At 43.1% G+C, this 288,358-nt stretch overlaps 3 protein-coding genes across 6 annotated transcripts; 2 read left to right on the top strand and 1 right to left on the bottom strand.

The window, feature by feature from the left end:
• The first annotated feature begins 36,188 nt into the window (after positions 1 to 36,188).
• LOC139160216 (uncharacterized protein C11orf96 homolog) lies at positions 36,189 to 36,656 on the top strand. The gene has a single exon (XM_070737865.1). It carries the CDS (start codon positions 36,279 to 36,281, stop codon positions 36,654 to 36,656), a length of 378 nt encoding a protein of 125 aa, XP_070593966.1. The 5' UTR covers positions 36,189 to 36,278.
• A 6,378-nt stretch (positions 36,657 to 43,034) lies between these two features.
• ARL4C (ARF like GTPase 4C) lies at positions 43,035 to 47,172 on the bottom strand. The gene has a single exon (XM_070732177.1). It carries the CDS (start codon positions 46,578 to 46,580, stop codon positions 46,002 to 46,004), a length of 579 nt encoding a protein of 192 aa, XP_070588278.1. The 5' UTR covers positions 46,581 to 47,172; the 3' UTR covers positions 43,035 to 46,001.
• A 26,583-nt stretch (positions 47,173 to 73,755) lies between these two features.
• On the top strand, positions 73,756 to 267,235 carry SH3BP4 (SH3 domain binding protein 4). Of its 4 annotated transcripts, XM_070732263.1 has the most exons (6): positions 73,900 to 74,100; positions 92,875 to 93,018; positions 129,099 to 129,363; positions 181,504 to 183,851; positions 244,515 to 244,703; positions 266,372 to 267,235. In XM_070732263.1, exons 3-6 carry the CDS (start codon positions 129,246 to 129,248, stop codon positions 266,597 to 266,599), a joined length of 2,883 nt encoding a protein of 960 aa, XP_070588364.1. In that variant the 5' UTR covers positions 73,900 to 74,100; positions 92,875 to 93,018; positions 129,099 to 129,245; the 3' UTR covers positions 266,600 to 267,235. The 4 variants fall into 4 exon arrangements, with proteins under 4 accessions (XP_070588367.1, XP_070588366.1, XP_070588364.1 ...); XM_070732265.1 differs by lacking the exon at positions 92,875 to 93,018 and having other exon boundaries at positions 73,891 to 74,100; XM_070732266.1 differs by lacking the exons at positions 92,875 to 93,018; positions 181,504 to 183,851 and having other exon boundaries at positions 73,756 to 74,100.
• Positions 267,236 to 288,358: the final 21,123 nt, after the last annotated feature.

Genomic DNA, 288,358 nt, shown 5'->3' with positions numbered 1-288,358 from the left:
AACCCCTTATCCATATATTGGAAAGGTAAAAGGAAAATAAAGAATTGGTCAATGAATAGAACTATAATAAAAGATCCAGAATATAAGAAATGGATAGAGAAGGAACTAGAGATTTTTTTTAAAATAAATAAAAATACGGATACCACTTCTCAAAATTTATGGGATACAACTAAAGCATATATACGAGGACTAACAATATCATTTATAGCAAAAAATAAATAAAGAGAAGAAAAAATATCATGGAACATTAGTAGAAGAATTAAGAAAATTAGAAATTTTAATGCAAAAAGAGGACAAGGACGATAAATTAAAAAATCAGAGAGAATTAATAAGACATCAACTGAGATTAATAGAACAAGAACCAATTGTAGAAAATATAAAGAGAGCAAAACAAGAACATTTTGAACACGCGAATAAACCTGGAAGATGGTTGGCATACAAACTAAGAAAAGAGAGAGAAAATAAAATTATAAAAAATTTGACAGATTCAAAAGGTACAATAAAACATAGAATGGAAGATAAAAAGGAAATAGTATTGGAATTTTATAGACAATTATATAGGAAAGAAGAGATAAGTGAGGATTCAATTTTTAAATATTTGGAAAAAATAGAACTTCCAATTTTAACCGAAACACAACAGCAAAGATTAAATAGACCTATTACAGATATAGAATTAAAACAAGCTATAAAGAATCAAAAAAATAATAAAGTGACTGGTCCAGACGCAATACCAGCTGAATTTTATAAATTAGAACTAGAAATACTTTTTTCAAACATGCTTGAGATATATAATCAAATATTGACAATAGGTAAATTACCAAAAACCTGGTCAGAAACTTTAATAACTTTAATACATAAGGCTGATACCAAGAAAGAAAAAATTGAAAATTACAGACCTATTTCATTGTTGAACGTTGATTATAAAATCTTTATATCAATATTTGCCAATAGACTTAAAAGTATTATAAATAATATGATACATAGTGATCAAAATGGATTTTTACCAGAAAGACAAATTAAAAATAATTTAAGAATAATAGTTAATACTTTGGAATATTATGAGCAGCATCCAGAAAAGCAAATGGCACTTATATTTCTGGATGCCAAAAAAGCATTTGATAATGTGGATTGGAATTTTATGAAAATACAATTAAATAAGATGGAAGTAGGAACAATTTTTTTTAATATAATAGATGCTATATACTGCAAACAAACTGCTAAAATTATAATTAACAGTGAACAGACAGAAAAAGTAGTTATACAAAGAGGAGTAAGACAAGGTTGCCCAATATCACCATTGTTATTTATTTTAACTTTAGAAGCATTGTTGATAAAAATAAGAGCAGATAAGGAAATAAAAGGATTGAAAATTAGAAAAGAAACTTATAAAATACAAGCATTTGCTGATGACGCAGTGTTTGTTTTGGATGACCCAATAGAATCTATTTTAAATTTAATGTGATCGAAGAATATGGGAAAGTTGCAGGATTGAAAATAAATAAGGAAAAGACACAGATATTAACAAAAAATATGACTGAAATACAGAGAAAATATTTAGGAGATCTATCAAACATGAAGATTACGAAAAAAGTGAAATATTTAGGGATATGGATGACTTCCAAAGCCGTATCTTTAAAAAATGATAATTATCTAAAATTATTAAGTCAGATAAAAAAAGATTTAGAAATATGGAGTAATTTACAATTATCATTTGTAGGAAGAATCTCCACAGTTAAAATGAATATCCTTCCAAAAATATTGTTTCTTTTCCAAGTGATCCCAATAAATCCAGGAACGAAATTCTTTGCTAAATTGAATAAGATAATAAGAAAATTTATTTGGCAAGGTAAAAAAATCAAGAATAAAACAAAATTCATTAGAAGATCGTAAGGAAAGAGGAGGCCTCGGTCTCCCAAATTGGAAACTATATTATCATGCCACGGCCCTGACATGGATTAAAGAATGGCTGACATTAGAAAATCAAAGATTGCTCAATCTAGAAGGTCACGACTTGATGGTCGGTTGGCACGCATTTGTATGGTATGATAAATTAAAAACTCACTCATATTTTAAAAATAATGTTATTAGAAAAGCATTGATAGAAGTGTGGAATGAAATAAAGAAAAATCGCTTTTTAGTAATGCCAGAATGGGTTTCACCCTTTGAAGCCATTGTACACCCGAATCTTAAAGGAAAAGGTAAGATTTGGAAATATAGTGACTTGTTAGATAATCAATTAAAATTAAGAACAAAACAAGAGTTATACGAGTTAGGTATAGATTTAGATTGGTGGCATTATATGCAGATTAGTTCTAGATATCAAATAGACGTAAAGACTTATATTTTTAAAAAAGAAAATAATGTATTGAGTAAATTATTATTCCAAAATCAAACAAAGTTTCATTTTCCTTGAAACCAGGTGACCAGGAGGAGACTGTTAGAAGTTACATTCCATAAATGTGATGTGGGTTGAAGATGTATCCACCTGATGGTCATGGACACTAGGGATTGGCCAATCTCCAAAGCGGGGGTCAAAAAGGGATTTGATATACGCATGTATCGCGCCTTTTTCTACAGTCTTTGCTTTAACCTTGACTGCTTTCAGTTCTGATTTTTGATAAATTCAGTTTTGAACCTTAAAAAAGACTCTGAGTTTTATTTTTCTTAAATAATGACTGTAGCAGCTGACATTAAGTAAAGACTGCTTGAAACAGTCACTCTTGGAGAATTAATTCTACCAGGGACTGGCAACTATGTCCTGACATGAAAGCGGAGAGAAACAATTGGAGGAGGATCCCAGCTTAAGAATCCCTCCCTCCCCACATACTCCAAAAAGAGGAAGATTTGGGCACAAGCGGAGATGACCAACTTCAGGCCAAGCGGCCATGGAGAGCCCCCAGATGATCCATGGGAGTTGGAATAAGTCGCATATCTGAGGATGAGCCTCTTTTTTCTGATACAAATGTGACCCACCATAAGAAATAAAAGAAGGGGGGGCTGTCAGCCAGGGAGATCAGTAGTGGAGTACACCCAGGAGTTTTGTGAGCTGATAGCCTATGTCAGCTCGTGTTGTGGTTCGCTCTTGCCCAGCTCCTGCCCCAAGGACTGTGGATGTGGGGGAGACATCCACATGCTGCAGGCCTGTTTTGCACCCGGTGGAATCTGATGATGAAGGCTCCTCTGACCAAGAAGACATGAGTGACAGGGAGGAGGAGAGTGTGGCATACAGCTCAGAAGGAGATCAGTTATCTAGCTCCTCCTTGGATTCAGAACAAGAGTTAATGATACAGCCACGCATGCGGAGAGCGATGCATAGGCAACAACAACTGAGAGATTATTATCAAAGAAAATGAAGCCACCTGTGGTTGGATGGGGCTGTGGTAATTAGTGAGGCTGCTATAAATAGCAGCCTGTGGGTTTGGCCATTGTGGAGGATTATCGGATCGTTGTGTTTCATGACTGCCTTACTGACTTTGACTTTTTGTGTGCTGATTTTTCCCTGCTTTGAAACTAAACCACAGCAAAGTGTGTTTCACTTTGTGAAAGAAGGACTTTGAATTGCCTCACAGCTGCAAGCTAAGTATCACAGGACTGATAAGGGACTTGTATAAATTACCAGTTTCTTTGGAGACGAGTGCTCTTTGCTATACCAAAAGAGGGCTTAGTTTAAGTGAATTTTCATTATAAAGAACATTGTTTTGAATTTTCAAATGTGTGTGTGTCTGAAATTTGTACCTGTGAATTTTTGGGAGGATTCTACCAGAGAGCCCGACAGAACAGCTCGTACCCAATGGGGATCCTCATGGAATACTACATGGATGGCTTAAAAGATGAGGTTTACCAGCACTACAGAGCTAGAGCAACCCCTAGAAACCTCAGTAGATGATCCCAGCTGGCAGCGGAGGTGGAGATTGACCTCCTGAGGGGCCAGCATGAGAGAAATTCCCCCTTGGGGGGGGAACAGGGCCCGAGGAAATGTGCCAGATCAAGCTCCAAGAAACCCAGGCCTACAGCTTATTTCCGTTGCGGAAAGGAGGGGCATCGGGCAGCAATGTCTTGCAAAACATGTGCAGAGAGTGACCCCTACTGGAGGAAAGAAGCTGGAGCAGCGCACCAAGAAAACTCCAGATGCTGGGTGAATGGGGAAGGAGGCCATAGAGGTCCCTCCCCAAAAGAAGAGGAGCTGGGACCTCCGGCATGTCTGATCATTGAGGGCAGCGAGCCTGAAGAAGCTGTGTCGGTAAGTCCCCCCCCCCCCCGGATGCATATACATTCCCATCACACTATGGGACCCAATGGGGGGGAACAAGGGGAACCATGTCAGCCTTTCTGGATTTGGCCTATACCAGGAATCTTATGTCCCTGGAGGTGGTGGAGAATCTGGGCATTAAGTTACGGGCCTTGAGGGACCCCATATCATTTACCAACTGGATGGGTCTATGGCAGGGGGAAGCTGGCCACACATGAAACTGAGACTTTGATCATGGCAATGGGGTCCCATCAAGAGAGTATACAATTTATTGTGAGGCTCCTACTGGACAATGCAATTATTTTAGGATTACCATGGTTGCAGAAGTGAAATCCTGAGATTAATTGGCGTACTGGAGTTGTGATTGTCGCTTATTGAGGGAAGAACGAGCTGAGGTTTGTTCTTGCAGAATTGGGCCTGAGAAACTCTTCTGGCATGGAGACAATCGATGGGGAGGAAAAAATCTCCAGGGAGTACTGGGACCTCAAGGGAGTTTTCAGTGAAAAGGAGGCGGATAAGCTACCACCCCACCGGGCCACAGACTGTAGCATTGAGCTGGTACCTGGGGTTAAGCTGCCAAAACTGAAAATGTACTCTTTGACCCCTGGAGAACTGGGGGAACTGCACAGGTTCATTGACAAAAATTTAGTAAGGGCTCTATTCAGCCAGCTAGGCCACAGATAGCGGTCCCCATCCTATTCCAGGAAAAGAAAGATGGGTCTCTGAGAATGGTGGTTGATTACCACAACCTTAATATGATTTGCATGCATAATGTGTACCCCTTACCACTCATGAAGGACATGTTGAACTATTTGGCAAAGGGGAAAATTTTTGCAAAGCTGGATTCGCATCAAGGAAGGAGATGAATAGAAAATGGCTTTCAATACGCCCCTAGGGTGTTTCCAATTTAGAGTGCTCACATTTGGCCTACAGGGAGCGCCAGGAGTTTTCATGCAATTAATTAACAAGGTGTTGCATGAGCATTTGTATAAGGTGGTCTTGATCTACCTTGATGACATATTGATATTTTCAGAGGCATTAGAGCAACATGTGGCCCTTGTGAGGGAGGTTCTAAAGAAACTTAAAGCCACAGAGTTATATGTGAAGTTGTCTAAGTGCGAATTTCACCAGAGCAAAATTGACTATTTGGGCTATCGCATCTCACACCAGGCAATGTACCCTCTAAGGTGCGGTCATGTGGCCCCATGCCCCAAAACACCCCCCTGTGCACCCTTTTCCAAGGCCGCGCAAGGAGCCACAGCCGCCCCCAGCACCTCTGGCCCCCCTCGCTGCCCCCCTGCCTGCCCGATCCGCCCCTCTTTCTCCTCCTCCGCTTCCCGCCTTGCGGCGCAGCTCCTCCCGCAGTGGTGGCTGCAGCGGTGGCGGCAGCTGTGGCTTCTTGTCCTCCTCATCCAGCCACTAGCTGCTCTGAGTGCTTTGGGAATGCCCGCCCCACCCCTCTCACAGTCCCTTTGCCGAGAGCGTTTTCATCATGGCTGACAGAGAAGGGGCTGCAGGAGATGCAGGGCAGGTGTTCTTCTCACAGTGGAGGCTGGCGAAGATGATTTTCAATGTCAGGCATGCATGCGCGCATGCTCCCCATCCCTCTGCCAGCCCGCCCGGAACATTCAAAATAAGAAAAACCTTCACCGGCCTCCACAGAGAAGAAAGGAAGAGAGAAGAAAGGAAGAGAGAAGAAAGGAAGAGAGAACAAGAGAGAACAAGAGAGAGAGAGCAACAGACAGAGCAAGATAGAAAGTGAGAAAGAGAGAGAGAGAGAAAGTGGGAGGGAGAAAGAGAGATAGCAAGAGAGAGAGAACAAGAGAGAGAAAGTGTGTGTGAGAGAGAAAGAGAGAAAGAGTGAGAGAGAAAGCAACAGACAGAGCGAGATAGAAAGGAGAGAGGGAGAGATAAAAGTGAGAAAAAGAGAGAGAGATCAAGAGGGGGGAGAGAGAAAGAGAGAGAAACAAAGCAAGACAGAGAGAGTGAGAGGAAGAAAGCAAGAGAGAGAGAAGAGTGGAAGGAAGAGAGAGAGAAATGATAGAAAAAAGGGAAGAAAAAAAGAAATGAGAAAATGATTGAGGCAGAGAATGAAAGGAAAGAGAGAGAAACAGAGAGAGAAGTGACTCTTGATTTAAAGCATATGGAAAAAGCACTTAAATAATAACAGAGAAAAAAACCCCAGCCCTCACCTGTTTTTATTAATAGTTATGTTTTTGGTTTTGCTGGTTGTTTTCGTTTCAATAGTAATAGATTTTGGTTTTGTTTTATTATTAATTTATTTTAATAAAAAATAAGGGATTTTTCCTTATTTATTTATTTATACTTCTATGCCGCCCAGTCCCAAGGGGACTGCCACTCAGACACTATACTTTTCTGCCCACACCGAAAAAAAATTAGAGGGAACATTGGCACCAGGGGGTGGAGATGGATCCTGAGAAGGTGAGGGCAGTCCTAGAATGCATGCACTAGAAAACAATTGCAGAGTTTATTAGGGTTTACCAACTTTTACTGACAGTTTATTCCAGTATTCTCCCAAATAGCTTTGCCTATTACGGATCTGTTGAAAATGAAAGGAGAAGGCAACCTAAACCGAATGGCCCACTGCAGTGGACCATGGAATGTCAAGCGGCTTTCAAAAAATTAAAAAGACTGTTTGCGGATGAGCCCATCCTCAAACACCCAGATTTAAAGTGTCCATTTTTGGTCCAAGTAGGAACCTTAAAAAGGATTCTGAGTTTTATTTTTTTTAAATACTGACTGTCAATTCAGTGAAGCAATCAATGTGATGTGCTAGTGCCTTGAAGCCGTGAGGGTCTGGGTGGGAGTCAACAGACTCAAGCTCAACCCAGAAAAGACTGAGTGGCTGTGAGTTTTGGCTCCCAAGGACTCTACCATCTCTCTGTCTTTGGTCCTGGGGGGGGGGGGAGAAATAACCACCTCAGATAGGATTCACAATTTAGGCGTCCTCCTAGACCCACAGCTGAGGCTATATCAATACTTCTCAGCTGTGGCTAGGGGGGCCTTTGCACAAGTTCGAGGTGCATCAGTTGAAACCCTACCTAGACCAGGAGGGTCTTCGTACAGTCACTCATGCCCTTGTCACTTCACGTCTTGACTATTGCAACACACTACTCTTGAAAAGTGTTTGGAAACTCTAGCTGGTTCAAAATGCAGCTGTGCAAGCTATAATGGGTGTACCAAGATACACCCATATTACTCCAACTCTCCATGGACTGCATTGGCTACCAGTTTGTCTCCAAGCGCAATTCAAGGTGTTTGTTATTACCTTTAAAGCCCTACATGGATTAGGACCAGACTATTTACAGAACCACCTTCTACCTCATATTTCCCTACGATCAATGAGGACCCACAGATATGCCTTCCCTAGGTCCCGTCCGCCAATCAATGTCAGTGGCGGAGCTTTCACTGTGGAGGCTCTGATGCTTTGGAACCAACTGCCCCCAGAGATCCATGTTTTCCCACCATACCAGTCTTCCGGAAAGCCATTAAGACCTGGCTTTTCCAGCAGGCCTGGGACTATTAGTGAGTAAATGTATGGATATAAAATATACTATACCACACAAATATGTAAGAACAGTAAGTACAATAAAATGATATAAAATATACTATATTTTATATCATTTTATTGTACTTACTGTTCTTACATATTTTATATTGTTGGTATTTATTGCTAGTACTGTAAGCTGCCCAAAGTCCAATTTGGAATTGGGTGGCAGATAAATCCCACAAATCCCACAAATAGTCCTTTGGAGGCAGTACCCAAAGCCAGTCTTGTTGGGGTTAGGTTTGAGCCTGTTAACTCCTATCAAGACCCTCACAGCCTCCAGGCACCATCACATCTACTGCCTCACTGAACTGACACAGGGTGGAGATGTACAGCTGGATATCATCAGCATATTGCTAGTACCTCACCCCGTGCTGTCGGATTATCTCACCCAGTGGTTTCATGTAGATGTTAAATAGGAGAGAGAGAGAGAAAGCACCAAACCCTGTGGCACAAAGGAGTGGCCTAGGGGTCAACCTCTGTCCTTCTACCAACACTGACTGTGACTGATTGGAGAGATAGGAGGAGAATCACCACAACATGGTGCCTCCCCAACTCCCCTAGTCATCACAGAAGGATGCTAAGGTCAATGTCAAGAAGCACCAGGATAGAAGAGTGACCCATATCCTGGGCTCGTCAGAGGTCATCCATCATCATGACCAAAGTAGTTTCAGTGCTGTGGCGGGCCTGAAGCCTGATTGAAAAGAGAATAGATAATCAGTTTCCTCCAATGACTATAGGAGTTGGAGCGCCACCACTTTCTCGACAACCTTATCCCACACATACAACTAAAACTTACCCCTGTCATCTTGGTCTTACATGCCCAATCAGAGTCCAGGTCCATCCGAATCTGGGTGATTTTGTCTGCTAGAAACTGAACAAATTCCTCAGCTTTGCCCTGCAGGGCCTCCTCTGCTCCCTCCATCCCAGAAGGGAGCGGGTCATCCTGAAAAGGGTGGCTGAGTGCGAATCAGCGAACGCAATAAGTGGGTAAAAATGTGAGCATTTTGTCGCCTGTATTGCCACTAGATAAGTCCTAATAAAGGCTCTCAACAGTGTTTGATCAGATTCAGAGTTAATGGTTCTCCAGAGTCACTCTAGATTTATTTATTTATTTATTTATTTATTTATTATTTGGATTTGTATGCCACCCCTCTCCGAAGACTCGGGGCGGCTCACAACAAGTGAAACAAATCATAAATAATCAAATTAATTAAAATATTTAAAGATTTAAAAAAACCCATATACAAACAGACACACACACAAGCATACCATGTATAAATTAAATGTGCCCAGGGGGAGATGTTTCAATTCCCCCATGCCTGACGGCAAAGGTGGGTTTTAAGGAGTTTACGGAAGGCAGGAAGAGTAGGGGCAGTTCTAATCTCCGGGGGGAGTTGGTTCCAGAGAACCGATGCCGCCACAGAGAAGGCTCTTCCCCTGGGGCCCGCCAACCGACATTGTTTAGTTGACGGGATCCGGAGAAGGCCCACTCTGTGGGACCTAATCGGTCGCTGGGATTCGTGCGGCAGGAGGCGGTCTCAGAGATATTCTGGTCCGATGCCATGAAGGGCTTTAAAGGTCATAACCAACACTTTGAATTGTGACCGGAAATTGATCGGCAGCCAATGCAGACTGCGGAGTGATGGTGAAACATGGGCATACCTAGGTAAGCCCATGACTGCTCTCGCAGCTGCATTCTGCACGATCTGAAGTTTCCGAACACTTTTCAAAGGTAGCCCCATGTAGAGAGCATTACAGTAGTCGAACCTCGAGGTGATGAGGGCATGAGTGACTGTGAGCAATGAGTCCCGGTCCAGATAGGGCCGCAACTGGTGCACCAGGCGAACCTGGGCAAACGCCCCCCTTGCCACAGCTGAGAGATGGTTTTCTAATGTGAGCTGTGGATCGAGGAGGACACCCAAGTTGCAGACCCTCTCTGAGGGGGTCAGTAATTCCCCCCCACGGTAATGGACGGACAGATGGGATTGTCCTTGGGAGGCTAAACCCACAGCCACTCCGTCTTATCTGGGTTGAGCTTGAGTCTGTTGACACCCATCCAGGCCCCAACAGCCTCCAGGCACCGGCACATCACTTCCACCGCTTCGTTGACTGGGCATGGGGTGGAGATGTAAAGCTGGGTATCATCGGCATATTGATGATACCTCACCCCATGTCCTTGGATGATCTCACCCAGCGGTTTCATGTAGATGTTAAATAGCAAGGGGGAGAGGACCGACCCCTGAGGCACCCCACAAGGGAGAGACCTCGGAGCCGACCTCTGACCCCCCACTAACACCGACTGCGACCGGCCAGAGAGGCTGGAGGAGAACCACTGGAGAACAGTGCCTCCCACCCCCAACCCCTCCAACCGGTGCAGGATACCTTGGTCGATGGTATCGAAAGCCGCTGAGAGATCGAGGAGCACCAGGACAGAGGATAAACCTCTGTCCCGGGCCCGCCAGAGATCATCCATCAACGCGACCAAAGCGATTTCCGTGCTGTAACCGGGCCTGAAACTCGACTGCTGGGGACCTAGATAATCGGCTTCTTCCAAGGACCGCTGGAGCTGGAGTGCCACCACCTTCTCAACAACCTTCCCCATAAAGGGAAGGTTGGAGACTGGACGATAGTTATTAAGTACGGCTGGGTCCAGGGAAGGCTTCTTGAGGAGGGGGCGCATGAGCGCTTCTTTATAGAGTGTTGGAAAAACTCCCCTCCCCAAGGAAGCATTGGTAATCTCCTGGGCCCAGCTCCGTGTCACCTCCCTGCTGGCCGAGACCAACCAGGAGGGACACGGATCCAGTAGACAGGTGGCAGAACTCACAGCTCCAATGGCCTTGTCCACTTCATCGGGTGTCACCAGATCAAACTCTTCCCAGACAGGTGGACAAGTACGTGCCACAGTCACCTCGACTGACTCATTGTCAGTCGACTCTGTTTTACAATTGGAGTCGAGGTCAGCCCGGATCTGAGCGACTTTATCAGCGAAAAACGTGTTAAAATCCTCGGCAAGGGCTCCCCAACTCCCCCCTGGATAAGAAGGGAGCGGGTCACCCTAAACAGAGCGGCCAGGCGGGATTCCGCTGATGCAATCAAGGCGGCATGGTACGCGCATCTTGCCGCCTTGAGCGCCACTTTGTAAGTCTTAATGAAAGCTCTTACAAGTGTTCGATCAGATTCAGACCTACTCTTCCTCCATCGCTTCTCTAGACGTCTCTTTTGGCATTTCAACTCCCGGAGCTCCTCGTTGAACCATGGGGCTCTACGGGGTCTAGCGCCACGGAGAGGTCGCAAAGGCGCAATTCGGTCAAGAGCCTCCACAGCAGCCGTGTTCCAGGCCTCCGCAAGAGACTCCGCCGAACTGTGGATGAGTGCCTCTGGAATAACCCCAAGCACCGTCTGAAAGCCCTCTGGGTCCATCAGGCATCTGGGGCGGAACATCTTCATTGGTTCCGCCTCCCTGCGGGGAAGGATTGGAGCCAGGAAATCAAGCCGTAGTAGAAAATGGTCTGACCATGACAAAGGCAATGCTTCTAAGCCCTTTAGTCTCAGACCATTTCTCAATTGCTCAGAAAGGAATACCATGTCAGGTGTGTGCCCTCCCTCGTGAGTCGGACCCTGTACTACTTGAGTCAGATCCATGGCTGTCATGGTGGCCATGAACTCCTGTGCCAGCCCAGAGGTTTCGCCGAGTGACGGCAGGTTGAAGTCCCCCAGGACAATGAGTCCGGGGAACTCCACCGCCAACCCGGCTACCTCCTCGAGTAGCATAGACAGGGCTTTTGACACACAGCTGGGAGGCAGGTACGTGAGAAATAAGCCCACCTGAACCCCTAAGTCCAACTTCAGCAAGAGAGACTCGCAACCCGCAATTTCCGGAGCAATGAGTCTACGCAGGCAAAGGCTCTCCCTGGCTATAATAGCCACTCCTCCCCCCCTTCCCTGGGGTCGAGGTTGATGCCATATCTGAAACCCGGCTGGGCAGATTTCAGAGAGAGGAACACCTCCCTCCGGGCCCAGCCAGGTTTCAGTAATACATGCCAGGTCGGCCTCCTCATCCAGGATCAGATCCCGGATGAGGAGAGCTTTATTTACCACCGACCTGGCATTAAGCAGCAGCAACCTGAGTCCAGGGCCAGAGTTACACTCATCACCAGTACCCAAGATTGGGCTCACAGAGCCAGAACAAGGGACAGTTATTAAGCAATGGTCCCTCGTCCCCCTGGAACGGCTAGCTCTGTGGCCCCCGCCATATCTGCCTCTCCCCAGCAACACAGGGATATTCCGACCCTCTGCCACCCCAGAGATCGGTGCCCCTTCCTCTCCTGTCTCCCGAGCGTCAGGTGGGCCAAATCTATCATTCACACTACTATCAATCAACTCATCCATACCATAACCCCCCCACCAACCCAATCATACCAATCATTCCATTCATACCCACAAGTATATTTATCCCAGTCATCCATTACTTAGCACCCCAATTATATTAAAAAACAATTAAATTAGTAACAGTATAAAATAGCAATTGATAAAAAATTTAAAACACTAAAACATTAAAATTATACATATATAAATATAAGATAAAAATTATAAATTAGTAAAAATTGTTTTTTTTGATGGTATAAAATCAGATCTTAAAACATTTTATAATCATCAGTAATCAATCAGTCCAGGTGTGATGTTCTTTGGTCTCCATGGTCTAAGGTCTTAATCTAGTTTAAAGAGTCTTGATGTTAAATCTCCTCTCTTTCTAGCTGTCTTTTAAATCAGTCCACAAGGGGGCATAGTTCTTCAATCCATCCACAATCCACAAGGGGGCATAGTTCTTCAGCGATGATATACACAAATCAAGAATTAAGGTTAAGAGGGGAAGGAGGGGGGGAAGGAAAATTGGAGAAATAATCCTCAGTTCTCAGTTTTTAATCTCCCCCTGGCCCCCAGCAGCTCTCACCCACCGGTGCCATACGGGGGAGGGGGCTAAATTATTGCCCCTAGGTGTCCTCATTTATCCATTGGCGTTTGAAGCTGACCTCCGCCACTGGACTCCATTCCTTCCCAGCTGTCTCTCTCCCCCACGTTGTCTCCGTCGTTCCCCAGCACTGCCATCTCGACACCGGACCTCTCACCTCCGGAGTCGGGTTGGAGTCTATCTCGGCAGGGACTCGCTCCCCTCATCACTTCCCTGCCGGCGCCGCGACCCTCCGTCCTCTGTCCGGTCCCGCCGCCGTTCTCCGCACCAACAAGATGTTTCTCCGGTGCCGCGCTGTCTCTCAGCTCTCCTTCGGCACCCCCACAGCGGTGACTCGGCGTTCCTCTGTCCTCTCCTCTCTCCAGGAAGGCAGCATCTCCCAAAAGGCTGCATCCTCTGCGAGGCTCCACCAGACGACGACGACGCCATCTCCGCGTCTTAACCGGCCACCTCTCCTTGCCGTGGTCTCTCTCGGCGTCCCCCCAACAGGCGGGAACATTCCCAGCCCTCAAGTTCACAACAACAGGGGGACAAAGTGGCCAGTGGACTCTGACCCATCGTCAACCGCCTCAAACCTGGACTGACCCATTTCCTGACGATTTACCGTCGTTTCAGAGGAGCAGCAGACCCACCATGCTCCTCGCTGCTCGCACCGGAACCGGATATCTTCTCAAACATCCTACCAGCAAAAACAGATTAGGGATTCCTGTGATGGGTTGAATATTGCTCATGCCAGTAAGAGATCAGGGAGGAAAGAGACATTTTGGCCAATCTGGCTGGGGGTAATGCCAACAGTATTTCATTTTGTAGAGGTTTTCCTTATAGGCTGCCGACATTGTTAATTTATAAGTTTTTACTAATAATTTGTCCTAATGGTCTAATTCAGTACAATACAATATCCAAAATTTCTAGCCCAACTTATCATCTCCTTCATGGTTTCTTCTTTCATTTTGAATCTTAGGAATAAGTTATATGCCTTAATGATAATTTTGCCCTCTGTCCCTGGCATATATTTTATCCAGTTCTAATTGTTTTCCATAAATGCCATACTGTTCTACCTCTTTTTAATAATTTGTCATGATTTGGAGATAGGATACAGAATCAATCTTTATTCCTTGATTTTTTAGTTCCTGATTGGATTTTAATTCTCCTTGTTCATCTAGTAATTAAGTGTATCTCACCACCCTATTTAAATCTAATACATCATCTCCATTGTTGACAGCCAAATTGGAATTTTCATGATTCTTAATATTTCCATTTATTTATTCATTAATTCATTCATTTATTATTAGATTTGTATGCCGCCCTTCTCTCAAGATTCGGGGCATCAAGGCATCCCTCACTAAGTGTCTCTGAAAATATGAGTGAGTTTTGTTTTTCCCATTTTCCCCAGAGGAATGCATGCCAGCTGTTGTTGGCATTCATGGCCCTCTAATGTTAACACCCTAATATTATTCAACTGAATCCAGTCTTTAAGTCACATCTGCCATGTGATAATAAAGTTCCCAGTCTGGGAGACCAAAAACCCCTTTGTTGCTAGAATCTTGCAGGAATTTAAGTTTTATTTGGGCTCTTTTCCCCAACCAAATAAATTTTGTTATTACTTTATTTCATTGTTCAAAAATCTTTTTCTCTAATTTTATTGGTTTCTTTTGGAAGAGATACAAAAATTTAGATAGTATATTCATTTTTATTGTAAAAATTCTGCCAATTAGTGTTATTTGTAATTTTGCCCATTTATCCAAATCATTTTGTATTTGTTGTAGTTGTTTATTGTAATTATCCTTTTACTGAGGTACATTTCTGTTAACCAAATTCCCAAGTACTTCACCTTCTTAGTAGTTTGAATCCCCAATTTTTCTTCCAATACATCATTCTGCCTATTTGTAAGATTCTTAATTCATATTTTAGTTTTTTCTTTATTAATTTTGACCCTGCTACTTTCCTGAATTCCCATAATAATATGATATTCTATGATAAAGGCCAAATCATCAGCAAAGGCTTGCACCTTGTTTTATTCCTTTTTAATTCTCAATCCTTTTATTTCATTCTTTTGCCTAATTTGTATTAATAATATTCCCAACAATAAAATAAATAGGAGGGGGGATAAGGCATCACTATACTAAAATCCTCTTTTGTTTCCCCATTTAATGTATTTTGTTGATTGGTTGGAATAAATCACCCTAATCATTCCCATAAAATTTCCCCCAAAATTCATATTATTTAATTGATTAATCAGAAAATTCTAATTTAGGTTATCAAAGGCTTTTTGAGCATCAACCAATATCAATGCCATTTGCTTTCGTAGTACTCTTATACGCTTATAGGGTAAAAATCCATTTTGATCTGAATGAATAATTTCATTTAAATTTTTTAAAATTATTTCAGTCATTATTATGACAAATATTTATAGTTGGCATTCAGCAGTGAGATTGGCCTTTAGTTTTTAATTTGCTGTTTGTTTGTATCATCTTTTGGAATATGTGTTATTAGTGCTTCTATCCATGACTTTGGTACTTTTGCCTATTGTAGTGCCTCATTGTATACATCCAATAACTCCAATGGCTCTTGTATTTCTTTATAAAACTGCAGAAATTCCACCTGGTTCTGGGTTTTGGTGTTTTGTATTTTTTGTTTTGTTTTTGGATTGCTGCCTTCCTTTTTGTAATTGTAATTTTATCATTTAACATTTCTGTTGTCATTTAGATATTTTTAATATTCCTCTACCTTCTTTTGATTATGTTAGGACTCTGTCCAAAACAGTTTGGTTGGCAATATATAAACCAACAATGTGTGTTAATGTATATAGTTATAATTAAGCTATATCTGATTGGCTGCAGATTTTGCAGATTGCTACAAGAGGGAGCTAGAGTTTATATTACTCACTGTTAATTAGCTCTGCAACTGTCTCTGCATGCTCTGTGTTGCTAAAATATTTTTATAGGATTGATATCTTTGTTTCCTGCTTATGACACAGTCAACTGGTAAAAAAGATTTTGTACTTGATAATATTTGGATTTTTATTCTGACTTTTACGTGTACGACTTTGGACTGTTTATAGGAACATGCTATTTCTCAAAGTAAACTTTAACTCAAGTTAGTGTATCTGTGTGTGGCTGAGTAATTATCCACAACTGATTTCAATATAAACATTTCTATGTTTGCACAACCTTGGTAAACAAGGAATACTCTGCGCATACATTAACAGATTATATAAACTGTTTAAAGAATTTTTAGGTGGTATTCTTTTTCTCTTCCAGATGATAATACATATTCCCCTCTTTGTCTTGTGATTGTTGTATTATTTTTTTCCTTCTCCTTCTTTAATTTGTAGGCCAATCATCTCCCTTTTTTTCCCCGCACGTTAAAAAAATTCTGCTCATCAATATAGCCATTTGCTCTAGCAAAATTAAATTTATTTGTGTTTAATCATTTCTTTTTCTCTTTTGATTTTCTTATTTTGGGAGTTTTGCATCCTAAATTTCAATTACAAAATCTATGAGACTCAAATAAAGCATATGCCAGATGATTAACAGTAGCCTATATGGCAAGAAGAAATAAAGAAAAAAAGAAACAACAGTTACAGAAGAAACTTGAAAAATTGGAATTTAGGATACAAAACTCCAAAATAAAATACATTCGTATTTTCTTTCAAATGAAAAATACTTGATATGTCTGCCTATCTTGAAAATATGTACCGTATATACTCAAGTATAGGCCGAGTTTTTCAGCACCAAAAATGTGCTGAAAAATCCGACCTTGGCTTATACTCGAGTCACTGACGGCGCTTGGGTGCTGCGATGGCCCAAACTCCAGCAGTAAGGGTAGACTGGACCCACCAGGGCATGGAACCATTCTGCTGGTGGAAATGAAGCTGTGTACAGTTTCAGCTGACCGATGGCAATCACTTCCGGGATTACCGGTCTTGGTTCGCCTTTTTCCCCCTGCTGCTGCTACATCTGCTCCTCACTTTTTCCCTGTTTCCTCCTTCCTGGCCTTGGTGAGCTTCCCTCTCTCCTGCTTCTTCTTTTTTTTAAAAAATTAGTTTTTATTGTATTTACAAAAATATAAAAAGAAGGAAGAGTAGGTACATCATACTTTGCATCATTATATCGACATATAGTATTTGCTATGCCGTTATTATATTTATCTCATATAGTTATTCTGTCCAAGTGAACTCTATCATTTCAACATGTATATCATTACCAAAACAAATATATCAATACCAAAAAGTAAATTTTAAACGTTCTGTTTAAATGAATTATTACCTTCTGACTCTTCCTTCACCCGCACCACCCAGTGAACTGTTTCTAACAGTTCTAAATTTCTTTGATTAAACATTGTGCGGCATATGGTGGCCACGGTTTTTCCAATATTTTTTCTGATCTACACTTGAATTAAGGTCCGATTGGATTGAAGAAGATGTTGATAAAGGTCCGGTAAAGGTTTTCAGAGTTTTGTATTTGGTCACTATCAATCTTTTTTTATATATATATTAGCCTGTATTTAGTTTACATTTTATCTTTTTTCTTTTTGTTACCCAATCATAGAATTTTCCCCAAATTTCATAGTATCTTGAGCCCTCTTTGTTTTTAAGTTTTTGGGTGAGTCTGTCCATTTCTGCACAGTCAAATATTTTCTTAATAGTTTCTCTTTTGGTTGGTGTGTCCTCTTTTTTCCAGTTCTGTGCAATTGTGATTCTCGCGGCTGTAATTACATGTTGGATCAAATAGAAATCCTCTTTTTTACATTCTTGATCTATTATGCCCAAAAGAAAAATTTCTGGTTTTAGTTTTAGTGTAATTGTCGTAATCTCTTGAATCCATGTTTGAATTTTTTTCCAAAACTTTTTTATGTGTGGGCATGTCCACCATAGGTGGAAAAAGGATCCAGTTTTGTTGTTGCACCTCCAGCAATTTGGCTTCAGATTAGGATAAATTTTAGCCAATCTGGCTGGGGCTAGGTGCCATCTATAGAACATTTTTTGTGAATTTTCCTTGTATGATACTGATTTTGTTAATTTCAGATTTTTCCACATTTGCTCCCATTGGTCTAGATAAATATTGTACCCTATATTTTGAGCCCAACTAATCATATTTTCTTTTACTATCTCGGTTTCCATTTTATATCCCATTATGTAATTATACATTCCAGTTATAAATTTTTTTTCATGTCCTAGTAGTAATTTATCAATTAAACTGTCTTTTTCCTGAATTCCCTCTTTCTTTTTATCTTTGTTCCATTTTGTCCAAATTTGAGAGTAAGACCACCAGTCAATATTAATAATTTGATTTTCTAATTGATGCCTAGTTTTTATGCTTCCCTTCTCATCCAATATGTGGTTATAGGTCAGCAATTTTTGAATTTGAAATAGATTAGGGTGAGTAAGAGCTTCCACGCTGGAGTACCACCTTGGAATTTTAGAATAGTGCTCTTTTTTGATTTTCAGCCATGCATTTATTAGGGAGTCTCTAATCATATGATTTTTGAAGTATACTGAGATCTTATCTTTTTCATTCCATAGAAAACTGTGCCATCCCTGTAAAATATTATGCCCTTCTAATGCCAGTAATCTTTGGTTTTGAAGATTTATCCAATCTTTTAACCACAGTAGGACCGCTGATTGGTAATAGCTTTCAAAGTTTGGTAAGCCAAATCCACCTTGTGTAACTTTGTCTTGTAGAAATTTGAATCTTACCCTTGGTTTTTTCCCCTCCCAGATAAATTTGGAAATAGTTGTATTTATTTTAGTTAAAAAAAAATTGTTCAGTTTCACTGGAATAGTCTGAAATAGATATAACAATTTAGGTAAAATAGACATTTTAATTGTAGCGATCCTCCCTGATAACGAAATATGAATTTTGTTCCATCTAATTAGTTGTTGCTCCGTTTTTTTAATAAGTGAGTCACAGTTATCTTTTTGAATCGTACCGCATCTTTTAGTTAGTATTATACCCAGATGTTTTACTTTTTTAACATTTTGGATTCCTAAGATTCTTTCTAATTCCTGCTCTTGTTTAGTATCCATATTTTTAGTTATGATTTTAGTTTTTTGTTTGTTGATTTTTAAGCCTGCTACCTCTCCATATTGTTGTAGTTCTTTCAATAAATATTCACCAGCCTCTGTCGGATTGTCCAAAATAAATACCAAATCGTCCGCGTAGGCCTGTATCTTAAATTCCTGTTTTTTAACCTTCAGGCCTGTAATTCTTACATTAGTTCTTACTTGATTAAGCAATGTTTCCACTGCTAAAATATATAGAAGCGGGGATAGCGGACATCCTTGATGAACTCCTTTTGAAATTTGGAAGGAGTTTGTTAGTTCACCGTTGAGTATAATTTGGGCTGACTGAGTATGATATATAGTTTGAATCATTTTTATCATTTTGGGGGCAAATTGCATTTTTTAAATTAATTCCAGGGTGAATTCCCATCTCAGGTTATCAAAAGCTTTTTGGGCATCTAAAAATATTAACGCTAATTGTCTTTCCTGTTACATCCTCATGCAGATAAAACGCAGACCTGAAGCAGTTGTCAGTCCTTTAATGTGGGTTAAAAGCAGGTAACAAACATCAGAAGAAGAACAAGCCACAGGCTGGTCTGACTGACTGCTTATATACATGTAACCCAGCCCCACCTAGCTCACTAGCCAATCAGCTTACAGTATTGTTCCACACCCCAATTATGAGTAGTTGCAAACCCTGATTGTCCTCAGGACACAACACCCCTTCCCACCTGGTTAGTACACACAAAATCCTCTAGATATGTGGGTCGCTTTCATGATCTTATAGAACGGCGAAGTTCAACCTCTGGTGGAGGAACTAATGGTTCTATTTCTCTAGGCAAGGATTGTGATTGTGCTTCTGTGTGACTTTCCTGATGTGGTGATTTCGGTGTCGGCCCTAGATGTTGATTTCCCATGGAGGGGGTAATCTCTGTGTAGTCGGGTAATGTAATGCTGGTTGGTTGGACGGGTGGTACTTGTGATACTGGCGTAGCGGCTTCTAAAGTTCGACAACGTAGTTGATCCATGTGCCGACGCCAGATCCGTCCAACCCCTAGCTGGACCCTATAAGAATGCGGTCCAGTTACATCCAAAACCCAACCTGACCCAACTCTGTTCTCTCCCCCCATAATTCCTAACATATACTGGATCTCCTTGGGCAAATACTCTCGTGCATTTTGGTGGTTCCTTATCTCTGTTAGGAGTATATGTAGGGTGGATCTGATCTAATCTCGTACACAGACGCCGGCCCATAAGTACTTCTGCTGGACTCCTGCCTGTGGTAGGGCAGGGAGTTGAATGTTGAGTAGTCAAATAAAGGTTCACCTTACTTTTCCAATCCCGTCCTTTAAGGCGACCTAAGGCCTCTTTTGTAGACCGCACAGCCCTCTCCGCCCGGCCGTTACTTCTCGGATGCCAAGGGGCTGTTAAAATTTGCCTAATTCCCAAGGTGGCTAAATATACTTGGAATTGTGCAGATGTAAACTGTGGTCCATTATTGGTCACCAACTGATCGGGTAACCTACGTGTGGAGAAGTGTCGGGATAGAATGTTAATTACACTCTCCGGTGTCGTAGACTGTAAGATATCTACCTCTACCCAGCCCGAATAAGCATCTACTAATACCATAAATTGATGCCCATGGAAGGGGCCGGCCAGGTCAAGATGGACCCTAGACCATGGTCCTCTAGGTAATTTCCACTGCCTTGGGCGTATTTCTGGAGGCATAGATCTGGAGTTCTGACACTCCCTACAGTGCTCTACCCACGTCTGAATGACTTGGTCTAACCCTGGCCACCAGACATAACTACGAGCCAAGGCCTTTACCCGGACAATGCCTGGATGGCATTCATGGAGGAGGCTTAAGACTGTGTCCTGTAAGGACGGGGGAACAATGACTCTTGATCCCCACAACAAACACCCTCTATATGTAGATAACTCACTTTGCCTTGTCCGGAATGGTATAAATTCACTAGGCATGGTTCCCGTGGGCCATCCCCATTTCATCCTATCAATAATTTGGGAAATGATATTATCCATAGAGGAGTGGGCCGCTATGTCGGCTGCAGACAATGAATTGCGAAATACATCAGAGAACTCATCGAATATACACGAATACACGTCACGGGTTACTGAATGAATTCCTGATATGGACAAACCTACTTTGGTAAACCAGTCCCTTCCCACTAGTGATGGTAGGGGGTTAGTTACAATTATTAGTAGGAGAATCCCAGAAAATGCCCCTTTTTTTACATGGACCTTTACCTCCCCCTTGGTTGGGATTAGGTTCCCTTGATAATCCCGCAGTTTCACACTTGTTGGGCTCAACTTAACTTGAGATGGGTCACCAACCAGTTGGGCAAAAATGTCCCAGGAAACCAAACTCCTGGCGGACCCAGTGTCTACTTCCATTTCTAGGGGTGACAGTTCAATAGTTACAATCATGGACATTTCTTTTTTCCCACCTCCTGCTGTTAAAAATACTTCTTCCTCTCCGTTGAACAATTCTTGGTCCGCTTTTGTGGCGAAACAATCGCCTCATCGTCCCGACGGATGTTGTTGCATGTGACATGAGGGTATGGCACGCCTAGCGGTTTGATTAGGTGTTGAACGGCAAACTCTGGATAGATGACCCGTTCTTCCGCAGTTGTAACAGGTTGCAGTGCGGAACCGACATGAAGAGCGAAGGTGTGGGTCTCCACAGCTGGAGCACGGTGGGTAGTTTGATCGTTGCACCAGTGTGATCCTCTGCTTGGTTCCCAGGTTTGATATACAATGGCGGTTGGTGGTGGTATGAAGGCGAGCAACTATTTCACCATGGTTTGCATCGTCCCTAAGGGAGTAAGTTGTTGCGTAGGTGCTTGTTTGTGGAAAGGGTATTCCCGTTTCCGGAATACATTGTTGTATGTCCGCGGAAGTATGAAGTGCCATCTCTGCAGCGCAGGCATCGTCAATAGCTGTAGCTAGTGTAAGTTTAGAATGGGCCAGGAGGTGGCGCTGAAGCTGAGGATCTCGCACCCCGCAAACCAACTGTTCTAATAGGGAGCGTTCCAAATTTTCAAAATCACAGTCTCTTGCTGTGTCGTGAAGGGCAGCCACATATTGGGTGACTGATTTGCCCTCGGCTTGGATGCGGTGTCTAAAATGGAAGCGACATAAAATAAAGGATGGAGCTGGAGCATAATGTTTTTTAAGTTTGTCCATCAGCTCTTCCCATGGAACTTCATAAACCACCTGTGGTGCTACAAGAGCGCATGCCATACGAAACATGGTTTTACCACAAGCATTTAAAAAACAAGCAATGCGGCGAGCTTCTGATAATCCCCTAAGATCTTGTGCCTTTAGATAACATTCAAAACGGTCCAAAAAACTTTCCCACGTGTCACTACTAGGGTCAAATGGGTCAAAAGGCACAAGAAACAAACTTTGGCTCGCCATATTAATAACCAATCCTCTAGTATGCACAGGTGGCTTTTGGTAACAACAGTAGCACAATGCAGGTGGCTTCAAGAAGGAAAAAAATGAATAAATAAATAAAAGGGAAAACCAAGGTTCTTCCCAGGCTGCCAGACAGCTGAGTCCCTCGGTGGCAGTGCAAACGGCTCCACAGAATAAATAAATAAATAAAAAGCAAACCAAGGTTCTTCCCGGGCTGCCAGACAGCTGAGTCCCTCAGTGGCAGTGCAAACGGCTCCATAAGATTTCCAGCAGCCACAGGAGCAGGAACAAAGCAGGAACAATAAATTTTGGGAGGTTCCCCCCCCGGCCGTCAATTCAGCTGTAAAAACAAACTCCGGCAGCAACACACAAAAAAAACTCAGTCAGGAAACAGCTGAGACCTTGAGTGCTAGCAGCGTAGATGGCTTCAACCATCGAAAAAAACTGAAACTTGGAGTCTCTTCTCCAGTAGTAGTAATGATGGCATGCAGGCTTAAAATAAGCTCTCTCAATTCCCAGTGCAGATGGTTGTTGTAAAATCAGCAATAGCAACATCCAAAGTGGCTCAACAACAACAGAGCCGAAAAGAGGTAACCCGAAAAGAAGAAAAAAACACAGCAGTGGCTAAGCAGGAATCCTGGTTACCTTAAGTCCATAAAACACTTTTCTATCCCATCCTCGTCGCCAGATGTTACATCCTCATACAGATAAAACGCAGACCTGAAGCAGTTGTCAGTCCTTTAATGTGGGTTAAAAGCAGGTAACTAACATCAGAAGAAGAACAAGCCACAGGTTGGTCTGACTGACTGCTTATATACATGTAACCCAGCCCCACCTAGCTCACTAGCCAATCAGCTTATTGTTCCACACCCCAATTATGGGTAGTTGCAAACCCTGATTGTCCTCAGGACACTTCTGAATGTGCCTCATAATACTCTAAAATGTTCAATATCGTTCTTGTGTTATTTCGTATATATCTTCCTGGCAGGAATCCATTTTGGTCATCCTTTATTATTTTGTTCAGAATTGGTTTAAGTCTCTCTGCCATTATTGTCATAAAAATTTTGTAGTCAACATTGAGAAGCGATATTGGTCTATAGTTTTGTATATGGTTTTTTTTAGCCGGGTCTTTCAGGATTATACTTATTAGGGCTTGTGTCCAAGATGCAGGTAGCAATCCTTTTTCTAAAACTTCATTAAATATTATTACTAAAATTTCGGCTAATAATTCCTTTAATTCTTTATAAAATTCGGCCGGTATCCCATCTGGGCCTGGGGTTTTATTATTTTTTTGTTTAGATATCGCGTTTTCAACTTCTGATAGAGTTATTTCTTCATCTAGTATAATTTTATCTGATTTTAATATTTTTTGTACTTTTGCTTCTTCTAAGTATTTATTTAATTGATCTTGATTTGTTTCTTCCCTTTGATATAAATGAGCATAATATTCAACTGCTATATTCTTTTTTTTCCCATTATATGTTGAATTTCTCCATTTTTATCCTCTAAGACTTGTACGTGTCGTTCTTCTTCCTCTTTTTTTAATTTGTAAGCTAGCCACCTACCTACTTTATTCGCATTTTCAAATTGGTATTGGTTAGTCTTCTTTAATTTTGTAACGATTTCGTCTTGTATAATTAAGTTAATATTATGTTTTATTCTATCCTTCTCTTCCCTTATTTTTTCATTTTGAAGATCTTTTTGAATTTCTGTTTCTAAATGTTTTAATTTACTCTTGTATTCATTTAATTTTTTATCTTTGGATTTCTTCTTTTTTGCTGAATAAGCTATTGTTAACCCCCTCATAAATGCTTTTATTGTGTCCCAGATATTCTGAATGGTGGTATCAGTATTCCAATTATCCCTAAGAAATAGTTTGAGTTCTTGTTTAATATGCTTAATGTAGTTCTGATCTTGAAATAGTATTTGGTTTATGGACCAGCGGTGCTGTCCTGGAGTCGGCATTTTGATTTTTATCAATATTGGGTGGTGGTCTGCCCACAGATTGGGGCCTATTTCGATCTCATGGATTAGTTTTCCAAAATTTTTGTCCGCCCAGATCATGTCTATCTGGGACCAGGATTTCTGGGGTGGTGAATAGAAGGTGTATTCCAGGTTACATGGGTGTCTTTCTCTCCAAATATCTACTAATCTGTACTCTCTCGCCATTTCATGAAACTCTGATGGTAATGTTTTTCTGTCTTTAGATTTTTTCCTCATAGTTTTATAATCTTTTTTAATGTCACTCACCGCATTATAATCCCCAATAATACAAATGTCCCCCTTTTGTATCTGTCCTACCTGTTCTACTAATTTTTTGTAAAATTGTTTCTGTTTTGAGTTTGTAGCGTAAATTGCAATTATCACTATTTCTTTATATCCTACTTTAATTCTTACAATTAATATTCTTCCTTCTTCGTCCGAATAATTTTTTTCCAGCTGTAGTGTATCCCTAATGTATAAAGCAATCCCTCTGTTTTTTGAATCTGTTAAAGCTGTAAATAATTTGCCTGTTTTTTTTGTTTTCTAGCAATTTGCGATCCTGGTTTCTTATATATACTTCTTGAAGGCATAATATATCTGAATTTTGTTTTAATAATTTCATCATTATCTGTTTCCTTTTTATCGGTGAATTCAATCCATTGATGTTTACAGAGATTAAATCAAGTGTTTTTAGCATGATTTTCTTTTTTCCTTTTCCTGGTTTCTTTCCTTTCCTCTACTGACGTTTAGCCGCCGCTCTTGTTGTGACTCTTTGTTCTTTTTGTTGTTCTCCTTTGTCCTGTTCTTCCTATTTTCTCTCCTCCCCCAGTCCCTCCTCTCGTAGTCGTTCTTCTGTACCTTGGCGGTCATCTTCTTCTTTTTCTAGATGTTTTTGTATAAAGTAATCTGCTTTTTCGAACGAGTCAATTTTGATTTTTTTCCCCGTTCCATGTTACCAGAAGACCATCTGGGATTAGCCATCGGAATGGTATTCCCCTTCTCATTAACTTAGCAGTGAAGTAGTGGAATTCTCTCCTTTTCTCCCTTATTCTTTTCGGAATCTGTTTGAGGACTGTTATTTCTTTTTCTTGGTACATAATTTTTTTGTTTCTTGTTGATTTGTATATTTCGTTTCTTATGGATTTTTTAGTGAATCTTACATGCACTTCTCTGGGTGATTCTTAGCATAATTTGTTTGAATTCTATAAATTTCATCGATGTGGTTTTTTACCTCGTCGAGATCAATTTGTGTGTTCTCACTGATTAGCTGAGCTAATTTGTTGAATAAATCTTCACCTGCATTTTCAGAGATGTTTTGAAAGCGGAGGAAGTAAGCCGATTTCTCCATTTCCAGGGTTGCAATCGAGGCCTCGAGATCCTTATTGGCCGCTATTAATCTTCCTTCTGCTTCAACTCTTCTCTCCTCTATTCTTGTATCTGTTTCTATTTTTTGAATCCTTTGTTCATGGTTAATTATAATCTCCTGTATACCCTCCATTCAATTTTCCAAACCCTCGATTTTCTTAGACATTTTTTCGAAATTTTTATTTGTTTCCTCTTGATTTTGTCTTATGGTTTCTTGAGTGGCTGTAGATGCCTCCTGACTCCGAACCATGAACTCTTGGATTAAGTTTAGAGAGGCTTGTATTGATTGCAGAGATGTTTTGTCAGTTGTTGCCATTTCTGTATTTGGTTTTGTATTTTGAATCGTCGGCGTTCCTGGTGTAGTTTTTTTCTGATATTTTGAAAAATTGGTTGTCATAATCTCTTTCCAGTTAGAAGTTCCTGCAGAGTTGTCCGAAATAAAATCTGTTCCATGTATTCAGTTAATTAACGGGGGGAAGGTTGTCATTTAAGTCAAAATTCAAAGTTAATCCCACTTGTCAGATTAGGGTAATTAATATCGTTCTAACGTGACTGGGTTCTCCGATATCAACCGATAGAAAAAAGTCAGATATAAAATTTCTGATTTCTAATTATCTATGTATATATATATATTTCTTAACTAATCACTTACTGTCAATTAATCATTAATAAATATCAAACGGTAAGTATCAATAAATATATAAATAGAGTATAAATAGAATCTAAATAGACAATTGGAATGGATAATTAATTGTTAGTAATAATATAATATAATAATAGTAATAGTTAAATAGTATTAAATAAGTAAATAGATTAATTAGTTAAATAATTAATACTTAAGAGTCATCAACCATAATAAATAGCTTAATTGATGTAAATCTAACTTAAATTTCTTCTTTAAAAAGTTTAATGTCTATCCTCTTTACTATGATAGTCCTAAAATCCTAAAATCACTCTATAAGCACTTTATAGTCACTGTAATTAATAATTAATCTTAATTAATATCAATTGTCAGTTATCAATTAACTCCTCATTAATTTAAAAAATTAATATAACAATTAGTACAACAATTAATCAATTAATCACTTTTAATCCTAAGAAAAAGAAGAAAGAATAAGTAAAAAGGGAAGATATACTTGGGAGGAATTTCTTAATCTTAATTGGAAGAGGGAAAGGGGGAAGGGGGAGAGGGGAGTCTGATAGAATAGGGAAGGTAGAAATAAAGATATTAAGAAATTTTTAGTTACTTAAATCAAAATCAAATTTTAAATCTAAACTCACACAAAAGTAGTAAGTAAGCAATTAACTAGGAAAATGAAGTGTTTTACTATTATAACACGTGTCTGATCAGCTCAAAATTCTTCGGCAGTTGTTTTAAGTAAAGTTCAGCAGTTCAGTCAGTGTTCTTAGTCCACACTGGAAGTATCCTGGTTTACCGTAGATGTCAGTACCAGCTTCTAAGTTCTCCTTACAGACAGAAAAAAAATGGTGACTTCTCTCCTTCGATCACGATTCTTGAATTACAAACCCCCCACAGACCATTCCAAAGCCATCAAACCTTTAAACCTCCTTCGTTTCCTCTCCTACCGTCTTCCAGCCAGGCTCTCTCTTTCAACCTTTAAACCTCCATTTCCTCCATTTCCTCTCCTACCGTATCTCCGCCGTGCTTTCTCTTTCACCACGACCACACCCGATTGGTACTGGTTTCAACAGGAGAGGAGGAAGGGAAAACAAAAAGACAAAGAAGCGGCGGTCATCTCAAATTTTCCGCTTTTCGATCTTCCTCCGTTGGGCTCTCCTTGTCTCCGTCCGGGTAGACACTCCACTGCAGACTGCATGCAGAACGCCGTTCTTTCCTCCACTCGACTCCACTCCGCTGCGCTCTGCTCGGTCCAGGCCTCCAATCTCCGACCGAACGCTCCTCTATGGTTCCCATATTATATTCGATGTACCTGCCTTCCACCTCTGTTCTTTCTCACCGGCAAGCGTCTCCCTGCACCTCCAAACCACGTATTCAATCGGTCTCCTTCTGATTCCCTCCGTCTGGTCGTCATTCTCTCCCCACACAGAACTTCCTTGTTTAGCTTTCAATCCAGCTGCGTCCACTTCCACCCACCATCAGCAACGTACTTTCTCCTCTTAATCAAAAAGCTCCGCTATCATCAATCGCCATTTATTTGTCACAGGAGGCTATATAGATCTCACAAAGCCGTGTTTTCCACCTGTAATTCTTTCTGGGTAAGTAGATAGTAATAGTGATATTATACGAACTGCTGCTACCACCGCTTTTCTTAGGCTTCCTTGCTGACAGCTCAGTGAGCCAGGCCTTTGGGCTGAGGCAAAACCCCCCGGCTTTTTTCCCAGCTCAAACACGGGGTTTTTGTCACCCGCGGGGGGAGGAGTTGCGCCCCACCCGCAGCAGAGTGCTTCCCCTTGCTATAAGTCTTCTCACCAGGAAGAATTAACACCACTAAGTGGTCTTTTAAGCGAGAAATCTCGAGTACAAGCCAGGAGCTGCTAGCTTGCACGTCGCTTCAGCCTGGCCCCACCCCCGGAAGTCCCCCTTTCTCCTGCTTCTTGTGTATACTCCCATTCAGCCTGAGGATTATTCAGATTCCAAAGTGGAGAGCAATTTTGAATTGGCAGAAGGGCCTGATTTACAGATAGAAAGGAAGGTTAGTTTAGAAGGGGAGGCAATTGATGTAGACATGCAATCAGGATCTAGTGAGCGGGTGAGGGCTCCAAGCAGGCAGCAATCGTGAAGGAAGGCAACTGTGTCCATGGAAGCACCTCTCCTGCCTGCTCTGGGATTCCTTGCTGCAATCTCAGCTGCTCAGCTTTTTAAAAATCGGAGCGGGTGGGTTGGGGACTCCAAACAGACAGTGATCATGAAGGAAGGTGACTGTATCTGTGGAACCACCTCCCCCGTCCGCTCTGGGATTCCTTGTTGCAATCCCAGTTGCTCAGCTTTTTAAAAACCTGAGCGGTTGGGATAGCAGCAAGGAATTTTTCCAAAAGAAAATTACTGAAGTGGGCGGTGGGGGGTCCTCTGAAATGGCCAGAGCAAGAGGCAGGTGGGAGCACGCTGGACTGCCCAGCAGACCCATCAACCGGGTCTCCACTTTCTGCTGTGGGGCAAAGGAAAGTGAGAGGGGCAGCGGTGGCAGCAACTACATTCCGGCAGCGTCATGTGCCTTCCATGTCTGTGGACTGGCAGGAGCCTTGGTGCAGGGCAGGCAGAAAGTGGAGACTCAGCGGATGGGTGGCTGGCCAGGCCCTGCACTCCCATCTTCCCATTGCTCCGGCCATTTCCTGGAAAGTTCATGGAAAGCAGCGGTTGGCGAAGCTGGGCAGGTTGGAGCCACCGGTGCAGCAGTGCCCAGCGAGGAAGGCACGGCCAATTGTCCCATTATCCCATGGCTACCAGTTGAAAGAAGCATGGTTGAGTGGAAATGGCCGGGGCAAGGGGCAGATGGGAGCGCGTGTGCCTCGCCAGCCACCCATCTGCTGGGACTTTATTTTCTGCCTGCCCCGCGCTAAGGCTCCTGCCAGCCCAGAGACTGTGCTCGCGGATGGCACATGACAGGGGACATGACACTGCCTGAATGCAGTCAGTTGAAGTGAGGCTCTTTCAGCAGCTGATAATGCTAAGCAGGCCGGCTCTGGAAAAAGGTGACATGCAAAATGGGCATGATGGACACGGTGCTGCATTGCCGAGCAACTGCGGCCCGGTGAAGAGGTTTTTCGGCGCGATTTTGGGCAAATGAATCTAAATCTTAACTGTAAACTGTGTAACTGAGGCTCATATTATTGCAATATTTCTAGATTTTTCTAAACAGTCTTTGCATTTGTTGAATATTTGCAATAGGAGCCACGAAAGACTGCTAATTAGTCACTTTAAAAAATGTATTACTACATGACACTGCGATAAAGCAGTGCAAAAATTATTAATATAGTAAAGGTCAGACCTTCCTTTTTTCCTTAGCCAATAGAGAATGGATGGACGAGTAATCTATAAAGAAGCTTGATATTTAGAAAAGGCAGGAGATAACACTTATGTCAATGGTCTGACAAATAACAATAACAATAACAATAATAATTTATTAGATTTGTATGCCGCCCCTCTCCGAAAACTTGGAGTGGCTCACAACAACTATAACAATGTGACAAATCCAATATTTAAAATACATCTAAAACCCATCATTAAAACCATGCAACACAATCAAACCGTACATAAACTATATGAGCCCGGGGGTGTCTCAGTTACCCCATGCCTGGTGACATAGGTGGGTCTTCAATAACGTACGAAAGGCAAGGAGGGTGGGGGAGGTTCTATTCTCTGGGGGGAGTTGATTCCAGAGGGCCGGGGCTGCCACAAAGAAGGCTCTTCCCCTGGGGCCTGCCAGAGGACATTGTTTAGTCGACGGGACCCGGAGAAGGCCAACTCTGTGGAACCTAACCGATCACTGGGATTCGTGCGGCAGAAGGCGGTCCCATAGGTATTCTGGTCCAATGCCATGTAGGGATTTATAGGTCATTACCAACACTTTGAATTGTGACCGGAAACCAATCGGTAGCCAGTGCAGGCCGCGGATTGTTGACGAAACGTGGGCAAATCTAGGGAGCCCCACGATAGCTCTCGCGGCTGCATTTTTCATGATCTGAAGTTTCTGAACACTCTTCAAAGATAGCCCCATGTAGAGAGTGTTGCAGTAGTTGAACCTCGAGATGATGAGGGCATGAGCAACTGTGGGTAATGACTCCCTGTCTAAATAAGGTCACAACTGGTGCAGCAGGCGGACCTGGGCAAATGCCCTCCTCGCCACAGCCGAAAGATGGTGCTCTAATGTTAGCTGTGGATCGAGGAGGATGCCCAAGTTACGAACCCTCTCCAAGGGGGTCAACAACCACCCCCAGGGTAATGGACGGACAGATGGAATTGTCCTTGGGAGGCAAAACCCACAGCCACTCCATCTTGTCAGGGTTGAGTTTGAGCCTGTTGACACCCATCCAGACCCCAACAGCCTCCAGGCAGCAGCACATCACTTCCGCTGCTTCACTGACTGGACATGGGGTGGAGATGTATAACTGGGTATCATCATGCCCTTGGATGATCTCACCCAGCAATTTCATGCAGATGTTGAAAAGTAAGGGGGAGAGGACCGACCCCTGAGGCACCCCACAAGGGAGAGACCTAGAGGTTGACCTCTGACCCCCCACTAAAACTGACTATGACCGACCAGAGAGATAGGAGGAGAACCACTGCAGAACAGTGCCTCCCACTCCCAGCACCTCCAGCCGGCACAGAAGGATACCATGGTTGATGGTATTGAAAGCCGCTGAGAAGTCAAGAAGTACCAGTACAGAGGATAAACCCTTGTCCTAGGCCCACCAGAGATCATCCATCAGTATGACCAAAGCAGTAGCTGGGCCTGAATCCTGACTGTTGAGGGCCTAGATAATCGGCTTCTTCCAAGGACTGCTTGAGCTGGAGTGACACCACCATAAAGGGAACGTTGGAGACAGGACGATAGTTGTTAAGGATGGCTGCATACAGGGAAGGCTTCTTGAGGAGGGGGTGCACAAGTGCCTCCTTGTAGGGAGCCGGAAAGGACCCCCTCCTCAAAGAAGTATTGACAATCTCCTGGACCAAGCTCCATGTCACCTCTCTGCTGGCCAAAACCAGCCAGGAGGGACATGGATCCAGTAAACAGGTGGCGGAACTCACAGCTCCAATGGCCTTGTCCACTTCATCAGGTGTCACCAGGTCAAACTCTACCCAGACAGGTGGACAAGAATGGGCCACAGTCACCTCGACTATACTCGACTATATACGGTATTTTGTGATTGATTTGGCATTGATGATTGACATTTTAAATGAAATTTCTCTTCTTTCAAATTGCATTGCAAGCAAGAAATGTAGACATAATAAAAGCTGAAAAATTTGTGATATGATAGCATTTGAAATGCTTAGAAAGGAAAAGGGAGTATGCAGGAAAAAATTATGTAATTATTTCAGAAACCTTCAAAAATATAAAATTTGTAGAAAATCATTGATTTGTTGGGCTTCCTCAGGAAAGACTTCTAGAAAACATCATAACAAATTTGAAAAAAAGACTAATGTCAAGCCTGAATCTGACCTGACCAATCTCTTTTTGATGGGGATTTTGTTTCTAGTGTGGGTAATCCTTACATGGATTCAGGAGTTTGGAGTTGAAGCGAGGAGAGGAGAGGTTGAATGGAGTTTTCAGCCAAAACAACATAGCTCTCTTATGAGTCAGGTACATTTCAACAGCTGGCTGGCCAGAAAAGGAGGAGAGAAGTCACCAAACAACCAGCCATTATCCAGATTGGACAATATTTATTTATATTTATATTTATATTTATATACAGTGGTACCTCAGTACTCGAACGCTTCCTTTCTCGTACATTTTGGATACCGAACAAAATTTTCGGCAAAAATTTGCTTCAGTATCAGAACAAAAATTCGGATACCGAACAGCCACAGAAAAATTTGTTTATTATCCAAAATGCTACAAGATCTGAGGGGACGGGGTGAGACGGAATGGGAGTCGGAATCCGACACGGCCATCCTGGCCGCCCACTAAACAGTCTCCCATGTCTCTAGTCTAAACGCTCCAAGCTGTAGGAAGGGACCTGAGGCGGCGTCAGACCCAACTTTTTTGCCTAACTTTTTTTTCCGCTCTCTTCCCCCGGCCACGCTGCTCTCCGTTTCTGTACCGAACACCTTTCCGCTCCAAGCTATAGGCAGTTTCGGGGGCTCCTTCTTCCCTTTAAGCAGCTACACCAACTTTCCCCTTCTTGGCGAGGGCGGCTTTCCTTCAAGCAGCAGCAGCGCCGGGAACGGGGAAAGTTGGTGTAGCTGCTTAAAGGGAAGAAGGAGCCCCCGAAACTGCCTACAGCTTGGAGCGGAAAGGTGTAGGAAGGGTGGAGGCAGCTGCAATACCGGCAGTTTCGGGGGCTCCTTCTTCACTTTAAGCAGCTACACCAACTTTCTCCTTCTCAGCGAGGGCGGCTTTCCTTCAAGCAGCAGCAGCGCCGGGAACGTCACATGAGAAAGGGAAGCTGCTGACGTTCCCGGCGCTGCTGCTGCTGCTCAAAGGAAAGCCGCCCTCACCGAGAAGGAGAAAGTTGGTGTAGCTGCTTAAAGGGAAGAAGGAGCCCCCGAAACTGCCGGTATTGCAGCTGCCCCCACCCTTCCTCAGATCTTTATCCCATAGGAAATAAAGGAAATAGGGGTTGGAAACCAATTAAACCCATTTCCATTATTTCCTATGGGATAAATTAATTCGGTACTCGATCAAATCGGTTCTCGACCACACTTTTGGAACGGATTATGGTCAAATACCGAGGTCCCACTGTATTTATATTTATATTTATATTTATTTATTTATTGTTAGAGTTGAAAGGGACTATGCAGGTCATCAAGTCCAACCCCCTGCCTGAGCAGGAATCCTATAACACCCCAGCCAAATGGCAGTCCAATCTCCTCTTGAATATGTCCAGAGTTGGGGAGTTCACAACCTCCACAGGCAGGTTGTTCCACTGGTTGATCGCTCTGACTGTCAGGAAGTTCTTCCTTATTTCTAGGTTGAATCTCTCCTTGGTCAGCTTCCAGCCATTGGTCCTTGTCCGGCCCTCTGGTGCCCTGGAGAATAGAGTGAGCCCCTCCTCTCTGTAGTAACCCCTCATATACCTGTATACTGCTATCATGTCCCCTCTGGCCCTCCTTTTCTCTAGGCTATCCATGCCCTGTTCCCGCAATTTCTCTTCATAAGTGTTGGTTTCAAGTCCCCTAATCATTTTGGTTGCTCTTTTCTGCACCTTCTCCAGAGTTTCAATGTCTCTTTTGAAGTGTGGTGACCAGAACTGGATGCAGTACTCCAGATGTGGTCTGACCAGAGCGTAGTAGAGTGGTATTAATACTTCCCTGGTCTTGGAGTGTATCCCTCTGTTGATGCAGCTTAGAATTGTGTTGGGTTTTTTGGCCGCTGCTGCACATTGCTGGCTCATGTTTAGTTGAATATCCACCAAGACTCCAAGATCTCTTTCGCAGTCACTACTGTTAAGTGTGGTTTCTCCCAGGCTGTATGTATGTCTGGTTTTCTTTTTTACCTAGGTGAAGGTCTTTGCTCTTGTCAACGTTGAACATCATTTTGTTAGTGTGGGCCCACAGTGTTAATCTGTCTAGATCTTTCTGTATTTTGAGCCTGTTCTCTAGGGTGTTGGCTACCCCCGCCAGCTTGGTGTTGTCTGTGAATTTGATTAGTTCCCCTTCTACTCCCTCATCCAGGTCATTGATAAAAATGTTGAAGAGTACAGGGCCCAGGACAGAACCCTGTGGTACCCCACTGCCTACCTTCTTCCATGTGGATTTGGAACCATTGAGGACAACTCGTTGGGTGCGGTTGGTCAGCCAACTGTTTATCCATCTGCATGTGTTGTAATCTAGCCCGTTTTTTTCTAATTTGTGGATTAGGAGATTGTGGTCAACTTTATCAAAAGCTTTGCTGAAGTCCAAGTATATGAGGTTTACTATGTTGCGTTGGTCCACTGATTTGGTTATGGTGTTGAAAAATGATGAGGTTGGTTTGGCATGATTTGTTTCTGACAAATCCATGCTGGCTGTTGGATATAATGTTGTTTGTTTCTAGGTAGTGGCAAAATTGTTTTTTAATTATTTTCTCCAGTATTTTTCCAGGTATAGAAGTCAGACTGATTGGTCTGTAGTTGCCTGGGTCAGTCTTTTTACCTTTTTTGTGGATGGGGACTACGTCAGCTCATTTCCAGTCTTCTGGTAGGTCTCCAGTGGCCCAGGAATTTTGATAGATGAGAAGAAGTGGTTCCGCTATGGTGTCTGTCAGTTCTTTTAGGACTCTGGGGTGAATTCCGTCTGGCTGAAGATTTGTTGAGCTCCCACAAGCACCGTTCCTCGTAAGCTGCGCGTGTGCGCACGCTCCAAAATACCCCCGCGCACCCTTTTCCTCGGGCGCGCGCTCCCCATCCCCCTGCCAGCCCACGGGGGGCGGGCGGGGAGGCGCGGGCAGTAGAAGGGAGCCATGGCCGCCCCTACCTCTCCATGGTGCCTCTGGCTCCCTCGCGCTCCTGGCCTCTTGGCCCTGCCCCCCGCCCGCCCGATCTGCCTCTCTTTCTCCTCCGCTGCAAGAGAGGCGGGGCAGGCGTTCTCCGGAGGCTGGCGAAAGTGATTTACAATGTCGGGCCCGCGGGCCGGCGCGTGCTCTCCCCATCTCCCTGCCAGCCCGCCCGGAACATTCAAAGTAAGAGGGAAGGGTTTTCTTATTTTCAATGTTCCAGGCGGGCTGGCAGGGAGATGGGGAGAGCGCGCGCCGGCTGCCCCCTGCCCGCCTGATCCGCCTCTCTTTCTCCTCCGCTGCAAGAGAGGCGGGGCAGGCGTTCTCCGGAGGCTGGCGAAAATGATTTATAATGTCGGGCGCATGGGCCGGCGTGCACTCTCCCCATCCCCCTGCCAGCCCGCTCAGAACATTCAAAGTAAGAGCGAAGGGTTTTCTTCTTTTGAATGTTCCGGGCGGGCTGGCAGGGAGATGGGGAGAGCACGCGCCGGCCCGCGTGCCCAACATTGTAAATCACTTTTGCCAGCCTCCAAAGAATGAGAGTGAGAGCGACAGAGCAAGAGAGAGAAAAAGTGAGAAAGAGAGAGAGAAAGAGGGGGGAGAAAAAGAGATAGCAAGAGAGAAAGAATGAGAGAAAGAGTGAGAGAAAGAAAACAAGAGAGGGAAAGGGAGAAAAAGAGAGAGAGCAAGAGAGGGAGAGATAGAGAGAGAGAGAAGGAAAGAAAGAAAGAGAGAGATGAGAGAGGAAGGAAGAGAGTGAGAGGAAGAAAGCAAGATAGAGAAAGAGAGAGAGGGAGAGAAAGAAACAGAGAGAGAGATGAGAGAGGAAGGAAGAGAGTGAGAGAGAGGAGGAAAGCAAGATAGAGAAAGAGAGAGAGAGAAAGAAAGAGATGAGAGAGGAAGGAAGAGAGTGAGAGAGAGGAAGAACGCAAGATAGATAAAGAGAGAGAGAGAAAGAAAGAAAGATGAGAGAGGAAGGAAGAGAGTGAGAGAGAGGAAGAGAGAGAGAAGAGTGGAAGGGAGAGAGAGAAAGAAACGATAGAAAAAAGGGGAGAAAAAAAAGAGAAATGAGAAAATGATTGAGGCAGATACAGTAGAACCTCGACTTACGAATTTAATTGGTGCCGGAAGGAGGCTCGTAAGTTGAAAAGCTCGTATGTCGAAACATTGTTTCCCATAGGAATCAATGGAAAAGCTATTAATGCGTGCGTCCCTCCGGAGGAGCCCCATCCCGGACGGAGCGGCCTGAGGAATGCTTGACGGACTTTTGAATGGAATGGAGCCTTTCGGGCTGGTTACTTCAGCAGCACAAAGCTTGTCTTCTCCGGGATTTACCCCGAAAAAAGAGATGGGTTGTTGAACGTTCAAGGAGCAAAATTAACTGCCCTCACCCTGCCTCGAGCCTCCTCTCAAAGAAGGCAAAAGCGTGCGCGCGGCGCCTCCAACGAGCCTCGGAGGATTCGGGGCAGCTGCTGCCGTTACATCAAGTCCTCCACCGCCCTGTGTGCGTCCCTCGGCCGGGGCCCAACCCGAGCGGGAGTTTCGCGCCTCGACCCTGCGCGGAAGAGGGGACCGAAGGCAGCAGGATGGCAGCCGCCGCCAAGCCCGCCGAATTAATGGGCATCTGCTCGAGCTACCAGGCAGTGATGCCGCACTTCTTGTGCATGGCCGAGGAATTCCCTCAGCCCATCCGGCCCGCCAAGCTGGCCAAGGGCAAGTTGCGCAGACCCCGCCAGTCCCGCTTCAAAATGCAGCCGGTTACCTTCGACGAGATCCAAGAAGTGGAGGAGGAAGGCGTCTCCCCCATGGAGGAGGAGAAAGCCAAAAAGTCATTCCTGCAGTCCCTCGAGTGCCTCCGCCGCAGCACCCAGAACCTCAGCTTACAAAAGGAGAAGGAGAAGCTGAGCAACTGCAGCCACCTGAGGAACAGCCTGGACTCGTCCGACTCCGACTCGGCCCTCTGAAGAGGCGGGAGGGGAAGAAGCGGATCTGCCGTCTGGACTGTGTAGAGAGCCGGAGGGAGGGAGGGAGGGAGGGAGGGAGAGAGAGAGAGAGAGAGAGAGAGAGAGAGAGAGAGAGAGAGAGAGAGAGAGAGAGAGAGAGAGAGAGAGAGTTGCTGATTGTAAGCTCCTGGAGAAGAATTGCTGCAAAACTGAGTTTCCTGAAGTGGACCACTAGACTCCTAAACAAGTTAAAAAATGATCTACCATATTTTTCAGAGTATAAGACACACCTTTTATCCCCCAAAAGAGGGTGAAAAATTGGGTGCGCCTTATACACCAAATGTAGCTGCTCCCACCCACCGGCCTCCACCCTTCAGAGGTTTTCAGCCTCCGCACATCGCATTTTTGGGCAGGTCCAGGTGGTGGGGATCCTCACTTTCACTTGGAAGTTTAAAACAAATCCTATCACCTTATGGACATTTAACTAGAGAGGGTGGGATGGGTGATAATTTTCATGTGGGCAGAAGAGGGACTTTGCATTGAAGACTCCGCTCCCAAGATGGCCCATCTTCCTACCTATAGTTATAGGCGTTGAAAGCTGGCTTTCTTGCACCATGGTCTGATAGAGATGCAGAACTTCAGTCCTCCTGGATGCTGCAATTTCGTAAACACATTGCTGGTTTTCTCAGCACCCCCCCCCCCCTGCATCTTTGCTGCCTTTGTCAGAGCCTGATTTTTGAAGTGGGAGGTTGGGACTCATTTGGCGAAGGGGGCACTATGTAAGAGGTGATCATTCCTCTGCCAGGCTGGATTTCCCAAAAGAAAAAATGAAAAACACCCACAAAAGTTCACTGGCTTGGCCCAGCCACGGCAGATGTGTGTGTGTGTGTGTGTGTGTGTGTGTGTGAGACATAGAGAAACACAGTGTCAGGTTTGTTTCCATTCAAAGATGATACAGAGGAGGTAAGAGCGACAGAAGAGACATAGATACATAAATACACATAGAGAGGAGATGGGGAGAGAGAGATACAGAAGGGGGAAAGACATCTTCTCATTGTCAGAAAGTCCTGCCGCCCTGCCTGCTCTCTTTTTGGATTTTCCTCAACTGTTTTTTCCCTTCCTCCACCTTAGGTAGTGCTCATTGCTCCGCTCCATTGCTTTTGGCTTTCAAAAAGGAAGAAAAAACCAAGAGTGTGAAAAGACTAAAAAAGAGCAGGCAGGGTGTCAGATCTTTCCAACAGTGAGAAGAGGCAGAGAGTGAAAGAGAGCAACATGGGGGGGGGGGGGGAGAAAGAGACCGACAGAGGGAGGAAAGTTTGGACAAGGTTGGGAGTGGGTACATCTTTTGACTTCCAAAGCCATTTGAGTTCCATTTTACTGATTGCTCTTCTGAGAACTCCACTGCTGCCAAGGCTGCTTGTGAGATGGGTTTATCCAGGCGCATGTGGTACAAGACATGGAGTAAACCAGTCATGGTGATGCTTTTCCGTTGTTGCAATTCTGATTTCTGTGATTGGGATGCAGGGCGCATGATTGGAGGAAGCACCTTCTCCCAATTGTTATCTATATCTCAGGTGATTTTTATAGTGTACCCTGCGAGGACTGATTGATCTGGATTGGGGACCATGGATCCCCCCGTGCCATGCCCAGGCTACCCTGCTAGCCCTTCCCCACCACTTACAGAGAAAGGTGAAGCAGCTGGCAGTGGAGGAGAGGGGGGAAGGCATGGGGTAGGGGGTTCCTCCATAGCACAACAGGCTCCAGTCAACCTGCTGGTGCCTGCCTTGCCTTATGCCTCTCATGCAGTGCCCTCTATGACAAATGAGTCCCAACCTCTGGCTTCAGGAATCAGGCTCCAACCAAGGCAACAAAGGTGCATGGACAGTAAAGGGCCACAAAAAAATTTACTACCACACTGTGGGCGTATTTTGTGTGTTTTGATGGTCATGTGACCTGGTGGGAGTAGCTTGCAGGCCATGTGACCAGGTGGGAGTGGCTTGAGGGTCATGTGACAATGGGCTTAAAGATCATGTGACTGGCTTAAAGGTGGCCAATTTGACATCACTCTCATGCAGGGTTTGGGTTAGGGTGCCTGGCCTGAACATCCAAAATATACTATTTAATCCTATACAGTGATCCCCCGTTTATTGCGTCCCCAACCATTGCGAACAGGGTACTTCGCTATTTTTCAACCCGGAAGTCAAAAATACCATCTACGCATGCGTGCCGGGCACGCATGCGTAGATGGCAGCGGCTTCCCTGGGTCTTCCCCCTCTTGCTGGCGTCAGCGAGGAGTTTCCCCACCGCCCACGCAAACTCCTCGCTGCCGCCCGCCCTTCGCCTGCCCACGCCGTTCATTCTCGCCGCTTTTGAGCTGAGTCCGGGAGCGAATTCGCTCCCGGACTCAGCTCAAAAGCGCCGATAGCAAGCGGCAAGGATCGGCTTGTCTCGGCGCTTTCGAGCTGAGTCCGGTCAGCTCGAAAGCGCCGAGACAAGCCGTTCCTTGCCGCTTGCTATCGGCGGTTTTGAGCTGAGTCCGGAAGCGAATTCGCTTCCGGACTCAGCTCAAAAGCGCCGATAGCAAGCGGCAAGGAACGGCTTGTCTCGGCGCTTTTGAGCTGAGTCCGGTCAGCTCGAAAGCGCCGAGACAAGCCGTTCCTTGCCGCTTGCTATCGGCGGTTTTGAGCTGAGTCCGGAAGCGAATTCGCTCCCGGACTCAGCTCGAAAGCGCCGAGAGCCAGCGCCCCCCGGACCCCCAACCCGGGTTTGGGGGGCTGCTAGGAAGCCCTCCATGCCGGCGGCAAACAGCCGCCCCGCCCCCAATCTTCGGCTCCTCGCTAGCGCTGTGGGAGTAAAAACGCCATCTGCACATGCGCAGATGGTGTTTTTACTTCCGCAGCGCTACTTCGCGAAAACCCGCTCGTTGCGGGGGGTCCTGGAACGGAACCCTCGCAACGAGCGGGGGTCTACTGTATATGCCATATGTGTATATACATATTATACACAGGCACTCAAAAATATACATTATCTACTACTGTATATGTACATACACACACATATACACAGCTCTTCTAAACTTATATACATTCAATCTCATTTACTACGATAGGAAAAACACAGCCAGAGTCCACTTTCTGCCACATCACAACCTATGTCAAAAAAATAAAGGGAACACTCAAAAAACACATCCTAGATCTGAATGAAATATTCCCATTGAATAATTTGTTCTCTACAAAGTTGAATGTGCTGACAACATGTGAAATTTATTATCAATCAGTGCTGCTTCCTAAGTGGAGAGTTTGATTTCACAGAAGATTGATTTACCTGGAGTTATATTGTGTTGTTTAAGTGTTCCCTTTATTTTTTTTAAACAATATACTAACACATCACTGTTAAAGCTAGGAAATATTATGGATTGAGTAAAATGTGGTGAACCTCACTCTTGCTAAGCAAGAGCAAAAATGCTCTTGCTTAGCAACCAAATTTTCACAAGTCTTTCTTTCTTTTCCTCCCCTTTCCACTGTTCCATTCCTTCCATTTCCTCCCTTCCTTTCTCCCTTTCATTTCACCCCTCCCTTTCTTCTCCCCTTTCCTTCTTTCTTTTCCCATTCTATTCCTTTCCTCCTTCCCTTTCCTCCCCTGCCCTTTTCCCTTCCTTCAGCTCCATTTTCACTGCTCCTACTATGCAGCAGCCCATGACTGCCCATGGACCTTGTTGGGAAGCCCGGCAACGTGTTTTATGAGATGGCAGCATCCAGGACTGAAGTGCTGCATCTCTATTGGATCGGAAAGCCAGGCTTTCAACACCTACAGCTATAGGTTAGGAAGATGGGGGCAGTTTGGGAGTGCAGCCTTCGGTGCCAAGTCTCTCTTCTTCCCCCGTGAAAATCACCCCCGCCCGACTCCATTTCACCCACTCCAGTTAAATGCCCATAGGGTGATAGGGTTTATTTTAAATGGATAAAAAGATCTGTGCTGCTCATTAGCAGTGGAAGTGATGTGCCGGTGCCTAGAGGATGTTGGGGCCTGGATGAGTGTCAACAGACTTAAGCTCAACCCAGACAAGATGGAGTGGCTGTGGGTCTTACCTCCCAAGGACAATTCCATCTGTCCGTCCATTACCCTAGGGGGAGAATCACTGGCCCCCTCAGAGAAGGTTCGCAACTTGGGCGTCCTCCTCGACCCACAGCTCACATTAGAGAAACATCTTTCAGCTGTGGCGAGGGGGGCGTTTGCCCAGGTTCGCCTTGTGCACCAGTTGCGACCCTACTTGGACCGGGAGTCACTGCTCAGTCACTCATGCCCTCATCACCTCGAAACTCGACTACTGTAATGCTCTCTATATGGGGCTACCTTTGAAAAATGTTCAGAAACTTCAGATCGTGCAGAACGCAGCTGCGAGAGCAATCATGGGCTTTCCCAAATATGCCCATGTTACACCAACACTCCGCAGTCTGCATTGGTTGCCGATCATTTTCCGATCACAATTCAAAATGTTGGTTATGACCTATAAAGCCCTTCATGGCACCGGACCAGATTATCTCAGGGACTGCCTTCTGCTGCACGAATCCCAGCGACCAGTTAGGTCCCACAGAGTGGATCTTCTCCGGGTCCCGTCAACTAAAGAATGTCGCTTGGCGGGACCCAGGGGAAGAGCCTTCTCTGTGGCGGCCCCGGCCCTCTGGAACCAACTCCCCCCAAAGATTAGAATTGCCCCCACCCTCCTTGCCTTTCATAAGCTGCTTAAAACCCACCTCTGCCGTCAGGCATGAGGGAATTGAGACCCTCTTCCCCCTAGGCCTTTACAATTCTATGCATGGTATGTATGTATGTATGTATGTATGTATGTTTGGTTTTTTATATTAATGGGTTTTTAATTGTTTCTAACATCAGACTACTATTGCACACTGCTTTATTGTTGCTGTTAGCCGCCCCGAGTCTCCGGAGAGGGGCGGCATACAAATCCAATAAATAAATAAATAAAAATAAATAAATTATCAAAAGCTGAGTGGAAGTAAGGACGTTGCTGATCCTGATGCTGGTAAGAGGACCTTGACATTTTTATTTGGGGGGAATGTCAGGACTTGTGCATGAATTGGATTACAGTGAGAGAGCGAGCTGCGCATAGTCAGCCTTACTCTCTCTTCCCAGATTCTATCTTACTCCAATAGCAGGACAGGAGTCAACTCAGTTGGAGATGAGCTGGGTGTAGTGCTTGACCAGGACCTTTTGTGTCTTGCCATGCTCTTAACGTACCACATTGTTTGCAGAGACCACCTTCATAGCCATTGGTCTTTACATGCTCAGGATAGACAAGTGCCTATCTCACCGAAAGTTAATGACCCAACAGCTACTCTCAACCTGGATTGGCAAGCCTGTCGAAGCTGTTGCCCGGGGTGCAGCCATTGCTACAGCTACTAGGAGCCACAGGTGAGAGCTAAGTGACTGGTGGAAACCAAAGCTGAACGAGCTGCCTAAAAGCTGCCCTAAAAGAACATGACATACCCCTATACAAGATGCTAACCCTCCCTGAACATCTGCAAGAAAACAAGCTTTTGAAGGATCCAAAAAAATTCTCTCTCGCTCTCTTAGTTTTCAATAAAAGTTCTAGAAAGTGCTTCAGGAGTTTAAGAGCTGAATAGTCAAAACATTTCACAAATAATTCAGTGAATATTTTTGTTTCACAGTATTCACTGTCAGATGCTTATCATGATATTGCCATTCAAGTGAAGAGCCCCTCCACCTGATTTTTTTACTCACTTAATGTTCTCATTCTGTTTTCCTATGTACCCTGTAATTTATAGCTTTTACCCTGCCACTTATTTCTGCCCTATGCTTTGATTTACCTTGGGGGCATGTACAATGTGGAAGGGCCATCTGTTTTCTCTCAGTTTGGAAGCCTCACAGAAGAAACACATGGGAACAACTCCTTATCTCTTTCTCAGGATTGGCTCATTCAACATCAAACTGAGAGGAGGGGTTTCTAACCACTTTATCCTAACATAATTGCCTGGGGAAACGCAGACCCTGCTTTGCATTATCTTGCATTCACTTCCTTTCAATAAAAACTTCCTTTTGAAATGCTAAAGTTTTGAGAGTCCATGCTTTCTTGAACAAGAGAGAGAGGCAGGACCTTACATTCACATTGCATACTAATGTGGCTTGATTTGGCTTATCTTAGTATGCAAATCCCAAAAGTGAGGGTTTACCTTCAGAAACCTTGGGGGAGGGACAGGGCTAGACCAAAAAGCTATTCATATTAAGGAATCTTCTGTTATAGCCCAATGCTTTTAGTTCATTAAATGATTTTGGGTTTGCAGATTCTTGTTTGCATTATAAAAACAAGATGATAGGACCAGACAAAATACAATGGAATGAAAACAACATTATCCAGAAATGTTTTGTTGGAATACTTTAATTGGCATGAAGAAAATGAGACTAGTGTCTTGTAGTATTTGATAACATTCTCCACAAACATTATTGAAGAGAAAAAAATATTTAACCTAGGACAAATCTGCCTTAGCAATGAAGCTTACGCAACAGCTTAAAAACAAAATTTTAAACCATCATATATCTTCAGATATTCTCTTTTGCTTAGATAATTCATAAAGATACTAGCCAGGATTTTTTAACAGTACAAGTTTGACTTCACAAATAATACACATGGCAGTGTTTCTAATTGAGTGTAACTCAAAATGATTAATATTTCTGTGCTACCAAAATTAATCCACTAAAGAAACTGGCATATAGTGTGGCTGGCAAGATCTAACTGCAGCAATTTAATACCTGTACGACTTAATCTGACAAAGTAGAATAAATTTAGGTTTTTTTTAGTATTTGCTAGAAGTACATTTTGTGAATGAAAAAGAATCCAAAACCATGTCATAATATAATTTGATTATATTTTATATAATTTGATTATGAACAGCAATTGATTCCTAAGCCATATTGTAAAAATGACAGCATTTGGCTTCAAAATTGGATTAAATACTGTACTGTATATTATTTCTCTTTCTTTTTCAGATATGAGGTAACAAACATGCCTGAGAGAGTTTTAAGTGGAAGAAATTAACCATTTAACAAGCAATGTTTTAAACAATGGGACCAGCCCACTCTGGGGATTAGTGAACAAGTCTCCATTCATGTAAATAAATTCCTCAAGGTTGTAAATAAATTGAATTGCAGCAGCAAATACCAGTATCATGAGAGGGCTCCTGTAATTTTCACAGTTGCATGACAAATATTTAATAACTAAAGCTGTATTAAATATAAAAATGCAGAGAAAAAAGGAGCAGCAGCTCTGATTTATAATAATATGATATATTATAGCTGGAAGAGAGAGGTCCTTGCATTCTTTAAAAAGGGTTGCTTAAAAGAATAGAAAATCTATATTGCTAATGATAAAAAATCAACTAATTGGAATTTGTTGTCAAATGTAAGGTTACATTTTTCTGTTGCTCTTTCTAGAACACACAATTTCATCAGAAAGTGGCTAATCCATGTCCTAGAAACTGAACATGGATGCCACTCTAAAATAAGAGATTGAATGTTTCTGTCACAAAAGACTTTAAAATTAGCTGAAGATATAAAGTTGTCAAATTCTTTGTTTTTTTACTTTTGGGATATCATCTCTCTGCACAATTCTATATCCTTGATTTAGATATGCGTTTTCTTCCAAAATCGTCAATATTATTGACTCAATTAAAGAAGTCCATGTTCAATAGGTCTTGCTCTCAAATAAGCCTACATAAACCTTAGAGCTTGATCTATGCATCCGTATTTGCAATACTATGAGGTTTGCTTTTATTATATAATAATATATGAGGATTAATTTCTAATAAATGTAAGTACAGTAGTTGGATATAATTCAATGTATGGATTGCATTATTACTGCAAGTATTCATAAAGAATGCCAATTTTCATGTACTTTTAAAATTAATATTAACGTTGTGTTAATGTCTGCCTCTTACTATATTCTCAACAATCACAATAGTGAACCATGGATTTAAACAGGAAGGAAGATTAATTTATTAGATTGGGAATTTTTCTCAGTAGAAAGATCAGACTGTCTTTTTGGTTCTACATCTTCTTTGATTTTCTATACCAAATCAGCTAAATCTGAATTTTACTTCACTGCTATTCACAATTGCAATCCTTTGGGTTATGAAAGCCATCTAATTATAATGTAATAAATTTAATTATGAGATTGTCTGATTAGATTAAATGTTGGAAACCCAATATGGCTACAGTTCAATGTTACAAGGACATGGAATTTTTTAAAAAAATGTTTAGTGATTATTGCTGCAGTGTGTAGACTTATGAAAAGATAACATTTTGAATGTAAAAAGCAGCACCTAGAAGCAGCTACTGGTCACAAATGATCCAAGCAGCTCACGTCTTTTTAAATTCAAGTGCATCAGCATATCACCAACTTAGTTTTTTAATATAGAAATACATGATAACACACACAGCCCTCTTTATCCAATTTAAAAAACCCATCCAAAAGACAGGAAAGAAAAAGAAAAAGAACAGTCCACCCACTATGTATATCCTTACACTCAACTGAAATGACAAGGAGCACACTTCCCTGCAAACACATAAAAAATTACTCCAGGAAGTAGCTGAGCCTCATTCATTCAGTGATTATACATTACAGTATTTGCTGATCTTCGTAATAGCCAAACACAACAGATCATAAACACATTGGTAAGTTTGTTGTAAGGCTGAGAAATAGTTTTCCACAAGTGGTTCAAAGAGCCATCCATAAGCAAGCTCTCTCTCTCTCCTGTATTTTTAATGCACATTTCCCCTTAATCACAGCATTTCCCCCATCAAGCAATATCTAAATCTTCATGCACGCACATCACCACGTAGTAACATCCTGAGATGGCAGCACAAATCTTAATCTGCATGGAACAGGGACCTGCCCTGACATATCAAGCTTTATGATTTTTCTCTCCCAATGTAGTTTCTCCTATTATATATTTTTAAAAAACAGGAATTGTCCAAAGAATGAGGGGTCTTTTACATATTTGTAGTTCACAAGGTCAGAAAAAACTGATAGGAAAAGTTTCTGCTTGCCTGCCTTCTAGTCCTACTAGAATATTATGAAGAGACCTTCTCTTATCCCAATGACTCATGGGGCCTGAGAGCAGTATGGAAGTGATAGGCTGGCATGCATAGATCTGACCAGCATCTCAGTCAGCACAATGTTATCATCTGAACTTGTAAAAAATCAACATATTTGAAGGACTCTGTGATACTATGGGAAATAATATAAACACCAGCATCTGACTGCTTCTTTTAACTAATATTTCAAGCTAGCAAGTCAGACTATGATGGAATGGAATGGCAATTTCTTCTTGTCTATCGTTTCCTTTTCTGCTTTAAGGATTTTCTGCGCTTGAGAATCATCTCATAGAGCTTGTCCATACCTTCTGTAAGACCCTCACCAATGATTGCACAGGCTGGTTGTATATGATAAGTGGTGGATGGAGTTAGCTCATGAAGAGCCAACTGTTTTTCTATTTCTGCCACAGGCAAAGATTTTGGCAGATCTTGCTTGTTGGCAATCACTAATAAGGGAGTGCCTTGATTCTCTGCAAACTTGGTGACTTTGTGCAGCTCTGTTTTGGCTTCTTCTAGCCTGTCCACATCAACAGAGTCCACCACATAAATGATACCATCAGTGCAACGACTATAAGATTTCCACAGGGGCCTCAATTTCTCTTGCCCACCTACATCCCAAAAATGGCAGCTGATGCCCTTTGCAGTTCCATTGCTTAGCTTGATTTTTTCAGTGTTGAAACCAATGGTAGGCACCGTGTTGACAAATTCGTTGAATTTAAGCCTGTAGAGTACCGTGGTTTTGCCAGCAGAATCCAGACCCAGCATGACAATGTGCAGAGATTGAAAGGCAGAGATATTGGATGAAATGTTTCCCATTGTATTGATGGGTGACTCAGCGGCAGAAAAATCTTTGCTGGTTCCGTTTAAGCCCTTTTCCTTGTTAGTCGGGATTAGATCCTGATTAGGTTGCGATTTTAAAATGCACACTCACCCGCAGAAACCATTCCAGATACGCCGTAGAGATCAGCAACAACCCGGATTTTGCAAGAGCGAAAGCGCGAGAAAAGAGGAGGGGCTGGGGAAGCAATGGAGGTCTGCTCAAGCAGCCCACGATCGCCGAGATCGCCCGGAATGAAGACCGAGCAGCAACTTCGAGGTGTGACAGGTTGTTCAGAACTGCAGAAGAAAGGTGGTCCTCCGTGCAAATCGTTCCTATTTTTCGCCTGGGTAGAAAAAGAGCTGGGTTTTCTCCTGGACCAACTGTTCAGACGAATTGATCAAAAGGGGAACCGCCTCCTTCCCCGCGGACTCATTCATTTCCAGGCAGGAAGTGGCGCCCTCCTTTTAGGCCCACCTTCTGGCGAGAGGGAGCCCCCTCCCCACCCTTTCCCTGCGATCTGCCTGGGAGGAAGTCCCAAGAGGACCTCCCTCCAAAGCTTCCAACGCAGCAAAACTGCAGCTTAATCAATCAAAGCCCTGCGAAGTGAGCAGGGGAGGAGGAGGAGGAAGGGAGGAACTTTAAAAGGGCAATCGTACAGCGGTGATTGGGGACTACTTTCTTTTTTCGAGCTCCCGCCCTCTTTCGTTCGATCAGTCACTGTTTCTTTTAGGTTGGTCTTTAGTAAATTGGTGTTTGGATAACTTCTTTTCCAGATGCGAAGTTCGATGACAAACATTCGTTTGGAAAGGGGTCGTGCGCGCCTGGATCGTACAATTTTATATTACGGGGAAGTCATATTTTCTAATATTCCATATCATATAGAAATGCAATTTTGCCTGTAAAATACCAGTGTGTTCAAAGAACAATCAGAAGTCTGAAATCCCATGTACATACAATATGATGATTTATAGGTGAGTGCATGACTTTTCCTGAGTTTGATTCTAAAAGATCTCATCGTGGCTCTCTGAAACAGGAAGGCCCAAAGACCCTTAGACTGCCTCTATCCTGTAAGATAGAAACGTTCTCCAGCCTCCATATTGTCTGGATGGTTTAGGTCGGCTCACCCATCCTATTTCTCCAAGGCTAACAATGCGAATCCTCATCCAACTCACTAAAATGTTATGCTTTCAGTTAATTTTTCTGCATGGAAAGATAAAATTCATTGGAAAGAAAATCCATCTGGTTCAGTTCCAAGTTGGAAGAAAGGCACTGGAAACAGAATGGAATCTGGAAAGATGGCTTGTTGAACCGAACCACAAAGACAGTTATGGGTCAGCTGAACAACCGGTTGAATTAGTACATACATCTTTAAAGGTTCTATGTGACTTTGAAGTTTCATCTATTCTTGGGGTGGTATAATGAAAGGACTCGTGTTCAGAAGTGGTGTATTGTGGCTCCTGGTTTTTCTCCTGTGTTGGGTCTGGGGTGAGGGGCTGCTTCTAATCCTATCACTCTAATTTTGTTAACTGCTGCAGTTTCAAAATATCCCGTCTTGAATGGATTTCTGCCTGCAGTGTTTGCTGTGCTTATGAATAGGGCTATTTAGATGTCTTCCTCTTTCAATAAGTTTTTTATCTCTTTTAATACTGGTGTCGGCTATGTGCTATTAACCCTGCTGTTCTGTTCGCAAAAACTATACACTTGTTCTGTTCCTGGGTCTTTGACCAGGACTAAAAATGGTTTATTTTAGCTACTTAATTTTTTTTGTTTTGCATTGGTTTATTAATTTGAACAGTCCTGATCAAAACCAAATGAAAAAAATGTTTAGTTGTTTATTTTGCTTAGAAAAGCCCCCTCCCTCACTGTGTGCAATAATGTTCATTTATACAGTACAGTATATAGATTAGGCAGCAAGTTCCAAATTACATTGTTTTTAGTACAATGGATTTCTTGCATAAAATTATTTGTCTGGGTATCATTTACTTACTTTTTCGTGTATTTCATCCAGTGGTGGGCTGCAGGTGAAACAAACAAGTACACAATACTGGTAGCTAAATTTTGCTTGGCTTATACTGGGGGGGGGGGGGGGTGTCTGAGCAAAATAAACAACTAAACATTAATTTTTTCACTTCATTTTTCATTTCTTTATGATCAGGAATGTTCAAATTAGTAAACCCATGCAAAAGATATTCAAAAAAATTGGAAATTGCAGCCTAGTCTATATATAAATGAACATTATTGCATACATCCAGAGGGTGGGGCTTTTCTGAGTAAAATAAATAAACATTAATTTTTTCATTTGGTTGTGATTAGGAATGTTCAAATTAGTAAACCAATGCAAAAAGATTTTTTTTAAAAATTAAGTGGCTAAAATAAACCATTTTTAGTCCGTGTCAAATAGACCCGGGAACAGAACAAGTGTAAGTTTTTTCACCCAGCAAAAACTAAGCAACCAAAAAAAAAATACTCATAGAAAGAACCCCTCAAATGATGCAGAATCATGTAATTTCAAGTTTCAGATATGCAAGGAAATTTTTTTACAGGGTCTCAAACTTTGTTTGGGGTCACATACGACCCAAACAGAACAGCAGGATTAAGGAAGGCTTGGGGGCTGCTTCCTGTTTTAAAACATGTTTCTCCATTTCTCCTTTAGGGAAATATAATATTCTGCCTTTTTAAATATTTCCCCAAATATTTCATTTTTCTGGGGTGGGGGCTTCCCACAAATTGAAAGAAAAAATATTTCTGCAAATGAGCTGCTAGTAATATGGTTTGATAAATGCATCAATATGATTATACAATAGTCGCTCTGAATCCATTTTGGAGTGGCATATAAATACAACAAATAAATAAAATAAATGAATTTTCAGGCACAGACAGACAGGAATCTGCTTTGCAGTGGAAACTTATTAAATAGAAAAACAAGCCTGCCAAAAAACTACAGTGAAAATGGTAGCATAAGTGGCATGTAAGCAAAAATTCCCAGAGTGGGAAATGGAAGAATACAAGCTGGAAAACAGCTTTAAAAGGAATTAACTAATGTTGTAATAACCTTCTGGATTCAGTTCAGTGGTAGCTGCAGTTTTGAGGTTCTGATTTGTAGTAACATTTCATTACTGTACGATTCTCTGACATGGTGTATTTCTACCGCTGCTGTGATTGTTCATTTGCGTTTTGATTCTGTGGCTCCCTTTCTGGCGAATACCCAGAATCAGCAACATCCACTGCAGGCCTTTTTATCCTGGGCGATGAGAAATGATGGCATTTGGGCCAAGGAATTTGGCTGTTGCAAATCCCTTGGCCCAGGGAAGAACCAGGGAGAGTTCTGATGCCACTGTCTCCCTCATGCTCGCTTCCCTCCCCACCACCGACCTGGCCACAGACTCAAAGATTGGGAGTGCCACATGGGAAAAGGCAGCAAAATCTGCAAGAGTGGATATAGGAGTGAGTGAACGTTCAGCCTGTCAGCTGGCCTCTTTATTCCCCCTCATTTCTCACCTTGCTTAGGACAGGACAGCAGTGTGGTGGTGGTGGGAGAGTAAATAAATTAACATTTAAAATTAAGGAAAAGGCTTTGAATATTTTTTAACATGGGATTGTTAATAATTTTTAACAATAAACAGAAACAGGTTAGAAATCTAAAAGTATAAAATAAAACACCAATTATATAAGGAAAGTTCACTAAAATGGATAAGCAAATATTATTAGTATGTGAACATTATTAATGGGTAAATACAGAGAAGGCCTGCTGTCTTTCACGCTACTGATGTGCTCTCTGAGACCGTCACGGGCATAGGTGTGCCCATTGGTGCAAGATTTGGCTGCTGTGCATGTGCAGCAAGCGAAATCTTGGGTGAGGACATGCGCAAGAGTGAGATTTCAGCAATTTTTGCTAACATATTTGCTTCCGTGCATGTGTGGAAGTAAAAAATCATTAAAAATTGCCAAAATCTCACTCACACGAGCGTCTTCATGTAAGATTTCGCTTGCTGCACATGCACAGCAGCCACATCTCATGTGGGGGCACACATGTGCACATTAGGGGTGCGCGGCTGTGCACGTATCTCAAAAATTGCTACCAGAACATAGAACCTTACTGTTCCAGTAGCAGGTTTTCACTATGTAAATAATTTCAGGAGCGTATGCCCCCACTCTCCCAAAACTAGGACAGTGCCAGGAAAACATCAAAATAATAAAAACAGTTTTCCCCAAAAACTCTGCAAATAATATCAGTTTCCCCCCTAACCCTAAGGACAGGAAAGACAAAGCCATTGGAATAACAATCAATTGAGGCATCAATCACTCTCATGTAGACACACAAAATCTTATGCTGCACAAATTTCAAAATATAAAAGCAGCTATAGAGTCACATAAAATTATTTAAATTTCCTTTTAAAATTCCTAAAAAGAAACAATTATAATGCTTAAGCATAAAAAAAATAGCAACTTACCCAAAATTAGGTGAAAGCACAAGGCAGGCAGATTCAGTTGTTCACAGCAAGATGCTGAGTTAGTAGATGGCTTAGCCAGCCAGGCAAGCCTGGAGATAGTGGGGGGTTAGGCCTGCAATGGAGGAGCAATGGTGGCTTCACAAGCCCAGGAACAGTGATCTGTGTGCATGGCAGAGATGGATTCCTCCTGGTTTGGACTAGTTCACCTGAACTGGTAGCAAACTGCTGGTGACATCATGATGACATCAGGGAACCAGTTTTGTCATTGCCAGTCCTTGGGAGCTGCCATCTTTTTTAATAACTAAAAAAGCTGCCATCTTTTTTAATGACTTTTTTTGTTTGGGGGGGATTTTTTCTTTTGTGTATGTGCAAAAGCCAAATTTCCAGCACTGTGCAATCATCGCCATCTTGTTTTTGGCTTTTAAATTTTTTTGGCACTGCACATGCACACGGGCGCTCAAGAGGCACCCATGAGGTGGCCACATAGCACTGGAAGAAGCAAACCAGCAAGAAGGTAAGTTAGAACTCATCCCTGGTGTTCAGCAAGGTAGGTCCCAGACGCATGGCCTGCAACAGAGCAAAGCTGGTGGCTTTGCAAGCTATGAGAAGCCAAGTACCACAGAAAGCTAGGCCAGCACTAGCACAGCCTGTAATGTAGCAGGGCCATTGGCTTTGCAAACTATGCGAGCCCGTGGACTGTGGCAAGCTAGGTCAGCACCAGCGTGGCCTGCAATGGAGCAGCCTTGGCCACCTGGTCTGCAATGGGATGAGAGGTCGGGGATGATGGGAGGACTGCGGCAAGCTCTGGGATGGCAGGGAGCTAGCATGACTTGCAGGCTTATTTGTAGGCAGGAGGAGGCCGCTCTGTTGGTTTGCCGGCACCATGGAAGGTGAAGTCAGCTTAGGGAGAGCAGAGATTGTGTGCATGCATAAGTGATTGCCATTCAGTGTGCTAAGAGGCAACTAATTGGACCATGTGGCAAAGATAACATATACAGTGGTACTTCTACTTATGAACTTAATTTCTTCCACGACCAGCTTCTTAAGTAGAAACGTTCGTAAGTAGAAGCAATTTTTCTCATAGGAATCAATGTAAAAGCGAATAAGGCGTGCAAACCCATTAGGAAAATCCAAAACTTTAAGGCTTAAAAAAAAAGCGGCAGGCGGATGAAGTGAAGGCAAACGGAGAGGAAACAAGCAGCGTGAAATGAGGAATGGAGGTCCTAACAAAGGCAAATCAGTGGAGACAGGCAGCGAAGGAAGTGTCTGCCCTAAATTGCTTCCAAATTCACCTCTCCAGACGCTTCCTTCGCTGACCCCAAACACTTCAAAATTCACTCCTCCAAATGCTGCCTTCCTGCTCCAAATCGCTTCAGAATTCACCTCTCCAGACGCTCTCTTTGCTGCCCCCAAATGCTCCAAATTTCACTCCTCCAAACGCTGCCTTCCTGCCCCAAATCATTTCAAAATTCACCTCTCCCGACGCTTCCTTCTCTGCCCCAAAACACTTCAAAAGGAAGTGATTTGGGGCAGCAAGGAAGCGTTCAGAGGAGTGAATTTTAAAGTGTTTTGGGGCAGTGAAGGAAGCGTCTGGAGAGGTGAATTTTGAAGCGTTTTGGGGCAGCGAATGAAGCGTCTGGGGGCAGGAAGGAAGCGTTTGGAGTGAATTTTGAAGCATTTTGGGACAGCGAAGGAAGCATCTGGAGGGTGATTTTCGGTGCGATTTGGGGTGGCAAGCCTGGAGATACTGGGGGGCTTAGGCCTGCAATGGAGTAGCACTGGTGGCTTCACAAGCCCGGGAACAGTGGTCTGTGTGCATGGCAGAGATGGGTTCACTTGAACTGGAAGCAAATTGCTGGTGACATCATGATGACATCAGGGAACCAGTTTTGTCATTGCCAGTCCATGGGAGCTGCCATCTTTTTAAATGACTTTGTTTTGGGGGGATTTTTTCTTTTGCGTATGCGCAAAAGCCGAATTTCCAGCACTGCACAATCATCACAATCTTGTTTTTGGCTTTAAATTTTTTTTTGGCAGGTGGTGACCAGGGGCAGGGCCAAGCCAAAGGTGGCATTTGCCGGTTCAGCAAACCAGGTAAAATTTCCACTACCAGTTTGCATGAATGGATTTGAACCAGCTGAATACCACCTCTGGAATTAAATAAATAAATACTTTATTGTTATTGTATGTATATACACAGTATACCCATGCAACAAAATTTGTATGACCCCGAAGACCAGTCTCAATATACATAACAATCCGAAAGAACATGCTCAACCTGTCACAATTTCCCACCTGAACTATCCAACATCCACACTACAGACCAAGTAGTATTGTCCAGCAGGTCACTGATGGTGACCCCCTAGTACATTGTTAAGTGCAATTATAGCTCTGAGGTAAAAACTGTTCAGAAAATATGTGGTTTGAGTTATAATTGTTCTGTATCTTCTGCCAGAAGGCAGCAGTCCAAAAAGATTGTAAGCAGGATGAGAAGAGTCTCTGTGAATGTTGTGCACCTTTCTAAAACAGCGAGATGTGAAGATATCGTCCAGGGCTGGTAGCTGGAGCCCAATGATATTCTGAGCAATTCTTTTTTTTTTCAAAGACAAAGCAAGACATACACACATAAAGAAAAAACAACAAAACATATAACACAAAAAGGGGAGCTTCAATCACTCCGCTCTGGATCGAAGTCTGGTGAAAACCTATTTGTTGATTAGATCATGTCAAAGGAAAAATAACATATTTCATATTTCTCTTATATATAATTTCAAAATAATATACAGTGGTACCTCGTGATATGAACCCCTCGTGATACGAACCCCTTGTGATATGAACCTGGGGTTCGGAAATTTTTTGCCTCTTACAAACTTTTTTCGGCTTACGAACCCACCGCAGATCGCAAAATGGCGCTCCGCTGGGCACCGCCACCCGGATGTCACCTTTTAAAACAGCCGGGGGGCTTCTCGGTGTTCTCCCAAACCCGAACCTGGAAGTTCGGGTTCAGGAGGCCGCCGAGAAGCGCCCGGCTGTTTCAGAAGGTTACAGCTGGGTGGCGGCGCTCGGCGGCAGCATTTTCGGCCAATCTGAAGGCTGGAAAGGAGGTGGGGAATCCCAATAGGGAATTCCATGGGCGGAGCTTTGACGTCACAAATGTCTACCTCTTTCCACCTTTGAGCAAAGACTATACTTGTTGCGACTAAAATATGTGTTATCAAATATTGTGTATCTTTTTTGTATTTTGGGGGTGACATACCTATAAGAAAAAATTCTGGAGTCTTTTTAATTTGCTGATTTGTAATCTCTTTTAACCATTTTTCAATAGTATTCCAATATGTTTTGGCTTTTGGGCATGTCCACCATTGGTGATAGTAAGAACCAATTTCCTTTTTACATTTCCAACAATTAGGAGAAATATTAGGAAACATTTTTGATAATCTATTAGGGGGCAAACGCCATCTATGGAAGATTTTAATCTGATTTTCTTTAATTGATACTGATTTAGTTATTTTCCAATTGTATATCCAAACTTTTTCCCATTCATCTAAATCTATGTTTCTTCCAAAATTTCTACACCAACTAATCATGCTGTCCTTTAAGATCAAACATTCTGTTTTAGACCTAATCAAATATTTATAATTTTTTCTGATTTTCCTTGATTCTTTATTATAATCTTTCCAAGCATACTATTCTCTTTATGGAATAAATAGGTCTTCCCATCTTTTTGAAATCTACTCTGAATATGTCCACCAGTCTATCATTGTACCTTCATCATTTAGTTCTTGTCTAGTTTTTAATTTTAATTGTTCATTTAGCAGATCCTTATATTTTAATATTTTTCCTTTTGGTAATAAATTTGGATGGCATATTGCTTCAATTGGAGAAACCCATTCAGGTATTGTTAAAAAGTGATCTTTTTTAATTTCACTCCATGTGTCTAGTAATGATTTTCTAATTATGTGTTTTTTTAAATATGAATGGACTTTATGCTTATCATACCACACGAAAGCATGCCATTCTAACATAAATCGTGGCCTTCCAAATTTAATATTCTCTTATTATTCAGGGTTAACCTTTCCTTGATCCATGACAAAGCTGCAGCTTGATAATATAATTTCGAATTTGGAAGTGCGAGCCCCCCCTCTTTTACATCTTCTAATGCGCTTAGTTTTATTCTCGCTCTTTTCCCTTGCCAAATGAATTTTTTGATGAATGTTAATTCTTTGAAAAATGTTCCCCCTGGGTTGATTGGAATTTAGGCAAAATATTCATCTTAATTGTTGAGATTCTCCCTACTGAAGATAAATGCAAATTATTCCAAATTTACAGATCCTTTTTAATTTGGGCTAAAAGTTTTATATAATTATCACCTTTTAACGACGAGGGTTTGGCAGTTATCCAGATACCCAGATATTTCACTTTCTTCGTTATTTTCATGTTTGTTAAGATTTCTCATTGTTTTGTCTGTGAACCTGTCATATTTTTAGTTATCAATTGTGTTTTACTCTTATTAATTTTTAGTCCAGCTATATTTCCAAATTCTTCTATTAGGCCTATTAATTATGTTATTGTTATCAAAGGATCTTCAATGATAAAAGCTACATCATCTTCAAATGCTTGAACTTTATAACTATCTTTTTTTATCTCTAATCCTTTGATTAACTAATTTTCTCTAATTTTGATTAACAATACTTCCAATGTTAAGATGAATAACAAAGGGGAAAGAGGACAGCCTTTTTGTATCACTAATCTGTCAGTTCGATCATTGTTTATTATATTGGTTTGAATATATAGTCTCAATCAAATTTGTAAATTTAGTGCCAAATTTCATCTTAGTAAGTTGTGTTTTCATAAATGTCCAATTCACTTTATTTGCATCCAGGAAGACCAGGGCCATTTGTTTTTCAGGGTGATATTCGTAATATTCCAAAGAGTTAATAATTGTCCTGAGATTGTTTTTGATTTGTCTGCCTGGCAAAAATCCATTCTGGTCTTCATGAATTATATTTACATTTTTTTAATCTAGTGTAAATAGAGATAAATATTTTATAATAGACAATTAATAAAGATTGGCCTATAATTTTGCACTTTCTCTTTTTCTGCCTGGTTTATGTATTAGCATAATCAAGGCCTCAGACCAAGATGTAGGAATTTTTGCATCTAGGATTATTCTGTTAAAAGTCTCTAATATATTCAAAGTGAGTACTGTATATTACTGTCTAATTTATAGAATTCTGCGGGTATTGCGTCTGAGCCGGTGGCTTTGTTGTTCTTTTGATTCTTAATTGTCTGCTGTACTTCTGCCATTGTAAATGGTGCGTTTAATCTATGTTGTTCCTCTAGTAATGGTGGGAGATTTGCTGCATACAAAAATTTTACAATTTCTTCTTTTATCTCTTCCTGTTGGTATAAGTTTTTATAAAATTCTAACGCAATTTCCTTCTTTTCGTCTGTTCTATATCTTACCTTGCCTTTACTATCTTCTAATTTATTAATCATTTTAGATTATTTTTGTTTTCTTAATTTGTAAGCTAACCAACGCCCTGTCTTATTTGCATGCTCAAAATACTGTACTCCTGTTTTGCCCTTTTAATTCTGCTAATTCTTCTTGTTCAATTAATTTTATTTTATGTTTTATCAAGTCCATTTTTCCTTTAACTTTTCCATTATGTGGGTCTTTTTGCAATTCCATTTCTACTTCTTTTAGATCCTGTTCTAGTTGTTGATGTTGTTTCTTTTTCTCTTTATTTTTTTGGCAGGGTATGAAATCGTCAGGCCATGAATATAGGCCTTGACCATATCCCACAGATTTTGTGGCAATGTTGTGGCAATGTTTCTTCATTTTTATTTATGTTACAGAAGACTTTTTGTTCACTTTCTATCCACTTCAAATACAGTAGTACCTCTAGATACGAGCTGCTCTACATGCGAGCATTTCCAGATACGAGCTAGGAGGGGAGAGACATTTCTGTTCAAGTTCCAAGCTGAAATTAGGGATACGAGCCAAGCGTCCACTAGGTGGCACAAGAATCCTTGCTTTGGTTATCTCGGAGGGGAAAACAAAGTCTAAAGCAATTTGTTCCAGATACGAGTTTGCTCAAGATACAAGCTCCCTTCTGGAATCAATTATGCTCGTATCTAGGGGTACTACTGTATTGGGGTTCTTTTAGAATATTTTGGTTTATTTGCCAATTAATTTGTTTCTTAGTTCCCTTCCAAATAATTACAAGAGGGTTGTGATCTGCCCAACTATTTGTTTCTATTTCTATATCCTTTATATCAGAGGTCCCCAACCTTTTTAGCACCAGGGACCGGCTTTAAGTTAGACGAGTTTTCCACGGCCCGGTGGGGGGGGGCCTTTGGTCATATGGGGGTGGGGTTATGGAGGGGTGGAGCTTAGCGACGCAGCCCTCCACACTTCTCCACAGGGCGGGGAGAATGAGGAGGCTCCTTTGGCGGCTGGGGGCTGCCTGGCTTTGTGATTTTGGCTGGGGGGGACTTAGGAAGGTCCTACTTCTCCCCCCCAGCCAAAAACTCAAAGCCTATCTGCTGGATACGGGCGATGAGTGGGACGAGCGGCGCGGAAGCCTCTTGCAGCAGCTGCCACAGCCACCGGCTTCGGCACCGCTCGTCCCACTCATCGCCCGTATCCAGCAGATAGGCTTTGAGTTTTTGGCTGGGGGGGGACTTAGGAAGGTCCTACTTCTCCCCCCCCAGCCAAAAACTCAAAGCCTATCTGCTGGATACGGGTGATGAGCGGGACGAGCGGCGCCAAAGCCGGTGGCTGTGGCAGCTGCTGCAAGAGGCTCTCCGCTCTCGGGAGAGTTTAACAGAGGCTCTTTGGCTGCCCGGGGCGCGCACATAACCCCGTAGATGGGAAAAGGCTGGATTCTTTCTCCCCATCTCTTCCATTCAAGCTGCTGTTCTCTTTTGACCCTCGCCTGGAGAAAAACATGAAGAGAAAGACTCACTTTTCGGCGCGCGTTACGATCCGAGACCTTGCAAGTGGGGGCACCCGCTTCGGATGAACTGTGGCGGCTGGAGGGATGGTTATGAGGGGAGCGAGTGAGGAGAAGAAGACGGGAAAAGGTCTCCGGGTGGCCCTGCTTGGCTCCGTCTCCCTCCACGCAGGATGGGCTTTGGGTCTCCGATGCCCTCGCCCGTTCCCTCAGGAGCGATGAGTGGGACAAGCGGCGCGGAAGCCTCTTGCAGCAGCTGCCACAGCCACCGGCTTCGGCGCCGCTCGTCCCGCTCATCGCCCGTATCCAGCAAATAGGCTTTGAGTTTTTGGCTGGGGGGGGAGAAGTAGGACCTTCCTAACTCCCCCCCAGCCAAAATCACAAAGCCAGGCAGCCCCCAGCCGCCAAAGGAGCCTCCTGATTCTACCCGCCCTGCCCGACGCCCCACCCTGTCCTGCATAATGTCCTCTGCCGGGAGGGCAGCGCCGCCGCGGACCGGCTGGAAAACCCCAACGGCCCGGTCCCGGTCCGCGGACCGGCGGTTGGGGACCTCTGATTTAAACCATTTACATTCACAGAAAATATTTTCGTGTCTCCCAACATATCTATTTGTAGCATTTCTTGGTGTCTTTATGTTCTCTCAGTCTACTACTCAAAATCAATTCTTGGTGTGGTTGTTTTCTCCTTGTTTTCTTTCTCTTTTCCTCTGTAATATCCTCCTCCTGGCTGACAGTCTCCAATTCATCGCTACTTCCTTTACTGTCCTTACTTGATTGTTCAATTCTGTTTAGTCCAGTACCTTCAAAAAATTATTTGGCTTGTTCAAGATTTTCAATTTTTACTTTTGATCCTTGCCATGTCAATGACAAGCCTTCGGGAATAAGCCAACGGAAGGTTATATTTTCGTAAGTAAGTAAGTAAGTAAGTAAGTAAGTAAGTAAGTAAGTACGTAAGTAAGTAAGTAAATAAATACATACATACATACATAGATACATACATACATACATACATACATACATACATACTTTGGTTTCTTGACCATTTTAAAATGTTATCATATGTATCTTCCATTAATTTTACCTATGTAATTGTATATAGTTCTAAAATTCGAATCCAATTTTATGAATACATCCTAATATTAAACAAGACCTAAATATATCTTTTACCAATATTCCATAGTCAATCCATATTTAATAATCAATCATCCCTCCTCAAATTTCTACCACTGTTCTCATTTCTGGGTACCTCTCCTGTCTCTCCCCCTTTTCGCTTTCATTTGTTTCTCATTTCTCCCTCTTCCTCCCTTTTCCTCTCATTCCTTCCCCCTCTCACTTCTCCTTTCTTTTTCCATCCCTGTCTCCTCCTCCCTTGTGTGTGTGTGTGAACCATTTCCAATAACAGGTGAGGGCTGGGGGTTTTTTTCTGTTATTATTTGGGTGCTTTTTACCATATGTTTTTTCTCTTCTCCCTTGAGTTGCCGCCAGCTTGTGTTGTTTTATTTAACCGGAGGGACCAGCTTAGAAGTGGCCCCAATACCGCGTGTCGCCCTCCCTGTGTCAGCACCAGTCTCAACTATCCCTCAGAGCAATGCTGAGGATTTTAACTCATTTTTCGCTGATAAAGTCGCTCAGATCTGGACAGACCTCGTCTCCAATTGGATAGCAGTGTTGGCTGACCGAGTCAGTCAAGGTGACTGGGGCCTGTCCTTGACACCTGATGAAGTGGACAAGGCCATTGGAGCTGTGAGTTCCACCACCTGCCTACTGGATCCGTGTCCCTCTTGGCTGGTTTCGGCCAGCAGAGAGGTGACACGGAGCTGGGTCCAGAAGATTGTCAATGCTTCTTTGAGGGGGGATCCTTTCCGGCTCCTTATAAGGAGGCACTAGTGCGCCCACTCCTCAAGAAGCCTTCCCTGGACCCAGCCGTATTTAATAACTATCGTCCAGTCTCCAACCTTCCCTTTATGGGGAAGGTTGTCGAGAAGGTGGTGGTGCTCCAGCTCCAGCGGTCCTTGGAAGAAGCTGAGTATCTAGGCCAGGGGTCCCTAAACGTTTTACACATGGGGCCAGTTCACTATCCCTCAGACTGTTGGAGGGCCGGACTATTAAAAAAACCCTATGATAAAGTAAAATACAAATAGAAAAATAATGCATCAATTAATATATTTCCATAAATTATATTTTTCTATAATTTCATTCAATATTTCCAAGCTCAATTAATTTTCAGGCACTTAGCATTTACCATTATTAACTTTCATCTATCTTCTACATTTCCAAGTATATTTTAAATGCATAATGGAAACTCATAAAATCATACAGTACATATCATAAACCCCTTGTTTGTCTATTTGTTTATTTGTTTGTTTATTTATTTATTCGATTTTTATGCTGCCCTTCTCCTTAGACTCAGGGCAACTTACAACACGTTAGCAATAGCACTTTTTAACAGAGCCAGCATATTGCCCCCACAATCCGGGTCCACATTTTACCCACCTCGGAAGGATGGAAGGCTGAGTCAACCTTGAGCCGGTGATGAGATTTGAACCACTGACCTTCAGATCTACAGTCAGCTTCAGTGGCCTGCAGTACAGCACTCTACCTGCTGCGCCACCCTGGCTCTATCATATGTATCTTTCATTAATTTTACCTATGTAATTCTATAGTTCTAAAATTCTAATCCAATTTTATGAATTAATACATCATAATATTAAACAACACATAAATATATCTTTTATCAATATTCCATAGTCAATCCATATTTAATAATCAATCATCCCTCCTCAAATTTCTACCACTGCTCTCATTTCTGGGTCCCTCTCCTGTCTCCCCCTTTTCTCTCTCATTTGTTTCTCATTTCTCCCTCTTCCTCCCTTTTTCTCATCCCTTCCCTCCCTCACTTCTCTTTTTCCATCCCTGTCTCCTTCCCCCGTGTGTGTGTGTGTGTGTGTGTGTGTGTGTGTGTGTGTATGTATGTAAACTGTTGAACCATTTACAAAAACAGGTGAGGGCTGGTTTTTTTTTTCTGTTATTACTTGGGTGCTTTTTACCATATGCTTAAATCAAGAGTCACTTCTCTCTCTCTCTTCCTTCCTTCCTTTCCTCCCTCCCTCCCTTTCTCTCTCCCTCTTCCTTCCCCCCTCTTTCTCTCTCTCTTCTTCCCTCCCTCCCTTTCTCGACACAGCAGAGCCATTCGCTTTCCCTCTCGGCAGGAAGGGGCAAAGGTGTGTCTCTCTTGCCTCCGGCTTGCAAGGGGGCTGCTGTGGCCATGGCTGACCACCCGGGGGCTTCCTCAGTAGGCAGCGCTGCCCTGGCAGCCCGTTAGCTTCCAAAGGGAACTGAGCATGCGCGTCCACCTTTGCCCGTCTCCGCTTCTCTCACTCCCCAGCCGAAAAGGCACAAAGGGGGAGGGGAGGAAAGGCTTCTGCAGTGTCTGTCCCCTCCCCCCGCTGGCTTGTTTTGTTTTATTTAACCGGAGGGACCAGCCTAGAAGCGGCTCCAACGCCGCATGTCGCCCTCCCCAGGTTTGCAAGCAGCCGTCTCCGCAGCACAAGGTGAGCACGGCGCTCGGGGTTGCTGTTGGGGCAGCAGGGGCCCTCTGATGTCAAGCCCGGCGGCGCTGAGCAAAGCTGGCTGCGCGGGGAAGCAGCGCATTTGAAAAGCATCCATTTGAAAAGCATGCTGCTTCCCTGGGCAGGCGGCTTTGCTGGCAGGCGCAGGGCTTGATGTTAGCGGGCCCCTGCTTCCCCAACAGCAATCTCCCGACCGCCGTGGTCCCCACCCCCAGCAACAGACTTAACGGCGCTGGAAGTCACCCGCAGGCCGGATAAATGGCCTCAGCGGGCCACATCCATAATTCGGGGACCGCTGATCTAGGCCCTCAACAGTCAGGATTCAGGCCCGGCTACAGCACAGAAACTGCTTTGGTCGCGCTGATGGATGATCTCTGGCTGGCCCGGGACAGGGGCTTGTCCTCTGTCCTGGTGCTTCTTGACCTCTCAGCGGCTTTCGATACCATTGACTATGGTATCCTTCTGCGCCGGCTGGAGGGGTTGGGACTAGGAGGCACTGTCCTTCAGTGGTTCTCCTCCTACCTCTCCAGTCAGTTGGAGTTGGTGTTAGTGGGGGGCCAGAGGTCGACCTCTAGGTCTCTCCCTTGTGGGGTACCTCAGGGGTCGGTCCTCTCCCCCCTATTACTTAATATCTACATGAAACCTCTGGGTGAGATCATCCAGGGGCATAGGGTGAGATATCATCAGTACACTGATAATACCCAGTTGTACATCTCCATCCGATGTCCAGTCAGCGAAGCAGTGGAAGTGATGTGCCAGTGCCTGGAGGCTGTTGGGGTCTGGATGGGTGTCAACAGGCTCAAGCTCAACCCTGAGAAGACAGAATGGCTGTGGGTCTTGCCTCCCAAGGACAATTCCATCTGTCCATCCATTACCCTGGGAGGGATTATTAACCCCCTCAGAGAGGGTCTGCAACTTGGACATCCTCCTCGATCCACAGCTAACATTAGAGCACCATCTTTCAGCTGTGGCAAGGGGTATGTGTACCAGTTGCGGCCCTATTTGGACCGGGAGTCACTGCTCACAGTGACTCACGCCCTCGTCACCTCGAGGTTCAACTACTGCAACACTCTCTACATGGGGCTTCCTTTGAAAAGTGTTCAGAAACTTCAGATCGTGCAGAATGCGACTGCGAGAGCTATTGTGGGGCTTCCAAGATCTGCCCACATTTCACCAACACTCTGCGGCCTGCACTGGTTGCCGATCAGTTTCCAGTCACAATTCAATGACCTACAAAGCCCTACATGGCATCGGACCAGAATACCTCCGGGACCGCCTTCTGCTGCACGAATCCCAGCAACCAATCAGGTCCCACAGAGTTAGCCTTCTCCAGGTCCCATCGACTAAACAATGCAGTTTGGCAGGACCCAAGGGAAGAGCCTTCTCTGTGGCGGCCCCGGCCCTCTGGAATCAACTCACCACAGAGATTCGAACTGCTCCTTCTCTTCCCGCCTTCCGCAAGATGTTGGAGACCTATCTATGTCACCAGGCATGGGGGGAATAACTATCTTGTCCCCCCAGCACCACCTTTTTCTGACTGTAATATATGAGAATGGTATGATTGTGTAGTAATGATTGTTTTATAATATTTAGGGGTTTTAAATTGCTTTTAACTTATATTGGATTTGTACTTTGTATATTGTATTGCTGTTGTTGTGAGCCGCCCCGAGTCTTCGGAGAGGGGCGGCATACAAATCTAATTAAACTAAACTAAACCCTTCCCTATCTCCTCCACTCGGCCTTCCCCTTTTTTTCTCTATATTTTTTTCACAATATTTTTCATTGAAGGCCTTGCAGTGAGGACAGAGCAGGGGCGCCCGGCCCTTTTCCCCCTCTTCTCCACTGCCAGTGCCATATTGAAACAACTGCTGCCACAGCCCTCCCATCAACCTGCTGTGCCTTCCTCGGGGCCCCCACCACCACCGCCTCCGGCTGTTGCTGCCACCGTCGCTGCCACAGCTTCCCACAAAGCAAACCCACCGACAACCAGCCTCCCTCCCTTTCTCTCTCCCTCTCTTCCCCCCTCTTTCTTTCTCCCTCTTCCTTCTTTCACCCCTTCTTTTTTTTTTTTGCCTACCTTTAGCAACAGCGACACCGGATCTTCCAACAGCATAGGCTCAGGCAGCGGGGCGTTGGAAGAGGAGGTGGTGGATGCGAGGGGCTTGGAAGTGGCGGCCCCTCCTGCCCCCATGGCACAAGGTGAGCATGGCGGTCAGGGGGTTGCTGTCGGGGCAGCAGGAGCCCGCTGATGTCAAGCTGGCGGCGGCAAGCAAAGGTGGCTGCTCGGGGAAGCAGCGCGTTTGAAAAGCATGCTGTTTCCCTGGGGAGGCGGCTTTACTGGCCGGCGCAAGGCTTCATATCAGTGGGCCCCTGCTGCCCCAACAGCAATCTCCTGACCACTGTGGTCCCCGCCCCCCAGCAACGGACTTGGCGCTGGAAGGAGGTGTAAAATATGGTGTGCTGTCACTCACCCACGGGCCAAATAAATGGCCTCAGCGGACCGCCCGCAGGCCATAGTTTGGGGTCTGCTGCTCTAAACAAATATAAAGTGTCACTCACTTTTTCCAGGAAAAGGTCCGCTGGTATTTGTAAAGTTTAAAGTTTAAACTTGTCTTGTTCACGGTAGTATTAAGTTCCGGTTCACGAATCTCCACTCGTTCTGGCTGTCAATTTTACTTCGTTCCGTCGCTCACCCTTTCTAGCCATTTTAAAAATGCCTAAATCATGGGATTCTTCTTTTTACACCTTTCCTCTTCCTTTGGTGATCTGTTCCCTCCGATCAACTTCTAGTTGAGTTTTTGACTTCCTCCTACATGGACATTCTGTTATGGCCGGGCGCCCGCCATACCTGATGCCCGGTTCTTCTTCCCTGGAGCTGTGGGGCAATCCTTGTTCTCCAAAGCAGTGGCGATCTACCTCTCGGCCACCAGGAGACCCCCTGTTCTATGATCAGACCCTCCAGGTCTGATCAGACCGCAAAAATGCGACCTCCGGGGAGAAAAAGGAGGTTCGGAAATGGAGCTCTGTCCCCTGCCTCCCGTCACAGTGCCGTTGCCACCCAGAAGTTGATATTCTGAGCAATTCTAATGATTCTCTGTGAAGCTTTTTTATCCGCTATGGAGATGCTCCCATTACATGCAAGAATGCCATATGTTAGGATCTTCTCAATGGTGCTGCGATAACAATAGATGCTGAAATAGATTTATCTTTCTGAGCATTCTTAGGAAGTATAGCCTTCTTCACAAGCATGTTAACATTCATAGTCCATGAGATGTCCTTTGTGATATGAAAACCCAGAAATTTAAAACTACCAACCCTCTCAATCTCTTCGCCATTTATATACAATGGTAAATATACATCTTTCTTCTTTCTGAAGTCAGTTATCCGTTCTTTAGGGGTTTTTTGGTGTTAAATGTAAGATTATTTTCTTTGCACCACAATATCAGCCCTTGTACTTTATTTTTGTAAGCAGACTCATTGTTCTTATTAATCAACCCCACCACTGTCGTATCGTCTGCAAATTTAATAATTGTGTTGGCGTTATACAATGGGGTGCAGTCATGTGTGTACAAGGAATAAAGGAAAGGGCTTAGTATCGAAGAATAGAAGAATGATGAGGTCCCATCCTTACTGACTGTGACCTGTCTGTCAAAAAATCCTTTACCCACAAACAAATCCTCTGATTTATACCCAAATTGGACATTAAGTATGTTTAATTTAACAAAGAAAATGTTTAGGGTAAACATGATAGCAGTCTTTCCATGGACTGTTACAGGGAAGGTTGTTGATTTTTTTCTTCCTCCCTGGTATCTGAGAATAGAACAAGAAGCAAAAGGTGGAAGCTTGTCAGAAGACAATCCAATCTGGGAGAACCACTGAACGTCACAGTGGGAGCAGGTAGAAATAATGGAGCTCTACCAAGCCCTGTGAAACTGCTTGCCAGGAGACCTTCCAGGATCAAAGCTGCCCTGGAGGGGTGGTGAAGGAAGGCGAGGTGCTTTGTAGACCACATGGAAACAGCAGTTTTCTCATTAGGTCTGAAGAAAACTCCCAAATTGCAACAGGGCCACGGCCATTTTTGGCAAGTCACAAGCTGACAACTAGGACATTAAGAATAGTGCTGGAATGGTTCATGGACAGAGCACTGAAACTGGGTGAGACGACTTCCAACTTTTATTCTAGAGATTTAACCAAGTAAAATATTTTTTTAAAAATAATCTCCAAATATTAAGAAATTGGGTACATTGAGAAAGATTAAAGACTCAGATGTGAAAGAAATATTTAATGGAAGCTTTATAAACTAGAAAGCCTGGAAAAATGTAATAACATGTTGAAAAATGTGAGAAATTGTTTTTTTTATTTTTATTTCTAACACCCCCTTGATTGGTTGACAATCAGCTTTTTCGGGTGGGAGCACACTGTTTAATGGTGGATTTGGAGCAGGAGAGCCATCTACTGGAGGAAGAAGATTACTGCAGCATAGGAACTCAAATGAAAGTGATAATTGTTTAAAATACACAAAGAAAAGGAGGGCAAGTAAATAACACCTGGAAGGCCATTTGACCTTAATTCTATTTCAGTAGAAGATTTGGATGTTTGGAAATATCTAGTAAGCTTTTTAACTACAAATAACTAAAACCCTTTTGAAACTGTTTACTGAAAGACTTGAGGGAACTTAGTGAACCAATTTGGATTTGGATTACTAATGCTACTTGATAAAACATCTTATGAAGCAAAAGAAGACAGGTTAAAGAAGGGAAAAAAGAAAAAGATAAAAAAGACTTAAATGTCAGCTTCTTTGGGAGCTGCCATTGCGTAGGGAGAGGCTGCACTGGTCATTGAGCAGCTTGGACACTAATGCAAGAAGTGATTCTCCTTTAAGAACTTCAAGTAAACTGAATATGAAGACTGGCTTATGGAGTAGCAAGGCTCATTTCCAGATCAGGGGGAGGTGAGTGAATAGGTAGGTGGTGATCAATGAATATAATATAATGAATATAATATGAGCCGGGGTGGCGCAGCAGGTAGAGTGCTGTACTGCAGGCCACTGAAGCTGACTTGTAGATCTGAAGGTCAGCGGTTCAAATCTCATCACTGGCTCAAGGTTGACTCAGCCTTCCATCCTTCTAAGGTGGGTAAAATGAGGACCCGGATTGTGGGGGCAATATGCCGGCTCTGTTAAAAAGTGCTATTGCTAACATGTTGTAAGCCGCCCTGAGTCTAAGGAGAAGGGCGGCATAAAAATTGAATAAATAAATAAATAAGAAAGATGATAGGGAGTATGGATGAGAAGCCCTAACAAGCCCTAACAATCTCTTTAAGATTGTCAGTGAGTATCAGGAAAGAAGTAAAGCAGACATTAGCAAACCAGGTTTGTTTGTGTTTGCTTCTTCTTTTTTTCATTTTGGAACCTGACATTGGAAAGGTGTAAAATGGAAAGTTATAAAGATGGTAAATTATCAATTCATACCTTTTAAGGACTAGAAATTTAGGAGACTTGAAAAAATTATTCTGGGGTTGACTAATAATAATAATAATAATAATTTATTAGATTTGTATGCCGCCCCTCTCCGAAGACTCGGAATGGCTCACCAACAACAATAACAATATAATATAATGCAAATCTAATATTAAAAAGAACAAATTAAAACCCATTATTACTAAAAACAATCAATGCTACACAATCACACCACACTCAAATGCTACAAATCAGAAGGGGGGGATTAATCCCCCCCATGCCTGGCGACATAAATGGATCTTCAACATCTTGTGAAAGGCGAGGAGGGTGAGGGCAATTCGAATCTCCAGGGGGAGTTGATTCCAGAGGGCCGGGGCTGCCATAGAGAAGGCTCTTCCCCTATGTCCTGCCAGGCGACATTGTTTAGTCCAGTGTTTCCCAACCTTTTTTGAGCCGCTGCACATTATTCACATTTACAAAATCCTGGGGAACATTGAGCGGGGGGGGGGGGGCTAAAAAAGTTTGGACAAAAAACCCTCTCTTCCTCCCTTTCCCCCTTTCCCTCCCTCTTTCTTTCCCCCTCTCTCTCCATCCCTCTTTCTTCTTTCCTTCTTCTCTTTTTTTGCTCTTTCTCTCTCCCTCCTTCCCTCCCTCTTTCTCTCTTGCTTTCTCTCTCTTGCATTCTCTCTCTCTCTCTTGCTCTCTCTTTTATTCTCTTTCTCTCTCCCTTGCTTTCTCTCTCTCCTTTGCTTTCTCTCTCTTGTTTTCCTTCACTTTTCTCTTTCTCTCTTGCTTTCTTTCTCTTTCTTGCTTTCTTTCTCTTGCTTTCTGTCTCACACACACTCTCTTTCTCTTGCTTTCTTTTTCTCTCCCTCTTTCTTTCCTGCTTTCTCACACACACACACACTCTCTCTCTCTCTTCCTTGCTTTCTCTCTCCTTCATTTCTCTCTTGCTTTTACTTCTCTTTCTCTCTTCCTTTTTTTCTCTCTCTCTCTTTCTCTCTCGTGCACCACACCAGCAACAGAGAGAGAGAGCGGAGAGAGAGTGGAGGGCGGCTTGCTGGTCCGCAACCCCCTGGACCAGCAGCCCCGCATGGCCCCAGCACGGACTCCGCCGTCGCCTTCACCTCCGCCTAAGAGGCAGCAGCCACATTCACCCCTTCGCCCTCCCAGGTGTCCATGGCGCCCAGCGCCCGGCCACATGCCGCCTCCGCCTCCCGGTACCCCGCCCGACTGCTACCTGCAGGAACGGGTGGTGGGGCGCCACGAAGGGCGGTGCTTGAAAGCCACCACGGTGCCGTTGTTGTCATCACGGCGCAAAGCCACACAGTCCCGGATCGCTTGCTTCTCCGTCCAGCAAGCCGGCTGCCTGGGAAAGCGGCGCGCTTTTAAAATGTGCGTTTTTCAAATGCGCCACTTTCCTAGGCAGCAGACTTTGCTGGCCGGAGAAGGGAGCGATTCAGGACTGCGTGGCTTTGCACCACTTCAAAAATTTCTGCGGGGGGGGGGGGGTTCCTAATGGCTGTGCAGGCGTCCGCCCACGCAGCTTAGAAGCAACAGTGGCCGGTGCCCTCCCACCGGGCCCCAAAAGCTCACGCCGTCACCGCTAGGGAAGCTCCAGCCAGGCCAGGCTCGCGGCACACCTGACCATGTCCCGCGGCACACTAGTGTGCCGTGGCACACTGGTTGGGAAACACTGGTTTAGTCGACGGGACACGGAGAAGGCCATCTCTGTGGAACCTAATCGGTCACTGGGATTGATGCGGCAGAAGACGGTCCCGTAGGTATTCTGGTCCGATGCCATGAAGGACTAAATTTTATTAATAATTGGCTTCTTTGGAGTTTTTAGATATCTGGATACTGGAACCTTAGAGGTATATTGAGTAATTTTTAATACATTAAACTGTTATAAAATGACCCAACAGGAGACAATGAGCCGCTCCGAGTCCTCGGAGAGGGGCAGCATACAAATCTAATTAATTAATTAATTAATTAATTAATAAAATAAAGATTAATAATAATAATAATAAAACATTTATAATGCCTTTAACAAAGGACATGACAGCAAACCATATGTAACTAACAAGGACAGACAGTAGGCAATACACATACTTAGCTAAATAACAACTAAAACCACAAACCATGTTAAAACCATTCCCAACCTCTCGATTTGCTGATCCCCAGAACAAAGAATTTTCATTCTGCTGAATCAAAGAGGAATGTCTTTAGTGCCCTGTGGAAGCGGAGAAAATTTTCCTCTCCCTGAAGCTCTAAGGAAAGACCATTCCACAGAAATGGGGCCAGATCTTGAAATGCCCGCAATTTTGATGTTGCTGTACGTGTCTGTGGAACAGTCAATCGACCCTTCCATATCAAACATAGGTCCCTCGATGATGTACAGTAGTCCCTCGCTATATCGCGCTTCACCTACTGCAGCTTCACTTTATCACGGGTTTTCAAAAAATATTAATGAGAAAAATCATTCGCGGATCTTCGCTGGTTCGCGGGTTTCTGAGGAAGTCGATCGGCAGATTTAAACAGCCCGTGGAACTCGATCGGCAGGTTTTTCAAAAAAAATATATCTAAAATTTTGTAAGAGTGTGGGAAGGGTTTATAAACACTTAAAACAATGAAAACTTACCAAACAATTACAATATAAATACTTAAATAAGTACTATCAGTCGATAAATTCCCCATCGCGGATTTCAGCTATCACGGCCGGGTCTGGAACGTAACACCAGCGATAGGTGAGGGACTACTGTATACCAAGATAAATAGGTTGCCAAGTAATTTGGTGTATTTGAGCACAGGGCCTTAAATATCATCACTATCAATTTAAATTTAAAAAATGTTTAGTGGTGCTTAAAAGTATTTATGAAAATGTGAGAAAGAAGATGATGGGATTGTTTAAAGATAAAGATGTAAGTATAGAAGATCCTCATGAAGTGGTGGGTAAAGATGACCATCATATTCAGAAGACAGATGAGAAATTAGGAGGAGTGGTGGTGGAGACAAATCAGAATAAGTTACAAGAAGACAAAAACACTGAAGAGACAGTAACAATACATACTAAGAATCAAATAGATAATTTATTAAGGGGAGGGAGGAAGATTGCCACAAAATAATGAAAGGGTTATGGATGTGTATTCAAATGATGCAGCAGGAGGAGACAAGGGGTAAGGTAGAGAGAACATTCAGTCTGTATAAAAATGTTAGAAAGAAATATACCGTATTTTTCAGAGTATAAGACACACCGGAATATAAGATGCATCTTAGTTTTGAGGAAGGAAAATAGGGAAAAGATGCTGCTTACCGGGGATTCATCTAGTTAGGGTCCTTGGTCTGGTCAGCTTCAGCACATTAGTTTATCCCCTGGTTAAGGGCTTTAAAATTTTTTATTCTGAGAGTAACAATGAAAGAGCTAGGAACATCATTAGCACCTAGAAAGAAACAGTCTGAGCAAGTAGAGCAATGGAAAAAACCCTGCAAAGACTTAGGGCTTGGAAAACATAGAAAAAGCTTGCAAGCAGGTAAGAGCTGGGAATATTGTTAGCACCTGATTAGGGCTGGAAAGAAACATTTGGAGGAAGTTAGACCAATGGGGGGGGGAACCTGCAAAGACTTAGGGCTTGGAAAACATTCTTCACAGAGAGTAACAATGAAAGAGCTTGGGTACATTAATAGCACCTGGTTGGGGCTGGAAAGAAATATCTGGAGCAAGAAAAGCAATGGAAAAAACCCTACAAAGAAAGGGTTTGGAATACATTCTTGGCAGAGAGTAACAATGAAACAGCTTGCAAGCCAGTAAAAGCTGGGAACATTATTAGCACCTGGTTAGGGCTGGAAGGAAACATTTGAAGCAAATAGAGAATTGAAAAAAAAAATCAAAGACAGGGTTTGGAATACATTCTTGGCAGAGGGTAACAATGAAAAAGCTTGCAAGCCTGTTAGAGCTAGGAACATCGTTATCACCTGGTTAGGGCTGGAAAGAAACTTACTCAGAGCAAATTAGAGTAATGAAACAAACCCTGCAAAGACTTAGGGCTTGGAAAACATTCTTCACAGAGAGAAAGAGAGCCTGCAAGGTAAGAGCTGGGAAGATCCTTAGCAGTTACTTAGTGCTGAAGAAAGGGTTTGGAATACATTCTTGGCAGAGAGTAACAATGAAACAGCTTGCAAGCCAGTAAAAGCTGGGAACATTATTGGCACCTGGTTAGGGCTGGAAGGAAACATTTGAAGCAAATAGAGAAGAAGAAAAAGCGACATTCAGAGTATAAGACACACCCAAATTATCAGCTTCTGAAGAAAAAGCGACATTCAGAGTATAAGACACACCCAAATTATCAGCTTGTTTTAGTGAGGAAAAAGGTGCATCTTGTACTCCAAAAAATATGGTAATTGTGGTATTCTTTGCATTACAAATTCTTCCATCTTTTCTTTATCTTGACTGTTTGTAAGTATGGCCATCAATTTATGATTATACCCTGTTCCTTTAATTCTTGATTTGGTTTAAGTTTCCCCTGACTATCTAAACATTCTTTATATCTTACCATCTTTTTCTTATCTTCATCTTTTTCGTATTTGTGTATATCACTGTCTCCAAAATGGATTGGATTGCAAAATCCAATCTGGCAATTTTATATGTTTTCCCCCCATATCCATATTAATACTTCTCTATTTGGTGTTGATAGAAGTATAAGTGTGCTTTTTATGTTTATATTACAAGAAGGTATGCCAGCCTGTTTGTAAATCATGTCCTTCTATTGTTAAAACATTTTCATTGTCTAATTTTGTTCACTTCCTAATTCATAATAATCTTGCTGCTTGGTACTAAAATTCCCATTTTGGTAGTGGCAAGGTCACCTCTGCTTTTATTGTCTTGTAATATCTTCAGGTTTATCTGTGCTTTTTTACCTTGCCAAATACCTGGGACTGATTAAACCTTTTTAAATAATTGTTTTTTTGGTGTTTATAGAACATTTGAGATATTGGAATTGTGGTGGAACTTTGAGTAATATTTAAAATATTAGTGATTCAGCAGGGAACAACCAATATATTATATGAAGAAATGTTACTGATGCATTATGATAAAGAATAATAAAAAGAGAACAGTATTTTTTAAAGATAAAGATGTGAAGACAGAAGAACCTCATCAAATGGGAGGGAAAATAAGTACAAATTGGGAAAATAGTATTTATTTATTTTATTTATTATTTGGATTTGTATGTACAATTATGTACATTGATGCATAAAATAATATAATTATAGTGCTTATTAAAATAAGAAATTGGAAGACAACAATTATGTATATTTAATAATTGTATTTTTGTTAGCATTGTGTAAAAAGTAATATGTTGATTGTTAAAGGAATATTACAAATAAAGAAGACAATACAACTTGGAAATGAAAAATATTAAGCAGTGAAACAGCTTGCCTCCCAGAATTGTGGTTGCTTCATTGCTGGACATTTTCCAAAAGAGATTTGACAATTTGTCCAAGATGTGTGAAGAAGGTGGTTTCCACTTATCTTCACCACATTGTGAGGTTTTGCTTCTGTATATGCTGAGAAGCTGGAATCAGCCCAAAACATAGCTGTGCTTCAGGAAGGGGGGAGGGATAAAAATCAGTTTAAACCTGCCGTGGGCAGGCCCTTTTACAGGCAGCAAAACAGAAAAAACCCTTCAGAACAGTTTTTTTTAAATCGCAAAAAATTCCCAAAAAATATGGCAGCCCCCATGGACCGCCACCAGCTGACACAGTTCAGTGACATCACCAGTAGGTTGTTACCAGTTTGGGAGACCCAATCCAAACTGGGAGGAACCCACCCTGATGAAGACTCCTATCTTGGTAGGGGGATGAATTACAAGACTTACAAGGTCTCAACCATATGACTGATTTTATGAATTAAAGACTTTGACTTCTGTTCACACCTTTCCGCAAGAGAAAATGAGAGAAAAGTGATTCAACAGTTATCTTTTTATAACCACGCCTAATATAAGATTGTGTGTGGAATCTGAAAAGAGGGGCCATTGTGTGGGCAAAGGATGGGTCAGAGATGTGGCAGAAAGGACATTAGAACTACTTCAATAGTCAGGAGTGGCATGGGATTCACTAGATCCAGAATTTTTCACAGTAAGTTAGGTAACACTGAGGCAAAAAACAAAAACAAGAAACCCCATACAAACCAAACCCCACAACAACAACAACCAATTCATAAGCAACAAAAGGAACAGAATTTTGGCAAACAGCAGGTAAAAGCCAGCAGCCAGAAACAGGGAGCATGGTTTGGTCAGAAGGAAAGGAATACCACACAAGAAGCCTCCTTGCTAAAACTGACAATAGTTCAACACGGAGAAGGTAGCCGATACTGTCTTTGAATCTTACAAAAGCTGGCTGTAAACACTAAGCGGAGAGGGGCGAAATTAACTGGATCCCCTCAATCAGTCCAGGATTGTAAAATTCAATTGAGCCAAATCTGTTCTCTTAAGAGCGGCAGAGGAACTGCTAATGACGGCTAACTTTTGAGAAACTTTCTCTGAAAGCAAAAATTTTACTTCTTTGTTCAAGAAAAAGCCTTCCAAAGTTTGTCATAGCTCCACGAGAGAGAAAGAAAAGGAAGAACTGGTAGTCATGGTCTGAAGCATAGAGATAAGAAAAATAGAGATAGGTTAATGTAAAGTAGGTCAGGATACAAAAAACATTTCTCCTGGAAAATACTGTAAAATATGCCTGATAGGGGAACTAACCAAAACTTTGTGGTCTGGAGCCACACAAATTAATCCTTTTCGACTTCCCTTGACAATAGTCCGCCTCCGCCCCTTCTTCGCCGTAACCACTTTGACGGCCCTCCCTCCTGCATTTTCCCCCAATGACATCGGTGAGGTTGCTGGGCGGACGTCGACCGCTTACCAGTTCCCAGCAAGGCCTGGCTTTTTAATGCAGCCGTAGCTGGACCCGTTTCCATTGCAACGGACGAGAGGGAGAGCCCCGCGAAACCTATTTTCTGCTACTGATGTAGTTGGGGCTGCTACACCTTACTAAAGTTGTCCTGGCGTGGAGACCGAGAGAAGAGAACAGTAGGTAAGAAAGCTTCGTATTTCTGTGCTTAAATAATACACGTCTTCTGTGTTGGCCTCACAATATAAGAATGGAATGGAGACCCGTTCGGAGCAAGCAGGCTGAAGGTAGACTCAATGTTTTAACTGTGATGGAGGAAATATGCATAAATACTATTATACCTCGCGGCAGCTGTTTATCCATTCCGCCCACTTCAGGAACTACGCCTAATTTTCCTGAATGTGGATTAGAAAGCCTGCAAGGAGAAGGAAGAAAATGAAGCTAGTTGAGAATTAGGAAAAATACATCTTTTTCGGTATCTTGTTATTTGAAGTAGAAGCATCCATTTAATGTGAAGCATTACCTGTTTACTGTAATTCCTCTCAATAAATTATCCGTAGAGTTGAGATAAGGGAATAATTTAGTTATAAAAGGAAAAGGCAGATCTAAAGCGAAACTTCCCTCAAGAGAGGTCCAATTACTTGCCTTGAATTTCCTCCCCTCTTTTTATGGGTTTCCGGTGGTTAGTTGTAATGCTGCATTTTGTTTCTTCTCAAGAAAGAAAGGAGAGTAATGATTTTCATGCTTTACTTTCTAGTGTACTACTTTACTTCCCAAAGGAAACCTAGTATTTTTCTGTCTTGTTAAACAAGAAAGACCAGCATTGTGGAACCCTGATTGAAACCCAAGATGTCTATTATTACTATGTAAAAAGGATGTTATCTTTAAGTTATTTAGAAACAGGAAATCCTTGTAGAATGTACACATTTGTCATAGGTATGGATTTTAAATTAGTCTATAGCAGTGATGGCAAATCTTTTCCCCCTCGGGTGTCGAAAGAGCATGCACGCATGCTGTCGCGCATGCATGAGTGCACACACCAATAATTCTATGCCTGTGGAGGGTGAAAACAGCATCCACCCACCCCACAGAAGCCCTCTGGAGGCTGGAAACAGCCTGTTTCTCAACTTCTGGTGGGCCCAGTAGGCTCGTGTTTCACCCTACCCAGGCTCCAAAGGCTTCCTTGAAGCTGGGGGAGGGTAAAAATGCCCTCCCCCATTCCACCAGAGGCTCTTCGGAAGCAAAAAATGCCCTCCCAGAGCCAAAAATCAGCTGGCCAGAACATACATGCACATTAGAGCTGAGCTAGGGCAACAGTTTGCATGCCAGCAGATATGGCTCCACATGCCACCTGTGGCACCTGTGCCATAGGTTTGCCATCACTAGTCTATAGCCTTTTAAGTTTACTGAGGCAGCAACCATTCTTCAATTAAATCCAGATGTAACCAACCATTAAGCTGTGACCCTATAAAAGAAAATCAACATTGTTCATATTTAAAAATAAGATTTAAATATTTTTCTAATATTAACTGTTTGACCCCAGAAGGAATGCTTTCTTGAAAAAATGGAGGGAAACATTGTTAATAAAATGCATTCCCAATTTTAATAAGGAACAATCTTTTATTTACAGCAAAATAAAAATTATAGTTTCTAATTTCAGTTTTTGGAAATATTAGCTTTTCATTCCAGAGTAATACATATTACTGAATTCCTGATTAAAACTTTATTTTACAATTATTATAATTTATTCAAATAATTGCATATTATTTATTCATTTATTATCTGGATTTATATGCTGCCCCTCTATTGCTAAATGGGTCATGATTGCATTTGATTTCAAATTTACAGCATTTTGAAAGGCCTTGAAAGCAATTACCGTATTTTTGGGTGTATGAGACGCACCGGTTTATAAGACACACTGGTTTATAAGACACACTTAGATTTTAGAGGAGGAAAACAAGGAAAAAAACATTCTGAACCAAATAGTGTAGTATTATATTGTTTAATAAAATTCCAGTGTAGTAGAATACTTTTTACAATCATGTATACTTTTTAAAACCATGTATACTTTTTAAAACCATATACATCTCTTACAAACTTCAAAATTGACACTTCAAGACTTGTGGACTTCAATTCCCAGAATTCCTCCACCAGTCATGCTAGTTCAGAAATGGGAGTTGAAGTCCACAAGCCTTAAACTTGCCAGGTTTGAAGACCTCCATCTTGAATGCTATTTTCTTATTATTGCTGCTGCGAGCCAAGACGCCAGGCAAACTCCATGTAAAAGGTAAAAAAGCCAATTGTTTTAAATTCATTTGCCAAAATACAGTTCAATTAACCAAAATACTTATCCCCTCGGTTTCAATATATTGGGTAAATCTTCCAGGAATAAAGTTGCAAACAAATTTAAGGCAAGTTCAGGTTGAGGTTCTAATTTATAGTCTCTATGGTTGTGTGAGCTGTAACTATTCCAGCTTCTTTAAATCCACTCACACCAGCAAGATTCTTGCTTTCTTCTTCCCCTTAATTACTTTCAATACATAGCGATTTTATTTGTGGGGATAAAAGTCACTTTACCTTCTTTCTTCTCTGTTGATTCAAACATTCAGTTTGTGTTGTTCTGTGTATTGTATGTATTCAAATAAAGTTAGATTTTTTAATAAAAAAACAAAAAAACACAAAAGTAATGCAATTTTTTTTAAAAAAGTAATTTATTGAACAGATTTGCACAAACACTTAAAATTCTTCAAAGTACTGTCCTTGGGCTTCCACACATTTTTTTCCAGCAACATGCCCTGGAAGGTGTCTTTGAGGACCTCTCGCAAGGTCTTCGTCACGGCTGATTGGATCTCTTCTATGGACGAAAAACGGGTTCCTTTCAGGGCTGTCTTAATCCGAGGGAACAAAAAAAAGTCTGCTGGGGAGACATCAGGACTAGGGAGGGTGGGGCAGCATTGGCACCTGGTGTTTGGCCAGGACCTCGCAGACTCGTAGCGTGTTGTGGCAAGGCGCGTTGTCATAATGGAGTTGCCAGGTAGCAGAGATGTCTTTTCTCGTCCTGATGACCCTTTTTCGGAGTCTTTCCAGCACATCCATGTAGTAGGCAGCGTGAACTGTCTCTCCTTGAAGAACAAACTCCTTATGGACTTCCCAAGGTGCACATGAATGACTCAGAACAAGAGGAGGAGCCTCTTCTTAATGCTAGGGCAGGCAGGGCTGTTAGATGGTGCAAGTGGCTGTGCAAGAGGAGGTCTCTTCATGAATCGATCTGCAGGCTAATGTCCTTTAAGGCTTAGCCATGCCACTCTTCAGTACAGAAGACAATGTTCTGTTCCAGATTTTCGTTCTGCTCTCTGACATTTTTGTTCAGCTCGTGATTTCCAAATGACATTTCTGCTATGTCCAAATGACAAATGACATTTCTGCTTCTGCTAATAACCTCCCGGCTTTCAGCCAACCTTCATAAGGATTTGTTTTGCTTTGTGCCTGGACCCTGGGCAGTTGTTAAGAAGTAATTAGAGTCCAAAGCAAAGTATTCCTCAAAGGTCCAATTTGTTGCCGGAGCCATTCTGGCACCACCATGGGAAACCCAAATCTGACACTGCCAAAGTTTCTCACTCAGTTGAAAGTTCACACCTGTCGTTGTCCCCCCACACACACAAATTGTCACACTGCCCACTCAGGTTTTACCAACATGGCAGTTCCTCCTCCTAGCTTCCGGGCAGTTGGTGAACAAAGATGACCTTGAACATCATAAAAGAATGTGTTGTGGATCCATCTGCTTTCTTCTGAAGTCACCCTTCCCAGATTCTCATGGTCAAAAGGCCTTCTAATGCCCTAATGTGGCGAGATGATGTTTTTCTCCCAACGTCTACATCAGCTCGATACTGGGTCTTTTTGTAGATGGGGACCATGTCAACTCTTTCCCAGTTCTCAGGCAGTTCCCGTGTTCCAGGATTTGTGGAAGATATGATGCAGTGGTTCTGAAATGACTTCTGCTAGTTTTTTAGGACTCTGGGGTGTAATTTGTCTGGTCCTGGTGCTTTGTATTTGTTAAGTCCAGACAGGTGAACTCTTAACTGTACTTTTGCTTAAGTTGAGACTTGTTTCAAATCTGTATTTTATATTTGCGTTGCTCAGTAGTTGGGCTGCAGTTTCATTTTGTGTGAAAACTGATGCAAAGAATGTGTTAAGTAACTCTGCTTTGCCTTTGTTGTCTGTTACTTCTTTGCCATCTATTCTCTTTAATGGGCCAGCTGTTTCCTTTATTTTTTCTTGTTGTTTATGTGCTGGAAGGTTTTTTAAATTAATTAATTAATTAATTACATTGTTTGTTTGAGTTGAAAGGGACCTTGCAGGTCATCAAGTCCAACCCCCTGCTTAAGCAGGAAATCCTACAGCACCCCAGCCAAATGACAGTCCAATCTCTTCTTGAAAATGTCCAAAGTTGGGGAGTTCATAACCTCTGCTGACAGGCCGTTCCACTGGTTGATCGCTCTGACCATCAGGAAGTTCTTCCTTATTTCTAGGTTGAATCTCTCCTTGGTCAGCTTCCAACCGTTGTTCCTCGCTGGCCCTCTGGTGCGCGGGAAAACAGCGTGCCCCCCTCCTCTCTGTGGCAACCCCTCAAGTACCTGTAGACTGCTATCATGTCCCTCCTGGCCCTTCTTTTCTCTAGGCTCTGCATGCCCAGTTCCAGCAATCTCTCTCCATAAGTCTTGGTTTCTAGTCCCCTAATCATTTTGGTTGCTCTTTTCTGCACCTTCTCCAGAGTTGGCCTTTTTAGCTGCTGCTGCACATTGCTGGCTCATATTTAATTGATTATCCACCAAGACTCCAAGATCCCTTTCACAGTCACTACTGCTAAGTAGGGTTCCTCCCAGACTGTATGCGTGTCTAGGGTTTTACTCTACTCTTCTCGATGTTGAACATCATTTTGTTAGTTTGGGCCCAGGTCTTTCTGTATTTTGAGCCTATCCTCTAAGGTGTTGGCTATCCCTGCCATCTGCAAATTTGATTAGTTCTCCCTCTATTCCCTCATCTAGATCATTGATGAAAACGTTGAAGAGCACAGGGCCCAGGACAGAATCCTGTGGTACCCCACTGCCTACCTTCTTCCATGTGGATTTTGAGCAGTTGAGGACAACTCGTTGAGTGCGTTTGATCAGCCAACTGTTTATCCATTTGCATGTGTTGTAGTCTATCCCGTTTTTTTTCTAATTTGTGGATTAGGAGATTGTGATCTACTTTATCAAAAGCTTTGCTGAAGTCCAAGTATATGAAGTCAACTATGTTGCGTTGGTCTACTAATTTGGTTATGCTGTTGAAAAATGATATGAGATTGGTTTGGCATGATATGTTTCTGACAAACCCATGTTGGCTGTTGGATATTATCTTGTTTGTTTCTAGGTAGTGGCAAAGTTGTTTTTTGATTATTTTCTCCAGTATTTTTCCAGGTATAGAAATCAGACTGGTCTGTAGTTACCTGGGTCAACCTTTTTTTGCGGATGGGGACTACGTCAGCTCATTTCCAGTCTTCCAGTAGATCTCCTGTGGTCCAGGAATTTTGGTAGATGAAAAGAAGTGGTTCCACGATGGTGTCTGCCAGTTCTTTTAGGACTCTGGGGTGTAGTCCATTTCCTCCTGGCAATTTCTACTTGTTGAGCTCCCACAAGTGGTCCCTTATTGTGTTTTTATTTATGTTGAGGTCAGTTCTGGGGCTGTTTATTGCAGTTGAGTTGCAGGTTGTTGTTTATGTGCTGGTTTTTCCTTTTTGTGTGAAGACTGATGCAAAATAGGCATTGAGCAGCTGTGCTTTATCTCTGTTGTCTGTGATTTCTTTACCATCTTCATTTTTTAGTGTAGTGACTGTTTCCTTGATTTTCTTTTTGTTGTTTATGTGCTGGGAGAAACTTTTTTGTTGTCATTGACTTTCATTGCTAGGTATTGTTCATGTTGGGCCTTTGCTGTTCTTATTTTTTGTTTGCAGATTCTTGCTGTTTGTTGAAATTCCGCCTTGGTTATGTGTCCTTTCCATTTTTTGTATTTGGCTTTTTTTTCTTTTAGGTTGTCTGTGAGGTCTTTGTTTAGTCATGCTGGTTTCTTTTTAGTTTTCCTGTTTTTCTTTTTCATAGGGATTGTATTGTGTTGGGCATCCATGATTGTGTTTTTGAGGGCCTCCCAGGCTTCCTGTGTGGATTTACCCTTTAGAACCTCCTTCCAGGGGATATTTTCCAGGTTGCTCTGAGCTTTTTGAAGTCTGCTTTTCTGAAGTCTGGGAATGTAGTGGTATTGGGTTCAACAGTTAGTGATTGGATTATATTATATTGAATTTTAGGATGATGTGGTCACTCTCACACAATGTCCCTTCTACTTCAATCCCCTCTATCGTTTCTTCCCTGTTTGTTTGTTCATTTATTTATTTATTTATTATTTGGATTTGTATGCCGCCCCTCTCCGAAGACTTGGGGCGGCTCACAACAAGTGAAAACAAATCATAATAATCCAATTAATATTAGTATTAATATTGTTAGTATTAGGTCTAGTATTGTAGTCCCTCTGGTTCCTGGTTCCACTTTTTGAGCTAGAAAGTTATCTGCGAGACTGGTAAGAAATCTATTAGACTTTCCGCTTGGTGCTGAGTTGGTTTTCCAGTTGATGTTGGGGTAGTTAAAGTCCCTCATTATGCTTGTGCTTATTGCATATATCTGTTAGTTGGCTTGTAAAGAGGTTGTCAATTGTATTAGTTTGGTTTGGTGGCTGTAGTATACTCCTATTGTAGTGTTGCACTTTTTTCTTTTATGTTAACCCATATGCTTTCTAGAGGATTAACTTCTTTGGTTGGATATAGCTCTGTGACAGCGTAGTAGTCTTTTATGTGTAGTGCAACTCCACCTCCTTTCTTGTTTGACCTATTTTTCTTTAAGAGATTGTAACCCTTTATCTGTGTGTTCCAGTCGTGTGTCTCATCCCACCAGGTTTCTGTTGTTCCAATTAGATGTTATTCACCCTCATGCATTAGTAATTCCAGTTGATCCTGTATGTTTCCCAGGCTTTGTGAGTTTGTGTACAGGCATTTTAGTTGTTTGTGTCTGATTCTGGGTGAACATTTTTTATCCTCTGATTGATTTGTACGCTTGACATGTTCCCCTTCCTTATTTTGTTCATTGTTCAGTCTCTTAGTTTGGTCACCCGCCCCTCTCAGATCTAGTTTAAAGCCCTCCTCATAAGATGGGCTAGTCGATTTCCTAGGAGGTTCTTTCCTAGGAGATACTGTAGGCCGTGGTCAAGGAAACCAAAGTTCTTTTGGCGACACCATCTCCTTAGCCAGTAGTATTTTTGTGGGATTTTGTGTTCTCTGGCCGGATGTTGTTCTCTTGTGGGTAGAATGGAAGAAAAAACAACCTGTACACCTATCTTTTTGACTGTGTTGCCCAAGTGGTCATTGTCTTTCATTATTTGATTCATGTCTTTCCCTGTGTCATTTATTCCTGCATAGATCACCAGTAGGGGGTAGTAGTCAGTGGGCTTTAATATTTTGGTATTGGTAAGGTTTTGCGTTATATCAGAGATTTTGGCTCCAGGGAGGCAGCACACCTCTCTTTTGATTGTTCGGTCTGCAGATGGCAGGTTCCGGCGTAGTATAAGCTTTTGCCGACCGCTTGCAGTTCCCCTGAGAATTGAGTCACCAATCACCAGCACTCTCCTTTTCCTTTTGATTGGGTTGGTGTATGGGGGTTGTTTTTCTTTGTTGTGGTAGTGTCAATTGGCACTGTTTTATTGTGCTTTCTTTCTGGTGATTCTTTGTCAATTATCTGCAGTCTCTTCTATTAGGAGCCCTAGGTATTTGTTGCTTTTGGGCAGTGGGGTTGGGAGGGAGTAGGTTGGATTTGGTAACAGTTTTTTATTTGGTTTGTATTTCCTTCTTTGGGTGACATGTGTCCAGCCGTTTTCATTCTCTGGGGGGTTGATTCTGTTTTGTTCCTCTGAGGTGTCGGTTCTGCTAGGACAGTGTTTTTCAACCGGTGTGCCATGGCACACTAGTGGGCCGTGAGACATGGTGAGGTTTGTCGCGAAAAAGGAAGCTCAGGTTCCAGTCTCGCAACTTTTTGCACCTTCCAAGGTTTCCGGCAGCTGCAGTGTCCCGCCCGGCTGGAGCTTCCCTGGCGGCGGTAGCAGGTGAGCTTTGGGGCCCGGCGGAAAGGTGCCGGCAGTGAGAGTGGGAGGGGGGGCGGCAGCAGCGGCACCAGGCAGTAGCCATGGGGTGGTGGCTGCAAGCGGTCGGCAACAGCTTATACTACGCCAGCAACAGCGGCATCGGGCAGTAGCCGCAGAGCGGCGGCAGGGCGGGCGGTTGCGAGCGGGAGCTCCAGGGCAGAGGCACCGACGGCGGCAGCTGGATGTGTTGCTGGACGCGGTACATGCTGGCGCTGCGGGGCTGGCACTGGCCCGCTGGTTGGGACGGAGGTGCCAGCCAGGATGTAGAGGAGGAAGACCAGCACTAGTTTGCCTTGGGTGCAATGGGGAGGAAAAAGAAGAGCGCCAGGCTTGCCACTGGGCAAATGGCGAAGAGAGCAGAAGGCAATGCTGCTTTTGTCTGAGATATTGTGTTGTTATGTTCAGTTATTTGTGTTTGCATTTTGGTGAATTTTAGTATTATGTAGTCACTCTCACCCAGTGTTCATGCAGTTTCAACTCTTTCTATAGTTTCTTCTCTGTTTGTAAGTATTAAATTCAACATGGGTGCCCCTCTAGTTCCCTCCTCCACTTTTTGGACAATGAAGTTGTCAGTTAGGCTGGTTAGGAATTTGTTAGATTTCTCTGTTGGTGCTGAGTTGGTTTTCTAGTTGATATCTGGGTAGTTGAAGTCCCCCATTATTACTATATTGTTTTTCTTGCATATGTTCCTTAGCTGGTTGGTAAAAAGGGTCCCGTTGTTTTTGTTTGATTTGGTGATCTGTACTAAACATTTATTATGTCATTCTTTTTTTTCTTTTATATTGACCTGTTTGCATTGTAATGGATTTTCTTCTTTGGTTATTTGTAGCTCTATAGCTACATAGTAGTCTTTATATACAGTGCAACACCACCACCATTTTTGTGTGATCTTTTTTTTTGAAGTTTGTATTATTTTATCTGTATGTTCCAATTGTGTGATTCTGTCTCAGGTTTCTGTTATTCCGACTATGTCATGTCTACTTTCATGCATTAATTTTTCAAGTTCACCCTGTTTATTCCCTAGTCTTTGTGCATTTGTGTTCTTTGTGCCTGCTTGTGAGTGATCTTTCTTTGTCTTTTGTTTGGCATTTGAGTTTGTTTTCTTCCCCATTCCTTTTTGGTTCATTGTTTGTTTTGATTGCTAGGGGTCCATGCTTGGAGTTGGGTCCCAGGGATCCTATAAATTGGTCATCCTCCTCTCCCAATTTTAGTTTAAAGCCCTCCTAGCAAGCCCCATCTGGTTCCAACAGCTGGACAGATTGCTAACCAGGGGAGCTCCAGCCACTCTCCTCACCGAGATCATTGTTAAGGATGGGTCGACATTGTAAAAGTCTTCATTTCATCGTAGCCCCAAGGAAGTCAGAGGCCATCATCCTGGGCCTAGTGTGGCTAAACAAGTGGATGCCCACCATAGGTTCTCGGAGAGGGGCAGCATAGAAATCCAATTAATAAATAAAATTAAAATAAGATGGGAAGTATGTATGGAATGAATGACTATGAAATGAATGCAGATAGTATAGATGGGATGTTTAGCTTACCTGGCGACAGAGGGGCAGGAGGGTTGGAGGACCCTATCTCTTGGGTGGTAGAGGGCCAGAAGATTCCAGTGTTGCTGGGGAGAGGCAGATATGGCGTAAGCCATGGGGCAAGCCGTTCTGGGGGAAGAAGGGATTACTGCCTGAAAGTGATCCGTTGTTCCAGCCCATGAGATCAACCTGGGGCACTGGTGATGACTGTAATCTGAGCCCTGGGCTCAAGCTGCTGCTACTCAATGCCAGGTCGGTGGTTAAAAGGCTCTCCTCATCCAAGATTTGGTCCTGGAGGAGGCCGACCTGGTATGTGTGACTGAGACCTGGCTGGGCCCAGAGGGAGGAGTTCCTTTCTCTGAAATTTGCCCAGCCGGGTTTCAGGTATGGCAACAGCCGCGACCACAGGGAGGGGGGGGGGAGGAATGGCTATTATAGCCAAGGAGATTTTTTGCCTACGTAAACTCATTGCTCCTGAGATTGCGGGTTGGGAGTCCCTCCTTATGAAGTTAGACCTAGGGGTTCAGGTGGGCTTGTTACTCACATACCTGCCTTCCAGCTGCATGTCAACAGCCCTGCCCATGCTGTTCAAGGAGGTAGCCGGGCTGGCGGTGGAATTCTCCAAACTTTTTGTCTTGGGGGACTTCAGTCTGCCATCACTCGGCGAATCCTCTGGGTTGGCACAGGAGTTCGTGGCCACCATGACAGCCATGGACCTGACTCAGTAGTTCATGAGGGGGACACGCACAATTGCGCATGTGCTGATTGGAATTCTAGGGGTTTCACCGCTAGCTCTGAACTAATATATTATGTAAAGGGAATTCTTTCCCCTTAAAAATAATATAAATCCTTCTTGAAGGAGAACAGGAGGAAAAGGAATCTATGGACATCAAAGATAAATTAAAGATTTATGGTTTTAAGCAAGATGGAGATTCTTTCGCTATAACAAGGGAGTGATAAGTGAGTACAATAAATCTTAAAATGGCGGAGGGAGGGAAAGAAAAAGAAAAATAAGTTTCCAGTTTAGCGAACATTGAAAAAAAACCTGGATAAATTACTGGACATTTGTTCTGGATTTGAGCAGAGATTTATTAACGTGGAAACAACAATTGGAGATCTGGCTTCAGAAGTTAAATTGATTAAAAAGAAGGAGGAATTTTCTGCTGGAAAGATACAGAAAGTTGAAAAACAAGTGAAGGATCATGATGAATTAATTAAACAAATGAATTATAGAATTGCTAATCTGGAAACTGTCAGAGAAGAAGAAATTTGCGTCTGCGTGTATTCAGATTGGACTTTGCTTCTGATTCAAACTTAATGGAAGCAATCTTTGCTTGGATAAATAAGCAAGCAGGAGTTCAAGTCAGCTTGGAAGATATATTGCGAGTGCACTGGGCTGCATCACGAAGAGACAAGGAAAGGCAAAGAGACATTGTTATGGTTTTCGTCAGTGAAAAAAAGCAGAGATTGTTTAAAAGTCTTTGAAGACTTCTCCTTGCCTTAAACAAGATGGAAATGAGATAAGAGTTCTGAGGGATCTCTCTTGGGAAACTTTGAGAGCGAGAGCTGCCTTACGACCAATTTCAAGCCGTTTATATCAAAGTGGAAAAAAGTTCACTTGGGAGTTTCCAGCTGCTATTTTGGTATTCCAAGAAAATAAAATGTACAGGGCACGTACATTGGAGGAGGGAAAGGCTTTATTGGATCAACTGGAGATTAAGTTTGAAGAAGCTGGAGCACAAGCTGGAGTACAAGAAGGAGAGAATTTTTTTGACGGTCGTAGTACTCCAGACAATGAAGAAACACAAAGGGAAGAGCAGCTGAAGGAGTTAACCGGGCAGGTGGAGGCCATTAGAAGAGAGCAGAGAAAAACACGAGCTCAGCGTGAGAAGAAAGCTAGAAAGTGATATTGTTTGGCTCTCCTTGTCTTTTTGTACTTTTTTTTTCTTGGAGATGTTTTTGGAATTCTTGTATATTTGTTATTCGGTGGGGGAAGTCTAAGGGGAAAAAAGAAGGGGGGTTAAAGAAGTTAAAGTTAAAGAAGGAATTATTTAAAGGAGAAAGGAGGGTGGGAGGGGAATATTTCTCTTTTATTACAATTAAAAGTGGTTGAAAGAGGAGCTAGTTGAATGAGAACGCAATCAAGAGAATGTGCCTCATGAATGGACAAGAGTTTTTCTTGTCCACCCCCCACTTGGGGGGGGGAGCACCGGAGGAGGCACGTTGGGTTGGGGGGGGGTAACAGGGGTAAGGAAAGGGGAAAAATTAAACCAAGGGCAAAACAAGAGGGGAAAAGGGTGATTTTGGTATATTATGATTGAGTGTAAGATAATGGTTTTAAATATGAATGGTTTGGGATCGGATTTGAAACATTTTAGGATATTAAGGATGGCTAAGCAATATAAGGTGGATATTATGATTTTGACAGAAACACATAAAAGACGAGGAGGAAGGAATAAATTGATTAATGATAGAATTTGGAAATGGGTGTTTGAATCTAGAGGAATGCAAAATAGTAGAGGTACAGCGATTCTTATTCATCAGAGGGTTAATTTTGAAGAGGTTAGAATTCAGAAAGACAGAGAAGGAAGGTGAATATTTGTTAAAGGGAAAATAAATCAAAAGAAGCTGACATTAGCAGCAATTTATGCCCCAAATACAAAAACAAAATGATTTATAATAAATACTAAGAGGAAGTTAGACAACTTTATGGAGGGTTCAACTTTTTTGGCAGGAGATTTTAATATGCAATTAACAAATGGGATTGGAAACAGTAGGATGTTACATTTAAACAGACTTAATATGGTGGATCTTCATGCAGATATTTCAAACAGAAGTACATATTATTCAGCAAGATATACAGTTAGCTGCATAGACTATATATTAATGAATGGGGGGGGGGCAATATACAAGTTAAAAAAGTAGATATTAAAAGTATTTGGTTATCAGATCATGCCCCACTATTGGCAGAATTGGAAATAGGTCAGGAACACAATCAAAGAATTTGGAGATATAATGCAGTTGTAACTGCTAATGAACAAGATAAAGATAAATTGCAAACAGAGTTATCTGAATATTTTAGAATTAATGATGAGGGTGGTAATAAACAATTGTGTGGGATGCATGTAAGGCTTTTATGAGGGGACAATGTATATGTATGGAAGCAGATATTAGGAAGAGGTGGGCTAGAGAAAGGGAAAGGAAGATAAGGGAAATAGATTTGATACAAGAGCAGTTAAGATTAACTAAAAGTAGAGATTGGAATAGTTTATTGAAATTGAAAAAGAAACAATTGATGGTGTGGGTGATGAGATCAAATGGAACAAGATGAGAATGATGATGTGACAAAAAACAGAGCTGGGTGACAAAATCAATGCAGCAAATGGCGAGATATCTGAAGAAGAGGAAATAAATATGTATTTTAGCATTGAGAGACTCTAGTTCAGTGGTTAGATATGGTAATGAGCAGTTAGAGAAGATAATGGGGAAATTTTATTATTATTTTATTATTAAATTTGTATGCCACCCCTCTCCGAAGACTCGGGGCGGCTCACAACAATAATAAAAACAATATTCCAGTGAAAACAAATCTAATATTAAAAAACACATAAAACTCTATCATATTTTAAAAAGCAAACAACATATACATACCCAAACATAAATATAAAAAAACCTGGGGGAAAGGTGTCTCAACTCCCCCATGCCTGGCGGTATAGATGGGTCTTGAGTAATTTACGAAAGACAAAGAGTGTGGGGGCAGTTCTAATCTCCGGGGGGGAGTTGATTCCAGAAGGCCGGGGCTGCCACAGAGAAGGCTCTTCCCCTGGGGCCTGCCAAACGACATTGTTTGGTCGACGGGACCCGGAGAAGGCCAAATCTGTGGGACCTTATCAGTCGCTGGGATTCGCCTGGTGCACCAGTTGTGGCCCTATTTGGATAGGGAGTCTCCGCTCACAGTCACTCATGCCATCATCACCTCGAGGTTTGACTACTGCAATGCTCTCTACATGGGGCTACCTTTGAAAAGGGTTCAAAAACTTCAGATCGTGCAGAATGCAGCCGCGAGAGCAATCATGGGCTTTCCTAGATATGCCCATGTCTCGTCAACACTCCGTGGCTTGCACTGGCTGCTGATCAGTTTCCAGTCACAATTCAAAGTGTTGGTTATGACCTACAAAGCCCTACATGGCATTGGACCAGAATATCTTCGGGACCGCCTTCTGCCGCACAAATCCTAGTGACCGATTAGGTCCCACAGAGTTGACTTTCTCTGGGTCCCGTCGACTAAACAATGCTGTCTTGAGGGACCCAGGGGAAGAGCCTTCTCTGTGGCGGCCCTGGCCCTCTGGAACCAGCTCCCCCCAGAGATCAGAATTTTCGCCACCCTCCTCGCCTTTCGTAAGCTCCTTAAAACCCACCTCTGTCATCAGGCATTCCTTCCCCCTAGGCCTATACAATTTATGCATGGTATGTTTGTGTGTATGTTTGGTTTTTAATAAAGGGTTAATAAGGGTTTTTACTTATTTTAATATTAGATTTGTTATATGCTATTTTTTATTATTGTTGTTAGCCGCCCCAAGTCTACGGAGAGGAATGGCATACAAATCTAATAAATAAATAAATAAATTATTATTAAGAATTTAAATTACATTATCTAAATTACATTATCTAAACATTCTATCATTTCTTTCATTTTGCAAATATATCATTTCAAATTTAGAAAATCACATATTTTTCTATTTATTTTTCACTGAAAGTACAGTATCTTCCATTGTCAATTCCAATATAATAATCTTCTCTAATATGTTTTTCACTGTTAACCTCAGTATAATAATTTTCCCTAATCTATATATATTCAGTGTCATTCCAAGTGTAATACTATTCCCTAATTTGTTTTTCACTAATCATCTCAGTGTGATACTCTTTCCTCATCTATTTGTTTTCATCGTATTTCCCCAAATAGTAATCTTCCCTAATCTGTTCAGTTAAAATCCCAGATACTTCCAAAAAATATTAACCGTAGTCTGCCCTGTTTATTTTTCCCAGATTAGTCCTCCTTTAATAAACATACCTTTATTATATCCCTTTTCTCTTCCCCGTTTCTCTTTTCCGTTATAATTCCCATCATAATTTATAGTTCAGATAAACAATAAAGTCAAATTTGGCTCTACAAATCCACTTAAAAACCTTATACAGTTATAAATTTATCATTGTCCAAGTTTTCTTCCACCTGCTCCTTCTCCCTTCAGCTCTTCTTTTAAACATGTAACTGCTTGTGATATTTTATTGTTTAGATTTACCAAATACCTGCTACATTTTCACAATTCAATTTTAATACTGCAAATAAAGTATATCTCACAACTCTATTAATCATTAAATTCAAATTTATATATGTTCATTTAATAATCTTATAAATTTGTAGCTTTATTATTGTCCAAATCTCCTTCCACCTGCTCCTTCTTATTTCAGTTCTTCTTTTATTTTCTTGCTTTTGTTTTTTTTAAATGCTTACTACCCTTTCTCAATTCAGTCTCTGTGCTGCAAATAGAATCTGTAATATCAACATATTTCTGCAATTCTGTAAAATAATACTTCTAGAACAATGTAAACTCTGTTCAAATATTATTCTCCAGATAGAAATAATTAGAAATGTTCACAGCGTAGCTAAGATGTTCCAAGAGCCAATGTCAAAAAATAGACTATGTGTCCAGCAAATCGTCTGCAATTATTCCTCCAACCAGCAGGTGGCAATCTTGTTAATTTCACAAAAACATTTTAACTTATTTATATAATAAAAACTTAATTTTGTCAGGAAATTAAAACCAATTTATTAAAATTCATAAAGATAGTTCAATAATCAGATAGTCAAATTTATTGTCCTTTCAGAAGCTTTCCACTACTGTATCCATTGCCAATTAGCTGGGTCCTCTCCATTTTTCCCCAATCTTTTGTTCCTGTTTAAAAATTGAAAAGAAAAACAATCCAAGCTCCAATCGTCTGAATCACTCACCAGCACCATTCTTAATTCAGTTCCTCTTATTTATTTTATTTATTTATTTATTATTTAGATTTGTATGCCGCCCCTCTCTGCAGACTTGGGGCGGCTCACAGCAGGATACAACAATTCATGACAAATCTAAATATAATTTAAAATATTTTTAAAAAACCATTTACTAAACAAACATACACACAAACATACCATGCATAAATTGTACATGCCCGGGGGAGGTGATTCAGTTCCCCCATGCCTGATGACAAAGGTGGGTTTTAAGGAGTTTACGAAAGGAAGGGAGAGTAGGGGCAGTTCTAATCTCTGGGGGGAGTTGGTTCCAGAGAGTTGGGGCTGCCACAGAGAAGGCTCTTCCCCTGGGGCCCGCCAACTGACATTGTTTAGTTGACGGGACCCGGAGAAGGCCCACTCTGTGGGACCTAATCGGTTGCTGGGATTTGTGCGGCAGAAGGCGGTCTCGGAGATATTCTGGTCCAGTGCCATGAAGGGCTTTAAAGGTCATAACCAACACTTTGAATTGTGACCGGAAATTGATCGGCAGCCAATGCAGACTGCGGAGTGTTGGTGAAACATGGGCATATCTAGGTAAGCCCATGACTGCTCTCGCAGCTGCATTCTGCATGATCTGAAGTTTCCGAACACTCTTGCTCCAGTATGTTCCTTGGTTCCTCTCTCCAGTTGACTTCCAGCTTACTTTAAAATCCTTTTGTTGCGGTGTTGACTCGGCTTCATCAGTTTTGGCACAGCAGCCTAGCCGATTTCACACTGCCGCTGATGCAAGACAAGCCGGTTTGTCTGGTGGGGTATGCTGACCCCTAGCCAGACCCCCAGCAGTGTCCCCAGCATCACCTCCCCTTCAGGGAGGATCCAGCCTGGTTCCATTGGAACCAGAACCCCCCGGATGGCAGGGATTTGGAATTCCCCCATTGGAGAAAGGGAACTCCATGCCGCTGGCACCATTGATCCTGGCCCTCTCCCCAGACACTTAGCAAAGTTGTTTATCAAAACCATCTGTATATCTGATAGAGATATACAGTTCACCGCTGTTGTACATGCTCCTGGTCAGTTGGAGGATGATGAAGAAATTGAGGACTCTGATACAGATAGTGTTTATGAATTAGTGGGGGGCCTGGGATTACAGGTAGTAGAACAGGTGGGAGGCCAGCCACATTATGGGGCTATGAGTTCAGGATCTAGCGAGGAAGAATCAGACGCTCGCTGGGTAAACCCTAAATTCAGAAGGGCCCAAAAACGTAGAGAACAGGTGTCTGGAAGAAGATATTAAGGGGAGGAATGGGTTAAATACTGTAGTGATGTATTTGGCATGTCAGGGGGTCAGTGGGGAAGAAGGGTGGAGTTTCAACGTTGCCGAAGAGAAATATGGAGGTTTTCCGTGCCGCTCCCAAGTAAGCAGAAGTATTCTGTGTTGATTAACAGTCAGTTCTGCTGTTTTAGAGATCATGCTGTTAGGAAATAAATCTTGTTAAGTGGAGAAGGGGAAGGAATGTGAGAAATGCAATTAAGGAAGATAACGGGCCAAGAGATATGTGCCAGTATGAAATGTGTTTGAATCCGGAAGAGAAGAGAATAAAATGGAGTTTCTTTGTTTATGAAATAATGCATTTAATAAGAGTTATTTGTAATTGCTAAATTTCTACCAGAAACCAGAACAACTGCCATGTTTTGGAGAGAATGTACGATTGGATCCATGCAAGGACTTAGCTCGGCTTTCCATCGGAGTACCAACAGTGCAGTGAAATGGTCCAACACGATGGGAGAATAGTACCTTTGTTGCTATGTAGATTACTAACAAGATGACAAGGCGGAGTTGCTACCATTTTCAGAAGTAGAGTATAACAATGCCATTCACAGCAGCACCCCTTCCAAGTCACCAGCGGCCAAGAGTTCATTCCCATGCCGGAGATTGGAGAGGAAAGCTCCCCACCAGCAACAATGGTTTTCACCCAAAATAACTTCAGATAACACCAGAGAATTGTACAAGGCCTGCTTTCCCCTTGTTTAATATCTTGCTGAGGTTTTGGTGGTCCGCGCTTGGAGGTTTGAAGCAAAGTTGAGTCGAGAAGAGCTGGGATGCTAGAGGTTGGAAGAAAGAAGGAGAATGAAAATGGCGACTGGATTTTACTTTTCTCTACATTGAACTTCATTTTGTTTGTTTCAGCCCACTGTACAAGTCTGTCTAGATCTTTCTGTATCCTAACCTATCATTTACTCTACTCCACTCTACACTACTGTATTCTGAAACCCCGGGTAAAGCCTCAGATGGTCTTGAAAAAGCTAAATAGGGTTAGATGGGATTCTGCTGCTTACCTGAATGGGAGACTATGGGGGGAACTCTAAATATAGACCCCCGCCAGGAAATGACATAGGCCAGATAATGACCCCCCCTAAATTTCTCCATTGTTTCCAAGAAACCCGTCCATGTAATCCTAGAAGTGGTGCCCCATTTTGAAACCTTGTCTACTTTTAACCACAGACATTCCCAGGCAAGAGTCATTCCCTTTGATATGTTTTATTTCACCGAATTCATGGAAAATGCTTCATTTGAATTAGCTGAAACCCACTGCAATTCTCCCATACCCCCAATGCCTTCGGATCCCAGTCCACCTGCAATAGTTGGGAACGGTGGGAAAAACCACCCCAAGGAAAGCCTTAGAGAAACCCCCTTCTAACCACTTTTTGGCAGAAATGGGCGAAACGTGGAAATGTATCTCCCTGGGATTCCCTCACCAACTCTCCCTAGGTTGCTGGGCTTACATTTCCCAACCTAGCTCAGCCCGCCTTTCCCCTCTGCTCCCTTGTCTCTGTGTGTGCGTGTGTGTATGTGCGAGAGAGCAAGCGAGCGCCGGAGGGGTGCAACTACCTGGACACAAGCGGTGTCTGCGCCAGTTTCAAAGCCTGCATGACCGATTTTCTGTCTGGGATGTATAAGATGCACCTAGTTTTTGATGCACTTTTTTGAAGTAAAAGGGTGTGTCACCGGGCATTGTTGTGTATACTCCCTTGCAGCTTGAGGAATTTTCAGATTTGGAGGATGAGTGGGATTTAAAGATCATAAATTCCCCTGTTCTACCAACAGTTAGCAATGTTAGTGCAGACTATGGAGCTAATGACATAGACATGAGTTTGGGTGACTCAAATGTGGGAGAGAACAGATGGAGACATGCTCGTTTCATACGTTTTCAGAAACGCTTGGAGGAAAAAGGGAGAAGATATTAGAGAAGAATTAATGAAGAAATTACCTCACATCCGGTTGTAAAATGGAAGAGATGCTAAATTTGTTCAATCTTGCAATCTAAAGACGGTTGCGTTCCGAATTTACTCCGAAGCGTAAGCTATCATGTGTGATTTATTACTTGCTTTTTATGACTCCTGGCTAACCCTAATTAGCCATAAATTTTAGAATGACTTGTGGAATGTTTTTTATGTTGCTGCCAAGCTTATCTACTTAATTGCTGACATAGAAATGAGAGAATAAAACTGCATGTAAGTTGAAGGGTTAGGAGAAATAAAGAGGATGTGTTTTACAATGAGATGCATTAAGAAATCGTTTATTCCAATTATATTCTGTATGAGCCTGAAATCAGAACAGGCATAAGGTAGTTGTTTTTAATATTTTTATGTTATACTTTTGTAGGCCACTTTACATTAATTGTTATGGTTTTAAAGATGTTTTATATGGTATGATTGGATTATATATGTAGGAATGGGTGAGGTGAAGGGGTGCATGAAATGACTGATTGTTTACTTAGGATGAAAATGCCGGGGCTGAAGGCCAGTATCCCTGCTGCTGAGTAGATCTACAGAAGTGGGGGGGGGGCTACTGTAACTCCTGGTGTGATGTGAATGCATGGGGCCTGCCAAAAGAGGGGGATGCTGGTGGGTTTGGAGAGGGGATTTCTGGGGAGCACGAGGGGCCGGAGCAATACAGTCGTAATGGGAAGATGTAGGTATGACAGGAACCGAGGGGGAGGCTGCTGACGGGGAACCAGGTCTCACTACCTTATAGTGATTCCTTGTTCTGGCCCCTTGAGCTCAACCAATATGGCTGGTGACAGGGAACGTCAGGTCCCTGGCCTCAGGTTGATGCTGCTAAACGCCATATGCTAAACAAAGCCCCTCTGATCCGGGACATGCTCCTGCACTAGCCACAAAACCTGGGAAGGGGTGGAAGAGTGGCTATTATAGTCCGGAAGACTCTTAATCCTTGCAGGATCCCTGCATCTGAGATTTATTTATTTATTTATTAGATTTGTATGCCGCCCCTCTCCATAGACTCGACTGTGAGTCTACGGAGATAGTCGGCTGTGAGTCTCTCCTGCTGAAGTTGGACCTAGGGTTTCAGGTGGTCTTGTTGCTAATGGACTTGCCTCCCAGCTGCATTGCAACAGCCCTACCTACACTGCACAAGACAGTAACCAAATTGGCGGTGGAGTTCCCTAGACTGATGATCTTCTTGGGTGACTTTAACCTACTGTCACTTGGTGAGTCATCGGGGGCAGCGCAGGAGTCATGGCTTCCATGACAACCATGGACCTGACCCAAGTAGTTGAGGGTCTGACTCATGAGGGGGGGACTCAAACTCGACCTGGTTTTTCTCTCGGGGCAGTGGATACATGATCTGATTTTAAGGGGTATAGTGTCTACTTTTCCCTTGTCATGTTCAGATCATTTCCTGGTGAGGCTTGATTTTAAGATGCCAATTCTTCACTGCAGGGAAGCAGAGCTGATTAGGTGGCTCTACCCCAGGCACCTAATGTACCCACTTGGGTTTCAGAGGGAGCTTGAGGTGATACCTGATTCCCTTGCCAACAGTCCAGTTGAGTCCCTAATGTCTGCCTGGAATAGGGCGGCATCTGGGACTTTAGATCAGATTGCACCTGTGTGACCTCTATCTGTGGCAGTGGATCCCGAAGAGCTCCCTGGTTTACCGAGGAACTTCAGGAGATGAAACGCCAGAATAGACGTCTAGAGCGACGCTGGAGGGCCAGTAAATCTCAGTCCGACTGAACGCTACTAAGAGCCTATATTAGGACTTATTTAGTGATGATAAGGGTGGCAAAACTTTTCTGCTCTTATTGCGTCCACAGATTCTCACCCTCCCTCGGACTGTTGGAGGGCTGGACTATTAAAAAAAAACTATGAACAAATCGCTATGCACACTGCACATACCTTATTTTAAAGTAAAAAACAAAATGGGAACGTACTATTTAGAAGGCGGGGAAGAAGTCTGAAATTCATATATGTTTATGTTTTGTTTTTAATTTTCTTTTGTTAACATCTGATTGGCTATACAAGGTTTTCTTGGTGTATAGAAAAATGTATAAAGAAAGAAGGAAGCACTTTGGCATAATGGTTAATAAGTTAGAAATATAATTGGTGTTGTACTTTTTGAAGGAACATTAAGGAGGGAATTTAATTAAAAGAAAAGTATGTACCTGGATGACAACATTAGAAAAAAAAACTTTTGCAACTTTTTTGATGATTGATATTTGTTACTAACAAAATACCGCATTTTGTTCATGGAAAATTAGATGCTACACTGTATTATTTGAATGTATGTTGAGAGAAAATTTTTAAAAAAGTTTAGCCCAAAAAAATTAGCAAAACTTTTTTTTCTCTCTTTCTTTCTTTCTTTCTCTCTCTCTCACGCTCTCTTTCTCTCTCTTGCTTTCTTTCTCCCCTTGCTCACTCTCTCTTGCTCTGTCTCTTTTTCTCACTTTTTCTCTCCCTCTCTCTTTCTCACTAACTCTCTGTCTCTTGCTCTGTCTGTTGCTCTCTGTCTCTCTCTCTCTCTCTTGTTCTCTCTTTCTCTCTTCCTTTCTTCTTCTCTCTCTCTCCATCGGTGGCGGGCACCTGCACTGCCTCTCTCACCTGTTTCCGAGGCGGCACTGACCCAGAGGTAGAAGAGCACGCTCAGCTGCTCCATTGGTGGTACCGGGGCGAACGCTCCCATTGCCAGCCCGCCATGTGCCTGGGTGGGAGGGTAAGAGTTTCTCCCAGCAACCGCAACTGGGAGGCTCAGCGTGAGCAGCCGCTGCTCCCTCTTCTCCTCCCACCGCCTGTGTCTGGGAGCGACAAGGAAAGTGCGAAGGCTGTTGAAGGTTTTTCTTGTTCTGCCAGCCCGCCTGGGGGGGGGGAGGCTCGGCAGCTGCTGAAACACCCTTTCCTTCTCCCACTGCCTATGTCTACCGCTGGTGCCAAGCCATCAGCCTATGTCTACCGCTGGTGCCAAGCCATCAGCCGTCGCAGCGGCTTCCTCGGGCGGGAGCTGTCACTTCCCTTCAGGCAGTCCAGCCAGGTGGCTGTAGAAAGTGCAGAGATTATTGCCGCTGCCTCTGCCTCCACTCAGGGAGCCACTGTGGTCAAGCTGAGCGAGAGGAAAAGGCAGGACAACCATGGTGGCTCCCTGAGTGGAGGCAGAGGCGGCGGCTGGTGCCAAGCCTCCCGGTTGTGGCCTCCCCGTCTCCCCCCCGGTAAGCTGGCAGGGGGAGGGGAAGCACGCGCGCACACCATTCAAAACAAAAAAAACCTTTGCCAGCCTCCGCACTTTCCTTGTCGCTCCTTGACCCCAACTCCAACGCCCAGCTCCTTTGCGCGGCCTTGGAAAAAGCTGCATGGGGGGGGGGTGTTTTTGCGTGCGCTTTAGAGGGAACACTGGCCAGGAACACAGGATGTGGATGCATCCTGTGCTCCTGCCACTCACCCGTGGGCCAGATAAATGGCATCAGCGGGCCATAGTTTGGGGACCGCTGCCTTGCAGGGTAGAGCCGAGGAATTTGTTCAGTTCCTGTTGGACAAAATCACTCAGATTTGGGTCGACCTGGACTCTAATTGGGCAGTGTCAAGAGAGGTGACTGGGGCAAGTCTTACTCCTGTTGTGTGGGAGGAGTTTGACCCTATGACCCCAGATGAAGTGGACAAGGCCATAAGAGCAATGAGCGTCTCCCCTTGTTTGTTGGATCCATGTCCCTCCTGGCTGGTTTTGGCCAATAGGGAGGTGACACGAGGTTGGCTCAAGGTGTTAAGCAATGCTTCTTTGAGTGAGTGGTCCTTTTTGTAACCTTTAAAGGAAGCAGTTGTGAGGCCCCTCATCAAGAAGCCTTCCCTGGATCCTGCCTCATTGAACAGCTATCATCCTGTCTCCAACCTTCTCTTTGTAGGGAAGTTGTTGAGAAAGTGATGGTGTTCCAACCTCTGCAGACATTGGAAGAAGCAGATTTAGACCCATTTCAATCTGGCTTCAGACCTGACTACAGCATGGAAACTGCTTTGGTTGCTCTCATGGATGATATCAGGCAGACCGAGATAGGAGGCACTCCTCTATCCTGGTGCTTCTTTGACCTATTAATGGCTTTCAATACCATTGACCATGGTATCCTTCTGCAATGGCTGGAGGGGTTGGGAGTGGAAGGCTCCATTTTATGGTGGTTCTCCTATCTCTCTGGCTGATCACAGTTGGTATTAGTGGGAGGACAGAGGTCAACCCCTAGGCCCCTCCTCTGTCGAGTTCCTCAGGGATTGGTCCTCTCTTCTCTCCTATTCAATATCTACATGAAACCTCTAGGTGAGATCATCCGATGACATGGGGTGAGTTACCAGCAATACACTGATGATACTCAGCAGTATATCTCCACCTCATTCAGTGAAGCTCAGTGAAGCGGTGGAAGGGATGTACCAGTGTCTTGAAGCCATTAGGGTCTGGATGGGGGTTAACAGATTAAAACTCAACCCTGACAAGACTGAGTAGCTGTGGGTCCTTCCTCCTAAAGACAATTCCATCTTTCCATCTTTGGTCTTGGGGGAGGAACATCCCCCCCAGATAAGGCTTGCAACTAGGGTGTCCTCCTAAATCCACAGCTGAGGCTAGAGCAACATTTATTTATTTATTTGGATTTGTATGCCGCCCCTCTCCGAAGACTCAGCTGTGGCTGGTGGGGGCGGGTTGCACACGTTTGTCTTGTTTACAAGTTGTGGCCCTACCTTGACCCGTTGCTACCTTGACCAGGCACATGCCCTCATCACCTCTCGTCTTGACTATTGCAATGTGCTCTACATGAGGCTATTCCTGAAGAGTGTTCAGAGATTTCAACTTGTGCAAAATGCAACAGTACATGCAATAACTGGTTTACCAAGGTATGCCTGTACTATTCCATCTTTATACGAGCTGCATTACCAATCAGTTCCCGAACACAATTCAAGTTTTTGGTTATTACCTTTAAAGCCCTAAATGTCTCAGGGCCAGACTAGTTACGGGACTGCCTCCGACTTCATATCACATTGTAGCCAATAAGGGTTCACAAAGTCAGCCTTCTTCAGGTCCTGTCCGCCAAGCAAGGTCGGTTGGTGGGACCTCGGAGAAGAGCCTTCTCTGTGGCAGCTCCGATCCTATGGAATCAACTGCCTCCAGAGATTCGCACTATCTCCTCCGTACCAGTCTTTTGGAAAGCCTTTAAGACCTGGCTTTTCTGGCAAGCCTGCAATTTGATTGATTGTAGTGTATGTATAATTTTTTAAAGGATATTATTGTTTTGTTATTGTTTATTGTATATTTTGATGTACAGTGATCCCTCGATTTTCGCGATCTCGTTCTTCGCGAAACGCTATATCGCGATTTTTCCACCCGATGATGTCACTCTCTTCCTTTCTCATCTTTCTTTCTCTCTCTCTTTCTCTATCTTGCTTCTTCCTCTCTCACACTCTCTTCCTCCCTCTCTCATCTCTTTCTTTCCTTCTCTCTCTTTCTCTATCTCTCCCCCTCTTGCTGGCGGGCGGGCACATCAGCGAGGAGCCGGTGTGATCGCTATTTTTTATACCTTTTTATGGGGTTTTAGTTAGTTATGTTTTAACTTTAGATAATGTTCAACTTCTTTTACTGTTTTGTATCTATTTATACTGTACTAATACTATTGTTGTAAGCCGCCCTGAGTCCTTAAGGATTGGGCGGCATAGAAGTCAAATAAACAAACAAATTACCGCAGAGGAACTTCTAGAACAGGGGTCCCCAACTGTGGCAACTTTAAGACTTGTGGACTTCAACTCCCAGAATTCCCCAGCCAGCAGAGCTAAATAAATAAACTAACTTTGTGCCGCTGCCTGCTTGCCCACCTTGGCTCTGCTGAGAAGAATCATTTGTGCTGGAAGAAAACCACCCATCTTTATCCACTGGAGTTGTCTTTCTGTTTTCCCGGTTGCTTCCCTGATTCTCCCTGTTGCTTTTTCTCACCCTTCAGTAAAGTTTTGCTTTGCACTGGCACAAATAACTCACTTGTGGAGGAACTGTAGGATTCTCTTTTGAAATTCAGCAGCACTACTAAAAAACTGGGAGGCTTATCTTCATTTTAGACGTCAAAAGGATTTTGTGGCTCCAGTGTTTTTTGTTTTGTTTTTTTGTGGGAAATGGGTCCAAGTGGCTCAGAGTGTTTAAGGTTGCAGACCCCTGCTGGGAGGGGGGAAGGGACCTTAGTGGCCATCTAGTCTGACCTGACCCACCTTCTCATTCAGGAGACTTACAGAATGATAGAGGAAAGGGAACTCAGTGGCCATCTAGTCTGACCCCCTTCTCATTCAGGTGACTTACAGAGTGATAGAGAGGGAAGGGATCTTGGTGACTATCTAGTCTGACCCCCTTCTCATTCAGGAGACTTACAGAATGATAGAGAGGGAAGGGACCTTGGTGGCCATCTAGTTTGACCTCCCTTCTCATTCAGGAGATTTACAGAATGATAGAGAGGGAAGGGACCTCAGTGACCATCTAGTCTGACCCCCCTTCTCATTCAGGAGACTTGCAGAATGATAGAGAGGGAGGAAACCTCAGAGACCATCTAGTCCAACCCTCTTCGCAAGCAGGATAATTGGTCTTCCGGTCAAAATTGCTAAATTGGCTGGTGGAACTCCTTGCCTCACAACAAGCTAATCCTTTAAAAGCTAATTTGGGAACCCAATCAGAGCAGTCCTCTCAAAAGAGGTTTGGGAGAGACTGCTAGGTAGCAAAGGACAGAAGTGAAGGCTGGTTGCTGTCTGGGGCCCCTTTATGACCTGCTCCTCATGGTAATCTTTGGAATTTTTATGATGCGTGGAGCATTTATGACAAAAGAAAGTGTCAAGAGAGGCAAAAATTTGGAGGCCCCAGATGTGAGGATAGGGGGCTACCCCCACCCTCCACCCATACATATTTAACAAGAGTTGGAAGGGACCTTGGTGGTCATCCAGTCCCACCCTGTCCTTCCGCCCATACACATTTAACAAATTCTGACCTGCTAAATTGGCCGGGGGAACATACTGCAACATGGTCCTCTGTCAAACTCCCTTTGCATTTCTCTCTCTCTCTCTCTCGCTCTCTCCAGGGTCCCTTCCAACACTTGTTAATTTGTTAATTTGTTTGGGAATCTGTAGATGTCACTGACTTGAGAAGGGGGTTGGAGAGAGTACCATGTTGCAGTGTGTTCCCCCGGCCAATTTAGCAGGTCAGAATTTGTCAAATGTGTATGGCGGAAGGACAGGGTGGGACTGGATGCTCACCAAGGTCCCTTCCAACTCTTGTCAAATGTCTATGGGTGGAGGGTGGGGGTGGCCCCCTATCCCCACGTCTGGGGCCTCCAAATTTTTGCCTCTTTTGACACTTTCTTTTGTCATAAATGCTCCACGCATCATAAAAATTCCAAAGATTACCATGAGGAGCAGGTCATAAAGGGGCCCCAGACAGCAACCAGCCTTCACTTCTGTCCTTTGCTACCTAGCAGTCTCTCCCAAACCTCTTTTGAGAGAACTGCTCTGATTGGGTTCCCAAATTAGCTTGTTGTGAGGCAAGGAGTTCCAACAGCCAATTTAGCAGCCCAAGAATTTGACCGGAAGACCAATTCCCCTGCTAACGAAGAGGTTTGGACTAGATGGCCTCTGAGGTCCCCTCCATCTCTATCATTCTGTTTCATTCTGCTTGAGCTGGGGGTCAGACTAGATGGGCACTGAGGTCCCTTCCCTCTGTATCATTCTGCAAGTCTCCTGAATGAGAAGGGGGTTCAGACTAGATGGTCACTGAGGCCCCTTCCATCTCTATCATTCTGCAAGTCTCCTGAATGAGAAGAGGGGTCAGACTAGATGGCCACCGAGGTCCCTTCCTTCTCTATCATTCTGCAAGTCTCCTGAATGAGAAGAGGGGTCAGATTAGATGGCCACTGAGGTCCCTTCCCTCTCTATCATTCTGTAAGTCTCCTGAATGAGAAGGGGGTTCAGACTAGATGGCCACTGAGGCCCCTTCCCTCTCTATCATTCTGCAAGTCTCCTGAATTAGAAGAGGGGTCAGACTAGATGGCCACTGAGGCCCCTTCCCTCTCTATCACTCTGTAAGTCTCCTGAATGAGAAGGGGTCAGACTAGATGGCCACTGAGTTTCCTTCCCTCTCTATCGTTCTTTAAGTCTCCTGAATGAGAAAGTGGGTTAGACTAGATGGCCACCAAGGTCCCTTCCCTCTCTATCGTTCTTTAAGTCTCCTGAATGAGAAGGGGGTCAGACTAGATGGCCACCGAGGTCACTTCCATCTCTATCATTCAATGTGTGTGTTTGTATGAAAGAGCAAACTCCCATTCTTTCCTTCCAAAAGTAGCATTTTGTAACAACCGTTCCGATTGGATGGTGGTGAAGTGTCCCATGTGGCCAAAAAGCTGTGGCTGAATTTGGATTTTTGTGGCCAAAGGGCTGGGGCCAAGAGCTAGGGGCCTTTGGGTGAGGGAGTGAAGGCAGCGGCCGATCAGCTGCTGCGGAGGAAAGAGCTTCATCCAACTGGCGGAGGCACAAAGTCCCATTCCCTTCTGGGGTGGGTGTAAAAGGCAGCACTGATCACTGATTATAATAATACAAGAACAGGCACTAAGATCTACACCCAAATCTCATACATCATTATTTACATATCTATTTACAATACTTCATATGTTTTCATTTTCCAATTTCTTGGGCTTTTTTCCACATTGTCTCACAGTCTTTAAAAAAAAATCCAGTTGTACCATTTATTCCAAACTTTATAATGATCTGAATCATTTTGTCCTTTTAATTCTATTGTCAATTTCTCCATTTCTGCACACCTATATATTTTGTCAGTCAATACGTTTGCTATTGAAGTTTTGTTGTCTTTCCAATGCTGAGCATAAGCAATTCTTGCTGCTGTGATGATATGTAGTGATAGGTATTGAATATCCCTTGGTTGTTGTTTTCTTATTATTCCTAATAGGAATAATTCCAGAGTGTATTCTATTTGTTTTTCTGTAATTTGTTGTAACCAGTCATGAATCTTTTTCCAATAATTTTTTGCTTTGAGGCATAACTACCACATATGAAAGAAGGTATCTACGTCTTTTTTGCATTTCCTAAAAGCCAAATTTGTATTTGGATATATTTTAGCCAATCTTGATGCCACCTATAAAACATTTTATGATAACTTTCTTTAAATGCAACTGACTTTGTTATTTTGCAATTTATATTCCATGTCTACTCCCAGTCAGCCAGGTGTATAATATGACTACATTCTTTGCCCATGCTACCATGGGATTCTCTATTCTTTCAAATTCAAGTAAATATTTGTATAATTTGGATGTTATTTATTGCTCCAGGCGTAACAAAATTTTATCTAACTATTGTGTTTTCATTTCCATAACTGTCTCCTCCATATCTTTCTTATTTCTTTATTTTATTTGTAGGTAAGGCCACAAGTCAATCATTATATTTTGTTCCACCAATTTTTCTCTACTTTTCAATTTTCTGGTCAAATCTAATAAATCACTATATTTGTATGTTTTGGTTACGTCAATTAAATTAGGATAAATCATGGCCTCCATTGTTGATAGCAATTTAGAAATTTTTATAGAGTTTTCCCCTAATTTCTTCCCAAATTTTCAAAAGAGAATTCTGAATTAAATGTTGATTAAAGCTCTGATGTAATTCGGTTCCAACTTCCCTTATGCCATCCTTTCTGGAGATCATTTCTCTTCTAAAATAAATATTCTTTTGTTTTTAGATCTATCCATTCTTTTATCCAAACCAGGGATGCTGCCTTATGGTAGTTTCCAGTCTGGTAGTCCGAGGCCACCTCTGCTCTTATTATCTTGTAGATTAATTAATTTGATTCTAGGTTTTTTATTTTACCATATAAATTTAGATATTTTTAAAATTTCATTCTGTAAAAACATTATCTAATTTAATTGGGATCATTTGAATTAGATACAGAAACTTTGGTAATACAGTGGTACCCCATCTTACGAACTTAATTGGTTCTGGGACAAGGTTCGTAAGGTGAAAAGTTTGTAAGATGAAACAATTTTTCCTATAGGAATCAACGGAAAAGCGAATAATGCGTGCAAGTCCAAAACTTGCCCCTTTTGCCTTATGACCACTGGCATTCTATCCTTGTTTGGGGACAGGCGGAGGAGGGAAGGGGAACACAGCAGAGGCTGCGGAGGGAGCTTCGTGGGGGATTAACACACGCGGGAAGCTGCCTTGCAGCTTGTCAGCCGGCAGGGCTTACACCCTCTTTGAAAGTGTTTTCGGAGGTGGCAGCAAAGGGGAATCCGGAGCTTCGGCTTCAGACAAGGCTCCCTGGCTCTCACTCTGCTGTGTGTGTATGGGTCCCTGAATGCCGGTAGAGAACAGGGGGAGGCTCCTTTCCTTCCCCTTTGCTCAGGGGGACCAAGCCTCTGAGCTCCGGTCCTCAGCGAAGCGTAGGCAATGGAGACGCGGTGTAGGGGGAAGTCAATCTGTCAACTAAAGAAGAGGAAAACTGGAGCACTGGGGGCTCTGAGGATGGCAGGGGGGGGCACGTTTCTTCCATCAGGTTTGGGGCTGCGTGATTGTTTAGTGCCCTGAAAACGTCACAAGGAAGTTGAGATATGGGCACTCACAGCCTCCTAATCCTCCCCCGTTTCTTTAAGGCTGCCCCCTTCTCTGGCAAGGAAGGGCAAGGGGTGGCTGGCTCCCCTACCCTCCTCTCATCTCTGCTACAATACATTTTCCCTGCAGTTGATCCAAGCACTGGCAGGGAAGAAACAAATTTCAGGCGTCCTGGAAACCTAACAAAAAGGGGGCTGGCGGAATAATCATTGGGAGTGGGCTGTCCTGGAAGTTGAGATACAGGCTCTCACAGCCTCCTCATTTACCCCCTCCCCCGTTTCTTTAAGCCTCCCCCCTCTCTTGCAAGGAAAGGCAAGGGGTGGCCGGCTCTCCTACTGTCTCGGCTCTGCTACGTACATTTTCCCTGCAGTTGATCCAAGCGCTGGCAGGGAAGGAACGAACTGAAATGCGAGTCAGGAGTCCTGGAAATGTGGAGGGAGGGAAAATGAGGAAGCTGTGAGAGACCATATCACAACTTCCAGGACACCCCACTCCCAATGATTATTCTACCAGCCCCTTTTCTTGCCTCTCCAAGCACTCGGCTAGCCTTGCTTTATCCACCCGTGGCTGCAGAGAGCTCCTCGGACTCTCCGATTTCTAGTAGATTGCATGGGGGGAGTGGGGAGACCTTGCACGAAAAGTCTGGCTCCAGTTCCCTTTCGATCATCAGAGGTGCAAACTGAAAAGTGCTTGTTTTGGCCGCTGCTTGCAGCAGCAGCATCTGGGAGAGAAGCGAGGGTTCGTAAGATGAAAATAGTTCTTGAGAAGAGGCAAAAAAATCTTGAACACCCGGTTCGTATCTCAAAAAGTTTGTATGAAGAGGCGTTCGTAAGACGGGGTACCACTGTATATTCATTTTGATTGCCACTAGATGTCCTAGAAATGATAACTCTTTTTTCCCATCTCTCCAATTTTTGTTTGGTCTTTTTTAATAGATGAGCATCTGTTTGTTAAATTTATGCCCAAATATTTACTCTTTTTAGTTATTCGTAGACCTATTTTTTTCCAATTCTTTTGTTTCATTGGCATATTTTTCATTTAAAGTTTTGTTATTTCTTTATTAGTTTTTAGTCTCGCTGACTTTCCATATTCCTCCATATCCTTTATTAAATTTAATCCTGATTCCCTAGGTCTGTGATGGCGAACCTATGGCACGCATGCCACAGGTGGCATGCAGAGCCATATCGGAGGACACACGACACTTTGCCGGGTGTCAGCTCCAACACGCATGCACGCTGTCCACCTGATTTTCGGCCTTGAAAAAGGCCTTTCGTCCTCCGGACCCTTTAGGAAAGCTTCCCTGAAGCTCCGGAGGCAAAAAAAATTTCACATAATGAACAAACCGGAAGTTTGGAAAAAGGCACTTCCAGTTTGTCGTTGTTAGCATCAGGAATTGGCAGCATATGGGGCACAGAGGTTTCGGCCACCGCTCCAAATTCGGCTTTCCACTCCCAAGATAGCCACTGCTGAAGTTTCAGCCACCACACAATAATAGAGCGGCTACTGACTTCCAGTGGCTGCCTGTGGTATAGCAGCTGTAAGGAGGGGATCTCTCCCTCCTGAAGCTGCTTTTTCCTTAGATTCCTGAGACCTTTCGAGGCACAGCTCGTTCGGAGAATGAAGTGGAGCAAGAGGGGAAATCCGGACATCAATTGGTTAAGGCATTTCCCGATCGAGGCGAAGGACACCCTCTCTATCAGGAATCAAAGGCTGGCACCAGGATAACGGGCCTGAAATCACAGCTGCCCACAACAGAGGGAAGTGTGTGAGATATAACTCCGTAAGCTAGTAAGTCTTATACTGAATACTGTGGACGGTTGTAAGGACAGACTCTTAGAGAAACTGTTTTAGATCTTTGATTTAAGAACCAGCAATCCCGTTAGGAGATCTAGAAGAAAGGGACTCCTAAATTTGAGAAGGTGGTGATGATGAGTGTGAGAAGAAAAGACAGTTAATTGCCGAGATCGACAAGGCTGGGGACACTGTCTAGACTCCTCCTAAAACGGGGCTAACAATTTTTCCTATGATTATTTAGATCTTTTTAATTTGTCCCTCGGAACTTTATTTATTTAATATTAGAATGGACCTCATAAGATCGGGACTAATCAGCTTTTGACTTTTGATTCCATCAAGACTCGGAAAACTGACAATCAGCTGAGAGGCGGTGAGGACGGAAAGCGGTAAGGGACAAGAGGCAGACTTGAGCTCCCAGGGCGCTGATACATGAACTGATTAGTGATTTATTGAAATACTTAATTGGGCCCCTGTGGACACTGAGTAGATATTGTAAGAGCTGGAACTGGCACTTTCTGTGGATGCTGTGGATGCTGAAATCCAGAAGAAAAGTTCAAGACAAGGAGAAAAGAAAACATCCGGGTGTTTTAAACCAGCCCCGACCACTCTGCAGGGAGGAATTTTGACTTTGGATTTTAAGATCAGTCTCTGAGACTCGGAGCAGGACTGCAACGAATAAAATCTGAAACAACATTTGTTGAGCCAGAATCCCCTCCTTTTTTTTCCTGCGCTGTCACAGCTTGTTTGCAAAGAACTTTGGAGGGAGGACAAGTTGGAGACTGAACAGGAAGTGACGTATCACTCTTCTGACCGTCTGAGAACATAGAGCTACTAAAGAAAAGAACTCAAAACGTAAAAACCAGGGAAAGTTTATAAAATCAAAATAGAATATACCTATATAATTATTCTCTTATATAATTATTAGAAATGTATTAACTATATTATATTTATACTACATTTATTATTACAGTAATTTATATTATATTAATTATATTTACGTTACATAGATATATTGAATATATTGAATATGTAGAATACATATAATATTATAGAATACAGAATATCATAGTAATTATTAAAGTAATAATTACTTACCATAGATAACAGTTTCATCCTATACTGCATAATAATGATAACATACTTAGCTTTTTTATTTTTATTTTTATTTTTTAAAAGAAAATTACATTTATAGCATTAGAATATTGACTGTTTAAGCATTTTAGGTTATTAATGCATTTATTAGATTGATAATCCACTTATAGTATGAAGATATTTATTGTATAGATATCTTCTCTTCATTTTCTCTCTCTCTTTCTAAAATAGTAATACAAATTAATCTAAATTTCTTTTTTTTAAATAAGTTTTTATTCACAAACAGAAAAACAATACAATTGAAAAAGAATAATAAACAACTATTGCAAACATGTAAAGATGGACAGAGAGAAAAAAAGAAAAGAAGATAGAATAAAAAGAAAATAGAAAAAGAAAGGAAAATGGTTGCATTGTACATCATTTCCATTTTGTTTGCATTCCTGATGAATCAAAAAGCAAACTCTATATATCTCCTTGTTGCTTTATCTAATCCATATGTCAATTGTTTACATTTTATTGTGTTATTTATAGTTATCAATTATATCCATATATTATTTACGTTTATTAGTTATTTCTTCTGGTTTCAAGCCATTCATACAGATTTTCCCAAATTGTGTAAAAGTCTTTCTCTGTTTATTTTGTAGTTCAAAAGTAAGCCTGGGCATTTCAGCGCAATCCATAAGTTTCTTTATAATTATATTATCTGTTGGGAGTTTATTATCTTTCCACATTTGTGCATAGGCTAATCTCACTGCAGTTATTATATGGATGATCAGGTGGTATTTTGATTTTACGTATTGCCCCCTAACAAGCCCTAGAAGATAGGTCTCTGGTTTTAATTCTAAATCGAATTGCAATATATCTTTTATCCATCCTTTAATTTTCAGCCAATAATTACGTGCGTGGGGGCATAGCCGCCACTGGTGATATTAAGTTCCAAAATCTTTTTTACATTTCCAGCATATGGGATCTATATTAGGATAGAACTTAGCCAACCTGGTGGGGGCATAATGCCATTGGTAAAACATCTTATAGAGGTTTTCCGTATACGGTACAGATAATGTTATTCTCCAATGTACTTGCAAGGAGAGTCCAACGTGGGTAATTCTCAAGTCTCATTGGTAGGGACTGAGTTTAATTTAAATATTAGGCAGGTGCCGCCCCCTAGCCCCACCAGTCATGAAAACTCAGTCGCAGTAAAGGGACCTTTTGAGTTTTCCTCCAATCCTGGAGTTTTTTCTTTTTACAGTATCTTTTCTTAAATTGTGAGTTTCTTACTGTTAATATTACTTTTATCTTCTATGCAGGTGTTCTTCAATCAAGGTGGCTCCCTCCTAGCAGCATGGACTGGGACCCTCCGTGGGTTCCATTCTTGAGCTGCCGCCTCCCACCCCACGCCTCTCCCGCACGATTGTAGAGCTTCAAGGGGGAGAATACTTCAATTATTGGGGGGGCGACCGGGTCACCGACCTCCATGGTCACACCCGGGAGTCAGGAGGCGGTTGACGTCGGGAGGGGCCTGCCCCAACCGATGAAAATACCTGAGCCAAAGAGCGGAAAAACAGCCTTCTACGATTGACTCAGTGCCGGTAAAGCTGAACCGCCATTTTGGGGGAGCTACAACGAGCGGGAATAAGATGAGGCTATTTGTTTTCCCCGCCGGTTACCATGGCAACGACGCGGCGGCCATTTTGGGGGACAATAAAGCGAGCCGGCGAAGCTCCAGTTATTTGGTTTTTCTTGGTTGCCATGACAACACAGCGGTGGCCATTTTGAAGGCCAATTTTATGGGAGAGGCCACAGAGCTGACGCCAAGCTCTCTGCTACGCCTCAATCTGCCTGGAGACACGCAGCCATTTTAGGATCACTGGAGCGTTGAGGACTTCGGTCTTCAGATACACCAGAGCTTTCTCCCCATTGATCAGAAACGTGAGTGTTGGATCGATCGCCGGGAGATCTCACTGATGGCAGACATATCAGCTCAATTAGGGGAGGAGCCCACAACTGCCGGTAGGCCATGTACCCCCAAGGAAAAGCCCCAGACAGACAAGCCAAGGGCTAAATCATCCCAGGGAGCCTCACTAAAAGAGGCTGAAAAAAGAATAAGGGCCCTGGAAAGACAGTTGGAGGCAGCGCAAAGGCAGCAGATACCAATACCTGCCATGCCCCAGCCTACCTTCAGTACTAGGCCAGCCTCCCCCATGTCTGGGATCGCAGGGGTGGCAGGCTCAGCAACTGAGAAAGACTGGTCTCCAGAGCGTTCCCTTTTGCAGGCCCCATCTTTCAAATCTGAGGCTTTCAACCTTTTGAAGCAGGCCCAGTCTTGGCCTCATCCTTATAGTCAACCATTGGCAATATTCACTCCTTTGGCTGCAGGTCTGAGGAGCTCACATGACACTTGGCAACACATGCCGCCAGCCCTCCAAGACCTGATAGCCAATGCCTATTCACAAGGGTTGGCAATGGGGGCACAGCAGCAGGCCCCAGCGAGTGTGATGCCATCAAGAGCTAGAGATCTCTGGGCAGCTCCAGGCCCACAATCCCTGCAGGGCTCAGCTGAGGAGGATATATTCCCCAGAGGTGAGGACAGCGAAGACAGTGACGGTCTGTCAGGAGATGAGCAGCCTCCTGAACCCCCAAGCTTCATAGGCCTCTTCAAGCCTTCCCTATTTAGGGTGATGCTCAACAAAGCTAAACTAACTTTTCAGGAAGCAGGGGAAGGGAGTCAACCAAAAGAACCCACAGCGCCAACCACAACGGGGGCACTGCTTGCGGTTCCTAAGAAGGAGACAGAGCACATTCCCTCTTCAGAAATATTTCTGGAAAATGTTAAACGACCTTGGGAGACTCCTGCTGCGGCTCAAGGCCCATCCATGATTGATCGCAAGTTTTATACGTTCGATCAAGAGATGGAGGCACTATTGGCTCCGCCAACCATAGACCAACCTGTGGTGAGTTTAGTATCAAATGCCCTGGTATTATCAGAAGTTTCAGATGGACTAAAGGCAGAGGACAAAAAAGCGGAGAATGTGGTGTTAAAAACGCACCAGATGGCAGCTTGGACTTTGCGCGCAGCCTCGGCGGCTTCATTCTTCAACCGTGCCACCATCTTGTGGATGCAGGATATTCAATCCAGAGTGAATCCCAAGGACAGCAGACTTCGCCAGGATCTGAACAAGTTGTTGGCAGCCACTGAATTTTCCGCGGATGCCACCGTGGATGCAGCCAAATTTGCATCCAGAGAATGGCTTCCTCTGTAACATCCCGCAGATTGATCTGGCTTCGCAGCTGGCAGGCCAATGTGAAATCCAAGTGGCGCCTGGCCTCTGCTCGCTTCCAGGGCGAGAAATTGTTTGGTGATTCCTTAGACAATGTCCTTATCAAAGACAAGGACAAGAAGGTGCTGCCTAGATCTAATAGACGAACGGAAAGGCGCTTCAACCCCTTTTATCGACGCCAGCCATTTCGCTCTGAGCCCGGCTCGTCAACCTCCCAAGGATCGAGGCCCTTTTCCCAGGGCTCTTTCAACCAGGGAGGCTTTCGATCCGATAAGCCGTACTCTGCGGACTGGGGCAAATCCTACCAACAGAACTGACGCCCATTTAAAGGCTCCAATTTTAGGGGGTCTAGATGAAGCATATGACTCAACAGACTACCCTCTTGGGGGCAAGCTGCAAAATTTCGCACACCATTGGAAGACCACATTCACAGACTCTTGGGCAATTTCTACCGCGTCCCAGGGTTTGAGGATCGAATTCTCCCACATGCCCCCAAACAGGTTCATCCTATGCCCGCAAGTAACAGATCCTCAGAAGAGATTGTTGTTAGACAGAGAGATCCTCCATCTATTAGAAATACAGGCAATAGAGGAAGTACCTTTACATCTACAAGGGAAGGGCTTTTACTCGGCCATCTTCCTAGTTCCAAAGACCTCCGGAGGGTTTCGCCTAATTTTAAACCTAAAGCAACTGAACCGCTAAGTACGCTTCTCAGTTCGAACAAATCGGTATTCGACCAGGAAATTCAAGAAACTTTTGCCCTGAAATCCGAACAAATATTTGGAACTCAAACACTCGAGAGAGCTGAAGACAGAAGCCGGCAAGCTACAGAGAGAGAGAGCCACAGACAGTAGCGGGCGAGCGAGAGAGCTGAAGATAGAAGCCGGCAAGCTACAGAGAGAGAGAGAGAGAGCCAGGGGCGAGCAAGAGAAATGAAGCCGGAAGCCAGCAAGCTACAGAGAGATACACACACACACACACACACGGGAACAGAAGCAGGCAAGCTAGAGGGAGAGACAACTGAGGAGGGGAATTTATTTTAAATTGTTTCGGTTCTCAACCAAATCGGTTCTCAACCACACTTCCAGAATGAATTGTGGTCAAGAACTGAGGTATCACTGTAGTTTATAATTATCTTCTTTTAATGATGAGCTGTGAGCCATATGCCTAAGTATTTAATTCTTTTTGTTGCTTGCAATCCTGAAATTTTTTCTAGTTCCTTTATCTGTGCTTGAATGCAATTTTTGGGTAAGAATTTGATTTTATCTTTGTTAATTTTTAAACCTGCGGCCTTCCCAAATAGTTTTAATTCCTTTAACAGATTGGTTATTGATGATTTTGGTTCTTCAAGGAAGAATACCAAGTCATCCGCGAAAGCTTAGGTTTTATAAATTTCTTTATTAATTTTGGTGCCTTTAATATTCGTGTTATTTCTAATTTGATTAAGTAATACTTCAAGTGATAATATAAATAATAGGGATGATAAAGGGCAGCCTTGTCTTACGCTTTTACAAATTTTAAGTTCATCAGTCAAGTCACCATTTACCTTCACCCTCGCCCTTTGATTAGTATATATGGCATCAATAATTTTTTCAAATTTAGGACCAAATTTCATAATTTTAATTTGCTGTTTTAAAAAGTCCCAATTTAAATTGTCGAAGGTTTTTTGTGCATCTAGAAAAAGCATAGCCAATTAGAAACATAGAAACATAGAAGACTGACGGCAGAAAAAGACCCCATGGTCCATCTAGTCTGCCCTTTTACTATTTCCTGTATTTTATCTTACAATGGATATATGTTTATCCCAGGCATGTTTAAATTCGGTTACTGTGGATTTACCAACCACGTCTGCTGGAAGTTTGTTCCAAGGATCTACTACTCTTTCAGTAAAATAATACTTTCTCATGTTGCCTTTGATCTTTCCCCCAACTAACTTCAGATTGTGTCCCCTTGTTCTTGTGTTCACTTTCCTGTTAAAAACACTTCCCTCCTGAACCCTATTTAACCCTTTAACATATTTAAATGTTTCGATCATGTCCCCCCTTTTCCTTCTGTCTTCCAGACTATACAGATTGAGTTCATTAAGTCTTTCCTGATACGTTTTATACTTCAGACCTTCCACCATTCTTGTAGCCCGTCTTTGGACCCGTTCAATTTTGTCAATATCTTTTTGTAGGTGAGGTCTCCAGAACTGAACACAGTACTCCAAATGTGGTCTCACCAGCGCTCTATATAAGGGGATCACAATCTCCCTCTTCCTGCTTGTTATACCTCTAGCTATGCAGCCAAGCATCCTACTTGCCTTTCCTACCGCCCGACCACACTGCTCACCCATTTTGAGACTGTCAGAAATCACTACCCCTAAATCCTTCTCTTCTGAAGTTTTTGCTAACACAGAATTGCCAATGCAATACTCAGATTTAGGATTCCTTTTCCCCAAGTGCATTATTTTACATTTGGAAACATTAAACTGCAGTTTCCATTGCTTTGACCATTTATCTAGTAACGCTAACGCTAATTGTTTATCACTGTTACCTTCGTAAAATTCTAATATGTTTAGAACTATTCTAGTATTGTTTCTGATTTGTTGTGTGGGTAGAAATCCATTTTGATCGGAATGAATAGTTTTGTTTAAGATTTTTTTTATCCTTTCTGCAATAATTGTCGTAAAAATTTTGTAATCCACATTTAATAGTGAAATTGGTGTATAATTTTTTAATTTGGGTCTGTGTCGTTTTTATGAATTAATGTGATGTAGGTTTTTTACCAGGATTTTGGGCAGATTGCTGTTTGCAGGATTTTATTATAAACTTCCAACATCAAATCTCCTATAATATCAATTGTGGCCTTATAAAATTCACCTTGACTGCTCCCCTCACTCGCCTTCTACAGAAAAACGTTCCATTCCAATGGGGCACCGAAGAACAACAAGCCTTTCTTAATCTCAAAAAAGCTTTCATGCAAGAACCTGTACTCCAATACACTGATCCCCACCGTCCATTTATCGTCGAAGCCAACGCCTCCGACGTTGGAGTAGGAGCTGTACTTCTCCAACAACACCATGACAGCGGACCTTTATTTCCCTGTGCCTATTATTCTAGAAAATTAAAACCCCCCAAACAGAATTATACCATTTGGGAAAAGGAACTTTTAGCCATCAAGACTGCTTTTGAAACCTGGCGACATCACCTGGAAGGAGCCCGTCACCAAGTACAGGTCAGAACTGACCACAAAAACTTGGAATTTCTCCAAACTGCCAGGAAGCTAACCCAGTGACAAATGTGATGGTCCTTCTTTGCCAGATTTGATTTCCGCATTACCTACATTTCCAAGTGGGACAACACACAAGCCGACGCACTCTCTCGCAAACCTGAATACACCAACAACCACGAACCTGCGCCGCTTCATACCATTCTGCCTCTAGCGTCAATCGCAGCCGCCCACACTGCGGTAGATCTTCGCGAAAGAATTTGGGAAGCGCAATTCCAGGACCCCTTTGTCACCCAAAGGAAACAGGATCTAGAACCTGATTCCCCATGGACCATCATGGACGACTTGCTTCGCTACCGTGACCTGCTCTACGTTCCCGCAGGTCCACTCTGAGGTCTCATCTTCAACCGGTGTCACAATAATCCCGCCGCCGGGCATTTTGGCCTCTTCAAAACCCTACACCTCATTTCTCGTACCTTTTGGTGGCCCAGACTCTGCCATGATGTCAGTACCTATGTTAACTCATGTATCCGTTGTCGCCAAGCCAAAGCCGCCACTGGACCCCCTCCAGGATTATTGCAACCTTTATCTACACCTGAACGACTCTGGGGTACCATTTCAATGGACTTCCTCACCTGCTTACCTGTTTTCCCAAGGGTTCACTGCTATATTTGTAGTAGTGGACACATTAACCAAGATGGCTCATTTCATCCCTTGTCGTCGAATTCCTACAGCCAAAATCACAGCTCACCTATTTATCCAAAATATCTTCCACCTCCATGGCTTACCCAATACCATCGTCTCCGACCGCGGTCCACAATTCACCGCCCAGTTCTGGAAAGAACTCATGACCTCTCTCCAAGTCAAGATTTCCCTGGCATCTACCCATCACCCCCAAACAGATGGGGGCACCAAAAAACTTATTGGCATCCTGCAACAATACATCCGTTGTTTTGTTCATGACAGACAAAACGATTGGTCCAAATATCTCTCTGTGGCGTTATTTGCCTTTAATAACTCTGAACATACCTCTACACAGACCACACCGTTCTGCGCCACCTACGGGTTCCATCCCCGTTTGTTTCCGCTCACTCCGGCTGATTTGCCGTTTCCACGTGCTGGTGATTTTCTCAACGAGTTACGTGCCGTTCATCAACTCGTCCAACGTTCCTTAACTCAAGCCAAAGAGGACTACAAACGCTTTGCCGACTGTTCCCGCAGAGACACTCCCCCATTAACTGTTGGTGATCGAGTTTGGCTTTCTACTAAATACCTTTCTTCGGAACCTCACCGCAAGCTGAATCAATGTTTTATTGGCCCGTTTTATGTGCCATTCATCAACTCGTCCAACGTTCCTTAACTCAAGCCAAAGAGGACTACAAACGCTTTGCCGACTGTTCCCGCAGAGACACTCCCCCGTTAACTGTTGGTGATCGAGTTTGGCTTTCTACTAAATACCTTTCTTCGGAACCTCACCGCAAGCTGGATCAATGTTTTATTGGCCCTTTCCCTGTTGAAACGGTCATCAATCCTGTCACATACCGTTTGACTCTACCTTCTTCCATGCGGGTGCATCCCATTTTTCATCGCTCCCTATTGCTGCCAGTCTCCCCTGACTCTCCACTTCGAGCCCCACTTCCGGACCCTGCCGGTCCTGCACCCTCCAAGCCAGATGCTGCCCTTTGCATTCCACTACAACACTTGGACATTATTAGCATCCGAGACTCTCGTTGGCTTAACAACAGTCTCCAATACCAGGTGGAATGGTCCGGAGGTGGGCCTGACTCCACTGTTTGGATGGATGCTCAGGACAATGACACTACTGGTTTGATTGCTAATTTTCATGTTCATTTCCCTGATAAACCTCACCCGGATTTTTGTCAAGGGGAGGGGAGGGAAGGAGGGGGATGGTGTTGTACATACTCTTGATCAGTTGGAGGATGATGAAGATATTGAAGACTCAAATTCAGATAGTGTTTATGAAGTAGTGGGGGGCCAGGGGTTACAGGTAGTAGAACAGGTGGGAGGCCAGCCACAGGATGGGGCTATATGTTCAGGATCTAGTGAGGGAGAATTAGAGGCACGCTGGGTTAATCCTAAATTCAGAAGAATTCAGAAACGTAGAGAGCAAATGTCGGAAGAAGATATTAAGGAGATGAATGGGTTAAATAATTGAGTGAGGTAATTGGCACATCATGGGACTAGTAAAAAAGAAGGGTGGAGTTTCAACGTTGCCGAACAAAAGGATGTTGATTTTTTAATTGTCTCAATTTATGCACCAAATGACAACCAAAAACAATTCTATAAAGATTTACATGAATTCTGTGTGATTAACTGTCTGTCTGCTGTTTTTTAGTGAGCATGCTTTTATGAAATAAATCTTGTCTAGCAGAGCAGGAGAAGGAATGTAAGGAATGCAATTAAGAGAGATTACAGAGCCAGGAGAGATACGCCAGGATGAAATATGTGTATGACTGGAAGAGAAGAGAATAAAGGAGTTTCTTTGTTTATGAAATAATGTGTTTGATAAAAGTTATTTGCACTTGCTGAATTTCTACCAGAAACCAGAACAGAAAGGAACAAAAGTAAAGGGAAAAGGAAGAAGTAAATAACTAATGGACGAAATAAGATTGCTTTCAATAAACATAAATGGCTTAAATGTTATAAGAAAAAGGAATAAAGTGTATCATAAATTAATAAAGCAAAACAGTGATATAATTTGTATTCAAGAAACTCATATTAAAAAAGGACAACAACAATTATTATAGAATCCAAAATTGGGCAACTTATATTGGGCACCAGTCAAAAAAGGGGGATCGCTGTTTACATAAAACCATGGCTAAATTCAAAATTAATGTATGCGGATGAGGATGGTAGAATTCTGATTGTTCAGAGTAAAAACTACCACAATTGTAAATATATACGCACCTAGTATTAACCAGAAGAAATTCTACAGAAAAATCCACACAAAATTACAGGAAATAAAATGGCAAAAACTGTTAATTATTGGTGATTTTAATGCAATAGTAGACAGGAAAAGAGATTATAAAACAAAGAATAAAAGAATAAAGAAAAGCAGGAAAATAATACCTGATTCTTGCAGCTGTCAGAGGAGTATCAATTAAAAGACTTATGGAGATATTTCTTTTCAAATACTTCTAACTACACTTTTTTTTCAAACCCACATCAATCCTGGTCTAGGATAGATATGGCGTTGGCAAATCAGGATTTAGTAAATCAAACAATAAAATGTGAAATCCTTCCCAATACATGGGCACACCACAACCCCCTGAGCATAAAGTGGAAAGACTCTGAAAAAAAAATGCTACCAAAAGGTGGATACTAAATCAAACAATAAAGAGAAAGCATATGTTAGTATGCTGGAAAAAGAATTAAAAATCTTCCTACCAATAAACAAAAATGATGACACTACAATATTTAATTTATGGGACACTACAAAAGCTTATATCAGAGGGTTGTCAACAGCGTTTCAGGCATCATATAATAGAAACAAAAAAAATAAAACAAATGAACTGACCACAAGTCTAAGAACTTTGGAACGAGAACTGCAGAGAGACCCCTCAGATATAAAATTTTTAGAAGAGTTAAATACAACACAATACAAAATCAATATAATAATGCAAGAGGAACTGGCAAAGAAATTGAAAAGAACAAAACAAAACTTTTTCGAAAATGCAAATAAGCCAGGCAGGTGGTTGGCATATAAAATAGGTAAAGAAAGAGCGGATAGGAATATAGATAAGCTAACTGGGCTTGTTACTCACGTACCTGCCTCCCAGCTGTGTGTCAACAGCCCTGCCTGTGCTGCTCGAGGAGGTGGCCGGGTTGGCGGTGGAGTTCCCCGGACTTATTGTCCTGGGGGACTCCAATCTGCCATCACTCGGCGGTTCCTCTGGATTGGCACAGGAGTTCATGGCCACCATGACAGCCATGGACCTGACCTAAGTAGTTCAGAGTCCGACTCACGAGGGTGGACACACACCCGATATGATATTCCTCTCGGAGCAATTGAATAATGGTCTGAGACTAAGGGGCTTAGAAGCATTGCCTTTGTCATGGTCAGATCATTTTCTACTGCGGCTTGATTTCCTGGCTCCAATCCTCCCCCGTAGGGAGGCAGAACCGATTAGGAGGTCCCACCCCAGACGCCTGATGGACCCTGAGGGCTTTCAGAGGGCGCTTGGGGTTTTACCAGATTCATTCGTCCACAGCTCGGCAGAGTCTCTTCCTGAGGCCTGGAACAAGGCTGCAGCGGAGGCTCTCGACCGAATTGCGCCTTTGTGACCTCTCTGTGGCACTAGACCCCGTAGAGCTCCATGGTTCAACAAGGAGCTCCGGGAGTTGAAACGCCAGAAGAGACGTCTAGAGAAGTGATGGAGGAAAAGTAAGTCTGAATCCAACCGAACACTTGTAAGAGCTTTTATTAAGACCTACAAAGTGGCGCTCAAGGCGGCAAGATGCGCATACCATGCCGCCTTGATTGCATCAGCGGAATCTTGCCCGGCCACTCTGTTTAGGGTGACTCGCTCCCTTCTAAATCAGGGGGGAGTTGGGGAGCCCTTACAGGGTAGTGCCGAGGAATTTAACTCGTTTTTCGCTGATAAAGTCGCTCGGATCCGGGCTGATCTCAACTCCAATTGCATAGCAGTATTGGCTGACAATGAGTCAGTCGAGGTGACTGGGGCTAAACGTTTTTGTCCATCAGTCTGGGAGGAATTTGACTTGGTGACACCTGATGAAGTGGACAAGGCCATTGGAGCTGTGATTTCCGCCACCTGTCTACTGGATCCGTGTCCCTCTTGGTTGGTTTCGGCCAGCCGAGAAGTGACAAGGAGCTGGGCCCAGGAGATTGTCAACGCCTCCTTGGGGAGGGGGTCCTTTCCGGCCCTTTATAAGGAGGCACTTGTGCGCTCACGCCTCAAGAAGCCTTTCCTGGACCCAGCCGTGTTTAATAACTACCGTCCAGTCTCCAACCTTCCCTTTATGGGGAAGGTTGTTGAGAAGGTGGTGGCGCTCCAACTCCAGCGGTCCTTGGAAGAAGCCGATTACCTAGGTCCTCAGCAGTCTGGATTCAGGCCCGGCTACAGCACGGAAACTGCTTTGGTCACGTTGATGGATGATCTCTGGCGGGCCCGGGACTGGGGCTTGTCCTCTATCCTGGTGCTTCTTGACCTCTCAGTGGCTTTCGATACCATTGACCATGGTATCCTTCTGCACTGGCTGGAGGGGTTGGGAGTGGGAGGCACTGTTCTTCAGTGGTTCTCCTCCTACCTCTCCGGTTGGTCACAGTTAGTGTTAGTGGGGGGGTCAGAGGTTGACCTCTAGGTCTCTCCCTTGTGGGGTGCCTCAGGGGTCGGTCCTCTCCCCCCTGCTATTTAATATCCACATGAAACCGCTGGGTGAGATCATCCAAGGGCATGGGGTGAGGTATCATCAATACGCCGATGATACCCAGCTATACATCTCTACCCCATGTCCAGTCAATGAAGCAGTGGAAGTGATGTGCCGGTGCCTGGAGGCTGTTGGGGCCTGGATGGGTGTCAACAAACTCAAACTCAACCCAGACAAGACGGAGTGGCTGTGGGTCTTGCCTCCCAAGGACAATTCCATCTGTCTGTCCATAACCCGGGGGAGGAACTATTGACCCCCTCAGAGAGGGTCCGCAAATTGGGCGTCCTCCTCGATCCACAGCTGACATTGGAACATCATCTTTCGGCTGTGGCGAGGAGGGTGTTTGCCCAGGTTTGCCTGGTGCACCAGTTGCTGCCCTATTTGGACAGGGAGTCATTGCTCACAGTCACTCATGCCCTCATCACCTCGAGGTTCGATTACTGCAACGTTCTCTACATGGGGCTACTTTTGAAAAGTGTTCGGAAACTTCAGATTGTGCAGAATGTGGCCGCGAGAGCCATCGTGGGGCTTCCTAGATTCGCCCACATTTCTGCAACACTCTGTGGCCTGCACTTGCTGCCGATCGGTTTCTGGTCACAATTCAAAGTGTTGGTAATGACCTTTAAGGCCCTACATGGCATTGGGCCATAATACATCTGGAACCGCCTTCTACCGCACTACAAGCGTACACTGACGATATGGCCTTCATTCTTGAAGAGCCTCTAGAAAATGCTATTATCCTCTGATGAGATTGAAAGGTTCGGAAAAGTTGCGGGACTTAAAATTAATAAAACCAAAACTAAAATAATATATGACAATTAAGCAAAACGAAAAATTAGAGAACTCCATTGGTGTAAATATAGTTAAAAAGGTTAGGTACTTAGGATTAACACTTACATCGAAATGTTCAACAATAAAAAGAGACAACTATGACATAATAATTGAAAGAGCAAAAACGGACCTAGATAAATGGACAAAACTTCAACTATCACTTCTTGGCAAAATCGCTTTAATAAAGATGAATGCACTCCCAAAATTATTATATTTGTTTCAAACAGCCACTATTAAATTAAACAAAAACTTTTTTGACACTCTCGACAAAATAATTCACAAATTCATCTGGGTCAAAAAGAAAGCTAGAATCAAATTAAGATATCTACAGGATCATAAGACAAGAGGAGGGATGGGGTTACCAAACTGGAGATTATATCAACAGGCCACAGCCATGACCTGGATTAAAGATTGGATAATCTTAAGAGATAGAAGATTATTGCAAATAGAGGGCTTCAATTTGGAATTTGGATGGCACTCCTATCTGTTTGGTGCAAAAAACAAAACACATAGCTATTTCAAACAACACTACATAAGGAAAAAATTAATAGAAATTTGGTTAAAAATCAAAGGGCAACACTATACACAACTACCAAATTGGATATCACCAACAGAAGCAATATTTTACCCAAATACATTAGATATAAATAAAATTTTAACATACGAGCAATTATTAAATGATGATTCCCAATTACATAAAATCCAAGGATTACGAGATAAAGGGATTAATATAGACTGGATCCACTACCTAAAAATACAGTTAAAATACAATCAAGATAAGAAAATAGGATTCCAACGGAGAAATCAATTACAGGTAGATAAAATATTATTCGGTCCAGAAGAAAAATTGGTCTCAAAATTTTATAAACAACTCCTTAATGTTGAAATGATGGAAGATCAGGTCAAAGGGCCCATGATAGCATGGGCCCAAAATTTTGGATACACTATTAGTATTGATGAGTGGGGATTATATATATTTACTAATTATAAATTGACAACATCTTCAACATATAAAGAGAATATCTATAAAATGTTTTACATGTGGCATTTGCCACCTGCCCGACTTTCTAAAATGTTCCCAAATAGATCACCAACATGCTAGAAGTGCCTAAAGAAAATTGGAACCTTCTACCATACATGGTGGACTTGCCCCAATGCCAGAAAATACTTGACTAAAATCAAAAGCCTTTTAGAGCAAATAACAAATTACAAATTCCACTAAACCAGAGTTATACTTGCTCGGAATTATCAGGCAAAAGATAGCAAAAGAGAACAGATACCTAATAGATACATAACTACCGCGGCCAGAATCATATTTGCGCAAAATTGGACACTAAATAATGTTCCATCAACTTTAAATATAATAAATAAAATCTTTGAAATTGCTGAGATGGATAAATTGATAATGGAAATTAGACAAAAAGATAATACAGAATTCTACCAGACGTGGAAAAGATGGTATAACTGGGTCGACCAAAAAAAATATTTAAAACTTTAAACACTTACAATGCAGTCAAATATGTTATTTCCTAGCAATCTTGTTACCCGTTGTTATTCCTTTATTATAAAATATTGGATACAAGAGTGAAATATACATGACCAAGATTCTTGTAAAGATATGAACATAGTAAACAATAGTGAAAGCTGTAGTAACAATGCCAATCTGTAGGCTGGCAAAAACATGTTTTGTTATCATTTATTAAGTTTTTTTTCCTTCTTTTTTTCTTTCTTCCCTCTCTTGTGTACTGTGTGTATTGATTTATTGTTTTCTTTTCTTTGCATTGTATTTGTCTTGTTTCTGTGTAAATAATTAATAAAAAATATTTTTTTTAAAAAAGAATATCACAAAGAGAGTCCATCCTTGCAAGATAAACAACCAATAAACAACCATTTGCTAATCCTCTGTTAGCTTCTTTTATGTATAGAAATGCAAATCTTGAATCGCAATACAGTAGCTCCTCAAAACAAAAAGACGGCAGACCAAATCCACACCAATATGTTACTTTCTTAAATATGGAGGGAAATAATTCTGACAAGAAAAAGAACCAAAAAAAGTCCAAATATCATCCAAATCAAATCAAAGCCAAGTTCCAAATTTTACACAGCCTTTAAAGCCTTTCAAAGCAGAAGAGAAAATAGTGGGCAATTTGCTGAATCATAGCTTTTGCTGCACACCTCCATTATTAAGCAGCCGCTACGTTCCCACTTCCAGCTTTTCTTTTTCCTTTTGGTAAACAATTCTCCAAAAATCTTTTAAAAAGTCTTTAGCACTCCATTTTCACCAGCACACCGTTAGGTACTTCTTCACTTCGCCTATGCTCAAGCTTTTTTTCTCTTCCCAGATGTTACCGATCTTCTTTCATCTCCTGCATTGCGTTGTCTTTCCACGACTATTGTTGGCACAGCCATTGCTGTCTGGCCGACTTCGCACCACTGCCGGCGCGAGACAGGCCGGTTCGTCCAATGGGGGTTTGCTGATCCCCCAATCAGACCACCACCAGCATCCCCTACGTCACCTCCTTGCAGAGGGCTCGGTTCAGAAGAACTGAGACCCCCAGACGGTGGAGATTCAGAGCTACCCTCATGAGAGCAAGGGAAGCTCTGTGTTGTCGTGGTCATTGACCCCGCCCATCCCCCAAAACCCAACTGTTGAGGGCCTAGATAATCGGCTTCTTCCAAGGACCATTGGAGCTGGAGCACAACCACCTTCTCAACAACCTTCCCCATAAAGGGAAGGTTGGAGACTGGACAATAGTTGTTGAGAATGGTGGGTCCAGGGAAGGCTTCTTCAGGAGGGGGCACACAAGTGCCTCCTTGTAAGGAGCTGGAAAGGACCCCCTCCCCAAGGAAGCATTGACAATCTCCTGGATCCAGATCTGTGTCACCTCCCTGCTGGCCGAAACAAGCCAGGAGGGACACGGATCGAGCAAACAGGTGGCTCCAATGGCCTTATCCACTTCATCAGGTGTCACCAGATCAAACTCTTCCCAGACAGATGGACAAGGACGGGCCCCAGTCACCTCGACTGACTCATTATCAGTCGATTCTGTTATCCAATCGGAGTCGAGGTCCGCCCAGATCCGAGCAACTTTATCAGCGAAAAATGTGTTAAAATCCTCGGCATTACTCTGCAAGGGCTCCCCAACTCCCCCCTGGTTAAGAAGGGAGCAGGTTACCCTAAACAGAGCAGCCGGGCAAGATTCCACTGATGCAATCAAGGTGGCATGATACACGCATATTGCCGCCTTGAGCGCCACTTTGTAAGTCTTAATATGAGCTCTTACAAGTGTTCAGTGAGATTCGGCATTTAATTAGAAAATCTCTATTAAAAATCTGGTATGAAATTAAAAAGAAATATTATATAAAAATTCTCAGATGGTTATTTATAATGGAAGCCATTGTTTATCCAAACCTGATTGATCCCACTAAAACATTAAAATATAAGGACATTTTACATCCAAACGGAGACCTAAAAACTAGGCAAGAACTTGAACTACACAACAATAAGTTAGACTGCTGGATATATTTAAAAATAAAATCTATATATATCAAGGATAAGGAAGCCCCTGGCATCGATACTTTATTTAACACCCTAGATAAAATATTGAAAGGCAGGAAGAGAGATTAATCTCTAAAATTTATCAACAACTTTTTGATCATGACAGACCAGAAGATATAGTTAAAGACCCCATGATCGTGTGGGCAAAAAACATCCAACATAATATACACTTAGCGAACTGGGAGAAATCATGGAATATTATATGTAAAATTACATTGTCAGCTACTTATAAACAAAACTTCTATAAAATCTTTTACAGATGGTACTTGTCCCCATCAAGACTCGCAAAGATCAATTCCAAATTAAATGATAACTGTTGCAACTGTAAGAAACAGGCAGGTACTTTTTTTTTACATGTGGTGGTCCTGCCCCAAAATTCAAAATGTTTGAAAAAAATACGCATAGATGGCTCACAGAAATTACAAATGAGGAGATAGAATTAACACCAGAAGGAATGCTTCTAGGAATCTGGAAAAAACAATACCCCCCCAAAACGCTTTTTCTCATGACGCATATAATCACTGTGGCAAGAATCTCAATTGCACAAATATGGAAAAAAGATCAGATTCCACCCAACAATCTAATTATAGAAAAAAATCTATAGATGTGCGGAAATGGACGGAATGACGAATGCAATAAAAAATGGCATGAATGGATCCATAATAAAACCAAATCTAACAATACAGAGTATCAGTGTATACATATGGGTAAAAAATAATTATAGGAATATAAAAATACATAGACTAATGAAACAACTACAGTAGAACCTCAACATACGAGCTGCTCTATATACGAGCATTTCGAGATGCGAGCTAGGAGGGGAGAGATATTTTTATTCTACTTACGAGCCCAAATTCGGGATACGAGCGCTCACCGCCTGTCCTGTCAGCGGCCCAGCCACCTTCACCCGCCAAAGCCGGCATCCCAAACCGTACGCGAGGGAACTCTCAGGAAGAAGGATGAGTCAGAGGCAGGTCTTGCCGGGCCGATTGCTGAGCGAGGGCGGGGCGCGGAAGGAGGCGAACGCGCCGCCGCACCAGCCCCCTCAAGCCGCTCCGTCCGGGATGGGGCTCCTCTGGAGCCCCCGTGCGTCCCTCCGGAGGAGCCCCATCCCGGACGGAGCGGCCTGAGGGGGCCGGTGCGGTGGCGCCTCTGCTTCCTTCCGCCGCCGCCGGGCTCCGCCCGGCTGTCATTTTGTAGAGAAGCAAGAAGCGGAGGAAGAGCTGGATGTGAGCCATCTATGCGTATTTTTTTCAAACATTTTGAATTTTGGGGCAGGACCACCACATGTAAAAAAAAAGTACCTGCCTGTTTCTTACAGTTGCAACAGTTATCATTTAATTTGGAATTGATCCAATAGGCTGGCGGCGGCGGAGGAAGGCGAATGCGGCTTGGAAGCTGGGAGGGGGGCGGAATGTCTTTGGCCACTTAGCTCTTCCTCCGAAAGGAAAGCATGGAGGTTGCCTCTCTCCTCCCATATTCCGCCCCCCTCCCAGCTTCCAAGCCGCATTCGCGGAATATGGGAGGAGAGAGGCAACCTCCATGCTTTCCTTTCGGAGGAAGAGCTAAGTGGCCAAAGACATTCCGCCCCCCTCCCAGCTTCCAAGCCGCATTCGCCTTCCTCCGCCGCCGCCAGCCTCCGCCCGGCTGTCATTTTGTAGAGAAGCGAGAAGCGGAGGAAGAGCTGGATGCTGGCGGCGGCGGAGGAAGGCAAATGCGGCTTGGAAGCTGGGAGGGGGCGGAACGTCTTTGGCCACTTAGCTCTTCCTCCGAAAGGAAAGCGTGGAGGCTGCTTCTCTCCTCCCATATTCCGCCCCCCTCCCAGTTTGCAAGCTGCATTCGCCTTCCTCCGCCACCACCAGCATCCAGCTCTTCCTCCGCTTCTCGCTTCTCTACAAAATGACAGCCGGGCGGAGCCTGGCGGCGGCGGAGGAAGGCAAATGCGGCTTGGAAGCTGGGAGGGGGGGCGGAATATGGGAGGAGAGAGGCAGCCTCCACGCTTTCCTTTCGGAGGAAGAGCTAAGTGGCCAAAGACGTTCACACACCCCCGCTTCCAAGCCACATTCGCCTTCCTCTGCCGCCGCCAGCCGCCGCCCGGCTGTCATTTTGTAGAGAAGCGAGAAGCGGATGAAGAGCTGGATGCTGGTGGTGGCGGAGGAAGGCGAATGCGGCCCGGAGCCTCCCGAACTCCGAACTTTTGCCAAACTTCCGGGTTCGGGGTTCGGGAGGCTGCTGGGAAGGGCCCCCCCCCCCGCCCGGCAGTCACCTTTTAAAACAGCCCCCGGGCTGTTTTAAAAGGTGACAGCCGGGCGGCAGCGTTTTTTTTTGCGTTTTTTTTTTGGTTGCACGGATTAATTGACTTTACATTGTTTCCTATGGGAAACAATGTTTCGTCATACGAGCTTTTCGACTTACGAGCCTCCTTCCCGCACCAATAAAATTCGTAAGTCGAGGTACTACTGTATTTCTGTTCAATCACTATTTATAAAATCTAAGGTACTTACATTTGTTTCATATATGTGAATGTATATAGTCTAATATAACACTAAGTATAAGAAGTGATGATATAAGATGTAATAGAAATGGAGTATGACCTGTTTAACAATGTATATATGATATATATTTTTTCCTTTTAAAAATAAAAAGAAACTTGTTTTTTTAAAAAAAAAAAATAGAGTGGCTGCAAAGCAGAACGGGTGCAGGGGCTGAGCACAGAGAGCTGGGTTGGATGCGGCAGATGAAGCCTCTGCGCCCTGCCGCTGCCAATCTCAATGGAATCAGCTGCTGCGCCAAGCAAGCTGCAATATGGTTCTTAGTCAGTGGTGGCCGGGAGAGCACAAGTTGGGCAGGCAGGAGCAGCTTGCTTGGCAACGTGGCCGATTCCATTGAGATTGGCAGGGCACGGGGCACAGAGGTTTCATCCCCTGTGCATCGTCGAGGAGCGCTCTGCTCCTACCCCCCTTCTGCCTGGCAGGCACTCTGTGCGGCGGCTGAAGCCGTAGCAGTGGCTATCTTGGCATGGAAAGCCAGATCGGGAGCAGTGTCTGAAACCACTGCACCTCTCGTGCTGTTCCTGGAATCTGTCACAACACCGAGCAAGCTGCCACCTGCCCAGCTTTCATTCCCTGGCTCCCACTTGCCTGCGGCAGACGCACTATGGCTTGGAGTCAACGGGGGCAGGTAGCGCAAGCCAGGGGGGTGGCAGCTTCCTTGGGGTTGCAGTCGTTTCCACCGGGATTGGCAGGGCGCTGAGGTTTCAAGACAGCCACTGCTGCAGCTTCAGCTTCCCTAGGGCTTCTCCCGTTCTTAGCTCTGGAGACACCCACCCCTGCTGATTCTCAGGTTGCTCTCTTTTCTTGGCGGGGGTGCCACAGCCTCTGGAGCCATAGCCCCCACATGGCCCGGGAAGGAAAGGTGCAGGGAGCCCCCACCCGCCAATCCTGCGGTCCCCCCGGGAAGAAGCCGAGATAGAGAAAAAAAGAGGCAAAGGGAGGGAGAGACATAGATGGAGCCAGGGAGATGAGAGGTAAAGAGAGGGGGGAAGTAAGAGTGGCAGGGAATGAGAGAGAGAAAGGAGAAGAAAAAAATGAGAAAATGATGGAGGGAAAGAACGAGGGGGAGGAAAAAGAAACAAATGAGAGAAAGGGAGAGAAGGAAAAAGAGTGAGAAGGAAGGGAGAGAAAGAGAGAGATGAGAGCAAAATCAGGAGAAAAAGAGAAAATGATGGAGGCAGAGAATGAGAGGAAAGAGAGAGAAACAAAAGAGAGAGAAAAATGATTCTTGATTTAAATCATATGGTTAAAAGCATCCAAAGAAGTAGAGAAAAACCAGCCTTCACCTGTTTTGGAAATGGTTCAAGAGTGAACACACACACACACAAATACACACACACACACACACACACACAAACGGGGGGAGGAGACAGGGATGGAAATAAAAGGGGGGAGTGAGGGGGAGGGAATGAGAGAAAGGGAGAAAGAGAGAGTAAAGATAAAATGATGGAGGGAAAGAATGAGGTAGAGGAAATAGTCAAGTGAGAGAGACAGGAGAAAAATGAGAGAAAGATTGAGAGAGAGAGAATGAGAGGGGGAAAGGAAAACAAATGAGAGAGAAAGGGAGAGAAAGAAAAAAGGACAGAGAGAGAGGAAAGAGAAAAACAAATGAAAGTGAGTGAAATGAGAGCAAAAAGTAGGAGAGAGAGAAATAAATGAAAGAGAGAAGGGGGAGAGAGGGAGAGATACACATAGAATAAGAGAGAGGGAACAGGGAAAAGAAAGAGAGAAGTGGAGAGAAAGGAAGAAAGAAAAGGGAAAGAGAGGGAGGGAAAAAAGTGAAGAGGAAGGAGGGAAGAAAGGAAGGAAAGAAGGAAGGAAGACATTTCCCACAGAAAACACTGGGATCCATAAAATTCACCCACTTGTGGCTGGAGAGGTTCATATGACTGGGTGGGAGAGATGTTGGCCATGCCCATCCAGGTTCTGAAGTCCTGGTGTTTTCTTTACTGTGGGAAAGTGCAGGTACAAAGGGCTCTTGGAGTGTTTTAAGGTTGCAGAGACCTCCAAGGTCCCTTCTAGTTCTTACTGCTAGTGGAGTGCTACAGCTGCTGCTAGTTGTGTGTTTCCTAAGCAGAAGCCAAGGCTACCTTTAAGCCACATGGACTATAGAGATATTAAGCCCATCCTCTAGCCCTGTGATGGTGAGCCTATGGCACCCAGTTTTCATAAAAATTGGGATGTTTGTGCCTTATCTGAGCCCTGCAAAAAGCAGGTATGCAGAGAGTTTGAGAGGCCTGCAAAGTGCTCCTGGGGGGAGGCAGGGGGGACAAAAGTTTTTTTCTTACCTCTTCGCAATCTTGGTGTCTCTTATAGTCTGAAAAATATGGTAATTTATTATTTATTATTGTTTATTAGATTTGTATGCATAATTTGTCCTATTGGCACTCAGAGATAAATATGTGGGTGTTTCATTGCAGTTTGGGCACTCGATCTCAAAAAGAGACAGAGTGCCCAAACTGCCCCAGATTCTTTAAAAAAAAATACTAAGTCATCAGTGAAGGCCTGCATTTTATATTCTTTTTCTTGATTTTAGTCCCTTTGATCTCCTGATTAGATCAGTGTAAAAATGACATGATGTTTAAAGACAATTTTTAAAAAACCCTAAAAAATAAAAGAACAGGCATTAAGCACCAGATGCATAGAAGCAGGGATTTACCAAACCAGATGTTCCATTCTGGGGCTACTTGGATTGGAACAAAGAAGAATCCACTTGCAGAGATTTCAAATCAAACACATCTATATTTTAAAATGAGTTTGTTCAAGCATGATCAGGTTTTTTAGTTCATGTTGGCAGAGTTTCAGGTCAAATTGGCTAACAGTGGGTTGCAGCTGCGAGTTAAATCTAATTTAGACATTCCTCAGTGATATAATGTCCTTCAAACACACATACTCATGAATCTTCAGGCTTTCCTCAGATAGCTGCATCTCTGCTCAGTGAATTTAAAAGGATAATAGCAGTTTGCCAGTGAAGCATTTCTGGAACTCTGGATCTAGGACCACCACTATTCAAACACACCTCTTTATCCATAAATCTTCACTTATATACTGTCTGGGTGTGGTCATCTGTTTCCTAGATATATTCACGGTATAGACTTTCTTTCATAGAGATATTACCTTCTAGAACTTTTCCCATAAAGATATTCCTGTCTGTTTCGTGACCTTCTGACCCTCACATCTAATAGTAGCTCCTGATCCCCAATGTCTCCCTCCTCCTCTGAGTCAGACATTACCACCATTGGGGTTTCTACAGTCTCTGGTGGTTCCTCAGGTTTCACGGGTTCCAGTTCTCCCCCACTCTCACTCTCTGACACATTTTTCAAGAACACTGGACTAAAGTACCAACACAGGCCCAGTTCATTCTCCTCAGAATATGTGACTAACTGAGCTGGTCAGGGACCACTCACAATACCAGATAGAACCCAGGGGATAGATCAGTATATCTCAGCTGAAAGAGGTATGGACTCTAACTCTCAGAATTCTCCACCCAGCCATCAAGCAGTTTCCATAAAAGATTGTGGAGAATAATAAACCTAAGAATATGTGGGAGTTTCGTATCCAGAAAGATAGGCAAGTCCCTTCCAACTCTGTTAATCTGTTGCATCAGAGACGTGATACCCTTTTGGTTTATTGCTTATTGCTGTGACCTCCCAAAGTTAAATATTCTGGATTGCTATATGCCGCCCAAAGTCCATCAAGATTTGGGCGGCCTATAAATCTAATAAATAAATATAAGTCAAATAAATAAACAAGATTTATGTAATTTAAACATATAAAGATGCTTATCATGCTTGTTTTTCTTTTCAGGTATATATTGTGGAAGAAACTATTGAATGACATTGGTAATTGCAACCATTGAAAATAATTGGCACAGAATTTGTTACATCTCTTCTACAGAAGATGACCCATTAGATTTTCTGATTTCTTAAGAAACAACAACACTGTCATCCTAAAATGGCAGCCCAGAGGATTCGTGCTGCTAATGCCAGTTGCCTTTCACGATGCAAATCTGAGGGGATGCTTATAGACTTCAATGAAGAATTTTCAGAAACAAGTTTCAGTTCTGTCAAAGGTGAGTTTTTTCTGTTTTTTCCTGATCTATGACATTAAATCAGAATGAAACTGTTGGGAAGAGAATAGATTATTACATACATATTGCAGATTCTACAGATCATACTATAAATTGTTTACTTTCACTTGGAAACTAAATTATCTGCCCATTTTTGGGCTTGTGCTCAAGTGATTATTCCTACCCTTTAGAACAGTGATTTTCAACCTTTTTTGAGCCGCGGCACATTTTTTACATTTACAAAATCCTGGGGCACACCACCAACCAAAATGACACAAATCAAATAAATAAATAAATACCGTATTTTTCGCTCCATAAGACGCAGTTTTTTTCCTCCCAAAGTAGGATGAAAAATCACCCTCGTCTTATGGAGCGAAGATGCAGGCAGGGAGGGGGGGGAGGTGCTGGAGCAGAGGGGGGGGGCGGCGATATACTTACCAAAGGGCCCCGGGGAAATTGAATAATGGGGGGGCCCTGGCGCTTCTCCTGCTGAGCCCAGCTGCTGCGGCTGGAGGCGCGCCCGCTCTAGCGTTCCTTTCGGCCGGCCGCTGCCTGTGCAAAGTTTGGCTGCGAACTCGGAAGCGCCATCCCGCCGGCCGGCTGGCTGGCTAGCTGCTGCCTGGCCCCCTCCCTCCCGGAGGAGGGTCTCCCTCCGCACCACCAGCGGCGCTCCCCCCGCCAGCCAGCCAAGCCCCGCGCCCGCCGGAACCGGCTCCTCGCTCTCCCCCCGCCGCCCGCCACGTTTGCAGGAGGTGGGGAGGGTCGGGTGGCCCGCCAAGGCCAGGAGGGATGCCGCTGCCCCCCCCTTCCCTCTCTCCGCCTGCCGCTGCACCTCCTTGACGCCGAGAGGAAATGCCGGCAAAGGTTTTTCTTATTTTGAATATTCCGAGTGAGCTAGCAGGGAGATAGGGAGCGCATGCAAGAGAGGGAGAGAGAGAAAGAGAGGGAAAGGGGGGAGAGGGGGGAGAGAAAGAGAGAGGGAGAGAAAGGGGGGAGAGAAAGAGATAGCAAGAGAGAGAGAACAAGAGAGAGAAAGAGCATGAGAAAGAAAACAAGAGAGAAAGAGAGAGAGAGAGAAAGCAAAAGAGACAGAAAGAAAACAAGAGAGAGAAAGTGAGAAGAAGAGAGAAAGAGGGGGAGAGAGAGAGAAAGAGAGAGGGGGAGAGAGAGAAAGAAAGAGAGGGAGTGGGAGAAAGAGAGTGGGAGAGGGGGGAGAGATAGCAAGAGAGGGAGAGAGAGAAAGAGAGGGAAAGGGGGGAGAGGGGGGAGAGAAAGAGAGAGGGAGAGGGGGAGAGATAGCAAGAGAGGGAGAGAGTGAAAGAGAGAGGGAAAGGGGGAGAGAGGGGGGAGAGAAAGAGAGAGGGAGGGAGAGAGAGGAGATAAAGGAAGAGGAGAGAGAGAAAGGAAGAGAAAGAAAGAAAGAGGGATAGAAAGAGAGAGTGAGAGATGCTCAGTGAGCCTTTCTTTGAAGTTGCCTTTCTTTCTTTCTTTCTTTCTTTCTTTCTCTCTTTCTTTCTTTTTCTCTCTTGCTCTCTTGCTCTTTCATTCTTTTTTCTTTCTCTTGCTTTCTTTCTTTCTTTTGCTTTCTCTCCTTCCTTCCCTCCTTCCATTTCTTTCATTCCCCCTCTCTATTTTTATTTCTCTTTCATTTTCTTTCTTTCTCTCTTTCTTGCTTTCTTGCTCTTTTTCTTTCTCTCTTTTACCTTCCCTTCCTCTATTTCTTCTTTTCTTTCTCCTTCCTACCTTCTTCCCTCCCTCCCTCCCTTCAGTCCTTCCTCTCTTACTGTCCCCTTTCATAAGTTTCCTTGCTTCCTTCCTCTGTTCCTGTCCCTTCCCCCTTTCTTTCTTTCTTTCTTTCTTTCTTTCTTTCTTTCCTTCCTTCCTTTCCTCCCTCCATTTCTTGCTTTCCTTTTCCTTCCTCCCTTCTTTCCTCCCTCACTCCCTTCTTTCACTCCTTCCTCTCTTCCTCTCCCCTTTCACACCTTTCCTTGCTTCCTTTGCACCCTTCTATGTTATTGTAATAAATATTTTAGCCCACTTTTTGGCTCAAAATATTTTTTTTCTATTTTCCTCCTCTAAAATCTAGGTGCGTCTTATCAGCAGGTGCGTCTTATAGAGCGAAAAATACGGTAAATACATACATACATACATACATACATACATACATACATACATACATACATAACCCCCTCGTATATACAATCCCATGTAACATCCCCTTATAAATACAGTCAATCATCAATCATCCCTACTCAAATTTATATCTCATTTCTGGGTACTTCTCCTGTCTATTCCCCTTTTCTCTCTCATGTTTGTCATTTCTCTCTCTTCCTCCCTTTTTCCCTCATTCCTTTTCCCTCTCACTTCTCCTCTTTTTCCATCCCTGTCTCTCTCCCCCCCTTATGTGTGTGTGTGTATACACACTGGAACCATTTCCAAAACTAGTTGAGGGCTGGAGTTTTTTTCTCTTTTATTCTTTTCAAAAACATGTGTGGGCTGGGGGGGCGTTTCTTATTATTTGGGTGCTTTTTACCATATGCTTCAAGAATCACCCCTCTCTCTCTCTTTTGTTTCTCTCTCCTCTCATTCTCTGCCTCAATCGTTTTCTCATTTCTCCTTTTTTCTCCCCTTTTTGTTCTCATTTCTCTCTCCTTTCCTCTCCCTATCTGTCTTGCTTTCTCTCTCTCTTGCTATCTCTTTTTCTCTCTTGCTTTCCTTCTCTCTCTCTCGTTCTCTCTCTTATTTTCTCTATCTCTTTTGCTCTCTCTCTCGTTCTCTCTCTTATTTTCTTTCTCTCTCTCTCTCATGCTTTCTCTCTCTTATTTTCTTTCTCTCTCTCTGTTGCTCTCTCGTTCTCTTTTTTTCTTTCTCTCTCTCTTGTTCTCTCTTATTTTCTTTCTCTCTCTCTTGTTCTTTCTCTCTCTCTCTTTCTCCCTCCCCCTCTTTCTCTCTCTTTTTCTCACTTTCTCTCTCTTGTTTTCTCTCTCTCTCTCTTGCTTTCTCTCTCTCTCTCTTGTTTTCTTTCTCACACTCTTTCTCTCTCCTCTCTCTTGCTATCTCTTTCTCTCCCCCCTTTCTCTCTCTCTCTCTCACTTTCTCTCTATCTTGCTGTCTGTTGCTCTCACTCACTCTCGTTCTCTCTCCGTTCTTCTCAGCGGAGGCTGGCGAAGGTGATATTCAATGTCGGGGGCGCGCGGGCGGTTGCGCACGCTCCCTATCCCCCTGCTAGCCCGCTTGGAATATTCAAAATAAGAAAAGCCTTCGCTGGCGAAGGTTTTTCTTATTTTGAATATTCCGAGCGGGCTAGCAGGGGAATAGAGAGCGTGCGCAACCGCCCCCGCATTCCCGACATTGAATATCACCTCCGCTGGCCTCCGCTGAGAGAACGCCTGCCCCGTCTCTCCTGCAACCCCTTGCTGAGAGCCCGGGACGAAAGTGCTCTCGGCAAAGGTGAGACGGGCAGGGCGTGCGTTCCGGGTGCGGGAGGAGTCGCGCCGAAAGGCAGGAGACAGCAGAGGAAGAGAGGGGGCGGGCAGGGGGCAGCGCCGAAAAGCCAAGGGGGCCGGAGGCACCGTGGGGAGGCAGGGGCGCCCGCGGCTCCCTTCCCTTCTGCTGCCGGCGCCTCCCCGCCCCCGCCTCCCCCGCGGGCTGGCAGGGGGATGAGGAGCGCACACACACGCGCAGCTTTCGGGGAAGCGACGAGAAGCTATGGGCGCGAGGGGGCCGACTTTCAAAGCAACCTTTGCCGGCCTCCCGCGGGAGGGTGCCAATAGCGGCAGCGGCGGCGGGCAATAGCGGGGGGGCCGGAGCCGCCTCACGGCACACCTGACCATGTCTCGCGGCACACTAGTGTGCCACGGCACACCGGTTGAAAAACACTGCTTTAGAAGATGATGCATGCATGCATGGATGTGACCACACCCTTTCCCTTCACACCACAGATATGCATTGCTTGCTTGCTTGCTTGCTTGCTTGCTTGCTTGCTTGCTTGCTTGCTTGCTTGCTTGCTTGCTTGCTTGCTTGCTTGCTTGCTTGCTTGCTTGCTTGCTTGCTTGCTTGCTTGCTTTATTTATTTATTTATTTATTTAGTCAGTCAAGTACGTATTGGTAGTATACATAGATATAATACTGTTTACATACATGAGATGGGTACTAATAAGATGGAAACATTAGGACAGGGACGGTAGACATGATAGTGCACTTATGCACGCCTCGTGGGAATCAGGTGAGGTCAACTGGATAGTCTAAGGGTAAAGTTTGGGGGGGTTGGTGATGAAACTACAGAGTCAGGTAGTGAGTTCCAGGCATTAATTATTTGGTTGATGAAGTTGTATTTTCTACAGTCAGGTTTGGAACAGTTTACTTGAGTTTGTATCTGTTGTGTGTTCGTGTATTGTTGTGGTTAAAGCTGAAGTAGTTGACAGGAAGGACATTGTAGCAGATGATTTTATGAGCTATGCTTAGGTTGTGTCGAAGGTCACTTAGTTCTAAACTTTCTAAGCCTAGGACAGTGATGGCGAACCTTTATTTGTCCGCGTGCCAAAAGGGTTATGTGTGGATGTGCTAACATTCATGCACGTGCCCACATCCCCTTCCCTCCCCCCACGCATCCGAACCCTCCCCACGCTGCCCAGGCCTCAGTGTTCCCTCTAATGTGCGTACCCATGCGCCCCCGTGCGCAAAAGCAACCCCCCCCCGGCAGCCTTTTCCAAGGTGCGCAAAGGAGCCAGGCATTGGAGTTGGAGGCGGGGAGCAACAAGAAAAGTGCAGAGGCCAGTGAAGATTTTTGTTGTTCTGAACGCGCGCTCCCGTGGGGGGGGGCAGGGAGGCCACAACCGAGAGACTCGGCACTGGCCCATCCATGGTGGATGAGGGCAGCCGCGGCTCCCTTTCCTTCTCCCACCACCGGCGCCTCCCGCCCGAGGAACCTGTGGCACCGGCTGCCACCTTGGCAGGAGGCGCCAGCAGTAGGAGAAGGAAAGGGAGCTGTGGCTGCCCCCACCCACTGCGGATGGCTGGTGTTGAGCCTCTCGGTTGTGCCTCCCCGCCCCCCACCTGGGCGTGCTAGCAGGGGGATGGGGAGCTCCGAAACGTTGCTCAAAGCTAATTAAAACAAGCACTTGGTTTGGGGGCTTTTGCCGGTCACAATCCCAACTCACAGCCATCCCGCCTCCCAAGCGTCCCTTTTAAGGCCGGGGGCTCACCAGCGCGCTTCCTCCGCCCTCTAGGACTCAGCTAAGGAAAGCCGCACACTCATCCAGGCGACTCAGCAGATCGCACTGAGGCCAGTCCAGCGCCTGGCGAACAGCGTGCTCTTGAAGCCTGCAAGCATGTCGGCTCCGGGCAGATCCGAGTCTGCTTGCAGCAGAGCCATGATGGCTGGTTTGCCCGAACAGGCTGCTGGGCCAAATCGTCGCCGCTCAGATACAGCCGCGGGAGAACTGGCACCATGGCTGCCTTCGCGCGCGGCTTAGGAGGAAATGGCGGAGGCCCCACCCTCACAGTGCCCGTCCCCACTCTCCATGTGGTGGAGAATGCAAAAGATGAGCCCGGGAAAGCGGAGACTTCCAGTAGTGGAAACGCCTTCTGGATTTCTTTAAATAAGGAGCCTCCAACCTTGGCCTCTTTAAGACTTGTGGACTTCAATTCCCAGAATTCTGGCAGTTGAAGTCCAAAAGTCTTAAAGCCATCAAGTTTGAAGGCCCCTGATTTAAATTGTTTCTCAAATTGTGCAATTCTGAAGATGTGGGCTTCATCTCCCAGAATTACCCAGCCAACATGGCTGGCTCCGAAGGTTTCTGGGAATTGAAGTCCAAGTGTCATATATTTGCCCAGTTTAAAAAATATTGCTTTAGATCTTTTCTCTCTTGCCCCTCCTCCCACTTCCTCCTCCCATTTAAAAGCTAAAACAAAATATATACCCTGCTAAAAAAAAAAAGAAAGGGAACACTTAAACAACACAATATAACTCCAAGTAAATCAAACTTCTGTGAAACCAAACTGTCCACTTAAGAAGCCAACATTGAATGACAATCAATTTCACATGCTGTTGTGCATATTCAACTTTGTACAGAACAAAGTATTCAATGAGAATACAGTATTCATTCAGATCTAGGATGTGTTATTTGAGTGTTCCCTTTATTTTTTTCAGCAGTATAGTTGCAATGCACCCTTACCTGAAAATTAAGTTCCTCTGAAAATACATAGCATACATAGCATCATTATTCCCTATCAAAATGACAGTTTAATACAAGTGTCCCCAAACTTGGCCACTTTAAGAGTTGTGGACTTCAACTCCCAGAATCCTCCAGCCAGCAAAGCTGACTGGAGAATTCTGGGAGTTGAAGTCCACAACTCTTAAAGTGGCCAAGTTTGGAGATCTCTGGTTTAATAGGACTGCTGATACAAAACGAGAGCCAGTTTGATGTAGTGGTTAAGGCATCAGGTTACAAACCAGAAGATAGTGAGTTCTAGCCTCGCCTTAAGCACAAACCCAGCTGGTTGACCTTGGGCCAGTCACCCTTCTCAGCTCTAGGAAACAGGCAAATCACTTCTGAAAAACCTTGAAAACAAAACTGCAGGGTCTTGTCCAGGCAGCCACCATGAGGTAACTCTGACTCAAAATACCACAAAACAAAAACTGAACACAAAACCCTTGGAACATCTGAAGATGATAGAAAAGGTATTGAAAACTCATTTTATCTGTTCTATTTTATCACTTAGGACCTTCGCAGCAGCCCGATGAATGCAGGATCAAAACTTTGCCACCATTTCATATTTAGGACAGTTGCTGTGTGTCCTAAGGTCATGTGACACACATCCCTTTTGTTTTTAACCGATCCACGCCCAGGCATGAAAATGTGCCGCTCAGACATTATACTTTTCCGCCCACACCGAAAAAAAGTTAGAGGGAACATTGCCAGGCCTTAGTGAAGCCTGGTAGGTGAAAAAAAATGCCCAAACGGGCAAACCGGAAGTTTGGAAAACAAACTTCCGGTTTGCCCATTGTGCTCTTTTTTGCACTCTGGGGCTTCAGGAAGCTTCCCTGAACCCTCCAGAGTGTAAAAACCAGCACAACGGCAAACTGGAAATTTGGAAAACACACTTCTGGTTTGCACAATGGCAACCTGGAAGTGCATTTTTCTAAATTTCCAGTTTGTCCGTTGGGTGATTATTTTTGCCTCTGGGGCTCCAGGGAAGTTTCCCTGATGCGTCCGAGGGTGAAATGGCCTTTCCTGAGGCTGAAAATCAACTGGCCAACTCGCACATGCACGCTGTAGCTGACACAGGGCAAAATCTCATGTGCCCTCTAATATGACTCTGCGTACCATCTGTGCCATAGCTTTGCCATCACAGGCTTAGGATTTCAAGTCTGGTTGTGTAAGATATTCTGCTGTAATATAACTTATGATTCTTGATGAATGATCATTTTTTTAATGTACACTGAGACAGTATGTACCAAGACAAATTTCTTTTTTTTCCCCAATATTTTTATTAATTTTCTTAAAATAACATACAGACTTACAAACATTTAACATAGAATGTGGGGATGTATCATCCCCGCTTTTCTTAAAAGTATAAATGCAGATACAGAAAAAGGAATACATGATTAAATGCGTAATTCAATACTACTAATACAAAAATATCTAGTAAGGAAAAAGTGATATTGTAAAAAAGAAAAATAGTTATAGCTAGTATAAAGTCAAACAATCTTGTCAATTCTATGTATATAAACTAAATCTAATATTAATCTCAATAAAAAGAGAAGAAAGATTTAAACCAAAGTATGTCTATTATTAATCTTCTATTATTAGTTTTTTTTTTCCTTATCTATCCATTCATAAACATTGTTCCATGTTTCATAAAATTTCGTTTCTTCTTAGTCATTCAAGCGTCTTGTCATCATATCCATCTCCGTGCAGTCTAATATTTTTGTAATAACTCCCTCTTCTTTGGGGATATTTTCCCCTTTCCAATTTTGCGCGTAAATAATCCTTGCCGCTGTAAAAATATGTATGATTAAGTACAAAGTTTCTTTTTTGTAATTTTGGTTAGTAATTCCTAGTAAACAGAACTCCGGGGTAATTTCTATTTTTTGCTTTGTAATCTCTTTTGTCATTTTCTCTATCATTTTCCAATACATTTTAGCTTTATTACATGTCCACCATTGATGGTAGTAGGATCCTATTTCTTTCTTACATTTCCAACACAAAGGTGATGTCTTAGGGAACATTTTTGCTATTCTACTTGGTGGGAGATGCCAAAGGCCAAAACCAAACTAATCCCAGACAACTCAACAAAACCAGCAGGTCAGGAGGTAGGCATCATGCCAGCGGCCAGACTCATTAATGAACCTCAGAGGGAATCTGAGCACATTCCTGCAGTTCCTATCTTTGCAGAGAATATTAAGAGACCCTGGCAGAATCTGACTGCAGCTCTGGGACCCTCAGCCTTGGACAAAAGATTCTATTCATTTGATCCAGAGGTAGAGGACTTGCTTCAGTACCCTTCTGTGGATACCCCAGTCACATAATTGATGTCTAACGCAGTAGTACCGTCAGATATAGCGGATGGACTAAGATCAGAGGATAGAAGGGCGGAGAACTTGATTAGAAGGATCCATCAAGTATCCGCTTGGTCATTGAGGGCAGCGTCAGCTGCATCTTTCTTTAATAGGGCCTCTATCCTGTGGTTACAGGATATACTTCCCAGACTGGGCCCAGAGGACACCCGACTTTGCCAAGACATCAACAAGCTCATTGCCACCGCCAAGTTCTCAGCAGACAACACCTTAGTGGCAGCAAGATTTTCATCTCAAGCAATGGCAACTAACCTCTCTGCTCGACGTCTCCTTTGGCTTCGTTCTTGGCAGGCAGACGCAAAATCAAAATGGCGCCTAGCCACGGCCCCTTATCAAGGATCTAAGCTCTTCGGAGAGTCATTAGATTCTGTCCTGATTGAGGACAGACATAAGAAGAAAGTGTTACCGAGGTCAGCAAGGAGGCAAGACAGACGAGGGGCTCCATACTTTCGTAGACAGCCCTTTTGATTGGACCCCCCCCTCAACTTCGTCCCCAGTTGCATGGGCCTATGGACAGGGGACCTACACCCAACCATCCTACCGAGCTGACCGAGGCGGCTATGGGGACAGGAACCGCCAGTTTCAACAACCTCGCAAATCCTTCAGGGGAGGCAACAGAGGAGGCTATCACAAACAAAAGTGACTCCTTCCACGAACCGCCCATTGGTGGACGCCTCCAATTCTTCACCGAATTTTGGGGATCCATATCCACCGACACATGGGCCTTAGAGACTGTGGAGCAAGGCCTGTGAATAAACTTTTGGCAAATTCCTCCAAACAGGTTCATACATGCCCGGCTCCGCTTCATCCACAAAAGCGATCTCTTCTTTTCCAGGAGGTCCAACATCTCTTGGATATTGGGGCAATAGAACTGGTTCCGACACTAACAGAGGGGGCAGGGCTTTTACTCCATAGTATTCGTAGTCCCCAAGACCTCTGGCGGATGCCGACTAATTTTGAACCTCAGACAACTGAATATTTACATCCGCTGCATACTATTCTGGCTTCCATTCGTCATCAGGATTGGATGACCTCCATCGACCTCAAGGAGGCGTATCTACATGTGCCGGTCCATCCACAACATTGTCAATTCCTACGTTTCTGCCTCCAAGACCAACACTTCCAATACAAGGCCATTCCCTTCGGCCTGTCCTCAGCCCCCAGAGCATTCACCAAGCTTCTAGACACTTTGACAGCAAGCCTCAGAACGCGCTCCATATGCCTTCTAGCCTATCTGGACGACATAATCATCCTTTCCAGAAACTCTCAGCAGGCCAGACAAGACCTGGCCCAGACAATGGACTCCTTGGAAAGAGCAGGTTTTACAATCAACCACGACAAAAGCCACCTACAACCAACCAAGTGCCTGCTCCATCTAGGCACTACAATAGATTCTTCTACAGGCATGGTCAGAGAGAGACAACAGAAGATAGTAGCACTGGTACGTTCGATAACACGCCACAACAAGGTTCCCCTGCTCTCCTATCGCAATTGCTAGGGATGTTCTTGCATAAACATAGTACCGTGGGCTTGGCTACACACTCACCCCCTACAGTGGCTTCTACTCCCCTTCCAAAGGGCTTGACTAAGCAACTCCAAACACCGAGTGCACCTGACCACAGCAGTTCGCCTCTCCTTCCCTTGGTGGACATCTCCAGCTGTAACAAGGGGCTCTCCATTCCTGTTTCATGAAGAGGTGACCATCACTACGGACGCAAGTCTGTCCGGCTGGGGTGCCCACTCGGGGTTCCAGGTTGCTCAGGGCAGATGGTCGACGAAGGACTTGACAGATCCCAACATCAACCTTCTAGAACTATGAGCGGTATTCAGAGCACTGCAGACATTCGTAGATACCATAGCTGGTCAGCACGTCCTGATATTGACGGACAATGTGGCAACGAGGGCCCATGTGAATCACCAAGGGGGTACAAGATGGGGCCGCCTGATGCTGGAAGCACACGCCCTTATGTCATGGGCAGAGATACACCTGGCCTCGATTCGTGCCGAGCACATTTTGGGAATGGACAATACACAAGCGGACTGGCTAAGCCGCACAATGATCGACCCGGGAGAATGGTCGCTGAATCCAGAGGTGTTCCAGCAGATAGTTCAACGTTACAACACTCCACTAGTGGACCTGTTCGTCTCACAACACAACCACCAGGTACCAAGGTTCTTTTCCCGGTTTCCAACCCCGGGAGCCGAGCAAGTCAACGCACTTCTCTCACCATGGCCGAAGGGTCTATTGTACGCCTTCCCTCCGGTCTGCCTGATACACAGAATAGTCTCCAAAATCATCTCAGAGGGGGCAGAGATACTCCTAGTAGCCCCATTCTGGCCCAGACGTCCATGGTTTGCCGATCTGATGGACTTATCAATCTCTCCACCATGGAGAATTCCATGCCACCAGCTGTTCCTGACACAGGGCTCGATAGTTCATCCAGACCCTCAGTGGTGGAGGCTTGCTGTGTGGCAATTGAGGGGAACCACATGAGAGAAAAACAGGTTCTGGAAAACGTAATCCACACCATACAGGCAGCAAGACGTCCGTCTACCACTCGCATATATCAAGCAACCTGGGCTGCTTACTGTACCTTTTGCAGAGCCCAGGGAATCTCACCTTCTGCTTCTTCAGTTCTTAACCTTCTAGATTTCCTTCAGAAGGGCCTCGAGAGGGGGTTAACCCCCGACACCCTGCGCAGACAGGTAGCGGCCATTGCGACGGTTCTCAGACCAGACCCACTTTGCCCAATTTCACATCACCCATGGATTAAGGACTTTCTCCGAGTGGCAGCAAACCTGTCTCCGCCAGTAGTTCACCGCTTCCCATCCTGGGATCTACCTCTGGTCCTACAAACCCTTACAGGACCCCCCTTTGAACCATTGAGGGAGGTCTCTCTCCGCATCCTTTCTGTGAAGGTGGCCTTCCTAGTGGCCATCACCTCAGCCCGCAGAGTAGCTGAACAGGCAGCTCTATCAGTTCGTTCAGACTTATGTGTTTTCCACCCTGACAGGGTAACTCTTCGTTTAGACCCTACCTTCTTGACTAAGATTAATACTAGATTTCATAGGTCACAGGACATAGTTCTGCCTGATTTTTCTACCCACGGCTCCCACCCGTCGGAGCTTCGTTGGCATAAGGTGGATGTGCGAAGAGCCGTGGAGATATACATACGACGTACAAACACCTTCAGGAGATCGGAGGCTCTCTTTGTATCATTCCTTCCCGCATCTATGGGGAGGAAGGTATCGGCTAAGACTATCAGCAGGTGGATCCGAGCCTGCATCATAGAAGCATAAAAGACAAAATCAACTCCCCTGCCGGATAGGATTACAGCCCACTCCACTAGGAGTGCAGCCACATCAGCGGCTTGGACCACGCAGGCACCAATTGAAGACATTTGTAGGGCAGCAACTTGGGCTGCACCCACGACCTTTATCAGACACTACCGGCTGGACTCGTTTGTTTTGGCGGAAGCAGCCTTCGGCAGAAGAGTACTACAGAGAGTTTGTGTTCCAGTGCCCCTGGTCCAGCCTGTCCCTCCCTAAAGTGTGGCTTGGGTATATCCCACATTGGACTCTCTGAGCAGTGCAGTGGAGAAGAACCGTTGAACTATACTGCGAAGAGAGTCCAAACCCGCCCGGCTTATTAGCCCAGGTGCACAATTCAGTTTGAGTTTACGGTTAATAGGTTTTACTGAATAAATTTGTTTTCTTAACACTATTCCTTTGTTTTTATTGACTGACCTAAGGGGGCAGTGGTGGGCGGGACAATTATGCTAATTTTTAACTCAGTCCCTGCCAATAAGGCTGAAGAATAACCCACATTGGACTCTCTTCGCAGTGCAGCGAGAAGACCGTTCAGGTAAGTTCAACGGTTCTTCTCTGAGCAATTCAGAGAACTAGTTGTTGGAAGAAATCTTTTTCCACTTTACAGGGCTAATCCTGCAATTAAGACATGAAGGAAAAATTCTAATGTACCTCTTATCCAATGCAAAAAAGGAGCAGAAGGTTGGAAATGGTAGCATGAGAAAGAAGTAGATTAAGTGCAATTTAAGTTCAGACAGAAAAGGACGGAGATGAGGAAGAAGCAGAAAATAACAGAAAGTTAGAGACAGAGAAGAAAGGACTTGGTGCTGAGTACAAGAGCAACAGATTGGCGGTAGATGAAGAAGACAAGGTCGAGGGCAAATATAAGAAAGGAACAGAAGACATTGGAAAGTTGGAGGCAAGAAGGACAGTGGTGAGAGTGACAGGAGCAGACCCACAGTAGACAAAAGAGGATGAGGAGGGAGCAAAAAGCAACAAAAGTTGGTGAAAGAAAGAATGAGAATCGGTGCTGAGTTGCAGGAATGGACTGACAACAGATGCAAGAGGACACGGAAAGAGCAGAAGGCAATGGAAAGTAGCTGATAAAGAGGCTGATAATTTGGGTGTGTCTTATACTCTGAATATAGCTTTTTGTCCAGCACTAAGTAACTGCTTAAGATCTTCCCACTTCTTACCTTGCAGGCTCTTTCATTCTTTCTCTCTGTGAAGAATGTTTTCCAAGCCCTAAGTCTTTCCGGGTTTTTTTTATTGCTCTAAGTTGCCCCGAATAAGTTTCTTTCCAGCCCTAACCAGGTGCTAACAATGTTCCCACTTCTCATCAGCTTGCAAGCTCTTTCATTGTTACTCTCTCCAAATAAAGTTTTTTTAAAGCCCTAACTAGGGCAAAAAATAATGTGCTGAAGCTGACCAGACTAAGGATGCTAGCCAGATGAATACCTGGTAAGCAGATTCTTTTTCCTATTTTCCTCCCCAAAAACCAAGGTACATCTTATATCTGGTAGATATAACAATGATGGGGAATGAAGAAAGATTAATAACAAAAACATAGATACTTATTGGAAGTAGGAATGTAAGAGGAAATTGTAAAGGGATCGATGATCACTTGGTTACGAAGAATAGGCCGTAATATAAACTTAGAGAATATGAGAAATATTAAGGAAAGAATATGGAACAAAAACTAAATTAACATTTACGACTGTAGTCAAAGAAAACCAATATAAAATGTTTTATAGATGGCATTTAATGCTAGCTAAATTGTCAAAAATGTATAATAATATAAAACCCAATTATTGGAAATGTGAAAGTAAAGAAATAACTTTTTATCACATGTGGTGGCAATATAGTAAGGCAAAGAAGTATTGGGAACAGATAAAGAGATAGCTACAAGAAATTATAGGAGAACAAATAGAATTTAAACCTGAACCATTTTTATTAGGAATCATTACAACAAGATAAAGAAGAGCCGGGGTGGTGCAGCAGGTAGAGTGCTGTACTGCAGGTCAATGACGCTGACTGTAGATCTGTAGGTCAGCGGTTCAAATTTCATCACCAGCTCAAGGTTGACTCAGCCTTTCATCCTTCCGATCTAGGTAAAATGAGGACCCAGATTGTGGGGGCAATATGCTGGCTCTGTTAAAAAGTGCTATTGCTAACATTTTGTAAGCCACCGTGAGTTTAAGGAGAAGGGTGGGATAAAAATCAATCAATCAAACAAACAAACAAATAAATAAATAAACAAATAAATAAGAAAGAAAGAAACAAACAAACAAATCCAATACATCATTTTACAAATAAAGACAGCAGCAAGAATTGTATATGCTCAATACTGAAAACATAAAAATACACCAGGAAATGAAAAGATCATACATAAAATACTTGAATGTGCTCATTCTGGAAATGAAAGGCAAAGAGAAAACAGAATTTTATGAGGTGTGGAATAGATGGTATAATTGGTTAGAATAGATGGTATTTAGCCCCAACAAGATTAGCAAAAATTTATCCAAATTTGAAACCAAATTGTTAGAAATGCAAAAAAAACACCAGGCACCTTTCACATGTGGTAGTTGTGCCCTGAAACGAAAAGATTCTGGACTAAACTACACAAATGGATGCAGGAAATAACCAAAGTATCAATAGAATTTACAACAGAGCTCTTCCTCCTGGAAATATTCAAAAAAGAATATAACAAAAGTATAAAATATTTAGTATTACATATTACCACTGCAGCTAGGATAGTATTTGCAGTTTTCGAAAAACCCAGAAATTCCTGCAGAAAGCATAATAATTAATAAATTTTAGTCTTCGGAGAGGGGTGGCATATAAATTTAATTAATTAATTAATTAATAATGATAATGATAATAATTATCATTATCATTATCATTATTGAATGTGCTGAAATGTACAAGAGAATTATGGGGCTAAAAAAATTCAGACTATTATAAGACATGGGAACAATGGTATCAATGGATTGAACATAGAAAAAGAAAAGTAATAGCTAAAAAAGTACCACAATATGGACTTCCAGTTTTTGCGTCAAGCTAGTGCTGGTCAGCCTTCGGTCTGCGGCTTTTTGTGTGATTTTCGGCGGCTCTAGGACGATCACCTACCTGTAGAGTCGGTGATTCGATAGGGGAAACCCCAGCGCACCCAAGGGTGGTTGGCGGACTCATCAGACAGTGGGGGAATCCCTCTAGCCAAAGCATGAAGAAACTGTTCTCTCCAGCCGGTCCAAAGATGTGGCGCTCCAATTCCATCAAGGAAACTGCGAGAAAACGACCAAGCCAGAGTTGGAGTGAGACAATTAAAAGGATGCTTTCTCCCGGTTCCCCTCCCCAGGAACAGAAACAATCAACGCCCTGAGGAGTCCTTGGCCGCAGAATCTACTATACACTTTCCCTCCAATCCTGATCATCCTGGATCTCATCCACAAGATCATTCTGGTGAAGGCTCAGGTAATCGTAGTGGCCCCTCATTGGCCATACCGTGCCTGGTTTGCAGATCTACAATCTCTCTCCACCAAGGCCCCCGCTTCGGGGGATATGCCTCTTATCATCCGGACCCGGAATGGTTTCATCTGACTGTATGGCTATTATCCAGCATGATCTACAGTTACAAGGCTATTATCTGGATGTTATAACGGTAACCCAAACTTCCAAGAAGGCATCCACAAACCAAATATATGATCATAACTAGTCCAAATTCCATGAATGGTGCCTCCAAGAAAACATCTCTCTAAATAAAGAAAAAACAAAAATAATTGCTAAAAGCATGACACAAAAACAGATCACAGAATTAGAAGAATCACAAAATAAAAACCACAAAAAAAGTTAAATACTTGGGCCTGTGGATTACAGCAAATTGTAGTACCATTAAAAAGGATAACTGAAAAATTATTCACTGATATGCAAAAAGATTTCACTAGGTGGTCCAATTTACAACTTTCCTTAATGGGGAAAAATAGCCGTAATTAAAAGTAACATACTGCCAAGCTTTCCGTATCTATTTCAGACAGCTCCAATTAAAATTAAAGAAATGTTTTTAATAATCTCCATTAAAAAATTCGCAAACTCATCTGGGCAAAAAAAAAGGCGAGGATCAAATTTTAAAATTTGCAAGATCATAGAACAAGAAGAGGTTTCGGTTTTTCTAATATGGAATTATACTACCAGGCATCAATTTTAAAGCTATTAAAGGAATGGATTATACTAAAAAATCAAGAGTACTAACCCTGGAAGGTTTTGATCTTCAATCCAGGTGGCATGCTTTCTTAACAGCTGAAAACCACAAAATACCAATATATTTTATTTATTTATTAGATTTGTATGCCACCCCTTTCTGAGGATTCGGAGCGGCTCACATTTTAACAACATTATATAAGAAGAGCTTTAATTGATACCTGGCAGCACATAAAAAGAATCCACTACCACTCTATACCAAAATGGTTATCGCCCACCGAAGCTATAATATACCTGAATGCTCTACATTCCGATAAAATTATAACATATGAATAATGACTAGATGACAACAATGATTTAATTACTAAACAAAAACGTTTAGTAAAAGGGATAAATCTTGATTGGCTACACTCCCTACAAATTAAATCAAAATACAAAGAACATAAAAATAATTTCGGTTTCCAAAAACACAACACACTCAATAGGATTATCCTGGGCTCAGAAGGGAAAACAATATCCGAAATGTATAATTTTCTTTTAGAACACAACACAATAGAAGAAGTCAAAGGGACAATGGTTGTATGAGCCAAAAATTTTGGTTATTCAATTAATTTAAATGAATGAAAATTTGGACTACAAATTATAAATTAATTATGGCAACTTCCTATATGGAAAACCAAAATAAATGTTTTACAGATGGTACCTACCACCCACTAGACTCGCTAAAATGTTTCCTAATATGTCACCTCTTCATTGGAAGTACAAAAAACAACTGGAATCTACTATCATGTTTGGTGGACCTGCGACATCACAAAAAAATACTGGCAAAAAATCAAGAATCTTCTAGATCAGATTACCTCCCAGACAATTCAACTTAAACCAGAGCTAATCTTCCTAGGAATTGTTAGGCAAAACATTAAAAAAAGAAGAGCGGTACATCATTCTCCATATCTTTACTGCAGCGAGAATTTTGTTTGTGCAGTTTTGGAAGCAAGAAAAAAACCCAACCACCTTAAATCTCTTATTAAAAATTAAGAGAAATGTCAAAACTGACAATGGAGATTCAAAATAGGAATGAATCTGTTTTCTACAAGGCCTGGGAGAAATAGTACCCTTGGTTATCACAAAAAAAATACCTAAATACTATCAAAAAAGAAGAAAAATTGAGTAACAACCTTACTCATTGTCAACACGATACGAACCTCATAGCCTAATTCATAAAAGACATTGATTGAGATATCCTGAAGACAATTACCAAATCCTACAAACCACCCCCCAAAATATCAACTACATAGACAAAATATATACAACTTTTAAGAACTATATATACATACTAAATCTAACCAACAAGATCATCATGAATAAATAAAAACAAGGGGAAACTTACACCTAACACACAACTAAAACTAGAGGTCAAATATGATTGAAATGTCAGCCATATATCTGACATAATTTCTTTCTTTCTAAATCCCCTTCCTCTTTAATTTCCTTACTTTATTTACTCTATCTCTAACCCCTCTTCTTTCCTTTCCTTTCCTTGTTTCTATTATTTATATTACTGCTATATTATGTATTACATTTTTTCCCTATTCAATAAAGACTTTTAAAAATTATGTGTTGGGTGTGCTCCTTGACCACCTCAGGTCATGTCTGATTCTGAAGAGGATGAGCCAGGCCCTCTGGGTAACCTGGGCCAGGGGAGCTGCCAGGGGAAGCTGAGAGCGAGAGTGAGGCAGAAAGTGACAGGGGAGAGCCTGAGGGGGCTGATATGACATTGGGAGATTAGTCTCAGTCAGGCAATGTGGAAGACATGTTAGTAGAAAATAGTTGGATTAACCTGCGCTATAGAAGAATGGCCAGAAGGTGAGAGGAAATCCAGAGTAAAAGGTATTAATTCAGAGCCTTAGCTCTTTGAGGTGTGATGTCACTTCCGGGCAATATAAAGGAATATGTTTGTGGCAAATGGGGATGTGGATCCTCAATGTTCGTTCTATGGAAGAGCTGAGAAACTGCGGTGTGCTTGTAAAGAAGTTCTAAAATCATGATCTTTGCCTCAAAAGACACTCTGTGCTGGATTTCTGTGCTAACAAAAGTGTTTCGTGAGCTAATGCCTATGTTTTGAGTAATGAATGGTAGTTATCTAAGGAATGTAGTTAACAACTGAGTTTTGGCTTGCTTCCCGGACTCAGAATCAAAGTTGGTTTTTTAATGAGATAGAATCTGCTCTTATGCTACTTTTAAACTCTGCATTTGCATTCATGTTCTGCTTGAGTGAATAAAGAGTGAGTTTTAATATTAAGAAGTGGTTTTCTGGAGATTGGAATTTATCGGAAGCCCGTGAACAGAACAATATGTAAATACAAATGTGTTTGTAATAATGACAAATGAAATAAGACTAAGTGTAATATGTTTATACTTAACAAAAATGGAATGATGTAACAATGTAGAGTTGCTCAAAGAATTATTGTAACAGCTATTTTAAAGAAAAGATTTGAAAACTAATAAAATTTATTTTTTAAAGTTTATTAATTTGTATCTCAATAAACAAACAAACAAATAAATAAATGAACTCAGAGGGAGGCAGTTTCCTCAAAGAACATTTTATTTGGACTTATTGAACTAGCAGTTTCTGGTAGAAAACCAGCTTGAAGTTCCTGCCAATTTTACACACAATTAGAAGTAAAACTTTGTCACCAGAGTCTCCAGACACATAATCCAGTCAGAATCCAGTCAAGTTCCTAAGTGACCAAAGTCTCCACCTTTTGAACACCTGCAGCATTGTCCTTGATTCCCAGGGGAAATAATTTTATTTAGGCTACAATATCCCAGCTTATCTCTATACCCCACTCCGTGGCCCCTTTGCTCCAGGCTGTGTCAGCCTTGTAACAATGAGAAAATAAACCTCCCTAGAGAAAAACTACAAAAAATTACCACAGTTCAGCCAACTTCAGGGTTGATGGAGCCAGGAGAAGAGCCCACTGGGACAGAAGCCCCCCATCAACCTGCCCCTGCCCTGAGGCATGCACCTGGTCCATGCTTCTAATGTGGCCAAGAGGGTCATCGAGCTGAAGTCTGCCTGGGATAAGCACCCATGGCTATTCCAAAGATCCTCAGCCCTCTGAAGCCAAAGAAGCCATTCAAAAAAGGGAAAGAGAAGTTGTGAGTTGCACCCAACGTCATTGAAGTTTTCCTCCCCCCAGGCAGCAGGGGGGGAATTCTGACCATGGAGGACTCACAGCGGATTATGCATGCATTACAGTGGGGCTCCCCGAAGTGGATTTGAAAACTTGATAGAAACCCCAAAAAACTCTCTTAAGCTCCTTAAAAAATGGATAGAAAGAAGAGAAATTAAAGGAGGATAAAGAGAGGGGAAGAAAAAAGTTTGGAAAAGGTGGATGCCTTTGGATTCTGAAATTGGAAACAGTGAGTACAACACAAAGAGAAGTTGGCAGAGGGAAAAGCCAAGCTGGGGGAAAGCATTGAAGGGAAGATAAATAAACTGCTACTGATGTTTGGCTCTATGGATGAAAGGTTTAAACAATGGAAAGTGCATTTGGGAACCTCGATAATAACAATAACAATTTATTACATTTGTATGCCGCCCCTCAGACTCAGAGCAGATGTGCAAGGGCTTAAAAAGGACTCGCAAGAGCAAAAAGAGAAAATTGAAAAAATTGGAAAAGAAATAAAGGCCCAAGCCAGAATGGCAAATGATGTTAAAAGACAGCAAAACCTGAGACTTATTAATTTGGAAGATTGCCAGAGAGATGGAATTTATGCCTGCATGGTTTTAAACAGGGTTTTGGAGAAGGAATAAAACTGCCTGAAGCAATCCAGCAACGGCTTAAAGCGAATGATATAGATATTGATATTGATGATATCGAGAGGGCCCACTGGAGCATCGGCCACAGAGACCCGCAAAGGCAGAGACATTGACATTGCATTTGCAAGTGAAAGGAAGGCTGAAAACCTTTACAAATACTTGAGAAGCATCGCAGAACTTAAACAAGATGGAAATGAGATAACAGTCCTAAGAGGCTTCTCTCATCAGACTTTGCAAGATAGAACCGCATTAAGACCACTCTTTTATTCTGAAATGGTGATAAATTTACTTGGGGATTTTCTGCAGCCATATCAGTGTACCAAGGAAATGCAATCTGTAGATCACGTAACTATGAGGAGGGAAGAGTTTTGCTGCTATAGTTGGGCATAGAATTTGAAGCTCAGAGAGACCAAAGAGGAGAAAGTGGAGATTTAAGTGGAGGAGCATCTGGAGGTGCAGAAGGTGGGGCTGATATAGCAACTGATTCAAGAGGCGGGGAACCCCCAAGGATGGCTTCTGGGTGGCACTGGAGGATAGGAAATAGAAGAGCAGCTGAGCACTTTGGAGGCACAGATTGTAGCTTTAAGAAAAGAGCAAAGGAAAAAAAACCAAGGTAGCTGCAGGTGTGCTGTGTTTTATTTATTTATTTATTGTTAGAGTTGAAAGGGACCATGACAGCCATCGAGTTCAACCTCCCGCCCAAGCAGGAACCCTATAGTACACCAGTCAAGTGGCAGTTCAATCTTCTCTTAAAAATGTCCAGAGTGTTGGAGTTCACAACATCCGCTGGTAGGTTGTTCCATTGGTTGATCGCTCTGACCATCAGGAAGTTCCTCCTTATGTCCATGTTCAACCTCTCCTTGGTCAGCTTCCAGCCGTTGTTCCTCGTCCGGCCCTCTTGTGCCCTGAAGAATAAAGTGATTCCCTCCTCTCTGTGACATCCCCTCGTATACTGCTATCACGTCCATTCTGGCCCTCCTTTTCTCTAGGCTATCCATGCCCAGTTCTCCACTGCATCTGGAAGGAGAGTCCAACATGGGTATTTTACCAATCCTATTGGTAGAGACTGAGTTACAAATTTACATATTAATTAGGTACCGCCCCCTTGTAGTCCCCCATGAGCTCAGTTTTAAAAACTCAGTCCCAGTGTAGAGACACACTGAGTTTTGTTTAAGAAAGGAGGTAATGACTAATTACCTGTTTAATGTTTTTTTTCTCTCCTTTTGTTTCCTTACAGGTACAGAGCATCGTTGGTGATGGGGTCACTGTCCTCCGTGGACACCACCCCCGATGATCTCCTTAGGGGTCGCTTCCCTCCGAGGGAACTTCCCCCAAGAGGAGCACCTCAGCCTGGAGTCCCTGGCTCCCGAGGTCAAACTAGGGCTGTGAACCGAAAGTGGGGGGGTCTGCTCCCCCCACTGGGAGGCTCGAAGGCACGAATGCCCAGAGAGAGGGCTCCCCATAGGGAAGTGGAGCCGCGCCTGTCAGCTGTTTGGTGGCCGGCGAGGGAGCCGACGAAGCCGCCAGAGCACCGAAACCGCCGCTGCCACCGCCGATACCACTGTCAGGGACAGCGACGATTCGGCAAGGAGAGGCCACAGGCTCAGAAACCCAGCACCAGCAAGGGCGCCACTGGAAGAAGCCGGGACCGCGGAAAAAAGCCGCGAAACGGTGGGCGCCGCCATTTTGGGAACCTTCCCTCAGCTGCAAAGGCGCGAACCGAAAGGGCTTCCGGCAGCTGGCTGGCGCGAACGAGCGAAGAGCTCTAGTGCGCAGGCACATTACTAAGAAGTGATTGGACGCCATTTTGCATCCAATACGAGGTTCCTTCGGAGGTGAATTTGTTGGAGGTGCAAGATAGTGAGTACGGAGGGAGGATCAACCGGGGGGGGGGGTGAGAGGGCTAATTTCCCAGCTGTACCGAAGGATAAATCCAAGGGAAAGCCTAAAGAGAAATCTAAATCCTCACAATCTCCTGCCTCGGCAGCCTCACTTAAAGAGGCAGAAAAACGTATTAAGGTTCTGTAGAAGAGATTAGAGGCAGTCTTGCTCACCTCCCCCTCAGCACTCCCTCTGACGCAGAGGCAAACCTCGACTCCAGAGCCAATGACCCCCCAATCCGCTTTTGGGCATATGGGGCTCTCCACGAAGGGGATTGGTCGCCTGATAGACAACTTCCTCCATTACCTCAGGCCATATCCTCCCCAAATGTATCCTGGACCAGGCCCGGGTCAGCAGGCCAACCCAGGCGAAGCCCCCAGGGACCCTCAGCCCCCTTTACCCCCACAGCAGCGGGGCTGAGGTCACAGACTGGGACATGGCAAAACATGCCACCTGACCTACAGGATATTATTGCCAATGCCTACTCACAAGGCATGGTGGCTGGGGTAAACCAATACACTCATCTCCCACCAGCGCAATCAAGGAACCTCTGGTCGGTAACGCCCCCCTCGGGTCTGGGGTCCTTATCAGAAGAACCAGCCTTGGGCGAGGACAGTGATAGAGACTATGATCTTTCAGAGGACGAGACTATGCCAAAGCAACCGCCTGCAATAGGTCTGTTCAAGCCAACTCTATTCAGAACTCTGCTGTTTAAGGCAAAGCAGGTGATGGACCTACCAGGAGCATCTAAGGCGATGGAGGCAGACTCCGGGAAGACTTCAGTTACCTTGCTCAAAGAACCTCAACCCGAGTCCGACCACATTCCGGCCTCAGAGATCTTTGTTGAAGGAGTCAAACGTCCTTGGCAACACCCTGCGGCGGCTCAGGGGCCCTCGAACCTAGAAAGAAAATTTTACACGTTTGATGAGGAGGTTGAAAAACTCCTGGAGTTCCCTCCCATTGATCAACCAGTGGTGACGCTGGTCTCCAGCGCCCTGGTGCCTTCAGAGATGGGGGAAAGCCTAAAGCCGGAAGACAGAAAAGCAGAAACACTCCTACGCAAGGTGCACCAGATGTCCAGCTGGGGATTCAGAGCAGCGGCAGCAGCTTCATTCTTCAATAGAGCCTCAATAATGTGGCTACAGGAGATGCAGTCGCGACTTGGCCCAGAAGATGGCCGACTGCGCCAAGTTCTGAGTAAGCTGTTGGCGGCAGCAGAATTCTCCACCGATGCCACCCTCCATGCAGCGAAATTCTCAAGCAGGAGTATGGCGACCACACTTTTGTCATGTTGCCTCTTGTGGCTGAGAAGTTGGCCAGCAGATTTAAAATCCAAGTGGCAATTGGCCTCAGCCCCTCTACAGGGCTCAATGCTCTTTGAAGACATACTGGACAAAGTCCTCATAGAGGACAAAGATAAAAGAAAGGTACTGCCCAAAGCCAGCAGGCGCCAGGACCGCAGGTCCGCTCCATACACGAGGCGCCAGCCCTCCCGATGGGAACCTGTCACGGGAACGGGTCAGAACCAGAGACAGTTCACACAAAGTCAATACTCTCCACAACCCTTCAGAAGTGACCGAGGGTCCTACCAAGACAGACCAAGAGGTTACCACCAGTCGAGACGGCCCTTTCGAGGGAGCAACCAGAGAGGGTTTCGACGCTCGAAATGACTCATCCAGCCCACTGCCGATAGGAGGGAAGCTCCAACACTTCAATACCTCCTGGCAAGAGACTTCCTCCGACAAGTGGGTTCTAGCCACAGTGTCGAGAGGCCTTCGCCTGGAATTTATAGGACAACCACTGAATCGTTTTGTGCAATGCCCAATAGTTCGGGACTTCCAAATGAGACAACAACTGCTCAAGGAGATTGCACATTTACTAGACATCCAAGCCATCGAACCAGTACCTCCACAGGAGGAGGGCAAAGGCTTCTATTCCATGATCTTCCTCGTCCCCAAATCATCTGGGTGGTACAGGATGATCCTCAATTTAAAGCAACTAAATATTTTCATAAAATACAGGAGGTTCCGAATGCACTCCTTACAAACAATTCTGCCCTCAATCCGTTCTCACGACCTATTGACATCAATAGATCTAAAAGAGGCGTACCTACACGTACCCATACATCCGACGCACCGGAAATATCTCAGTTTCTGTTCTGGGGGCAGTCATTACCAATACAGAGCCATGCCCTTTGGCCTTTCATCAGCTCCGCGGACGTTTACCAAACTGCTGGACGCATTGACTGCCAACCTTCGTTCCCAATCCATCAGGTTGATGGCTTACCTGGACGACATAATTATATTGTCCAGGTCCCCGACACAGGCCAAGAAGGACTTGAACAGAACTATTCGGACCATGGAAGCCCATGGCTTCACCATAAACGTGGAAAAAAGTCAACTGACTCCCACTTACAGGCTCCTACATCTGGGGGCTGTTATAGACACACGGACAAATACGGTGTCATTGTCTCCAGAGAGACAAAAGAACATACACCAATTGATTTCCAGTCTAAATCAATGCAGACGGACCCCGCTGTCCTTACTGTCAAAGATATTGGGGACTCTGGTGTCGGCCATAGGTATTGTACCCTGGGCCAGACACCACTTCAGAAGCCTACAGTGGTTCTTACTTCCAACTCAAAGAGCCAAAACAAGTCACTCCAACAGGAAGGTCAGATTGCCAAGGAAGGTCAGAGAGTCCTTAAAGTGGTGGACTTCCAGAGCACTACAAAGAGGCTCTCCCTTCCATTCACAGGACAAGATCATCCTCACAACAGACGCCAGTCTCTACGGATGGGGTGCCCATATTGGCCAACACATGGCACAAGGCCTGTGGACATTAGAGGACCTTTCACCGATCAACATAAATTTCCTCGAGCTCAGGGCGGTCTTCTTGGCCCTGCAAACCTTCTCTTCAATTGTCCAGGGAAGGCATGTACTAGTGTTAACAGACAATGTGGCAACCAGGGCCCACCTAAACCATCAGGGGGGCACGAGGTCACGATGACTCATGGAAGAGACCTCAAATCTCTTCAATTGGGCCGAGCTTCATCTGGCATCATTGACTGCAGAGCACATTGCTGGAACCAGCAATACCCAGGCGGACTGGCTCAGCAGGACTACTCTAGATCCATCAGAGTGGAAACTGGACCCAGTACTGTTTCACCAGTTGACCCAGAGGTTTGGTATGCCCACAGGAGACCTTTTTGCGAGTCGCCAGAACTCTCAACTACCAAGGTTCTACTCCCGCTTCCCGGAACCAGGGGCAGAAGGCACCAACGCTCTGCTATCCCCCTGGCCCCCCGGGCTCCTATATGCATTCCCTCCCGTGAACCTCTTACCAAGAGTGGTGGAGAAGACCCTTCAGGAGAAGGCAGAAGTAATACTGGTGGCACCACATTGGCCACGATGCCCGTGGTTCGCCGACCTAGTGGCATTGTCGGTATCACCACCATGGAGAATTCCGAACCAGAGCATCTCTCTCAGCCAGGGGAATCTTCAACACCCAGATCCCCAATGGTTGCAACTGACAGGATGGCACTTGAGAGGCATAGACTAAGACAGCTAGAAATACCAGAGAAGGTCATCGACACCATGCAGGCCGCAAGACGCCCATCAACCTCTCGGATATATCAGGCAACATGGGCAGCCTTTTGTAAATTTTGTGACAAAACCCACCAGAATCCTAGGGAGGCATCAGTAATCACAGTTTTGGAATTTTTACAAACTGGGATAGAATGGGGCCTGGCCCCAAATACCTTGAAAAGGCAAGTAGCGGCTCTTTCCACCATGACTCAGACATCAGAGTCCCGATCTCTGGCCCTACACCCTTGGGTAAGGGATTTTCTTCAGGGAGCTGTAAATAAACATTTACCACTGGTTCAACGGTTCCCGTCATGGGATCTTGCATTAGTCCTTAGGGCTCTAACAAAGCCTCCATTTGAGCCTCTAAGATCTATATCACTTAGATTTCTTTCTTTAAAAACAGCGTTTTTAGTGGCAATAACTTCAGCACGCAGAGTGTCGGAACTTTCTGCCTTATCTGTAAGACCTGATCTCTGCGTATTTTATCTGGACAGAATAGTACTTCGACTAGACCCCACCTTCATACCAAAGGTGAATACGACGTTCCACAGGAAACAAGAACTTATACTCCCAGATTTTTGTACACATGGGAGTCATCCATCGGAGTTAAAATGGCATAAAATTGATGTCAGGAGAGCCTTGAAGATCTACATCAGACGGACTGAGACATTCAGAAAGTCTGAAACGCTGTTCATATCGTTTTCACAACATAAAATGGGACTTGGATTGTCTTCAAAATCCATCAGTCATTGGATTAAGGAGTGTATAAAGGAAGCCTACAAGGCTGATGGACAGAACCCTCCAGCAGGGTTGACAGTACATTCAACTAGAAGTGCGGCCACGTCTGCAGCTTGGTCAACGCAAGCATCTATAGGGATCTGCGCATGCGTCGCCCTAGATAGACACACCGAGAGAAGGCTCCCTCATGTGAAGAAGGAAAAGTAAAAGTTAACCCCTGACAACCCTCTCTAGCTTGGTGAAAGTGGATCGAGAGGAAGCGAATTGAACAAGGCTGTTGAAAACCTTATGGGAAGGAGTTAAAAGTTGAAGCAAGCAATAGTTTTTAAAGTGTGTAAGTGAAGAAGCGAGAACAAAGGAAAGATGGCATCTACTACGGAGTTGGAAGGAAAGATGGATTCGTTGCTTAAAGCATTTGCTGACATGGGACAGCTGCTCCAAGATATGAAGAAGGAATTATCAGTCGTAGGGGCTGGAATGGCAGACTTGAAAGAACAAACCAAAACACAAGATCAAAGAATTGGGAAACTGGAGGTGGGGAAGTCTCGCCAGGAACTCCGCATCATTAACTTGGAGGATAGACAACGCAGATCTAATCTTCGTCTGAGGGGTTTTCCCAAAGACTTTGCGGAGAGTAAACATCTTATTCAAGAAATTCTTCAGTGGCTCAATGAAAACAAGGTTAAATGCGACCTACAAGAATTTGAAAGAGCTCATTGGGCTTTTGGATCCCGGAATCGAGGGGATTCAAAAGACATTATCGTAAGGTTTGCCTCAAAAAGGAGAGCAGCAGAAATATTCAAAGAGTTGAAGCAGATTTTAAACTTACGTTACAAAGCCATTCCAATATGCGTTTTAAAAGATTTGTCTGCTGAGACCCTCAGGATGAGAAACCAGATGAGAGAAGTGACCTCCCAACTTTATGAAAATGGAATTAAATTTTCATGGCGTTATCCAGCTACAATATTTGTTTTTAAAGATTCCAAGGCTTTCCAGGCGAGATCGTTGGAAGAGGGAAGAAATTTACTTCATCAGTTGGGATTAAATCCGGATGGAGAGTCACAGGCACAGACATCGAAAAGCCGGCCAGAAGCAGCTGAGGGTGAGCTGTTTATGCTCCAACCAACCCGTGTAGCAGAACAAAGCAGGGCGGAGAAGATCGCAGCACTCCAAAAGAAACTGGACTCTCTCCAGGAAAAAGAGAAAGAGAAAGAGAAGAGGGATGAGCCAAGGGTCACCCGCCAGAAGAAAAAATAATAAACTGAACTGAGCTGACTTGCTAATATGGTACCATGATTTTCAACTAATTAATCTTTTTTTTGTGTACTTTTTTTCTTGGTTTTCTTCGCTAACTAATAAAGGGAGAGGAGGGAAGGAGGGGGGAATCTTTTGATACGTTGTAAAATGGGGAGAAAGGGGGGAGCTTTCTGGTGGAACGCAGATCCAAGAGTGCCTCTCAATAACGAAAGTTTTTTTCGTTGCCTCCCCCTGGGGGGGGGGTTAGGGGAGTGGCACTAGGGTGGGGATTCATGGTAACTAAAAAACATTTTTCCGGTAGACTCTGTTTTGCAGGAGGGGGAAATGTATTTAAAATTATGTAAATGGGTGATACAGGGTTATTATCGTTGAATGTAAATGGTCTTGCATCACAGAAAAAGTGTTTTAGGATCATGAAGCTGGCTAGGGACAGTAAAATTGATATTTTACTTTTATCAGAAACTCATAAAGGAAGGGAAAAAACAGATAGATTAGTTACAAATAGTGAGTGGCAGAAAGTTTATGAGTCGAGAGGGACAAGTAATTCAAGAGGAGTTGCCATCTTGTTTAACCGAAGGGTGCACTTTCAATTAATTAATATTAAAAGGGACAAAGATGGCAGAATGTTATTTATTAAGGGGAAAATAAAAAATAAGTTAGTAACCTTAGCGGTAATTTATGCTCCTAATGTAAATGCAAAACAATTTATAATAAATGTAAAACGGAAACTAGACAATTTTGCGGAAGGTATAGTGATTTTAGCAGGCGATTTCAACTTGGAATTAACAGCAGGGAGGGGGGGAAAGAAAAAGTTACACTTAAATAAAATCAATATGACAGATTTACATGAAGACATTGTAAACAGAGACACCTTTTATTCTGCAAGACACAATAAATTTAGCTGTATTGATTATATGCTAATTTATAAGACAGATGAGGCAAAGCTTAAGAAAGCGGAAGTGAAAAGTATCTGGTTATCAGACCACGCACCTCTCCTGGCAGTGATTGAGATAGAGAGCTGTAGGAAACAATGGATATGGAGATATAACCCTCTGGTTTCAACTAATGAGGAGAATAGAATTAAATTACAAAGGGAACTGAATGGATTCTTTTGTACTAATGCAACAGGCGAGATTAAACAAACAATAGTCTGGGATACACATAAGGCTGTTATGAGGGGTAATTGTATTAGTACAGAAGCTTTTATTAGGAAATCCTGGGAAGCTGAGAGGAAAAATTTATTGAGAGAAATAGATTTAATCCAAGAAACTTTAAAAATTACAAGAAATAGAGAATGGAATTCACTATTATTACTTAAGAAAAAGAAATTACAATTACTTGACGAAGAAAGATGGAATAAAATGAAGATGATTATAAAACATAGAATTAGGGGATGGGGCAATAAAGCAATGAAGCAAATGGTACATTATTTGAAAAAAAGAAATGAAAAATCCCACATCTCTGCTTTAAAAGATAAGGAAGGCCTAATTAAACGTAGTAATCTAGAAATGGAAAAAATAATGAGAGATTTTTATGAGAATTTATACAAAAAAGAGTATGTTACTTCGCAAACTACAGATATTAAAAAGAAATTAAAGGAAGAGGATAGACAAATGCTAAATGCAAAAATTACAAATGATGAGATATTTAGAGTTATTAAAGGGTTGAAACCTGCTAAAGCCCCAGGTCCAGATGGTTTTACTGCTGAATATTATAAAATGTATATGAATGAATTATTACCGCATATGGAAAAATTGTTTAACAATGTAATGGAGACTTTTGAAACTCCACAGACGTGGAAAATGTCAGAAATTATAACGGTCCCAAAACCAGATCGTGATTTAACTGACCCAGGTTCTTATCGCCCTATCAGCTTATTAAATCAGGATTATAAAATATTTATGAAAATATTGGCAAACAGGGTGGAAAATATTCTACCGAAAGTAATTGGAGAAGATCAATATGGATTTGTTAAAGGAAGGAAGATTTATGAACCAATAAGGAATGTGGTCAATATTTTACACCATGCTACCAATACCAAAAGAAAATTAAGTATTCTAAAATTAGATGTCTATAAAGCTTTTGATAAAGTTAACCACGATTACTTATTTCAATTATGTAAAGATTTAAATATGGGAGATTCATTCTGTAGAATTATAGAAGCAATATATAAGGATAATATAGCTCAAATCAGAGTAAATGGTAACAGAACGATTAAAATTCAGAATGGAACTAAGCAGGGTTGCCCACTATCTCCAATGTTATTTGCATTAGCAATTGAGACTTTAGCAAACAAAATTAGAAATGATAAGGAATGGAGAGGTTATCAAATAGGGAAATTTGAATTGAAATTAAATTTGTTTGCATATGATGCTATAGTGATGTCCGAAACCCCAATAGAAATGATGAAAAGAATAATGATATTGCTCCAGGAATTTAAAGATCAATCTGGACTTAAGGTTAATATAGAGAAATCAGAGATAATATGTTTAAATACTGGCCCTAAAGAGCAAATCGAGATACAAAAAATATCAGGATTGAAATTAGGTTGCAAAAAAATGAAATATTTGGGAATTTGGTTGTTTAAGAATCCAATAAAAATAGTGACGGCTAATTATAATTTAATATGGAAAAAAATCCAGAAGCAGATAAAAAATTGGAAGCGTAAAAAGTTAGGAAGAATTGCCAAGATTAGGGCCCTTAAGATGATGATTATACCAAAAATGATGTATTTGTTTCAGGTTCTACCGGGTAGTTTTCCTGAGGCAAAACTAAGAGAATGGGATAACAAATTAAGTTATTGGATTGAAGGAGATAAAAAACCCAGAATAAGGAAGCATTGGCAGTTTGCACAAGAGAAAGAGGGAGGTTGGGGCAGTCCATGCTTAGTATTATATAGAAATGCATTTCAAATGGAAAGGTTAATGGAACTACAGTTATGGGGGGAAAAGAAATGGGTAGAGTTAGAAAAAGAAATCAATAATATAAACAACAAAGAATTATTATTTAAAAATTGGAGTAGAACAGAAACTAGTAACTTAAGTGATCCTTTTAAAGCATGTTTAGAAATATGGTATAAATGGCAGAGGAAAAGTGGAATAAGGGTATCCAGGCTATCAACGTTATATGTATTGAATATAGGGGATGATGTTAATTTAAGTAGAATCATTAAAGTATTAAATAGTAAAGGGATAACGAGAATTGAACAATTATATGAGAAAGATGGAAGAGTCAGCAGAACTCGATTGGAATGGTGGATTGGTAAACAGAAATGGTTGCAGATTAATGCAATAAGTACATATTTAAATAAAAGTGAGAATAAAGAAGCTTTCTTACGAGAAGAAAATTGCTTAGAAAAAATAATAAGAGAAAAGATAAATGAGAGCAAAGCACAAGCCGGCAATATATACAGAATGCTATTGCAGATGGAAGAGGAAGTAAGAAAAAGTTTGACAAGATGCTGGCAAGACGATTTACTAATAAATGAAGGGGAAATGAAAGAAATAATAGAAAATATATATAAGATTAAAAATACGAGAGTTAGAGAGATGAGAAGGAAAATTTTATATAAATGGTACTTTACACCAGTACAAATTGCACACTTCCAAGGGAAAAAGAAGGGTAAATGTTGGCATGGGTGCCAGGAAAAGGGAATTTTTATACATATGCTCTGGGAGTGTGCAGAAATTCAGAAATTTTGGAATGTAGTGCAGAACGAAATTAACAAAATGTTAAACATTAACTGGATAATTACAAAAGAAATAGCAATTTTAATTAAATATAGGGAATTAGGAGAATTCAAGGAAATCAAAGCCGCAGCATTGGAAAGTGCCCAAGCGGTAATGGTATTAGGTTGGAAAGATTCTACAAAATGGACATTAAAAAATTGGTACTGGTACATGGTGGACCACATACATTTTGAAATTATGGAAATAAGATTAAACAATTTTGATGAGAATAAATTGGAGAAGTTGATGGTGTGATGGAATAAGGTAAAAGATTATATGTTAAGTAGAATCTGTGATGTAAATACGAAAAATAAATTGCAATCACTCTTTTAGTAATATTTGACGCAAGATAGAGCCAAGGAGTAATAGATAAATAATTAAATCCTTTTTGAATCCTCTTATATGGGTGGCGGGGGTGATGGGGGGGGTGTTATTGTTAGGTGATGGGCACATGCACTGTGCACTGTTATATGTTTGTTTTATGTAAAAAAAAATTTAAAAATCAATAAAACTTTATTAAAAAACAAACAAACACGAAGACATCTGCAGGACTGCGACCTGGGCAGTCCCCACGACATTTATCAGACATTACAAGTTGGACTCTTTCGCTTCGGCGGAAGCAACCTTTGGTGGACGTGTTCTACAGTGAGTGTGTTCTTCTCCAACGTCCCTAACAAGACCTTCCCCCTCCCATGGGCCTTGAATCTTTGGTATATCCCATGTTGGACTCTCCTTCCAGATGCAGTGGAGAAGACCCGTTGTACCTATCTGAACGGTCTTCTCGATGCACTGGAAGGAGAGTCCAAAGCCACCCGGCAGTTGAGGTTTGGGGACGCCAGAGAATGGGTTTGTTGGTAGAGTTTTTGGGTTGTTATTAATAAATTTGGTTATCCTCTTTACAGTGTCTTCGTTTTTAAAACTGAGCTCATGGGGGACTACAAGGGGGCGGTACCTAATTAATATGTAAATTTGTAACTCAGTCTCTACCAATAGGATTGGTAAAATACCCATGTTGTACTCTCCTTCCAGAAGACCGTTCAGGTAGGTACAACGGGTCTTCCCTCAGTCTCTCTTCTTAAGTCTTGGTTTCCAATCCCTTTATCATCTTGGTTGCTCTTTTTTGCACCTACTCCAGAGTTTCAATGTCTCTTTTGAAGTGTGGTGACCAGAACTGAATACAGTACTCCAAGTGTGGTCGGACCAGGGCGTAGTACAGTAGTATTAAGACTTCCCTGTTCTCTGAGTATATTCCCTTGTTGATGCAGCTTAGGATTGTGTTGGCTTTTTTAGCTGCTGCTGCACATTGTTGGGTCATGTTTAGTTGATTGTTCACCAAGACTACGAGGTCTCTTTCGCAGTCGCTAGTGCTAAGAGGGGTTTCTCCCAGGTTGTATGCGTGTCCAGGCTTTTTTTTTTGCCTAGGTGAAGGACTTTGCTCTTGTCGATGTTAAACATCATTTTGTTGGTGTGGGCCCACTGTGTTAGTCTGTCTAGGTCTTTCTGTAATTTGAGCCTGTCTTCTAGGGCAGCGTTTCCCAACCGGTGTGCCGCGGCACAGTAGTGTGCCGCGAGACACTGCCAGGTGTGCCGCAGAGCTACGGAAGCTCCAGCTGGGCGGGGCGCTGCCGGTGCCGACCTGGAGCGCCCGCTCGCAGCTGTCCCCCGGCTCCTGCCCGATGCCGCGGTTTCCGGCGCTCTCCTGCTGAGCCCCAAAGAAGGAAGGCAGGAAGAAGAAGGAGAGCTTCGTTCTTTGCGCCTTTTTCCCGCCTTCCTTCTTTGGGGCCCAGCAGGAGAGCGCCGGAAACCACGACATCGGGCAGGAGAGGACAGGAGAGAGCGCGGGCCGGGCGGGGGCGCAGAGGCGGGCCGGGGCTGGGGAGCGCCCGGGGGTTGCCCTTTTGGTTTGCGGCTGCAAGCGCGGCTCCCCGAGGCAGGCGGGCAGGCAGCTTCCCTCCCTGCGCCTTTCCCAGCTGCAGCCGCACCCCCCGGTCCCCCCGCCAGTGCCCTCCCGCCGGGCCCTGGCGTCGGCGGCAAGTGTCCTTTGGGGCCCGGCGGGAGGGCACTGGTGGGGGGAGCGGGGGGGGGGGGCGGCTGCAGCGGCCGCAGGCAGTCGCGGGGAGATGGCGGCGGCGAGAGGGAGCTCCAGGCGGCGGGAGCTCTCTCTCTCTCTCTCTCTCTCAGCTGACTGCAAGTGGGAGCCCTGACGGTGGCGATTGGACGTGCTGCTGGACGCCGTACTGCTGGCGCTGCGGGCTTGGCATATACGGCGTCCAACAGCACGTCCAGCTGCCGTCAGGGCTCCCGCTTGCAGTCAGCTGAGAGAGAGAGAGAGAAAGAAAGAGAGACATATAAGAGAGGCAGAGAGAGAGGCAGCAAGAGAGGCAGAGAAAGAGACAGAGAGAGAAAGAGAGGCAGCAAGAGAGGCAGAGAAAGAGAGACATAGCAAGAGAGGCAGAGAGAAAGAAAGAGAGACATAGCAAGAGAGGCAGAGAGAGAGAGAAAGAAAGAGAGACATAGCAAGAGAGAAAGAGAGACATAGCAAGAGAGGCAGAGAGAGAAAGAGAAAGAAAGAGAGACATAGCAAGAGAGAAAAGAGAGACATAGCAAGAGAGGCAGAGAGAGAGAAAGAAAGAAAGAGAGACATAGCAAGAGAGACAGAGAGATAGCAAGAGAGGCAAAGAAAGAGACATATAGCAAGAGACAGTGAAAGAGAGAGAGAGAGAGCAAGAAAGAGAGAAAAAAGCAAGAAAGAGATAGCAAGAGAGAGAGAAAGACAGAGGAAGGGAAGGAGGGAGAGAGAAAGAGCAAAAAAGAGAGGAAGAAAGAAAGAGGGATGGAGAGAGAGAAAGAAGGGAAGGAAGGAAAAGAGAGAAAGAGGGAGAAATAGAGCGAAAGGGAGGAAGAGAGAGGGTTTTTTTGTCCAAACTTTTCTTTAGCCCACCCCCCACCCCCCACCCCACCTTTCAATGTTCCCCAGGATTTTGAAAATATGAATAATGTGCCGCGGCTCAAAAAAGGTTGGGAAACACTGTTCTAGGGTATTGGCTACCCCCACCAGCTTGGTGTCGTCTGCAAATTTGATCAGTTGCCCTTCTATTCCCTCGTCCAAGTCGTTGATGAAAATGTTGAAGAGCACAGGGCCCAGTACTGAACCCTGTGGTACCCCACTGCCTACATTCTTCCATGTGGATTTGGAACCGCTGAGGATAACTCGTTGGGTGCGGTTGGTCAGCCAGCTATTGATCCATCTGTATGTGTGGAAGTCTACTCCACTTTTTTCTAATTTGTTGATTAGGAGATAGTGGTTGACTTTGTCGAAAGCTTTGCTGAAGTCTAAGTATATGAGGTCCACCGTGTTGCGCTGGTCTACTGATTTGGTTATAATGTTGAAAAAGGATATGAGATTGATTTGACATGATTTGTTTCTGACAAACCCGTGTTGGCTGTTGGATATTATCTTGTTTGTTTCCAGGTAGTGGCAAAGCTGTTTTTGTTATTATTTTCTCCAGTATTTTTCCAGGTATTGAAGTCAGGCTAATAGGTCTGTAGTTGCTTGGATCTGTCTTTCCCCCTTTTTTTGTGGATGGGAACTATGTCCGCTCGTTTCCAGTCTTCTGGTAGGTCTCCAGTGGCCCAAGATTTTTGGTAGATGAGGAGAAGAGGTTCCGCTATGGTGTCTGCCAGTTCTTTTAGGACTCTAGGGTGGAGTCCATCAGGTCCCGGTGATTTGTACTCATTAAGCTCCCTCAAGTAGTCCCTAATGGTAGCTTTGTCTGTGTTGAGTTCGGTTCCTGGGCTGTTATTTGCAGTTAGGTTGTAGGTTGGTTGGTTGGTGGTTCCTTTATGTGTGAAGACTGATGTAAAGTAGGTATTGAGCAGCTGTGCTTTGTCTCTGTTGTCGGTGATTTCGTTACCATCTTTGTTTTTTAGTATGGTGACTGTTTCCTTGATTTTTTTCTTGTTTATGTGGTGGAAGAAGCTTTTTCTTTAATTTTCGTTCCAAGGTGCTGTTTGTGTTGAGCTTTTGCTGTTGTTATGTTTTGCTTGCAGGTTCTGGCTGTTTGCTGATATTCCATCTTGGTTATGAGTCCTTTCCATTTGTTGTATTTGGATTTTTTTTCTTTTATGTTGTCTACAAGGTCCTTGTTTAGCCATGCTGGTTTCAATTTAGTTTTTCTGCTTTTCTTTTTCGTGGGGATTGAATTGTTTTGGGCCTCAATGATAGTGTTTTTTAGGGCTTCCCAGGCATCCTGTGTGGATTTACTCTTTAGAAGTTCCTTCCAGGGTTTATTCTTCAGGTTCGCGCTTAGCTTGTTAAAGTCCGCTTTTCTGAAGTCTGGGACTGTAGTTGAGTTGGGTGTTGTAGTTAGTGATTGCACAATGTTGAATTTTAGGATAATATGGTCACTCTCACCTAGCATCCCTTCTCCTTCTATTCCCTCAATCATTTCTTCCCTGTTTGTTAAAATTAGGTCTAGTATTGCAGTCCCTCTGGTTGCTGTTTCCACTTTTTGAGTTAGAAAGTTATCGGCAAGGCTGGTGAGAAATCTGTCAGACTTTCCACTTGGTGCTGAGTTTGTTTTCCAGTTAATGTCGGGGTAGTTAAAGTCCCCCATTATTATTGTGTTGTGCTTGTTGCATATTACTGATAGTTGGGTTGTAAAGAGGTTGTCCATTGTATCTCTTTGGTTTGGGGGCCTGTAGTAAACTCCAATTGTAATGTTGTCCTTTTTTTCTTTTATGTTAACCCATATGGTTTCAAGAGGTTATGTTCTTTGGATTGATACAGCTCAGTGGTGGTGTAGTGGTCTTTTATGTATAGTGCAACTCGACCTCCTTTCTTGTTTGACCTGTTTTTCTTGAAGAGATTGTAGCCCTTTATCTGTGTGCTCCAGTCATGTGATTCGTCCCACCATGTTTCTGTAATACCAGTTAGATCGTATTGGCCCTCATGCATTAGTACTTCTAGCTCGTCTTGTTTGTTCCTCAGGCTTTGTGCATTAGTGTACAAGCATTTTAGGTGTTTGTGTCTGATTATGGGTGGATATTTTTTATCCTCTGAAATGTTAGTGGGGTTAATTTGCACCCCTTTCTTATTTGGTTCGTTGTTCAGTCTCTTACTTTGGTCACCTGCCCCTCTCAGATCTAGTTTAAAGCCCTCCTGATAAGTTGGGCTACTTGGTTTCCAAGGAGCTTCTTTCCAGCTGTGGTAAGGTGTAGTCCGTCTGTTGCTAGGAGCCCTTCTTGAAGGCCTGCAGTAAAGCACTCTACCTGCTCTCATCCCGGTATGATGGTGTTGAATGCTGAACTGAAGTCTACAAAGAGGATCCAAGTGTAGATCATTGGAGATTCAAGATGTTGTAGGATATAATGTAAAGACATATTAACAGCATAATCTGTCAATCTATTTGCTCAGTATGCAAATTGCAAGGAGTCTAACAGTGGATCCATGATGATTTTCAAGTGGGACATCACTAGCCTTTCAAAGGTTTTCCTAACTACAGATGTTAGGGCAACTGGTCTGTAGACATTCAATTCCTTGATGGAGAGCTTCTTTAGCACTGAGATGATAGTAGAGTGTTTAAAGCAGGAAGGAACATAGCACAACTAGTGATTTATTGAAGATTTGGGTGAAGATGGGGACCAATTGGTCAGCACAGACTTTTAAGCAGGAATGAGTTATCTTGTCTGAGCCTGGTGCTTTTCCACATTTCTGTCTGTGAAATAGATCTTTCACTTCCTTTTCTGTGACCACTAGGGGTTGTAAACCCAATGGGATGGGTTCAGTTGTAGAAGATTTGGCTGTTGTTGGTGTGTCTGGGATGGAGGTTGTGCAGATAGGTGGCTGTGGTTTCTTTTCAAACTTGCAGTAGAATGCATTCAGGTCATCTGCCAGTTGCTGATTTCCTTCATAATAGCTGAGGTCATGTGACCCCCTTTTGTGACCGTCTCACTAGCAAACACAATGGGGGAGGGGGGAAGAAGCCAGATTCACTTAATGACCAGGTTTCTAAACCGATTCACGCCAGGCATGAAAATGTGCCACTCAGACATTACCAAAAAAACCGTAGAGGAAACATTGGTCACCACTGTACAAAAAAAGATGGTGAGACTTTGGAAAAAATTCAGAGAAAAGCAACTAAGATGATCAAAGGCTTGGAGACTAAAGCATATGAAGAATGGTTGCAGGATTTGTGTTTGGCTAGTCTAGAGAATAGAAGAACTATGGGTGACATGATAGCAATATTCCAATATTTGAAAGGCTGCCACAAAGTGGGGGATCAAATTATTCTCCATATTGAAGGAACGGAGACAGTAGCTGCTTGGGTTAGCTTGGTGTCCTAGCCAATCAGGACTAAGCCAGAAGTCTTTAAAACACAGACGGATCTGCTCCTTTCCCAGATTTTTGCTGAGTTCTACTACTGGAAGGATTTGTTGTTGGTTCCCCCTCAAGTAGGCCAGTTTAAATTTCTTTCCTTTCTCGTTCCTTCTCTTTGGCTTCAATTTCCACCAGGTGGCTCCAACAGTCTCCAGATCGAGATGGCTAGCTGCAAAGAAAATATCAAACGCTAAATTTCATTTGAATTCTCCTCCATCACCACCACCCTTTGGGTGTATTACATCTCTCCCGCTTCTTTAGAAGACACAAGGGGAAGCTGAGTATTAAGGAGGAGGGAATTAGAACCATGGTGTGGAAATCAGCTGTAAAGCACTCTGCTTGCCTCCAGCATTTTTTTTCTATCCGCCTTTGCTGCCCGCCACATGGGAGACTCCTTCTTTAGAATTACAAGTCTCTTGCATTCTGGACACTCCAGGATTAGCCTAGACCTAGTTCCGTCTGCAGGGCTATTGTACCTAGTAATTGTTATGCCGGGGTTCACATTCCAAGCCCCAATTAAGTCAGAAATGTAAATTCCAACACACACGCTGTTGTAAAGTAAGCAGAAAAGCCGTTTATCCCAAATATCCAAAATAAAGCTATGCACACTTTAAACTGAGCAAATTACAGATATCAGTCCTTGAAAATTGCAAGAACACAAGCAAAGCAGATAAGAGCAGCTGTGGCAGTGTCACAGCCAGATCTCTTCCAGTCAGTCTACAAGTTTTTACTTAGCTGTGAAATATCCCCAAGAGTCTGTGAAAAACCAGAAACAAAATGCAAACACGATGTCTCCTTCTCCAAACTGATAATCTCCCACATGCACTTCCTGCAACACTGGCAATTTATCAGCAGCCCCATTAGCCTAATTGCCTCAGCCACAGGTGTTCTCCCTTATCTCTGATGATACCTATGCAGTTGGTCCCTTCTAGCCATGAGCCTGCTCATTCTGACATCTATCCACTGATCCTTCTCCTCCGATGACCCACTAATGGGGTTATTAACTAATGGGCTGGCTGCATCCATCTCTCTATCTGATTCTGATTCTTCTTCCCCAGCGTCTAACCTTGGCAAGGAATCCTCACTGTCCGAAGCTGATGGCAGTAAGACAAGTCTCTGGGAACCTGAGGACTCTTCTAAGGCAACATCCAAATTCCCCGTTTCAGGAGCTGGTCCAGAGCCACCCATAACACCATCCACCCCGGAAGGTCCCTCCCCTGAATCCAACCCAAGGGACAGGGCTTGTGCGGGAACTGCACGTGTAAAGTCTGAATGAGCACAGGAGCATCCACCAAAGCGACTTCCACCCAAGAGCAATCATCCGGATCACCCTCAACCCATTGAGCTAAATATTGAAAGCAATTCGCCACCCATCGTGAATCCCAAATGGCATGAATCATGGCTTCAGGCAGGTGATCTCGAACACAGAGTGCCGGCAGAGTGGGTACATTAGGACAGAGCGGGCAGTCAGGACGAATAGGAACCAATAGGGAGCGATGAAACACCGGGTGAATTCTCATATTGGCAGGCAGGGTCAAACGATAAGCTACAGGATTGATGATCTGCTCAATGGGGAAAGGGCCCATGAACCATGGATCCAGTTTCCGACGGGGCAACTCTGATGCAATGTATTTTGTGGACAGCCACACCTGATCTCCAACAGCCAACAGGGGAACATCCTGACGGGACTGGTCAGCATGCCTCTTATAGTCCTCCTTGGCTTTATTGAGGTATCTTTTCACCATCTCATGCACCGCGTGAAGTTCTGATAGAAGCCGGGACTGGGGAATCCAACAGGGTCAGCAGGAAGAAACAGGGATGGAAGCCATAATTTGCATAGAAGGGCGGGATTCTCGTGGACGTATGACAGGAGTTGTTGAAGGCAAACTTGGCCACTGGAAGACAGCGTGACCAGTCGGACTGCCGGTCCGACACAAAACACCGCAGGTATTGTTCAAGAATGCCAATGACTTTCTCGGTGCCATCGGTCTGAGGGTGCTGTGTAGATGCTAGACAAACCTGCACCTGCAAAGCTGACATTAGTTTTTTCCAGAACTGTGCCATGAATTGTGTCCCCCGGTCCGACACCACTCAGTCCGGAAGGCCATGGAGCTGGAAAATGTTTTGTAGGAATAGCTGGGCATTGATATGAACTGTGGACACTTGGCAGCAGGGGATAAAATGTGCCATTTTAGTCAACATGTCCACCACCACTATCACCGTGGTGAACCCCAAAGACATAGGCAGAGGAGTCACGAAGTCCATGGCCACAGCCCCCCCACGGTCTCTTGGCAATGGCTGTAACAACCCAGGCGGGGCCTCTGTGGCGGACTTGGCTACATGGCAATGTTTGTAGGTGTTTACATAGGATTGTACATCATCGTGAAGCCGTGACCACCAAAACATTCATGACACTAGTTCCAAAGTCTTGAACAACCCAAAATGACCAGCGGCAGGATTGTCATGACACTGAGATATGATTAAACCACAAAGCAGGTACCGGAGCAGTCCATCTGCAAATGTCCATTGAGAATCGGGCCCCATCTCCCGCACACGCCGGGCCACAAAACCATCCCCCTGCTGCATCTCTCGAATACGTCCTAAGCCAACATCCAAATTCCCCGTTGCAGGAGCCAACCACAACAGTAATTCAATCAGCTTATTTGTTATTTTGAGAATTGGTCCCAATTGCATTTAAAATCACTAAATTTGGCATCCCACACTTGCTGTTTAGCACCAGCCCTGCCTTGTCCTGAGCAAAGTCGCAGCCAGTCTCTATGCCATGCTCCATCCACTAGGCCTCTCTGCCATGGGTTATTAGGACTACAATTAGCAATTAATATAAAGATAGATAGATAGATAGATAGATAGATAGATAGATAGATAGATAGATAGATAGATAGATAGATAGATAGATAGATAGATAGATAGATAGATAGATAGATAGAAAGAAAGAAAGAAAGAAAGAAAGAAAGAAAAAGAACAAGGAACAAAGGTGGCATAGGCCCAAGATTTAATCAGAACTCACCAGAAATCTAAACAGCTACATGTAACTCTAAGGGGCTTAGCTTCCTGTATCGTCTTACTCTTCTCTGTAGAGAGTCTCTAGGCTGGGGTAATAGAGTGTGGCAGAGGCCTCTGGGACCAGACACTAAGGGCAGCCAATTATGCATTGGCAATCAGATCCTTGCTCTACTAATCTTGGGCTTAACTTAGTTCGCATCGCATCCAAGGATCCTAAGCAAAATCTCACGGGGGGCAAATGCATCCATAAAATGAAGACCTAGAGTCTACTTCCTCTATCCAGGCCAGCAGAGCTCTAGATAAGGACAGAGTTTCTGCCAAAACCATTAGAGCAGAGAAAAGGAGAGACAAAGCCTTACAGAAAATATTTGACAATTCTGCCAAAAGACAAAAGGTGCAATTGCAGGCTCATTCCCTTGATAGAGCAGATCCCTCTGATCAGCCAGTCTCGGGGGATTCTACTACAGCCTTAGATGAACCCATCTCCCATGAACCCTAAATCTTAATCAGTCTCAACCTGATCATTGGGGTCCACTTTCTGAACAAGTAGAGGTGGTCCCTCTACCCCAGCCAGGTTCAGATATAGAACAGGAATCCAGGGATGATTTACCTACTCCTGCTCAACCTCCCCCTCAGATAACCCCTGATTTCCAAGCCATGATTGCGGCTATGCTAGATCAGGTTATCAAGGTGAGGATGCAGATTCTTAATCTTCCAACTTCTTCATCATCTAAACTACTGAAGATTCTTCTTCAGAGAATATGGATGAGGAAGACGAAGAAGAGGATACAGTTTCTAGAGGGGACCCATTCCAAGGTCTATCAGATGATGAGGATGCTCCAGCAAAAGCTCCTGTATCTTCCACCATCTTCCCTCCACATCTCTTCAAATCATTGCTCCACAAGGCTTTTATAGCAACAGGCTTAGACTCACAGGACCCTGCCACATCCACAACAATGAAAACCAATTCATTCCTTCACTGAGGATCAACAAGAAACAGATGTCATTCCCATGCCTCAACTATTTCTAGATGCCCTCCTAAAACAGTGGGCGGCTCCAATGGCGGATCCTGCTCCATCTTCCAAAGACAAACGTTTCTACAAGGTAGCTTCTCCCTTAGAGGACTTGCTATTCATGCTAAAGTAGATGACCCTATAAAGATTCTTCATTCGGCTGCAGCCATGCCTGGTGAAGCTGAGAATTAATGAAAGTGGAAGACCGGAGACTGGAGCAAATGTTGAAGAAAAGTCACATAGCAGACTCCTGGGCAATTAAAGCTACGCCCTCTTTCTTTGCAAGAGCAATATGTTAATTTGACTACAACAAATACAACTCATATCCCACCAGATGATCTCCGTCACCACTAAGATCTCAATAAGATCTTTGCCTCAGCCAAGTCCATGGTGCAATGTGGTCTCTCCCTAGAATTCCTTTCCATGCCCCTTAATTCTTTTGTCTCCTATCTGATTCCTCAGAACCAATCTTCCCTCTCCCTGATGGACAAAGCCATTAATCACCTCCTCTCCATCAGAGCAATTCAGAGAATCCCCAGAGCTCAAAGAGGACTGGGATTTTATTTTATTCTTTTTGTTGTCCCTAAGTCTTCAGGTGGCTGGAGAGCCATCCTAGATATAAAGAGGCTAATTTTTTATATAAAATACAGCTGCTTTAAAATGCACTCCCCGTCTTCCATCTTAGTGTCCCTCCATAAGGGGGACTTCATGGTTTCCCTTGACCTAACTGTAGCTTACTTACATATTCCTACTTTTAAAGATCATAGGCAGTTCCCTCACTTTTGCTTCAAGGGCCAACATTTTCAATATAGAGCCGTGCCTTTCGGCCTATCCTCAACCCCCAGAATCTTTACTAAATTGCTAGAGGCCCTAGCGGCCCACATTAGGGCTTTCCCCATTCATATCCAACGTTATTTAGACGGCATTCTCGTGTATGCTTCCTCTAAGGAGCGCACCCTCTGATCTCCATTTAACCATGGACGTTCTACAATGTCATGGGTTCTCAATAAATTTTGCCAAAAGTCAGTTCGATCCCTCCACTATAATTAACCATTTAGGGACTCAAATTGACATAGTCCAAAGTTTAGTCTCCCTATCCCAGGATAAACAAGATAGTATCAGAGATTTAGTTAGGTAAAAAGGACAAAGAAGGCCTCCATGGCTTCACTATCTTCCCTACTGGGAAAAATGATGTCATGCATTGGCATCACCCCATGAGCGAGACTATACCATTTCAGAGAACCAGCCAAAGCACCTCCCAACGCATCGTTCTGATCATTCCAGTCAGTGATGAGGTCTTTCTCATGGTGGCTCTCTTCAGCATTAACCATGGGCAATGATTCAAAATATTGGAACAGGTGATTATAACAATGGACGCCAGCCTTTCGGACTGGGGAGCACACACCACAGGAATGGCAGCCCAGGGAACGTGGGCAGCATTAGCAACATGACATCCCATAAATTGGCTCGAACTCAGAGCAGTGTTTTTGGCCCTGAAACAGTTCCATCATCAGATCTCTGACAAACACGTCTTAGTCCTTATGGACAACATGGCAATGAAGAGCCACATATGTCGCCAAGATGGGACTCACTCCAAGGCACTAATGCATGAGACCATGAGGCTGGGATTGTGGGCAGAGAGACCCCTGCCATCCCTTGCAACAGACCACATCTCAGGGAAACTCAATCTACAAGCGGATTGTTTGTCCTGCACGACAATAGTTCCGGGGGAATGGAAACTTCTCCCATCCCTATTTGATCAGATCTTTCTCCGATTTGGACACCCTGCAGTTGACCTCTTCACGACTGCAACCAACTCTCAACGGCCCTGCTTTTTCTCCCGATTCTCAACCCCTGGAAAGGAAGTAGTTGACACCCTGAGGAGCCCATGGCCTCCAGAACTCCTCTATGCCTTCCCTTCAATACCAGTAGTTCGGGATCTCATCCCAAAAATAGTTGTGTAAAACGCTCAAATCATCGGGATTGATCCACACTGGCCAAGGCACACATGGTTTGTAGACCTTCAGGCTCTTTTCATCGAGCCTCTGTGGTGACTACCAGTTTCGACGGATTCTTTCACCCAGATCCAGACTGGTTTCACTTGACTGCATGGAGATTACCTGGAGAGACTTAGACTCTCAAGATTATGACCCTGACACCATCATTGTGATGCAAGCCACATTTATGGGCACATCTGGTCAAAATTTTGTGAGTGGTGCCTAGCGGAAGGATTGTCACCGATCCACATAACTCTGCCAAGAATAGTTTCCTGATGTGAGGCTTCCACATGGGCCTCTCAGCCAACATTCTGCGTCCACCAGTGGCCACTATGGCCTCAGTCCTGGCAGGCCCTAGGGGTGAATCTGAAGTTTTCCTGCAATTAGACATACTACCCCCAGTCATCCAAGATACCCAACCCAGGACTTACCTCAAGTCCTATCGTCTCTCATGTCATCTCCATATGAACCTCTCAAATAAGCATCCTTGAGACATCTTAGGGGTTCAGGTGGGCTTGTTTCTCACATACCTGCCTCCTAGCTGTGTGTCAAAAGCCCTGCCTGTGCTGTTCGAGGAGGTAGCCGGGTTGGCAGTGGGGTTCCCCAGACTCATTGTCTTGGGGAACTTTAACCTGCCATCACTTAGCGAAACCTCTGGACTGGCACAGGAGTTCATGGCCACCATGACAACCATGGACCTGACTCAAGTAATACAGGGTCCGACTCACGAGGGGGGACACGCTCTCAACATGGTATTCCTCTCTGAGCAATTGTGTAATGGTCTGAGATTAAGGGGCTTAGAAACATTGACTTTGTCATGGTCGGATCATTTTCTACTACGGCTTGACTTCCTGGCTCCAATCCTTCCCCGCAGGGAGGTGGAACTGATTAAGTTGTTCCGTCCCAGATGCCTGATGGACCCAGAGGGCTTTCAGAAGGCGCTTGGGGTTATTCCAGATGCACTCATCCACAGTTCGGTGGAGTCTCTTGCTAAGGCCTGGAACAAGGCTGCAGCGGAGGCTCTTGACGGGAGGGGCTGGGAATGGGAGGCACTGTTCTTCAGTGGTTCTCCTCCTACCTCTCCGGTCGGTCGCAGTCGGTATTAGTGGGGGGTCAGAGGTCAACCTCAAGGTTACTCCCTTGTGGGATGCCTCAGGGGTCGGTCCTCTCCCCCTGCTATTCAATATCCACATGAAACCGCTGGCTGAGATCATCCAAAGGCATGGGGTGAGATATCATCAGTACGCAGATGATACCCAGTTGTACATCTCCACCCCATGTCCAGTCAACAAAGCAGTGGAAGTGATGTGCTGGTACCTGGAGGCTGTTGGGGTCTGGATGGGTGTCAACAGACTCAAACTCAACCCGGATAAGACGGAGTGGCTGTGGGTTCTGCCTCCCAAGGACAACTCCATCTGTCCATCCATAACCCGGGGGGGGATTATTGACCCCCACAGAGAGGGTATGTAGCTTGGGCATCCTCCTCGATCCACAGCTCACATTAGAGAAACATCTTTCAGCTGTGGCGAGGGGGGCGTTTGCCTAGGTTCGCCTGGTGCACCAGTTGTGGCCCTATCTGGATCGGGACTCACTACTCACAGTCACTCATGCCCTCATCACCTCGAGATTCGACTACTGTAATGCTCTCTACATGGGGCTACCTTTGAAAAGTGTTCGGAAACTTCAGATCGTGCTGAATGCAGCTGTGAGAGCAATCATGGGCTTCCCAAAGTATGCCCATGTTACACCAACACTGGGCAGTCTGCATTGGTTGCCGATCAATTTCCGGTCACAATTCAAAGTGTTGGTTTTGACCTATAAAGCCCTTCATGGCATAGGACCAGAATATCTCTGGGACCGCCTTCTGCCGCACGAATCCCAGCGACCGATTAGGTCCCACAGGGTTGGCCTTCTCTGGGTCCTGTCGACTAAACAATGTCGTCTGGCGGGTCCCAAGGGAAGAGCCTTCTCTGTGGCGGCCCTGACCCTCTGGAACCAGCTCCCCCCTGAGATTAGAATTGCCCCCACCCTCCTTGCCTTTCGTAAACTCCTTAAAACCCACCTCTGCCGTCAGGCATGGGGAAACTGAAATAACTTCCCCAGGCCTATATTGTTTATGTATGGTGTGTTGTGTGCATGTTTTTAAATTATGGGTTTTTAGTTTAAATTATTAGATTTGTATTACATATTGTTTTGCTACTATTGTTGTGAGCCGCCCCGAGTCTACGGAGAGGGGCGGCATACAAATTTAAATAATAATAATAATAATAATAATAATAATAATAATAATAATAATAATCTCTCCTGTAACGTGGCGTTTCTTGTAGCCATTACTTCAGATCTCTAAGTTAGCGGCACTTTCCCTCAGACAAGACCTTTGTCATTTCCACCAGGACAATGTGGTCCTCAGATTGGAGCCAACCTTTCTCCCTAAGGTAAATTCCATGTATCACAAGTCTCAAGAAATTATTCTGCCATCTTTCTGTTCCAGACCAGAACACTGATTGAGCACACAGTGGCACACCTCAGAAATGACCAGAGCTCTAAGGATTCTATAGAACGCACAAAGACTTTCCGCAAGTCCGAGGCTCTCTTTGTAGCTTACCATTCTCGTTCACTAGGCAACAAGGTTTCTTCTACCACCCTGAGTAGATGGATCAGGAGCACCATCGCCAAAGCTTATGAATCTGCCTCCATCCCAATTCCAAGAAGCATTATAGCTCACTCCACCCGCAATGCAGCTACATTGGCAGCATGGGCAATGCAAGCTCCTCTAGAAGAAGTGTGCAAAGCAGCCACCCAGTCTTCTCCTAACTCTTTTATTAGGCACTATAAAATTAATTCTTATGATTAGCTGATGCGACATTGGGACAGAGGGTGCTTTAAAGTGTGATTATGCATGACATACAATGGCTATTCCCTTCCTATTGGGACAAATCTCTTTGGTATGTCCCACATGGCTACTGTCTCTGTTCATTCAGTATGGAGAATAGGCGTTGGAATGCCTGAATGCCTCTTCTCATGTGTTGAAGTGAGATAGTACCCACCTCCCTCCCTACTGTATCTTCCTGTCTATATACTTATCTTTAAATCTATTCTGACTATCTGGCCGGGAGTCAACTCTGCCGAAAACCAACATGAGCCAAATCTATGGATTGGCAAAAATCTGGGAAAGGGACAGATCTGGCTGTGTTTTAAAGACTTCAAGCTCAATTCTGATTGGTTAGGATAGCGAGCTAACCCATGTGGCTATTATCTCCATTCAATACATGAGAAGAGGCGTCCAGGTAAGTTTCCAAAGCATTAGAGGGCAGGACAAGAAACAATGGTGGTAAATTAATCAAGGAGAGAAGCAACTTGGAATTGAGAAACTTTTTAACATTGGGAACAAACAACCAGTGGAACAGCATGCCTTCAGAAATAATGAAGGAGGTTTTCAAGAAGAGACTTCACCACCCTCCAACTCACCCATGACCCGCATCAAAACTCCTAGAGGTTTCCCACTACCCAGGGTGGCACAGGCTACTGCAGGCACTGCAGGCTACTTCACCTAACTGCTAGCTGTAGTTCAGCATTTCAGATCTCACCACTGGCTTAAGGTTAACTCAGCCTTCCATCCTTTTGAGGTGGGTAAAATGAGGACCCAGATTGTTGGGGGCAATATGCTGATTTGTAAACCGTAACTGTAAGCACTTTGAAGCAGTATATAAATCTAAATGCTATTGCTATTCAGTACATACCTGGGACTCCCTCCACTTCACATTTAACCAACAATATGTCTCCAGGGCTTCCTGCATTGCCACCACTGAGTGATGTGATCATATGTTGTCAATTTTAACAACCAAAAATCAATCACTGAGCACTTGTATGTTGTGTGTGTGTGTTTCATATTTTATATTTTAAAATCAATAAAAAATTAATTAAAAACCAAATTGTTTAATGATAGGAAAATCTGTTCCAGTTGCCAACATTACTTCAGATATATCTGTATATAACTTTACAGTACTTCAACTTTGAGTACATTAAGAGCTCTATAAAGCTCTATAAAGTTTTCAATTCCAGTATTACTATTCTAATACCATGGAATTCTTTGTATCCATTACTATCAAGGTGTCAATGCCCCAAATAACATCTGAGAAATAAATCAGAATCCACTCCACTTCTCAAGCAAAAGATTCTATTTATTAGCAGAGCCATGTTGGTTAGGTTTCAGTCATTCCGGTACTAATTCCTCTCCAGTTCTCCACCCAGGTTAAGGTTCATTTCACATCCCCACACCCACAAGTGCAATCACGTGGACCAGTCAGGTGCAGGGATTCACCTATTTCTTCTTTCGTACAGTTGACACAGAACAAAAGATGACCTTGAATACTGAGTGAAGGAATTTTTTGTGGCTATAACTTCTCTTCTACCTCTCCCAATTCCCTTATGCTGTATTACTGTGGCAGGCCAAAGCCTCTAACTCCACATGATGGCTTTTGGCCTGACAGGCAGGCCCCCTTCGCAAAGACCCATCTCCTGGAATGATAGAATAAACACATAGGGGTTAGTACTGCTTTCAAATGCTTCTTCCTCCCACAATAGAACCCTTAGGCTTGGTTGGGTAATATTCATGGAACTGCTGGATTAACCTATGAGCCTTGACATCCTGACTCTTAATCCAGGTAGCTTCCGACAGAGGATACCCCTTCCAATGAATCAGGTATTGTAAATTGCTCCGGAAAATGCGGGAATCTAAAAAAAATTTCACTTCATAGTGGGTTGCCCCCTGTATCACTACAGGGGGAGGGGGCGACTGCACGTAGCCTAATGTTGGATCCGATCACTGGCTTAAGCAGGCTGCAGTGGAATACAGGGTGGATCCTCTCTAGGATTCTAGGCAATGCAAGCTGCACCTTGACTGGGTTGATTACTTTCACAATTGGGAAAGGGCCTAGAAATTTAGGACCTAGCTTTTTGCTAGGCAGCCTTAACCGAATGTATTTGGTAGACAGGAAAACCTTATCTCCCACTCTAAAAGGGGGTTGGGGAGATCGGTGTTTATCTGCTTGTTTCTTGTAGGTTTGCGCTGCCTCCGCCAGCGCCTTCTTGGTATCCTCCCATCCTTTCTTCAGCTTCTCCATCCACTCCACTAACGTGATGGATGAGGGAGGTTCTGTAGGTAGTTCGAGAATGGGAACGAATTCTTGACCACTGGTGACCTGGAAGGGATTTAGTCCCATGCTGCTGTGTATGGAATTGTACTCTACTTCTGCGAAAGGCAGCAGTTCAGCCCAATTGTTCTGCTGATAACTCACACAACAGAGATATTATTTCACTGGGGCATTAGCTTTCTCTGCTGCTCCATTTGTGGAAGGGTGGAACGCAGTACTAAGTCCTTGGATGGAACCAATGGTGCATACAAATTCCCTCCAGAATCTGGCAATGAATTGGACCCCCCGATCTGATATGATTCTATGGGGGACTCCATGCAACCTGTAAATGTGTTTTAGGAATAACTTAGCCAAATGTCTGGCTGTGGGTAGTCCCAAACAAGCGATGAAATGGGCTTATTTGGAGAATATATCAATGACAGTCCAAATAGCAGTGTTGCCCTTGCTCTCAGGGAGTTTGTTTGTTTGTTTGTTTGTTTGTATGCCACCATTCTCCGTAGTTCCATTATTTATTTATGATTTGATTTGGATTGATTTGGATTGATTTGATTTGGATTGGATTGGATGATTGGATTGGATTGGATCTCCATAGTTCCACTATGAAATCCATCGCTATTTCTTCCCAGGGTCTAGTAGGGTTGCCTCCTTGCTGCAGAAATCCGGAGAGGGGGGGTTCCCGGGTCTATGCTTCCAGGTGGCACAGGTGACACAACTTCTCACATAATCTTCGACTTCCGCTCTCATCCTGGGCCACCAGAACTGCCTCCGTACCAGGTGCAATGTTTTCAGGAACTCGAAATGGCCCCCTAGTCTGGAGTCATGACTCCACTGGAGAATCTCTAATTGCAGGCTGGCAGGCACATACAGTTTGGTTCCCCTCCAAGCCAATCCTTCCCTCAGTGTTAGGATTTCCTTATGGTTGTTGAACCACGGGTCAGTTGGCAAAACTGTCTTCAATTTGTTCTCCCACTCCTCCTTTCCCGGTGGAAACTGTCTCCTAGTCTGGTCTTGGGTGTGGACAGGTGCAGTTTTCTCCTTACTTTCAGGATGCGGGGAAAGAAATGGGATGACTGGATGGACTTCTTCCTCTCTCTTGCTATTGTACTGTGGTTTTCATGACAAAGGGTTAGCAAGAAGATTATTCCCAGCTGGGATATGTTTCAGTGGAAAAATTTAAACATCTGAAGTATTGGGCCTATTGCACTTGCTTAGGAGAAAGCCTTCGAGGGGTCCTTAATGCTTTGAGGTTCTTATGGTCACTCCACACTTCGAAAGGAATTGCTCCACCTTCTAGGAAATTCCTCCATGTCCCCAGTGCTACAAGTACAGCATATGCTTATTTCTCCCAAATAGTGGGGGTTAGCTTTTTAGAAAGGTAACAGCTGTTCCTTTCCATTGTCTTGTGACCTTCAATCTGGGCAGCCTGAATCCAAGGGAACGTTTTTTGTTCTCTGGATTCTGGGAAAAGGGATAGGTTTGTCCCTAGGATTCAGGCTGCCCAGATCGAAAATGCTCCCTTGGATTCAGCCCCCAGAGAAAAGATGCTGGGGGAAGGGATAGGTCTCTCCCAGTCGATCTGAACAGCCTGAATCCAAGGGACAGACGTATCCCTTCTCCCAGCATCCAGAGAACAGCTGCCAAGATCGAAAACGCCGCCTTGGATTCAGCCTTCACAGAAAAGAAGCCTTCCCTTCAATCTGGCCAGCCTGGATCCAAGGGAGTGTTTTCTGTTCTCTGGATACTGGGGAAAGGGATAGGTCTGTCCCCAGAGAAAAGATGCTGGGGGAAGAGAGAGGTCTGTTCCTTGGATTCAGACTTCCCAGATCGAAAATGCTCCCTTGGATTCAGCCCCCAGAGAAAAGATGCCTGTCCCTTGGATTCAGGCTGCCCAGATCGAAAATGCTCCCTTGGATTCAGCCTCCAGAGAAAAGATGCGATTCAGGCTTCCCAGATCGAAAATGCTCCCTTGGATTCAGCCCCCAGAGAAAAGATGCCTGCCCCTTGGATTCAGGCTGCCCAGATCGGCTGGGAGAGACCTATCCCTTCCCCCAGCGTCTTTTCTCGGGGGACTGAATCCAAGGGAGCATTTTCCATTCTCTGGACACTGGGGGAAGGGATAGGTCTGCCCCAGCCCCCAGAGAAAGAAAGCCCGGCATCAGGACTTTCTCCCTGTGGCAGGAGAGCAAGCGAGTGAGAGAAACGAGCCTTCTCCGGCCACACGTTGGGAGCTCCGCAGGGGAGGAGCAGTAGCCCGGCCAGCATGCACAAGGATTCAGGACCAACTCCTCTTCCTTCTTCCTGGCTTTTGGAAGCTGGAGCCTTCCTGCCTATCTCTGACTCCTACTCCTGCTGCAGAAAGAAGCCAAGAGGTGCTCTTCCTCTTTGCAGCCACGGGAAGCAGCCTGACTGCAGGGTCACCTGCAGGGGTGAGGAGCGGATGGAGAAGGGTCTCTGGGGCTGCCGAGGATCAAGCGGAGGGAGGTCAAGTGACAGCCAGATTAGGACTCCGAGCCGCAACTTCAACTGTCTGCCGCTTCTTTGCCTGGGGAGACAAAGGGGAGCGCGTGGCTGTCCCCACGGGCTCCAGAGAAGGAGGAGGAGGAAGGGGGCAAAGGGAAAATCCCAGGTGCTTCAGCCGGCAACAGTCTGTTGACAGTCTGGAGGCGGAGAATCCTGGCAGGGATGGCAAGCAAATAGGAAATCCCGGTGGTGGCAGTTACAAGGCAGGGGAATCCCTGCGGCAGTAAGGGAGCGCACACGCAGTAAGAGAGCACACGCACCCGGACTCGGATTTGTAAGGTGAAAATGGTTCTTATGAAGAGGCAAACAAATATTAAACACCGGGTTCGTATCTCGAAAAGTTGTATGAAGAGGCATTCATAAGATGAGGTACCACTGTATTCCTATTCAAAAGTCACAAATATTCCTATTGAATTCAGTAAATAGTTGAGTATAATCTAATGGCTACATAATCTACAATTTCTTGTACTGTAAGAATTTATTCACATAATAACATAAACAATTCTATAGTTTTAAGTATTTTAAAGGACCTGCATGCTTGCTTCTCAACCCCAGTGAAGAAATGTGTAGATGATCATATGATTATAAAATCCCAAGGTTTGGAGCCTAATATGCATTTTATTTTGCGGGGGGATACATTTGGAAAAAAGAGGTTGGACTAGAGGGAATAGTGACAAATGTATTGTTAATCAATTTAAATTAGGTGAAAATTAATGTGATTATCCTTGTTTTTTGTAATATAATATCAAGTACAGTACAATTTAATTATAGTCTTGAAAGGGATTTTGGGAGATGCAGTACATCCATGTTTTTCAAAGTCACATGAAGCCTTTGTGTCTTCAGTTTTTGCATCCTGATTTAATAAAGAGTATTTTATTGCTTGATTTAACTTGTGTAGTATGCATTAATTATGTCATTTGCAATTCCTTATTTTTAGTGCATTATTTTCTTTGTAGTGCCTTCTCCTGATGCCTTGATGACAGATAATGTTACATCATTGGGAACTGCAAAGGAAGTTGTAGCTATGAAAGACTATTGTCCAAACAACTTTACTACATTGAAGTTTTCCAAGGGGGACCATCTCTATATCTTAGATACCTCAGGAGGTGAGTGGTGGTATGCACACAATACCACAGAAATGGGCTATATTCCATCTTCCTACGTGCAGCCCATAAACTATACTTCATTAACTGACAGCGGAATGATAGATTATCTCCTTGAAAGTTCTGATGAAGGAGCAAAAGAGTTGGATCTGCTTGGAGACTGGACAGATGGAAAGTGGAACTTAGCTAAAAACAACCCTTTTTTGAGCAATATTCAAACTGCTAACCATTTTCTGAATGGAAATATGAAAAAAATGTCAGAAAAAAACAAAGAGGGTTCTCCCCAAATCACAATGGATTTGTTACTTTTTGATACAGTGCCTACACTTACAGGGTCAAGTTGTGCAGCATATAGCAGCACAGGTAATAATCTTGGCAAAGTTCCATCAGTGAATGGATTTGATTTTGAGCAAGCAAATAGACGAGACAATCCTTTTTTAAGAAGCAAGCGCTCATACAGTTTATCAGAGCTCTCTATACTTCAGGCAAAATCAGAAAGTCCACCTTCATCAGGTTTCTTTACTGGATTGAAATCTCCTACCCCAGAGCAATTCCAAAGTAGAGAAGATTTCAGGGTTGCATGGCTAAGTCATCGGAAACTAGCAAGATCATGTCATGATTTAGATTTGCTGGGTCAGAACCCTGGTTGGGGTCAGACACAACCTGTGGAGACCAATATAGTTTGCGAACTGGATAGTTCAGGTGGTGTCGTTCAGCTTCCAGATACAAATATTAATATTCATGTACCTGAAGGACATGTGGCTGATGGAGATGCACAACAGATCTCTATGAAAGCTCTATTGGATCCACCACTAGAACTCAACAGTGACAAATGCAGTACCATAAGTCCTGTACTAGAAATTAAGCTGAGCAACATGGAAATCAGAACATCCATTATACTGGAAATGAAAATTTCAGCAGAGGTTAACAATGACATTGTGAGTAAGAATTTAGTAGCAGTAAGGTGCCTGAGGAGTGATATGAGGGAAGGTCCATTTACTCCAATGGCGTTAAGTTACTGTTATGGCAGCACAATCAAGGTTCAGTTGGAGAACCTGGAGCCCTGCATGTATATAGCTACTGTAGCCCAAGGACAGAACATTTCATATCCTTACACGGTTTGGGATTATATCAGTAAAAAAATTACAGTTGGAGTCTATGGTCCAAAACACATACATCCTTCATTTAAAACTGTAGTTGCTGTATTTGGACATGACTGTGCCCCAAAAAGTCTTCTAGTGAATGAAGTTACACGTCAAGTACATAGTGCAGCACCTATAATGCTGCATTTGTGGGGAAAGCACCAATTCTTCTTACTAAGGCCACAAGACTTAAAACTTTGTATGTTTTCAAATATGCCTAATTATGAGGTAAAAGCCAGTGATCAGGCAAAAATGGTGAGAGGATTCCAAATGAAACTTGGCAAAGTCAGTCGTCTCATTTTCCCCATCATATCACATGATCCTAATGAACTGTCCGATTTTACTTTAAGAATTCAAGTCAAAGATGACAAAGATATTATGCTTGCTCAGTTCTGTGTACAGACACCTCAACCACCTCTTAAAAATGCTGCTAGGTGTGCTGGACAGCGAAGGTTTCTGAAAAAAAATGAAATTGGGAAAATAATATTGTCTCCTCTTGTGACCCCCAGCAAATATCCTGTTTTCCAAGACCGGACTGTCAGTGGTTTAAAATATGGCAAAATGCTGAAAACCGTAATGAGGCAAAATAAGAACCATTATCTCTTGGAGTATAAGAAAGGAGATGCTATAGCTTTGCTAAGTGAGGAGAAAATCAGATTGAAAGGTCAGCTCTGGACCAAGGAATGGTACATTGGATACTATCATGGTAAAATTGGCCTAGTCCATACTAAAAATGTTTTAATTGTTGGAAAAGTCAAACCAAATTATTTCTTTGGACCTGAGCTTACTACAAGTATGTTGCTGGAACAAATTTTAAGACCTTGCAAATTTCTTACTTATATCTATGCTTCAGTAAGGACTTTACTGATGGAAAATATTAGCAGCTGGCATGCCTTTGCAGATGCTCTCGGATATGGGAACTTGCCACTTGCTTTTTTCTGTCGAGCAGAATTGGACAATGAGCCAGAATGTGTTGCTTCTGTATTGGAGAAATTGAAAGAGGACTGTAATAATTCAGAAAGTAAAGATAAGAAATCTTTCCAGAAAGAACTGATATTGGTAAGTATTTTTACTGCTCATTGTTTTAGCTTCTTGTTGGTTTAATAGTACAGTTAAAGAATGAAGAAATAATAATTGGGTTTTAGCAGTGTCTATGTAGTGTTTAACTATGAATAGCAATGAAGGCAGCACTTATTGCTTGCTTCTAAAATTCAGCTAAAAAGAACAGTTTTTTTTAAAAAAAGAACGTATTAAGCATTTGGTTATACTTTTCTTGATACTTTTCCTAAAATATACCATTAGCCCTTTGAACGGCATCATAGAGAAGAATTTGACTGACTAGTCAAATAAAAAAGTACTATATGTTACTTTTTTGGGTCTTCTAGTCAAGGTTGATTCCTGGAAACTTACCTGGATGGTTAATTGTGAACAAAATGAAGTAATTGCTAAAAGAGCACTATTTGTCCTACAGCTGGATAACAATGTCACATCAGTTTGTGACAAGACAGAATTGTGTTTACCATTTATCAAAGGACTATATCAATTCTTTGAAGTATTCCAGGTTGTTGATCCGCAAAAAAACAAAAAAAGCCTAGCATTTGTTTCTTAAAATGAACTTTCATCAAAGTTATTTGTATATGCAGTATAACAAATAGCTGTTCAAGGTACATTTTCCCCAGCCCTTCATTTTAGTCTAACTTGATAGAACTTTAGCTTGCACAACAGCAATATGAATAGCAAAGTATCAGTTCTCTATGTTTACTGTTTGTGTGTCTGTATAATTAGTAATATATAAATTGGATAAAATATAAAATTATTAATATATAAATATATATTAAATCTGCAGGTTCTTGTTCAGCAGACCTGTTACCCAGTCTTTGATCCAGGTTAAAGCTGCAGCCCCAAAATATATCTCCCAATACGGCAAGCTGAATCCCCCACTTTCTCTCCTAGGTTGCAACACTTTTAATTTGATTTGAAGATCTTGCAAGATAAAATATGGTATTATCTCTTTTAAATAATAAAAGAACCCTTTCCCCAATTTTACAGGAATCGCCTGAAATAAAAGTAGAAATCTCGAGAGTATATTCATTTTTGTAGAGACTATTCTACCTATAAAAGATATTTGAAGCTTCTTCCAAGTTTCTACTGTACATCTTTTTTTACTTGTTGAATCAATCTGTCATATTTTTCTCTCTTTAGAACTGAATAATTGGATGTTATCCAAAATCCCAAATACAGTACTTTATTCTTTTTGTAGGCTGTATAGCTGTTTCCTCTTCCCACTCTGTTTCTTGCTTTTTTGTTGCATTTTTCATTATTACCTTCATTTTATTCCTGTTAATTTTGAGGCCCACTACCTTGCCAAATTCTTCTGTATATTGGAGTAATTTGGGTCCTGATGCTAGTGTTTGTTCTAGTATGAAGACTAAATTGTCTGCAAATGCCTAGAGTTTATAGGTTTCATTTTCAATTTGTAGTCCCTTTATTTTTTGTTGTTGTTCATTGCTGATCTTATTCAATAAAGTTTCAAGAATAAAGATAAATAATAAAGGGGCTAAAGGACACCTTGTCTCACTCCCTTCGTGATTTGTCAGTGATCTTCCCATTTTTCATAATCCTTTCTGTTTGAATAGTATATAATTTCTCAATCATTTTTATAAATCGCTCCCTAAAGTTCATATTTTCCCATTGTAGTCATACATTTCCAGTGTAGGTTGTCAAATGCATTCTCAGCATCTAGAAACGATAAAGCCAATTGTTTTTCTGAATGTGATTGGTAAAATTTGAGCACATTGATTATATTTCTAATGTTTTTTTTTATATTTCTTGTTGGGAGAAACCCATTTTGGTCTATGTGTATAATTTCATTTAAGACTTTTTTGAACCTTTCTGAAGTTATAGCTGCAAAAATTTTGTAATCTATATTGAGAAGGGAAATAGGCCTATAGTTCTTGATTTGTTTAAGATCTGTGCCCTCTTTGGGAATGAGTGAGACTAAGGCTTCTGTCCATGATTGGGGTATTTTAGCATTCATTAAAGCATCATTAAAAATATTTAGCATTAATGTATCCAATGGTTCTTGTATTTTTTATATATATAAAATTCAATTGATATCTCATCTGGACCCGAAGATTTGTTGGGGGGTTTTGTTTTGTTTTTTCCTTGCCTCTACCAACTGCCTCATTGTCTTTCATTTAATAGTTCTCTTTTTGACTCTGTTGTTTTAGTTAAGTTTATAGCTTCTAAATATTGTCTAATCTTATCCTCCTCCATGTTATCTTGTTGATAAAGTTTTTGGAAAAAGTTTTGGATTATTTTCTTTTTTCCCTCTTCCTTGTATCATTTTTCCTCTTGTTCGTCCTGTAATCCTATTATTCTCTTTTCTCTCTCTTTTTTCAACTTGTAGGCTAGGCAACTGCCCCAGTTTATTGGCATGTTCAAAGTAATATACCTTTGCCATCTTTTTTTTTTGTGTTAGTTCCTCTTGCATTACCAAGTTAAGTTTGTGTTTAAATATATCTCTATTTTTTAAAATTGGGGGTTTGGGAGGTCTTTTTCCAAACTCACCACTTTTTAAAGTTCCTTCTGTATGAATTCTAGTTCTCTTTTCTTATTTCTTCTGGTTGCATATGCTATTGTAAGGCCTCGAATGTATGCTTTGTAGTGTCCCAGAGGTCCTGTATTGAGGTATTCTCTTTCATATTTATCTCTAAAAATATTTCCAGTTCCTTTTCCATATTTGTGTGTGTGTGTGTGTGTGTGTGTAAACCGTATTTTTGGAGCATAAGATACACCTTAATTTGGGGAGAGGGAAAAAAAAGAATTCTGCCTCTGCCTCCCAGCATCAGGATTAACGGGGTCCTCACTTCCATTGGGATTTTGATAACAAGCAGCTGTTCTGCCGGTGTGTTTCAACCGCCTGTAATTACAGGGTAGTTAGTCCAGGAAGACACACACCACACGATAAAAGGAAAACCCAAAAGTTTTTATAAACAGAAAAACAGAAACAGCTCCCTTTTTAAATGTCAAAGGGATTTTCTGGTACACACAAGGCACAGGTTAAATGCAGTCCAATTGCTCACCCAATAACCGGGAAATGAAGTCCAATTCTAAAGTCCAGAGAGTCCACACACAATCTTGAACAGTACAAAAACCACGATCTTGACAAAACAATGAATCAGATAAACTACCACAAGGCTAAACCAGCACGCTGTTCTTTTTATCTGTAGCACTAATTACAGCAGCCCCACCCAACCACAGGTGGCCTCATTTTCTCTTGTAATAATCCTTCAGTTGTTGTCTCCTATGCATCACTCTGCGCATGTATGGATGTGTCATTAATTCTTGTTCAGAATCCAAGGATGGTTGATCTCCTCCTGGGCTTTCTGCCAAACTCTCCTCTTCCCTGTCACTCACACTTCCTTGGTCAGAGGAGGCTTAGTCGGCAGATTCCATCGGGAGCAAAACAGGCCTGCAGCATGTGGATGTTTCCCCCACATCTACCTGCACATTCCTTGGGGCAGGAGCTGGCCCAGAGCTAACCACAACAGCAGCACAGATTGATTTATCTGTTCTAACAATGAATTTTGCTTTCTAAGATTACAGAAATGTGAAGTGAATAAGAAATTACAAGTAATCATATATGATTGTGTTTTTGTACAGTATTATTAATAAAACATATTAGCAGCAGATATTCCTTGATTTTTCAGAATCCACTTTTGTTGCACAAGGTAAATTTCAGATTTCTGCTATGGAAGTGGTCAGTTTACTTGCATAAGGTGACTAAATTTAGCAAGAAAAGCCCCCTCAGATAATACTAGGAAATCTTAGAAGACTAAGGATATTTCTTTAAGGCACATATTCTTCAAATCTTTAATCAGACTTTCTGTTTTATCATGCATGTGTTCACATTTTTTCCTGCAGAAATTGGGATGGAAGTTAAATGGAGTGAGTGGAGTGGAATATGATTTTCATGGGGCAGAAGACAGACTTGGCTCCATTCCCAAAATGCCCTGTTCTTCTTACCTATATCCGTAGGCGTTGAAAGCCAGGCTTTCTCACAGCGAGGCCCAATAAGAGAGGCCTCCTGGACCTGCCATTTCGTAAGCATGCTACTGGGCTTTCCAACAGGCCCCTGCACCTTTGCTGCCTCAGTCAGAGCTTGAATCCCGAAGCAACCCAGGGAACTGCGTTAAGAGCCTTTTAAATGAAAGTGTTTTCAGGTGGCAGATCCCCCTCCCTGATTACAAAAAGGGTGCCTGAAACACAAGGATCTGTAGGAAAAAGGTACCAGGTGGCAGATTCCCCTGCATTTGGGGGAGAATCTGGAATCTCTTTCCTTCAGATCCTCGTGTTTCAGACATCCTTTTTGCAATCAGAGAAGGGGATCTGCCACCTGAAAAGACTTTCATTTAAAAGGCTCTCAACACAGTTCCCTTGGCTACTTCAGGAATTAGGATTCGACCGAGGCAGCAAAGGTGCAGGGGCTTGTTAGAAAGCCTGGAAGTATATTTTTTGAAATGGCAGGTCCAGGAGATGTGCTGCCTCTCTATTGAGCCTTTCTAAGACAAAGCCCAACTTTCATAGAATCATAGAGTTGGAAGGGATCTCCAGGGTCATTGGGTCCACCCCCTGCTCAATGCAGGATTCATTAAACCATCCCAGAAAGATGACTGTCCAGTCTCTGTTTGAAGACCTCCAGTGAAGGCAAACCCACACCTCTTGTGGCAAACTGTTCCACTGGTTTATCACCCTTACTGTTAGAAATTTTTTTCTGATATCTAATCTAAATCTACTCCCTTGCAGTTTCATTCCATTGTTTCTAGTCCCTCCATGTGCTAATGAGAACAATGCTGATCCCTCTGCTCTATGACAATCCTTTAGATATTTATAGACAGTTGCCAAGTTTCCTCTCAGTCTTCTCCTTTGAAGACTAAACATCCCTAGATCCTTTAACCATTCCTCATAGGACATGGTTTTCAGACCACTCACCATCCTTGTAACTCTCCTTTGAACTTGCTCTGGTTTATCAATGTCCTTGGGCCCCCCAGAATTGAACACAGTATTCCAAGTGTGATCATACCAAAGGGCTGTAGAGATGAATAATTACTTCACGTAAGTGAGATTCTATGATTCTATGGTCTTCTTGGTGCATCCCAGGATTGTGTTTGCCTTTTTTTGCAGCTGCTTCACACTGTTGACTCATGTTTAATCTGTGATCTACCAATACACCCAAGTCCTTCTCACCTGTACTGCTGCTCACACCTATTCCTCCTATTCTATATGTGCTGTTTTCATTATTTTTGCTTAGATGTAGGATCTTGCATTTCTCTCTGTAAAATACCATTCAGTTAGTTTCAGTCCATTGTTCAAGCTTGTCTAGATCTTTTTGAATCCTATTTCTGTCTTGTTTAGTATTAGCAACAACGCCTAGCTTTGTGTCATCAGCAAATTTGACAAGTTTTCCTGCAATTCCTTCATCTAGATCATTTATAAATATGTTAAATAGCACTGGGCCTAAGACATACCCTTGTTGTACTCCACTTGAAACATTCTTCCAATTGGATGTGGAACCATTTATTACCATTCTTTGAGTACGATCAGTAAGCCAGTTTTGAATCCCTCTAAACGTTATTTTGTCAATCCCATACTTGACCATTTTTTCAATAAGAATGGAATGAGATACTTTGTCAAATGCTTTACTGAAGTCAAGATATACCACATCTGCTGCATTTCCCTGATCAGCCTATTTGGTAATTCTATCATAGAAAGAAATTAGATTAGTCTGGCATGACTTGTTTGTTACAAATCCATGTTGGCTCTGGTTAATTACTGTATTCCTATCCAAGTGCTGGCATACATGCTGCTTTATAACGTTCAAGGAGCTTTCCTGGTATTCAATGCACTTTCCTGAGATGTTTGGGAATCAGGCTCCCATGTGGAAGTGTGGACTTCTGCTGTCTGGAACCCCCCAAAATGCAATGCATGAACCATGTGGGTGAGGCTATATTCGAAGTATAAGACACACCCAGATTTTCACCCCCTTTTTTTGGGGGGGAGTACATCTTATACTCCGAAAAGTATGGTATATATTTTAATAGTTCCTGATTAATTTTCCATCTTTTTATTGTTTTATGTCCCTTCCAAATTACCTGCCCAGCTATTTTCTCTTATTTCTACATCTTCAATTTCTTTCCTTGATTCAGATGTCATCCATTCTTGATCTATCCTTGACCATGAGCACTGTAGATTGGAATAATATGTATGTTGTGCTTGCACCATCGTGGGAGAGCCAGCAGTCAGGATGGAGTGTTCTCCCCTGTCAGCGATGAGGACTGAGTCCATTATTTAAAAGCTAGATCTATCTACTGGAACCCAGTTCTCACTCGGTCCTCAGCATAGTAGGATGTGGCGAACACACCTCATCCCAACTGCTGGTTCCTCAGATAATCTTTACTCCTAGGATGTTCAGGATTCCTTCCCTTAAACCTGTGAGTGATTTCAGAAAACCTTCCTTAATTGGCAATTGATGGGTGGCGACAAGATGCAGTGGTCACTGGCCCAGTCCATCACCAGGAGGTAAGAACCTTGGCCTCCTCAAACTCTGCTCCTTGCTTCCATTAGCCCTTCAGGCTATTGCGGAAGCCTCCTCACTCTGATTTCGCCACTTCTTTGGCGAGCCGCAGGCATCCTCACTTCCACATAATTTGGTTACAGCTGCATTGCTTGTAGTTACTTATGAGTGATCAGAAAGCCCACAGTCTCCTTAGCTCCCAAGTCCCCAGCTGGTTACAGCCGTAGGGTGGAATTCACATCCGTGCTCAACCAGGCAGCTGCAACTCCTCTCTGCGTTCAGCCGTTTACAGGCCCTCGGCTGGCTACAGCCACTGGGTGCATATTCGGCCTGGCAGGCCAAAGTCTCTAATTCCCAAATGACGGCTTCGGCTATTTGGAGCACTGATATGGCCAACTCCTCAGAGCCTTTTGATGCTAGCCTCTGGCTGGTTACAACTGCCAGGCCTTTCTCTCCTGAGCTCGCCCTTCAGCTCACCATTTAGTGCCAGACTGCAGCTTGCCTGGTTTCCTGCCAATCCTTCTGCAAAAGTGACTCATTGATTCCTAGCCTCCTGGCGCAGCAGCCCCTCTTTCAGGGGCACAATAACAGCAGAGGGTGGATCCGTGAAGAAAGACCTTATCAACTAACCTTCAAGCAAACGAGGCTACCAACCTTTTCTCGTATGCGGGCACGCTCGCCATTTTGGATTCTAATTAAGCAGCTTTCTTTTCCATTAGGTTGGGCCTAGCCCTTTCAATTGCCTACACATGTCCTATTGGCATTGCATCCATTGGAGTCTTCATTGTGAAGTAAATACAAATATAAAGGTATAAATAAATATATAAATAAATAAGTAGATAAATACATAAATAAAAAGAAGAAAAAGAGAAGGGAAAGAGAGTGTGTTTGAGAGAGAGAGATATCAGAGAGAGAGCATTTCAGGCCTCCCCTCTTATTGTTTGTTTGTTTCAACTTCTATGCTACCCAATCCCAAAGGACTCTTGTGATCCCCATGGCAGAGATGGCCTTCACCACCTCAGCCAAACCAGGAGGCAAGAGAACGAAAAAGATTAATAGGCAGGTTCCCGATCAGGATGACCCTCCAGCATCCAGAGGGGAACCCAGATTGTGCTCAACAGCAGTTAACAGAGTGGAGAGGTGCAGGGGCCACACCTTACAAAAAATCTATAATAAAGCTGCAAGGTCTCTATCCCCAGCTGTTTCCCCCCCCCCCAAGGGTTGAAGAGAGTGTCTTGTCTCTGGTGGCCTCAGTACCTCTGATATTGTCTCCTAGTATTTGGGGCCCATCTGGCCTCACTCACCAGCTCCCTGTTCAGGCCAGGCCTGGGGACTCCTGAACCTCAGGGACAGATGACTGCATCCCGACTGGAATCACTTTTCTCCTCTGTCACTCTTGTACAGGCCATTCTACCTGCCCCACCATTATTTGTGGACACAGTCAAGAAACAGTGCTCCATTCTGGCCTCCAGGCTCTCCCCATCCAGTTTAGAGAAAAATTTCTAGCGGATCTTCTGGAGGTACCAGCCGTCAACACACACACACACGCAAAAGATAATGGGTTTAAGTCCTTGAAATTTGATCAATTTTATGTTTGAAGAGAACTTTTAATTTGGATGATTAATGGCTATCTGGATTTTTTTGATGATTATAGTGGGACCTATACATGATTATTACATTGGAATGTATAAAAATAAATAAATAACAAACAGAATATGACATTATTATATTGAGATTTACAGTGAAAAGATAAATAGAATAGGGCATACTTATTACACTGGAATTCACAGTGAAAAATATAAATAGAGCCACTCACTGCCCACCCATCCCCATTCCAAAAATGGGAGCAAAATAATGGCATCACGTTTCAGACAGTGAGTGATTCCGGCCAGCGCTGCAGCCTCAAACCACTTTTCTCTCTAATTGCAAAAATGGAGCATGCAGCTGGCACTGCCTGCTGCCCAAAACTCAATGCTCTGTTTTGATCTCCACACGCTCCATTTTTGGAATGGGGAGAAAAGTGTTTAGAGGCAGAAGTGCGACGATCCCCTCCCCAATTCCAAAAATTGAGCATCCAGAGACCAAAACAGAGCATTGCATTTTGGGCGGCAGGCAGCTGTGATTGCATGCCCCGTGTTTGGACTCAGGGAGTGTTCTGTCTGGGTCATTCCGGAAGCTATGACCAACCCCAAAAGATAAGCCAGACACACCGGTAGAATCCAAATACAGTTTTATAATTGTAAAGAGAAACAAAGCCAACAGAAAATGTCCTTACAAAGCAGGAAAACACTGGAACATAAATATAGGATCCTTGCTGCCAAGACTGGCTTAAAGGATGGTGTCGCCATTAGAACTTCAGCTTCCTCGACCATGGCCTGCACTATGTCCAAGAAGGGCTTCTAGCAAGCGACGGGCTACACCTCACTAGAGCGGGGAAGAACCTCCTAGGCAACCGACTAGCCCAACTCATCAGGAGGGCTTTAAACTAGCTCTGAGAGGGGAGGGTGACCAAACTATACGACAAAACACTGAACAAAACAAGGAAGGGGAACGGGACAAGCCTACAAACAAACCTGAGAATAAAAAATTTCTACTTGCAAACAAACACAAACATCTAAAATGCCTGTACACGAACGCACAAAGCTTGGGAAACAAACAGGATGAACTGGAATTATTAATACACGAGGGCCAATACGATCTAATTGGAATCACAGAAACCTGGTGGGACGAAACACACGCCTGGAACACACAGATAATGGGTTACAACCTCTTCAAGAAGAACAGGTCAAACAAGAAAGGAGGAGGTGTTGCACTATACATCAAAGACCACTACACTGCCACAGAACTACATCCAACCAAAGATGATAACCCCCTAGAAATCATATGGGTCAACATAAAAGAAAAAAAGAGCAACACCACAATTGGAGTATACTACAGACCACCCAATCAAACAGACACAATGGACGACCTCTTCACATGCCAACTAACAGACATATGCAACAAACACAGCACGACAATAATGGGGGACTTCAACTACCCAGACATAAACTGGAAAACTAACTCAGCACCAAGCGGAAAGTCTGCCAAATTTCTTTCCAGTCTAGCTGACAACTTTCTAACCCAAAAAGTTGAAACAGGAACCAGAGGGAATGCTATATTAGACCTAATACTAACAAACAGGGAAGAAACAATAGAGGGAACAGAAGAAGAAGGGAAACTGGGAGAGAGCGACCAAGTCATCCTCAAATTCAACATAGTGCAATCACTAGCTACTATACCCAACACCACCCAGACTTCAGAAAAGTGGACTTTAACAAGCTCAGAGCGAACCTTGAACAATGCCCCTGGAACGAACTCTTAGAAGGAAAAACCACTCAGGAAGCCTGGGTGATCCTAAAAAACAGCATCATAGACGCCCAAAACAACGCAATCCCCATGAAAAGGAAAAACGGGAAAACCAAAACTAAACCTGCATGGCTAAACAAAGCCCTTGCAGATGACATAAAAGGAAAAAAAGCTAAGTACAAACAATGGAAAGAAGGACTCATAACCAAAGCGGAATATCAGCAAACAGCCAGTTCCTGCAAACAAAAAATAAAAACAGCAAAGGCACAATATGAACAACACCTTGCAGCGGAAGTCAAAGACAACAAAAAAAGATTCTTCCAACACATCAACAATAAGAAGAAAATCAAAGAAACAATCATCACACTAAAAAACGAAGAGGGTAGAGAAATCACAGACAGCAATGACCAAGCACAGCTACTCAACGCCTACTTTGCATCAGTCTTCACACAAAAGGGAACCTCCCTCCAACCAATCTGCAATTTAACTGCAACAAACTGCCCCAGAACCGAACTCAACATAGACAAAAGCACAGTGAGGGACTACCTGAGGGAACTCAACGAATACAAATCACCAGGGCCAGACGGACTTCACCCCAAAGTCCTAAAAGAATTGGCAGACACCATAGCGGAACCACTCCTCCTCATCTACCAAATATCCTGGATCACTGGAGACCTACCGGAGGACTGGAAGCGAGCTGACGTAGTCCCCATCCACAAAAAAGGCAAAAAGACCGACCCAGGTAACTACAGACCAATCAGTCTGACCTCTATACCTGGAAAAATACTGGAGAAAATAATCAAAAAACAACTTACCCACTTCCTAGAAACAAACAAGATCATATCCAATAGCCAGCACGGATTCATCAGAAACAAATCATGCCAAACCAATCTCATATCATTTTTCAACACCATAACCAAGTCAGTTGACCAACGCAACTCAGTGGACCTCATATACTTGGACTTCAGTAAGGCTTTCGATAAAGTCGACCACAATCTCCTAATCCACAAACTAGAAAAAAATGGAGTAGATTACTACACATGTAGATGGATAAACAGTTGGCTGACCAACCGCACCCAACGAGTTGTCCTCAACGGCACCAAATCCACATGGAAAAAAGTAGACAGTGGAGTACCACAGGGCTCTGTCCTGGGTCCTGTACTCTTTAACATCTTCATCAACGACCTGGACGAGGGAATAAAAGGGGAACTAATAAAATTTGCAGATGACACCAAGCTGGCGGGGGTAGCCAACACCCTTGAGGACAGGCTCAGAGTACAAGAAGACCTAGACAGACTATCACAGTGGGCCCATACCAACAAAATGAGGTTCAACACCGACAAATGCAGAGTCCTCCACCTCAGCAAAAAGAACCCTAGACATACATACAGCCTGGGAGATACCCCACTCAGCAGTAGTGACTGCGAAAGAGATCTTGGAGTCTTGGTGGACAATCAACTAAACATGAGTCAGCAATGTGCAGCAGCAGCCAAAAAAGCCAACTCAATCCTAAGCTGCATCAACAGAGGAATACGCTCCAAGACCAGGGAAGTACTAATACCACTCTACTATGCCCTGGTCAGACCCCACCTGGAATACTGCATCCAATTTTGGTCACCTCACTACAAAAAAGACATCGAAACTCTGGAGAAGGTGCAAAAAAGAGCAACCAAAATGATTAGGGGACTCGAAACCAAGACTTACGAAGAGAGATTGAGAGAACTGGGCATGGACAGCCTAGAAAAAAGAAGGTCTAGAGGGGACATGATAGCAGTTTACAGATACTTGAGGGGTTGCCACGGTGAGGAGGGGGTCTCTTTATTCCCCAGGGCACCAGAGGGCCGGACGAGGAACAATGGTTGGAAGCTGACCAAGGAGAGATTCAACCTGGAAATAAGGAAGAACTTCCTGACGGTCAGAGCGATCAACCAATGGAACTGCCTGCCAGGGGAGGTGGTGAACTCCCCAACTCTGGACACCTTCAAGAGGAGATTGGACTTCCATTTGGCTGGGGTGCTGTAGGGTTTCCTGCTCAGGCAGGGGGTTGGACTCGATGACCTAACGGTCCCTTTCAACTCTATTAATAAACAAGACGAGGCTGTAGATAACAGACATACACCTCCCACGGGTCTTCAAAACTGCTGGGCCACGAGCCAGGAACAGAAATGCCGAGAAACAATGCAGGTTACAGCAACTCCAAACTGATAACACTCCACACGGCTTCAAGAGTTTGCCTGCCTTATAAACCCTTCCCTGCTAATGAGGACCACACCCAAGCCCTGGTGTTCCTTATTCAATGCTGATAATATTTCTTCAATTGATCCTTCCTTTGATCTAGATGTCTCTGTCGCATGTTAATGACAGCTTGTGCTTTGTCACCTAATGACTCCAAAGACTCCAAGCTACTGGCTGGGGAGAGCCCCTCCCCGGGGCTCCCATGGTGTTCTTTCTCGTCACCTTCCTGACTGCAATCTCCCCCGTCCGACTGCCCAGACCCCTCCTCTTCGCTGTCGGCCTCCTCCGGGCATGGAGCCAGCAGAGACGCAGCTGGTCTTTGATCTGCCTCAGGCTGAACCACAACACCATCCCCCCTTGGAAGGCCCCTCCCCACCTGCCAGCGGAGAGAACGTGGTTTCTGGGGGAACCGGGCGTGGTAGTCCCGAATGAGATCGGGAGCGTCCAGCAACGCTGCTTCCACCCAGGAGCAATCATCAGGGTCCCCCTCCGCCCATTGCACCTTGTATTGGAAACAAGCGTCTACCCAATGGGAATCCAGAATGGCATGCACCATGACATCAGGGAAGTGGTCACGAACACAAGGGGCAGGAAACCCAGGAACGTTGGGATGGAGCGGACAATTGGGAGGGACAGTGACTAACAGAGAACGATGAAACACAGGGTGGCCCCGCAAGTTGGCCGGCAAGGTGAGCCGGTAGGCCACCAGGTTGATAACCTTTTCGACGGGAAAAGGTCCCAGGAACCGGGGATCTAACTTGTGCCTAGGTAATTCGGAGGCTATGTATTTCGTGGACAGCCACACCTGATCCCCCACCGCCAAGGGGGGCACATCCCGTCTGGAGCGGTCAGCCACCCTCTTATAATCCTCCTTGGCCTTATTGAGATATCGTTTTACCATCTCGTGTACCGCCTGCAGCTCTGAGAGGAAGTCCTCTGCAGCAGGCACCGGGGAATCTAAGAGGGTCAAGGGAAAGAAGCGGGGATGGAAGCACCCGATCCGGGAGCCCATGCAACCTGAAAACGTGGCTGATAAACATTTGGGCCGTGAGTTGAGCAGTGGGCATCCTAGTGCAAGGTATAAAACGAACCATCTTGGTGAGCATATCCATCACCACCGTAACTGCCGTGAATTGAGCAGAGGAAGGCAAATGGGTCACAAAGTCAATGGACACGGCACCCCAGGGTCTCTCGGGCGTGGGCAAGGGTTGCAGTAGTCCTGGCGGGGCCCCAGTCACCCCCTTGGCCGTACGACACCGGACACAGGTGGCCACATAGGAACGCACATCATCTTGGAGGCGTGGCCACCAGAACGTCCAAGTGACCAGCTCTAACATTTTAAAAAGGCCAAAATGCCCCGCCACTGGACTGTCATGACACTGGGCCTGCGGGAACATACAGCTGCCCCCGGTACTGGAGCAGACCATCTTGGAACGTCCATGGGGAATTGGGTGCTAACTCCCGCACCCTCTGCGCTACGAACCCATCCCCCCGCTGCGCCTCCCATAAACAGCAACGCAAGTCCACTGGGTCCTGGGTCGCAGCCAAGGCTGCAGGGGGAAGGACCGTCTGAAAAGGAGCTGGCTCCTTCGGGTGAGTATACTCCGGCTTGTGGGACAACTGTCCGCTCGAGGGTTCTGGGCATTGGGAATGTACCTAATGCGGAAATTGAACCGCGCGAAAAAGAAGGACCAGCGGATCTGTCTCTGGTTCAATTTCCGAGCCGTCTGAAGATACTCTAGGTTTCGGTGGTCCGTCCAGACTTCTATCTGATGACGGGCCCCCTCCAGGTAATGCCGCCAATGCTCAAAGGCAGCCTTAACCGCTAAGAGTTCCTTCTCCCAAATAGTGTAATTTCTTTCTGAGGATGACAATTTGCGGGAGAAATAGGCACACGGAAACAGGATGTCACCGGGAGGATGGGCTTGGAGTAGCACTGCGCCAACTGCTACGTCCGAGGTGTCTGTTTCCACCACAAACGTCTGAGCGGGATCAGGATGGCGCAGGAGCGGTTCAGCCATGAACGCTGCTTTCAGGGCACAAAAGCCCGCTGTTCCGCCTCCCCCTAACTAAACGGGACTTGTTTCTGTAATAAACGAGTCAAGGGCGTGGTTAACGTGGCATACCCCGGAATAAAGGTACGATAGTAATTCGCAAACCCCAAGAGACATTGTACGTCTTTAACCCTGCGTGGAGGTTGCCAAGACTGAAGCGCGGCCACTTTGCCCGGGTCCATGGAAATGCCACCTGGAGATAAAATGTGCCCGAGGAATTCTACGGTGGTCTGGAAGAATTGGCACTTCTCCAGCTTGGCATACAAATGCTGCTCCTGTAACCGGAGCAGGACCCGGCGCAAATGGTCCAAGTGCATGGCATGGTTCAGGGAATACACCAAAATGTCATCAAGATAAATTACAACAAAATGGTCCAACATGTCCCGGAACACATCGTTCAGCAGGTGCTGAATTACTGCTGGGGCGTTGGTGAGGCCAAAGGGCATCACGGTGTATTCAACGTGACCGTAATGAGTGCCGAATACTGTCTTCCACTCATCCGGACCAAATTGTACGCGCTGCGCAAATCAATTTTAGTGAACACCGTTGCTGTCCGCGACCGGTCCATGAGTTCAGGGATCAAGGGCAAGGGGTACCTATTACGCACCGTGATGGCGTTTAGGCACCGATAGTCACAGCAGAGGAGAAGATCACCCGTTTTCTTCTTCACGAACGGAACAGGGGCAAACAAGGGGGACTTGGACAGCCGAATAAAACCCTTAGTCAGATTCTTATCAATAAACTCCTTGAGAGCCACAAGCTCCGGCTCTGACATGGAGTACAAACGACCAGCTGGGAGCTTGGCGTCAGGGATCAGGTCTATGGCGCAGTCATACGACTTATGCGGTGGTAGCCGATCCGCCTCCTTCTCGTTGAAAACATCGGCAAACTCCTCGAGGCAGCGGGGTATCTGGATCACGGGAACTACTGGGCCGTGGGCTGCGCACACATGTTGGTGGTGGTCCACACACTGCAAGCTGGAGAATGTTACAAGGTTCTGGGACCACACCACATGCTGGTCATGCACGCGCAGCCACGACAACCCCAGCACGAGGGGAAAATGAAGCCCCTTGGTGACATAGAACTGCAGGGCCTCCTCATGAGTTCCGATGCACATCCGCACCGGCAGGGTCTGGAAACGAATGGCACCAGCCAGCAACACCCGCCCATCAATGGTCTCAACAGTTAACGGAGGGGTGACAGGACAAAGGGGCAAGGAATGGCGTTGGGCAAAGGCTTCGTCCAGAAAATTCATAGTCACCCCCGAATCCACGAGGGCCAATGCAGGATAGGTCCGAGTCCGTTGAGCAATATGCAGGGTCACAGAGAGCGTCAGGTGTCTAAACGGATGTAAAACCCTCCTCTGGAGATTGGATTGATTGATTGATTGATTGATTGATTGATTAGATTTGTATGCCGCTCCTCTCCGTAGACTCGGGGCGGCTAACAACAGCAAAAAGACAATATGAACAAATCTAATATTAAAAATAATGTAAAAAAAACCCAATTTAAGAAACCAATCATACATATAGACATACCATGCATAAATTTTATAAGCCTAGGGGGAAGGGAATATCTTAATTCCCCCATGCCTGACGACAGGTGGGTTTTAAGGAGCTTACAAAAGGCAAGGAGGGTGGGGGCAACTCTTATATTTGGGGGGAGTTGGTTCCAGAGGGTCAGGGCCACCACAGATAAGGCTCTTCCCCTTGGTCCCGCCAAACGACATTGTTTAGTCGACAGGACCCGGAGAAGGCCAACTCTGTGGGACCTAACTGGTCTCTGGGATTCGTGCAGCAGAAGACTGTCCTGGAGATAATCTGGTCTGATGCCATGAAAGCAGTGTTCCCTCTAATTTTTTTGGGGGGTGGGCGGAAAAGTATAGTGTCTGAGCGGCAGTCCCTTTGGACTGGGCGGCACAGAAATAATAAATAAATACATACATACATACATACATACATACATACATACATACATACATAAAAAAACAAACAAACAAACAAACAAACAAAAATCCCACCCTGTTTTGCCTCAGAGAATTTCAAAATAAAATCCTGTACTGTGTGTCTATAACTCATAATAGGGCAACTCTATCAATATCAAAATGCCACTTAAATAGTTGAGCTAGTTTCAAACTAGATTTTGATTTTCTTTCTCTCTTCCTTACTCCCATTCTTTTTCTTTCTCTTTTCCTTCCTCTCTTTTTTCTATCTGTTTCTCTCTCTTCCTCTCTTCCTCTCTCTCTCCTTCCCTCTCACTCTTTCCCTCTCGGCTTCTGGGCAGGTTTGGAAAACTCTGAGTTGATGATGATTTTTAAGTGAGCGATTGCTCACTGCTCAGCTTAGAGGGAACTATGCATGAAAGGTGGGCTTGTTCTTAACATACCTGCCTCCCAGCTATGTTGCAACAGCCCTACCTGTGCTGCTTGAGGTGGTAGCTGGGCTGGCGATGGAGTTCCCCAGGCTTGCAGTCCTGGGAGACTTCAATCTACCGTCACTCAGTGAAACCTCGGAGGCAGTGGAGGAGTTCATGGCTTCCATGACAACCATGGACCTGAACCCAAGTAATTCAGGGTCCGACTCATAGAGGGGACGTACAGTCGACATGGTGTTTCTTTTAGAGCAGGTTTTAAGGGGTATTGTCACCACATCCTTGTCATGGTCAGATCACTCCCTGTCGAGGCTGGACTTTGAGCGGCAAATCCCCCACCGCAGGGAGGTGGAACTGATTAGGAGGTTCTGCCCCAGGTACCTAATGGACCCGGATGGGTGTCAGAGGGAGCTTGGGGAAATTCCTGGCTTGTTGTCTGCTGTTCAGCTGAGTCTTTGGTGTTGGCATGGAATACAGCCGCATTGGGGACTCTGGACCAGATTGCGCCTTTGCAGGCTCTCCGAGGTAACAGACACTGGAGGTCTCTTTGGTTTACTGAGGAACTCTGGGGGATGAAGTGACAGAAGAGACGCCTAGAGCAAGCATGCTAAGTGTCGCAGGGGTCTGTCCTCTCCCTCCTGCTGTTCAATATCTACATGAAGCCGTCATCCGACGGCATGGAGTAAGGTATAATCAGTACACTAATGATACCCAGTTATACATCTCCACCCCATGCCAATTCAGTGAAACGGTGGATGTGATGTGATGTGCCGGTGCATGGAAGCTGTGAGGGTCTGGATGAGGACCAACAGGTTCAGACTCAACCAAGACAAGACCGAGTGGCTATGGGCTTTCTGTCCTAAGGGCTCTTCCATCTGTCTGCCCATTGTTCTGGAGGGGGGGATATTGTCACCGTCAGATAGGGTCCGCAACTTAGGTGTCCTCCTGGACCCACAGCTCAGTTTTGACCATCACCTTTCAGCTGTAGCCAGGGGGTCTTTTGCCCAGGTTCGCCTGGTACACCAGTTGCGGCTCTACCTGGACCAGGAAGCTCTCTGCACAGTCACTCAGGCCCTCCCATCTTGATTATTGCAATGCGCTCTACATAGGGCTATCCTTGAAAAGTGTTTGGAGACTGCAAATAGATTTAGATTTAATTGGATTTATATGCCGCCCCTCTCCAAGAACTCGGGGCGGCTCACAGCATATACAGAAAACAGAAAACAGTTATAAACAATCCAATTAATAATACATTAAAACAATCCTTAAAATTCTGATTTTAAAAAAAATTCATTCAACAATCACACTAAAAAACATTCATTAGTCGGGGGGAAGATCTAAAAACCCCAGGTCTGGCTGCAAAGATGAGTTTTTAAACTCTTGGAAGGTGAGGAGGGTGGGGGCAGTGTGACTCTCCGGGGGGAGATGATTCCAGAGCGGCCCCCACAGAGAAAGCTCTTCCCCTAGGTCCCGCCAGCTGGCATCGTTTGGTCGACAGGACCCTGAGGAGACCAACTCTGTGGGACCTCACTGGATGCTGGGATTCGTGTGGCAGAAGGCGGTCTCAGAGGAAGTCTGGTCCTATGCCATGTAGGGCTTTATAGGTCATAACCAACACTTTGAATTGTGTCCGGAAACAGATCGGTAGCCAATACAGTCAGCAGAATGATGATGAGAGATGGGCATGTCTTGGAAGGCCGATAACTGCCGACACAGCTGCATTTTGAACAATCTGAAGTTTCCGAACACTCTTCAAAGATAGCTTCATGTAGAGAGCATTGCAGTAGTCAAACCTCGAGGTGATAAGGGCATGAGTGACTGTGAGCAGAAACTCCCTGCCCAAATAGGGCCGCAACTGGTGCACCAAGCGAACCCGAGCAAACGCCCCCCTCGCCACAGCTGAAAGATGGTGCTCTAAAGTTAGCTGTGGATCGAGGATGCCCAAGTTGTGAACCCTCTCTGAGGAAGTCAGTAATTCCCACCCAGGGTGATGGACGGACAGATGGACATGTCCTTGGAAGGCAGTACCCACAAGCACTCATCTTGTCTGGATTGAGTCTGAGTCTGTTGGCACTCACCCAGACCCTGACAACCTCCAGACACCGGCACATCACTTCCACTGCTTCACTGAGTGGACATGGGGTGGAGATGTACAGCTGAGTGTTGTCAGCGTACTGATGGTAACTCACCCCATGTCCTAGGATGATTTCACCCAACGGTTTCATATAGATATTAAACAGCAGAGGGGAGAAGATGAACCCCTGAGGAACCTCACAAGGTAGGAACCTAGGAGTCGACCTCTAACCCCTCACTAACACCGATTGCAACCGACCAGAAAGATAGGAGGAGAACCACCATAAAACGGTGCCTCCCACTCCCAACCCCTCCAGCACAGAAGTCTACCATGATCTATGGTATCGAAAGCGGCTGAGAGGTCAAGAAGTGCCAGAACAGTGGATAAACTCCTGTCCCGGCCCCACCAGAGATCATCCATCAGCATAACCAAAGCAGTTTCCGTACTGTAGCCGGGTCTGAATCCTGACTGCCGAGGGCCTAGATAATCAGCTTCTTCCAAGGACCGCTGGAGCTGGAGTGACATCACCTTCTCAACAACCTTCCCCATAAAAGGAGGGTTGGAGACAGGATGATAGTTGCTAAATACAACTGGGTCCATGGAAGGCTTCTTGAGGAGGTGGCACACAAGTGCCTCCTTGTAGGGAGCCTGGAAAGACCCCTCCCTCAAAGAAGCGTTGGTAATCTCCTGGACCCACCTCTGTGTCACCTCCCTGCTGGCCGAAACCAGCCAGGAGGGGCACGGGTCCAAAAAACAGGTGACAGAACTCACAGCTTCAATGGCCTTGTCCAATTCATCAAGTGTCACCATGTCAAGCTCACTCCCAAAATGTGGCCCAAGACGAGCCCCTGTCACCTCGACTGACTTGTTGTCAGTTGACTCTGCACTCCAATTCGAGTCAAGATCAGTCCAGATCTGAGCAATTTTATCTGCAAAAAACATAGCACTACCCTACAAGGGCTCCCCAACTCCTCCCTGATTAAGAAGGGAGCAAGTCACCCTGAACAAGGAGGCCGGGTGAGATTCTGCAAGCACAATCAGGCTGACATTGTATGCACATCTTATCGACCTGATCGCCACTTTGTAAATCTTAATATGAGATTTTACAAGTGTTTGATCAGATTCGGATCTGGTCTTTCTCCAACGCTTCTCCAGACTTCTCTTCTGGTGTTTCATTTCCTGGAGCTCCTCAGTAAACCAAGGAGATCTCCAGGGTCTGTTGCCATAGAGAGGTCGCAAAGGCACATTTTGGTCTAGAGCCTCCATTGCAGCCGTATTTCAGGGACTCTCCTGAAATATGTACAAGTGAATCCGGCAAAACCCAAGTGCCCTTTGAAAACCTTCTGAATCCATCAGGCGTCTGGGGCAGAACCTCTTAATCGGTTCCGCCTCCCTGTGGGGAAGGATTGGAGTCTTAAAATCAAGCTGCAATAGAAAAGGATCTGAACATGACAAAAGCAAAGTTTCTAAGCCCCTTAGTATCATATCATTACTCAACTGCTCCGAGAGGAAAACCATGCCGAGAGTGTGCCCCCATCTCATGGTTGGGCCCTGAACTACTTGGGTCAGGGCCATGGTGGCCATGAACTCCTGCGCCAACCCAGAGGATTCACCAAGTGACAGCAGATTAAAATCTCCCAAGTCTGGGGGATTCTACCACCAGCCCGGCTATCTCCTCAAGTAGAGCAAGCAGGGCTGTTGACATGCAGCTTGGAGGCAGGTACATGAGCAACAAGTCCACCTGTACCCTAGGTCTAGCCACAACCTACAATCTCAGGAGCAGTGAGCCTACACAGCTTGATCTTCTTGGCTATAATTGCCACTCCTCCCCTCCTTCCCTGGGGTCATGGCTGGTGCAACAGCTAAAACCCGGCTGGACACATTTCCGAGAGAGGAACTCCTCCCTCTGGGCCCGGCCAGGTCTCAGTTACACACGCCAGGTCTGCCTCTTCCTCCAGGAGTAAATCCTGGATGAGGGGAGCTTTATTTATAGCAGACCTGGCATTAAGCAGGAACAGCCTGAGCCCAGGGTCCAGATTTAGTTTGTCACCAGTTCTCCGGGTCGAGTCCATGGGGCCGGAACAAGGGATCGCTTTCAAGCAGCGGTCCCTTTTACCCGAGAGTGGCCTACGCGATGTCTCCCACCATATCTACCAGAATATTCTGACCTTCTACCATCCCAGAGATGGGCTTCCCTACTCCTCCTGCCCTCAGGCTGCCAGGTAAACTGGCCCTTCCATTCATCCTATACATATCACTTATCCCATACAGTAAAAACATCTTCCTTAATTATTAATTTAAATTAATTGATTTACTTAAAAAATACAATAATAAAAATATATCTTTAATATTATACCAACATCCACCCTATCCATCCATCTCATTCATACACCTTTCTTCCTTAATTAAACTAAGTTAAAAACTCCTATAAATTAATTACTACAATTACTACTCCCCAAAGATATCCACTCTATCCACACATCTCATTTATACATCCATCCATCCATCCATCCATCCATACATACATACATACATACATATTTGTTTTTGTAGATTTTCACGGGTATATGTATGTAGATTGTTCTGAGTTTGGGTTTTGCCCCGTGTAATATTTTGAGTGTCTATGCGACGTTTCGGTGAAATCACATTCACCATCATCAGGCTGAAGTTATAAGCTTCGTGCTGCTGTAAATATAACTATATTTACATCCTATTGCACTTTTTGCCAAAAATTCTGCACTACTGGGCATTCCCATAGCATATGCATAAACACTCCTTGGCACTCATGCCATCAAATACCTTTAACATTCTGCTGATAATGTGCAAATTGAACGGGTGTGTAATACCACTTATGTAATATTTTCCTCCTGTATTCTTAGTTTTCCTTATATTCTGTACTATATTTTTCCTCTCTTGTACCTCTACTCGTATCTCATTTTGCCACCATTTAGTCAATTCTTAGATCACATCCCCATCTGACTGCACTGGCATCTTATATATATTGCTTGCTTGCTGCTTTGTACCATTACTTTTTTCTCTTATTATTTTCTCCAACGCTATCTCCTCTCTAAATAGTGCTTCTTTATTTTCCCTTTCATTCAGATATTTACATATTGCATTTGTTTGTAGCCATCTTCCCTTACCCAACCACCATTCTATACGATTTCTACTTGGCCTTCCATCCTTTTCATATAGCTGTTTTATCTTAGTTATCCCTCTTCTCTTCAATTCTCCTATAATCCTATTTAAATTTATTTTCTTATCTCTATTTATTACATAAACTATGACAGTTTTGATTTATATAATCCTATTTTCCCCTGCCATTTTTTCCAAATTTCCATAGTCCCTTTCATGAGACCTATTAATTTATCTAAGTCGCTCCTATTCCACTTTATAAAAATTAATTCTCTATCCTTCATCCCATTTATCTGTTTTCCAATTTCACCCATTTATTTTCGAGTAATTGCAGCTCCATTAACCTTTCAATTTGAAATGCTTCCCTATACAGCTCCAAACAAGGAACTTCCCATCCACCCTCTTTTTCATTCTCTATTAATCACTTTTTCCTTATTCTTGGTCTCTTATCTTCTTCAATCCAATAATTAAGTTTTTTATCCCATTCTCTAAACTTGGATGCTGATAACCCCCCTGACAGTACCTGAAATAGGTACATCATTTTGGGAACTATCATCATTTTCAAGGCTCTTATTTTAGAGATTCTCCTTAGCCTTTTCTCTTTCCAGCTCCTCATCTGTTTCAGCATTTTCCTCCATATTAATCTATAATTCACCTCCTCGATTTTTGCTGGATTTCTCAATAACCAAATTCCCAGATATTTAATTTTCTTTAATCCTAACTTCAACCCTGATTCTTTCCTAATTTCTATCTGCTATCTCAGACCTTTATTTAAACACATAATCTCTAATATTTCCATACTGACCGACAGTCCTGATTCCTGTTTAAACTCTTGCAAAATATTTCTTATACCTTTGATCATCTCCATCAGGGGCTGGGTCAATATAATTGCATCATCTGCAAATAAGTTTAATTTCATTTCTAATTCCCCTATTTTATATCCTGCCCAAGTGTTATCTTGTCGGATCTTATTAGCTAATGTCTCTCTTGCTATTACAAATAACATTGAAGATAAAGGACATCCCTGCTTGGTGCCATTTATTATTTTAATTCTCTGCGTTTTTTGTCCATTCACCCTTATGTATGCTTCATTCCCTTTATAAATCTCTTTCATAGTTTCACAAAATTTGTCCCCCATATTTAATTCCTTACATAGTTTGTATAAATAGCTATGGTTAACTTTATCAAAAGCTTTATAAACATCTAATTTCAAAATTCCCAATTTCCTTTTAGTAACAGTAGCATGGTGCATACATTTATTACATTTCTAGTTGGTCCACTTATTTTCCTTCCCTTCACAAATACATATTGATCCTCTTCCATTATTTTTGGTAAAATATTTTTGCGTCTATTTGCCAATATTTTCATAAATATTTTATAATCTTGATTTGCCAAACTGATAGGACGGTAGGACCCAGGCTCTCTTAAATCTCGATCAATTTTTGGGATAGTAACAATCTCTGAAAGCTTCCATGTCTGCAGGATATCATGAGTTAACATTATAGTTAATCTTAGCTGCTCTCGTATCAAGTCTATTTCCCTTATCTTCATTTCCCTTTCTCTACCCCACCTCTTTCTAATATTTGCTTCCGTACATATACATTGTCCCCTCATATAGGCCTTACATGCATCCCACACAATTGATTGTTTAATATCACCCACACCATTAATTCTAAAGTATTCACATAACTCTGTCTGCAATTTCTCTTTACTTTGTTCACTAGCAGTTACAACTTCATTATATCTCCAAATTCTTTGATTGCATTCCTGACCTATTTCCAATTTTGCCAATAGTGGGGCATGATCTGACAACCAAATACTTTTAATATCTACTTTTTTAACTTGTATATTGCCCACCCTGTTCATTAATATATAATCAATGCAACTAAATGTATGATATCTTGCTGAATAATATGTACCTCTATTTGGAATATCTGCATGGAGATCCACCATATTAAGTCTATTTAAATGTAACATCCTACTATTTCCAATCCCATTTTTTAATTGCATATTAAAGTCTTCTGCCAAAACCTTCTGCCCTCCATATAGTTATCCAGCTTCCTCTTTGTATATATTATAAATTGTTTGAGTTTTGCATTCAGGGAATAAATTGCTGCCAATGTCAACTTCTTTTGATTAATTTTCCCTTTAACAAATAACCACCTCCCTTCTCTATCTTTCTGAACTCCAACCTCTTTAAATAAAACCCTTTGATTAATAAGAATAGCCGTACCTCTACTATTTTGCGTTCCTTGAGATTCATATACCCATTTCCAATTTCTATCAATCAATTTATCCCTTCCTCCTCATCTTTTATGTGTTTTTTGTCAAAATCATAATATCCACTTTATTTTGCTTAGCCATCCTCAATATCCTGTAACGTTTCAAATCTGATCCCAAACCATTCACATTTAAAACCATTATATTACACTCACTCATAATATATAAAAATAACCCTTTCCCCCTCTTGTTTTGCTCTTGGTTTACTTATTTTCCCCTTTCTTACCCCAGTCACCCCCCCAAAGTGCCTCCCCCCATGTTCCCCCGAACAAAAAGGGGGAGGACAAGAAAAAACCTTGTCCAGTCATGAGGCATATTCTCCTGATTGTGTTCCCACACTATTGAGCTCCACTTCCAACCACTTTTAAATATAATTAGAAAAATTCCCCTCCCACCCTCCCTTATCCATTTACTTTCTTTTACTTTTTAAACTTTCTTTACCATTTTCCCTTCTCCCCCCAAACAATGTTCCCTCTAATTTTTTTGTGTGTGGGCGGAAAAGTATAGTGTCGAGACTGGGCGGCAAAGAACAATAAATAAATAAATAATCAATTCCCTTCTTTTTTATTAAAATAAATTACAGTGATCCCCCGCTCGTTGCGAGGGTTCCGTTCCAGGACCCCCCGCAACGAGCGGGTTTTCGCGAAGTAGCGCTGCGGAAGTAAAAACACCATCTGCGCATGTGCAGATGGTGTTTTACTCCCACAGCGCTAGCGAGGAGCCGAAGATTGGGGGCGGCGCGGCTGTTTGCCGCCGGCATGGAGGGCTTCCTAGCAGCCCCCCAAACCCGGGTTGGGGGTCCGGGGGGCGCTGGCTCTCGCCGCTTTCGAGCTGAATCCGGGAGCGAATTCGCTCCCGGACTCAGCTCGAAAGCGCCGAGAACGAACGGCAAGGAACGGCTTTTCCACGCCGTTCATTCTCGCCGCTTTCGAGCTGAATCCGGGAGCGAATTTGCTCCCGGATTCAGCTCGAAAGCGGCGAGAACGAACGGCAAGGAACGGCTTTTCCACGCCGTTCATTCTCGCCGCTTTCGAGCTGAATCCGGGAGCGAATTTGCTCCCGGTTTCAGCTCGAAAGCGGCGAGAATGAACGGCGTGGACAAGCCGTTCCTTGCCGTTCGTTCTCGGCGCTTTCGAGCTGAGTCCGGGAGCGAATTCGCTCCCGGACTCAGCTCGAAAGCGCCGAGAATGAACGGCGTGGGCGGGCGAAGGGCGGGCGGCAGCGAGGAGTTTGCGTGGGCGGTGGGGAAACTCCTCGCTGACGCCAGCAAGAGGGGGAAGACTCAGGGAAGCCGCCCAGCAGCTGATCTCCCGGTTGCCATCTACGCATGCGTGCCCACGGGCACGCATGCGTAGATGGTATTTTGACTTCCGGGTTGAAAAATAGCGAAGTACCCTGTTCGCAATGGTTGGGGACGCAATAAACGGGGGATCACTGTAATAATAAAACAAAACAAAAATCTATTACTATTAAAACTAAAAGAACCAGCAAAATAAAAAACACAACTATTAATAAATCCATGCTTTAAAATCTTCATTTCTTAAATATTTATCATAGTATTAAAGTAATCTAGTAATACTATGAAAATCTATCAGAACACCAATGCATCAATTAATATATTTCCATAAATTATATTTTTCTATAGTTTCATTCAATATTTTCAAGCTCAATTAATTTTCAGGCAATTAGCATTTACTATTATTAACTTTCATCAATCTTCTACATTTCCAAGTATATTTTAAATTCATATTGCAAACTCATACAATCATACAATTCCATTAATTTTACCTATGTAATTCTACATAGTTCTAAAATTCTAATCCAATTTTTAAAATTAATACAGCTTAATATTAAACAACACCTAAATATATATTTTACCAATATTCCATAGTCAATCCATGTTTAATAATCAATCATCCCTCATCAAATTTCTACCACTGTTCTGGGTACCTCTCTTGCTTCTCCCCCTTCCTCTCTTCTTTTTCTCTCTCCTTCTTTCTCTCCCTTCCTTTTCCTCTTTCTTCTTCCCTGTCTCTCTCTCTCCCTTCCTTTTTTCCTCTTTCTTCTTCCCTGCCTCTCTCTCCATCCCTCCTTTTCTCCCTTCTTTCCTTCCTCCTTTTTCTCCTTTCTCTCCCTTCCTTTTCCTCTTTCTTCTTCCCTGCCTCTCTCTTGCTCCCTCTTTTCCTACCTCCCTTCCTGTCTCTCTCTCCCTCTCTCCTTTTCTCCCTTTCTCCCTTCCTCTCCCTCTTTCTCTCTCTCCCTTCCTTCTGCCCCCCCAGCCAGGATACTTGCAACAGAGAGGCGTGGCGGGAATGGCCAGGGCAGGGGCGTGAGGGCGCATGGGTGCCACGAGAAGAACGAGGGTCGAGCCTGCCTGCCCCCTTCCCCAGCCAGGAAAGGATTCTTGGAGGTGAGCAGAGGCGCGGCAGGACCAGCAAGGGCCAGGGCAGGGGTGGAAGGGTGTGCGGGCGCTGCGGGAAGAACGAGGGTCGAGCCCGCCTGCCCTCCCCAGCAGAGGCCCAGCAGTAAGGGCCAGGGCAGCAGTGGGAGGGCGTGCGGGTGCCACGGCAAGAACGAGGGTCAAGCCCGCCCCCCAGGATACTTGCAGCAGAGGCACGGCGGTAAGGGCCAGGGCACGGGCAGGTGGGTGCCGTGGGAAGAACAAGACTCGAGCCCGCCCCCGCTGCCCCCCCCAGCACTCCAGCAGAGCTGTACTGACATTAACCAGATCCGGGGAGCTCCAAAACTAAAGACTCTGCCGGCCGGGGTTAAATATTATGAAAAAAAAGAGGTGCATCCAAAATCCCCGCACTGAGGAGAGAAGCATTTTGATTGGCTTACCTCTGAGCAGGGATTTTGATTGGTGCACAGAGGTCTATTTCCCCCTGCGCTAGCGTGCATGCATGCAGCTTAGCAGGAACAATGCCCCCAACAAGAATAAAAGTTAACACTGCATTCCAGAAACATCTCCGAAGGGGGGGGGGCACAAAATCACTTCTTCGCTTTCTTCTCACGCTGGGCTCTTGTTTTCCTCTGCTCCATTCTGGTGGCCTCCACCTGCCCCGTTAATTCCTTCAACTGTTCTTCTCTTCGCCTTTCCTCCTCGTGTGGGGTACTGTGGCCACTGAAATAATCTTCTCCTTCTGCTCCTTGTGGCTCTCCAACTACTGTGTTCTCCCCTTCTTCAGCTCCTTGTGGATTGCTTTCTTCAAACCCGATTCCCAGTTGATTCAATAGTGCCTTTCCCTCCTCCAGTGATCGTGCTCTAAACATCTTATTTTCTTGGAACACCAAAATGGCAGCTGGAAACCCCCAAGTAAACCTTTTTCCACTTTAATATAAATGGCTTGAAATTGGGCGTAAGGCAGCTCTCGCTCTCAAAGTTTCCCAAGAGAGATCTCTCAGAACTCTTATCTCATTTCCATCTTGCTTAAGGCCGGCACAGCTTTTCAAAAACTTGTACATCATCTCAGTTTTTTCTCGCTGGTCAAGGCCATAACAATGTCTCTTTGCCTCTCCCGGTTTCTACATGGGGCAGCCCAATGGACATGTAAAATATCATCAGAACCAACGTGGGTACCTTGCGCTGTCATCCAATTAAGGATTGCTTCGTTTAGTTTCGAGCCTGAAGCAAAATCTGGTCTAAATCCATGCAGACGTAAATTTCTTCTTTGGCGATCTTCCAAATTAGCAATTCTGTAGTTCAATTGTTTAAAAGTCTCCTCCCGACCTTTAGCTTGTTTTTCTAAATTCTGAATTCACATCCGTATCTTTCTTAACTGTTTTTATGTCTAAAGAAAGATTTCCCAAAGCCATTTCCACTGTCATAAATCTTTGTTCAAAACCTGTAACAATTTGTAACAGCTGGTCTAGTTTTGTTTCGATCTTGCTGAGGCTAGGCTCACCCCCTTCTGCCATTTTAGTAAAATTTATTACACTCACTTGTGATAGCGAAAGAATGGCCATCATCCCTTGAAACCGCAAATCTTAGATTCTCTTTGAACTGCTCTACCCCTCTGCTTTTCTTCAAGAAGGATTTATACTATTTTGAGGGCGAATTTCCCCTTTATGTAGAAAATCACATCAGAGCTCGAAATAGGAGCGTCTAGAAAATATGACGCATGTGCAATCAATCAATTTAACCATGGCTAAATATGAACTGCGATTCCCCTTTTTATAACTGGTGCCAATGTTACATATAAATTACCCAATTTTGAATTCTCTAATAATTGTTGTCCTTTTTTAATATGTCAAAATTTTGTTTTGTCAATTTATGGTATATTTTATTCCTTTTTTTTTAGTAGCATTTAAGCCATTTATATTTATTGAAAGCAATCTTATTTCTTCCATTATTATTTGCTTTTACTTTTATTTTTTACTTTTGTTCTTTCCCTGCTGTTTTCGATCCGGTAATGGCTCCCTCTCTATTATTATTATTATTATTATACTGTACCCCTTTTTTTCTGTATACAGCAGGCTTTCTTGCAAGCTTATTTCTTTCCTAGTCTCCCCCTCTCTTCTTCTTCTCTAACCTCATGTTCCTCTATCTCTTTGACATGTTGTTCTTTTGCTTCTTCCGCGGAGTTTATATCTATACTTTTTATCAAGCAGTGTAATTAACATTCCCTCCGTAATCAGCCATCTAAAGGGTACTCTATGGCGGTTTAATTTGGAAGAGATGAATTGATAGAGTCTTCTTTTTTCCCAGATACGCTTTGGAATTTGTTTTAAGATGATTATTTCTTTCCCTCTATAGGTAAGCGTATTACCTATAACTGCATTATAGACCTCATCCCTAGCTGCCTTCTTCGCAAATCACACATGGATTTCTTTTGGTAATTTGTTCTGTCAGGCATAGCTAGTATATACTCTGTATATTTCATCCATTTCTTTTAAGGCCTTTTGTGGAGTTGTATCCATGATTTCTGCCATGATTTCAGGAAGATGTTTGTCTTTACTTTCTTGGATATTTTGAAAGTGAAAGTAGAAGGACAATTTCTCTAATTCCAGATTCAATATCCCTTCTTCCAACTCTCTTGTGACCAATATTGTTTGCTTCTCAGATTCCTGCAATTTTGCTTATATCCTCTCACTTCTCTCTTCTATATTTTTTATTCTTTCATCGCTTTTTATTAAGGCTTTCTGAAAGAGTTCCATTTTTTCTTGTAATCTGCCTACCCTAACTTCAACTCTTTTGATGTAATCTCTCATCACCTTCATATTCCCAGTCAGTTTTTCATAATTTCGATCCATTTATTAATCTATTGACTGCTACATCTTTGATATCATTTCTTGTATGGATGTAAGAATTGCGTCTGATGCCTGGGGAGTAGATACTTTATCAGTCATTACAACTTCAGTATGTTGGTTCTGTGGGGTTTGTGGTTGTGGTGCAGAGGGCTTTTTCCCAGTTTTAAAATGAGACATTTTAAGTACCTTCAAAATATGATAATACAAAATATGTTATTACAGTTACTATTTCAATCAAGATTACTATATGTGTACAGCTATCATGTCCACCCTAGCCCTTCTTTTTACTAGACTATCCATGCCCAGTTCCAGCAAACTTTCCTCGTATGGCCTGGTCTCTAGTACTTTTATCATTTTAGTTACTCTTTTCTGCACCCTTTCCAGAGTCTCTATATCTCGTTTGAAGTGTGGTGACCAGAACTTGATGCAATACTCCAGATGCGGTCAGACCAGGGCCTTATAGAGTGGTATTATTACCTCTCTGGTCTTGGAGTGTATCCCCCTGTTCATGCAGCTTAGGATTGTGTTGGTTTTTTAAGCCGCTGCTGCACATTGCTGGCCCATGTTTAGCTGGTTATCCACCAAGACTCCAAGACTTTCACAGTCATTTATGATGAGTGCGGTTTCGCCCAATTTGTATGCATATTTGGGAGGGGGGTGTTTCCTAGGTGCAGGATTTTACTTTTCTCTATTGAATTTCATTTTGTTCATTTCGGCCCACTGTCTAGATCTTTCTGTGTCCTGTGCCTATCCTCTGGGGTGTTGGCCACTCCTGCCAGCTTGGTGTCATCTGCGAATTTAATTAATTCCCCCTCTGTTCCCTTGTCTACGTCGTTGATAAAGATGTTAAAGAGTACTGGGCCTAGGACTGATTCCTGTGGTACCCCGCTGCCTACCTCTTTCCATGTGGACTTAATCCCATTGAGGGCTACTCGCTGGGTGTGATTGGTCAGCCAGTTTTCAATCCATCTTGTTGTGTTACTATTGATCCCACTCTTCTTTACTTTGGAGAGTAGACGGTTGTGGTCCACCTTGTTGAATGCTTTGCTAAAGTCTAAGTATATTATGTCCCCTGTGTTTCTCTGGTCAATTGATTTGGTCACAGTGTCGAAGAATGAAATGAGGTTGGTTTGGCATGATTTGTTTCTGATGAATCCATGCTGGCTGGTGGTTATTACGTTCAATCAAATCAGTTCAATCAAGGTAAATCAATCAATCAATACATTAAATTAATTAAGTTCATTTAAGCAAATTGATTAATTAAATTTAAATAATAAAGAATCACAATAATTAGTATTAAAGATCTATAAGTACGATAAAAAAGGTCTATAAATACAGTCTAATAAAGTCTATAAAAACAGTCTAATAGAGTCAATAGTTAATATTAAAATTGATTAAGGTTAATTTTTAGGTCAGATTTGATTTTTAAATATCTCACCGATGAGTCCCAAATATAAATATATTAATTTCAGATATATTAACTTCAGTAGCAGCATTCAATGTTATTCAAATTATAATTCAAATTATACAATAATAATTCAACTTATTGTTCATGAATCTGAATAATCCAGGTGGTTATTAATTGCAGGTTGAAGATGTCAAGTTTTAAATATAAGTCAATTGAAAAGACCAGAATATAAATCAATATTGGGGCAAATCAAGAGTCCTTATTTGGCAGGTGCAGCTACCGATTTACAAGTTCAGTGACGTATCAAATATCAGTTTCAATATCTATAATAATGTCAGACAATGTTCCCTCTAATTTTTTTTCACTGTGGGCGGAAAAGTATAATGACTGAGCGGCACATTTTCATGCCTGGGTGTGGATTGGTTGGAAAAAAAGGGTGTCACGTGACCTCAGGACACACAGCAATGGTCATAAATATGAAACGGCAGCAAAGTTTTGATCCTGTGATCATCGGGCTGCTGCGAATGTCCTAAGTGTGAAAAAGGGGCATAAGTCACTTTTTTTAGGGCTGTTGCAACTTTGAATAGTCAGTAAATGAACCGTTGTAAGTCGAGAACAACCTGCCTTCCCCCTAGATGTTTTCTGTGGAGCTTCAAAATGGACTCCTGATCTGCTGATCTGCTTCTAAAAAAGTGCACTGGTCAGACATATAATCCTTGACTTCTGTTCTGACCCCAGTGGAGGCCCTCGTTTCTATCTCCTGAATAAGACAGTTATTAAGTGAGTTCTGCCTCACTTTACCACCTTTCTTGCCACAGTCGTTAAGTGAATCCCTGCAGTTGCTTGTCAGAAGATCCCAAAAGATGTTCACATAACCCTGGGGCATTGCCACCATCATAATTACTTTGTCAAGTGTCCAAAGTTTGATCTAATAACCTCTTTATTTTTCTAACAAAGTCCTTCCTTCCTAGAAGGAAGAATAGAAAGAATAAAATGGAAAAGGGGATTAAAAGGGGATACAAAAAAAGAAAAAAGAAAAATGGTTCAGTTCAAAGTTCTGCTCAGATTAAAGAAATTGGAGTTTGAGAAGGGTTGATTAAGCTTGGAGTATTGTTTTGTTTGCTCTTTTGAAATTATTTTTTCTATTTAGATACATAAATTTAGGAATTGCTGATCTGTTTTAATAAATTTAGAAGTATTGATTATTATAAGATATGTAGTAGGTGATACTGATTTGGATTAATGCATAATGGGAGATTAATGATATTAATGATTTTTACCTGATTGAAAATAGAGAATATTTAGAATTGTTTTCCTTTTTTTTCTTTTCTCAAATTGAAATTTAAGATTAATAATTAAGTAGGAAATGTAGATAAGTATTAATTGGCTAAATGTTAGATGGGCTGAAATAATTTTTAAATTTTGGATTAGGTAAATGTACTATTTAGAGGGGGGAGAAGTCTGAAATTTGTATATGTTTATGTTTTGTTTTTAGTTTAGTTTTGTTAACATCTGATTGGCTATACAAGGTTTTCTTGGTTTATAGAAAAATGTATAAAGAAGGAAGCACTTTGGCATAATGGTTAATAAGTTAGAAATATAATTGGTGTTGTACTTTTTGAAAGAACATTAAGGAAGGAATTTAATTAAATGAAAAGTATGTACAGTGGTACCTCATGATACGAACGCCCCGCCATACGAACAACCCAAGATACGAACCTGGGGTTCAGAAATTTTTTGCCTCTTCTTACGAACGTTTTCCGTCTTACGAACCCACCCCCGCCGCCAAGCCCCGCCGCCTGGCTGTCACCTTTCAAAACAGCCGGGGGGCTTCCCAGCGGCCTCCCGAACCCGAACGCCAAACCTGAACTTCTGGGTTCAGCATTCGGGAGGCGGCTGAGAAGCCCCCTGGCTATTTTAAAAGGTGACAGCTGGGCGGCGGGGCTTCTCAGCGAAAGTTCGGGTTTGGGAGGCCGCTTTGGGTTTTTGGCTGGGAGGGAGGGCAGGAGGTCCAGCGCTGGGGGGAGGGAGTCAGGAAGGTCCTCCTGCTCCCTCCCCAGAGAAAAACACAAAGACGATCTGCCGCTGCCCGCTTGAGCCAGGATTCAGCTTCCCATTGCTCCGCGGGCGGCGGCAGACCGCCTTTGTATTTTTGGCTGGGGGGGAAGCAGGAGGCGCAGGATTGGGCCGGCGGCGGGCGCAGGGCGAGGCAGCAGGTCTGCATCCTGGGCGGGCGAGGAGGCGAGGGTGCGTCCGACTCGGGGCTGGCGGCGCCTGACACAGCGGGGAACAACGGCGCAGGAGGCAGGAGAGGACCGGGCGAAGTGAGCAGCAGCGCCACCGCCGTCGCCACCACGCCTGGCTTGGTTTCCCTGGCCGCCGCAGGCGCCGCGCGCCGTGATCTTCCAGGCCAGGGAGGCTCAGCGATGGAAGGGGCCACCTGGCCCGGGAGACTCGGCCAAAAGGGGCCGGGGCTGGAGCCGCTGAGCCTTGCCGGCCCGGAAGATCACAGCGCACGATGCCTGTGGGGGCCAGGGAAGCCGAGCCGGGCGTGGCGGCGACGGCGCTGCTGCTCTGGTTGTCTGGTCCTCTCCTGCCTCCCGCGCTGATGTTCCCTGCTGCGTCTTTGCATCGTCCCAGGAAAGCAAGCAGCAGGGCAGGCTGGCAAAGTCTCCAGCTGCTTAGCTCCTCCTGTCCAGCCCGAAGCCGAAAGAAAAACATGGAGGCTGGTGAACAAAGGGCAGAACTTTCGGCTTCTGGATGGATGGGAGGAGCTAAGCGGCCGGAGGAATCAATGTAAAATGCCGCTGGGCTGGCAACGAAAAATGTGGAGGCTGGTGAACAAAGGGCAGAACTTTCGGCTTCTGGATGGATGGGGGGAGCTAAGCGGCCGGAGGAATCAATGTAAAATGCCGCTGGGCTGGCAATGTCTCCGGCTGCTTAGCTCCTCCTGTCCAGCCCGAAGCCGAAAGAAAAGCAGCGGAGGCTGCAGACAGGCTTTGGGTTTTTGGCTGGGTGGGGGAGGGAGTTAGGAAGGTCCTACTTCTCCCCCCCAGCCAAAAACACAAAGCCGGTCTGCCACCGTCCGCTTGAGCCAGGAGGAAGAAGTGGCGTAGAGGAATGGGAAGCTCAAACCGCCGCCGGCTTCAGCTTTCCATTCCTCCACGTCACTTCGCCCCCCTGTCCTGGCTCAAGCGAGCAGCAGCAGACAGGCTTTGGGTTTTTGGCTGGGGGGGAGGGAGTTAGGAAGGTCCTACTTCTCCCCCCCAGCCAAAAACACAAAGCCGGTCTGCCACCGTCCGCTTGAGCCCGGAGGAAGAAGCGGCGTGGAGGAATGGGAATCTCAAACCGCTGCCGGCTTCAGCTTCTCATTGCCCCACGGGTGGCAGTGTGTGTTTGGCTGGGGGGGGAGCAGGAGAACCTTCCTAACTCCCTCCCCCCAGCACTTGGCCCAGCACCACAGGCAGGGCAAAGCAGCATGCAGCAAAGGGAGCCTCAAACCGCCGGCGGCTTCAGCTTCCCATTGCTCCGCGGGCGGTGGCAGACCGCCTTTGTGTTTTTGGCTGGGGGGGAGCAGGAGGACCTTCCTGACTCCCTCCCCCCAGCGCTTCACCCAGGATGATATGCATGGCAAAGGGGCGGGGAGGATCGGGAGGCTCAAGCCTCCTTCGGTGATGGCAGCCGGCTTGCACGCATTCATCGCTTTCCCATTGATTCCTATGGGAAACAATGTTTCGTCTTATGAACTTTTCACCTTACGAACCTCCTCCCGGCACCAATTAAGTTCGTAAGATGGGGTATTACTGTACATGGATGACAACATTAGAAAAAAACCTTTTGCAACTTTTTTGATGATTGATATTAGTTACTAACAAAATACCGCATTTTATTCATGGAAATTAGATGGTACACTGTATTATTTGAATGTATGTTGAGATAATTTTAAAAGAAAATTTACCCCCCCCCAAAAAAGTCCTTCATTCCTCCTTCCCTTCATCATTTCATTCTTCCTTCCTTTTCCCTCCATTTCTCCTTCCTTCCCTCCCTCCTTCCTTCCTCTCCTTTTCTCTTTCTCTTTCTCTTGCTTTCTTTCTCTCTCTCTCACTCTTGCTTTCGTTCTCTTTCTCTCGCCCCCTCTTTCTGTTTCTCTTTTTCACTCTCTTTTTCTCACTCTTTCTCTCTCCCTCTTTCTTTCTCTCTCACTCTCTGTTGCTCTGTCTGTTGCTCTCTCTCTCTTGCTTTCTCCCCCCCCTTTCTTTCTATCTATCTCTCTTTCTCTCTCTCACCCCCCCCCCCAGATGATCATCCTCCCAGCACCTGCAGCACTTGGGGCGTGGATCCACACCCCCTCCCTGATAATCATCCTGCTGGCGCCAGCAGCACACAGGGCATGGATCCACACACACCCAGATCATCATCCTGCCAGCGCTGGCAGCACGTGGGGCGTAGATCCGCACCCCAATGATCATCCTGCCGGCACCGGCAGCAAGCAGGGCATAGATCCATGCCCCCCGACGATCATCCTGCCGGCAGCACATGGGGCGTGAATCCGCCCCCCCCCCGACTGATCTGTTTTAATAAAGTTAGAAGTATCGATTATAATAAGATATGTAGTAGGTGATACTGATTTGGAAAGAAAATTGAAAGGAGGATCGAAAGGAGAATCAGCAGAGGTGAGTGTGGTCCAGAGAGACGGAGCAGCTGGGCAGCATGGGGCTTTGACCCACAGGGGGTGGGGAGAAACTCCCGCGGGTGAGAGCCCTACACTGCCCGGCTGCTCTGGCTCTGGACCACGCCCACTTCTGCCGATCCTCCTTTCACTGTTTCTTTTTAGCAAGGGAGAGAGAATGATAAAGGGAGTAGAGGGAAACAAATGAGATAGAGAAGGGAGAGGAAAAGGAAAGAGATAAAAACAGAAATGAAAGTGAGAGAAATGAGAGCAAAAAGGCAGGAGAAACAAATGAGAAAGAGAAGGGGGGAGAGAGATAGGTACACAGAAATGAGAGAGACCTGGAAGGAGAGAATCTGCCTGAGAGAACGGCGTTCTGGGAGGAGGCGGAGGCCAAAGCGGAGTAAGGTGGAGGGGGCGGCGAGGGCTGCTGCTGCTCCTGGTTGGCTGTTTTTTTTCCTCATTAAGTCACGGAACCCCTGGCTGGCCCTACTGTGTACCACTTGGAAAGTAATCAACCTCTGCACCTCACCATTTGCCTGGTGGGGGGAGAAGCAGAGAGGGTGTATGTGTGTGTATGTGTAAAGAGGGACAGCAGCGGAACGGGGAGTTCATGTGCGTGTGCCATTCGGCACAGAAAAGCTTTCACCACTCTCCCCCAACTTTCCCCCATCTACCTCAAGAAGATCCTCCGTTCTGACCAGGCTTCCTGGGGAGGTTTCTGAGTTCATATCAGAACCCGCCCGCCGCCGGGAAGCAGAAAGAAAATCAGCAGGGGTGGGCGACTGAGCATGGTCCCACCCCAGAGCCGGAGAAGCCAGGCGGGGCTCAGAGGCCACGAGGGTTTCTCCATGCCAGACGGCTTGGGAGGGGCAGATCAGCTGTCCGGCAGGGAGAAACAGTTTGAAAAACCTGCGCCACGATTGGGTTTTGGGTGTGCCAGCGTACAGGTGCGCACCTTAGAGGGAACAGTTCTAGAGAGTCTGACATAACAGGCCATTACCATGTTGAAATGTTAACCAAACCTCAATAACCTTGATGAAAAAAGATAGCTAGGTGGCTTTAATTAGTCACAGTCACAGTCACAATCAAGTGCAATCCCCATCTGTTTAAAAAGTTCTAAACGATGCTGGTTCTTCAGGGTACATAACCTTACGATAGTGGAAGAAGACCCCCAGCCTTGCTTCACTGTTAGCTCTCCCTAACAGCTCGGCCGAGTCTCCTCAGTTCTCTCACCCACTACATTCCCTTCCAAAGAGACGTCTGCCAACTTCTCCCACAAGTCAATTGTTGTCCCCTTGTTCCTGTGACCTTGGGCAGCGCCTCTGTCGACCCATCCCACAGGTCAGCTAGGCAACTCCGAATTCATGGCCCTTACAGCAGAGTCCAGGGTTACTGGCTCATGTCCCTCAGCGTTAGAATTTCGGCAACTGTCCCCCGAATTCAGGGTGGATGGCATTGATGTCGGGCAGGTGGCATTGAAGCATTATCCACCTGCTCTATGTCTCGTTAGTTGCCCTCCAGCTCTCTCTCTCATTAACAGCTCTCACCTGCTATTGTCCGATTTTAAATGGACTTCCACATCGGGACTTCAATAGCTGTCTCTAAATGTCAAGTGGGTTATATCGATGGGGGCGGGTGACGTCAGAGTGCCTTCCACCTGATCTGTCTCTTGCTAGCCGCTCACCCGCTAGCGTCTGACTTTCAGATGGATGTCCCATTGGGCAATCTCCTGCTGTGCAATCTCTTGCTGGGCAACTAGGCAGGTCTGTAGTCCTGTCTCCAGTCTTCCCTCTGCTCAGCTCTGTTCGGCTCTGCTAAATTTACAGCTCGGCAGGTTTCTTCCTTCCACGGCTCCACCTATCCTTCGTTCGGCATGGCCGCCATTTCCATCACCATTGAGTTGGCTGTGAAGTCCCAAACAGCGTTCTTTTTAGCAGAGCTTACCGCACATCAAACACACCAGATTGAGAGCTCTAGTATCAAGGAGCCTTGGCATAGAAAGGAAATACTGTGAGTGGGGGTGAGCTAGATGTTTAAGCTGTTGTTCCTGGTGGCGGAGCCCTCTCCTCCTCCTGTTACTCCACCACTGGAACCAAAAGCCGGAACCGAAAGCCGGAACTGGAACCAATAGTCCAGAATGCAGCCACGAGAGCTGTCATGGGTGTACCTCGGTACACCCATATAACATCTTAGCTCCGCGAGCTGCACTTGCTTCCTATTAATCTCCGGGCACAATTCAAGGTGTTGGTTATTACCTATAAAGCCCTACATGGCTCAGGGCCAGAGTATTTACGGGACTGTCTCTTGCCGCATATCTCCCAGAGGCCAATAAGAGCTCACAGAGTTGACCTCCTCCGGGTCCCATTGACTAAGCAATGCAGATTAGCGAGACCACAGTGGAGGGCCTTAAATGTACATCTTCGATGGTCAATTGTATGAATGGTGTGTATGTATATGAGTGTGACCGCCATTTCTTACAATTACTTTTTTTAAGGGCTTAATGTTTTAGCCTTAGATAATGTTTGACTTTTACTGTTTTGTATCTATTTATTGTATTCATACTGTTGTTGTAAGCTGCCCTGAGTCCTTTGGGATTGGGCGGCATAGAAGTCAAACAAACAAATAAACAAACAAACATTAACGAGTTTAAATTTTTGAAATCTGAATAAATTTTCACTTTCCCCCTGTATTGTTATAGTTAGATAAAAGATATAAAATACTTGATATGAAATGATATCTATTGTTTGAAGATAAATAAATTTGGATTTATTTATTAAAAAGGGCATTTACCCTTTGGAAAATAGGGATTAAGAAATATAAATGGATAAGTAAGGATATAAGGCATTGATTGAACCACTATGTCTTAGATTTATTAGGCAAGAAAAAACAGCTAATAGAGAAACTAACAGCCAACAGCTTTTAAAATGGAATTGATAAGGGAACTTTTTTTTTCTGTAGTCCAAGTGACAAAACTAGAAAGGAGGTAGTATGAGATAAATGATGCATATTGAAAGTAAATAGATATGAAATTAAGAATTACTAATGACTGTATTTGATGATTGAAATATGTTTACATTGTACTGTATTGATGATGTGTGGGAAAATATTAAAAAACCCTTCCAGAAAAAAAATAAAAAAGAAACAATCTAGCCTCTGGGCCCTTCCCATTCAGTTTAGAAAGAAAGCCTGGAGACTGCAAGGTAGAACAGGCCTTACTGAGAACTCACCAGTCTGCTGCCTGGGCAATAAAGGCAGCCTCCACCACCTCCTTCTTAGCCGAAACAGCACTCATCCGGCTGCAACAAATACAAGAATATGTTACAGTCACCAATCTCCGCATCCTGCAAGACCTCAAAAAGGTCTTTGCAACAGGTCAATTTCTATCAGATTCTACCTTGTATGCCTCTCGATTTGCCATGAAGGCAATGGCCTCAACAGCATTCTATTTGAATCCCTTGATAAGAGGAAGATCCTGCCCAGTCTGCCACCCAAGGTGTCTCCCTCGCAGACAAAGAGGTTGGGTCAATGGCGCCAGTGGTACCGTGTTCCCCTTCGCTCGTGGGGGAACTCTGAATCCCCGCTTCTTGGGGGCTCTGGTTTTGATGGAACCAGGCTGGATCCTCTATGAAGGAGAGGTTAAGCTGGGGACACTGCCAAGAGTCTGGTTTGGGATTGGCATTCCCCTCCAGAGAAACCAGCTTGTCTCTCACCGGCGGAGGTGTGAAATTGGCTAGGCTGCCATGCCTATGCCAATGAAGCTGAGCCAACAATGCAACAAAAGGATTTTAAAGAAGCTTTGAGTCATCTGGAGAGAAGTGCCAAGGAACATGCTTGAGCGTGAGGAACAGAACCAAGAGTGGTGCTGGTGAGTGATTTGGCCAACTGGAGCTTGGATTGTTTTGTTTTTTTCTTTTTTGACTTCAAATGGGAACAAAAGATTGAAAAAAAATGGAGAGGAAGCGGCTAATTGGCAATGAGTACAATAGCGGAAAGCTTCTGAAAGGACAGTAAAAGCCCAATGATTGAGGATTTTTAAAATTTGATTATTGAATTTTTACTTTAGTGAAATGTTTCTTATCAGCTGAGAAAATTAACTTTTAGTATATAAATAAGTGAAAATATGTTTTTGGGAAGATTTTGTTGGACATATAAACTGTTTCCTGACCTTGGCTCTTGGAATATCTTATCTATGGTGATTGTGACTGTCTAATTACTTGCATATGGAGATTACAAAAAGGAGGATTTACATCAAGAGTCCCCAAACTTTTTACACAAGGGGGCCAGTTCACTGTCCCTTGGACTGTTGGAGAGCCAGACTATTAAAAAAAACCTATGAACAAATCCCTATGCACACTGCACATACCTTATTTTAAAGTAAAAAACAAAATGGAAACATACTATTTAGAGGGGGAGGGAAGAAGTCTGAAATTCATATATGTTTATGTTTTGTTTTTAATTTTCTTTTATTAACACCTGATTGGCTACACAAGGTTTTCTTGTCTTATAGAAAAATGTATAAAGAAAAAAGGAAGCATATTGGCATAATGGTTAATAAGATAGAAATATAATTGATGTTGTACTTTTTGAAGGAACATTAAGGAGGGAATTTAATTAAAAGAAAACGAATGTAACTGGATGACAAAATTAGAAAAAACAACTTTTTTGATGATTGATATTAGTTACTGTTGTGATTCCATCTGAGGCTCCTCAAGGAACGGCTGAACCTCTGCCGGCTCCATGCTCAGAGGGGGAGGATGAGGAACAGGAGGAGGAGGCCCAGGCAGATGGGGAGGAGGAAGGTCAGGCTGAGGGAGAGGGAGAACAGCCTGAGTCCCCCGGGATGGAGCTCTCCCCAGCAAGCAGCCTGGAGTCCTTAGCTGAGGATGCACAAGCCAAATATTGATCTAAGGCAGAGAAGAGCAGCCCAGCGAAGGGGACAATTAGCCAGGTATTTCCAGCACTAAATAGGCAACAGCTGGGTTTGGGTGTGGTTCTCCCCAGAAAGGCTGAAAAGGCAGGCCCACCCTTCCTGTAATTGTGGAGTATTATCTTTGGGAGTCCTGCGATCTGGCTGTGCTCTTTGGCGTCTCTGAATCTGGCTTGTGGCCTTGAAAGCTGAAACCTTGGGGGGAGGCGTGGGTCTTATTCTCTATAGAGGTGTGTGTGCCAGCAAGAAGTTTGTTGTATTGTCTGGCCGTCATGACTCTGCTGTGAAGCCTCCTAACAACCCTGTTTGTAAGAACAGTTTTGTCTCTGTATTTGTTTTCCCAACTATAAAGTACCTTTGCTTTTACCAGCGTGTCTGGCTGCTTTTTCCAGTTGGTGTTGAAGTCTGGGGGCACCCAGACAGAACAGTATAATACTCCACCAACCACCAGACACCTGGTTCTCATTTTGGAGGGGTGGTTAGGTTGTTTATTTTCCTTGCTCTCTGCTGCTGGTTCCTTGTTTGGGATTTTTTGCTTTTTGGCTTCCTGTTTTTGCCTGCCACCATGGACGTTTCTGCAGCTGACATGCAGGCTGTCTTTGCAGAGTTGCGAGGGGACATTGCACAGTTGACCCAGACGGTCCTGGTGTTACAACGCCAGGTGGAGGTTTTGTCCCAGCCGGTCCCACCCCAGGCGGCCCCTGTGGTACCTCCTCCAGCACCTTTGCCCAGGAGGAAATGCTTTGTGGCGATGCCAGAAAAGTTCTGGGGGGACCGGCGGCTGTTTTCTGCGTTCCAGAGCCAGGTGCAGCTGTTTATCAACGCTCAGATGATGCACTTCCCGGGGGATGACCACAAGGTGGCGTTTCTGTGTAGCTTGTTGGCTGGCCCTGCAGCGTCGTGGGTGGCACCTTACCTGGCTCGGGATGACCCGCTACTCCAGAACTATGCTGCTTTCTGTGACCTGTTGCATCACCAATTTGCAGACCCGGTGCAGGAGCAGACGGCCATGCGGGCGCTGAAGCAACTGCGCCAGGGTTCGCGCCCCCTGGCGGACTACATGGCTGACTTTCGGTCTCTGGCCGGGCAAGTCCAGTGGAATGAGGCTGCCCTGATCGAGGCCTTTCAGGACGGACTATCAGACACTTTGTTAGATGAACTGGTGCATGAGGTGATGCCCGGCACATTGGACGCTTTGAAGCGGCATTGCTTGGCAATAGAGGCCAGGCTGTTGGCCAGTGAAGTCCCGTCGAGCGGGACGGTCCAACCCCCGTGCGTCAGGTGTTCCGCTGACACCTGTTCCGCCGCGGGGGTTGTCGACCGTAGGCACCCCGGCTCCGGTCCCTGCGCCCCGACGTTTTTCACCAACGCTGCCTGCACGCCTGTTGGATTGTGTTGCCGCCGGGGAGCCGATGGACGTGAGTTACGCACGACCCCGACAGACCCCGGAGAACGAGGGCGTCGGCGGGCGGCTGGGTTGTGCTTCTATTGCGGGGCCCCGGGACATTTTGCTGTAGTTTGTCCCCACAAGAGGCGGAGCACGGTGGCTGCCACCATTCCAGTACTCTCCAGCTCTCCCGTGCTTCCAATGGCGTCCCCCGTGCAGTTCCCGGATACAACCCCTTGTGTCTCTGTCCCTGTCATGAACTCTCTGATGGACTCTTCGTCTGGACGTCCTCAGTCGCCGGAACGGTCGGGAAACGAGGGAGGCCTGGCTTGGTGGCAACACTAGGTCGGGCGGGGATCCCACTTTCTCCTGACTCCACGGCTACCGACTCCGGACCGTTTCAACACCTGACGCGGTGACTCTGCATATTGCGCAACGGACTCGGACTTATCCAGCGTTGGCCCTCGTGGATTTGGGGGCGACGACGAATTTCTTGGACGAAGCCTTTGCCCAACGCCATTCCTTGCCCCTTTGTCCTGTCATCCCGCCATTAACTGTGGAGACCATCGATGGGCGGGTGTTGCTGGCTGGTCCCATCCGGTTCCAGATCCTGCCGGTGCAAATGTGCATCGGAACTCATGAGGAGGCCCTACAGTTTTATGTTACCAAGGGGCTTCATTTTCCCCTCGTGCTGGGGTTGTCATGGCTGCGCGCGCATGACCCGCATGTGGTGTGGTCCCAGAACCTGGTCACATTCTCCAGTTTGCAGTGTGTGGACCATCACCGACATGTGTGCGCAGCCCATGGCCCAGTGGTTCCCGCGATCCAGTTACCCCGTTGCCTCGAGGAGTTCGCCGATGTTTTTAACGAGAAGGAGGCGGATCGACTACCACCGCATCGGACGTACGACTGTGCCATAGACTTGATCCCTGACGCCAAGCTCCTGGCTGGTCGTTTGTACTCCATGTCAGAGCCGGAGCTTGTGGCCCTTAAGGAGTTTGTTGAAAAGAATTTGGCCAAGGGATTTATTCGGCCATCCAGGTCCCCTTTGCCTGCCCCTGTTTTGTTCGTGAAGAAGAAAACGGGCGATCTTCGCCTCTGTTGTGACTATCGGCGCCTTAACGCCATCACGGTGCATAATAGGTACCCCTTGCCCTTGATCCCTGAACTCATGGACCGGTTGTGGATGGCAAAAGTGTTCACCAAAATTGATTTGCGCAGTGCGTACAATTTGGTCCGGATGCGGGCTGGGGATGAGTGGAAGACAGCGTTCGGCACGCGTTATGGCCACTTTGAATACACCGTGATGCCCTTTGGCCTCACCAACGCCCCGGCCGTGTTTCAACATCTAATGAATGACGTGTTCCGGGACATGTTGGACCAGTTCGTGGTGATTTACCTTGATGACATTTTAGTGTATTCCCCGAACCATGCCTTGCATTTGGACCATTTGCGCCGGGTCCTGCTCCGGTTGCGGGAGCAGCATTTGTATGCCAAGCTGGAGAAGTGCCAATTCTTCCAGACTACCGTCGAATTCCTTGGGCACATTTTGTCTCCAGGTGGCATTTCCATGGACCCGGGCAAAGTGGCCGCACTTCAGTCTTGGCAACCTCCACGACGGGTGAAAGACGTACAACGTCTTTTGGGGTTTGCAAACTATTATCGGGCTTTTATTCCAGGGTATGCCACATTAATCACGCCCTTGACTCGGTTGTTACAAAAACAAGTCCCGTTTGGTTGGGGGGAGGCGGAACAGCGGGCTTTTGAGGCCCTAAAAGCGGCGTTCATGGCGGAACCGCTTCTGCGCCATCCTGATCCCGCTCGGCCGTTTGTGTTGGAAACAGACGCCTCGGATGTAGCAGTTGGCGCAGTGCTCCTCCAAGCCCATCGTCCAGGTGACATGCTGTTTCCGTGTGCCTATTTCTCCCGCAAATTGTCTCCCTCGGAAAGGAATTATACCATTTGGGAGAAGGAACTCTTAGCGGTGAAGGCCGCCTTTGAGCATTGGCGGCATTACCTGGAGGGGGCCCGTCACCAGATTGAAGTACGGACGGACCACCGGAACCTTGAGTATCTGCAGATGGCTCAGAAATTGAACCAGAGACAGATCCGCTGGTCCTTCTTTTTCGCACGGTTCAATTTCCGCATCAGGTACACTCCCAGCGCCCAGAACCCTCGAGCGGACGCCTTGTCGCGCAAGCCGGAGTACACGCACCCGAAGGAGCCGGATCCTCTGCAGACAGTTCTACCCCCTGCAGCTTTGGCTGCGACCCAGGACCCAGTGGACTTGCGTCGCCGTTTACGGGAGGCGCAGCGGGAGGATGGGTTTGTAGCACAGAGGGTGTGGGAGTTAACACCCAATTCCCCCTGGACATTTCAAGACCGGGGGCAGCTGTATGTTCCTGCTCGCCCAGTGAGGGGCCTGATTATGGCCCAGTGTCATGACTGTCCAGTGGCGGGGCATTTTGGCCTGTTCAAAACATTAGAACTGGTCACTCGGACATTCTAGTGGCCACGCATCCAAGATGATGTGCGTTCCTATATGGCCACCTGTGTCCGGTGTCGTACGGCCAAGGGGGTGACTGGAGCCCCACCAGGATTACTGCAACCTTTGCCCACGCCTGAGAGACCCTGGGGTGCCGTGTCCATTGACTTTGTAACCCATTTGCCTTCTTCAGCTCGCTTCACGGTAGTCATGGTGGTGATGGACATGCTCACCAAGATGGTTCATTTTGTACCTTGCACTAGGGTGCCCACTGCCCAACTCACGGCCCAAATGTTTATCAGCCACGTGTTTAGGTTACATGGGCTTCCGGATCGGGTGGTCTCTGACAGGGGAACACAATTCACAGTTCTGGTGGGAATTGATGTCGGCCCTGAACGTGTCTGTGTGCCTCGCATCGACGCAGCACCCCCAGACCGATGGAGGCACAGAAAAGGTTATAGGGATACTGGAGCAATACCTGAGGTGTGTAGTGGCGGATCGCCAGACTGATTGGTCCAGGTTCCTCCCTGTAGCGGAGTTTGCTTTTAACAACTCCCGCCACTCCTCGACCCGACTCACGCCCTTTTTCTCCAATTATGGCTTCCATCCTCGCTTCTTTCCCTTGACCCTCCTCGATTCCCCGGTGCCTGCTGCCGAGGACTTCCTCTCGGAGCTGCAGGCGGTCCACGAGATGGTGAAAAGGTACCTGAATAAGGCCAAGGAGGACTACAAGAGAGTGGCTGACCGCTCCAGACGGGATGTGCCCCCCTTGGTGGTGGGGGATCAGGTGTGGCTGTCCATGAAATACATAGCCTCCGAATTACCCAGACACAAATTAGATCCCCGGTTCCTGGGCCCTTTTCCCGTTGAAAGGGTGATCAATCCGGTGGCCTACCAGCTCACCGTGCCGGCCAACTTGCGGGTTCACCCTGTGTTTCACCGTTCGCTGTTAGTCCCTGTCCCTCCCGATTGTCCACTCTGTCCCAACGTTCCCGTGTTTCCTGCCCCGTGTGTTCGTGACCACCTCCCTGAGGCTATGGTACATGCCCTTATGGATTCCCGGTGGGTGGATGATTCCTTCCAATACAAGGTTCAATGGGTGGAGGGGGACCCTGATGATTGCTCTTGGGTGGAAGCAGCGTTGTTGGACACTCCTGATCTTATTCGGGATTTTCACGCCCGGTTTCCCCAGAAACCGCGTCCTCTCCACTGGCAGATGGGGAGGGGCCTTCCGAGGGGGGATGGTGTTGTGATTCCATCTGAGGCTCCTCAGGGAACGGCTGAACCTCTGCCGGCTCCATGCTCAGAGGGGGAGGATGAGGAACAGGAGGAGGAGGCCCAGGCAGACGGGGAGGAGGAAGGTCAGGCTGAGGGAGAGGGAGAACAGCCTGAGTCCCCCAGGATGGAGCTCTCCCCAGCAAGCAGCCTGGAGTCCTTAGCTGAGGATGCACAAGCCATAATTGATCTAAGGCAGAGAAGAGCAGCCCAGCGAAGGGGACAATTAGCCAGGTATTTCCAGCACTAAATAGGCAACAGCTGGGTTTGGGTGTGGTTCTCCCCAGAAAGGCTGAAAAGGCAGGCCCACCCTTCCTGTAATTGTGGAGTATTATCTTTGGGAGTCCTGCGATCTGGCTGTGTTCTTTGGCGTCTCTGAATCTGGCTTGTGGCCTTGAAAGCTGAAACCTTGGGGGGAGGCGTGGGTCTTATTCTCTACAAAGGTGTGTGTGCCAGCAAGAAGTTTGTTGTATTGTCTGGCCGTCATGACTCTGCTGTGAAGCCTCCTAACAACCCTGTTTGTAAGAACAGTTTTGTCTGTGTTTGTTTTCCCAACTATAAAGTACCTTTGCTTTTACCAGTGTGTCTGGCTGCTTTTTCCAGTTGGTGTTGAAGTCTGGGGGCACCCAGACAGAACAGTTACTAACAAAATACCACATTTTATTCATGGAAAATTAGATGATACACTGTGTTGTTTGAATGTATGTTAAGAAAAAAATAAAACAAATCCCCCCCAAAACAGTCCTTCCTTTCTCTGTCCCTCCATTAATTTCATTCTTCCTTCTTTCCTTCTTTCTTTCTTGTTCCTTCCATTTCTCCTTCCTTCCTTCCCTCCTTCATTCCTCTCCACTTTGCTTTCCCTCCCTCTCTTTCTTTCTTTCTCTCTCTATTTTTCCTCTCTCACACAAAAACTTCTGTGCCCCGCCATGTGCCTCGGGGGGTGGGAGAGGTTCCACCACGAACGCCCAAATTATCAATCTGTATTTAAAGTACGCTTAACGTTTAACAAATCCAATGTCTAAAAAATAAGAGAGAATTCTTGAAAAACGAGAGGACTCCAAATAAGAAAGTGGGTTTTTATGAGAGTGGTTTTTTTATCCCCACAAAATATCCTATGAGAAAGCTTTTTCAATTTAACACATAGCTGAGACCCATGTAATGTGATCACTTATTGTTTCAACGAACAATTCCATGAATGAATGAACTTGCGGGGGTGCATCTCTGTCTCTCTCTGCTGAAAAAATGAGACTGCCGGCAAGTCAACTTACGGGGAAGGTGGAGAGAGGGCGAGATGATGGCTCCGGTGTAGGCGATCATGTCCCAAATGTGGTCTCACCAGCATTCTATATAGCGGGATCATAATCTCCCTCTTCCTGCTTGTTATACCTCTAGCTATGTAGCCAAGCATCCTACTTGCTTTCCCTACCGCCTGACTGCACTGTTCACCCATTTTGAGACTGTCAGAAATCACTACCCCTAAATCCTTTTCTTCTGAAGTACAGTGATCCCTCGATTATCGCAAGGGTTCCGTTCCAAGACCCCTCGCGATAATCGATTTTTCGCAATGTAGGGTTGGTTGCGGAAGTAAAAACACCATCTGCGCATGTGCGCCCTTTTTTTCATGGCCACGCATGCGCAGATGGTGGAGTTTGCGTGGGCGGCGGGGAAGACCCAGGGAAGGTTCCTTCGGCCGCCCAGCAGCTGATCTGCTCGGTAGCGCAGCAGCAGCGAGCAGACGAAGATCGGGGTTTCCCCGCCGCCCACGCAAAGGGGAAACCCCGATTCTGCTCCTTGCTGCTGCTGCGCTACCGAGCAGATCAGCTGCTGGGCGGCCGAAGGAACATTCCCTGGGTCTTCCTCGCTGATGCCCCCGCTCGCCCGCCCGCCCACCACCCGCCGCCCGCCAGCAAGAGGGGGAGAGATAGAGAAAGAGAGAGAAGGAAAGAAAGAGATGAGAGAGGGAGGAAGAGAGTGTGAGAGAGGAAGAAGCAAGATAGAGAAAGAGAGAGAGAAAGAAAGATGAGAAAGGAAGGAAGAGAGTAACGTCATCGGGTGGGAAAAATCGCGATATAGCATTTCGCGAAGAACGAGATCGCGAAAATCGAGGGATCACTGTATTTGCTAACACAGAACTGCCAATACAATACTCAGATTAGGGTAGTTTATCATATTGGGAATGATAGTGGAAATAAATAGATCAGGGAAGAATACTACACTGTGATTGACAGTTAGAAACAGATTAGGGTGCACTGTGTATGACAGTGAGAGATACATAGACCAGGGAACATTATTACACTGGGGATGACAGTGAAATTAAATAGATCAGGCAATATTATTACACTGGGAATGACAGTGGAAAATACATAGATTAGGGAAGACTATTACACTGGGTTTGACAGTGAAAGACATGTAGATAAGGGAAGATATATAGATTAGGGATGATACATAGAATAGGAAAGATAATTACATTGGGAATGACAGTGAAACTAAATAGATTAGGGAAGATTACTCCACTGGGATTGACAGAGAAAACAAATATATTAAGGAGGTTCATTAAAAATATGTTATATTATAACTGATTTGTCAAATTTGAAATGATATATTTCTAAAATGAAAGAAATGATATAATCTATAAGTATGGTGAGAAGATAATGCAATTTGAATTCTTGATAATAATTTCTGTTTTTCTTTCCCCCCCCATATCATTATTGTCATAATTAGATTAAGACAAGAAATAACTAGTATGAATTGATATTCTTTGTTGCTTTGACGAGAAGTAGATTTGGATTTTTTTTCCTCTTAAAGGGCAGCTTTATTAAAATGAGGGTTTAAAAACATGAATGAGATAAGTAAGTATATAAGAAATGGATTGAAGCACTATGGCATGGATTTACTAGAAAAACGTCACATAGCCAATAGAAATTTGATAGCTAATAGCGTTTTGCACTTGAATTAGAACAGAAAATAATCTTTGAAATCCAAATGACAAAATTAGAAAGGAGGTACCTTTGGTATATAATAATGTATACCAAAACAAAATAGATACAAATTAAGAATTTTAATTTCAATTAAGAATTTGGTGAATGATTCTATATTGTACTGCATTGAAATTTGAAGGTATGTGATTTCTGTATGTTTGTAAGGATGGAGAAAAAAATTAAAAAATTATCCCCCCCCTCATAAAGGTGTCTCTCTCATTAGTCATCTTACTTCTGGTGACCTTTTTGCCAGCCTGACCAGTCCTTCAGCTATCCCCAGTGTCCAGGTTAGTATGGTTATCGATCACGTCCTTCCCAGGACAAGGCCGATAGGGAGAATGCTTCAAGAGTCCTTTCTGAGGCACAGATGGGGGGCAACCTGCATGGAGGGGCAGATAGTAGGCTGAATATCACCTCTCCACCCACTGGGGAACGATTAGCACTCTTTGCTTCGCACTGGGCCTTGACCACTAATGATTTCTGGGTACGCAATACCATCTGCTACAGTTTGTCTCTGGAATTTCTCTCCCACCCCCACCCACCCCACCCAATGTTCTTTATTTCCTGTACCACATCCAGGAACCCTTCCAAATGGGCTGTCATGGACTAAGTGATCCAGCACCTACTGGACACTCGAGCTATCCAACAGGTGCCCCCTGATCAATGACTTCAGGGATTTTATTCCATTTTGTTCGTGGTACCAAATACCTTTGGTTTTGCTATGCAGGTAGGCACTTTCAGTACCAAGCACTTTAGCCTTTCTTCTGCCCCCAGAGTAGTTTGGCCCCCACCAAAGTACTTTCAGTCTTGGTGGCTCACTTCCGAACTCAGAGTCCAGTGCTACTTGGATGACATCCTCGTGCTCGCTTTATCTCAGACCCCAGCAGCTGAGAACTTGCATATTACTTCCAGAGTGTTAATGGACCATGGCTGTTCAATTAACTAGCAGAAGACCCATTTAATCCCCTCACATCTATTCTTCAACTGTGAACTTTTTTTATGTTTAATTGCAAATTAAACAGATATTTTCATTTTCTAACTCTATTAGTTTCTTATATACATTTCTATAGAATTCATTTTGATTATTATTTGGGGCATATAATATCATCAATAATCTTTTTTTGTGTATGTATATCCATTTTTACCATCAAAACCAGGGGTGGGCAATTAATTTTGCCATAGGGCCACATGAGAAATTGTTTTAGAGAGCCGAACTAATATAATTAACTCAGTTCTACCCAATACTGTATATTATATTATAATTACAAATTATAAATTATAATTATATTATATTATATATTATATATTATATTATATATATAATTATATGTTATATATTATATCTTGAACACCTGATTTTTATCTAGAAAAGTTGGACCGACCTCTGCGGGCTGGTCACAGACACCGGGGGGGGGGGGGCGCATCCGGTCCCCGGGCCGCATCTTGCCCAGGTCTGATAAAAACCCTGCCTTTGTTATGTTTAAATATTTATTTTGTTTGTAGTCTATCCTTAATGTAAGCTGCCATTCTTCTTTTCTTTTGTTGTGCTAAAGATGTGAATACTTTGCCAAGTTTTGGGTTAACTAATAACCCAAAACTTGGGTTTTATTTTGTTGTGAAATGTGAACTTCTTGAATACACACTATGTCTAATTTTAGTTTTTGGAGTCTTGCGAAACCCTGCTTTCTTTTAATTTGTGAGTTTAATCCATTAATATTTAGAGAAATCAGTTTAATTTCTTCTTCCATCTTACTTTACAATAATAATAATAATAATAATAATAATAATAATAATAATAATAATAATAATATATTAGATTTGTATGCCAGCCCTCTCCGAAGACTCGGGATGGCTCACAACATAGCAATAGTACAATACATTACAAATCTAATATTAAAATTTAAAAGTCAGTTAAAGAACATTAATATAACATAGTCAATATCATAAAATCACAACTACGCACTCATACACACTCAACCCAATTACTACAGAGGTCAGAAAAATACTACAGAGGTCAGAAAAAACAATGACATATACATCACCCATCCAATTGCAATCACTCATACTACACATATCACTCCTCCAGTTTTAATCATTTGTCTTAAAACTTCCCACTAAGTACTAATACTAAAAACAGTAGAAAATAATAAATAGCAAGAATATAGATAAAGATCAATTACATTAATTTACACTAAAAACAGTTCATTAAAAAATACAATACATTAGTTCGAGTCACTCCTTTAAAAAAAATTCCTGAGTCACAGTTCTTCCACAAAGGGTATGGTAAGTTCTTCCAAAGGCAATAAGGGGAAATGACTGTTTTTTCAGAAATAGTAGTCCAGGGGGGAGGGTGGGATATCACCTTAGTCTCCTGTCTTCTAAATATGTTTTCACCCCCATTGTTGTAACTTTGGTCTCCTCCTGGCTCAGCTGGTTCCATACAGGGAGCATGGTCTTTATTGGTCAGGTCTTGGTTTCCACAGGTTGCTTTTGAATGTTGGCCTCTCTGACAAGTCGACATCTCCAGCTTCCTGGTACTCTACATGGTCCTAAAATGGCCACGATGTGGCCAGCCACCGTCCTTGTGAACTCCTCTCGATGGCCGGTCCTGGCCCCTCCGACCCGCAGATCTTCCGGCACTGGTTGCTCTCACTACCAGCACCCCAGATCTGCCTGCTCTCATTAGCCAGCTCCCGAGGCCCCCTTTGATGTTATCAGCTCAGCTTTCACTTGCTTTGTTTCCTCTCGGCTCCACATACACACACGCAGGCTTGCCTCGCTTTCACTCCGCCCAGCTTCCACTTGCTCAGCTGCCAGTCACCACAGCTCACGTTTTCAATTTAAGTTGGCAATCTCAAAACAGTCCAAAAAACCCCTTAGTTCCTTTCAACCGCTGTTTTAGGGATGGAGACAGAGGCGGAGGGGGTGGCATCCAAAGACGGCCGCCATCTTCCCCTCAACATCTGATCTCACCATATTTTTCCTTTGATTGCTGTTGTTTCAAAATGCCCCGAATAAAGCCCATGGCAGTTTCAGACTCAGCCACAGATCTTCCCACATCAGGCAGTATTGAAAAGTGCTGTCTCGAGCTAATCAATTATCTATATCCTGGAACTTTCACCGTAGTCCAGCGGGAGCAACGTCTCCCAGCTACCTCCTGCTGCCCCACCAGAACCGGAATTGGAAGTCTTATTATCTAATAACTTTTTCCTTGTGTTCCTTGATTCTCTCTGTACCTTCCTTTTAGTACCTTCTATCTCTCTCTGTTCCTTTTCTTGCCTCCTTTTCTCCTCATTTCCCCCTATCAATTCTTCATCTTGACTTTTGGTCTCAACTTCCTCCCTGCTTTCCTTATCTCCTTCCACTAAGAAGTGATGTTCATAAAATTCACGTGCCTTCTCAATAGAATCAATTATCAAACCAAGAACTCAACTATCAAACGTCTCTTGATAGTTGAGTTCTTAGGAACTGGTAGGCTTTCCTCTGATCTCTTTCTCTCTGTGGTGTCTGTTTCAATGTTTGTATTTCTCTTCCATTGTAGGTTATTGTCTCCTCTCGCATTCTCCTATAGATTTCATCTCATGGTTTTTCTGATAAATCGTATCTGGACCTCCTTGGGTAAATGGTGTTGACATGCATAATTTGTGTGAACTCGGTAAACCTCATCTGTGTCTCTAAGTCTTGTTTGTTTCATAGTGTGACTTCAGCTAGAATTTCTGCCATTTCTCCCCCCAAGATCTTCCGACATATTCTTAAATCTCAAGTAAACAGCAGCCTTATCCATTTCAAGAAATGAAATTGTATCCGTCAATTCTGTTCAGTGTAATTCTTGATTTTTCTTTGTTTCCTCATGATTTTTTGCAATAGTTTCTTGGATTTTATTCATTGATTCTTGAACAGCTTAAAACATTGCCTATATATTCTGAGTAGTCAACATTGAGCTTGATTTTTCTGTTCCCAACACATTATCTATTGTTCCCTGTAAGTTTGGTGAGGACACTGTGGTTGCTAATTGCGGTGGGGTATTTTTGTTGTTGTTGTTCTTATGACGGTTGTCATACTAACAGATTTTCCTCTTACAAGGAGATCTTTCCAAAATAACATGCAAAAATCTATTTATAGGATTAGAATTATTTAACAGTTATATTTATCTATTATATAATTTATGTTTATTTCTACTTATATACTGTACAATGACTTAAAACTTCTGTTTTTGATTTACACACATGAAATCACCAAAATATCTTTAAAGAATAAAATTATTTAAAAATTATGAAGTTAAATTTTGATATTGGGGGGATTTGCGCATGCGTCGAGAGAGATAGACGCCTCTACAGGGAACTCCCTAATGTGAATTAGAAAAGTGAAAGTTAACCCCTGACAACCCTCTCTGGCTTGGTGAAAAGTGGACTGAGAGGAAGAGAATCAAACGGAGTTTTTGAAAATGTGTTTGGATCATTTCAAAAAGAGAAGCAAGCTACTGTTTTAAATGTGAGTAGGGGAAAAAATAGAGAACAAAGGAAAAATGGCGACTACTCCAGATTTGGGGGGGGGAAATGGATTCACTGCTAACGGCATTTGCAAATATGGGGCAACAGCTCAAAGAGATGCAAATAGCTAAAGCTGCCGTGAGTGCAGGAGTTACAGACTTAAAAGAGCAATCGAAATAACAAGATGTGAGAATTGTGAAACTGGAGGAGGGGAAAGTTCGCCATGAGTCACGCATAAATAATTTAGAAGACAGACAAAGGAGATCTAATCTGCGCTTAAGAGACTTTAAGCAAGATTTTGCTGAGAGTAAACGTCTTATCCAAGCGATCCATCAATGGCTTTGCGAAAATAAAATCAAAAGTGACCTAAATGAATTTGAGAGAGCGCACTGGGTATTTGGCCCTCGGAATCCAGGTAATGAAAGAGACATTATTATAAGATTTATTTCAGAGAGGAGGGCAGCAGAAACTTACAGAGAATTAAAGCAAACTCCAAATTTACATTATAAAGGCGTTCTAAAAGATTTGTCTGCTGAGATGCTCCAGGCAAGAAACCAAATGAGACCTCTTGCGAATCAACTATTTCAGAATGGAGTTCGCTTTACCTGGAAATACCCAGTGATAACAATGGTTTTTAAAGATTCCAAAGTTCTCCAAGCAAGATCCTTGGATGAGGGGAAGAAACTGCTTCAGCAACTGGGGTTTGATTTGGATTTAAATCTGCAGACATTGTCAGGGAAGGAGAAAACTGCAGCAGAAGGAGGAAGAGAAAACAAAGACCCGATTCGAGACCTGTTTACAGCTCAGCCAATTCGCACAGCAGATCAAGAAAAAGATGAAAAAATTGCAGCGCTACAAAAGGAGCTGGCTTTAGTCCAGGAAAGAGAAAAAAAAGAAGAATCCAAAATTACGCGTCAAAAGAGAAAATAAGAACTGAACTGTTAATATGGTGTTATTGTTCTCAACTAACTTGCTTCTTTGTGTATTCTATTCTAACTAACAAGGGATAAAGAGGGAAGGAGGGGGGATTTCCTTTACTGTCTTTGAAGGGGAAAGGTGGGGGGGGTTTCCCCAGTGGAATGCAAATCCAGGGGTGCCTCTTGGATAAACGAAAATTCTTTTCATTGCCTCCCCCTCGGGGGGGCGCAGGAGAAGGGGCACTAGGGTGGGGGTTCAAGACAATTAACAAAGACTTTTCCACTAGGCTGTGTTTTGCAGAAGGGGGAAACACATTCAAAAGTATGTATAATGGGTGAAAGGATTCTAATGTCATTAAATGTGAATGGAATGACGTCGCAGAAAAAACGTTATAGAATTATGAAATTGGCCAGGGATAGTAGAGTTGATTTTTTGTTTTTATCAGAAACTCATAAAGGAAGGAAAAGATCAGATAAATTAGTTAGTAATAGTGACTGGAAATGGATTTATGACTCTAGAGGGAACACAAAAAGTAGAGGAGTTGCAATTCTCATAAACCAGAGTCCCATTCGAATTAATTCATATTAATAGTGATAAAGATTGTAGAATGTTATTCATTAAGGGGAAAATAAATAATAAGGTAATAACCTTAGCAGTAATTTATGCTCCAAATGCAAATACAAAGCAATTCATAATAAATGTAAAACGTAAGTAAGATAATTTTGCAGAAGGCATAGTGATCCTTGCAGGTGATTTTAATTTGGAATTAACAGCAGGGAGGGGGGGGAGAAAAAGTTACATTTAAATAAAATTAATATGTTGGACCTCCATGCAAACGTGGCAAACAGAGATACATTTTATTCAGCAAGACATAATAAATTTAGTTGTATTGATTATATATTAATGAATAAAACAGGGGAAGCACACCTCAAGAGAGCTGAAGTTAAAAGAATTTGGTTATCAGATCATGCTCCATTGTTAGCAGTGATTGAAATGGATGTTAATAGACAACAAAGGATCTGGAGATACAACCCTGTGGTTTCGGTTAGTGAAAAAAATAGACTCAAATTACAAAAGGAATTGTGTGAATTCTTTAATATCAACGAAACAGGAGAAATTAAGCAAACAATAGTTTGGGATACACACAAGGCTTTTATGAGAGGTAATTGCATTAGCACTGAAACTTTTATTAAAAAATCTTGGGAAGTAGAAAGAGAAAGAATAATTAAAGAGATAGACCTAATCCAAGAGACTCTAAAAATTACAAGAAATAGAGACTGGAATACATTACTACTATTTAAGAAAAAGAAACTACAATCTCTTGAGGAGGAGAAATGGAATAAAATGAAGATGATTGTAAAACAGAGAATTATGGGATGGGGGAACAAATCAATGAAACAAATGGTACATTATTTGAAAAAAAGAAAGGAGAAATCCTATATCCCTGCTTTAAAGGATAAGGATGGTGCAATAAAACGTAGTAATATTGAACTGGAAAAAATAATGAGAGACTTTTATGGAAATTTATATAAAAAAGAACAAATCACAATGCAAACTATAGAAGTTAAGGAGAAATTAATGGAAGAAGATAGAGAAATCTTAAATGCAAAAATAACAAATGATGAGATATCTAGAGTTATTAAAGGGTTAAAACCTGCTAAAGCTCCAGGCCCAGATGGCTTTACTGGTGAATATTATAAGACTTATATGAATGAACTATTACCGCATTTGGAGAAATTGTTTAACAATGTTTTTCAGACCTTTGACATTCCACAGTCATGGAAAATTTCAGAGATTATGACTATCCCAAAGTCAGATCGTGATTTAATGGACCCAGGTTCCTATCGTCCTATCAGCTTACTTAATCAGGATTATAAAATATTTATGAAAATATTGGCAAACAGGATAGAGAATATTTTACCAAAGATAATTGGAGAAGACCAATATGGATTTGTTAAAGGAAGAAAGATTTATGAACCAATTAGAAACGTTGATGTGATACACCATGCCACCACTACCAAAAGAAAACTAGGTATTTTAAAGTTAGATGTCTATAAAGCTTTTGATAAAGTTAACTATAATTACTTGTTTCAATTGTGTAAAGATTTAAATATGGGAGACAACTTTTGTCAAATTATAAGAGCAATTTATAAGGATAATATAGCTTATATTAGGGTAAATGGTAATAGAACAGAGAAGGTTAAAATTCAGAACGGAACTAAGCAGGGTTGCCCACTATCCCCAATGCTATTTGCATTGGCAATTGAGGTCTTAGCAAATAAAATTAGAAACGATAAGGAGTGGAGAGGTTACCAAATAGGAAAACTTGAATTAAACTTGAATTAAAACTTTTTGCAGATGATGCTATAGCATTGACTGAAACCCCAATTGAAATGATGAAAAGAATAAAGATTTTACTCCAGGAATTTAAAGATCAGCCGGGTCTTACAGTTAATATAGAGAAATCAGAGATAATTTGTTTAAATACTGGCCCTAAAGAGCAAATTGAGATATAAAAAGTGTCAGGATTGAAATTAGGATGTAAACAAAATGAAATATTTAGGAGTTTGGTTGTTAAAAAATCCTAATAAAATTGTGATGGTTAATTATAACTCAATATGGAAGAGACTTCAAAAGCAGTTTAAAAACTGGAAGAAAAAAAGGTTGAGAAGAATGCAAAGATTAGAACCCTTAAAATGATGATTATCCCAAAAATGATGTATTTATTTCAGGTTTTACCAGGTACCTTTCCAGGGACAAAATTGAGGGAATGGTAAACTAAACTTTTGGATTGAAGGAAACAAAAGACCTAGAATAAGGAAAAGATGGCTGTTTGCCCACGAGAAAGAGGGGGGGGGAGCCTGAGCTTAGAGTTATATAGAGAAGCATTTCAAATAGAAAGATTAATGGAATTACAGTTATGGGGGGGGGAAAGAAGTGGGTAAAACTGGAAAAGGAAATCAACAATATAAATAATAAAGAGTTATTATTTAAAAAATGGAGTAAAATTGAAATTAAGAATATAACACCCTCTGAAAGCAGTTTTAGAAATATGGTTTTAATGGCAGGGGAAATTAGGAACTAGAAACTCAAAATTATCAACGTTACATGTATTGAATACAGGTAATGATGTGAACTTTAGCAGAATCATAAAAGAATTAGATAGTAAAGGGATAATGAGAATTGAATGGAAGAGTTAGCAGAACTCGGCTGGAATGGTGGTTGGGTCAACAGAAATGGCTGCAGATTAATGCAATATGTAAATATTTAAATAAAAGTGAGAATAAAGAAGCTTTCTTGAGAGAAGAAAATAACTTAGAGAAAATTTTAAAAGAAAAGATTAACGATACCAAAGCACAAGCTAGTAATATATACAGAATATTATCGCAAGCGGAAGAGGGAGTAATAAAAGGCTTGACAAGATGCTGGCAAAATGATTTACAAATAGATGAAAGTGAAATGAAAGAAATAGTAGAAAATATATATAAGATTAAGAATACAAGAGTTAAAGAGATGAGAAGAAAAAATTTACATAAATGTTATTATACACCGGCACAACTTGCACACTTCCAGGGGAAAGGGAAAGGTAATTGTCGGCATGGTTGCCAAAGGAAAGGAATTTTCATGCATATGTTCTGGAAGTGTGTTGAAGTTCAGAAATTTTGGAAGGAAGTGCAGAATGAAATAAATAAAATGCTAAACATTAATTGGATAATTACAAAAGAAATAGCGATATTAATTAAACAAAGAGAACTAAGAGATTTTAAAGAAATAAAAACTGCAGCATTGGAAAGCGCTCAAGCGGTAGTGGTATTGGGTTGGAAAGAGCCTATAAAATGGACATTACAGAACTGGTATTGGTACATGGTTGATCACATTCATTTCGAAATCATGGAAATAAGATTAAACAAGTTTGATGAAAATAAATTGGAGAAGCCAATGGTACGATGGAATAAGGTGAAAGATTATATGTTGAGTCGAATTTGCGACGAAAATGTGAAAAATAAACTCAAATCACTTTGAATAGTAAACAAATGCAAATTAGAGCTAAGGAAAAAAAAGAACATAATCTAGTAAATATTTGAACCCCCTGCAATTGGTGGTGATGGTTATTGTCAGTCGGGTGATGGCCACATGCACTGTGTACTGTTTTATGTTTGTTTTATGTAACCTTATGTGCAAAACCAATAAAATATATATTTTTTTAAAGTTAAATTTTGATATTGTATCAATCACTGTGTGCTATATTTAATTGTAAATTGCTTCAAGTTTTGTTTAACGGGAATAAATATTTTAAATAAAAGTTTCCACGTCCATTCGAGAAATATAGATTCAAAATCAATGACAACAAGAATTATACCAGACTTTACACATGTTGTGTGGGCCTAACCTGATTCTAAGCATAAGCTATAAGAGCTGCAAATGACCTTGACCAGGGTATGATTCCACTATTAGACCAACCCTTCACCATCTAGTTGCTGTTTTAATTCCTCCAATAAAAATTCATCACTTCCTGGTATAGGTCAACACCATTAGAAAATTTTCTCTGATAGTACATACCTATTTCTTCCTTACATTTCCAACAATTGGGTGACGCAGTTTGGAACATTTTTGAAATTCTATTAGGTGGCAGATCCCATCTATAAAGCATTTTAATTTTATTTTCTTTAAAGGAAGTTGACCTTGTTATTCTCCAGTTATGTGTCCATACATTTTCCCAAGTATTTAAGTCAATCTCTTTGTTTAAGTTTCTACACCAGCTTATCATATTGTCCTTTAATGTCCATTCTGTATTTTTACAATTAATTAAAAATTTATATGTTTTTCCAATTAACTTCTTTTGATTTGTTGTTAATAATTTACCTAAAATGTTATTGTCCTTTCTAAGTATATATGTTGTTTTATCTTTCTGAAACCTAGACTTTATCTGTGTATACTGTTTGCTCTCTTTTAGAGTTTGTTGTATCAAGTCAATCTTCCCATCCAGTGATTGTACACTTTTGGACATGCCCAAAAGCAAAAGAATACTGGAATTTAATAGAAAAATGGCTAAAAGAAATAACCCAGCAAGAAATTAAGAAAACACCAGAATTCTTTTTATTAGGCATTTCAAATAAGAAATACAAAAAAGACATACAGTGATACCTCGTCTTACAAACGCCTCATCATACAAACTTTTTGAGATACAAACCCGGGGTTTAAGGGTTTTTTGCCTCTTCTTACAAACTTTTCACCTTACAAACCCACCGCCGCCACTGGGATGCCCCGCCTCCGGACTTCCATTGCCAGTGAAGCACCCATTTTTGCGCCGCTGGAATTCCCCTGAGGCTCCATTCCCTGGGAAACCCCATCTCTGGACTTCCGTGTTTTTGTGATGCTGCACGAGAATCCCAGCAGGGGACTCCCAGCAGCACAAAAACGGGCGCTTCGCTGGCAACGGAAGTCCGAAGGTGGAGTTTCCCGGCGAGGGGAGCCTCAGTGAATTTGCAGCATTGCAAAAACACAGAGGTCCGGAGGTGGGTTTGCGATGCTACGATTTCACTGATGCTCCCTTTGCTGGGAAACCTCACCTCTGGACTTCCATTGCCAGCGAAGCGTCCGTTTTTACAATGCTGGGATTCCCCTGCTGGGATTTCTCTGCAGCATTGCAAAAACACAGAAGTCCAGAGGTGGGGTTTCCCATGGAGGGGAGCCTCAGGGGAATCTTAGCAGCGCAAAAACGGGCGCTTCGGCTGGCAAAAGGAGTGGATTTTGGGCTTGCACGCATTAATCACTTTTCCATTGATTCCTATGGGAAACATTGTTTTGTCTTACAAACGTTTCACCTTAAGAACCTCGTCCCGGAACCAATTAAGTTTGTAAGACAAGGTATCACTGTATATTATTTAATAATCCACATTTTAGTAGCAGCTAGAATAGCTTTTGCTCAAAAATGGAAAGACTTTGAGACCCCAAAAGAAACTGATATATTTAAGAAAGTCTTAGAATGCGCTGAGCTTGACATGATGACGAGAAGGTTGAAAAATCAAGAAGAATCAGAATTTTATGAGGTTTGGCAAAAGGTACATATCTGGTGGGATACAAAGAAACAGAGATAACCTTATTTTTACACTATTTTAAATATATTTGTACCTAGTAGTTATATTGTATTACACAGGGATTATTTACAATGTAAAGATAAACTCCTTCTTTCCTCTTCTACCATTTCTCTCTTTTTTTCTTCATAGTTCATTTCAAGTTATAATTTTAAAATTTCTATATATTTTTAAATGTTGTAGATGTGTTTTTACAATTTTACAATTGATACATCTAAGTATTTTATAAACAATGAGAAGATTAGTTTTTATTTTTATTTTTTACTTATTATAAATATAAAGATGACTTCTACTTTGAGAGGAGCGATTGTTGCTCCACTAAATGTTACATGTAATGCATGTTTTGTCTGTCTTTGCAATTTAATTAAAAATATATTTTTTAAAAAATTAAACAAAATTTTTTCTCTGATGTCTATTAAAAATCTACTTACTTGTGATTTAAATCCACTGTTTCGTGTCCTTTCATTTGGGACAACTCCAAACAATTCTACCCAAACTTTGGCTTTTCAAACTATATTATGCAGGGTTGGTTTACTACATTTGCATCAATCAGCTGTCTTTTCCAAAGTAAATTATTTATTTTTCAATAATGCATGTCTACCATTACTAAAACTCTGCGTATTTTTTTTGCTATTCATATACATTTTTTAAAAGTACATTTGTACTTTTATAAACAAAGATGTGTGTATGGATGTATCTTGCCAATTATCAAATTACAGCAAATTCTCCAGAACTTCAATGACTAATCTCATTTTTTTCTTTTCTCAGGCATTATTGAAAATGGACTGTCAAGGCTTGGTTGTCAAGCTAATTCAGGATTTTGTTCTACTGACTACAGCTGTAGAAGTGTCTCAGCGCTGGAGAGAACTTGCTGAGAAATTGGCTAAAGTTTCTAAACAACAAATGGATGCCTATGAAGCTCCCCATCAGGATAAGAATGGTGCAGTAGATAGTGAGGTAAAAAATACATTGTGTTCAGGCCATCCTGGAAGATCAAATTAACTCAGTAACTTGGAAAATGAGTTTCATACTATGCTCAACATACTTTTCCTCTTAAATAAAGATAGCCAACCTAAGAAAAGAAAGAAATCTGTGTTGTACACAGATACAGTCATTCTTCCAAGATCGGCACAGATTCTATATCTAGATATTGTAAGATCCTTCTGCAATCATACACCGTATTTTTGGGGGGTATAAGACGGAACTTTTTACCTAAAAAGAATGCTTTAAAATTTGGGTGCATCTTATACATTGAATGCTGCTGAGGCCACCCGGCAGCACTTGGCAGGAGGATGGGCAGGGTGCTGGGCATAGCACCAGCAGGAAAGCGTCACTTTCCAGGTGTCTGCTGAGGGCCTCCGGCTGGCAGGGACAAGGCGGGCGGGCTGCCCAAGTTAACCAGTCCCAGCGGAGGCAGCGGCGGTGGAAACTGCTGAGGTGGCTTCCCTTCGAGGAGCAACAACACTGGGGATGTCACGTCCACACCCCTGGCCCCCGCTGCTGAATCGCGAGGCTGAGGAGGTCGGAAAACAGACCCTGAAGGGGTCTTCTCCAGAGCCGTCTTCTTCACTGGCGCTATGTCCTTGGATGGCGGGCTCGGCTTGGGTGAGCGGCTGTGGCAGGGGCCGGTTCACAGCTGATCACCCAAGCCGAGCTCGCTAGCTAAGAACAGCGCTGGTGCAGAAGATGACTCTGCCCCTTCAGGGTCTGTTTGCCGACCTCCTCAGCCTCGCGATTCAGTAGTGGGGGCCTGAGGCATGGATATGACATCCCAGGTGCTGCTGCTCCTCGAAGGGAAGCCACTGCCGCAGCTGCCGCTACCTCCACCAGGATTGGTTAATCGGGCGGCCCGCCCTCCTTGCATTTTCCAGCTACTTCCGCCCTACTGTCCTTGCCATCACTTCTGACCATGTGACTCCACCTCTGCCTTCAGCCCTGATCCTGGTGAAGCAACCTCTTCAGTTCCACAATACTGTTGTACCTTATGATTCTTGATGAACTTGATGAACCCAATAGAAATGATTGAAGATGGAGGCACTAGCAGCATTCGGTAGTTTTAGGGCGCTGAGCTCTTGCAGGCAGAGCAGGTGGGATTTGTGTGCGTGTAAGAGAGAGAAGTGGATGTGTTAACTACAGTACTCCCTCCCGCCTTGGAGACTTCTTGCAGTCAGTTAATTTGTTTTTCTATTATGCATACTCTATTATGCATAGACCACCTGCTGGAAATACCCGCACTGACCTTGACTATTGATTATTTTAGTTTGGCATTGTCCAGTTTTCCAGAGTTTCAGACATAAGATTTTCTCCATCCATACAGAGTAAGAATTTCAGATTTCCTAATTTTTGCAAAATAACCCTCTTCTGTGGAGAATCTTAAATCTAGAAGAGTTGACTTCCTTTTTGCTTTTAATCTTTGGCAGCAGAAAAATGCAAGCACCAACCTTCCTACATCTCACTCTCAAGAATTTGTTGCTAAAGGCTACCTAATCTGAGCTACTAAAGTCTGGAAAATTACTAGATAGCAGAACTAATTTATGGACAATTTTAACTCTTTGCTACTATCTAGCTAGTGTCCTGATTTTTGCATCCCAATTCTGTTGTTTCCAGCCTAGTTAGTCTCATGCAATTTATATTTTAAGCCTGCCATTTCATTTTAGTTTGCCTTTAAGAGTGAAGGTTGCTTTCATTCTATTATTGCAGAGAATAGTCTGAAAGACTATTGTGATTGGTAATTTTTGGAGCACCTAAGGAGTAAAAATTGCTTGGCTTATAGCCCTGATCACAGTTTTGTTAAACTGTTAGCCTCCTTGCCATCTCACATGCCAATATTTTTGGAATTCCCAATCCTTTAATAATCCTGATACCTATTGAAGTATTTTTTCTGATGCAAAAGCAGCAACAGCAGCAACAAACTATGTTCCGCAGAGCAGAGCCAGCTCCTCGCCTTCCTTTTCTTTCTTTCTTTTTTAAAAGTAATTTTATTGAATATAAATATTTTTAAAACATTTTCGATCAGCATTTCTGGGCAGAGAAGAGAAGAGAAAGTTCCACGAGGAAACAAGGCAAGACAAAGGCAAGACATCCACGAGGAAACAAGGCAAGACAAAGGCAAGACATCAAACCGTAAGTGATTGATCCCTACTGCCCATTGAACACCACAAAGCCTCAATCTGCCCAGCGCACCCCAGGACCTCCAGCACCCTAGCACCATCAAACTTCTTGCCATTGGCCCAAACCCCCTGCAGAATCCAGCTTACCCTGCCATCAGCCGAGCAATCAACCAAGGCTTGGAGCCATCTGAAGCCAAGAGAGTGACCAAGAGAGTAGCCTTTAGTTTGAACAAACGCTAGGAGTCCTGTTAACAAAAGGACCTGTAAACGCTTCATTCAAAGGGAGACTGAAAAATCTTCTAAATCACCTCCGCAAATAGCATTTGGGCTAATAAGGCAAGCTTAAACTACCAGGTGCTGGCTGTGAAGGAAGAGGGGGGTTTACTGTACATTTGAAAGCCATTGTGCTTGCCTGTTTCAACTATTTGCCTCTCTCTTAAAGTTACAAACTCTACAACCCTAATTGCCTCTCCCTCAACACACTATAAAGTCATAAAGAGGCCCAGCATGCAGGAAACCTGAAACTCAGGCAGGGCAACCGAAAGACTTTCCTGAAGCACTAACACCCCCCCACACACACATCCTATAGACAGACGCTGGCACAGAACAGCTCAAATCAAAGCAGAAATGCCAATCAAAAAGAATATACAACAACAAGAACAAAAAGAACAACAAGCAACAATTGATAATCACAGCTATCAATGCTTTAAATGCAATGACATTATCAATGATCATGATGGTTTCATAAAATGCCAGACTTGCAATCAGTCTGCTCACAAAAGCTGCTTCAATATTTCTAAACATATTGACACCTTCCTAAAAGCAAACTCTTCATTTCTTTATATGTGCTCATCCTGCACCCCCAAGCTAAATATACTTAGCAATTTGTCTTATGAGATTAATACCTTAAAAGAAGCCATCAAAACCCAACAAACATTAATAGAAAGTATTGAACCAAGACTTCTCAAAACACAACAAGAATTCAAAGAAAGTATTGAATCAAAACTCTCATCCATGGAGAAAAATATCCAAACACTGAATCCACCTGACAAAATACCACTCACCACCCCACCACCCCAACCTCAACCTCAACCACTTCCAATACTTCAAAAAAACCACTAATTCTACCACTGATATCTCTACCCTAGTCAAGGATGCCATGGAACGTGAACAAAAACACCAGAATGCTATCCTCTTTGGTCTTGATGAAAGTCATGAATCAGATATAACAAGAATAAGAAATATCATCCACCTCCATCACTCACATGCACAAACAATTGCCCAAAAAGACATTTTGGAAGTTACCAGAATTGGACTTGAGCACAAGTATAATGATGGCTCAATAGCTCCCCGCTTCTGCAAAGTAGTATGCAAAACTGAACAAATAAAACAGCAATTCATCAAGACCATTAACCACATTGCCAGAAATAACAAGTCCTTCAACAAACTCAGATCCAGACCAGATCTTTCTCTCCTCCAACGTATTCGCTCTCGCGAACTATGGGCAGAACTCAAGAGATGCTATGAACTTGGTGAAACAAACCTTTACATAGATTACTGCACAGAAAGCATCAAACCCAAAACCCATAATTCTCCCCACATCTTCCGGTCTAACTTTCAACCTACCATCTCACAACATCAAACTGACACCTGCCAGACCACCATCCCACAACAACAAATGGACAACCCTACCACCTCAAACCAAGAATAGGAAAGCGTGCCCCTTACTTCCTCTAACCACCCCAAAACCAATCCCCAACACAAGACCAATCTCAAATGTAAACTATTAAATGCTAGAAGTTTAGTCAACAAGACATCTGAATTCCTCCTTCTACTTGACACCTCCAACTTTGATATAACTTTTATATGTGAAACATGGCTAAATGCTTCCTACCCAGACTCCATTATCACATCAAAAAACTACCATGTTTTCCGCTCAGACCGTGAATCCCGCAGAGGAGGCGGAGTAGCTATATTCTACAAAAAATCACTGAACCTAAAAATCCTCAAAGTTGCACAGGATTTATTGGTACCTGAAACTATTGTCTGTGATTTATCCCTAAATACCACAATTCGCTTCTTACTCTGCTACAGAGCCCCAGACTACGACATTGAACATGCTAACAAATTATCCACATTACTAACGTGGGCAACCAACTGCCCATACCCCATTATCTTCCTTGGAGAACTCAACCTACCACACATCAACTGGTCCTTAAATGAATGCAGCTCGGAACCCACCCATTCTACTATATATAATACCGTCACCTATCTGGGACTCGACCAACTAGTAACTAACAATACCAGACTTGATAACTGTCTGGATCTCATCTTCTGCAACAGCAAAAGTACAATATATGGCTTACAAACAACAGAACCATTTTCCAACAGCGACCACGGCATGATAAACTTCAGTCCCAACTTAAGCCACACTATGAACCACAAAAATAATACAACACCAAAATTCAATTTCAAAAAAGCGAACTACAAACTCATTGAAGCCCACCTCTCAACATTAAACTGGAAAACTCTATTCTCTGAATGCTACACTACTGATGACCTCTACAACACATTCCTACTCGAAATGAAAATTATCATCAGACTTCATGTACCTCTAACATGTACTATAAACAAAAAAAATAACCTCCCCATCTCAATAAGAAAATTACAAACAAGAAAAAAATCTCTCTGGAGGAAAAACAAAAAAGGACAAGTTTCCAACTTCAAAAGCCGATATAAAAGCATTTGCAATCAAATAAAAACAGAATGCCTTAACTACTACAGCAAACAAGAGGAAAACCTCCTACGCACCAAATCTAATAGAGCTTTCTACAACTTTGTCAACAGTAAACTCAAAGACTCTAGACCTATTCCACCTCTCAAAGGACCCAACAACAAAGAATACCATGATGATTCATCCAAAGCCAACCTCCTCAACTCTTTCTTTGGCTCTGTCTTTGTTAACAGCAATGGCTCATCCCCCAATTTCATCAATCGCACCTCAAACTCCCTCAATGACCTAACCCAAGTAGACTTCACTGAAGACTGAGTTGAAAAAGCATTACGTGACCTTAAACCTTCTCTATCAGTCGTTCTTGCTTTGGCGGTTGCGCTTCAGCGGTGCGATCGGGCACGGAGAGCCTGATCAAGAACAGGGGGTTTCCCTGTGTCAGAGGGGGTGTCCGCCGCCGCCCCCAGGTGCACGGTTGCCCTGCAGCACCAAGTGCAAGATCCGGGACCGGATCCTTTCGGCGCCCAGCCATAGCGGTGATTCCACAAAGAGGAAGTACAAAGAAAGATCAAAGAAGTCAAAAAGAGCGAAGATAAAAGGTATTGTGACTATTACTCCCCACAAAAGAATAAATAAATAAATACCCGAATCTACTAGAAATAAGGCGAAGAAGATTAAATAAAGAGAAATTTCTGCCCACGTGAGCGGACTTCAAGAGAGCGGAAATGGCCGTAGCTTACGTAATCTAAAGTGGCAAAAAGAAGAATCTACTAAGTTAAAACTCTTTTTTAAACGTTATTCCTGGAAGGTTTTTTTTTCTTACCATCGAAACCGAGGGAATAAGAATTGTTTAACTTATATATAATACTCTTTTTTACTCTGCCTTTGCCTTGAAGTGGACTGTGTATGAGATGTTTATAGTGTTTGATTGCCACCTAGAAAGAAATAAGATCTAATATCCAAGATGGAGGATTAATATTCTCAAGAATAAAGAAGCTGACGGATTAATTTTGAACGTGTTAAATTGATTCTTCTTTTTCCCCCCCTTTCTTTTTTTTTTTTGAATACTATATTCTGTTTGGACTATAGTGTAATATTCTTGACTTTCTTTTGTGGGTTGGTTTCTGAGAAGCATTGCTAATGAAGATATTCTTTTTTTTTAACTGGAAATTAAAGTGCCTTTGGATTATTTACTTGGACTACTGGGACTAATTGGATTACTATTTGGACCTTTTTGGATTACTATTTGGATTATTTGGACTATTTGGAATTAAAATCTGCCTGCCTTTTTCTTTTTCTATTCCTTTTTCCTTTCATTATTTTTGGCATTTTTTGATATTTTTGGAACTGGACTTACAAATATCTAATGAATTAAACAATATTGGAACTTTGAGAACTGACTTAACTGACCCATTCCTACCATAAGAAGAGCAACTAAAGAACTTAAATACATTTTGGACTTTTTCCCCTCCTCTTCCAAGTATATAAATGAATTGCTAAACTTCCTTCTTCCTCCCTCCCTTGTCTGGTTGCCCCCTGTACCTCTCTATCCCCTCCTCATATTTTTTTTTTGATATTATGTGTGTGCTTCTTTATCTTCTGTGTCTTTCCTTTTTCCTTTTTCCTTTTAGGTCCTAAGAGTGTTTAGATTGATATAATATATATATATAGAACCGTAATTGTTTTATCAACTGTTTTTTAAAGTAGATTTGCATTGTTCTTTTCTTTCCTTTTTTTCTTTTTTTCTGGATTCATTCTTTTAAGTATTCTTATTTTAAATAGATTTCAAGTAAGTGTTTATTAGAGATTTAGCTATCTGAAACTATTTGATATTATAACTACACATTTTTTTCTTTTTAATTGAAATTGATTTTACATAATATTGAAGGTATTTTGAACATTATTAGATATATTGATATATTGTTGATATATTCTTCCTTATACCTCCTTCTTTAATTCTTCTGCTTTGTTGCTTTTACTGAATTTTAACACTAATATTAATTCTATAATAGTAATACTAAAGACTGAACGACTATTAAATTGATGCCATTTTGGAAAAGATTAAAACTTACAGACTTTAGAAGACCCAGAAAAGTGTCAAAGATGTCCACCACCTCGACCATCATAAAAACTTCAAAGAAGCAAACTACAACCCCAACTGCTACACCACAAAGCTCCCCTTCTCCATCGCCATTTTCTTTGCCACAAAGAACAATAACAAGTATGCTGACCAAGGAGAAAGAAAAAGAAAAAACTCCAGCACAACCAACTTTGCAGACTATTCAAGATACACTGGCCTTGCTTCAAGTTTCTATGCAAGCTAATAGAGATGATGCACGGGAAGAGGCCCAGAAACACTATGAAGGTATAAAAGCAGAAATGAGCAACTTGAAGTCTGAGATGGAAAATGTGAAAGGAAGTGTTCAAGCAATGGACGGAAAAATTGAAGCGATGCAGCAAACTTTAAAAGAAAATGAACAATGGAGGAAGAAGGTGGATGACAAAATAGAGAAAGCCGAAAAGAGAATGGACGCATTCAAGGATCACAGTATAGTGGCTAACAGAGGTTTCAACGAAGCCATCACCAATCTTGAAGTACAACGAGCCTCACACGGGCTCAGGTTCCAAAATGTGCATGAAGAAAAAGATGAAAACTTAAGCTCGAAAATGGCGGAAATAGTGGGCGAAATTCTACAGATGGATCCTCAGGATGTAATCAAAGAGATTGATGAAATTTACAGAGTTTCAACTAGCTATGCGAGAAAACACAATCTACCAAGGGAAGTACACGTTAAATTTATCAGGAAAACCGTAAGAGATGACATTCTGAATTGGTCGAGAGACGAAAGTTTAAAATATGGAGGTAAAGACATTTTAATACTAAAACAGGTACCAAGAAGAGTTTGTGAAAGCAGGAGGGAATACTACTTCTTAACGAGAATTTTAATTAAAGAAAAAATAATTTTCAGATGGTTGATTCCAGAAGGAATTTCTTTCTTCTGGCAAAGATCCAGAATAAAACTAGAAACAGTTGACGAAGCAAGAGCCTTTTACGAACAATCCGGTCTGTTTAGGCACGACATATCATATAAAGAAATTGGAGCAGGAGGCGAGGAAAGGGGAGCGACCTCAAGGGGGGAGGAAGTAACTCAAGACCCTAAGAACAAGCGATCTCAACCACAACAAGAATTGGTACTAAGTACTAGACTTCGAGAACCTAGAGAAGCTAAAAAGTACTATTAATAGAAATGTACTCAGACTTAAACGTAAATGGATTGAATCACCCAAGAAAAAGAAAACAAATATTTTCAAAACTCAAAAAATTAAGAGCTCAAATTATGATCTTACAAGAAGTTCATATTAAAAATACGAGTAGAGATTTATTATGTAATTCCAAATTAGGTAATTTGTTTAGCTGCGGAAAAAAGGAGAGGTATAGCGGTCTATATTGATGAAACGATTGAGGTTAAACAACTTTACAGTGATCCCTCTATTATCGCGAGGGTTCCGTTCCCAGACCCCTCGCGATAATCTATTTTTCGCAATGTAGGGTTCCGGAAGTAAAAACACCATCTGCGCATGCGCGCCCTTTTTTCCCATGGCCGCGCATGCGCAGATGGTGGAGTTTGCGTGGGCAGCGGGGGAAGACCCAGGGAAGGTTCCTTCGGCCGCCCAGCAGCTGATCTGCTTGGCAGCGCGGCAGCAGCAAGGAGCTGAAGATCCGGGTTTCCCCTTTCCGTGGGCAGCGATCTTTGGCTCCTCGCTGCTAGGCGGCCGAAGGAACCTTCCCTGGGTCTTCCCCGCCGCCCACGGAAAAGGGAAACCCGGATCTTCGGCTCCTCGCTGCAGCCGCGCGCCCCTCGCCTTCGCCTCGCCTGGCGGGTGAAGGAGGGCGCAGCTCCAGCTGCTCGCCTCGGAGCCGGTCGGTCTTGCTGGCCGCTTGCAGCCGAGCCTCGGCAGGGGAAGAGGTGGTGGCGCCGCGGCGAGGCGAAGGCGAGGGGCGCGCGGGGAGCTGCCGGAAAGGAGGCGGGCGACGGAGGGCGCAGCTCTGGCTGCTCGCCTCGGAGCCGGTCGGCCTCGCTGGCCGCTTGCAGCCGAGCCTCGGCAGGGGAAGAGGCGGTGGCGCCGCAGCGAGCGAAGGCGAGGGGCGCACGGGGAGCTGCCGGAAAGGAGGCGGGCGAAGGAGGGCGCAACTCCGGCCGCTCGCCTTGGAGCCGGTCGGCCGTGCGCCCCTTGCCTTCGCCTCGCCGCTGCACCCTCCTTCACCCGCCCTTTTTGACTGCCCATCCACCCCACGGCCTCTCCCCCCTTCAAAACAAAAAAACCCCCCGCTGAGCCGGAGGGAACTCCTGACGTTCGGGCAGCCAAAAGAAGCGCAGGGCAGCCCCCGCTGAAAGCGCGCAGAGCCGGCGATACACAGGAGCGGGAGAACTGCGTGCGCGCACACACACCGGAGAGCCACGCGAGAGAGCCCTGTTTCCTCAGAGCGGCGTTGCCTTCAGTGCCGCATCACCCGGCAAGGTTCTTCCCAAAGCCGCCGAAAGGGGAAAAAAACAGCCCCCAAAAACCCCGGGCCACCTTGGCATTGCCACCCAGCCGGCCGCGCACGGACCCCCCCTTCAGTCCTTTCCCGAGAGAGCCACGAACGGCTCTCCCGGCGAAGGGTGGCAGTTTTTCCAGTCCGCAGCAATTCCCCTCAGCACGCTGCCGGATCCAGCGGGGGAGGGGGGGAAGCGAAGGCATGGCGATGGGCAAGGGCTGCCAGTGAGCCTTCTCCGTCCCTTTCCTGCTGCACCGGACCGGCTCCGACTTTTCTCGGCTGCTTGCCCACGCCCGGCTCTCTTGGCAGGCAGAAGCAACAAGTCCGGCGCAGAGGCCTCTTTCTCGCTGGGTGTCTTTGGCTGGGGCTGCTTTCTTTTTTCCGGGGGGGGGAGGAGGGAGAGAGAGCTTCTCCCCACCACCTCTCCCCACCGCCTCACGGGGGTCGAGAGCAAGAGGGGGAGAGATAGAGAAAGAAAGAGAAGGAAAGAAAGAGATGAGAGAGGGAGGAAGAGAGTGTGAGAGAGGAAGAAGCAACATAGAGAAAGAGAGAGAGAAAGAAAGATGAGAAAGGAAGGAAGAGAGTGACGTCATCGGGTGGGAAAAATCGCGATATAGCGTTTCGCGAAGATCGAGATCGCGAAAATCGAGGGATCACTGTACAGTGATAATGATGGTAGAATTTTAATTTTACAAATAAATCTAGAAACAGGACCTCTCGTCATTATATCGATTTATGCTCCAAATGAAAATCAAAAATTATTCCACAAAGAACTACATGAGAAAATAACACAATTATCTATTGATAATATGATCATAATTAGAGACTTTAATGCAATAGCCGATAGCAAAATGGACTATTCAGGTAATAAGAAAAATAAAAAAAAGAAAACGATCCTGCCTGTAACTTTTTGGAAACTTACCTCAGAATTAATATTACAGGATTTATGGCGAGAGCGCCACCCCACAGATAAACAATATACTTTTTTTTCGAATCCGCACAAAATATGGACTAGAATAGATATTGCATGGATTTCAACTCAGATTTCTGAGTATGTTTCAAATGTTGAAATTGAATTAAATGATTGGGCGGATCACAATTACTTGGAAGGGAAACAAAAAACCAAGATATTGGAGAATGAACAGAAATATTTTACGAGACTCAATATAAAATTGGATAGAAAAAGAATTGGAATTTTTTTTTAATTTAAATAATAATACAGATACTACAGCACAAAATTTATGGGATCCAGTAAAAGCTTATATACGTGGATTAACAATATCTTATACAGCAAAAAAAAAATAAAGAAAAGAAATGTCAACTTCAAAAATTGAGGACAGAATTAAAAGACTTAGAAATAATATCACAAAATAATCAAGGTGAAGATGAGAAAAAAAAAGAAAAGAGAGCTACTCAAACACAAAATAAATTTAATAGAACAAGAACAGGTAGCTGAAAAAATTAAACAGGCTAAACAAGAATATTTCGAGCATGCTAACAAACCAGGACGCTGGTTGGCATTTAAACTAAGGAACCAAAAAGAAGCAAAAATAATAAAAAAAAACCCTAGAAGATAGCAAAGGCATACTTAAACATAGAATTGAGGAAAAGAAAGCAATTGCCTTAGAATTTTATAAAAATCTACATCCAAAAAAAGATAAAAATGAAGATGAAATCTTTAATTTCTTAAGTTCAATAGATTCAACAACTAGAAACAAAATCAAATATGAAAACAACAAAAAAAGTTAAATATTTAGGTATTTGGATAACAGCAAAATCTATGACATTAAAAGAAGATAATTATACCAAACTTTTAAAACAAATTAAAAATGATTTAAAGACCTGGAGTAATTTGCAATTGTCTCTACTAGGTAGGATTTCCAGAATTAAAATGAATATTCTACCCAAAGTATTATTTTTATTCCAAGTAATTCCAATTAATCCAGGGAAAGATTTTTTAATAGAATTAAATAGAATAACAAAAAGATTTATATGGCAAGACAAAAAACCTAGAATAAGACAGTGTGCTTTAGAAGACATAAAAGAGCGAGGAGGCCTTGCCTGTCCAAATTGGAAGTTGTACTATCAAGCCGCAGCTTTGACATGGACCAAAGAATGGCTTACTTTACAAAATAGAAGATTATTAAATTTAGGAGGACATGATTTAATGCTAGGATGGCACGCCTTTATATGGTATGAAAAGTATAAAATACATTCCTATTTTAAAAGACATATAATTAGGAAAGCACTTATAGATGTTTGGAATGAGGTTAAAAAAGATCACTTTTTAGTTATGCCGGAATGGATATCTCCCATTGAAGCCATAACTTTACCAAATTTATTACAAGAGGATAAGATCTGGAAATATAAAGATTTAGTAGATAATCAGTGGGATTTGAAAACAAAGCAGGAACTGTTGGAATCGGCTCTGGCAATAGACTGGTGGCAATATACACAGATCAAGTCGAGATTTCATAAAGACAAAACAACATATATACTTAGGAAGGATAATAATATATTAGGTAAATTGCTAACCACAGATCAAAGAAAATTGATAGGGAAAACATATAAATTTCTAATTAATAATAAAAATATAGAATGGATATTAAAGGACAACATGATTAGTTGGTGTAGAAACTTAAATAGAGAGATAGATCTGAATACCTGGGAAAAGGTCTGGACGTACAACTGGAAAATAACAAAGTCAACTGCCTATAAAGAAAACCAGATCAAGATGTTTTATAGATGGCACTTACCTCCAAGTAGAATTTCAAAAATGTACCAAACTAATTCCCCTAATTGTTGGAAATGTAAAATAGAAATAGGTAGCTATTATCACTGTTGGTGGACGTGCCCAAAAGCTAAAGAGTACTGGAACATAATAGAAAAATGGTTGAAAGAAATAACTCAATTAGATATTAAGAAAGCACCAGAATTTTTTTTATTGGGCATATCAAATCATAAATACAAAAAATATATATATTATCTAATAGTTCATATATTAGTAGCAGCAAGGTTAGTTTTTGCACAAAAATGGAAAGATATTGAGATTCCAAAGGAAACAGATATTCTTAAGAAGATTTTAGACTGTGTCGAATTAGATATGATGACGAGACGGTTAAATAATCAAGAAGAATCAGAATTTTATGATATCTGGCAGAAAGTATATATTTGGTGGGAAACAAGGAACAAGAGATAAGTGTGTTGTCTTATTATCTAGCATATTTGAATTTAATATTAGAATTGCATAAGATGGTAATTATTAGTATAAATATAAATTTCTTTCATCTCTTTTTTCTTCCCTTTTTTCTCTTTGTTTTTTCATAAAAACTTCTTTTTCACATATATCTTTATAAATTTTGATACAGATTTAGATTTATATTAAGATTGAAATTTTTACTCTATATAACAATATGTATTTTACAGATAAATTTTTTACTTTTATATGAAGACTTCTACTTTGAGTGTAGCAACTGTAGCTCCATTAATTGTTATATGTTTTGTTTGTTGTGTCTGTTACTTTGAAAAAACCAATAAAATATTATTATTTTTTTAAAAAGCGGTGTTCCCCAAGATAGTGTACTGGGACCAACGCTCTTCATTCTCTACATCAGAGGTCCCCAACCGCCGGTCCGCGGACCGGCACCGGGCCGTTGGGGGTTTTCAGCCGGTCCGCGGCGCCAGGGCCCCCTCGGCCTTTCCGCACCACCAGCGGCGCTCCCCCCGCCAGCCAGCCAAGCCCCGCGCCCGCCGGAATCGGCTCCTCGCTCTCCCCCGCCGCCCGCCGCGTTTGCAGGAGGTGGGGAGGGTCGGGCGGCCCGCCAAGGCCAGGAGAGATGTCGCTGCCCCCCCTTCCCTCTCTCCGCCCACCGCTGCGCCTCCTTGACGCCGAGAGGAAATTCCGGCAAAGGCTTTTCTCAGCGGAGGTCTTCAATGTCGGGGGCGCACGGGCGGTTGCACGCGCTCCCTATCTCCCTGCTAGCCCACTCGGAGTATTCAAAATAAGAAAAACCTTTGCCGGCGAAGGCTTTTCTTGTTTTGAATATTCCGAGTGGGCTAGCAGGGAGATAGGGAGCGCGTGCAACCGCCTGTGCGCCCCCGACATTGAATATCACCTTCGCCGGCCCCACCTCTCCTGCAAACCCCCTTGCTGAGAGCCCGGGGCGAAAGTGCTCTCGCAAAGGTGAGGCGGGCAGGGCGTGCGCGCGTCACCGCTGAGAAGGACGGAGAACGAGAGTGAGTGAGAGCAACAGACAGCAAGATAGAGAGAAAGTGAGAAAGAGAGAGTGAGAGAAAGGGGGGGAGAAAGAGATAGCAAGAGAGAGAACAAGAGAGAGAAAGAGCGTGAGAAAGAAAACAAGAAAGAGTGAGAGAGAGAGAAAGCAAAAGAGACAGAAAGAAAACAAGAGAGAGAAAGTGAGAAGAAGAGAGAGAAAGAGGGGGAGAGAGAGAGAAAGAGAGGGAGAGGGAGAAAGAGAGAGGGAGAGGGGGGAGAGATAGCAAGAGAGGGAGAGAGAGAAAGAGAGAGGGAAAGGGGGGAGAGATAGCAAGAGAGGGAGAGAGAGAAAGAGAGGGAAAGGGGAGAGAGGGGGGAGAGAAAGAGAGAGGGAGAGAGAGGAGATAAAGGAAGAGGAGAGAGAGAAAGGAAGAGAAAGAAAGAAAGAGGGATAGAAAGAAAGAGAGAGTGAGAGATGCTCAGTGAGCCTTTCTTTGAAGTTGCCTTTCTTTCTTTCTTTCTTTCTCTTTCTTGCTTTCTTTCTTGCTCTTTTTCTTTCTCTCTTTTACCTTCCCTTCCTCTATTTCTTCTTTTCTTTCTCCTTCCTACCTTCTTCCCTTACTCTCCCCTTTCATAAGTTTCCTTGCTTCCTTCCTCTGTTCCTGTCCCTTCCCCCCTTCTTTCTTTCTTTCCTTCCTTCCTTTCCTCCCTCCATTTCTTGCTTTCCTTTTCCTTCCTCCCTTCTTTCCTCCCTCATTCCCTTCTTTCACTCCTTCCTCTCTTACTCTCCCCTTTCACACCTTTCCTTGCTTCCTTTGCACCCTTCTTCTGTTCCTGTCCCTTCCCTCTTTCCTTCCTTCCTTCCCACCCTCCGTCCATTCATTCACCCATTCCTCTCTTGATCGCCCCTTTTACGGCGCCGCTGACAGCTAGCTCCCCCCCCCCACCGGGCCATGGAAAACTGGTCTAGCTTAAAGCCGGTCCCTGGTGCAAAAAAGGTTGGGGACCTCTGCTCTACATCAATGACCTTTGCAATTACATCACAAGCAACTGTGTCCTCTTCGCCGATGATGTAAAACTCTTCAACACCACCGATAACACAACTACTCTCCAAAAAGACCTTGACGCTGTTTCTGAGTGGTCTAACACATGGCAACTCCAAATCTCAACTAGCAAATGCTCTGTCCTACACATTGGGAAGAAAAATCTGAACTCCAAATACGAACTGAATAATCAAATTATCACAGATAATCCCCACTCGGTTAAAGACCTTGGTATACTAATAACAAAAGATTTAAGTGCCAAAGCCCACTGCAACAATATAGCCAAGAAGGCTTCAAGAGTTGTAAACCTAATCCTACGTAGCTTCTGCTCTGGCAATCTCACACTACTTACCAGAGCTTACAAAATTTTTGCCAGACCCATCCTCGAATACAGCTCATCTGTTTTGAACCCATATCGTATCTCAGACATTAACACCCTTGAAAATGTCCAAAGATACTTCACCAGAAGAGCCCTTCACTCCTCCACTCGAAACAGAATACCCTATGAGACTAGACTTTCAATCCTGGGCCTAGAAAGTTTAGAACTAAGACGCCTTAAACAAGATCTAAGTATTGCCCATCATATGCTGCAACGTTCTGCCTGTCAGCGACTACTTCAGCTTCAACCACAAGAACACAAGAGCACACAACAGATTTAAACTTAATATTAACCGCTCCAAACTTGACTGTAAAAAATATGACTTCAGTAACCGAGTTGTCGAAGCGTGGAACTCATTACCAGACTCCATAGTGTCATCCCCAAACCCCCAACACTTTACCCTTAGATTATCTACGGTTGACCTATCCAGATTCCTAAGAGGTCAGTAAGGGGCTAGTACAAGTGCACTAGAGTGCCTTCCGTCCCCTGTCCTATTGCTCTCCTATATCTCATATACCTTTCTTCTATTCCTATATTTCTTCTTCTATTCTTTCATTGATATGTTCTATTACTTTATCTTCTTTTCTATTATTTCTTAGATATGTTTTACTATGAGTATCTCCTCTATAACCTTCATCATGTATTTTATTATGTATATATAGATATATACCCACTAAAAACCTTATTGTGTATTGGAAAAAATAAATAAATAAAATAAAATAAACAGTCTAAATACTTCCACTGTTAGTTTTGTTCATCTTTTGGTAAATCTATTTCAACTTGAACTGACTCTGCTTATAGAACCTGAAACATGAATTCTTCAATATCATAATATTGAAAGTGCTTGGTAGTTTTAGGGCGCTGAGCTCTTGCAGGCAGAGCAGGTGGGATTTGTGTGTGTGAGAGAGAGTGAGGAGTTGATGTGTTAACTACAGTACTCCCCCCCGCCTTGGAGACTTCTTGCAGTCAGTTAATTTGTTTTTCAATATTTCCATTGTGTAGGCAAACAGCCTTTTCAGTTCCAGAATCATAATAACTCATTCTTAAGCAATCAAAAAGGCAGCCCTAGGAAGAATGTGGGAATTAATGTCCCTTGCTTGTGAACCCCATTGGTCTGTCTTTAAGATTTGTCTTAAAGATGTCATGTTTGAAGACCCCTTAGGGGTTAGGAGTGCAAGGGTCTTCAACCCTGGCAAGTTTAAGGTTTGTGGACTTCAATTCCCATTTCTGAGCTAGCATGACTGGTAGAGAAATTCTGGGAGTTGAAGTCCACAAGTCTTGAAGCTGTCAAGTTTGAAGTTTGTAAAAAGTGTACATGGTTTTTAAAAGTATATATGGTTGTAAAAAGTATTCTGCTATACTGGTATTTTATTAAACAATATAATACAGTAATACCTCGTCTTACAAACCTAATTGGTTCCCGAGGGAGGTTCGTAAGGTGAAAAGTTTGTAAGATGAAACATTGTTTCCCATAGGAAACAATGTAAAATGAATTAATGCGTGCAACGAACCCCCCCCCCCCCCCGCAAAAAACGCCACCGCCCGGCTATCACCTTTTGAAACAGCCGGGCGCTTCTCAGCGTTCTCCCGGAGGTTCGGCAAAAGTTCGGGTTCGGGTGGCCGCCGAGAAGCCCCACCGCCCAGCTGTCACCTTTTGAAACAGCCGGGGGGCTTCTCGGCGACCTCCCGAATGCCGAACCCGGAAGTTTGGGTTTGGCATTCTCGGCAGTGGGTTCATAAGACAGAAAAAGTTCGTAAGAAGAGGCAAAAAATTTCCGAACCCCGGGTTCGTATCTCGGGTTGTTCATATGGCGAGGGGTTCGTATCATGAGGTACCACTGTACTACACCATTTGGTTCAGAATACTTTTTTCCTTGTTTTCCTCCTCTAAAATCTAGGTGCGTCTAATACACTGGTTCATCTTATACACTGAAAAATACGGACGTGTCATGCACACAGAATGGATCAATTTAACACAATCATGTTTAGCAGGAATAATTCATCATTTGATTCTGATTACAACACATAGTACTGAAAGAACAACAGCGACCTGAAAAACCTTTCTGTTTACAAGACTAGGAAGGCTTTATTTTTTACATGCTTCTTTCCTGTGGCTCCACATATAACAGAAACAAACATATAGGAGTAGGTCCAAATTTAATATCTCCCAAATGCTCTTTCCCAGAGCTGTTTTTTGCATCCCTGCATTGGGGAGGTGCATGTCTGTATAGTTGAAAACCAGCTATTCCACAGGAGATAAAGGAGGTGGCCAGACTATTGCAGGTGGCACTCTATTGTGACAAAATCTTCAAGTCTTCACTCACTTAATCATGTAGTAGAGGCAGATGCATTTTAGAGCAGAAAATATTGAAGATAGCCAGATCACATAGGGCATTAAAATATGATAACCAGCACATTGCAGTGGACTGGGATGCTGATTGGGAGCTGATATAGCTCCTAGAGCAGTTGTTGGCAGCCCGTGGCTCCAAAGCCTCATGCAGCTCTTTGACTCCTCTCTTGTGGCTCTCTGCCAATCTGGTCACTCAAACTGCTCTCCACCACAAGAAGTTATGAGCCTTTCTGCAGAGTTGAAGCACCCCTAGCATTTTCTCCACCCTGCCCGCCTACAACAGTTTGCTTTATGCAATCCCACATCCTTTGCAGGCAGCTCAGAATCAGCCACAGTCCCCTTCATGTCAGCTCCGGAAGGAGGTGAATGGGGAGGAGCAACATCCACTATCACTGGATGCAGGCAAGAAGGAGCTCCGACTCTCCGCAGTGTGGCCGGCTACCCACCTGAGCATGTGTGGCGGCAACAAGAAGAATCGGCAGTGTCGCTACCGTGATCCCAGCCCAGGAGGGTATCCTATTTGTGCATGAGAGGGTACATGCAAGAGAGAGATAAGAGGGCGAAAGAGAGAGAGAATTGAGAAAATGATAGAGGGAGAGAATGAGAGAGGAAAGAGAAGCAAATGAGAAGACAGAGAGAGAAATGAGAGAGAACTGAATGAGAGAGGGAAATGAGAGAGAGAAGGAGAAAGGAAGAGGAAGAAACAGGAAGAAAGAAAAAAGAAAGGAATAAAAGAAAGAGGCAGAGTGAAAAGAAAAACAAATGGGAGGGAGGGAGAGTGATGGAGAGACCCATTTCCTACCAAAAATACCAAGAACCATGAAACCTAGGTAGGCCTACCTGGGGGGGGGGGGGTTATGTGACTGGGGGGAGAGTGACATTGAGTTGACCGTGCCCATGTTTTGAGGCTGCCGGTGTTTTCTGTGGGAAATGGGTCCAAATGGCTCTTTGAGTGTTTAAGATTGCAGACCCATGTCCTAGAGGGAAAGGATTAGGGATGCAACTGTCAGTGTCACAATCACTCCCGGACTCCTGTTTAAGTTGTTGGATATGTGATGACATGAGTTTGACACTCCTGATATAGATATTAAGTGTAAGGAGTAAAGATTAAGCTCACAACATCCCCAGGGAAAGGGGGGGAGGAGTGGATATTATAGCCAGGGAGAGCCTTTGCCTGCGTAGACTCATTGCTCCAGAGTTGTGAGTCCCTCCTGGTGAAGTTGGACTTAGGGGTTCAGGTGGGTTTGTATCTGCCTCCCAGCTGCGTGTCAATAGCCCTGCCTGTGCTGCTCGAGGAGGTAGCCGGGCTGGTGGTGGGGTTCCCCAGATTTATTGTCTTGGGGGACTTTAACCTACTGTCCCTCGGTGAAACCTCTGGGCTAGCACAGGAGTTCATGGCCACCATGACAGCCATGAACCTGACTCAAGTAGTACAGGGTCTGACTCACAAGGGGGGGCACACACCCGACATGGTATTCCTCTCTGAGCAATTGAGCAATTGTTTGAGACTAAGGGGCTTAGAAGGGTTGCCTTTGTCATGGTCAGACCATTTGCAGCTTGACTTCCTGGCTACAATCCATCCCCACCTAGAGGCGGAACCAAAACCAACTAGGTGGTTCCGCCCCAGATGCCTGATGGACCCAGAGGGTTTTCAGAGGGCACTTGGGGTTATTCCAGATGCACTCGTCCACAGTTCGACAGAGTCTCTTGCTTAAGCCTGGAACAAGGTTGCAGCGGAGGCTCTTGACCGGATTGCGCCATTGCGACCTCTCTGCAGCACTAGACCCCGTAGAGCTCCATGGTTCAATGAGGAGCTCCGGGAGTTGAAACCCTAGAATCTGATCGAACACTTCTAAGAGCTCATATTAAAACTTACAAACTGGCGCTCAAGGTGGCACGATGCACGTATCATGCTGCCTTGATTGCATCAGCGGAATCTCACCCGGGTGCTCTATTTAGGTTGACCCGCTCCCTTCTTAACTAGGGGGGAGTTGGGGAGCCCTTGCAGAGTAGTGCCAAGGATTTTAACACATTTTTCGCTGGTAAATTCTCTCAGATCTGAGCGGACCTCGCCTCCGATTGGATAACAGAGTTGACTGACAACAAGTCAGTCGAGGTGACTGGGGCCCATCCTTGTCCATCTGTCTGGGAAGAGTTTGATCTGGTGACACCTAATGAAGTGGACAAGGCCTTTGGAGCTGTGAGTACCGCCACCTGTTTACTGGATCCGTGTCCCTCATGGCTGCTTTCAGCCAGCAGGGAGGTGACACGGAGCTGGGTCCAGGAGATTATCAACGCTTCTTTTGGAAGTGGGTCATTTCCGGCTCCCTACAAGGAGGCACGTGTGCGCCCCTCCTCAAGAAGCCTTCCCTGAACCCAGCCATTCTCAACAACTATCGTCCAGACTCCAACCTTCCCTTTATGGGGAAGGTTGTTGAGAAAGTGGTGGCGCTCCAGCTCCAGCGGTCCTTAGCAGAAGCCGATTATCTAGGCCCTCAGCAGTCAGGATTCAGGCCCGGGTACAGCACGGAAAATGCTTCGGTCATGTTGATGGATGATCTCTGGCAGGTCTGGGGCAGGGGTTTATCGTCTGTCCTGGTGCTTCTTGACCTTTCAGCAGCTTTCGATACCATCAACCATGGTATCCTTCTGCGCCAGCTGCAGGAGTTGGGAGTGGGAGGCACTGTCCTTCAGTGGTTCTCCTCCTACCTCTCCGGTCAGTCACAGTCGGTGTTAGTGGGGGGTCAGAAGTCGACTTCTAGGCTTCTCCCTTGTGGGGTGCCTCAGGGGTCGGTCTTCTCCCCCCTGCTATTTAATATCTACATGAAACCACTGGGCGAGATCATCCGGGGGCATGGAGTGAGGTATCATCAGTATGCTGATGATACCCAGTTGTACATCTGCACCCCATGTCCAGTCAACGAAGCAGTGGAAGTTATGTGCCGGTACCTGGAGGCTGTTAGGGACTGGATGGGTGTCAACACTCAAACTCAACCCTGATAAGATGGAGTGGCTGTGGGTTTTGCCTCCCAAGGACAATTCCATCTGTCCATTACCCTTGGGGGAGGGAATTACTGACCCCCTCAGAGAGGGTCTGCAACTTGGGCGTCCTCCTCGATCCACAGCTTACATTAGAGAACCATCTTTCAGCTGTGGCGAGGAGGGCGTTTGCCCAGGTTTGCCTGGTGCACCAGTCACAGCCCTACCTGGACCGGGAGTTACTGCTCACAGTCACTCATGCCCTCATAACCTCGAGGTTGTTACGCTCTCTACATGGGGCTACCTTTGAAGAGTGTTCGGAAACTTCAGATTGTGCAGAATGCAACGAGAGTAATCATGGACTTCTCTAGGTATGCCCATGTTACACCAACACTCCGCAGTCTGCATTGGTAGCCGCTCAGTTTCCAGTCACAATTCAAAGTGTTGGTTATAATCTATAAAGCCCTTCATGGCATTGGACCAGAATATCTCAAGGACTGCCTTCTGCCGCACGAATCCCAGCGACCAGTTAGGTCCCACAGAGTTGGTCTTCTCCGGGTCCCGTCAACTAAACAATGTCATCTGGTGGGACCCAGGGGAAGGGCCTTCTCTGTGGCGGCCCTGACCCTCTGGAACCAGCTCCCCCCGGAGATTAGAATTGCCCCCACCCTCCTTGCCTTTCGTAAACTCCTTAAAACCCACCTCTGCCACCAGGCATGGGGGAATTGAGATATCTCCCCCAAGCCTATATAATTTATGTATGGTATGTTTGTGTGTGTGTGTGTGTGTTGTTTTTAAATAAGGGGTTTTTAGATATTTTTAAATATTAGATTTGTTATTGTACATTGTTTTTATTATTGCTGTGAGCCGCCCCGAGTCTACAGAGAGGGGCGGCATACAAATCTAATAAATAAATAAATAAATAAATAACAGCACACAGCTAATAGCTAACTCATTATAGTGATATTAAAAATTACATTATTTCTAGAATATTTTTCTTCCAATTTTCACTGAAGGAAGCCTGAGACTAAGCTATGCCACTTAAGACTTTCATATTCCACAATAAAAATAGATAAATATTGGATACATCTTCATATAAAATTGTTATTAAAGAGAGCTGTGTTAGTAAATGGTGTCAAAACGAACAACTCTGGAAGCACCTTTTAAATAACATTTGTTAACTGAAAAAATTGCTACCAGAATCTTTCTGATTTTTTTACCACTGTGTAAGAATTAGTGATAGACAGTCCTGGTTAACATTGGTTTCTATCTAACAGGCAATGTGGAAACCAGCCTATGATTTTATGCTAACATGGAGTAATCAGATGGGAGACAGTTACCGCGATGTTACCCAAGAGCTGCACATTGGACTTGATAAGATGAAGAATCCTATTACAAAACGTTGGAAACATCTGACTGGCACCCTAATTTTAGTAAATTCCTTGGAAATATTACGAGCAGCTGCTTTTAGTCCACAAGAAGAATATGATGATTATGCCCTGTGATGGGGAGTTTAGCGTCATGCAGTTTGGTTTTATGGTTTTAGCTTAGTTCGAGAAAAAGTATTTCTGATTAAAAAAAATAGATTTTCTTTTCCTCTTTGCAGAAGATTTCAAAGTCTTTTCTGTATTCTGTGGACAACTTTCATTATGTTCAAAATCACACCTAAAAAAATATTTGGCAGTACCAGATTGGAAATTCAAAACATTTTGATAAAGACATTGTCATAATTTTCATAACATGGAAAATAGTTTCCTTCTTTTTAAATTTTCACTTTGAATCAGTGATATAGAGAAGCACAAATGTCTCCTTGTAAGGATTTCGATTTTAAGGTGTCTTTCTGAGAATTGCAATTCAGTTCTTACTCCAACATCTCTTGCAATTTTGTCATCAATGAAACAATTCTGTATTATTTTATTTTATGTAAACCATTTTTGTAAAAAATTATGGGCATACTTTTTCAATTTAGCTGATGTTTCTTACATCAGAATTTAGCAATTTAGCAATACTAAATATAAAATACTACATATAAAAGATGTGTTTCACTCTAATGTGCTTTAGATCTAAGGGTAAGAAAAGCAAAGTTAAGCAAAAGCCCTAAACAATTTTTATTATAAATAAATAAACCTTAACGGATGCCACTTATAGTACTGCCTTCCTCCTTTATCACACGGGTAATCCAATAATAATGTATGCTTGTCATCTCTAATAGCAGATTAGATGTTCAGAAATTTACAGTGTTGGGCTATATTTAAAATATGGAAAGTTGTTATTCCTTATTTGGGATTGCTTCAGTTGAAAGTCAGAAGACGTATCACTTTATTAAACATTGCTGTATAAAAATGAATATAAAAATTAGCCAGACAGACAAAATTATAATTTTAAACTGTTTTTGTGTTTTAGACAGCTAGAGGTCCTTTAAAAGAAATATGTAGTACTATATTGCATATTGCCTATGGCACACATGCCTGAAGTGGCACACTGAGCCATGTCACCTGGCATGCACGGTATCACCCTTTCTTCTTCCAGGTTTCTGACATTCATGCGCATCAATGATCAGCTGGCCTTTGTGTATGTGGTACTGCCAGAAACTGGAAGAGCTGGTCTTCTGTTTTCCAGCATGAGCATGCACATCAGCCAGCTGATGGGCATGTACACATGCATGGCGGTAACTGAGAGACTTGCCAGACGGCACACATGCGCATGCCAGAAACTGGACTGCTATTCCTGGTTGCAGGCCAGACAAATGCAAAGTACTCCCATTTCAGCATTCGGTGCCTCCTGTCCTCACATATGCTCCCTTTTTGGCACTCAGTGCCAAAAGGATTTGCCAACAATGGCATATTGTATACATATTCCCAATGTAGTATTATATTGTATATTACTTGTTTTATTGTTTATTGTTTTAATGCACTATACACTGCTTGGAGTTGGTTGGTTGATACATTCAATTATTTCACAAGAAATAATTTTGCTGAAATCTGCTACTTGCAGTTTTTAGAATAGAATAGAATTTTATTGGCCAAGTGTGATGGGACACACAAGGAATTTGTCTTGGTGCATATGCTCTCAATGTACATAAAATAATAAGATACATTTGTCAAGAATCATGTGGTACAACACTTAATGATTGTTATAGGGGTCAAATAAGAAATGAGGAAACAATCAATATTAATAAAAATCTTAGGATACAAGCAACAATTTACAGTCATACAGTCCTAGGTGGGAGGAAAAGGATTATAGGAATGGTGAGAAAAACTAGTAGAATAGTAGTGCAGATTTAGTAAAAAGTCTGACAGTGTTGAGGGAATTATTTGTTTAGTAGAGTGATGGCATTCGGGAAAAAACTGTTCTTGTGTCTAGTTGACTTGGTGTGCAGTGCTCTGCAGTGATGTTTTGAGAGTAAGAGTTGAAACAGTTTGTGTCCAGGATGTGAGGGGTCAGTAAATATTTTCCCCACCCTCTTTTTGACTCGTGCAATATACAGGTCCTCAATGGAAGGCAGGTTGGCAGCCATTGTTTTTTCTGCAGTTCTGATTATCCTCTGAGGTCTGTGTCGGTCCTGTTGGGTTGCAGCACCAAACCAGACAGTTATAGAGGTGCAGATGACAGACTCAACGATTCCTCTGTAGAACTGTATCAGCAGCTCCTTGGGCAGTTTGAGTTTCATGAGCTGGTGCAGAAAGAATATTCTTTGTTGTGCTTTTTTATGTTTTTGATGTTAGGTGACCATTTTAGGTCTTGAGATATGATAGAACCTAGAAATATGAAGGTATCTACTGTTGATACTGTGTTGTCTAGTATTGTGAGAGGTGGAAGGGTGGAAGGGTTTCTCCTAAAGTATACAGTGAACCCTCGAGTTTCGCGTCCTCAAGCATCGCGAAAGGGCTATATCGCTAGTTTTCAACCCGGAAGTAAACTCCACCATCTGCGCATGCGTGCCCTTCCACGCATGCGTAGATGGTGGAGTTTCCCCGCCGGGCAGAGGCTTCCCTGGGTCTTCCCCCTCTTGCCCTGGTAAGACCCCAGCGGCGGCGCGCTTGGGGACACCCCAACTCTGCTTCCCAGCTGGGAAGCGGAGCCGGCAACAGCGTGGGCGGGCGGGCGGCGCGCGTGAGCTTCGGGACACCCCAACTCCGCTTCCCAGCTGGGAAGCAGAGCCGGCAACAGCGTGGGCGGGCGGGCGGCGCGCGCGAGCTTCGGGACACCCTACCTCCGCTTCCCAGCTGGGAAGCGGAGCCGGCAACAGCGTGGGTGGGCGGGCGGCGCGCGCGAGCTTCGGGACACCCCAACTCCGCTTCCCAGCTGGGAAGCGGAGCCGGCAACAGCGTGGGCGCGCGGGCGACGCGCGTGAGCTTCGGGACACCCCAACTCCGCTTCCCAGCTGGGAAGCGGAGCCGGCAACAGCATGGGCGGGCGGGCGGCGCGCGCGAGCTTCGTGGCACCCCAACTCCGCTTCCCAGCTGGGAAGCGGAGCTAGGGTGTCCCCAAGCGCGCGCGCACCCCAGGCGCGAGCAACGGGGTGGGCGGGCGAAGGGCGGGCGGCAGTGGAAGTAAAAACACCATCTGCGCACGCGCAGATGGTGTTTTTACTTCCGCACCGCTACTTCGCGAAAAATCGATCATCGCTTGGGGTCCTGGAACGGAACCCTCGCGATGATCGAGGGTTCACTGTACCACCATTTCTACAGTTTTGAGTGTATTCAGTTCAGTTTTTGATGTATGTGTAAGCTAAAAAAATAGATTTACTAAATATGAGGCCTATTTATAATTGGAAGAACAATTGGCCAAACAGAAGTTCAAAGTCATTAAATCAGAAAGTAGTTTGTTAGAGGAGAGAGGAGCTGGCATTGCAGCTGCCAAATTCTGCCTGCTAGAAGGTCCAATTGAGTCTTGGAGAGATGGTGAAAGTAGAAGGGAAGTTCTGTTGATCACAAGGAGTCAGCAAATTCCTTGTTCGACTTGGAAAAACTTCTCAAACCTGGGGTGGGGGTGGGGAGACGGCCATTAAACTAGCCAGACCGAAGCTGTGACAACTCCAATGAAAGAGTAAGGAAGAAGTGGATAACAGCGTAGTTGATCTGGGTGAGATACTTTCAGCTTTCCAACTTCTATCTAGCAATTTGCCTCAGAAACTAACTTTTATTTTGAAATGAGACTCTAAAAGGGAGGAGGTGGTTTTTAATCCCTTCAAGAATGTCAGTGACTAAGCTTTATTAGCTGCTTTCAGATCCAAAGGAATGAGAAAAGAGCGATTTTAAGAACTAGATTTAAAAAAAAATATATTTATTAATTATTAACATTAAAAAATCCAAAACAAATACAAAACAACAAAAAGAATTCACAATAAGGACATAGACAGAAACTAAAACAAAAATAAAACATAACCTATACGAATGTAAAACTAACTTAAACACTCAGCAATTTATAAGTTTGCCAACCTACTTGTTGGCATTGCTGCTACAGCTTTCTAACTATTGTTTTCTATATTATTTATAAAAATCTTGACAGTGTTAATTTCACACTTATACCTAGTATATATATATAAAAAAAGAATAACAGGGAGTAACAAGATTGCTAAACGATAATATATTTGACTGTGTTATAAATGTTTAAGATTTTAATTATTTTTTTTAATTAACCCAATTGTACAGTCTATTCCAGGTTTGGTAGAATTCTGTGTGGTCTTTTTGTTGAATTTCCATTGTCATTTTATTCATCTCTGCAATTTCAAAAACTTTATTTATTAAATTTAATGTTGATGGAATATTGCTTGATTTCCATGTTTGCACAAAGGCAATTCTGGCTGCTGTGATTATATGTATTATTAAATATGATCCTCTTTTGTTATTTTTTGCCTAATAATTCCAAGCATATATAGTTCTGGTTTCAGAGGAATTTGTAAATTGGTTATTTGTTCTAGGTAATTATTAATTTTACTCCAAAACTTTTTGGCCATTGGACAAGTCCACCATGTATGGCAGTATGTTCCGATTTTCTTTTCACATTTCCAACATTTTGGTGATATGTTTGAATACATTTTGGATAATAGAGCTGGTGGGAAAAAATTGTAAATATTTTCTTTATAGGTGGATGATATTGTTAATTTGAAATTAACAGCCCGCATTTTTTCCCATTCGTCTATGTTAATGGTGTAGCCAAAATTTTGTGCCCATGCCATCATGGAGCCTTTGACCTGGTCTTCTATCATTTCACAATAAAGGAGATGTTTATATAACTGAGGCTAATTTTTCTTCTGAACCAAATAGTATTTTATCTTGTTGTTTTTTTGGTTGGAATCCTGTTTTCTTATCTTCACTATACAGTACAGTATTTTGATTTTATTTGTAAGTAGTGAATCCAATCTATGGCAATCCCTTTTTCTTGTAACTCTTGTACCGTAAGCAATTGGTTGTTATTGTTTAACAATTGTTCATATGTTAATATCTATATATAGTGTATTGGGATAAATTATTGCTTCAGTTGGTGTTATCCAATTTGGTATTTGAATGTATTGTTGCCCTCTGATTTTTAAGAGACTTTCCCTTCCCCCTAGGCTTATAAAATTTATGCATGGCATGTCTGTAGGTATGATTGGTTTCTTAAATTAGGGTTTTTAAATTAACTTAAATTCTTGTTTTATTGTTGTTGTTAGCCGCCCTGAGTCTACGGAGAAGGGCGGCATACAAATCTGATAAATAAATAAATAAATAACCATATTTCAATTAAATTTTTCCTTATATAATGCTGATTAAAGAAATTATATGATTTATTTTTTGTGCCAAATAAATAGGGAGTGCCAACCAAATTCTAAATGAAAACCCTCTAATGCCAATGTTCTTCTGTTGGTATAGTCTCCAATTGGGTAGTCCCATTCCTCCTCTTGTTTTATGATCTTGTAAATATCTTTGATTTTTGGCCCATATAAACCTGGAAATTATTTTATCTAATATTTCAAAGAATATTTTATTTAGCTTAATAGGGGTTGTTTGAAATAGAAATAATAGTTTTGGAAGTATGTTCATTTTTATTAATGCAATTTTACCAAGGAGTGATAATTGGAGTTTTCCCATTTTTTAAAAATCTGTTTTCACTTTTTGAATTACCATGTCATAATTATCATTTTTTTATTGTTGAACATTTTGATGATAATATTAATCCTAAATACCTAGTCTTTTTAACTATATTTACACCTAAGGAATTCTCTAGTTTTTCATTCTGCTTGGTTGTCACATTTTTGCTTATTATTTTAGTTTTGCTTTTATTAATTTTTAGACCTGCAACTTTACTAAATTTTTCAATCTCTTCAAAGAGAGTAGTAGTATTTTCTAGCGGGTCTTCAAGAATGAAGACCATATCATCCGCGTAAGCTTGTAATTTATATTCTTCTTTTTAAACTTTCAAACCTTTTATTTCTTTTTTATTTCTTATATTTCTTAATAAACTTTCTAATGCTAATATAAAGATTAATGGGGCAAGAAGGCACCCTTGTCGGACACCTTTTTTATTTCTATTTTGTCGGTCATATCTCCGTTTATCAGAACTCATGCGGTTTGCTGATCATAAATTGCTTTTATTATTCTAATAAATTTATTGCCAAATTCCATTTTATTTAATAAAGTAGGACCAATTTATTTTATCAAATGCTTTTTCTGCATCGACAAAAATAAATGCAGCTTGTTTGTCAATATGAATGTCATAGTATTCTAACGCGTTTAATAAAATCCTTGTATTTTTTTTAATGGAATGGATGATATAATCCTTGTATTTTTTTTAATGGAATGGATGATTATGAAATGAATGCATATAGTGTAGATGGGATACTTAGCTCACCTGGTGATGGAAGGGCAGGAGGTTGGAGGAGCCTATCTCTGGGGTGGCAGAGGGCCAGAAAATTCCAGTAATGCTGGGGAGAGGCAGATATGGAGGGAGCCATGGGGCAAGCCATTCTGGGGGAAGAAGGGATCACTGCCTGAAAGCGATCCCTTGTTCCAGCTCCATGAGCTCAACCTGGGGTACTGGTGACGAGTGTAATCTGGGCCCTGGGCTCAAGCTGCTGCTACTCAATGCCAGGTCGGTGGTAAATAAAGCTCTCCTCATCCGGGATTTGATCCTGGATGAGGAGGCCAATCTGGCATGTGTGACTGAAACCTGGCTGGGCACAGAGGGAGGAGTTCCTCTCTTGGAAATATGTCCAGGAGGTGGCTGGGTTGGCGGTGGAGTTCCCTGGACTTATCATCCTGGGGGACTTCAATCTACCGTCACTCAGTGGTTCCTCTGGGCTAGCACAGGAGTTCATGGCCACCATGACAACTATGGACCTGACTCAAGTACTTCAGAGTCCAACTCACGAGGGGGGACACGCACCCGACATGGTATTCCTCTTGGAGCAACTGAGCAATGGTCTGAGACTAAGGGGCTTAGAACTGTTGCCTTTGTCATGGTCAGACCATTTTCTACTGCAGCTTGATTTCCTGGCTCCAATTCTCCCCTGCAGGGAGGCAGAACCGACTAGGTGGTTCTGCCCCAAGTGCCTGATGGACCCAGAGTGCTTTCAGAGGGCGCTTGGGGTTTTACCAGATTCACTCGTCCACAGCTCAGCAGAGTCTCTTGGGCTGCGTTGGAGGCTCTTGACCGAATTGCACAGTTGTGACCTCTCTGAAACGCCAGAAGAGATGTCTGAAACGCCAGAAGAGATGTCTAGAAGAAGAGTAAATCCGAATCCAACCGAACACTTGTAAGAGCTCACATTAAGACTTACAAAGTGGCGCTCAAGGCAGCAAGATGCACGTATCATGCCACCTTGATTGCATCAGCGGAATCCCGCCTGGCCACTCTGTTTAGGATGACCCACACCCTTCTGAACCAGGGGGGAGTTTGGGAGCCCTTGCAGAGCAGTGCCGAGGAGTTTAACTCGTTTTTCACTGATAAAGTCGCTCGGATCTGGGCGGACCTCAACTCCAATTGGACAGCAGTGTCGGCTGACAGTAAGTCAGTCGAGGTGACTGGGGCCCATCCTTGTCCACCTGTTTGGGAGGAGTTTGATCTGGTGATACCTGATGAAGTGGACAAGGCCATTGGAGCTGTGAGTTCCGCCACCTGCTTACTGGATCCATGTCCCTCTTGGTTGGTTTCGGTCAGCCGAGAGGTGACACGGAGCTGGGTCCAGGAGATTGTTAATGCTTCTTTGGGGAACGGGTCCTTCCCCTACAAGGAGGCTCTTGTGCGCCCCCACCTCAAGAAGCCTTCCCTGGACCCAGCCGTGTTTAATAACTACCATCCAGTCTCCAACCTTCCCTTTATGGGGAAGTTTGTTAAGAAGATGGTGGCGCTCCAACTCCAGCGGTCCTTGGAAGAAGCCGATTATCTAGGTCCTCAGCAGTCAGGATTCAGGCCCAGCTACAGCATGGAAACTGCTTTGGTCACGCTAATCGATGATCTCTGGTGGGCCCGGGACAGGGGTTTATCCTCTGTTCTGGTGCTTCTTGACCTCTCAGCGGCTTTCAATACCATCAACCATGGTATCCTTCTGCGCCAGCTAGAGAGGTTGGGACTGGGAGGCACTTTTCTTCAGTGGTTCTCCTTCTACCTCTCCGGTTGGTCACAGTTGGTGTTAGTCGGGGGTCAGAGGTCGACCTCTAGTGGGGTGCCTTGGGTCGGTCCTCTCCTCCCTGCTATTTAATATCTACATGAAACCGCTGTGTGAGATCATCCAAGGGCATGGGGTGAGGTATCATCAGTATGCTGATGATACCCAGTTATACATCTCCACCCCATTTCCAGTCAGTGAAGCAGTGGAAGGGATGTGCCGGTGCCTGGAGGCTGTTGGAGTTTGGATGGGTATCAACAACTCAAACTCAACCCAGACAAGATGGAGTGGCTGTGGGTTTTGCAATTCTATCTGTCCATCCATTACCCTGGGGGTGGGAATTACTGCCCCCCTCAGAGAGGGTCCGCAACTTGGGCATCCTCCTTGATCCACAGCTGACATTGGAATATCATCTTTCGACTGTGGCGAGGAGGGCCAGGTTGAGTTTGAGCTTGTTGACACCCATCCAGACCCCAACAGCCTCCAGGCTCCGGCACATCACTTCCACTTCCAAGTATATTTTAAATTCATAATTCAAAGTCATAAAATCATACAGTACATTTCATAAACCCCTTATTTATCATATGTATCTTCCATTAATTTTACTTATGTAATTCTATATAGTTCTAAAATTCTAATCCAATTTTACGAATTAATACATCCTAATATTAAACAACATTTAAATATAGCTTTTATCATCATTGCATAGTCAATCCATATTTAATAATCAATCATCCCTCCTCAAATTTTGACCACTCTTGCCAAAGGGAAGAACCATGTTGTTTTTCAGTAGCCTGCGTTTTTCTTTTGATATTTGTTATTTTTCTTTTTAATTATAAGCTACCAACGGTTTTTACACAGCTGAGAGACATGAAAATTGAAGTATATTAAGAAATTGGATGATTGATATTGTTTTGCTGATCTTAATCTGCAGGAAAGATATTTTAGTTTTTTAAAAACCCACAATAGTTTGCCTCAGAGAATTTAAAAATAAAATATTGTGTGTCTATAACAATGACCTTGGAATGGGCAACTATATCAATATCAAAATGTCACTGAAATAGTTGAGCTCCTATTGCTCTCTTTCTCTCTCCCTCCTTCCCTCCCTCCCTTCCTTCCCTCCCTCCCTTTCTCTCCCTCTTTTTTCCTTTCATCATAGTGCCTTGGGAGAGGCGCCAGCTCGCAGGAAGCCCAATGCCTGGTGGGGAATGACGGCTAGAGGGGCGATGGTCATGGCGGGGACTTGGGAGCAGACAGAGGGTGGGAGAGTGACTGAGGATGAAGAAGATGCCGAAAAAGAGGAGGCCGAGCCGAGGTGGGAGCGATGCAAGAACCAAGCAGTGAACGGGAACAGGCTGCTCACCTCCGGCAGCACAAATATGAGGGACAAGTATTCGGACTCGGAGGAAGAGGACAAGGTCGCAGCTATCCAGCAGGGACTAAAGGAGGAGTCCCTTACTCGCCACTATGCCTGCAGGAAGAATTTTTGTAAATCGGCCAGCCCCTTGTCCTTTTGCAAAGGTGTTGTAGCCGGCAACGGCTTGCTGGAAGCAGGTCAAGGGTAAGGCTCTGTGGTTGGCGGTGGTTTGGCAGGGAATGTCAGGGCCGTCAGTGGTAGTAAAAACACTGAAAGAGCGGACAGGTGAGAGGACGACGAAGAGGAAGAGGAAGAAATACTATCAGCCAGAGGAGATGGAGATTATCTGGGCTCGAATCCACTTAGCACCCATTACCGTGGCAGTTCTTTCAAGAAAGCCCGGTTACAGACAACGGGCGGGTCAGTCACAGACAGCGGGCGGGCCGGATGTGGCCTGCGGGCTGCCCCTTGCCCAGGCCTGATCTAGATAATCAGAATTCTACCATCCTCATCTGCGTATATTAATTTTGAATTTAACCATGGATTTTTTTAAAAATTACTAATTTTTTAATATAGAAAAAAAACACACAACATATAACAAATGCTCAGTGATTGTGCCCACCACCAGACAAACATTCATAACCCACCACCAAATTGGGGGTGTTCCTTACATATACCATTTTAACTCAAGAGCAAAATATCTATTTACATATAAAGTGATTCCAACTTGTTGTTTGGTGGGCCCCAGGGGAAGAGCCTGAGCAGTTCTAATCTCCGGGGGGAGTTGGTTCCAGAGGGCCAGGGCCGCCACAGAGAAGGCTCTTCCCCTGGGGCCCACCAAACAACATTGTTTAGTTGACGGGACCCGGAGAAGGCCAACTCTGTGGGACCTTATCGGTCGCTGGGATTCGCGGGTGACATATACCTCTTAATAGTAATTCTGTACTCATTTTCCAAAATGTTGTGGGTAAAATTACCTTTTTTTTCTTTTCTTTCTTTTCCCCTGTATAATCCATTTGACTATCTGAAATCACATTGAAATCACCTATTATCATATTTTCTATTGATAGCTCAACTATTTTATCATGTAATTCTTTATAAAATTGTTTTTGGTTATCATTTGGTGCGTATATTGATATAATAACGAGAGGTTTCATTTCTAAATCCAATTGTACAATTAAAATTCTGCCTTTGTTATCACTGTTTTGTTTTGACTCTTGTTTCATCAATATACATTGCTACGCCTCTTTTTTTTTGGTTTGCTACACTAGTATAAAGTTTCCCCAATTTTGGTTTATTAAGTAGATTTCTATTTGATTTCTTAATGTGAACTTCCTGTAGGATATTTATTTGTGCTTTTTGTTTCTTGAGTTTAGTCAATATTTGATTTCTTTTCCTGGGGTTGTTCAGGCCATTAACATTAACCAGTCTGGAGGAGACCGCAGCGGGATCTCTTCGGCAGCGCTCTGCCCCGAGATTCCTTCTACCCCTCCAAAGGTCACAAATTTGCGATCGGATCGGGCTCGGATGGCCCGATCCCAGAACAGGGGGCTCCCCTCTGTCCGAGGAGCCGTCGCTGAAGCTCTGGAGGCAGCGGTTCGCCCCGCAGCTTCGGAGAAGGGAGAACCGATCTTCCTTGCTTAGGAAGATTCGGCCAGTGCATTCTCTCCACACCCAGCGGGAAGCAAGAAAAAGTTCAAGAAAGCGAAACTATTGCAATTTATTTGACTGAAAAGGAATACAACAGATAAAAAGACCTAAGGTAAAAAAACTCTTTTTTCGTTTCATGTTCAAAAACAAGATTTGATCGCAGTGAAAGTTTCAAGTGAACGTTTTTTTTTTCAACAAGGCGAAGGTGAAAGTTTTTTTTTTTTGATTCATCCGCAAATAACAGCCGAATCTAATTTTTTCACTTTCATTTTTTCCATCTTGAACTTGAACTTTGGAACTTAAAAAATATTTTTCTTACTCTATGGATTAATAAAATAATTTAAATTCGATATGACTATATAGAAAATCTAAATTGCTAAAGGAAATTTGCAATGATGATTGGAATTTGTTTTTTTTAGATCGTTAAAATTATAGTGTTCCGGGCTTAAATTCTGACAGCGGAGGAACACAGTTTTGCTGCCTTTCTTCTCACCTTGCTGATCTTTTACAGTAACGAAATAACGCAATAATTAGAAAATAAATGGAAAATAAAAGGAACTGAAACATTAGATCACAAAGAGTTTATTCAACCTTTTTTTTTGGATTATTTACTTTTGGATTAACGTATTTGGATTACTTGCTGATCGTTTTTGGATTATTTGCTGAGAATTTCCCAACATCTGCTTTGCTGTACGAAACTTAACCTGACTCCATCTTAGGATTTGCCTCTTTACTTTTGTCTTGAACTTGGAAAATAAACTTATTTTATTCTAAGCAAACGAAAACTTTTAACTTGACTTTGCCTTTGAATTTGAAATTGGAACTAAATATAACTCTATCCCTTGATACTTGGACTTACAACCTTCACTTCCCAGCACAACTATTCGACTTATAAGAAGAACATAAGTATATAATACTGATATTTTGTTTTTTTTAGAATAACTATTTTCCTCCCTGGTCTCTTTTAGATTCTTTTCTTTTCTTTTTTTGTGCACTGCTATTTTTAAAAGAAAACTGATTTGAAACATATGCATTGTTAATAAACCTTGGTTTCCTGCTCTTTTTTAGTGGAATTAAAATACCACCTCCTTTCTTTTTCTCTCCCCTAGAATAATTTCCTCCACTCTTTTTCCTAATTTTCTCTTCTTCCCTCTCTCCCTCTCCTTTTTCTTTCCCATAATTTTTTCTTCCTATTTTTTTTCATCTATTCTGTCTTTCTATCAGACTACTTCCTTTTAGCTCTTATTTCTTTCGTATTTTTAAAAGTTTTACACCTGGTTTTTTTGGTATTGCATATCTAAAGTTTTAAAAATAACAATATATTTTGAATTTTGTTAGTAATTGGATTGATATATATAGCCATATTTGAAGGGAAACTGTTAACAAGATAAATTGAACAGGTTTGGAATTTATAGGAATTCTTTTCCTTTTACTACATATAAATTGAAAGTAATTTTAAATTTTAAATAGTGGATTCAAATTTGATAATGTCAAGTACCTCAACCTTTGTTAAAACGGTCAAAAAACAAACTACAGCAACAATTCCTTCCCCACAAGGGTCACCGCATCCTTCCCCGTCGCACCAGGTGTTAACTATGTCTACCAAGGAGAAAGACAAAGACAAAACAATGCAGTCCAACTTTGCAACAATACAAGAAACTTTAAATACTTTGAAAGACTTTATGTTTAAATCTCAAGAAGATGCAACCCAACAACGAGAGGCTATAAAAGAGGACGCAACACAACAAAGAGAAGTTATAAAATCAGAGTTGGCAGAATTTAAAAAGGAGATGGCTGAATTGAAAGTTGACATGGGAGAGATGAAAGACCAGATAAAGGAGATGCAACAAACATTACAAGAAAGTGATGACCAAGTTAAAAAAGTTGAAGAGAAGTCTGATAAAACTGAAAAAAGAATGGACTACCTTGAAGGGAGAGCTGATGCAAGATATAGAAGATATGATGAATCAATCACTCAGTTGGAGATGCAACGTGCTTCGTATGGGCTAAGATTTCAGAATATAAAAGAGGAAAAAGATGAAGATTTAAAAATGACTATGGCTGAAACTATTGGAGGAATACTCCAAGAGGATCCCACAGCACTACTGAAAGAAATCGATGAAGTTTACAGAACTTCGAATAGCTACATTTGTCGCCACAATCTTCCGAGAGAGATACACATCAAGTTTACAAGGAAAGCTTTGCGAGATACTCCACTGGTCAAGAAACTCCAAACTCCAACATCAAGGAATTGAAATAAAAATATTAAAACAAGTTCCAAGAAGTGTCAGAGAAAGCAGAAGAGACTATCACTTCCTAACTAGAATTTTGATTAAAGAAAATATAACTTTCCGTTGGCTTATTCCACAAGGTCTATCTCTGACTTGGCGTTCTACAAGATACAAATTGGAAAATATAGACCAAGCCATGTACTTCTTTGAAAACAGTGGTATCAGCCATCTGGACTATACAACTAAACAACAAGTGGTCCAACAACAACCAGTACAACAGCAACCAGGGGAAAAACCAGTAATCCAACAAGAAGAAGATCTGGGGGCTACTGCTCAGACAATAGAGCAGGGCCAAGGTGCCAGAAGAGTTCAACCTCAGCGAGAAACCAAAAAACCTACTAAATGACAATAAGTAAAGATTTAAAAATCTTTTCTGTAAATGTCAATGGACTTAATGAACCAAGGAAAAGGAAACAAATCTTTTCTAAAATCAGAAATCAAAATGCTCAAATTACAATATTACAAGAAGTGCATATTAAAAAAAATAACCAAAAATTACTGTTGAATCCCAAAATTGGAAAAATGTATGCTGCATTAGCATATCAAAAAAAAAGAGGAGTAGTGATGTATGTTGAGAATTCTATAAATTCCAAACAAATATTTAAGGATAATGAGGGTAGAATATTGATTGTACAAGTTGATATTGAACCTAGACCTCTAGTCATTGTTTCTATCTATGCCCCTAATGAAGATCAAATGACATTTTATAAAAATCTACACCAAACAATAATAGAACTAGCTATTGAAAATGTATTAATAATTGGTGATTTTAATGCTATTGCAAACAGACAACTAGACCATTCGGGGGGGGAGGTAACAATAAAAGGAAAAAAAGTAAAAAAACAAGAAGGAATTTGCTACCTAGTACTTTTCAAAAAATGAAAGCGGAACTATTATTAAATGATATCTGGAGGGAAAGACACCCTCACAAGAGACAATATACCTTCTACTCCAACCCCCACAAAATTTGGACAAGAATAGACATGGTATGAGCACCAAAAATGGTTGCAGAACAAATAAAAGAGGTCGAGATAGATGTCAATACATGGGCTGATCACAATCCAATAGTGGTCTCTATGAGAATGAATAATAAACAGAATAACTGGCAGATGAATAGAAACATTTTAAATGATAAGAAATATAAGGATTGGATTGAAAAAGAATTAAAAATATTTTTTGAAATTAACAAAAACTCAGACACCACTCCACAAAATTTATGGGATACAGTTAAAGCCTATATAAGAGGATTAACAATATCCTACACAGCAAAATATAACAAGGAAAACAAATTAAAGTATGTACAATTAATAAATGAATTAAAACAATTAGAATTTTTATCACAGCAACATATTAAGAATAGAGATTTAAAAACAGAAATAAATGTAATTAAACATAAAATTAGAATCATAGAACAAAATCAGATAACTGAAAAAATTAAAAGAGCAAAGCAACACTATTTTGAACATGCAAACAAACCAGGTAGATGGCTAGCATATAAACTTAGAAAACAGAGACAATCAAAATTAATTAAAAAACTAGAAGACAAAGATGGTATAATAAAATATGAAACAGAAGGAAAGGCAGACATTGTGTATAATTTTTATAAAGATCTATATGCAAAAGATAATATTAGCGAAGATGAAGTTTTTAACTATTTACAATCTTCAAAATTACCACAAATAACAGAGGACCAACAGGCCACCATGGGTGGACCAGTAACAATGGAAGAACTCCTAATAACAATCAAAAAACAGAAAAATAATAAGGCCACAGGCCCAGACGCCATACCGGCAGAATGGTATAAAATAGAAAATAAAACAATAAGAAATCACATGTCAGAAATCTTCAATCTATGTAGACTCGAGGGTAAAATTCCTAAATCTTGGTCAGAATCACTAACAACTTTAATACACAAACCGGGCACAGACCCAGAAAAAATTAAAAATTACAGGCCTATATCATTATTAAATGTAGATTACAAGATATTTATTGCTATTTATGCAGACAGACTTAAAAGAGTTATAAATGGAATAATACACCAAGATCCAAATGGGTTTCTACCAGGGAGACAAATTAAAAATAACCTCAGAACAGTTATAAACACACTAGAGTACTATGAACAATATCCAGGTAAGACAGCATCCTTAATGTTCCTAGATGCCCAAAAGGCCTTTGATAACGTCAATTGGATATTTATAAAAATGCAATTAAATAAAATGAGATTTGGCCCAAAATTTGTTAATTTAATAGATACTATCTATTCAAAACAAACAACTAATATAATATTGAACAATAATCAACTACCAACACTTGAGATAAATAAGGGAGTTCGTCAAGGTTGTCCTATATCACCATTGCTATTTATTATGATTCTTGAAACTCTATTAATTAAAATAAGAGCAGATCCTAAAATAAAAGGTTTAACTGTAGGAGATGAAACTTATAAAGTCCAAGCCTTTGCAGATGATTTAACGTTTATAATTGAAGAACCGATAACAACAGTCCCCACATTACTGCAAGCTATTGAACAATATGGAAAGGTAGCAGGTTTAAAGATAAACAAAAGTAAAACACATTTTTTAACTAAAAATATGAGCAAAACACAAGAAACCAAATTAGAAAGCATTTCTGGAATAAAGATTGTTAAAAAAGTAAAATACCTAGGAATAAATCTAACAGCGAAAACAATAACATTAAAAAATGATAACTATACAAAATTACTAATAGAAATTAAAAAAGATTTAGCAATGTGGAATAACCTGAAAATATCATTTCTAGGAAGAGTGGCAACAATTAAGATGAATATTTTACCCAAGGTCTTATTTCTCTTCCAGGTAATTCCAATAAATCCAGGGGGAATCTTTTTTAAAACTTTGACAAATCTAGTTAAAAAATTTATATGGCAAGGGAAAAAAGTAAGGATAAAAATAAATTGTCTAGAAGATATCAAAGAAAGAGGAGGATTTGGCCTTCCAAATTGGAAATTATACTACCAGGCTGCCGCATTAACATGGGTTAGAGATTGGATAACTCTAGAGAACAAAAGAATATTAAATCTAGAAGGAAATGATCTTATGCTTGGATGGCACGCATTTATATGGTACGAAAAGGAAAAAAACCACTCATATTTTAAAAGACATACATTAAAGAAGTATCTACTAGAGGTTTGGAAAGACATAAGGAAAAATCACTTTCTAAATATCCCAGAATGGCTTGCCCCCCTAGAAGCAATAACACATCCGAAGTCTATAAAAGACAAGAAAATATCTTTTAGATATAAAGAATTACTAAATGACCAGATGAAGTTAAAATCTAGGATTAAATTACAAGAAGAAGGGATAACAATAGACTGGTGGCATTACGCCCAGATTCGATCTAGATACCAGAAGGATAAAACTCTTTATATTTTTAATAAAAGTAAAAATTTGTTAAGTAATCTAATTACTACCAATCCAACAAAAATGATAGGTAAAATATATAAATTCCTCATTGCTCATAAAAATATAGAGTTGACTTTCAAAGACACTATGATAATATGGTGCAGAAATATTGGCAAGGAAATAGACATAGACACATGGGAGAAAGTTTGGATTAATAACTGGAAAATGACCAAATCAGTCTCATTAAAAGAAAACCAAATTAAAATGTTCTACAGGTGGCATCTCCCACCAAATAGGGTAGCAAAAATGTTTCCCAAAACATCCCCACTATGTTGGAAATGCAAGAATGAAATAGGAACCTACTACCATCAATGGTGGACATGTGGTAAAGCTAAAATATACTGGAAGATGATAGAGAAAATAATAAAAGAAATAGTAAAGCAAGATATAGAAAATACCCCGGAATTTTACTTATTAGGAATTACCAACCAGACTTATAAGAAATAAATTCTTTACTTAATTATACACACACTAACTGCGGCTAGAATAATATATGCGCAAAATTGGAAGGGGGAAGAAATCCCCAAGGAAGAAGAAGTTATAGCCAAAATATTAGATTGCGCTGAAATGGATATGATGACAAGACGATTAAATGATCAAGAAGATACTAAATTCTATGAAACATGGAACAATGTTTATAAATGGATAGACAAGAAAAAATAAGATATACAAATTTATCTTTAGTTAATCTTTTGTATTTGTTTTTACCTAGGTGATAACAATGTTAATATTAGTTTAAATGTATTTTTTGATGATTATGATACAGTAGTTTATGTACAAGCAACATATTAAGAATTTTGGTTTATATACGTATAGTAGTTAAAATTAGTTTAAATGTATTGTTTGATGATTATGGTATATTAGTTTATGTATAAGCAATATATAAAGAATTTTGGTTTATACACGCATAGTAGTTAAAACTAGATTAAATGTATTTTTTGATGATTATGGTATATTAGTTTATGTATAAGCAACATATTAAGAACTTTAGTCTATATATACATTACTCTTCTTGAGAACTTGATGTGGACTTCTCTTGGTAGGTTATGTCGCCGTGCATAGCCAGTTTGGACTCTATAAATTTCATCTATCTCTTTTATAAGTTCTGTGGGTCCATTTGTAAAATTTCACCTATTATCTCTGCCATATTTGCAGATAAATCTTCATCTTTCTCTTCATTTATGTTTTGAAATCTCAAACCATGTGATACGGATTGAAGTTCAAGGTTAGTTATTGCTTCATCGAAGCCTCTGTTGATTGCATAAGTATGTTCTTCATATTCTTCCACCTTTTGTCCTATATCGTGGATTTTATCTTCCGTTGCTTTTATTCTTTTTTCGTTTTCTTGTAAATTCTATTGTATAACTTTCATATTTACATCCATCTCCTTCATGCTCCCTTTGACCAATCTCCGTCTTAATCTCAGTTTTCAGAACACCCATTTCATTTTTCATTTCTTCCTTCATTTCTTCAAAATATTTTTTCACTTCTTCTTTATTTGTATCCATTTGGGTTTGTATTTGTGTTTGTGTTCTCTGCATAAAGTCTTGAATAACTGCTAGGGTGTCTTGGATAGTCTGGAGATTTGATTCTGTCGCCGTCTTTTCTTTTTCTTTTTCCTTAGCTAACATTGTTGTTATTGATCTTTGTTGTAACGGAGATGATGTGGGGGATACCTTTGGAGTAGCAATTGGATTTGGAATTGGAGTGGATGTTTGTTTTCGGGTTGTTGTTGTAACAGAAGTCACACTTTGAGCCCTAAAAGAATCTTTCATGTCTCAGAGGTTTACAATATATTATGCAATACCTTAATTTAACTTCTTTTTACTATAAAATTAAAGTATTCAGACTTAATAATTATACAATATTTTTTTAAAAAGAGAGTTTAGCAATCAAACAACAGAACAATCCAGTAGAGAATGTCAATATTAATAAAGAATAAAGAAATATAAAAAGAGAAGAGAAAGACATAGGAAAGGAAGAAAGTTAATTAAAAAAAGAATATGGCAATAAATTTTAAAATACACTCTAAATCAAATATCAAACCATATACTTAACAATGCACTTAACAATACACTTAACTATAAGATAAGATCTAAAATATATTATAAAATTGGGGGATACACCAAATAAGAGGGGGGAATAGTATTCTAGCACATTTTAAGTATCAAAATTAAAGAAAGAAAAATTAAAAAGACCAAGATAAAATATAAGAAGAAAGAGACAGGAAAGAGAAAAAAGAATTAAAAAAATTAACAATTCTATAGATATGTAAATATAAAAAAGAGGTTTAATAAAAAGAGGCAGGGAAAAATATTTAAATGTTAACATAGAAATAAAAAACGCAGCAATATCTTTAAAATATATAGGTTCTTTAAGAAAAAAGAAAAAGAACAGGTTTTGTTTTTACCAAAGTCCTCTGTCTACGTTCTCAGTCTTCTATTGAGCAGAAAAATAGATCTAAAAAAGAGTCCAAAATCCACAATCCACAAGGGGAGACAAGGGAAAAATATAAAAATCGATGTATCACAAATATAAAAATTGAAAAATATAAAAAAAGAGGAATAAGAAGAAAAAAAGCTTTAATCTGTCTCGTTCAGTTTGATCCTTACGCTCTTGTTGTCTGTAAAATAGTCCTTGTATGGATACCTCTAAACTGCTAAAAATCTTTTTTTTATACAAAAATTTCAAATTCAATCCAATTGAAAGGTAGAAGATTAAAAGTTTAAAAGTTCATTGAAGACGTTAAGTCCATTCACCATGATCCCTTTAAAATTAGTCCACTTAAAAATTTATAAAGTTTCAAATAAATTCATAAAAATTCATTTCCATTTCATTTCATTTTATAAAATATGGGTAATTTATATTAAGGGTTTTCAGTCTGAGAATTTAAAAGATCAAAGTCCAGAATCAATATATGTGTCAGGCCTCCTGACAGAATAACAGTGTAGGGAATGGGTGGAGTGAGAGAGAGAGATGGGGAGACATTGGAACTACAACATATTCTTTGTGCAGAGCTATAGATCTACTGTACAAGGGAAGCTAGCATTCCTTTCCCCGGATTGGTACATGTGATGCACTTGTGGGGGTGGGAATGAACTTTAACCCAAAAATAAATCACAGGAGTGAAATTCAGTGCTGATATTATCATGGCAGAATCCAGACATGGCTCTGATAATAAATGGAACTTTCTGTGGTTACACAGCAGTGGAATTGAATTTATTTTTCCAGATGCTAGCTGGTTCGCTGACCATATGGTAATTAAAATATAAAATCGTCTCGTCTCTCTCTTTTTTCCCCCAAAGCAAACAGTTTAACAAAGGAAAGTAGGTCCGGCCATGTCTTGCTTTCACGGAAGGATTTCATTCAGAGAAACAAACTTTTTTCTCTTTCGCCTTTTAAGTTCAAGATCTTCACTTTTAAAGTATTGAATACCAAAATTTTACCTTGTATGTGCTTATTTCTTCTTCTTCTTTCTGTTGATCTTCTTATTATAGACTTCTGTTGTGTTTCTTCACTCCCTCCATGGACAGATCGCTATGGCCGCGTTCCTGCCGATGCTGGGGCGCGGTTCTCCATGCTGCAGCTGCGGGGCTTTCCCTACCCTTCGGGGCAGCAGCGTTCTGCCCCTAGGAACCCAGGAGACCCCCTGTTCTATGCCAAGCCCTCTGGGCTCGAACAAAGTACAAATAGCGCCCTGCAGCAATAAAAAGGAGGGAACGAAGATGAAGCAATGTCTTTGTCCTCCCGGCATGATCAGAGCATCACCCAGAAGTCTCCATATACCCTTTTCCAATTTCTATCATTAATCAATTTATCCCTTCCTCCACGTCTTTTATGTGTTTCTGTCAAAATCATAATATCCATCTTATGTTGCTTAGCCATCCTTAATATCCTAAAACATTTCAAATCTGATCCCAAACCATTCACATTTAAAACCACTCAATCATAATATACCAAAATAACCCTTTCCCCCTCTTGTTTTGCCCCTGGTTTAATTTTTTCCCCTTCCTTTCCCCTGTCACCCCCCCCAACGTGCCTCCCCCATGCTTCCCCCACCAATTATGTCCAATTATGAGGCACATTCTCTTGATTGCGTTCCCACACTACTGAGCTCCATTTTCAACCACTTTTAATTGTAATAAAAGATAAATATTCCCCTCCCACCCTCATTTCTCCTTTAGAAAGGGGAGCCAACAAGGTCACTTTTTAGCTTTCTTCTCACGCTGAGCTTGTGCTTTTCTCTGCTCTCTTCTAATGGCCTCCACCTGTCTGGTTAACTCCTTCAGCTGCTCCTGTCTTTGTCTTTCCTCCTCATCTGGAGTACTACGACCGTCGAAAAGATCTTCTCCTTCCTCTGCTTCTTTTGTCTCACCCATAGTTCCTTGTGCTCCAGCTTCTTCAAACCTGATCCCCAGTTGATCCAATAATGCCTTTTCCTCCTCCAATGTACGTGCCCTGTACATCTTATTTTCTTGGAACACCAAAATAGCAGCTGGAAACCCCCAAGTAAACCTTTTTCCACTTTGATATAAACGGCTTGAAATTGGGCGTAAGGCAGTTCTCGCTCTCAAGGTTTCCCAAGAGAGATCCCTCAGAACTGTTATCTCATTCCCATCTTGTTTAAGGCTGGCAGAACTTTTCAAAGACTTGTAAACGATCTCCGCTTTTTTTTCATTGACCAAAGCCATAACAATGTCTCTTTGCCTCTCCCTATTTCTGCACAGGGCAGCCCAATGGACAAGTATTATATAATCGGAGCCGACTTGGACACCAGCTTGCTTATTAATCCAAGCAGTTACTGCTTCATTTAAGTTTGAGCCTGAAGCAAAGTCTGATCTGAACCCACGCAGACGTAAATTTCTTCTCCTTTGACGGTTCTCCAAATTAGCAATTCTATAAATCATTTGTTTAATTAATTCATCCAGATCCTTCAC

The sequence above is a fragment of the Erythrolamprus reginae genome, chromosome 1 (assembly GCF_031021105.1).
Source record: "Erythrolamprus reginae isolate rEryReg1 chromosome 1, rEryReg1.hap1, whole genome shotgun sequence".
Classification (NCBI taxonomy): Eukaryota; Metazoa; Chordata; class Lepidosauria; order Squamata; family Dipsadidae; genus Erythrolamprus; species Erythrolamprus reginae.
Note: the sequence above shows the minus strand (reverse complement) of the source record. Positions and strands in the feature narration are given on the sequence as shown.

Excerpts from the sequence above, each read along its gene's own strand:
- LOC139160216 (XM_070737865.1), top strand. The coding sequence starts at position 36,279 with ATGGCAGCCGCCGCCAAGCCCGCCGAATTAATGGGCATCTGCTCGAGC.
- ARL4C (XM_070732177.1), bottom strand. The coding sequence starts at position 46,580 with ATGGGAAACATTTCATCCAATATCTCTGCCTTTCAATCTCTGCACATT.
- SH3BP4 (XM_070732265.1), top strand. The coding sequence starts at position 129,246 with ATGGCAGCCCAGAGGATTCGTGCTGCTAATGCCAGTTGCCTTTCACGA. Across the intron at positions 129,364-181,503 it reads AAGTTTCAGTTCTGTCAAAG|TGCCTTCTCCTGATGCCTTG; the intron begins GTGAGTTTTTTC and ends TTTTCTTTGTAG. Across the intron at positions 183,852-244,514 it reads TCCAGAAAGAACTGATATTG|GCATTATTGAAAATGGACTG; the intron begins GTAAGTATTTTT and ends TTCTTTTCTCAG.